The sequence below is a fragment of the Podarcis raffonei genome, chromosome 8 (genome assembly GCF_027172205.1).
Source record: "Podarcis raffonei isolate rPodRaf1 chromosome 8, rPodRaf1.pri, whole genome shotgun sequence".
Lineage (NCBI taxonomy): Eukaryota > Metazoa > Chordata > Lepidosauria > Squamata > Lacertidae > Podarcis > Podarcis raffonei.
In genome coordinates, this window is record NC_070609.1 from 78,631,202 (window position 1) to 78,883,679 (window position 252,478).

Genomic DNA, 252,478 nt, shown 5'->3' on the forward strand with positions numbered 1-252,478 from the left:
ATCCCACTCTCTCTCTCTCTCTTTCTCTCTGTGTCAATTTTCCACATGCCCTGAAGTCTCACTCTGAACAAGGGGAGAAGACCCAGCCGTGGTTATGACCCAACTTTCTGGCTTTTTAAGGGTCTTCTCAAACAGGTGTTTCTTTCCCTGGAGCAGGAAATGAATAACTTCCCATGCCATGAGAGCAGAGCACTAGACTCTTCCGATTCCTTGGAACACTCTGACTTACACACTGATGTAATGGCATGGGAAACCTGTTGCGCAAGGAATATGATCATTCCACCGACTGGCATATGCTGGACCTCAGATGGGGTCCTAGCTTCCATGGTTTTTTCTAGAGAGACAGTGTGGTGTAGTGGCTAGAGTTCCATACTATGGTACCTCAGGTCAAGTACTTAATTCATTCTGGAGGTCTGTTCTTAACCTGAAACTGTTCTTAACCTGAAGCACCACTTTAGCTAATGGGGCCTCCTGCTGCTGCCGCACCGCCAGAGCACAATTTCTGTTCTCATCCTGAAGCAAAGTTCTTAACCTGAAGCACTATTTCTGGGTTAGCAGAGTCTGTAACCTGAAGCGTATGTAACCTGAAGCATATGTAACCTGAGGTACCACTGTACTAAGATCTGTGAGACCAGGGTTCAAATATCCTCTTGGCCACGACGTTCACTGGCTGACCTTGATGGTCAGTCACTGCCTCTCAGCCTAAACTGTAGGGATGTGTATGGAAACGAGGAGATGATATATTAGTTAGATATTATCCTTCCTTACTCACGTTTGTGAGTACAGCAGAGCACATCCCTTTGCAGCAAAAATGGGAAGCTATTGGTTCAGCTGATTACAGCCTTTTGGATGAAGCAATCCAGGAAAAAGGCTTTCCCCCTTTTTACCCCTTTAAAACAATAACAGCACAAGAACAGTCTTCTTAGACTAAAGCAGAGTTTACACACATTCAATAGCAAACTGGGAGCAGGCTTAAAGGTAAATGTAAAGGTACCCCTGCCCGTACGGGCCAGTCTTGACAGACTCTGGGGTTGTGCGCCCATCTCACTCAAGAGGCCGGGGGCCAGCGCTGTCCGGAGACACTTCCGGATCACGTGGCCAGCGTGACAAGCTGCATCTGGAGAGCCAGCGCAGCACACGGAACGCCGTTTACCTTCCCGCTGGTAAGCGGTCCCTATTTATCTACTTGCACCCGGGGGTGCTTTCGAACTGCTAGGTTGGCAGGCGCTGGGACCGAGCAGCGGGAGTGCACCTCGCCGCGGGGATTCGAACCGCCGACCTTTCGATCGGCAAGCCCTAGGCGCTGAGGCTTTTACCCACAGCGGGGAGCAGGCTTAGGTTGCAGTTACAGGTACATCTGTATATCTAAGGATGATGGAGTCTGAGTCTTTTGACCCCAGACTCAACAACTTGCTACATCTCTGTAGAGATGCAGTGGTAGAAGAGGCACGATGAAGACAAGCAAGCAAGAGAGCGAGAGAGAGAGATGACCAGCCCTTTTTGTAAGTTACCTCTCTACCTGGCCACACCTGGGGTGAGTGACTCCCAGAGCTTTGACAGGAAGTCCTCCCTGTTTGATCCACATTCCACTGAGTGTCCATTCTAGCAAACAGAAAATGTTGGGCTTGACTGCTCTTTCTGGATATCCCATATTAACTACCTCACAGGGTTGTCCCGGGGGTTAAATGAGAGGGAGAACTATGTACACCGCCTTGAGCTCCTTGGAGGGAAGATGGTGGGAAATAAATTTAACAAATGAATAGGATCGTTCTTCGTTGCTGTCCAGAAGAGGAGCCAGAATGATTTGGACCCTTATGACTTATCTTGCTTGCTATCCTTGTTTCACACAGTTTATGGCTGAATTAATAATAATAATAATAATAATAATAATAATAATAATAATAATAATAAATTTTATTTATACCCTGCCCTCTCCGACCAGAGCCGGGCTCAGGGCAGCTAACACCAATAAAATCACAGTAAAAACATAATAGGGGGAAAAGAAAAAAGGAAAAAAATACGGGTTAAAATGCAATTTAAAATGCAGCCTCATTTTAAAAGTACAGTGGTACCTCAGGTTAAGTACTTACTTCATTCCGGAGGTCCGTTCTTAACCTGAAACTGTTCTTAACCTGAAGCACCACTTTAGCTAATGGGGCCTCCCACTGCTGCCACGCCGCCGGAGCACAATTTCTGTTCTCATCCTGAAGCAAAGTTCTTAACCTGAAGCACTATTTCTGGGTTAGCAGAGTCTGTAACCTGAAGTGTACGGAACTCCCTTGGAAGGATCTGGGATCTGATAACATAAAAAGGGTCTATTGGATCAGGCCAATGGCCCATCTAGTCCAACATCCTGTTTGCACAGTGGCCAACCAGATGCCCAATGGGAAGCCTAAAAGCAGGACCTGAGCACAACATCAGCTCTCCTCTTGTGGTTCCCATCAACTGTGGAGGCAGAACATAGCCATCCTGGCTACAGGCTGTTGATAGCCTTCTCTTCCAAGAATTTGTCTAATCCTCTTATAAAGCCATCCAAGTTGTCAGTTATCACTGCCTCCTGCAGGAGTGAGTTCCATAGTTTAATTAAGGGCTGTGTGAAGAAGGTCTTCCTTTTATCTGTCCTAAATCCTCCCCCATTCAGTTTAATTGAACATCCATGAGGTTGAGCGTTAGGAGAGAGGGAGAAAAACTTGATCCACTTTCGCCATGCAATGTATTATTTTATAAACTACCTCTTTCTTTCTTTTTCCTTTTTTTTTTACTACAGAATGTATTTTATTAAACAGCACAAGTTGGGGGGGAAAGATGCATCAGTGTTGGGATAAAGGTAAAGGGACCCCTGACCATTAAGTCCAGTCGTGGATAACTCTGGGGTTGCGGCACTCATCTCGCTCTATAGGCCGAGGGAGCCAGCATTTGTCTGCAGACAGCTTCCGGGTCATGTGGCCAGCATGACTAAGCCACTTCTGGCAAACCAGAGCAGCACACAGAAATGCTGTTTACCTTCCTGCCAGAGCGGTACCTATTGATCTACTTGCACCTGACGTGCTTTCGAACTGCTAGGTTGGCAGGAGCTGGGACCGAGCAACGGGAGCTCACCCCGTCACGGGGATTCAAACCACCGACCTTCCGATCAGCAAGTCCTAGGCTCTGTGGTTTAACCCACAGTGCCACCCACGTCCCATGTTTATTTTCTGTTAATAAAAGTCCATTCAAGAAAAGTTGATTTTCTTCTTTTAAAAAAAAAGGATCTTCTAACAGCTTTTCTGCTTCCAAGGGCAGCACAGAAAGAGAATAATTTATTACAGGAATGCAGAGGTGGTGCTGGGGGCATTCGTGGGCGAGGGGGCTGAACGCCCAGCTCCAGTTGTGTGGAAGAAAAGGCAGGGTGGCTGCCGGGCCCCCAGTTGCCACAGAAAACTGCAGACCGAGAGGAGGGAAAATGAAAGAGGTATGCAGGACTGTAAGTCCCGGGAGTGCCTTTGAGGCAGGAGGTGGTGAGAGGGTGAGTTGACTCCCAGAATGAGCTGCCAAGACTTTTAACCGATTATTTTATAAACTTCTATCATGTCTTCTTACTCACCTAAAAGTCCTTACTCTAAAAGTGCTGAATGCTGCAGCCTTTCATCGCAGGTGTGAGGCAACATCCCCTTGATAATTTTGGTCGCCCTTTTCTTAACCTTTTCCAGCTCTGCAATATCCTTTTTGATTACCATAACCATGCCGGGATATATATCTCAGAAAATACTTAGGTAAAATTGAAAACCTGCTTCGGTCTCTCTCTAAATTTGCTTGCGGATTTGGCCTTTAGGTGGCAGCACCTGCCTTAATGTTTCCATATGAATAAAACTCGTCAAAATTAACACTAGACACTTCTCCCTGATCTTACAGATTGATCCCTCACCTGCAACCTGGGACCCGGAAATTGTTTTTTGCTCATTTCTTCTCTAGGAAGGTCAGTCGCAAAGGAGGAGGAGGGTGGAGATCCTGCTCATTTAAATAACTAGAAACTGAGTGAGGAACATTCAAGTAAATAAACAAACCTGCATATCACTTTTTACCTGGCCAAAGTTCACTCACCCCAAAGGAACTTAAGCCCAGAAGCAGAATTTTTTAAAAAGTAAAAGGAATAGCACACCATCAGATGAGAACATAGGAAGCTATTTTATACTGAGTCAAAGCAATGGCCCAGATAGCTGAACATTGTCTACAATGGCAGGAAACATCTCTCCAGGGTTTCAGGGAAGAAGAGAAGAAGAGATTGGATTTGATATCACGCTTTATTACTACCTGAAGGAGTCTCAAAGCGGCTAACATTCTCCTTTTCCTTCCTCCCCCACAACAAACACTATGTGAGGTGAGTGGGGCTGAGAGACTTCAGAGAAGCGTGACTAGCCCAAGGTCACCCAGCAGCTGCATGTGGAGGAGCGGAGATGCGAACCCGGTTCCCCAGATTACGAGTCTACCACTCTTAACCACTACACCACACTGGCTCACAGGGAGGGGACCAGAGTTGGATTTAGGGCAGTACAGGCAGTTCCCCTGCACAGGGCGTCGAGCCAAGGAGGCACAAATTGAAAAGATCCATAATTGAGAAGATCCATTTGGGGGCACCAAATTTGCACCTTGCTCAGGGCGCCATATTACCAAAGGTTACCAAAGTCTGCCCCTGAAGGGTCTTTGCCAGCCCTTCCTGGAAATGCCATTTGGGGTCGAACCCTTGACTTTTCACATTCAATGTATGTGCTCTACCTCTGAGCTGTTCCCCTGGCCTTCAAATTCTTGCCTGACCACCAGCTCAACTTGGATCATGTTTTCTTCTTCCCTCCTCATCCCTTTTTCCTTTTGTGCTGGGTACTTTTTAAGACCATAAGCAACTCTACTCACAGATTGTAAAACTGCTCTGGGAGCCTTCCCAGCAGACTCAGTGCTCTGAATGAGTAAATAAATTTATAGATCTCTGGTTCTGTGGCGGCTTGCCCGCTGGGCTCTAGAGCCAGCTTAACTGACCTTCAATTAAGAAAGAAAAGGGGGACAGGAATTTGGGGACATCTCAACTGAAACCTCATAATTTCAAAAGATTCCTTCCCTCTCCCCCTCCAATCTTCTGCCCACTCCCAACCTGCCACACCCCCTTTTCAAAAGGTGGGGTGATCTGGGAAAGGTGTGGCAGCAAAGAGGAGGATATTGTAGTAAATCTCCCACTGTATAATTATCTAGGAAAGAGGAGGCCAAAGGAATCTCCAAACAGCAGGAGGTTTCAAAGGGGAAACTAAAGAGGGGTGGGAGCAAGAGACAACTTCTCTGTGTGTTTTAATCTCTCTTTCTAAAATAGTACACAGCAGGAAAGAAAGAGAAGAAGGGTGATCCTCTAAGCAGCTCTCTTAGAAAAAGGATCTCCTGTTCAGGAAATAACACAAGACTGAGAAAAAAGCCTGAGAGTTGTTGGGTGGCGAGTGTGTTGTTGTTTTTTCTTCCAATTATTTTCTGGATAAGACTCAGAAGTCAGAAAACTCCAAAAGAGCTTTGGTGTGACGCAGAGACAGGGAACTTGTGACAAGGGGTAAGTCAGGTTCACTGTGTTGTATCCAATGTTGATCCTATTGCAGAATTCGAACGGATCCCCGAGGATCATTTAGTCCAACCCTCCTGCAACACAGGAATAAGTAGACCCAATGAAATTAATGTACGTACATTCATGTTGGCAAGTTGGCAAGGAGAAAGGCACCTGACATATCATAGATTGTGCCAGGAGATGTCCAGTTCATTTTGCGGAGATATCTGTCACTCTTGCTGGCGATAAATGCCTCCATTCAAAAAAGAAAGGGGGGGAGTGACACGCTGCCTCCTTGTCACACCGTAGGGCAAGATATCACAGCCAAATATAAAGAAGGGCCTATTCATAATTTCTGTGTGAGAGAGTGTATGAACTTAAGCAAGTTCACAAAAGGAGAGCCTGCCTTCTCTTGCAACCATCTGCAACCCCAGAGAAGTGGGGTTGGATTGGATGAGCCTCGGGGTCTCTTCCAACTCCGCAATTCTGTGATTCTAACTCCCTGCCTTTTGCTCATCTCGGGATCTCAGCCCAGTTCACGGTGATTTCCATTCCTCCTGCCCTAAGCAAAGGTGAAGCATTTTCTCTTGCTGTCCTCCCAAAGCGAATAATTCCATGTTCAGAAAAGTGTCTGCTCCTGTGCACTTCTGATGCCCTCCTACTGTGACGCTGTGGGAGAGTATCTGTTTTGCATACAGAAGCACCCAGACTCAACCTTCTGCATCTCCAGGTAGGACTGGGGAACACCCTGAGTTCCTGGAGAGTTGCTGCCAGCCAGTGTAGTCGATATTGAACTAGACTGGCCAACGAGCTGATTCAGTGCAAGGCAGCTTCCTGTTTCCACCAACCCTTCCAGAACACGAGAACTGGGATGGAATCATAGAATTTCAGAGTTGGAGGAGACCTCAAGGAGCATCTAGACCAAACTCCTTGCAACACAGGAATATCCATCTGTCCCAAACCTGCAACCTTGCTGTTATCAGCACCATGTTCTAACCAACTGAGCTATCCATTCATACTTTACTTTATGTGTTAAGGCAGATACATGGCATGCAAAAGTGTTCAAGATCCAGCATCTCCAGGTAGGGTTGAGAGAGACTCCCTTTCAAACTAATGCCAGTGTACTGGAAGAAGCAAAGATCACCAGTGTTGAAGCAAAGATTCTTCAACATCAGCTTCGTTGGACTGGTCATGTTGTGCGGACGCCTGATGATCGTCTTCCAAAGCAAATGCTCTGTTCCCAACTTTAAAATGGAAAGCGTAATGCTGGTGGTCAACAAAAGAGGTTTAAAGACTGTCTCAAGGCAAATTTTTAAAAATGTAGTATAAACACAAACAATTGGGAAACACTTGCCTGCGAGCGCTCCAGTTGGAGAACAGCCTTTACCAAAGGTGTCATGGACTTTGAAGATGCTCAAACTCAGAACGCAAGGGAGAAACATGCTAAGAGGAAAGTACACTTGGCATATCCACATCGTGATCAACTCCCGCCTGGAAACCAATGTCCCCACTGTGGAAGGACGTGTGGATCCAGAATTGGCCTCCACAGTCACTTACGGACTCATTGTTAAAACCTTATGGAAGACAATCTTACTCAGCTACGAGTGATCACCAGAGAATAAGAGATTGGACCAATGTTTTTACTTAGTATAATTCATCTTCCTATATTTGCCATCAGCCAGGCAGGGTTTTGAACCAGCCCCATAGGATATTATAACACCAGAGACTTTGGGATTTGACTTTGTGTTGGCACCTCCAATCACTCATGTTCCCTATGAGGATATTTCTCTCTCTCTCTCTTTAGCCTTTAGAGAATTTAATTCCTTGGCCAACTTCATTTTTATTTTTTTTAAGAGCAATTTCCACTTTGCCATTTAGGACCGCTGCATTTAGTGATAAGTCCGCTGGAACCGTTAACTCCCCAGAGCCTGCCAGCCCAGCTCAAACAGATTGCTGCACCTTCCCGAGAATAGGAGAGGTGCTCTCCAGGAGGGTGGGGTGGAATAAGGGGGGAAATTGGCCCAAGGATTATGATAAGGGTGGTGGTGACCGTCTTGGCATTCTCTGCACGTCTTTTAACTTCCCTTCCTCATACTGAGGGTGCAACAAAGTCAGGCAGGAATCTGCCTTCTTCCAAGCCAGATCACTGGTCCATCAAGCTCAGTATTGTTGGCACTGACGAGCAATGTGGCAACTAGACTGGTGACTGGGAGTGGCCGCCAGGACCTTATAACCCTGGTCCTGAAAGACCTACGTTGGCTTCCAGTATGTTTCTGGGCACAATTCAGTGTTGGTGCTGACCTTGAAAGCCCTAAACGGCCTCGGTTCAGTATACCTGAAGGAGCGTCTCCACCCCCCATCGTTCAGCCTGGACACTGAGGTCCAGTGCCGAGGGCCTTCTGGAGGTTTCCTCACTACGAGAAGTGAAGTTACAGGGAACCAGGCAGAGGGCCTTCTCGGTAGTGGCGCCCACCCTGTGGAACACCCTCCCATCAGATGTCAAGGAAATAAACAACTATCTGACTTTTAGAAGACATCTGAAGGCAGCCCTGTTTAGGGAAGTTTTTTATGTTTGATGTTTTATCATGTTTTTTATATTCTGTTGGGAGCCACCCAGAGTAGCTAGGGAAGCCCAGCCAGGTGGGCAGGGTATAAATAAATTATTATTATTATTATTATTATTATTATTATTATTATTATTATTAGCAACGGCGGCGGCAGCAGCGGCAGCAGTGGCAGCAGAGTTTCAGATGGAAGAGATAGAAGAGATGGAAGAGACTGAGACCCCATCATCACCCCAGCCATTGTTGATGCTGGCTGGGGTGGAAGGAAGATGGAGGCAGACAACTTCTGGTAAGCTAAGCTGCTCCCCATCCCTTATTTAAAGAGTAAACATCAACTGATAATGTTGAATGGATTGCTGTGCAGCCAAATTGTGACAAATCGCCAGGTAGGTCTTTCACAGCAATACCGAATTCCTATGGCAAGGTTTACATTTATTCCTGACTCCAGTATGGTACAGCGACTGCCCTGCAAATCAATACCTTTGGCCAAATCCAACAGGTTATTCTTGTGTCCTTATGTTCTTGGAACAGATCAGCCTGGATAGGTTGGAGCGTGGTGCTGATGACACCAAGGTTGCAGGTTCAGTCCCTGTATGGGACAGCTGCACATTCCTGTACTGCAGGGGGTCTGACTAGATGATCCTTAGGGTCCATTCCAACTCTATAATTCTATGACTCTATGAAAGGGCAAGGGAAGAGAGAACACATAAGAACATAAGAAGAGCCTGGCTGGTTCAGGCCAATGACCCAGCAATGACCCAACTTGTCAAAAGTGGCCAGCAGGACCTGAGCACAAGAGCCCTCCCCCTTCTGCAGTTCCCAGCAACTGCTATTCACAAACATTGCTGCCTCCAGTTAACAAAACAACAACAAACAGACCTATGGTCACGTAAAGCATACTCAATAAACACATGAGACTTAACCGGCTGTGTTCTTAGATAAATAAGGTGTACTATTCATAGTATCAAATTGTAAATTTCAACAGAAGTAACTCATAAAGTTCAACAAATGAACAAACCAGAAGACCCAGTGGATCAGATCATTCTATAGTCGGTTCATGCATAAGGTCCATCTGTGTGATGGTGTCTATTCCACCTGTCTGTTCATAAAGTCCAAACCATCCACATGAAAGGTTGTTACAGTTCCGCAAAATCCTTTCACAGAGTCTAAGACAAGGATTTCCGGAATATTGGCCTTGTTTCGCTGTCCTGGGCTTCATCAGTAGTTAAAGCTCTAGGTAATGCAAATAAATACAATATTATGATCTCACACATTTTACAGCAAAAATAAATATAAAACCATAAAAAACTGTACATACCATATGTGATATTACAGGACAGCTGTGATAAGCAGCAACTGTTACAAAGTAGGGTTATATGGACAAGCACCAACTAACAGCCATCAGTAGCTCTCTCCGTAAATTTATCTAATCCTCTTTGGAAGCCATCCAAATTGGGATCCATCGCTGCCTCCTGTGGGAGTGAGTTCCGCAGTCTAACTTGGTTCTGATGGAAGTCCTTTGCTTTATCTATTCCTGAATCTTCCAACATCCAGTGTCACTGGGCGTCCACAAGCATTACGAGAAAAGAAGAGGCACATTTCTTTCTCAATGCTCTGCACAAGTTTATGAATTTCTATCCTGTCGCTTCTTACTCACCTTCTCTCTAAACTGGAAAGCCCCAAATGCTGCAAACTTGCTTCATAGGTTAGTCTCTCCATCCCCCACTTTTCCGTTTGGGCTTCCCTATCCTGAGACTTCCCCAACTCTTTCCATTTTGTGGCGTGGCAACCGGAATCAGACACGGTATTCCAAATGGGGTTGCACCTAGATTTGTAGGTTGGCCAGTGGTGGGTTTTCATCCTTAGGAGGGAAGGGAAACCAACCCCCTTCATTTCTTGACCCTGGAACTGTAAGGTAAAAGGTAAAGGTAAAGGGACCCCTGACCATTTGGTCCAGTCGTGACCGACTCTGGGGTTGCGGCGCTCATCTCACTTTATTGGCCGAGGGAGCCGGTGTACAGCTTCCGGGTCATGTGGCCAGCATGACTAAGCCGCTTCTGGCAAACCAGAGCAGAGCACGGAAATGCCGTTTACCTTCCCGCCAGAGCGGTACCTATTTATCTACTTGCACTTTGACGTGCTTTCGAACTGCTAGGTTGGCAGGAGCAGGGACCGAGCAACGGGAGCTCACCCTGTCGTGGGGATTCGAACAGCCAACCTTCTGATCGGCATGTCCTAGGCTCTGTGGTTTAACCCACAGCGCTACCCGCGTCCCTGGAACTGTAAGTTAAGTAAGGCCAAATATGACCCAGGGGAATAATGTCAATGGCAGAAGAGTGGTTCATGGAGGGGTTGCGGCAGGACTCATCCCTCCTGCCTTGGCACAAAAGCCCAACTCTCCATAAAACGATCTGGCTTCCATCTCCTGAGGAGTTAGATAAAAGAAGAGGTGGAGACGCCTGTGTCTTTGGAACAGGGACGGGTGGAGACTAGGAAGGCAGGTGGGGGGAGATCAAAAATCCTTTCTTCAGTATCCCAGCTCATAAACTGGGGTGGTGTTTTTCCTTCTTTCTTTTCCACCCACCTTCTGACCTCCTCTGTTTGAGGCAATTAGAAGCTGCCCGGGGAGTGCCAAAGAAAAGAGGAGAGGATCAATTGAGCTGACCCGCCAGTCGCTGGCAGCAGTTGCAAAGGGGGCCCAGTGAACTGTGCAAAATGAAATGAAATTAGGAGGACGTTTAGAGGGGGGAGCCCTGCAGGGCCAGACAAAGGCAGGCCCATCCAGTCCAACTCCCTGTTCCCAACAGAGGGCAGCCCAGCATGCCTTGGAAGCCTGTAAACAGGGCCTGGCAGCAGCAGCTCATTGGCCCCCTAGTGGTCAGCTGTACAGCTGCTTTTGAACATGGAGGCTCCATTGCCCAAACCATGGTTTCCACATTGCACAAACCATGGTTTCCACATTGCACAAACCATGGTTTCCACATTGCACAAACCACGGTTTTCACATTGCCCAAACCATTGTTGACATCCATTTGGCACCATATCCCATATGGACTTGTCTTGACCACTCCAATAGGCAGTGGTTCTCTAGGTACAGAGACTGGGGAGAAGGCTCATTTCACACACACACCCCGGGTCTGAGGTCCTGCATGCAAAGCAAGCACCAGCTTATGGGCCCAAGGTCAGTATTAGGGGCGGAGCGGGTAACAAGGCCTAAGCTCCATTGGGAAGGGGGGCAAATCCCTGCCTCACACATTTTCTTTTAAAAGTACCTTTTGGAAGCCCCTGTAACATCAGTAATGCTGCCTCCATGCCAGCAAGCATAATATGAATTGAAAACTGCTCTCTCTCTCTCTCTCTCTCTTTCTGATCATGTTCCTCTGGAATCGCTTTCTAATAAGCAGAGGCTTAGGCTCCCCTTAATGCAGTTATAATATGATTTGGTCTGGTTGGCGGCCATGAGAGTTAAATTGTGTTGTGATGGGAGAAGTATCCACAGGGCCAGAGTCTTCCATGTGGCACCTTGGCTATGATGACTGGCTCACGCCCAAGATGAGTCACAGTTGGTTTTTTGTGTGTGTTGTTTTTTTGTTCTCTACCCAACAAACAACAACACAAGTTAGACTGTGATCCATTGGCATGCACCACAACTCAGCAGAGGGGTAGCATGTCCCCAGTCACCTGCTCCTGTGTGTAGGAAGGTGCCATAGCCTTTGAATGCAGAAGGTCCCAAATTCAATCTTCAATGGCATCACTGCATAGGGCTAGGAGAGACCTCCTGCCTGAAACCTTGGAGAGCCATTGCTGGTCAGTGTAGACCAGGGTTTCCCAAACTTGGGTCTCCAACTGTTTTTGGACTACAACTCCCATCATCCCTAGCTAACAGGACCAGTGGTCGGGGATGATGGGAATTGTAGTCCAAAAATGGCTGGAGATGCCTAAGGCTCAGAAAAAACTTAACATGGAGGCCAAATGGCCAAAATACTGGGAAATTTTAGAACAAGAAGGGGACAGACTGAAATTGCAGAGTTTTGAGAAATTGAAAGATAAAGTGCGAGATTGGCTTCATTATTACCAGATAATGGAGGTTTACAATTTGGATAAGAAGGTTGGTTTCCAGGTGGAAAAATCTAAATTGGAAACAGAATTGTTAGAATCCAAAACTAAGACTTTGTCAAAAATGTATAACTTGCTGCTGAAATGGAATACCCAGGATGAGACGGTGAAATCTGTAATGATTAAATGGGCACAAGACGTTGGACACAATATTATGTTTGCTGACTGGGAACAGTTGTGGACCACCGGGATTAAATTCACGGCATGTAATGCCTTAAGAGAGAATATTATGAAAATGATATACAGGTGGTACATGACCCCAGTCAAGCTTGCAAAAATCTACCATTTGCCCGACAATAAATGTTGGAAATGTAAGGAAAATGAAGGTACATTCTTTCACCTTTGGTGGACGTGTCCCAGGATTAAGGCTTTCTGTGAAATGATATATAATGAATTGAAAAAGGTATTTAAATATACCTTCTTGAAGAAACCAGAGGCCTTTCTCTTGGGCATGGCCGGCCAAGTGGTGCCAAAGAAGGATAGAACTTTTTTCATGTATGCTACAACAGCAGCAAGAATACTCATCGCAAAGTATTGGAAGACGCAAGAATTACCCACTCTGGAAGAATGGCAGATGAAACTGATTGACTGTATGGGATTGGCAGAAATGACGAGCAGAATCCGTGACCAGGGAGAAGAGTCGGCAGAAGAAGATTGGAAAAAAATTAAGGACTACTTACAGAAATATTGTAAAATTAAGGAATGCTGAATGATGTTGGATTGAAATTGAGTGGTTTCTAGCTGTAATGATATAAAGGAACACGGATGAAAAAAAGGTTTTGGATAGAAAATAAGGTGATATTATAAGCTGTAATGCTTTAAGTTAAGGATTTGCTGAACAAATAATCTGAAATGGAATACAAGAAGGGGAGGTATGAGGAGGTCAGAGAAATTTGTTATTGAAAAGTATGTTTTATGAACTATATGTTTGTTTTTAATCTCTTTGTTTGTTTTTTGTTTGTATAAAAAATTGGAAACTTTAATAAATATCTTTTTTTTAAAAATGGCTGGAGATGCAAGACTTAAGGTTATCAATGCATGGACCATGCATGGATCTTACCAATGCATGGGTCTTGTTCCACCCAGCTCAAATATTATCCAGTGTTGACTGGCAAGAGTTTCAGGCCTACCTGGAGATACCTTTCCTGATCCCAAAGATCTGGAGATGGGATGGGCTAAGCATCTGATTCCATCTCATCCCACTGGAACACCAGTGTTTTCATGTTCTTATCCCATTCCGATCACACAGACACACACATTATTTGTTTATTTGGAATTGTTTGGAAGATGTGAAGATGATGATTTAAAATATACAATAAAAGCAAGACATTTCCTTGGAGTAGGGTGTCTTTTTAAGACCCAGGTGAGCAAAACATTGTTATGAATGAGGGAAAGGCAGGGGGGGGGGCTACAAGAGAGAAGTATGGGGGGGGAGAATTTCCTTTGCCATCATACTTTTATCTCTTTCAGCCACCCCAATAGAGAATTAAACGAATTTCATTTCCGTGATGAAGGAATTAATGGCCAACAAAAAAGTATATATTGAAGAATTGAGTTCAGGTAGGAGACCAGAATCCGAAAGAGGACAGGAAGCCTTGATATTCAAATGGGGAGAGAGAGAAGTTATTATGTAACCATAAAAGGGTCCTATTTTACAAGTTAAGACTATGAAATGCATAAATGTAGACCGAGAGATCCCTCTGGGGAAGTGGGATTGTGTTTTTAATTCACCTAGACAAATAGGCAAGCAGGCTCCCATTCAATTCTTGCACACCTTTTCAACACGGGAGGCCCAGGTGTACTGAGCTGGGGGGTGGGAAAGAGGTTATACACACACACACACACACACACACACACACACAATCTCAGTTCCCTGAACAGAGGAGCTTTAGGAACAGTGCAATGGACTTCTTCAGAACGTGGTGGGCTTCCTTGCATTGGATCCCACCTGTCAGAAATATTTTAGCTATGATTCCATTGCAGGGTATTGAGCTAATTGACCCTTTGGGTCATTCGTTTGTTTTCGTTTCAACTATTTTGTGCTTTAATCCTGTGTTTTTATCTTGTGAACTGCCCTGAGATCTTCAGATTAAGGGCAGTATATAAATTTAATAAATAAAATAATAAATGAATGTGCTTTCCCTCTTAAAGGTAAAGGTAAAGGGACCCCTGACCATTAGGTACAGTCATGACCGATTCTGGGGTTGCGGCATTCATCTCGCTTTAATGGCTGAGGGAGCCGGCGTACAGCTTCTGGGTCATGTGGCCAGCATGACTAAGCCGCTTCTGGCAAACCAGAGCAGCGCACGGAAATGCTGTTTACCTTCCCACCAGAGGGTTACCTATTTATCTACTTGCACTTGACATGCTTTCAAACTGCTAGGTTGGCAGGAGCAGGGACCGAGCAACGGGAGCTCACCCCGTCACGGGGATTCAAACCACCAACCTTCTGATCGGCAAGCCCTAGGCTCTGTGGTATAACCCACAGCGCCACCCGTGCACCGGTTTCCGTCTTAGATCCTGATAAAAAAATCAGTATGTGGAGACAAGGCTGCAAAGGTGAAATCTGCCTGACTTGAGGAGGAGGCCATTCCTCGTGTCTAATCTGCTTTTGATGGGGAGCTGCTACCCAGATCCTTGGAGGTGGGGGCAGATGTCCCCATCTGTCTTGGCTGTGCCCAAAGCCCCTTAGAAGTTCAAAGCCCATAAGAGATTCAAGGGGCATCTTCTTACAGCGGTCTGTTTTGTTTTGAACGCCTTTAATGAAAACAATGCTTTTGCTCATTCCAGAGATGTTATGCTCCGATAAGGTAATTGCACAAGGGGACAAGCTTACATCCTATTACGGCTGCGCTCGGGATTTGGTGCCACAATTGAGAGTCCCATGGGCTCACTGGAGCTACACCCGTCACCTCCTGCAGCAGACAGGCGAACTGGGAATGAGTTGGTGCATTGCTTTTGGGGGTGTATTCTGCAACACACTGCTGAGGCAATAGTAAGGTAAAGGTAAAGGGACCCCTGACCATTAGGTCCAGTTGTGACCGACTCTGGGATTGCGGCGCTCATCTTGCTTTATTGGCCGAGGGAGCCGGCGTACAGCTTCCGGGTCATGTGGCCAGCATGACTAAGCTGCTTCTGGCGAACCAGAGCAGCGCACGGAAACACCATTTACCTTCCCGCTGGAGCAGTACCTATTTATTTACTTGCACTTTGATGTGCTTTCGAACTGTTGGTTGGCAGGAGCAGGGACCAAGCAATGGGAGCTCACCCTGTCGCGGGGATTCGAACCGCCAACCTTCTGATCGGCAAGTCCTAGGCTCTGGTTTAACCCACAGCACCACCTGCATCCTGAGCAATAGTAGAGGTGGGCTTATACCAGACTGTCCATGCAATGCTTCTGAATGCCAGTTTGCTAGAAATATCAGGAGGAGAGTGTTGTTCCTGTGCTCAATTTCTGCTTGCCAGAGATCTGGTTGCCACTGTAAGAACAGGATGCTGGACATGATGGGAATCAGAAGTGGGGTGAATTATGCTGTTATGCATAATGGGTATCTGGGTGGCCACTGCAAATAGGTAGGACAGAATGTACCACTTCAGACTATAGGTCCAGGTTCCAGGTTTTCCCACAGATGTGGGGGCCTGGGGGCAACTCCTTGTAAAAAGCCTTTTTCCCAGATGTGCTAGATCTCTACATTCAGGGTGTTCTTCCACCTCCTCCATCTTTTAGCCATGGAGCATTAAAAATGGCGTTGTCATTTGTATCGGTAGATCTGATCAGACATGTGTGATGCTTGATTGCCAGTAAGTGATACATCCCCAGTCTTCGGTCTGATTCCCATGACAAATCACAACTTTTTGAGTAATTTTAATAGTCATTTTAGAAGTCAGAGGAGCACTGCTCTGAGGGGGTGGTTTGGGGGGCAGGTTTCCCTAGAGCAGGAGAAATAATGTCATTTGCTGAAGCACCAGGTTAACTGATGGATGCTCTGGTGAGTGAAAGAGGTGATAATGAATCTTACAAAGTCTGTGACTTATTGGCCCAGAGCAATTGTGGGGCTGTGGGTTAAACCACAGAGCCTAGGGCTTGCCGATCAGAAGGTTGGCGGTTCGAATCCCCGCGACGGGGTGAGCTCCTGTTGCTCAGTCCCTGCTCCTGCCAACCTAGCAGTTCGAAAGCACGTCAAAGTGCAAGTAGATGAATAGGTACCACTCCGGCGGGAAGGTAAACGGCGTTATGTGTGCTGCTCTGGTTTGCCAGAAGCGGCTTAGTCATGCCGGCCACATGACCTGGAAGCTGTACGACGGCTCCCTTGGCCAATAAAGCAAGATGAGCGCCGCAACCCCAGAGTCATCTGCAACTGGACCTAATGGTCAGGGGTCCCTTTACCTTTACCTTACAACTTACATCAGTGCCAACAAACATAACCAATGGCCATAAATGAGGGGAGTTGTAGTTCAGCAGCATCTGGAGGGATAAAGGTTCCCAGCACCTGGCTTAGAGAACAGTCAGAGAACAGGGTAAAATAACCAACATGACGAACAGGTCCATTAATGTCAATGGGTCTACTCTGAGTACAACTCGGATGCTACCCAAGCATTTCCCTCTTTCATTGGAAATACCTAGGTACCCAAAGGCCATTTGTCCATAAAAGACAAACTACCATCTAAATTCAGTGACCTGGCTAAGCAATATGTGTCTCTCCCAGTATATTGCAAGAACTACTAAATAGGGTGGTACCCAACTAAGTCATACTAGGGGTAGACCCACTGAAAATCAATGGATCTAAGCAAACCATGTCCATTGATTTCAGTGAGTCTACTCTGAGTAGGTCTACTTTTGGCTTCACATTCTGTGTTAAAATTAAACATGCTTGTCTTTCTAGAACTCCAGAGATCAGGATCCCAGGTCCCTGGAAATGAAACATCAATTCCTACATTTAGGCTGCACAAATATAAGGCGGTGAAGGAATCTAGTCAACAAGCTGGACATGAGTGGACACTGTGATGCATCAGCAAAGAAAGCTAACACTATTCTAGGCTGCATCAACAGAAATCTAGTGCCCGGATCAAGGGAAGTCCCTCACCTGGAGTTCTGCGTTCAGTTCTGGGCACCACAGTTGAAGAAGGATATTGACAAGCTAGAACATGTGCTGAGGAGTCCGACCAAGATGATCAAGGGTCTAGAAACCAAGCCTGATGAGGAACAGTTGAGAGAATTGGAGTCTCGGCAAGAGAAGAGAAAACAGAGAGGGGAGATGATAGCCATCTTCAACTATCTAAAGGGCTGTCACATGGAGGATGAAGCAAGCTTGTTTTCTCCTGCTCTGGAGGGTAGGACCAGAAGCAATGGCTTCAAGTTACAAGGAGATTCCAACTAAACAGTAAGAGCTGTTCAACAGTGGAAAAGATTCCCTTGGAAGGCCATGGATTCTCCTTCCTTTGAGGTTTTTAAGTAGAGGTTGGGTTGTCATCTGACATGTATGCTATAGTTGAGATGTCTGCATTTCAGGGGGTTGGACTAGATGACCCTCAAAGTCCTTTTCAACTCTGCAATTCTACGATTCTAGATTGTCTATTCTGTGGGAACATGATAATTCAAACCACATATGAGGCAGCTTGATTTGGGGAGAAAAATAGAGAAAGTGGAGGAGAGAGGTTATGGAGACTGACCACCCAAATGCCTTAATATGCCTGGTGCTCCCTTCCACTTAAATAAAAATCTCCTAGCAGTAAAGTTTATTTTAAGAGGACCGATCAACTATCTTTATCACCCAGAAACATGCCATAAGGATTAAGAAAGCAGGAAGACAGTGATGGAAAGAAGAGAATCTGACTGAGGAAGCAAGAGAAAATAGAAAGTGGAGGAGTGAAATGTAACACTCACTCCTGTGCAGGTTTACTAGGGAGTAATTCCCACTCAAATAAATGTGCAATGGACCTTACTATTTATAAAACCACCCTCCAAAGCATATTTAACCAGAATTAAAGTTCCATTGAACGCAACAGGGATTACTCTCGAGTAAGTGTGGACAGGATCCCAGCCCGATCCGATGTAGGCTGACCCAGAAGTAAGTTCCACTCCCTTACCCGCAGTAAGTGCGAATAGGATTGCAACCAGTGGCAGTCCAATCCTGTGCAAATTTCACCTAGATGTAAATCTCCCTTGAATTCAGTAGGGCTAACCCCATGTGTATAGGGCTGAACTCAATTTCTTGCCATTATTTTAATGTCTGATATATTTATATTAGAGGGCTGCCTTTCACTGAAGCTTGCTTTACTAAAATCTATTCCTTGGTACACCCCAGAGAAAGATTTGCTGGGATCAGGGATAGGGCATATAGAATATGTATTTTTGAGGATTTTTTAACCACCTGAGTTCAAGCAGAATGGCATTGACCTGGTAACAATCCTACGCAGCGCATTTTCCTGGAAGTAAGCACTATTCAACTCAATGGGGTTTTCTTTCGAGTAGGCGGGGAGGGGATGACGACAGAAAATTCCCCCAAAGGGAATTTACTCAGAGTAGATCCATTATCCTTAATGATCACAACTAAGAAAGCCAATGTGGTGTAGCGGTTAGAGTGTTGTCCTAGCACCTGGGAGACTGGTTCAAATCCGCCCCCACTTGTCCATGAGGCTCCTTTTGGGTCAGTCACTACCTAACCTACCTCACAGGGTTGTTGTGTCGATTAAATGAGGAGGTGGAGAACCACGTGAGTCTCCTTGAACTCCTTTAAAGAAAAACGCGATATATAAATGCAATGAATACTGATGATAGTAATAATTTACCGTCATTCTTGTGGCTTTATATAGGACAAACATTTCACAGAACCCTATTGATGTTGCTTTCCTAGTGCCCAATGCAGGGTTTCCCAAACTTGGGTCTTGGACTACAATTCCCGTCATCCAATGGTCCTGCTATGGGAGTGTCCTTTGTTAGACTTCTTAAGCTGGACACACACACACCTTTCGCTGTAACGTCCCAGGGCCAGTTAACAGCAGTTTAAAATGACAATATTAATTTGACTTTAAAACAATTAACTTCATTTATATCTCACCTTCTTCCAAGGAGCTGGGAGCAGCCTAGATGGTTCTCTCTCTCCATATTCCGTTTTCCTTCCCATTTCCTCCTCAAAGGAAGATCAAGTGTTCCTGCGGCCCCGATCCCCTGCGTCACCGATCCCCCATTCATTCATTATTTCATTTCATTTCTTTACATCCTATTTTTTTCTCCAAAGAGTTCAAAGTACGTGCTCCTCCTCCTCTTCCTTTAATCTCCACAACAACCCTGTGAGGTACGTTAGAATGAGAGGCAGGGACTGGCCCAAAGTCATGGTTTAAGTGGAAGGGATTTGAACCCTGATCTTTCCCAAACCCTAGTCCGACAGTCTAACCACTATGCCACACTGGCTCTCACTGCGGAGAGAAAGGCTTCTGGGTTAAAAACGCGCTCAGGGCTGCAAAGTTCCCGCCTGCGTCTCTGTTTCCTTTAAGCCGCCTCTCAGGAGCGTCAGGCGGTTCACCAAACAAGAGGTTGTTTGTTTGTTTGTAGCGCAAAAACCTATAATAACTAAAGCCAGAAAAAAGGGGGGGAAATGTTTATTTTTCTTAAAAGAAAAAACCTCTTTACCCCTCTTTGGTTCTCGCCCCGTCTTCCAGATCTCCCATAGCCCTCTCCTCTGGCCAGCTTCAGCTGTGAAATCGCCGTTTCACACACGCCCCAGGCTTCTTAATTGTTGGGGAGGGGAAAATATGTATAAAATGAAATTTGTTTGCCACCAGGAGACCCTGGGCACACGCGTGGCTACTCTTTTTCTCTCTCCTCTCTCCCCCTCCCCAATTTGCCACAGAGTTTCCTTAAGCGCGGTGTTTTCTAAATTTCTTATTCTCCCCCCCCCAAAAAAAAATTAATGTTCTCCGATTTCCTAATATAGAATGGGAAGAGGAGTCGATAAAGGAGTCGTTAACCTGTCATCGCGGGAGAAGGCGGCCCCACCTCTCCAAAGGGGTGGCAGCCGCGATCATCAACCCTTCCCACTAGGCATTGCTGTCGAGGCGAGGGGTCTGGTCCTTTCTCTCTATTGGAGAAGGCAGAGGACTGGGTTCACCTGCGCCTTCATCAGCCTAAAGCTCTGTCCTCTCTCTTCCTTATTTAATAGCCAGACGCTCAAAGTAAACATCTGGAGAGGAGAGGAGTATTAGTACTACCATGGTTCAAATTTCCCACTTGCCCACGAAGCTCATTCGAGGTGACTCTGGCGCTAGTCTCTGCCTCTAAAGGATGTCACATAGAGGAGGGAGAAAGGTTGTTTTCTGCTGCTCCAGAGAAGCGGACACGGAGCAATGGATCCAAACTGCAGGAAAGAAGATTCCACCTAAACATTAGGAAGAACTTCCTGACAGTAAGAGCTGTTCGACAGTGGAATTTGCTGCCAAGGAGTGTGGTGGAGTCTCCTTCTTTGGAGGTCTTTAAGCAGAGGCTTGACAACCATATGTCAGGAGTGCTCTGATGGTGTTTCCTGCTTGGCAGGGGGTTCGACTCGATGGCCCTTGTGGTCTCTATGATTCTATGATTCTATGAGACTACCTCACAGGGTTGTTGTGAGCTAAAAGAGGACGGAAGGCATGAAAGAGGGAGAAAGAGAAGCATGTGTGCCTTCTTGGAGAAAAAGGAGGGATATAATTGCAGCAATAAGTAAACAAAAATGATAATCATGGTTTTGCTAGCCTGGTTAGTAACGCTGCGATGGAATCGTTTTGCAAAATTCTCCACGACTTTTTGCATGTGGCTCAGAAAGCAACTGTTCCAGTACAGTTTCAGTGAAAAGCTGCTGCGATATACTCCCCATGAAATGTGCGTGGTCTGGGATCCAAATGGGACCTTCAGCCAGGGATAATTAGTCAGTCAGAAGTTATCCCGTGCCTGAACAGGATGCTGAACTAGATCTGAACCACACAGGTCTGGTCCAGCTCTTCAGAAGGCCTTGAAAACAACCAGGACTCTTGTGGCACCTCAAAGACTTAATGTTATATTGGCATAAGCTTTTGTGGAATGCCAGAGCGTCTCTGGGAATAAGTGTTATATCCTGAATTACAGGAATATACTGCATGTGGTTGACCAGCGAGATCAGAAGGAAACGAAAGGCAGGAATCTGCAGAGGGTGATAGCTTCGGTCACAAGTAAAAAAACAAAACAGGTGTTGATAGCACAGTCCTCCTGTCATTAGTAAGTCAATCCACACTTTGATGAGTCACAAAACAGTCTCGTTCAGTCCCGATAGAGTCGCTGCTCTCCAGGAATTCCGGGTTTTCCCGCGCAAGCTCCTTGTTCCGGGATGGCCTCTATAAAGTTGCGCAGTCTTTGCACTTGAGTTCACCTCTAAGTCAAATCTAACCCCCTTTCTTTCAACGGGAGAGTGAACCCTGTGTTCCTATCCTACCAGTTGAAATAATTTTTTTCTTTTTTTACTGATTGATATTTTTTTCCTGGATCGAGCCCCACCGTTGAGTCCGCACGAGATAAGAATATTTTGCATTTATTTATTTATTCTCTCTCGAGATCGATATTCCGCGTTTACTCGCAAAACACCTGTCTGCCCGTTGCCATCCTTATCGCTAGATCGTAGCCATCTTCAAAAAGCTCAAGGGCTGTCACGTGGAAGATGGAGCAAGCTTGTTTTCCTCCTGCTCCGGAGGGTGGGACTCGAACCCATGGCTTCAAGTTACAAGAGAGGAAATTCCGACTAAACATCAGGAATAACTTTCTGACAGTACAAGCCGTTCGACAGCGGAGTGGACTCCCTAGGGAGGTGGTGGATTCTCCTTCCTTGGAGGTTTTTAAGCAGATGTTGAAGGGCCATCTGTCATGTAAGATCTAGTTGAGAATTCTGCATGGCCTTGGGTTGGACTAGATGACTCTATGAATCTATCTTATTATTATCGCTCTTATCTCCAGCGATGTTTTCTTTGAAATCCTTCGGGGGGTTGGGGGTGTTTGTGAAATTTAATGTCTCGCTGAGCTTTCGAGAGAGAGGATGAGAAAGGTTATCGAAACTGCATTCCCCTTTAGGTCTGTGGAATATCGCGATTTATGATTAAATTGGGAATCATTTGCCTTGATATAGCGCTGAGCTGAGCGTCCCTCTTACCCCAACGAATAAATACCACTGTGATGTTGCATTGGTGAAGCGCAGAGAGAACCATCAGTTTCTTCATCCCACGGATGTGCAAGAGAATTGGGACGGGGGGTATATAAACAGGGGTCTTTTTTCCCCTTCACAGTACACCACACGAGGCCCCAGCCCACTCCTATTCCCGCGGAATTGTCTACTGGGAGGAAACAGCGGGCTGTGCATGCATACCTTTGCTGTCGAGAGGAGTGGCGGGGTGTATTTAAAATAATAATAATAATGTAGCTACTCTTTTAAGTGTCAAAGGAGAGGGAAGCGGATCAGTTATGGATGGTATACATTTATATATCTCTATATATTGCGCGCGCGCGCACACACACTTTCAAAAAGAAATATACCTGTTTATGCAACTTCTCATTCCCCGCCCCCCCCCCCATCACTTGGCGGTGGTGGAAAAGGAACCTCTCGCTTCTTCCCAGGAAGATTCTGAAAATATTTTCAGTTCGGGGAAGAGCTCCGGTTCCCATCAATCGGCACAGTCAGTTAAAGAGAGGGAAAGTCTGTCTAACGAGTAAGTCGCCCAAGGCGCTGGTCAGATATAAAATCAGGATAAAGGTTTAACACAAGAAGTTGTGTTTGATTGCTCATTTGCTTGAAAATGTGTGTGTGTTTGGATATATAATTTCAGACCAGCTGGTTCAACGAGCTAAAGGAAAAGGAAAGGTGCTTGGCTTCCATTTAGTGTAGTTTGCAAAAGTTTTTTTCCGATTGGGGGGGGGGGTTAAGAAAGAGCGGAGAGAGAGAGAGAGAGAGAGAGAGAGAGAGAGAGAGAGAGAGAGAGAGAAGGGGGGAACAAAGGACACTTCGGAGCTTTGGCGTCGGTGCCCGCTGGGAAGGAGGGATGGAGTCATCCTCCTTAAAGCTTCAGAGGAAGGGGGGAGACCAGCTGCCTTCACCCCTCCTTCTCCGCCCCTGCCACTGTCCTGGGTTTCAGAGAATTATGATCGCTGTTTAGGAGAGGAGGGACGTCGTAGCCTGGGCTAAATTGACCCAAACAAACCAAATCGACTAGAAAAAGATGATTCACATGTTCCTACTCCTATTGGTATTAATGTCAAAGATCTAGCTATTGTGCTTCGGCTGGGAAAGGGGTATGGGTTAATAATGATAATTATTAAGAAAAAGCTGGAACACGCAACCTTAACTAGTTCTGGGTAAGAGACGGAGAAAGGTTGTTCTTTTTTCATTTCAGAAAATGCTTCTCGGTTGTGGGAAGGGGGAATAAGCCCCGCTGACCTCGGTGGTGCTTCCGATTGAGACGTGTATAGGATGGGGGGCTGCAGTCCTAGGTGCCGTGAAACCCACTAGGACTTACTCCGAGAGAACGTGCGTACGAAAGGGCTGCTATCCTTAGGCGCCGCTTCGCGGGAAAACGTTCCCATCGAGCTCAACAGAGCTTGCTTCCGAGTAAACGTGCATGGAATCTGGCTGCTCCCGGGCTGTTGTTCGCCGGGTAGGTTGCGCAGGAGACGAACCACACACACACACACGCACCAGATTCACTGAAACATGCCCCTCCCCGGAGTATATATGAATTATAGGATCGGATTGCGCCTCTTGAACGATCTTGAGCTCTTTCAGGTAACACGAGTGGGGCCTTATTGCCAGATCCACGTGGCTAGGATCCGGGCTGCCTGGCTGCGATCTTCGCGTTCCAAGACCCCATGAAACCAGCAGCCGACAAAAATCGATTCGCCAAGTGGGGAGGGGGGAGAGAGAAAGACGTGTAGACCTTACACCTGAGTGTCTAACTCTCAAGAAATTATATGGAGTGGGGAAAGAGACTTAAAAGGGGCTGAGCGACCCACTGGCTCGCTTCTAACCATGCTGTTACTCTTAAGTAAATCCTAGTACAGTATTGATATGTTTGTTCTTTTCCACAAAAGTCTATTGCCTTCCAAGTTAACAGAGAAGCCATGCTGCGAAGTCTACTCGGAAGCAAGCCCTCTCCTGCTCAGAGGTCCGAGGGGAGCGATCCTCCAGCTGCTTAAAGCTACCGGTAAATGAGGGTCCCTTCCTCGACTCACAGCTGCCCTTAAGTCATTTTCGGGGGGGGGGAATACCTGCTAGGTGTGAAGGCAGGAAGACCTCCTTGACTGACTGGAAGAGTTGTGGGTCCCGATGTATGAATCGTATCTGCTCCTGCTGTTCTGAAACCTATTGAGGAGACGTTGTCTCTCAAATATATATTATACATGTATGATGCAGTCAAGGTGGACGGGTCTCTCTCCCCAGGTTTAAGGCTTGGATTGAGGTAAGGGGGTTCCCGGTTATCACTTCCTTCTGCTTAGGACAGAATTGATGTCCCTCCTAGACTCCCTTTAGCGGGGAAATGACTGCTTATTTTTGTGTGGAAACCTCTATTCTAATAAGTTGGGGGGCAGAGAAGCGGTCCCTGGAGGAGTTAGGGCGACGGAGTTGAGGGGAGAGTGCTAAGGTCCCCCCTCTCTCTCCCCTTTTCCTCGCCCCCCCAAAAAACCTCATTTGTCCTGGGAAATGGCTACTTTTGACGAAATAGTGGTTTGTTTGTTTTCTTGGAGGGGGGGAGCGAAGGGACGTCATTCTTCCGCCTCCCCAGGTAAACTTTGGGAAAGTTTTTTTTTTTTTTAAAAAAGAAATGATCGGAATACTAGCACTTAAGAATATATATAGATATATAGGGGAAGATTCCGTTTTCTCTCCTACGGAGACAACCACCACCCACTTTTTAAAAAACAAATCCTCTAGATATACCGTAGGTCTGGGAGATGCGGGGGGGACACACCAGCCCGTTTGCGATTGGCTCAAGCCTCGGAGTTAAATCTCCCTTCTCTGCGCTCATGAATAAAAAAAGGAGGTTTTTTAGAAGGGAGAAAGGGGGGAGGAAATCCCCACTCCGCAGCCTATCAGAGTTGCTTCGGTCTCCCTTTCTTGCATTTCCCCCGATGCGCCAAAGTTCAGCCCGTCTTCACAACTTCCAACCCTTCCTATCCTAGCAGTCATCAGACACCCCCCCTTCTTCTTCTCCTCCCCCCCAAAAAAGAAGCAACACACGCACGCAAAATAAGAGTGAGGGAAGGAAGGGGGAAGGAAGGAAGAAGGAGGCAAAGGAGGGGGGGGGAGAAAACCTTCCACAATCCTCCTCTAAAGAAATTCAACCTCTGCTCGCTTTCACTCCACAGTCTTCATCGCGCATTCCTAAAGGACGCAAGCTCAGTTCCAGCTGGTCAATTTCAACCCCCCCTTTTTTCATTTTTTTTAAACTCTGGGGGGGCTTTGGGGGAGGCGAGTGACTGAGGTTTTCCAAGAGGGGACAGACCAGAGGAGGGGTCCTCTCTCCTTCTGTCTCTCTCCACGTTCTCTCTCCCCGCACCCCATTTTTTTGGTAAAAAAAAATTATATAGACACTTTTTTTCTTGCAAAGATTTGGACTCCCCTTTTTTCTCCGGCTTTCTCGACTTGAAACCTTCCATCCCAGCGGCCCCCCCTTTCCTCCTTCCCTCCCACCCACCCGTTCATCCCAGCAGCCTCGTCTGGAGTATGGCTGCGCTCCCTGGGACAGTACCAAGGATGATGCGCCCAGCACCCGGACAGAATTATCCCCGCACCGGATTTCCTTTAGAAGGTAAGCAGGCGGCTCATTTTTCCCTTCTCAGGTTAGATACTTGTTTTTTTTAAAAAAAGAAGAATTTAATTACAAAATAAAAATGTTAGCGTTTGATTTTCCTTCTTAGCGGGGCCTTCCGATTCGTTTCATTTTTAAACTTTTCGCCATTATTCTCTTAAACTTTCAGCCCGTGTTCTTAATTTTTTAAAAGGAGGCATTTGTTCAAAAGGAAGTTTCGTTTTTAAAGCGCGCTTGGAAACCGCCCTAAAGCCAGTCCCCTTTTACTGGGGAGGAAGCCCTCTTGCCGGGCTTACTCCTGAGTAAAGACGGCGCTTACAACCGCCTGCTTGCGAGGGTAGGCGCGTTTGGGACAAAGCGGGTCTTTTTCACTCTGCGAGCCAGCCTGCGCGTGATGGAAGGAGTCAGGCGTTTCTCGCTGCCGTTTGGCATTCCTAAGTTTCCCTCCAAATCCTAAAGAGACACCAATTTTCCAAACTGTGGTCGTTATATATATATAATATATTGTGGGGTTGTTTCGTTTGCCATTGACTCGTCGCAGACCGTTTTGGAAGGGGCTTTTGAATGAACTTTGCGCAGCTGGCTCCCTTCCTTTACCCCCGCTTGCCGTTTGCATGAAAATGTCTGTTCGTCCTCCACCGCCCCTTACCCCAAAACCAAAGTCCGGCGATGATATTTTTCGGTTTAAAAACGAGAAGCGAGTGAAAGCGACCCGGCGCGTCTGCGATGGAACGTTGGGCGCGCCAAAGGTTCGGAAAGAACTTGTCACTTTCTCTTGTCAATTACTCCCACGTTCTCTCGCCTCTACAACCTCCCACCCCCCTCTCTCTCTTTATATTTGAATGAGAGCGAGAAGTAATTAGAAAGCGGCTTTCCGACATCTCTCCCCTAAAAAAAAAACCCACACAATTTTCTCCAGTCTCTCCCCCGCCCCCCCACAGGTCCCCTGATTGGCGACCAAACCAGAATTAAACAAACTCCGGGTCCCCTTCCCTGCATTTATTAAAGCAAAGCTCGCTCAGCCGAGAGCGTGCTCAAGTGGGCGAGCAGGCAGTGGGGGGGGGGCGAGCAGGCAGGGGACCCACGCCGGCTGCGCAAAAACCCACACGCCGCGGGGATTTGGAGTGAAGGGCCTCCTTTTCTGCGAGCAAATGAAGTGAAGCGGCGCTGGAAAGGGAAAAAGAGATCAGGGGGATTACCAAAATATTTGCACAACGTGATGGGGAATAATGACGAGGCGGAGCGGCCGGCCGGTCCAGGCGCCTCTCGGAGGCAGGCTGAGCCCACTCGAGGCTGAGCTGTGGCTAATGACAGCGCGCGCCGAGTGACTCCGAATTAGCGGCGCGTGATTCTTGATTAAACCGCCAGGCGAGGACAGGAATCCACTTTCCTCTCCGCCAAGAAGTGTGGAAGTCGCGGGTTAGAGGGGGGGAGAGAGAGAAAGAGAAAGAGAGACCATCATATAACACCCCCCATCCCTGTCTCTTTTTTTCTCTCCCCCACCCCAATTTCCAAATGTGATGGGGAGCCACCATCCTCGAAGCGAGGAAGAAATATTAAAAAGAGAGAGGGAGGGAGGAGGGGGGGAGAGAAACCCGAATACTTTTCTCTCTCACACCACCCCTCAAAATAAAATTCATGTCTACTTTTCCACTACCAGAAAATTGGGGGAATATGTGACTTTAAATACCCGCTTAAAGCAATATTTATATTTGAAAGTTTTCTCCGGGTCTCATTCAAGTGCTGGAGTCCTAAGAAAGAGCGCTTGGGAAGATGGGCGCTTTTCATAACGCAGATTTGGCTTTATGGAATACTTTTAAAAAATATATCAGGAAGCGTGCACACGTATAAAATAGACTTTTATTTTATGTGAGAACTATCTGTATATGTGTATAAAAGCATCATAAAAAGCATCATATAAAAATATAAAAGCGAGCTTACTTTGGATCCCATTTATGATTTGGTTAATCACTAAATACTGATAATCCCTGATTTATATATACTGAAATGAACTCTTTCTATATATGCATATAAATTGATTTATGTAAAGATGAACAGGTATTCCTTATATGTGTGTGTGTCTCCATACAGTATATGTTTGAACAGAAATACGTAACACAAAAACACTTTCCCCAAAAAACCTTGGCTGTTTTCAAGCCTAACAGATCACAGAAAGGGGGGCATGAGGTTTCTATAACGGCGCCGTTCTCCAAGCTGGGTAAGGATGAGGGAGAAAGGACATTTTGTAGTTTATCAAAAGTAGTGGTTTGGGGAGAGGGGGTTAGAAGACGTTGGTGGTTGTTATTTGCAGGGGGCGCGTGTAGGCCAAACGAGAGAAGACGAAGAAAAAGGACAACCTTACACAGATAGAGATCAAGGCAGCTGAGAGGGAAACGCAAACAGATGTCTGCGCGCTCAGCTGGAGAGGCGCCCAGGGAACCATTTATAAAATATATATTGGGGTTAAGGGGAGGAGGAGGGGAGGGGAATTTTGAGAAGTTTTGGCGCAGACCGATCTGTGGGAAAGCGACAAAGCGCCTGGTATTTGCCTCCAACTTACTCAGAGAAGACCCACTGAAAGGGATGGGCCGAAGGTAACGCTGTCCATTCCTTTCACTGGTCCCGACGTCCTGTATTTAAAATGAACCCCGGGAGAGGAAAACCCCGGAACCGGGCGCCGCTCTCCTCCTGGGTTCAGTGAAACTCCCGGGGGAGAGAGGTTCGGATCTCCGTCAGAGACATTAAAGGGAGAAACTGGCTGCAAAGGAGTCTTGGGGGGCATGTCTACGCGAGAGTAAGCCCCACAAAAGCCCAATGGGGCTTCCTTTCTGAGGGGTCATCCGGGCATGCTTGCTCCCGAGGGAGCTCACGCCTGGCTGAATAAAGCGGGCCTTACTCCCGAGGAGCTGGCGCCTAGGATGCTGTTGCGCGAGTGTTTGGCGCGCAGCGCGATCCTAAGGAAGAGTGGTTCCTCTTTGTTCCCTGCGGCTTATTCTTGGAGCAAGCGCGTGTAAGGCAGTAGCTGGCAGTTAAATATGTTTTCAGGGGGGGAGTGTGAGAAAAACCCGCCCCAGCACACGGCCTTGCCAGTTACACTGAAAGTTCTCAAACCTGTCTTTGTAAGCTGTCTCTGACGCATACACAGAGTGCCGATCATTTGGGCCTCGACTCGGTTTAGACCTCGTAATTGAAGCAGGAAAGTATATTCTGATCGGGACCGCGATCCCAAAGCCCTGATTTTGGTGTGGTTCTTAGGAGGGGTTGGGAAAAAGAAAGAGGCGTGTTTCACGTGCCCGCGTGTCGTTTGAACATAAAACAGCCCTTTGGCTTCTAAAAGCGAGAAATTTTAGAAAGGAGGGATGTTACCACGGGGCAGAGATATTTAAGGAAGGCTCACCTTCATAACGTTTCATTGTAACCAGAATTTATTCCTGCTTATCTGGACCTGGGTTCAAGGGGAGCTTTATTCTTCCAGAATCCGCATCGATAAAGACCATAGAACTTTTTGTGGGGGGTGAAATTTCCTAAGATTGAGGGGGGACACCCCCAAAAATAGTCGCTTTCCTCCAAGTCTTTAGTTATGTGGATTGTGGATAAGGCCTCTGAGTGGGTCCTCCGTTGGAGTACTCCAAATCCAGACCAAACGCGCCGGTGATGGACGCTTCGGTGTAATCCGAATTGCTGTAAAATCCTCCGTTCATTCCCTTCCCCTTAGATATCAGTTCGATAAATAAAAAATCGTAGAGACTTACTTCCGGACAAACATGGTTAGGATCGGGAACCAGAATGTTGTGAATTTTATCTTTCAGCTCCCCACTTTTTAAAATAAAATAAAATAAACTTATCAGCCACGATTTGAGTCCGGAACTAAACTTGAACTGGGTTCAGTCAGAAACGGCCTCGCCCTCTTTAGTTTTCTCCAGCTCCGCTGTGAATCGGACCGGGACCTTACTTCCGAGTAACTGTATTGACAATAAAGGAGGGTGTGCGCGCGTGTTGTGTGAGCCTGTACTAAATAAAAACCCGATTCACTTTCTTCCCCATCTCAAGACAGTGATAAATTTGCCGATCCAGATAACAAGTTTGTCTCTAAATTCAAATAGGCGAGATCTAGATTATAGAGGTGCTTCCTTATACACCCAGCAAGTTATCTATAACTACCGGGAATATGTGGATAAAACGAAGTGAGTACAAAAGTAGGTGTTGCCCGCTCCGCATCACAAAAGGGAGACTGCGGTGGATCTGGTCCCGAGATCCACTTATGCTGTGAGCCAATAAACGGGTTCGGTCGGGACTTACTCCGCGATACGGGTCTGGTCCGAAATCCGGTTAAATTCAGGCGGGGTAGGTAAAGGAGGGCAGCCTTACCTCGGTTAAAGTGTGATAAGGGCTTTAACCCGAGGGAACCCGCAGGTAAAAGTCACCTTTGCCTTCTCTCTCCCTCTCCCTCTCTTCTCCTTTACCTCGCAGTCTCTACCCCGCTGGGCCAAGGCCGGGTCAACCAGCTGGGCGGCGTCTTCATCAACGGGAGACCCCTCCCCAATCACATCCGCCACAAGATCGTGGAAATGGCCCACCACGGGATCCGGCCCTGCGTCATCTCCCGCCAGCTCCGCGTCTCCCACGGCTGCGTCTCCAAAATCCTCTGCAGGTACCAGGAGACCGGCTCCATCCGCCCAGGAGCCATCGGTGGAAGCAAACCCAGGGTGAGTGAATGGGAGTCCCCGGGGTGGCTACCTCGGGCACGCGTGCACGCGCGGGGTGGGTGGGGGGGTTGCCTTCACCTCTTCTCCCCTGCCTCTTTTTGGGGGGCCCTTCTCTAGACACGCACCCCGAAAGCGAAGGGAAAACATCTTGTACGTGTGCAGAAGTTTCCGGGTTTCCAGGTAGGGCTGCTGCGAGACAACCCTACCTGATTTCCATGGCTGCTACCTGCCAGTGCAAACAATACGGAGCTAGATGGCAGCTTAATTAGTTCCCTGAAGCTGCCACCCCAGCCTCGCTTACCTGGGGACTAAAAAAAAAACCCCACGGAATCTGGGCAGACACGGTTCAGTTTGCCCATTATGTCTCACGACTGGGCTTACTTCCGAATAACAAAAAAGAAAAAGTTGCGCGGTATCGTAGCTCTTAGCTATGGTCCGTTGAGGAAGGATTTTCGGACGGGCTTTCTCTCGGGAGACGTGTCCCGGATCGGGGCCCTCCGGCTGCTCTTTTTTTTTTTTTTTGCATTCATGGTTATTTATCATGAGATGAGCCTCTGGGCTATGGTCCCGTCATCTCCGACAGGCAGCTCAAAATAGGAAGCGTTTACTGAGAGAAAAGCGAAATCTGTCAGTTCCTCATTTGATCTCACTTTACAACCATAAATCATAGCAGAGTGGATAAAGGATGATATCTGCAGCTAATTTATAATCGTTCACACTCGGAGTCATTTTTAAAAAAATCTTTTAAAATCTTTAAAAAAATCTTTTAAAAAATATGTATCTTTAGAAGTAAGAGGCTGGGGCGGGGAAATCTGTCCGACTCCAGGCACGCTTACTCAGGAGTAAGCTCCATTGAAACCCATGGAACTTTACTTCTGAGTAAGGATCCCAGGGTGGAACTGGACCGGTCCCCTTACTCTCAAGTAAGCCCCCGCGCGAAGCCCCGATCCCTAGGGGAAATTCCTCGGAAACGAGTCCTGCGGCGTACAACGGGATTTACTCCTAGGTAAATGCGTAGAGAGGTACAGTAAAATATTGACTTGACAAATTTGGGCTTTTTGGGGGGTTTGGGAAACCATCAAAAGTTGTAAAATAAGGACCCTCTGGTTAAAGGCGGTGGGCTTTTTTTTTAAAGAAGCATTTAAGGAGAGGGGGCTGAGTAGTTTGGATTTGGGAGGTTTTCCTGAGGTGGGGGGGAATTTGGGAAACCACCAAAGGCTGGATGCAAGCACCCTTAGAATAAATTCTACACTAAAACGGATCTTATTTATGTATTTTTTAATTTTAAGAGGGGGTTGTAGCCACTGCTAGTCCTACTCAAAGTAGACCCACTGAAGTTAACAGATCTGGCTGGCTAAGTTTCAGGAATTTCCATGGGTCTACTCTGAGTAGTGTTTAATTGGGAGTCGTTTAAAAAGAACATTTGAATGGCGAGGCGCGTGGGCTGAGGCGAGGGCACACCTTTACCCGCTCCCCAAAATTAAAATTTAAAAGTGAATCCTTTTTCTTTCTCTTCCCCCTGCCCCACCCGCTGCAAACCTCTTTCCCCCACCCCACCTCGGATCTTTTCCCGACGGCGCATTGATCCCAAAAGCAGGTCGCTACTCCCGACGTGGAGAAGAAAATCGAAGAGTATAAACGAGAAAACCCCGGGATGTTTAGCTGGGAGATCCGGGACCGACTGCTGAAGGATGGGCATTGCGACCGAAGCACGGTCCCTTCAGGTGAGAAGGCAACTTGGAAAAAGCGCAAACGGGGAGAGGGAAGGGGGGGGGATGAAATGCTGTAATTGGGTGGGGAGGAGGGAGGAACTAATCTAGGGATGCGTTTATCTACAAACAGGCCAGCTTGAGACCAAAATCTTCCCCTCCAGGCTAAGAGGCGGGCAAATAACTCAATGCACGCGCTCAAAAGCACAGACCGGGTTCCGTGCGTTTTGTGACTCCCCAAGAAAGCGTTCTGCATCACTCTAAAGCTTGCATAGCCTTTGTTCTGTCGTCCTGTTTCAGACTGAGAGGCCCAGGAAGAAATAAATAGGCAAATCCCTGGATGCAGAAATCCAAGATGAAGCTGGAGTTTGATCCCTTCTCCAGGTTTACTCTGGATTTTTTTTTACTTTTTACACAAATTCCTCCCCAACCCCCAACCCGTCCTCTTGCAGTTTCAGGTGGGACAGGCCAAAAACAACTTCAGCTGTGTGTGATGAGAGAGCCGGGCCTGAGTCTCAAGCTGAATTTGCAGCTTTGACTTCTGGCTCTGTCTGCCCCATCAGCAGAAGCTGGTCTTTGCAGAAATGTTGCAGGCGGCTTAAGTGGCTTCTGGATCATTGGGGGTGGGGATGTCCCTGATCCCCAGTATTTGCAAATCTGGACTTATAACGACACCCTGTAGACTAGCGAGTGAATTGTGTAGAAGGGTTGCTAAATCTAAAAGTGTGCATTGCGAATGTAGAAGACCTGCAGATGTTGTCAGAGTCTTCAGCTGGATCTAACCAGGCATCCTCTTCTCACAGCGGCCAGCCTGCTGCCCCATTGGCAAGCCCACAAGCAGAGTACCAGAGCTCTCTCCCTCCCTGTGGGTTCTAGCAACTGGTATTCAGAATCATTGCTGCTTTCAAAGGTAGAGACTGAGAGTATAATCATCATGGCTAGTGGCCATTGGTAGCCTCTTTGTCCTCTTTGAATTTGCCCTAACCTCTTTTAAGACCAGTTAGGTTGGTGGCTATCACTGCCTCCTGTGGGAGTGAGTTCCAGAGTTTAACTTTGCACTATGTGAATAATGACTTTCGCCTGTCTGTTCTGAATCTTCAAACATTCAGGAGTTCTAGTGTTAGGAGAGAGAGAGGAAGACCTTTTCTCTACCTGCTTTCTCCATAGCATGCATAATTTCAGGTATTAAACACTGAATGTGGAGACTCAGAAATCTAAACCCTCAATTCTCTCTTAATATTGCGTGGCAGCAAATACAGTAAGGGTTATACATTTAATAGATAAAATTGACCCCCGGAGCTATAGTTTATTGAAAGATAAACTTTAACTTCTCGGTATGTGTGTGTGTGCGAGAGAGAGCTCTGTACCAAAAGGTGACAGCTCACATATTTTCCCAATAATGGATAGCACTTTATCAAGTTAAGTTGGAAGGTGAGTTCGCAAGCTTTCAGATGTCACAGCATTCTTCAGCAGACTGAAAGCTTACCTGAAACTCAAAACTTTGCACACCTGTCTCTCTGCCTCCCAGATTTTGGGTCACAGGGGTGCTGTTGTGTGGCTTTTGTTTTTGGGTCGCAATTATGCATGCTTGATTTGTGTTGTTCTTTTTTGAGAAATAGCCTGCACGAATCAAACAAGTGACATTTCACTTATTTTCAATCTCCCTGGCTTCTCCTGATGGTTTGGAGCAATTTGAGGAGAAAAACAGAGCAAGCCAGACAATCCCATTTTACGTATTACTCAATACAATTGATGCAACCTTCTGAGTATCACAGAGCTATGCATCAGTCTGGCAGAGAGCCTGGTATAACCCGAAAGCTGTCATACTACATTCTTAAAACACTAAAGAAAATATTCATTTATTGTTGCTGTAGATTCAGAACCAACCATACAACTGCTTAGAGTTTTGTTGAGATGGGCCAGAACAGAAAACCTACAGCTCTTCTTGTCCTTGCCTCCATCAACTCATATACCTAGTAACATTTTCCAGATCTTTGTCTGATAGGAAGGGAGGGTGCCATCCAGATGATTCAAACTACAGTTCCCAGCAGCTCAAGCCAGCATGACGAGTGATCAGGGGTGATGGGAGTTGTAGTTCAAAATATCTGGAGGGTACAAGAAGTCCTGATCTGCACAGCAAAATAGAAAAAGGTATTGGAGTAGACAGTGCCACTTCAAACCACAAGTGGGGGGGATCTTACTTTGGAATGCACCCACCCAATGATAACAATAATAGTAGTGAGAAACTGTTTAGCTTTTATTTCCTCTGTGCTCCTTTGCCGCCTGGGAGGAGAGTCCATTTTGCACGCAAGAGGATTCCAAAACTGATACAAGCACACCCATACCCAGTTTGTAATGGTACAGTCCCTTTGTGCCACCTCATTCTGTGCTTTCCAGGTTAATACCCAATGCCAAGCCTTACCCAGAGTTGACCCACTGAAATTCATGCACGTTATTTATTTCATAAAATTTATATACCACTTGATCGTGAAAAAGGAAAAACCCTTTAAAAAAATATGGACATAGCTAATTTAGGTCCATGAATTTCAATGGATCTACTCTGAGTATTAGGACTTAGCTGGATATAACCTCCATTTGTTTTATCTGGATGCTGAACACTTTAACATCTGAGGGCAGGTTGTTTTAATGTTCCTGTGTTACTGCTCCTATAGTTTAGAGTGGATCTACTGTTGCCATATTTGAAACTTACTTTAAGAACTGGCATTCAAAGCAGGATATACAGTAATTAACAAATGCATGATATAATTAGTAAGATCCACCCTGAGATACCTGAGTAAAATTGTATACCAGAATTTCATATAAGGCTCCCCTTCTGGGCACATTTACTTAGAAGCAGGCGATGTTAAAAGGCAGGGAGATTTAACTTGGCAAGTAATTTTAATGTATCTATCTATCATCTATCTATCTATCTATTTATGTATGTTTGTATTATTCACCCTTCACCCTAAGGTACCAGGGCAGGTTATAGCATTAAAGTACAATATTAAAAACAATTTGGAGGGTCCAATTCAGAAAACATCAAATATAACACCAAAGTCATTAAAAACAATATTGTCCTAAATATGAGTAGACAGTGTTTAGGCCCTGTCAATTTCACTTTTACTCTGCCTTCCGGGTGTCCAGGTACTCATGGTGTGGATGGGTAATTCAGATTAAAATCCTCCTCCTCTTCTTCCTCCTCCTCCTCCCAAACCAGGAAGTTCTGGTGTTTTAATTTGGGGAGAGACATCATTCTATTGGCATGATATAAAGGCCTGTGGGTTTTCTGGTTCTACTAAATTCTTCAATAGGTATAATGTGAAAAGGTTCTATGTCTATACATTTGCAATGAGGGCATAAGGAGACAGAGAGAGAGAGAGAGAGAGAGAGAGAGAGAAAGGAATGAAGGAAGGAAGGAAGGAAGGAAGGAAGGAAGGAAGGAAGGAATCCAGTAGAGGCTGCTCCATGAGGGTAAATGGGGCCTCATCCAGTCTGCCTTCTTACTTGCATCCAGTTCAGGGGGAGTGACCCTCCTCCTCCTTAGCCTCAACATTGACCTTGCAGAATTCAGCAACCAGGAGGATGGGAGCACAACCGGAATTAGTTGACTGCCTCTTCTTGGCTGTGTCGCCACCTACTGTTGACCTCCCTTCTGCCCCACCAATCTCATTTCCAGCAGACACTGGAATTATTAGAAGTCAGCTGTGTACAACGAGACGAGATGCATTACACTGTCACACTTTGACTTTATTTTAATATTTTATCATTTTTGCTGAATTCATATCCCAACCTTTTCTCCAAGAAGTGCCAGGTCTCTCCCAGCTCCTCATTTAATTCCCAAAACACCCCTGTGAGGTAGCTTAGACTGAGAGGCAGCAACTAGCCTATGGTCACCCAACGAGCTTCATGGCCAAGTCAGGATTTGAATCGGGTCCTCGTCAAACACTCCCAGCACTCGCCGGCTTTCATAAGTCAGGCCATGAAGAGTTAGGTAATACACAACTGAGGACAGCTCGGGTCTCCAAATGACCATACTGTTAGGACACAGGGGCCAAGGTAGGTTTCTAGGGCCATTGGAAGGCCTGAACTGTGGGCGCCATGAGCAGGTAATTGAGAAGGAAGCTTCAACACTAAAGGGGCCACCACCACAAAGGCCATATTCCCCAAACCTGTTAGCTGAATTGATCTGTCTGATGTTGTGCAAGTATGCAGGGCCCCCATAGAAGTTCTTACAAATGTACAGAGTCATATAGGGGAAAGCGGTGCTGTCCCCAAACTGTTTAGGGTAGGCAGAACCACCGTTCCCTTGTGAGTGACCTTCTGGTGGCTGTCGGGGCTAGCAGCAGAGCAACAAATAGGAATTTTAGCTTTGTACGGCGGGTTGGTTTCTACACAAACCCACATATTTACACCCACACCCACACCCTATCCTTCATCTAGGCAGGCAAGAGGAATGATCGGAGTTCAAGGACGCATTTCTAGCCAGGCAAAAACACTCAACAAGGGTGATGAGCAGGGTGTGTGTGACCTGGCGAGAGTCCCAAGGGCCAGACAGAGAGGGCTGGATTCGATCTCGGCACCCAAGGTTCCCCATACATTTATATTCTGCCTTCCTCCCCCAAGGAGCTCAAGGCGGTATGTGTGGTTCTCCCCGCATCTCATTTAATCCCCACAACAACCATGTGAGGTAGGTTGGGCTGAGAGAGGTGGTGACTGGCCCCAGGTCGCACTCAGTGTGCATGCACACTTCAGATCTGAAGAATATCTTAAGAGTATTTGAAGTCAAAGTGTGCATGCACACGAAAGCTCATACCAATAACAAACTTAGTTAGTCTCTATGGTGCTACTGGAAGGATTTTTTTTATTTTGTTCCGACTACTGCAGACCAACATGGCTACCTACTTGTACCTATGTCCTAGTCTGACACTCTAATCCAGGCACCCCCAAGCTTCAGCCCACCAGATGTTTTGGACTACAATTCCCATCATCCCTGACCACTGGTCCTGTTAACTAGGGATCATGGGAGTTGTAGGCCAAAACTTCTGGAGGGCCACAGGTTGGGGATTTTTTTAAAAAAAAAAATGGGACCAGCAGCCCATCGCAGTCTTTTGGCCTCCACTTATGCCAAGGTATAGGGACGTGGCTGGCGCTGTGGGTTAAACCACAGAGCCTAGGACTTGCCAATCAGAAGGTCGGCAGTTCAAATGCCCAAGACAGGGTAAGCTCCCGTTGCTCGGTCCCTGCTCCTGCCAACCTAGCAGTTCGAAACCACGTCAAAGTGCAAGTAGATAAATAGGTACCACTCTGGCGGGAAGGTAAACGGTGTTTCCGTGCGCTGCTCTGGTTCGCCAGAAGCGGCTTAGTCATGCTGGCCACATGACCCGGAAGCTGTACTCCAGCTCCCTCAGCCAATAAAGCGAGATGAGCGCCACAACCCGAGTCGGCCACGACGGGACCTAATGGTCAGGGGTCCCTTTACCCTTTTTTATGCCAGTGTACCAACTGAAGCCTCAACACACACATCCGCTCCAAAGGTGTTTTGAGGACAGTAGTTTCAGTGTGTTGGTTTGTTAAGGGTGGGAGTTGTGTGTGTTTATCCTAAATATAACTGGGGTTGGGGGTTGGGCTGAGTATTTAGAGAGTCGTTGGCCTGTTTGTTGATTTAAGGACTCCTGCAGGAGTTAAGTACATCTAAGATGACACCTGCTCAAACACAGGGAAGCATCATAGCTCGGTGGTAGAGCATCTGAGTTGCGTGCCAAAAGTCCTGGGTTCAGTCTTTGACATCTCCAGGCAGAGCTAGGAAAAGACTCCCTCCCGGAAACCCTGGAGAGCAGCTGCCAGTCAGAGTAGACAATACTGAACTTGCTGGACCAGCGAGCTCTCCCTCTATTTAAAGTAGTTTCCTAAGTGAGATACCTCACTGGGTTTTTATTCCTTTCATTTCATATTTATTACTACAACTCGTGTTCCATAAAATTCACACTGTAATGCAGTGAAATGCAATACATAAGAAAAAGAAAAGAAGCAATCAAAATTTAAATATTATTACTATTTATTAAACTTGTATACCACCCTATTCCCGCAGGTCTCAGGGTGGTTCACAGGATTAAAACTAAAGATTTAAACAATGATTTGGTGTGGGCATGTCCACCTGAACAAGGATTGCTGGCCGCTGATAGTCCATGGACCACTTTTATTTTGTTTTAAGCCCTGGTTTAGAAGAAGTTAGGGACGCGGGTGGCACTGTGGGTTAAACCACAGAGCCTAGGACTTGCCGATCAGAAGGTCGGCGGTTCGAATCCCCGTGACGGGGTGAGCTCCCGTTGTTCAGTCCCTGCTCCTGCCAACCTAGCAGTTCAAAAGCATGTCAAAGTGCAAGTAGATAAATAGGTACCGCTCCGGCGGGAAGGTAAACGGCGTTTCCGTGCGCTGCTCTGGTTTGCCAGAAGTGGCCTAGTCATGCTGGCCACATGACCTGGAAGCTGTACGCCGGCTCCCTCGGCCAATAAAGCGAGATGAGCGCCGCAACCCCAGAGTCGGTCACGACTGGACCTAATGGTCAGGGGTCCCTTTACCTTTACTTAGAAGAAGTTCCTGTTGGGTGTGGATGCAACAGAGACTTTTGGGCTGTTGGCCAATCCATACCTTGGCTTAATGCGGATTGCGAACCCTAGTGCTTCCTCTAATTCCCCCTCATCTATTCCACTTTCCCCTCCAACTACTGCTACCCCAAGCATTTTCTTCCCCAAATGTGGATGTTCCCTGTGCTTTGAAAATCCAAACAGGAGATCTGCAATCTCCAGATGGGCAGGCCTTATGAGCTGGGGCTGGTGATAGGGTGTCATGGAGATGGAGCAGCATTAGATGTTGACCTTCCACCATGGATGGAGAGAATCCTCACCATTACTGATGGAAGTACCTTTTTTGCCTCCCAGTTTCAACTTTCCAGTTTCAAAGCAGCTTATATTTTCTTCTTCTGTCTTTGACTGTCTGAGGTTTAGTGAGTTCGATTAGCCGGGTGCTCCGAATCAAGTTCGGGAAGAAAGAGGAAGAGGAGGACTGCGATAAGAAGGAGGACGACAGCGAGAAGAAGGCCAAGCACAGCATTGACGGCATTTTGGGCGACAAAGGTAGAGAGAAAGGGAGGGAGGGGGACAATTACAAACACATACACCCCCTTTTAAAAAATAATAATTTTTGGCCTCTCTCCTGGTTTCCTCCATCCTATTGTATGTTGACATTGTGAAGTGAGTGGGAACTGCAAAAAAAAAAATGTTTCAGCATTTAAGTGCTTCTGTTCCTGGAGTGTGCCAGCCAGCCAGCCACACCTTTCTGGGGCTACTCCATTCCAAGTTAGTTTGTTTATATTCACTGCAAATTCCTCTGAGCACACCAGTGGTTTCCTCCTTGTGCTTGTGCAGATGGCCTTGTTTTGGTGGCACTCAGAGGATGAGCCTGTTGTTCGTATATGAAACTTCCCTCCCTGTGCTGTTGAGACTCCACCTCCCAGTATTCAGAAAACGATTCCGGTTTTAACCTTGTCACCCTGATCTGCTAGCTTTCTTTGTGCGGGGAAGGGATGTTCATACTGATAACTACCACATCTGTAGTCTTGCAGCGACGGTTGCTTTCTATTGGTTTGTTTCAAAAGTTTATTGCGAGTTGTTTGTGTGTTTGCTTTATTTTACTGCGAGCTGCTTTGGAGGCCTGTTGTCGGGCAAAAGGCAGGACAAGGATTTTATAATAAATGGAAAGAATTAAAACAGGCCTCTGCTCCCAGGAACTTACAGTCAGTGAGATGCAAGACTTAGGTGAAGATAAACCCAGAGTTTCTTTCACCAGAACTAGGGGTGGAGAACTAGCTGTTTTTGGGCTCAAACTCCCATCAGCCCCAGCTAGTATGACCCAGGGGCAGGGATAAGGGGAGTGCGGCCTATCAACATCTGGAGGACTCTGAGTTAAAAGAAGGCAAAGTTGTGATGGAGGTAGACAGGGGCAGTGAAGGCAGGTGACAGAGGTAGCTAGGGACAGTAAAGGCAAGTGATGGTCCGGTTCAGGGATGCTGAACCTGTGAGCCTCCGGGTGATTGGACTCCCAACTTCCATCAGCCCCAGATAGCATGGCCAAGGACCAAGGGTGATGGGAGATGGAGTCCAGCAACGTCCAGAGGACTTCAGGTTACCCAGCTCTCTGAGGCTAAAGGATTCTGGTCATAACATCCACATGTTTCAATCACTCTCATGCCCCAGTCGTGGATTGCGACAAAGAATTCTGGGAAACTATAGTTTTTCAAGGGAGCTGGGAATTGTTAGGAGAGATCTCGCAGTGCTATGGTTCCCAGCCCCCTCGGCAAACTACAATTCCCGGGATTATTTGAGGGCAGCTATGACTGGATAGGAATGCTTTAAAAAATATAGGGCATATGTGACCGCAGCTAAACAGTCATGTGAAAGGCTTTGTGGAAAGGGGGTGTTTTAAGGATTGAGTTTAATTTTTATTTTTTTTCTACTTCTTCTTTTTTTAAAAAAAGGAAATTCTCAGAGGGGTGAAATGAAAACTAAAAAGCCTTTAAAAAACATTTAACTATTCAAGTGGGTCCTTTTTTTATATTGTAGAAAGTCCAAGCCGCTTCCTCCCCTGGTTTTGAATATATTCTCAAAGATTTCAATACCTTAGCAGAACACGTTGGACTTTATAAAATCTTTGTAGCTCAAAGGTTCTTAATAGGTGTAAAGTATAACTGTCTCAGGAGAATCTGAGAGGACATGATTTTTTAAATAATAATAATAATAAATAAAGTCTTCAAGAATAATTTATTATCTTTTTTCTGACCTGGTTTTTCAGTACTTTGTGCATTAATAACAATAATAATAATCAGGAACCTGCATAAATTATGCAAATTGACACATTCTGTAATTTTGCATAATTTTACTTTCCTTGTTATGGTTGGGACAGTGACACAAATTGCCATTTCATCCACTGAAAACCTTATTCTGCCGTCTACAGTTTTAAGACCCCAATATTATAGCAGGCATTGCCTTTTTATTTCCAAACCCATAAGGCCTAGAATCTTAAGATTAGTTTTTTTTAAAGAACTTCTGCCTCCACTAGTGCAATTTGTATTTTTCTGTGCATGCACCCGCAATCCTCCATCTAGCTCATCTTTGACTCATTTCTACAGAGCCCCCCTGTACGTTAAGGAATAGCTTTGAATTCAAAACAGTCTTGATCGGGATTGAATAATGTTATTCGGAGCTCTTTTTAGAGGTGGAAAAAACAGGATGCAAGTCCGTGGTCCTCTTTTCGCTGGTGTATTGTTAAAATCCTTCATGTGGTCTACCACCTTGACTTTCAGTGACCAGATAATCAAATTGCAGTGTTTCAAAGAAAGAGTAGGGAGCCGTGTTTAATTCTTCAGCATGTAAAACCCCGCTGTGCTTTCTTTTAAAATAAAGTTTCTCTCCGGTAGGATGTGATGCTGTTTAAGAGATGCTTTTAGACTGACGGAAGGCGGGAGAAAAAATGTGCATATTTTCAGCACCTGAAATCTTAAGGATAACTTTTTCTTTCTTTCTTTCTTTCTTTCTTTTTAAAAAAGAGGAAATGTTATTTGAAATATTATTTATATCACCCGTTAAGTTAGTGAAAGGGGAAGGCGGTATAGAGAATAGGCCCAGAGTGTCTCTTTCTTTCATTTTTCACACTTACTATTAAAAAATATAATCGCCGCAGACGCAGATTGCCCCCCAGAGGGAGTCTCCCTTTCCCTTTTCAAAGCTTGATTGATCTTTTGAAGACAAATCTTGAACTGTTGGGTGGTGTTAATAAAATTAGAGAGCCGCTTGGAAAACACAATAGGGGAGAAAAAGGGGAGGGGGTCTGGTTGTGGGGTCTTGGAAGTGTTAATGTGCTACCTGTCTGCCTTGAATGGTTTGATTTTCACACATACACCCGTTTTTGTGGTTTTTTGTTTTTGCGCGGGTGTTTTGGAACGGGTGGCGAAAGCTCCATCCGGAACACGAGCATGGACCTCTTGCCTTGAAAACCGGAGTCACTCCGGATCAGTTACTTATAAGGACTTGAAAGCCGGCTGTGGGGGGGGGGTGAGAGGGGGGTCCTAAATGAATTCGTTAAACAGATCACTTTCTCTTCGGCTTGCTACTGTTTTCTAAATGGTCCCCTGAAACCGCCTTTGACAGTTTACTGATGGGGGGTATCAGATTCAATTATCCGTTGGGTTTCTGGATATCTTGGGGGGGGAGGCGTGGGAGGTGTCATGGAAATTGGGGGAGATTCTTTCATATAGACATAAGTATATATTTGTACAGAGAGAGAGGGAAAGAGAGAGAGGTTTTAATGTGCGTGTAGATACCTGAATATGTGTGTGCATCTTGAATTTCTTAAAAACCTAACGCCACCCAAGTTAGTATTTTTCCACAGGGGTGGGAAGACTGTTTTTGTTCGTGATAACGCCCAATGTTTTTGTGTTTGTTTGGGGGTTTTTAATATATATATATATATATATATAGATATATATATATATATGTATGAGATATATATTTTATATATAAATATATAATGATATATATATAATGATACCTTGTTTGTTTGTTTTAAAATAATGATACCTTCCTGTTGTTTTATCTCCACTCCCCCACCCACCCAAAAAAAATTAATTGAAGGGGAAGGCGATGACGTTTGTCATTTGGGGGTTTCGTAAGGGTATATTGGGGTGGGCGGCGGGAGTGGGGATGTGTAAATTGGGGGGGGGGGTGTTTCTGGAGCAAAGCTGCTATTCTGTAATTAATAACCCGGTAGCAGAGAGCGCTCAGAGAGCGGTTGGAACAGTTCCGTTTTCTACATTAATATCAGGGGTTGTGGGGTTGTCCATTTCATCGGGGGGGGGGGGTGATCCTTTTCCTTCACATGGATGAGCAATGGAGGGAGGGTCTTATGACTGAACACTTTTTGAGAGGGGTGTGCGATAGAGGGCATTTCGGGGGTGAAGGAAGGAGCAGTTGGCTAACTCCACCCTAAAATAAAATATTAACAAGAATTTGCCCGAAAGAGGGGATGAAGAGAAAAGGGAGAAGGTCGTTTCTCAGATCTCAGGCACATTTACCTGGAAATAAGTCGCACTGCTGCGGCGGTTGGTTGGGGGGGGTTACATTCGAGTAAACATGCCCAGGCCTCGGCTGCAAAGTCTTTACTCCCGAGTAAGAGCGTACAAGTAATGGTTGCTTGTATTTAATTTTTATTGGACTGGAATAACGATACCGCCTTGAATGGGCTTCTGAGGTGCATTTCATCTCTCAGAAAATAGAATTATTAATTTTTTAAAAAAAATTGCTATTCATTTTTCAAGATCTTAAAAAAATAGGAAGGGTGACCAGCGTTTTCCGACCGAATATATCACGCTGAGATTACGGCGGGTTGATAATCTCCACTTCTTATCATTTTTATTTTTTATTTTTGAAAGAAAAAAAAGCGCCAATTAAAAATATATGTATATTCGGTGCTGGACCTCGAAATGTTTGAACAGAAGGTGGAGAAATCGGCTTGTTTGGCTTTCGGGTCTCGCCTTTGGCTGGGAGGGGGGTTAACCTTGGAGATGAACTTCGCTTTGCAAAGACTTTTCCAAGTCGATTAAAAAGTTTTAAATACGGCAAAGGAACTCTGTGGCCCCCCAAAAGCAAACAATTTTTTAAAGAGAAGGTTGGAGGGTGCGCGGGAGGGGGGGCAAACAGACGAAGCTGTGTGTCTCTCTTTTTTCCTCCTCCTCGCCCCCCTCCCGTTAAAATAGAGAGAAAGGAGGGGGGGTTCGGCCTTGGCTTATTCTTATTCAAAAAAATTCCCAAGGCAGGGCCGCGGAGTTTGGGAACAAAACGGGGGCAGAAGAATGGGAGATAGATTTATTCAAAGCGCCCCGCTGGTCGATAGTTTTGTAATATTATCCGCGCCGTCTGTTGCAAGAAGAGGGGAGGGGAGCCGGTTGGAGGTTAGCAAAACGCTGTCTCCCCCCCTTTTTTTTCCTTTTTTGGGCGGGAGGGGGTCTTTGGTTCAAATTGCTCAATATCCACTTGTAAATCAGGTCTTTTGTCGCTGAATAGCGATCGGTGCTTGTTTTGCCTCCCCTCCCCACCCCACGTCGTGATCGAAAATAAAATAAAAATAAAAAGTGGACATACTTTTTTTTTGCTTGTTTATTTAGGCTTTAGAGAATACCATCGGCTCAGATTCTTAGGCAGGTAGTCCCGTCCCTCTTTCTCCCCCCCCCCCACGAAAAGTTTGCAAATTGCATTCCGTGGGAGTTTGGTCGTAAAGTAGATTTAATGGAGTTTTATTTATTTCTCGAATTCCACTTTTCCTTTCCGGCTGCTTAAATATTTTTGTGCACGTGTAATGGTGGTTCTTTCCTCATTTAAGATGTCTTTTTCAGGATGATTCACGTCCGTTTTTTGTTTTTTTTTTTTCCTCCCCAAAGAAATTTGGGGTTTCTGCAAAGAAAGAAAAACCAAAGTTTTCAGGGAGGAAAAACGGAAGGTACGCCAAGATAAAAGGCTCTTGTGTGCGGAGCTAAATAAATGGACTGTTCCAAAAGTGAACCCCTCAAAAAAAAGGGGGGAGAGGAAAACGAAAGAGGGAGAGGGAGGGAGAGAGAGAAAATGAGAAAGCAACTAACTGGTTGATTTTTTTAGAGGTTCCGATGGAGGAATCACTCATTCCTAAGAATTGTTTAGCTTGAAAGTGAATTTCTATTGCCTACAAGATCGCGAGTTTTCAAGAGGCTTTGTTTGATTCCCCCGCCCTTGAAAGAAAATGCGTTTATTTTTTTGAAGAGGGGGAGGGCGGGTATAAGCAGGGCCTCCTCTCGAGTAAGCGCGCGCGCCCCGCGCATTGGCATGTGAAAGCGCTTCTTCCTAGCTGTGGGTGAGGAGTGAGGGTTCTGCCCCCCCCCATTCAAGGCTCCGATCCGTGTCCTTTCGAAATGAGCATATATAGAAATTATTGTCTTTTCGTCTTTTAAAAACCCTCTGGACGAATTTACTTCCAGTTTCAAGAAAGCTGGTGAAGAGACACCCTATAGGAGGAGGCTGAGGGGTTTGTTGTTGTGTGTTTTTGGCGTGGGGGGGGGGTGGAATAAGAGAAATTGCCTTCAGAAAAGTGAAGATCCATTTGCGAAAAGGCTACTCAGGTTCGATCCCCGCAAAAGTGCTTTGATTTCCCACCTCCCCCCCCCATACCCAGATTTCCCAGCCGTGTCTTAGATCACTCATTGGCATTTTTTTTTTTAAGAAAACCAGAGAATGCGAGAAATCCTCCCCACAATCCATAAATCTCTTTTCAAGCCTGCCAAACTTTTAATTGCCCTAATTAAAGTACCTAATGACCATACTTAACTTGTAAAACATTTGTTCCATACATACACCTCCAACCTTTGGAGGGGGGGGAAATCTCTGGGTCTGCATTGTTGTTGTTTTAAAAATACTCTCGCACCCCCCCCCCAAGCAACCTTCTCTGGAGTAAATTCTCTTTGAAGGAAGCGAGAGTGGGGATTTAATGACTCCCGAGTAAGCGCGGAGGGGACCCGCGGCCCGTAGCTCGTCTCCGGCTTTTGGATCGGGGCCCCTCGGTTAGGTGGGACGGATTCTTGGGGGGAAACGTGCCTCCAGGACCTAGGCGTTTGGAGAACTCCCTATAGCCCTTTCCTAACTCTCAGCTGCCTCCCAGCAGCAGTGGGGTTACTCTCCAGTAGATATACAGGAGTGCAGAATCCTTGTCCAAAATCGCCACTTTTGGAAGAAGGAACTAAAGGAAGAAAAGTCTGCGTATTCCTGATTTTACCCACCGCCTCGAAAACTGCTTTAGGATACGATTGTCTACATGTTTAGGGTTAAAACAGAGCCCTGGGTCGGGTTGTGCCTCTAACAGAGTACGATACTAAGCACTATAACCGAAGACTTATTACCTAGTTTATTATTATTATTATTATTATTATTATTATTATTATTATTATTATTACTACTATTATTTTATTATTCAGTATAGGTGATAATTATTTATATCATCCCAGTTTTGTTGCAAAACCCCTGGACTCCGCCATGTAGAAAAGCGATGTGTAAAAAACATCTTTTTTAAAATAAAAATCCTTTTTCTAAATACTCAAAAAACAAACCCCTGTTCCCGACTCTCTGTATGCTTTTAATTCAGACGACAGACCGAGTAAATTTAGTAGGGTTTACTTAGAGCAGTGCTGGAATGATTTGGGGGGGCAACCCCAATTTTTACCTGCCCCACTTTTATTGTTTTAGGAGATTGGGCTAAATTAGGGTCTGGGGATTCACCGAAGACCCGCATCCCAGAACACTATAGAGAAAAGCCGCTCAAAATTGCAGCCGAATCCTATCCCGTGAATATCTGGAAGCGATCTTGCGCTCATAGGGATCATACTGTGGGCACACACGCCCCTTTTAATACTGTTTAGGATCGGAACCAAACAACTAGCGCTGATTTCCTAGAAGACGCGCTTGCTCCGTTCGCCCTCAGCACTTTTATTTTGGCCAGAGTGATTTTGGAAGGCAAACCCAGGCAATCCAATGGGCTTACTCTCTAGGAAAGTGTGCGAAAGCCCGGGTAAGGGGGGGAGAGGTTTGTGGGATTCACTACTCGGGAGTGACTCCTTCTGAATCGTATGAGGGGGGGCTGCTCCCAGGTAAGTGAGGGATCGGAACCTCGGGCCTTTCTCTGTGCATTTTGCCTGGTTCACGACCCAATCCCCACCCCCAAAGATTTTTATTCTTATTAACTCCCAAGTAGACGTGCAAAACATTTCAGCTTGGGAGAGCCAGGTCCCCCCTTCGCACGCCTTTCTCGGACGTAAAACTTCATGGGAGGTGGGGTGAGAGAGGAGACAGATGTTGCACCCCCCCCCAAAAAAAAAGTCCTGTGCTGGAGAGGTTGTACAGCCAGGTATACTCGTGAGTAAGTCTCCCTTGGTCATCTCCTTTTCCCCAGGGAGACTTATTGTTTCCCAGGAATAATAGAAGATGGAAAAGGAGGAGGCGTCTTTTGGGGGGGCAGTCCCTCCCCCCAAAAACCCCTCTATAGTGGCCTGTGCTGGATTTTCTTAGTAGGGATCCGAGCTCTCCCGGCTGCATCGTGAAAGAAAAGGCTCCCCTCGCTCGTCTGTTTTTTTTCTCTTTTCCTCCCTCTCTATCATCCGCTTGGCATTTAATAACGTTAAGACTTATTAGCGGTCGTAATGAAAACTGTGGCGCCTGAATAGTGCGCTGTGTTGGAGAGGGGTGTAATAGCTCCGAGGCATGTTAAGAAAATGTATTTATCCCCAATCAGGGACTCACTCTTCGGGTTCCCAGCACAAACGTTAAGTTGAAGGGGTTTAAGACAGATTAAATTGAGTCTTTATTTCGCTCGCACTTTCATCTTTAAACGGCTCACTCCGCTTGGCCCACGGCGGATATTCATGAGGGCTAGCCGCGCTCTGTGTGTGTGTGTGCGTGTGTGTGTATGTGTATAGGAGGGAGGGAGGGTGTCTTCCAATACCACCTCTCCCGCTCGCCTCTTTCTCTTCCTCCCCTTCTCAAAAAAATAAAATCCAGGGCTGTTTCTCATTTGGTTTGTTTAGGGTGGCGGGGGAGGGATGGGCGAGCGAATTTATTCTTCTGGTCATCAGAGTCTCTGAGGGTAGGGAGACAGTCCAGGCCGAGGAAGCTGGAGGCCACAAGCAGTGGGCTAGGCTGCGGGACTATAGACCACCTCCAAATAACTTACCACCCCTATCGTGGTATATGAGTAAGCGTTCGTGGAGCGGGGAAGGGCCATTTGGCTACCGCAGGGCAGAGCGCTCGCCAGCCTCTCTGGTGTAGTCTGTTCAGTGGCTCAGAAACTCTTTCTGCCACCATACCTGCACACGCTTACTAGGGTGTGCGCGCGTCCCAGTAATAGATTTACGCATGGGATTGGAAGGTGTCCCGAAGCCATTTGCCAGGGGCGGTGGTTTTGCTGCAACGTGGGCACCCACCGGGAAGTTGAAATTATTATTATTATTTTATTGCAATAATTTGAATGATATTGCAAAGGGCCTCATCTCACAGCGCCGGCCCCTATGCATGAAAGTTAGGATTGGTACCGTTTCTGGGAGATTTGAGGTGCACGGGAAAGGGAGAGTCTCCTTTGGACGCCTTAGATACAGTAATACTCCTGTTGTCTCCTGCAGAAATGGGAGTAAGCCTCCTAGCTTTAATAGATCTGGAGGTGTAAAACCAGTGGGTGGAGTGGGAGTGGTGGAGCTCGTCCTAGCATCCTATACCACCTGTCTCTGCTCAAGAGCATGTTAGTTCTGTGAGAGGTTTAACTCCCCAGGAAAAAGGGGTCCGGGACTGCAGGCTGAGAAAATGGGTGTCAAATAGGATGAGGATGGGTCCAGCCTCGGTCAAGGATAAAGGAGAGGTCCCCAGGATATTGACAAGGCAAAGTTATAGTGCAATCCGGGCATGGCCCAGGTGTGAGATTTGCCACCCCCACGCAATGGTTTTACTTCTGAGTAAACCCCGGAAAAAAGAGATTATTGCGTTGTGATTTGGTATCTAGGTGCATCCAAAATAATGAAGAAGGTTTCAGGGGCTAAGAAATTGGCTGCCGCGCGCGTAATTGCACGCGCGTTTCGGGGTACTGTTAATCTAGGAGCAAGACCCACGGAAAGTTATGGAGGTGGGGTATCGCTGGTTGTTTGTTTAAAAACAAACAAGCCTGCAAATCATATTAATTTGGCATTTCCAATTAAGTTGAGGGAAAAGCAGGGAGAAATGGACTAGATACTTTGACTAGGATATGTGAGTCGTGGTTGTTGTTGTTTTTCACTTGACCCTTGGCCTGTGTTCTGTGCTACTCGTGAGTAAAGCTCGACAGGGGATGGGGGAGGGGGTTATAAATAAAACACAATGGACCATATTGTGTGTGTTTGGACATCGCCAGTGTAAAGGAACGTGGGGATTTTAAAGAACTTTGCACGTGTTTGCGTACACATATGCGCAGAAGTGTCCCGATATTGACTCCCCAAAGCAGCTTCGGAAGCTGGTTAAACGTGGTCTGTCGGAGCTGTGGGACTTACTCGTGAGACGGAGCCAGAAAGGTGCCTGTGGGGTTGTTCTATTCATTTGGTTGTGGATTTGAAGAGAGGGTGGCGCTGTAAGATGGACTCAAGAACGTGGCCTCATACCAGATAATAACTCTGATCCATATAGCTGAGGATTGACTGCACTGGGTGGTGGAGGCTCGCTAGGGTTTCATGCAGGACCTTCCCAGAGCTACCTGGAGATGCTGGAATCCTTCTGCATGCTGGACAGATGTTCTGCCAGTGAGCCACCACCCTTTACCAAAAGGATTTCTGATCCTTCAGGAGATGGTTGTGTGTTGCGCTCTGGATGACAGATATATCTGGAACTGGGCTGAGGTTGACTCACTGGAGCTGGCCTCCCGGTCCCAGGGTTTAAGGGCGAGAAGTAGCCGCGAATGTCTCTCCATAGATTCCTCTGAAATCCAGTTATGGGAATCACAAGGGACGCAGTTGCTGTTGTGCTCAGGTCCTGCTTTGGGCTTCATAGAATTGTGGAATTGGAAGGGACCCAAAAGATCCTCTAGTCCAACCCCCTGCAATGCAGGAATATGCAGCAGTCCCATACGGGATCGAACTTGCAACCTTGGTGTTCTTAGCACCACACTCTAACCAACTGAGCTATCCAGGCAGACCGCGTCTGCTTGGCCACTGTGGGAACAGCATGCTGGACTAGATTGGCAATGGGCCTGATCCAACAGCCAGTCTCTTACATTTCAATGCTCCTGCGAATGGATTTGTTTTAGGCTGAGCAGATAAGCCTCATCAAAACGGCATGCCTTTCTCTCCAAGTCAATCTATTCCAGATCACGACCTTTTTTGTGCATTTAAAGCACACTCAGTTAGAACACACGACTTCTCCCCAAGAGTCCTGGGAAATGTAGTTTCACCCTCACAGCACTACAGTTCCCAGCATCCTTAGCAAACGCCAGTTCCCAGGATTCTTTGGGGTAAGTCGTGTGCTTTAAATGTGCCTTCAGCGTGCTTTAAATGTCTGGCGTTGTGGATCTGCTGTAGGTGTGATCTGAAACACAGGCATGCAAAAATAATATATATATATATATATACTTAATCCATATTTTTGAAACGGAAACACTGATTTTGGAGAAAGTATACTTTAGAATTCCCCTACTGATGCTTCCCGCCCCCCAATTTTATATTTGAATGGTCTCTGCGAGGCGGAAAACGTCCAAGCAGTTTATCTCCCGGTTTCTCATTGCAAAACACGCGTAATTGCAGAAACACGCATCTCGATCTCCACTTCTGTATGTGTAAACACACACACGTGTATTGTACAAATAAAAACAACAACAAACAGAACCATTTGCCAGCCTTTCTTAACACCCCACCCAGCACCCCACATTTACGGGAAACCTGACTTTATTGAAGGGGGGAGAGAGGAAGGAAGTGGTTTGGCTTGATTTAATTTAACTAAGGGAGCAGGAGGACGTGGACTCACTCATCCTCCTTTCCCCCTTTCTGTCCGTGCTGGTTTTAGTTTCACACCTGGAGAGATTAGGCGTCTCTGCACAATGTTGGAGCCTTACACCTGGCTGATTTTATTTATTTTTTAATTTCCTTTTGGGGTCGGAGGGATTGGGTGTGGGGGTTGCCAAACCCCAGCTCCGTCCTCCTCCTCCCCTCCCCCTTGAAAACAACAACGACGACCCCAAACACCCCTTTTTTCCAAAATAACACCCTCTCCCACCCGTGGGTCTCCGCTGTCTCTATGTTTGAGAAGGGGGAAATCCACCAAATGGGGGTGGGATTACCTAAAGGGTTAGCAATCTAATCAAACAGCGAGCAGGCAGGATTTGGCGTTTGGTTGTGAGTGGGATCAAGAGGCATAATGGGGGGCAGGAGGGGAGATGGAGGCGGGAGGCGGAGGGGGAAGGATGGGGTTCATTTGGAGACAGGAGTGAGAAAGTTGTAAGGGGAAGAAGGGAACAGGATGGAAAGATGAGAGAGGAGGAAATGGACAATATGGAGAGGGGGAGAGAAGGGGGGAGGCCTTATCTCAGTGGCACCTGCTTGGCATTCCGAAGGGCCCAGGTGGCGGGACAGAGACCTCGGCCTGAAACTCTGGAAAGCCATTGCTGCCAGTCAGTGTAGGGAGCACTGAGACAGTATAAAGCAGCACCCTATGTTCCTGAGGAGGGAGGGAGGGAGGGGAAGGAAGGAAGGAAAGAAGGAAAGAAAGAAAGAAAGAGGGAAGGAAAGAAGGAAGGAAGGAAAGAAAGAAGGAAAGAAGGATGGAAGGAAGGAAGGAAGGAAAGAAAGAAAGAGCGAGCGGGAGGGAGAGAGGAAGGAAAGAGGGGAGAAAAAGAAGAGTAGGAAAGAAGGAAGGGAATGAAGAAGGAAAGAAAAAGAAAGAGGGAGAGAAGAAAGAGAAAGAATAAGAACGAGGGAGAGGAAGAAAGACAGGAAGGAAGGAAGGAGAGAAAGAGAGAAGGAGAGAGAGAGAGAGAGGAAGAAAGAAAGAAAGAAAGAAAGAAAGAAAGAAAGAAAGAAAGAAAGAAAGAAAGAAAAGAGAGGGAAGGAAGGATGTGGAAAAGAGAGGAGAGAAAAACAGAATTTGATAAGCGGGGAAAGTGGGGAAGAGAAAAAGGAAGGCTGGAAAAAGATGTGGCCGAGGGGGGAAAGGAAGATGAGGAAAACAAGTGAACCGTAAAGAGGAGGAGAGGCAAAGAGGTGAAAGTGAAAAGAGAAAAAGGAGAAATCAGGAGAGAGTTGGGCGAGGCGGAGGGCAGGGGGGAGGCAGGCGGGCGGGGTCCAGCCTGCTCCCACGCGGGGCTTCCACGGCTCGTCGGCGCGCGAGGCTTGAGACAAATAAGGTACAACCACAATGAGCGGCGATAACAATTACAAAGGCAAACAGGGGCTTTCGGGGACGGAGGCGGCGGAGGGGGGAGGGCTCCGCTCAACCCCGGTGTAGACATCAACAAAGTCTGCGAATGTTTGCAAGATAAAACTCCTTTCCAAATCCGCTGTGACGGCGAGGCGAGAGCGAGCGAGCGAGAGATAAGGGCTTCTGGGGCGGGGGGGGGGCGCACGATGAGGGCGGGGAGATGCACCAGCATAATCTAATACAAGAGACGGGGCTGGCGCTCTCTGTCTTTTTCTTTTAAAAAAAGTTAAAACAAGGGAAAAAGGAGGGGAGCTTAGATTATGCAAGGAAAAGCTGGGGTGGAGAGTTGAGGAGACGAGGCAGGGAAGAGGGGGCTTTCCTGGGTTGGAGAGGGTCAGGCTCCCCAGATTCCGTCTAAGGACACCCCTCCAAAAAAATCAGTTAAAATAAGTTAAAATGACAGGCAACAGCTGAGGAAGAATCCTGTGTAGCCCACAAGCTTGCTACTTTCCCTTCCCAACTCTTTGCAGTGCCCTTAAAATACTTTGAAAAATGTATTGGGTCACTGGGGCAAACCCAGGAAGGTTTTGTAGCGTCATAGAGGTGGAAGGGATTCTCAAGGATCATCTAAGCCCAGGGGTCAGCAAACTTTTTCAGCAGAGGGACGGCCCACTGTCCCTCAGACCTTGTGAGGGGCCGGACTATTTTGGGGGGGGGGAATGAACGAATTCCTATGCCCCGCAAATAACCCAGAGATGCATTTTAAATAAAAGCACACATTCTACTCATGGAAAAACATGTTGATTCCCGGATCATCTGCAGGCCGGATGTTGAAGGTGATTGGGCCGGATCTGGCCCCCGGGCCTTAGTTTGCCTACCCATGATCTAAGCCTAGCTCCCTTGCAATCACAGCTAAAGGTTCCCTGACAGGTGGCCATCCAACCTCTGGCTGAAAACCTCCAAGGATGGAGAGCCCTTCACAGAGGGCTGAGCCCAGGGCAGAATTAGACAATGCATATTTTTTGGATTTTGTGAAGGTCAGCAGCAGATTGTTTGATTTAATATGATGGCATTTTTGAGGGCAGTAGGGAGGGAGAAGGGCTTGTGGGGTTTTCTTGGGGGGCAGCAAAACAGCTTGTCTAGGACTTGCTGATCAGAAGGTTGGCGGTTCGAATCCCCGTGATGGGGTGATCTCCCGTTGCTCAGTCCCTGCTCCTGCCAACCTAGCAGTTCGAAAGCACCTCAAAGTGCAAGTAGATAAATAGGTACTGCTCCGGCAGGAAGGTAAACGGTGTTTCTGTGCGCTGCTCTGGTTTGCCAGAAGCGGCTTAGTCATGCTGGCCACATGACCCGGAAGCTGTATGCCGGCTCCCTTGGCCAATAAAGCGAGATGAGCGCTGCAACCCCAGAGTCGGCCATGACTGGACCTAATGGTCAGGGGTCCCTTTACCTTTACCTGAGAATACACACAGCAAATGTAAAAGGAGGGGAGAGGGTGCTAACCTGCATCCCTCCTGTAGCTTGGATTTGTGTCCATACCAATTTTGATGGTAACTCTGTTACTTAGAGTCGTGGCATCAAAGGAGGACTCTAATGTGTGAGTCAATGAGCTGTGATTCCTGAATTTCATGGGGTTGGACTAGAAGACCCTTGGATTCCCTACCAGCTCTGCAGCTCTATGATTCGGTTACCTCTAGTCAGGACTGAACATAGATTCTGCTTCTTGGTAGAATTGAAGAAGTCCTCCATGGTTGTCAACATATGAAGTTCTATGTATGCAGGGGTTGTCTTCGGTTATGTCCTACTCAGAGTAGACCTACTGAAATTCATGAACCAAAGTTGGCTGTGTCTATCATTTTCAGTGGGCTCTTCCCTGTGTAGAATGAGCATTGAATGTTCACCCCATGTGTGAAATGGGGACCTTGTTGTCCACAGAATGTTACTTTTGCTCCTGCAAAAGGGGGGGCTGTGTTGCTAGATATATCTGCCTACAGCAAAATGAATTAAAGAATTGTGGAGTTGTAAAGGACCCCCAATGTCATCTAGTCCAACCCTGGCATAGCAGGGATTATCTTTGTTCAGAACGGCTATGTGCCCATTTGGAGGAACAGGCACTACAGCTCATTTCTCCATGCTGGGGAAAAATGCTAAGTTATTTCACTCCTTAGATATATTGAGCTGAACCGAATGAAATCCTAGTTAGAGCAGATCCATTGAAACACATGGACCTAAGTTTCTGCTCATTAATTTCAATGGGTTGGCTACTGTTGTTGGCTATAACCCATTGTTTCAAGGAGGTTTTTCCTATCTAAAAAGCAACCTTTTTAGAATTGTAACCTTATGGAATGTGAAGGCTGCTCAGAAGGCGTTTGTGATTTTGTGTACAGAATTCTTGGTGGCTTTCGTAGATAGGGATGGTTGGTTGTAGATCGCTGCATATGTGGCAAAAATCGTGGGCAGTGCACTAAACGATCCTGAATAGCCCATAGATAAATAACTACGAGCAAGCATTGTTGACCTATTTGTATATAGATCAGTGGTGGGGAAACAGGGGCACTCCAGATGTTATTGGACTCCAACTCCCATCACCCCCGCAGCCAGCATGGTCAAGGATGATGGGGTCTGTAGTCTAGAAACATCTGGAGGACCACTGGTTGCCCACCCCTGATCTAGAGTGAGATTCTGGTTTTCTAGAAATGCATAGCTTGACAGCATGTCAGATTATCTAGGGGAAAGCGGCAGAGAGAAATCTGCCCACAATAATATTATTTTTTAATGTCTGTAGCAAACAGCTATCCAGAAATTAAGGAGCAAGGGGGGGGGAGTAGAATGTCAATCATAAACAAATGTTTGATGGGATTTGGTAATATTTGCCAAACATATACAGGTTTTGTATAGGAAATATCAGAGCTAAATGTCTTAAAAGGCTCAATATGCTATTTATAGGTCTAGACTCTAGAGCAAAAGAGACGATTTCTCTAGAAAGCGAAATCATGGTGTGTGTTTGGGTGGGTCAAGGTGGTGAATTCATTATCGGAAGCCACAGAAGCTGGGCTCAAATATAGACTTGTGGTTTGGACTGAAAGTTCTCTCCTCTCTTAAAAAATAGCCTTTCCCTTTATGCAGTGTAGGGAAGATTCTTGCTGATTTCCAGAAAGCAACTCTCTCTCTGTCTCTCTCTGTGTGTGTGTGTAGAGAGAGAGAGAGAGAGAGAGAGAGAGAGTGTTGGCCGAAGTGAAAAGCGCCTGTTCTCTAAAATGTTGATCCAATGCTGGAAATACGGGTGGCTGTAATCAACTGTTTGCAATATCTAGAAAGTTGGGGTGGGCTTTGGATTGGTCCTAGAGGGGGAGGAGGGGAGATAAGCTTTCTAGAACTAAGAGCAATGTATATAAATCATTGGTGTCCGGTGTGGGGTAATGTGTAAAAGTGATTGTGCGTTAGGTAGGGTGAATGTTGACAATGGGGTTGTATAACAGGTAACTCGTAATGGGACCTACGCGAAAGGGTTGTTTCTGCCTTTGCCCCTTTCTCATTGTCCTTCCTCCCCCACCTGACATTTTGGACCATTCAGATTGGCTTATCGTATGAAGAATCCATGCAGGTTCAACCATAGCAAGGTGACATTGCGGGGCACACCGGCCTCACCCAGGTTTGGCAGGCAGGCAAAGCAGCAAACCTCAATGATAATGTCCTACCTCCACCGCTGGAGGCTGTGACTGAGAATCGCAAGTTTCTGGTGACATTGTTCCCAGGAGGAAGGTTTCAGGTTTTTGCTTAAATGAGAACTTAAATCATTTTTTTAATTCATTGCAGATCTTATTCCAGAATTCTTTAATGGCTGTGCATTCCCACCACATGTGCATATATGACCCCATACCATCTTTACACCTCCAGCAAGTTGGTGATCTATTTTTATACATCTTTGCGAGTTTTGCTGGAGAGTGGTGCCATCTGTATTGCATTTTCATAATATTTTCTCTCAGATTATAGCACGCCGTAAATTTAATATCCTCCCTCCACGATTTCTCCCACTGATCCATATAGATATTATAGCCTAGGTCTTGCGCCCATTTCACCATTGTTCCTTTCACCAATTCTTCTTTCACCTCCTACTCTAAGAGGAGGTTATAAATTCTTGAGATGTATTTTCCTTTAGATTGGATTAATTCTTTTTCAAATCTAGATGTCTCCTTTGCAAGGCCTTCCTTTTTACCTAAATTCAATCTTTCATTTATCTGAAAATATTGTAGCCAGCTCCTGCTTGCGGGCTTCCCATTGGGATATCTGGTTGGCCAATGAGAAGAAGATGTTAGACTAGATGGGCTCTTAGCCTGATCCAGCAGGAAAACTTGTTCTTATGATCTAAGATCATAGAATCATAACATTGCAGAGTTGGAAGTGACCCTGAGGATCATCTCGCCCAGCCCCCTGTCATGCAGGAATATGCTGTATACAGGGATCGGACTTGCAACCTTGGCGTCATCAGCACCATGTTCTAACCAACTGTGTAGTGATAGTTACCAATTTGGATGGCACAAATTCATTGAGGGCAGGGCCATCAGTGTCTGTGCTCTACCCTCTGAATACCAGTGGCTAGGAATCTCAAGTACTGTTGTGCTCGTGCCCTGTTCCACTGGGGCATCTGATTGGCCAATGCGAGATCAGAATGCTGGACTATATGGTTCCTTGGCCTGATCCCGCAAGCTCTTGCATTCATTCATCATCTAGTCCAAGTTGTATGTGCTCAAAGCACAGGGGCATCTGTGGAAAGAAAGAGATGCTGGACTTGTTAACAGAAACTAATTGAATGTTCGATTCCCTGTGTACATATGTATCATTAAAAAAACAAGAACAACCCATTGTCAGCAGTGCAGTCATCTCACATATTTAGGTTCCAGCACATTGCAATTTCTTTACAATACTTTCCTCGAATCTCTTTTTCTGAAGCCTTTCAACCGAGCCTCACTTCCTCTCCAGTGGCTGAATATTTCAGTCTCTCTTTCTGGGTATCTTGTGCGATTGCACAGGAGAAAAAGGAGATATGTGGGTGGGTGTTTTTTCCCTCCTTCCCCCAGTGGTTGTGGTTAAAGGAATTATATTTACCCACTTTTTTTCTTTTCTTGTCTTTTTTTTTTTGCAATAAGCTTGGTGAGAGAGAGAGAGTCATTGAAAAAGATGAGATGAGAGGGACGAGGACTTCAAACGAATCCATCATCTCTGGAGTTGGTGGAGATTTAGAGACAGTGTTGTGTGTGGAACGGGGAGGGGGGGAGGAAAAGAGTTATTTAGATATTAAAAAACCATATTTTCCTAGAGGCATCAGGAGTTTCCGCCATCCACACTTTCCCCTTGCAGCTATTTGGCTGGGTGAAATACTCGAGACCCAAATGTTGAGGAGAGATAACGCTGGCGAGCCACGCCGTGGTCTTCGAACCGCATCAGAGCATTAAACCCGGATTAACCTCCCCTTTCCCCCTCCCTCCCCATTCTCCTTCAACTCCCTCTTCCCACCCCCTCAAGCTCCCACCCCCCCCCAACGCACACATTTCCCCCCCCCCCAGTGGAATTTACATGGAAGGATTTTAAAGCATACACAATTCTTAGCCTTTAAGCTTAAAGGTACTTAAGTTGAGCATTAGGGTAAAACTGGGGTGTGTGGGGGGAGAGAGAACAGGAGAGAAATACCCCCTCCAAAATGTTGTTGTTGTTTCATAATGTCAAGAGCCCCCCACCATTACACAATGAAGTCCAGATTCTAAAGTTGCCAAACTGTCATTGCAAAGTCATCCATATTCCACCCATGTTGCTGTTACATATGGAAAGGTCCTGGGAAGATGGATAGTTTAATGTGGCACTTTCTAAGATCACAGAGTGCTTTGTGGACATTTTCTCAGAGAAGACAGGCCCATGGGTCAGTGATAGAACATCTGCTTTGCATGCAGAAGGTCCCAGGTTCAACCAATTAGGTATAAGTCAAAGGTAAAGGGACCCCTGACCATTAGGTCCAGTCGTGACCGACTCTGGGGTTGTGGCGCTCATCTCGCTTTACTGGCCGAGGGAGCCGGCATACAGCTTCCGGGTCATGTGGTCAGCATGACTAAGCCTCTTCTGGCGAACCAGAGCAGCGCACGGAAACGCCATTTACCTTCCCACCGGAGTGGTACCTATTTATCTATTTGCACTTTGACGTGCTTTCGAACTGCTAGGTTGGCAGGAGCAGGGACCGAGCAATGGGAGTTCACCCCGTCACGGGGATTTGAACCGCTGACCTTCTGATTGGCAAGTCCTAGGCTCTGTGGTTTAACCCACGGCACCACCCGCGTCTCATAAGTCAACTTACTTTGCTCCTATTCAAATCAGCCCTTTGTCAGAACAATGAGAACTAGAATCTTGCTTTATTTTTAGTGGGAGGCAGTAGCTGTGTGGCTAGTACATGGAAGCACCTGCTTTGTGCAAGGAAGCTCCCTTGGTTCAATCCGCAGCAGCATCTCAAGGAAGGCTTGGGAGACCCTCCCTTGTTGAAACCCCGAAGAGTCTCTGCCTGCCAGTGTAGGCCAAATTGAGCAAGATGGAGCACAGGTCCAACTCTGTATAAACCAGCTCCTGTTGTTCTTATGAAGCCGCACCATACCCAGCATCCTGTTCTCACAGTGGCCAACCAGATGCCTGCAAGAAACCTGCTATCAGGATCTGAGCACAAGAGTAAGCCCTCCTCCACTGTGGTTTCCATCAACCCGTATTCAGAAGCATCACTGCTTCCAACCATGGTGGCAGAGCGTAGCCAATAATGGCTAGCTGACATTGGTAACCTTCTGGTCCATGACTTTGTCCAATCCTCTTTGAAAGCCATCCAAGTTGGTGGTCTCCTGTGGCTGCAAGTTCGATAGTTAACTATGCAGTCATACCCTCCAACATTTCTCTGATGAAAATAGGGACGTCCTATTTAATAATAATATTAATACCCCACCCATCTGACTGGCTTGCCCCAGCCATTCTAGGTAGCTTCCAACTTATATAAAAACATAATAAAACATTTAACATTTTTTAAGAAATCCCCTATACAGGGCTGCCTTCAGAAGTCTTCTAAAGCTTGTTTAGTTTCTTATCTCCTTTGCTCGGGGGTCACGTAACTCCATACCCTCCAACATGTCTCCGATGAAAATAGGGACTTCCTAAGGAAATGTGGGACATTCTGGGATAAAAACCAGAAACCTGGACAGATTCTGTAAATCCAGGACTGTCCCTGGAAAAAAATCATCTGTCAGATTCCTCTGTCCTGAATTTTCCAACATTCAGCTTCATTGAATGCCCACAAGTTCCAGTGTTCAGTTTAGTCCAGACTGGAGCCAAAGTCTTCCTGCTGAGCTACGATTCCTCTCCAAGATGGACCACTGAATCAGAACAGATCAATTTAATAATGCAGGGAGAGGGGGAAGCATGTGCTGAAGTGTATGTTTGTGTGTGATATCACAAAGCGTGAGCAGAGGGGGGGGAAGGAAGGTAAGGGACAGTGAAGGCTTCTAAGGGGAAATTGAGAAGCTTAGAGTCCTTTGATCCTTGGGTGTTTTCCCTTATCTGAAACATTTCTGGCGACACTGCTACAAAGGAAGTTCGTCATATTACCAGCGGCCCAGGCCTGCTCACAGGAATCAGCATCTATTAATTAGCAGCTGGTCTCGATGTCTTGTGGGAATTCCAGGCTGGTGGATTTTTTCTATATAAAAAAAATCGAGTTTTGCAAAGCTGGTCTGAACTTCTATGCAAAGAATATCTGAAAAGGGCCTGGGTATTTAATTATTTTAGTAGTGGTGCTGGGGAAAAATTATTTACACATCACTTGGGAAGACAGGCAAACTAATGCAAGTGTCCTGGAAGAAGCAAAGATCAGCAGTGTTGAAGCAATGATTCTTCAACATCAGCTTCGTTGGACTGGTCATGTTGTGCGGATGCCTGATGATGGTCTTCCAAAGCTCTATTCCCAACTTAAAAATGGAAAGTGTAATGCTGGTGGTCAACAAAAGAGGTTTAAAGACTGTCTCAAGACAAATCTAAAAAAATGTAGTATAAACACTGACAACTGGGAAACACTGGTCTGCGAGTGCTCCAGTTGGAGAACAGCCTTTGCAAAAGGTGTCATGGGCTTTGAAGACACTCGAACTCAGGACGAAAGGGAGAAACATGCTAAGAGGAAGGAACGCTTGGCAAATCCACACCGTGATCAACTCCCGCCCAGAAACCAATGTCCCCACTGTGGAAGGACGTGTGGATCCAGAATTGGCCTCCACAGTCACTTACGGACTCATTGTTAAAACCGTGTTATAGAAGACAATCTTACTCAGCTACGAATGATCGCCGAAGCAGAAGCAGAAGCAGAAGAAGAAGAAGAAGAAGAAGAAGAAGAAGAAGAAGAAGAACTTGCTCTCATTGCTTTCCTGCATGGGAGATGTACAGAAGCTGACCATGTTGCCGTTGCAGGAAAAGGAAGGATTTATGAAAAAAGCTTTCTTGAAAAGATGATAAAGGTTTAGAGTTGCCACAGGTTCCCCATTCCTGAATTAGACCATCACTTGCCTTCACTGCCCCTTGCTACCTCCTTCACAGATCTTGTTGTACTCCCATCAGCCTTAGCCAGGATGGTCAAGGTTGAAGCGAGTTGGAGTCCAGCAACATCTGGAAGGCTGCAGATTACTCATCCCTGAATTAAAAGGAAGTAGAGTTCTGATGGAGGCAGGTAGTGGCAGCAAAGGCAAGTGGTGGGATGGAGAGCCTTTGGCCCTCCAGATGTTGTTCCCTCTCATCGTACCTAACAATGGCCCGCCTGACTGGGGCTGGTGGGAGCATCAGGAAGGTCACAGCTTACTCATGTATGCCAAATTTCACCCAACCTTTTCTTTAGGTCCTTGTTCTCATTCTGTCCTGCTGCTCAGTCTTACGCCTCTTTGAAGATAAATGCAGTTAGACACATACACCCAGCTGTGTTGCAAAAACTAAAATACGATAAAGGGAACAAACTAAAAAATGTAATTTCCCAGCAACCCATGACATTATTATTATCTTCAGGACACTGTGTGTCACAAAACACTAGACTTTAATTGAATTAGGTAGAGATAACTACCTCCATTATCCAGGGGGCTGTAGGTTCCCCATTCCTGAACTAGACCATCGCTTACTTTTGCTGCCCCAAGCAGTTTACAAAAAGATAAAACAAGAAAATTGAAGGGGCAATGACCACAATACCTTAAGACATACAAAAAGTTAAAATAGACTAAAATTCACACCAGCTCTCTAAGAATCTGCCTGGACAGGCTTGACTGAAGACGAATGTTCTTAGCAGGTGCCAAAAAGAATACAATGAAGGCTTTATATCAACAGGCAGGGAGTTCCCAAGTGTAAGTGCTGCCACACTCAACTGTCAAGTTCTTGCAACTGTGGAGCAGGAACTGTGCGGCACCAGTTAGTGGTGGCACTTATGCCAACTGAAGTGGTCAAGTGAGCACATGTGAGGTAAGGTGATCTCACCAGTCAAATGGTCCCAAGCTGTTAAGGGCTTTATAAGACACCACCTTGCCGACAAAGGTCTGTATAGTTAAAGCTATGGTTTTCCCAGTAGTGCTGTATGGAAGTGAGAGCTGGACCATCAAGAAGGCTGATCACCGAAGAATTGATGCTTTTGAATTATGGTGCTGGAGGAGACTCTGGAGAGTCCCATGGACTGCAAGAAGATCAAACCTATCCATTCTGAAGGAAATGAGCCCTGAGTGCTCACTGGAAGGATAGATCCTGAAGCTGAGGCTCCAATACTTTGGCCACCTCATGAGAAGAGAAGACTCCCTGGAAAAGACCCTGGTGTTGGGAAAGATTGTTGGCGTCCTGGTGACAGCAGAGCTGTTCCAACTGCAAATTGTGGGAACTGTAGTTTATCCCCTCTCAGAATGGCAGTTCCCAGAACTCTTAGCAAACTAAAGTTCCCAGGATTCCCATGGGCATGGGATATTCCTATTTGGAGTGACATGCCTCTGATAAAGGGAAGGTGGTGGTGGCGGTGGTGATGATGATGATGATGATATAGATATATTATTTATACCCCACCCATCTGGCTGGGTTTCCCCAGCCACTCTGGGTGGCTTCCAACAAAAAATTAAAAATACATTAAAACATCAGTCATTAACAACTTCCCTAAACAGGGCTGCCTTCAGATGTCTTCTAAACATCAGATAGTTGTTTATCTCCTTGACATCTGATGGGAGGGCATTCCACAGGGCGGGCACCATTACCGAGAAGGCCCTCTGCCTGGTTCCCAGTAACCTCACTTCTCACAGGGAGGGAACTGCCAGAAGGCCCTCGGCGCTGGACCTCAGCATTTAGGCTGAATGATGGGGGAGGAGATGTTCCTTCAGGTATACTGGGCTGAGGCCGTTTAGGGCTTTCAAGGTCAGCACCAACACTTTGAATTGTGCTTGTAAACGTGTTTTTGTGGTTTAGTCGTTTAGTCGTGTCCGACTCTTCGTGACCCCATGGACCAGAGCACGCCAGGCACTCCTGTCTTCCACTGCCTCCCGCAGTTTGGTCAGACTCATGTTTGTAGCTTCGAAGACACTATCCAACCATCTTGTCCTCTGTCGTCCCCTTCTCCTTGTGCCCTCCATCGTACTAGGAGCCAATGTAGGTCTTTCAAGACTGGTGTTATGTGGTCTCAGCTGCCCCTTCCAAAGGATTTGCGGCTTGCCCCTTAACAGTGCCCTGGCTGGGCCTTTGGTCTAAGAACATAAGAAGAGCTTGCTGGATCACGCCAATAGCCCAGTGGCCATCCAGATGCATCTTGTGGGAAGCCATCGAGGAGGATCTGAGCAAACAAACCCACCAACCCACTCTCTTCTCCTGTGGTTTCCAGCAGCTGGTATTCAGAAGCAATGCTGACTGACTATGGAGGCAGAAGTTAGCAATCATGGCTGGTAGCAGTCAATAGCCTCCTCCTCCTCCACGAATTTGTGTATTACGTACTCTTCCAAAGCCATCCATGTTGGTGGTCATCAATGCCTCCTGTGGGAGTGAGTTCCACAGTTTAACTCTGCGCTGTGTGAAAGCAGTGAGGGATTTGAAGACTAGGATGAAAGAACATACCATTGCTTTTATTATTTGTTAAATTTCCACACCACCCTTCATCCGAGAATCGCAGGGTGGTTTACGATATAAAAACACAAAAAATACACACCATAGTAACAAACGAAAACAATAATCCCTACCCCACTTTAAAAAGCCATAGATTGTTTAATCAGCTTGGGAGAAGAGGGATGTTTTCGCCTAGTGCCTAATGAAGGCGTCAGGTGAGCCTCCCTGGGGAGAGCATTCCACAAGCGGGGAGCCACCGCAAAAAAGGCCCCGTTCTCATGTCGCCACCCTCTGGACCTCTCCCAGTGGATGCATAAGAAGAAGGGTCTGGGGAATCTGGGTTACATCAGGCCAAATGGAGCTCATCAAGTCCAGAACCCTGTTCTCACCGTGCCCAACCGGATGCCTGTAGGAAACCTGCAAGCAGGATTCACACTCAAGAGCACCTCTCTCCTCTTGTGTTTTCCAGCAACTGGTATTCAGGAGCATCGCTGCCTGTGACCATGGAGGCAGAGCATATAGTCAACATGGGTAGCCTTCTCTTCCTCGAATTTTGCTACCCCGTTTTGCAAAGGAAGGCAGGCGGGGGAAACCGTGACGAAAGGCTCTTGGCCCAGCTTTCCCCCTAACCTTTCCCAATTAGGTGTCCAGAGGAGGTTACGGGAAAGCAGCAGGTTATAGCAGGGAGGAAAGCAAACCATTTTCAGATGTAGCTGCTGCTTTTAAGTTCCTTGGTCCTCTTGCCCTTAGGCTGGGCATCCTTCTTAAAGAAGAGAGAGAGGAGGGCAAGGAGGGGGCGGGAGTGTTTCTCAATTCGCCACCCTGTGCTTCCCCCGCTTCCCTTTCTCCTGTTTCTAAAATTGGAAAGGAGCACTCGGCTTGACCCTTTGAAACAGAGGATGGGAGACAGGGGGCCTGTTTCAAGAGCTTCTTCTCTGGGCTGGTCAAGCCTCTCAGCCCTTACTGCTGCCTTTGTCTGGAGGCCTTAAAGTTCGCAGATCAAAGTGACCTGGAATGGCCCCCTTTTTAAGGGAGGGAAGGGAAGGGCTGGAGGAGGAATATATGGCTAGGAAATCAAGCCGTGAAACTCTTGGTCGTTTGATGGAGGGCGTTCGAAATGGCGGGGGCTGATTTTGTTTTATTTTCGAGAAAGAAGAGACAAATTCATGGAGGAGGCCGTTGGAGGAGGCTGTATTGAGGGCTGTTAGTCACGATGGCTGCCACGAGTGGAAGCAATTCTGAAAGATACCGTATTTTTTGCTCTATAAGACTCACTTTTTCCCTCCTGAAAAGTAAGGGGAAATGTGTGTGCATCCTATGGAGCGAATGCAGGCTGCGCAGCTATCCCAGAAGCCAGAACAGCAAGAGGGATTGCTGCTTTCACTGCGCAGCAATCCCTCTTGCTGTTCTGGCTTCTGAGATTCAGAATATTTTTTTTCTTGTTTTCCTCCTCCAAAAACTAGGTGCGTCTTGTGGTCTGGTGCGTCTTATCGAGCGAAAAATACGGTAGTTCCTGGTGCTTGAATCCAACTTGAAGGCTTCCCATTAAGGCTCCAGGTGGCCACTGAACTGATGCAGCTATTTCTTCTTATGTTGTTTGTTTGTTTGTTACATTTATATCCCACCTTTTCCTCCAAGATGCTCAAGGTGGGATGCATAGTTCTCCTCCCCCATTTTAATCCTCCCAAGAATCCTGCAAGGTGGGTTAGGTGAGAGCGTGACTTCCTGTGGACTTCAAGGCTGAGTGGGAATTCGAACCTTGGTCTCTCCCATGTCTTAGTCTGATACTCTCACCACGACACCACACTGGCCCTTAAAAGGTAGAACAGTGTAGTGAGGAGATGAGGTTTGCCTTTTGTTCAGTGGGGAAGGGAGATGATCCCTGCATAGAATCATAGAGTTGGAAGAGACCACAAGGGCCATCAAGTCCAACCCCCTGCCATGGGATGGACTGTGGTGGATTCCATACCAATCTTCTACAAAAGTTCCATCTCCCATGTTAAAGAGCTTCTGGACTCTATCAAAGGCTGTGGCGTGTTCATTCCTGGGTGTGTGTTGACAAGGGAGGGAAGTGTGGCTGCAGAGTGTGCCTCCAAGGCCCCCCCATGTTCATCTACCCACCACCCATAGTCCACTCTCAGCCAGTCCCCACCTCTCTGCTTTTGTTACTTACAACCAGTCCAGAAGGCCACCCTGGCTCTGTCAGCTTCCTTCTCCTTAATCTCAGTGTTGCCCCTTGTAGAATTCATCAGGGAGGAGGATGGAGAGAATCTGCAGTTAATTCACTCCACCTTGCGTTGGCTCTAGCGCCACCTACTGTGAGGCTCCCTGCCTTCCGCCCTACCAGCCCCGATGACCAGCAGCCAACCACTGATGGCGAATGAGTAAAGTAAGATGTTGGGAGTCTGGAGCTTTCGAAACTCTCCTCCAGTGCCCAGAGTTGCTCTCCAAGGGGAAGGCAGCACTATTTGTTGGGTGGAACCACCCTATCCATCGGATCTTGCCCTTTCAGGGAGGATTGTTAACAGCAATGTAAAAAACAGCAGCAGGGCCTGTTCCACCATTTCTTATGAAATGGCCACATCTTCTTGCAGAATCTTTTTTTTTTTTTTTATGTTCCCCATCAAAATTTTGATGGGTTCTTCACAGCCTTTGGTTTGCAAAGGTTTCCTTCCCAGTGGCAAATCTCGCATCCTCATTTTGGAGTGTGTGTTTTAAAGTTGCGGACATTTCGTACGGGTGCCTTACTGCCTTCGATTTTTATTTCCCCTTTTCTCCCCAGAGTTTCCTTCATCCTTCCCCCCCTCCCCTTCCTTTTAATCTCATCCCAAACACCAGGCTTCACTTCTGCCTGCACTTGAATAAATGCACAGCAGGACTGCTTCAATTTCCATCTCTCAAACTCTCAACACAGGAAGCCAGGAACGCCTTTTCTTTAAAGTGTCTGTTACTTTGGTTTTGGGATTTTTTTTGTAAAAAAAGATGTAAACACACCCGACTATCTCTTCCCAGGAGGGTGAAGGAATTGTTTTATTCTTATTCTTATTTTTATTTTTTAAAAACCTTCTAGACAAACCTTTCCCTGCTCAAATAATTTTAAACCTCTAAAAACAAATAACAGAAATTTGGGAGCTGTAGCAAGGGTTTTGCAACTGATCATTGGTTTAAACTGACTATAAGCATGCAGCTGAGCTAATAGTATTTATTTTTTTTAGCAGAATATGAGCAGATTTTTAGGAGAGAAAGCAGTCCTAAACTCACTTGCTAGGAAGTGAGACCCATTGAACTTAGTGGCATTTACTTCTGAAGTTTAGGATCAGCACTGAGAGTCAACTGAACACTTGCTAAACTGAGAACTCTATACAAGACCATAAATCTATCTTGTGAAATTATGATTAGGGTATTGTTTTTCCAGGGGGTTGGGGGAATCCACTCCCTATAATGACTCTGCCTCTTTGTATTTAAAATTAATTTTGCATTTCAGGTGAGCTCGGTCTGAGTACAGTGGGATGGGGTTATATTTAATTAAGTCCTGCTCAGAACAGACCCAAGGAAAGTAAATTAGGCATCATGTCCCATGAGTTACAATGCTCTTACTCTAAGGAAGCCAAATGTCTCCATCAGCTCTTACTTCCCAGTATAGGATGAGTCAGTGACATGCTTCAAAATTTGGGGCCATAGATGCTTCTGAATTCCTGTTGCTGGAAGCCTCAGATCCTGATTGTGGGTTTGGGGCAGGTAGACCGGGTTGGCCACTATGAGAAGGATGTTGAAGTACAACGGTACCTCAGGTTAAGTACTTAATTCATTCCAGAGGTCCGTTCTTAACCTGAAACTGTTCTTAACCTGAAGCACCACTTTAGCTAATGGGGCCTCCTGCTGCTGCCGCGTCGCCGGAGCACCATTTCTGTTCTCATCCTGAAGCAAAGTTCTTAACCCGAGGTACTATTTCTGGGTTAGCGGAGTCTGTAACCTGAAGTGTCTGTAACCCGAGGTACCACTGTAGACGGGCAGAGTGGCTGGAGAAACCCAGCCAGGTGGGCGGGGTATAAATAATAAAAAATAAAATAATGGTTATTATTATTATTATTATTATTGGCCTGATCCAGCAGGCTCTTTTTATGTTCTTATGTAAGTCTCACCACAAAAGAAGCAGTCCAATTGTATATGACTGTTTTGTTGACTATGTTCCAGGATGATCCCCCCAAAATGGATTTAGAACCTAAGGAACTGGTTACATTCTGCTTATGCTTCCGCAACAACAGCAGAAAGTACATACTTGGGATAACTTGGAAACCTGCAACTTCCCCCCAAAACTGCAGACGATAGCTCTTAACTACAAACCCTTATAAACAAATATATCGCATATGTATAGATTTTTAAGAAAACGCCATTCGGGGGACATTTTTGGACCATTTCCCTCCATTAGAGTATTCCCCCCCACTTCACCTATTCTCTGCCCCCTAACCTCTTCCTTCCCCCTGGCCTTGCAAGAGTTTTGAAGCCACGGCTGCTCCATTCTCCAGGCGCGCCTGGAAAGGCCCCCACTTTAGAAATACAAACAACTTTTAAGAAAGAAAACCAAAGTAACCACACCAGAATGGCTCTGTTCAATGGGGGAATAGTTGTCGGGCTTTGCCATGGTGTGTTCAGTGGCCGTTCCTTAATCCACCTTTCATTTTCACCGACAAATGTCAAGAATCTGTATCTGTCTCCACTCCCTTGGGAGCGCTGATTAGTCAACAAAAGGGGCACCATTATCCGCTGAAGAGAACAGGGGGGGAGGGGTGGCAGGGAAAGAGGGGGGGTCTCTGCTCTTGTGGGGGGTGAGGGCATCTTTAAACTATTGACTTAGTGGATGAAGTCAAAAGCAAACACTCTGGGCTCTTTAAGTTGGGGGGGGGAGTGGGAGGATGGGGAGGTTATGGAAAGAATGAGAATGGAAGAAAGCCAGGCTTGGCTAAGAAGAGCCCACTCTTCCTACTGGCGATACTCATAGTCTTCCATTTCTCCCTTCTGTTTAAGAGGAGCTTGCTGGATCAGGCCAATGTCCCATCTCATAGGATCATAGAGTTGGAAGAGACCCTGGGGATCAACCCCCTGCAATGCAAGAATATGCAGCTGTCCCTTGCGGGGGTTCGAACCTGCAACCTTGGCGTTGTCATCACCACGTTCAAACCAACTGAGCTACCCGATGCTTCTACGTCCAACATCACTGTTCTCACAGTGGCCAACCAGATGCCAATTACGAGAAGCCTGAACGCAGATCCTGAGCACAACTGCGACCCTCTCCCCTCCTGCGGCTTCCAGAAACTGGAATTCAGAAGCATCCACTGCCTCTGGCTTGAAAGCATCCCATAATGAGCATCTGGGTGGCCACTGTGAGAACAGGATGCTGGAATAGATGGACCACTGGCCTGATCCAGCAAAGCTCATGCTGCAAGGTGCAATAGTGACCGCCAACTTGGATTCGACAGAGCTATTGGTGGCTATGCTCTTACCTCCACTGTTGGAGGTAGTAGATCAGGCATAGGCAAACTCCAGCCCTCCAGAAGTTTGGGACTACAATTCCCATCATCCCTAGCTAACAAGACCAGTGGTCAGGGATGATGGGAATTGTAGTCCCAAACATCTGGAGGGCTGGAATTGCCTATGCCTTTAATAGTTCCTTCTGAAGACTAAGTGCTGGGAATCGCAAGTGGGGGAAGTTGTGCTCAGCTCCTGCTTTTGGTATGCATGATGGGCATCTGGTGGGCTGCTGTGAGGACAAGATGCCAGCTGATGATGATGATGATGGTGATGATTGGAATGCCATTTGTGGACTGATTTCTTGACACACAGCGAGGAGGTAGGGAAGAAGGATGCTGTTCCCCTTCATTTGTATTTGACATGAGAATAGTCACCTTCCAGGAAGGATGATGGAACTTTCTTGTCAAGGGGTGGGGAACCTCAACACCCGGGGGATGAATATGACACTCCAGACCTCTATATAAGGACTCTCTCCAGATGACATCTCTCACTGGCCCCATTTCTCATCCTCCTGGAGTGTTTACATTTGGCTAGAAAGTGTCCCTGAACTATGACGACGTCTCTTCCTTCTCCTGGTAGAGTCCTGGCCAGCATGCCAGTGGTCAGTGATGTTGATTAGAGTTGGAGTCCTGTGACATCTGGAGGAACATAGATGCCCCAGCCTTGAAATGGGCCATCACTTGCCTTTACTGCCCCTTAATAAATCTGCAGCCTTTTCATGCAGGGATGGGGGGTGGGTCCTGTGGTGTTGCTGGACATCACCTCCCATCATTCTTGACCACTGGTCATACTTCCTGTTGAGCCTGATGGGAGCCAGATAACAGTAGTGTCTTGAACATTTTCCATTCCTGAATGAAACCGTCACTTACCTTTACTGCCCCTGGCTACTTCAATCCCATTTTTCCTTCTCTGAATGCAGGGATGGGCCATCTGTGACCAACCAGATATTGTTGGACTCTGACCCCACCTCTCCAAAATTACCACCCTTGACTATTGGCCATCCAGGCTGTGGCTGATGGGAGTCCAACACCATATGGGGGGTGGGCAGAGGTTGTCAGCCCCTCGCCTCAATAGGATGACATAAGAGGATAGGATGGTTGAGTTGAAACCCCAGGCCAGTCACATCCTCTGTAGAAGAAAGGTGCCATTGTCAAGGCTCAGCTGCAAATTTGATCTGAGTTTGTTTCCTGATGTTTTATGGGCATAAATTGAATTAAAGTCACGTTTTGAAAAGAGGGCATCTAAGAGAAGGGGCTCCTCCGTTTCTGATCAAAAGGATGCTTTATAAGTTGTCCAGTCTGGAGATTACTAGGATCCTTGGAGATATTTCTGCCTCTCCTCAAAATCTAGTGTCACAGGAATCGAAGGAGGGAAGAGCTCCCAAACATTTTAAAATGTTTTTCCTTTCTCAGTTGCCATAGATAGAGGTGAACAGTTCTAAAACTTATGATTTCCCCCCTGAAATAAATTTAATTCATAGAAGCACAAGGCACATCAAAAATGTTTCTCTTCTTCCAGGTATCAGTAGCCATGCCCAATCCAGAAGACTCTATTCCATTATTCTTTTTTCCCATTCCTCCTTATTTTGGTCTTCTCCACCCCCTTGAAATATATATTGCAGGTAAAATGTTGTCAAGTTAAGGATTGGCATTTGAATGTCACCGGTTGCTGACATCAGCATAATTTTGGAAAATTCCATCTGCCACCTTGATTCAAAATCATGGCCGAATCTAACCAAACCTAGATGAAAACCCACACATTCCAACTGCCTTCTGGGACTCATTGAAATGAATAGACTTCAGTTAGCCGTCTCTTCATTCCAACAGGTTTACTCTATGCAAGACTAATAATCTTTAGTGTTTTGTGTTTTTTGGTTTGCTATTTCTGAACCATAAAAGGTGTCCATTTGTGTGTGTGTGTTTAAGGGATATTGTTTCCCTTAAGGGATATTGTTTGGGGGAAAGGTGCCACATTTCTGTTGAAACAGTACCTGCAGGGCAAAAATACATATAGGTGATGATTATTAAAAATGGGTTGTATCCAGCTGCTCAGAGTAGACCCACTGAAATTAATGGACCTAAGCTAATCACACCCATTAATTTCAGCAAGATTACTCTGAGTTGGACTAGCATTGGCTACAGCCCATTATTATTAGTAGTATTCATTCATTCATTTACTATTGTTTATTCTTCCCAAAGACCTCAAAGCTCAACTACATCCTCGAGTCAGCCATTTCATTACTGAATGCCAATAGCTAGCTTCCGACGTGTCTCTTGCAAATGCTTGAGTTAATATCAGTATTTCATTTGGACACAACTCTTAAATATATAGTTGTGTTGGTGGGGAGTCATTTTAAAAACCTTTGGCAAATCAAAGCAAAGAGCAATGATTTTGAGCCACAAAAAGTGACGGTGATTTTGTAGCAAGCATCCAAGGGTCCCTTACTGCCGTGGACCTTATTTTATCATTAATTTTTTTATTTGTTGTTAATTATACCTGTCTCATCTCCCCGCCCCCCCATTCTTTCACACCTCTCTACCTCCGGTCTTTCCTATCCAGCCACCTGGGCCAGCCGGAATGACCCCCAGGTTCCTTCTGAAAAAATTCCGTTGCTGTAATTATTTTTCATGGTTTCCCTTGGCACGGAGGAAATGGAGAAGGAACTTGAGGGGCTGGCTGGAGGGAGGTGGGGGGGGGGGAGATGGCGGGGTTGCGTGGGTAGAGGTTACCTGTTCAATGGAAGCTGGAAGAACGAGGGAGAGAGAGGTCAGGAGGGAAATGGCATTTTTCCAGAGCCATAATTAGATGTAAACAAGAGGCGAGAGGGGGAGCGCCATGGTCCAGGCGCTCGATTGTGAAGGGATTAACTCCTAAATAAACTAATAAAGGGCCCTGGGGTTGCAGGCAGGACACAAAAGGCTGCAAGAATATCAAAGCCTGCAGAGGCCCAAGCCCAGCAAAGGCAGCGGAAAGGTAGAGGAATTCGACTCAGCTGGGATCGTTTGGAATCTGGAGGCTGAGCTGTATGTGGAACGCCAACCTGCTTTGGGCCACCGAGCTCAGTGTTGCCTGCACGGGCCAGCAGCTGCCCTCCTACTCCCCACCAGGAAGGGCCATAGCTTGGACCAGGTGCTTTGCACTAAGGAGGTCCTAGGAGCTGTCTCTGGCACCTCCAGGTAGAGCTTGCTGACATCTTGGAGAGCCCATGCCAGTCAGTGTCGACGTAGAGGGACCAACATCAGGTATCTTCCCATGATCCTATCAGCCCTTCACAGTCATGAGGGCTGGAATATTTTTCTTTTTTAAAACATATTTCTATTAAGTTTCACATAACCAATTGAAATTCAAACATATCACTCACCTCATCTAGGATTCTCTGAATCCCTTGACTTCCCTCTTCCCTTCCATGGTTACCATTGTCAATCTTTTTTTCATCTTTATTATTGTATTTTAATACAGTGGTACCTCGGGTTAAGTACTTAATTCGTTCTGGAGGTCCATTCTTAACCTGAAACTGTTCTTAACCTGAAGCACCACTTTAGCTGATGGGGCCTCCTGCTGCTGCTGCGCCGCCGGAGCACCATTTCTGTTCTCATCCTGAAGCAAAGTTCTTAACCCGAGGTACTGTTTCTGGGTTAGCGGAGTCTGTAACCTGAAGTGTATGTAACCTGAAGCGTATGTAACCCGAGGTACCACTGTATATTGTTGATTTTAGTTTGTGACCTGCCCTGGGAAGCCTATAATTCCAAACGCACCAAGGCTGGCTTGCAAGGCAGAACAGCAGGAGCCCTATGTCAAGCCAGGCAAAATGTGAGTCAGGACTGATCCTAAGCCTACAGAAGGTACTAGGCATGATTATTGCCCTTCATCCTGAAGCAAAGTTCTTAACCCAAGGTACTATTTCTGGGTTAGCGGAGTCTGTAACCTGAAGCGTCTGTAACCCGAGGTACCAATGTATTCTCTAATTTGTTTTAAGAATAGTAATCCATTTTTCCCATAGTTTTTCGTGCATTACAAGCATTACTCAAATCCTGCCAAAGTTTTTAGTTGTTTACAGTGTTCTCTTAAGTATATTATAAATTTCCCCCATTCCTTAACATTCTTCTCTTCCTGGTTTCTGATTTTCCCAGTCAGTTTCGCCATTTCAGCATGGTCCATCATCTTCATCAGCCATTTCTCTCTTGTTGGAACTTTGTCTTCTTTTCATCTCTGGGCCAATAGTATTTGCACTGCTGTTGTCGCGTACATGAATAGTTGTTTCTGCTCCCTCAGAATCTCTGTACCTAAAATGCCTAACGAAAAAGCCTCTGGTTTTTTCACAAAGGTGATTTTAAACATTTTTTTCAACTCATTGTAAATTATTTCCCAGAATGCTTTAGTTATCTTGCACATCCACCACATGTGGCAGAATGTACCTTCTTTCTCCTTAATTTTCCAGCAAACATTGGAAGCAGTTCTATACATTTACAGGTGTTAAATACCATCGGTACATCATTTTCATGCAATTTTCTTTCAACTCACAACACACTGTAAATTTTAAGTCTTCACAAGGGCTGGAATCTTAATTCCATTTTAGCAGAAAGGCCATAGCTCAGTGATAGCACACCTGCACTGCTTTCATATGTATCCAGTTTCAATCCTTAGTACAGTGGTATCTTTGGTTACGTACTTAATTCGTTCTGGAGGTCCGTTCTTAACCTAAAACTGTTCTTAACCTGAAGCACCACTTTAGCTAATGGGGCCTCCTGCTGCTGCTGCACCACCGCCATGCGATTTCTGTTCTCATCCTGAAGCAAAGTTCTTAACCCGAGGTCATATTTCTGGGTTAGCGGAGTCTGTAACCTGAAGCGTATGTAACCCAAGGTACCACTGTACCTCGGTGGTAAGGCTGTGAATGCTCCCCACCTGAATCTTTGGAAGGATGCTGACACAGTGAGTGTGGACAACACTGAGCTTTGTGGACCAATAATCCAACTTGGTTTAAGGCCGCTTCATGAGTCTTAGGTGGTGAAACTAGGGAATGAACTTGGGACCTTCTGCATGCAAGGAAGGTGTTCCACCATCGAGCTACCTTGTGAGGTGCGTTGTCTTATTGTCTCAACAGCTCATCCCTTAGGAGATTCCTTCTAGTGATCAACCAAAATCTGCTTCCTTTCCATTTACACTTGTACCTTCTGGGCTGGGTCCATCTTCTGCCTGACATCCTTCCAGGTACAGTGGTACCTCGGGTTACAGACGCTTCAGGTTACAGACACTTCAGGTTACAGATTCCACTAACCCAGAAATATTACCTCGGGTTAAGAACTTTGCTTAAGGACGAGAACAGAAATCGCCCGGCGGCAGCAGGAGGCCCCAATAGCTAAAGTGGTACCTCAGGTTCAGAACAGTTTCAGGTTAAGAACAGACCTCCAGAATGAATTAAGTTCTTAACCCGATGTACCACTGTACTGGCCTTTGCAGGAGACATTTGTCCCTGTCACTTTGATTTCTTTGCCATTTTGTAACCAGCCACCAAGACATGGAAAAAGCAGGAGAGGTTGTTCCTGAGTAGAGCCCTACCATTGAGTCATAGAATTGTAGAGTTGGAAGGGACCCAAAGGGTTGTCTAGTCCAAACCCCTGCAATGTAGGAATTGCCAGTATTAGTTCCCCCCACCCCTCTGCTCACCAAAAACCCAAAGCTGCAGCTCTGCACCCACCCACCCAGTCATATGCATACATTTCCTGTCAGGGGCGCCAACTATAGCGGGCTCTGGGTGCCTGAGCACCCACAAAAACTGCAGGCCCCCCAATGCAACTTCCTAGGTCTCACAAGATTTCGGACAGGACCTCTGAGGCCTCAGAGATGATGTTTGAGGCCTTGCAAGATCTCAAAACCTGACTTCCAGCGGCACCGGAAGTTGGGTTCCAAGGCCAGCGCATGTGTGTGACGTCATGACATCATGCAAACTGGGCACCCAAACAAGTTGGCTCCCCTGTTTCCTGTCACTCACAGACTCCCTGGGGCCATTTCCGCCCATCTCCTCCCCTGGCCAATCACAGCTGTCAACAGCGTAGCCAATCAGCACCATGGCCTTCCCCATGATGTCCAGGAGGGTGGAGCAATTGGAACTCTGAGAGAAGGAGGAGCCTCCAAAACAAATTGGCCATGCCTTGCCTTGGCTGCCCAATCAGATCTGGTGATTAATCAGCCGCTGCTAGAGAAGAGCTCTCATGGGCAAGCTATGTGCATGCGTGGCTCAGACCTGCTTTTAAAGGAGTACCACACCACTTTAAACACATTCTGGGAACGGTAGTTGGTTCAGGGTGGCAATAAAGTGGTACCTCAGGTTAAGTACTTAATTCGTTTCGGAGGTTTGTTCTTAACCTGAAACTGTTCTTAACCTGAAGCACCACTTTAGCTAATGGGGCCTCTTGCTGGCGCCGTGCCGCCGGAGCATGATTTCTGTTCTCATCCTGAAGCAAAGTTCTTAACCCGAGGTACTATTTCTGGGTTAGCAGAGTCTGTGACCTGAAGCATATGTAACCTGAAGCGTATGTAACCTGAGGTACCACTGTAGTTGTTAGGAGAACCTCTGTTCCCCCTCACAGAGGTGCAATTCCCAGAAGGGTTTAGCAAGCAAGCGATCCTTCTTCCAGGGAACTCTAGGAATGGTAGCAGAACAGGAGTTGCATGACAGCTCTCTGCACCTTCTTTAGTGGGAAACCATGACTGTACAAAGAGGTATGATACGGCTTTAAATCCATGGTGTAGATGAGGCCTGCTTCATATCTCTAGGTTTTTGCTTGTGGTCACAAGCAGCATATACATCTGTGGTACCTTACATCTCTTCCAACTCTGCAATTCTATGATTCTATAGTTCTGTGCTAACCGGCCCCCATCAATCACTGGTCTCTTGAACATCACTGTCCTTTAAAACATTAAAAGAAATATTTAAGAATGGGGAAAAGACCCTTCAAAAGTCACAAACTTCCCTAATCTGTTGCCCACTACCCTCTTTTTTGTACTCTCTCTCTCTACATATATATTTTCAAAAACAGGTATTTATAATTTCCATTTTTCACACAGTCCAGAGTCTCTTTTCTTCTCCTTCCCAGCACCAGTCCTCACTTTTGGCCTTAATCCCCCAAGATCAGAGAGTTTAACCTTTAAGGAGTGGGGGCGGAGGGGGGGAGAATCTGCACTTCCCTCCATGTTGCTTGTAGGAAACCACTATGGGGGGGTGAAATACCTCAAAATCCAGGGGTTTATTTCCAGTGGGCTCCCTATGGAGTTTGAGGCTTCGGGGCTGAGATTTATTTGGCAGGCTGCACATCAAGCAGAATTCAATAGTAATAACCTATATTAAAAATGTGCTGTTCTACCCGTGTCCCTAATGTTTTGTTATCGTTACGGTAGACCTAGGGTGCCCTTATTTCACTCCCTCTTCTGGATTACAAAAAAGTCCCCCCCCCAAAAAAAGATTACTCCTGCTTGCCCCCCAGCTGCTATTTTTGTAGCTGGAACAATAAGGGAACCTTAGGAAGTGAAGCAAAATTGGAAATGGGGGGACGCGCCCCCCCCAAAGCCGTTAACCAATGCCAACACCAAACACACTTTCTAATCAGTACAGCTCAAAGTTCATAAAGTCCACCAAAGGGACTTTAAAAGACCTTGATGTTGCCTCTGTTGGCTCTCGTTGACTTTTACTGAAGAGAAAGGAAAGGGGGTTCAGAGAGGTAAGTGGGGGAACCACCTCCTCAAAGTTTTTTAGTGGAGTTTTCCTTTGGAACATAAGAAGACCCTGCTGGATCTTGTCCAGCGTCCTGTTCTCAGGCCAACCTGATGTCCCAATGTGAAGCCCACAAGTGGGACATGAATGCAACAGCAAATCTCAGGAAAATTAACTACGAACCCCAAAATTTGGGATCATATCCATACCTGTGCCAAAGTCTTGCAGTTTTGTTGCAGCATCAACCCTGCATTTTGCAGCGCCCTAGGAAATGAGCAATTGATAGGGTTTGTTTGTAACATTAGCTACGAACCCCCAAATTTGAGATCCCTTCCACAGCGGTGCCAAACTATTGCAGTTGTTTTGCAGCGAAAACCTCGCGTTTTGTGGTGCCCCACAAACTGAGCGATTGATTCACCGAACATGGCGTTCGTACCGCAACTCTCTCCTCTTGCAGTTTGCAGCAACTGGTATTCGTTGGCAGAAAAAATTGTGGAGGCAGAGCTAAACACCTTGCAGCCGGTAGCCATTCATAGCCGCCTCCACATCGGATTTCTCCAATCCATCAGTTTCTTGGTTTGCTGAGCTCACCCAAGCTTCTAGGACAGGGGTCAGCAAACTTACTGTGCTTCAGGACGGTGTCTCCAGCACCGATCACGCAGCGGGCCGGAGGGCGGGGGAGCGTGTGCCCATATGCGTGCACACATACTATTTCCGGCCCACTTCCAGGTCGGAGGAGCACCGGAAATAGCTTGTGCGCATGTGCACGGGCCTCCTCCAAACCAAATGTGCACCGGAAATAACGCTTGCACATGTGCACAAGCTATTTCCAGTGCTCCTCCAACCCAGAAGTGGGCAGCTGCACAGCGCAGCGCCAGTGGCAGCGGGCAGCAGGGGTCTCTGCAGGCCAGATAAACAAGTCCCTTGGGCCTTATCCGGCCCACGGACCTTAGTTTGGGGACCCCTGCATTAATCATTGCTGACTATTGGCTCCATTGACACTGGAAGGTCACAGAATCCTTATCCCTGATCTTGACCACAGTGAAGGGGCGTGTCACTGTCAATAGGCAGGGAGTTCCAAAGTGCAGGTGTTGGCTGCAATCCTGTACACACCTGCTTGGGAGTGAGCCCCTCAGGAAGCTTACTTCGGATTGAGCATTCCTGCATGAGATTGTGCTCTCGGGGTATCGTCTGGGTGACTGGCTGAGACATAGGCTATGTACACACCATACATTCCCCCACCCCACCCCATCCATCCCCGCTGCCTCAAGAATCCGGGGAACTGCAGTTTTTAAGGGTAGTGGGAACTGCACCTCTGTGAGGAGGAAACTACAGTTCCCAGGTTGTTGTTTTTTAAATAAATAATTCTTTATTAGTTTTTACACATATTTTCCAGCATAACATCCTTTTAAGCATCATTTCGAATTTTTTTGGCTATCACCTGAGACTTCCTTCAACCTCGACTCAAAAAGACTTCTAAAGTCTTTCTAATTATGCATTTTGTTACTGTAATTATTGCTATAAACTCAAATTTCCAATACATCTATTCTTAATTCTCTTCACAGTAATTTATAAATTAATCCTTACAAAACTTCTTTTAACCCTACAAGCAATGTCAATGGATTACAATTGCTTTCCAGATATGTCAAAAACTTCTTCCATTCCTTTAGGAAAGTCTGGTCCTGCTGCTTCCGAATTTTGCATTAGTCTCGCCATCTCGGCATAGTTCATTAGTTTCTCTTGCCACTCTTCTTTTGTTGGTATTTCTTCTTGTTTCCATCTTTGGGCTAATAGTATCCTTGCTGCAGTTATCGCATATAAAAACAGGGTTTTTTTTTATCATTCTTACAAATTTCTGTATCCACACTACCCAATAGAAGGGCTGTTGGTTTTTTAACAAATGTACCGGTATATTTCAACATTTTTAAAATCTCATTATAAATCATTTCCCAGAAGTCCTACACTTCCCAGGTTTCTTGGCTGGGGGGGGCGGAGCTGTGTGCTTTAGATGTATGCTGGATGTGCTTCAAATACATGGTGTGTCTCTACCAAAGTGTGTTGTATTTTAGGGATTTGTCCATGTTAAAATCCTGGGATCCAGATGGCAAAGGGCTAAAGAAAATAAACTAACGATGCACACGCTGCAGTGTTGTTCCTTACCCCTTACTCATGTGCCTTCCCCTTAAACATGACCACCTTACATGATTTAACTTAAACAAATAAATGCCGAAAGGTCACAGAATTGTAGAGCTGGAAGGGGACCCAACTGCTCCATCAACATCCATTGTTAAATGAGAGTTTTCACTGCATAGGGGCCAATTGCCGCCCTCCCCAATGCCTTAGCTGGGTAATGATTCTCCCCTCCAATCGCTTTAATTATCTGACCCCAAGTGCCATTTTAATACGAATTTTCAGAGTTCATATTAGGGGGTGAGTGTGTCATTGGTGGGAGGAGACTTTCTCGAACGGCTCAGTTGCTGAACAAATTGGCTCCCGAACACTGCAAACCCGGAAGTAAGTGTTCCAGTTTGTGGGTGTTTTTCGGAATCCGAACGTCCATTGCTGCTTCCGGTTGAGTGCAGGAAGCTCCTGCAGCCAATCAGAAGCTGCCGTGCCTTGGTTTTTGAATGGTTTCAGGAGTCAAACGGACTCCTGGAATGGATTAAGTTAGAGAACCAAGGTATCACTGTATTGTGGAAGAGCACATGTGTGGAGTAGCCAATAATAATAATAATATAATTTATTATTTGTACCCCGCCCATCTGGCTGGGTTTCCCCAGCCACTCTGGGCGGCTTCCAACAAAGATGAAAAATACATTAAAATGTCACACATTAAAAACTTCCCTGAACAGGGCTGCCTTCAGATGTCTTCTAAAAGTCAGATAGTTGTTTATTTCCTTGACATCTGATGGGAGGGCGTTCCACAGGGTGGGTGCCACTACCGAAAAGGCCCTCTGCCTGGTTCCCTGTAACCTCACTTCTCGCAGGGAGGGAACCGCCAGAAGGCCCTCGGCGCTGGACCTCAGCGTCCGGGCAGAAAGATGGGTGTGGAAACGCTCCTTCAGATATACAGGGCCGAGACCGTTTAGGGCAGCATGGTGTAGTGGTTAGCATGTCAGGCTAGGACCTGGGAGACACCCAGGTCCAAGTCCCCACTCAGCACATGAGGTGACCTTATGGGCCACAGCCTCACCTACCTCACAGGGTTATTGTGGGTATTAAACCAGGAGTGGTAGAACCACGCATGTTCTCTTGAGCTGCTTTAATGAAGAGGTGGGAAATGAATGTAATAAATGAATAAAAAGGGAGAAAGGTAGCTGTGTGTGTGTGTGTGTGTGTGTGTGTGTGTGTGTGTGGATGCACATAATATCCATGCTTGGATCCATTACCTCCTTCAAAGCAAAGAGGGGGAGATCTCTTTTTGCTCTGTCTGCAGCTGAAATATGGGGGATCTGAGGTTTTGAGGCTAGCAATGATCATATCCCATTCCCCCCCTCGCCCTGGCATGGCCAAGATGAGCCTGGATTCGAGCAGCCAAAACCCCAAGACAGAACGCTCAATTAAGTCTGTGTTTCGGCAAAGCTGTCAGTGTATTTTGGATGGGTCGCCCTAATGGATTTGACTCGGAAATCTCAACCAGCTCAGTTTTTTCCTCTTTTAAAACAAACTCATTAAACTTGTCAACACTCATTAGGGCCTTCAAGCACTGAACCAGAGTCACTGGGGGAATCGCTTGGCCAGCTCAGGAAGTGGGAAAGCCAATGTTGAAGATCTGGGGGTTTTTTTTTTTTTTTAAAGTGCAAAATTAATAATTGCTGTGGATTTGGTGGGGCGGTGAATTAAAAGGGGGGGTTATAGATGAGAAAGAGAGAGAAAAAAATGTGGGTTTGATAGGGCAGTGGATAAAAGGAGAAGTTTTTAAAAGTAGATCATAGAATTGTAGAGTTGGAAGGGACCATGATAGATACGAGGAAGGTTGATTAAATAGAGTACACCAGGTTGCAAATTCATTTCAACTATGGATGGGAGAGATATTCAGCTCAGCTCACATTTTAAGGTGAACCTAACTAATTTTCCTGAAACAACTCCCCCAAACTGAAACACAGCTGTCCTTTGAAATTTGTACTTTCCCGGATTCAGGGAACTTCCCTGCGCTCCAGCTTGGCGATGTGTGCAAAGATTGCATTTTTAAAAGTGCATTAGATTTGGGGAATTTGCTTTACAAAAAAAGGAAAAAGAAAAAAGCATATTAGGGCAAAATTTCAATCCAAAATGTGTATGTTAGAAAGTTTGCAGCAAAATACTGATGAATTTTCAGGGGGGCTTTGCTTAATTAAAAACAAACAAACTGATGAACGGTGGACAGTACCTAGGCTTGGAAAATTGAGAAAATGAAAACAAGCAAATTGTACAGATTTGCCCAACTCTAAATCCAGGGTGCCTAAATAACTTCTGACACCACTGCAGCCTCGTATTGTTCCTTAAAGTCAGGGTTCCCTACTGACCTGGGACAAAACTCTCTAGGTTAAGGCCTATTCATTTCCTTGAATCTATTCTGAATAAAGCTTAGGAGCAGAAGAGGCTGGTTTATAGTGAGATCACTGGTCCATCTAACTCAATGCTGTATGCACTGACTGGCTGAGGCTCTCCAGGGGTTTTGGACACAGAGTTTCTCCCAGCTTGACCTGGAGATTCAGCTGGGGACAGATCCTGGGATGTTCAGAGCATCCTTTAACCTTAGCTGGAGGCAACACTTTGTGTTTATATATATACTCTGGACCCCTCTCTTAAGTCAACAGAACAGCAATGCTTGGGTATGGGTTTTTACAGTAGAGAGATGTTTCTATTTATGATCAGTTTGCCACATCCACCATCTCAGCACTGACCCTGTCATGGAGCAACGTGGGGATCACCTGCTTCAGATGAGTGTGGGCAGGCAGAAACCATCACCTGGCTTTCTGAGAAAAACTTCTGGCCTTAACAGAGGCAAAGGTGCCATCTCTGGGGTCAGCGATGTGACGGAGAACATTTCGACCAGTTTTCCTGTTGTTGATATGGCCACAGGGGTTGGGGGCAGACTTTCTGAGACCCCTCCTAATCTCAAAAAGCTTGGACTGTTTCCCCGCACGAATCCTTTCCCGCTTCCAAGTTGGAGCGCAGAGGCCATTGTTGGCTCAAACACACGCTCGGTTTTGAAAGCGACTCTCCTTTTAAACTTCCACACATGCTGGCACTCAGAGTGCAAAGGGACTTCGTCGTCGCCCTTGCAGCAGCACTTTTGCAGGAAGCTTGCAGAACCTCCCCTCCTTTGAAATGGACAGAGTCTGAGCCCAGGACATGCTTCACCCACTGAGTTGAATTGTGTGCATTCCAGGGATGCTATTATTTTTTATTGCTTTTATTATTTATTAAATTTCTATAGTGCCCTTCATCTGAAGATCATAGGGCGGTTCACAATATAAAAACACAAAAATACACAACATAGTAACAAACAACGGCAATACAGTTTAAAAGGCTGTAATAGATTGTTTAATTAGTCAAAGGCCTGAGAAAAGAGGAATGTTTTTGCCTGGCGCCTAAATATATGTAACAAAGGCTATTGGATCTGTGCTGTTTTGTTGCCCGTACTGTTAGTTTTCACAAGTGACGTGAAAGGCTTTGAACCTAAGAGTAGTTCTTTGGGGAGTTTAGCCAAAATCCGTAGGATTTACTTCGTCGCAGTCATTATTTTTAGCACCGAGGGAGGATCGGTCTGGAATTTTCCACTTGCGTTACCAGGGGAGAGAATGCCAGTGGGCCAGACCTACGAAGACATTGCTGTTGTTTTGCTTTGTTCACATAATTTGTTCAAATTACGGAGAAGAAAATACCTTGCAAGGTTGAAACGTCGCATACGAAAAGAACCACAGAATGCAAAGTAGAGAAATATAATATTCTTATAAGAGTCATGTTGGTGACTCCCCTCCCCCTTGGCTATATATGAATGATAAATATTTAGTTATCTTTCCTCCCCCCTGAATGCACTGAAGAAAAATAGAGGAGTAGGCTGAGCTTGAGGAAAGACAGTTGAGAAAAAGTTGATAGCTTGAGTAATTTTGCCTGCCTTTGTAAAACAAAAACACCTTCCTGAATCTGTTTTGAGCTACAATTCCCACCCCTGCTTTTGAATCATATTGGATTTATTTATTTTTAGTTAAAACCGCCTTTTGGATTTGGGAAAAAAAGAGAGGTCGATTCCACTGGTTCCATCCTTTGACGGTGAAAAGTTTGCGCTTCAGTTAGGAGTAGACCTCTTCCTTTCGTCTTTTCGTTGTTGTTTTTTAGGGGGTTTCGGTGGCTTTTCAAGTCTTGAATCTCTTCTTATAGAAATCCTTCCTCTGTCCTCCTCCTCTTCTCCCCCCCCCACTTCAAAAAAAGGGGGGAACTAAAAAAACCCCACCAAAAAAACAACCCTCAGCCCTTCTGTTCGTCCCTGACAATGAGAGCATCAGCTATTCAACTGGATTGATTAACTCTCCGAAAAAGTTTATTAAGAGGGGCGAAGACAAAGGCTGTAAAGGCTGGGCTGCAATGGGCCTGTCGGTTTTATAGACTAGGCTCCCATTGTCTCGCTTAAAGGGGGATGCCTGACTAGTTTTCAATGGGGGGTTTCTTTGGAGTGACGACTGCGGGCTTCAGACAACAGTGTGTTAAAAGCGGGGAGTGTCATTTTCCTTCTTTCTCTCCCTCGCTCCTCTCCAGACCCCAAAGGCTCTGTTCTCTCTTTCGTCCGTCCCCCCCCCCCGCCCTTTTTGCATTAATGTACATCTGCAAGGGAAGAGAGAATAAACGGCGTTTTCCTTCACCGTGTTTTCCACCCCCCGGCTCCACCCTCTTCAACGTGCTCTCCTGCCCCCCCCCCAAGGCAAAGTAGCTTCTACCATATGGTCCCCATCAGGCCCTGAAATTCAACCAACGGAACAGATTCCACCCTTCAGTGTGTGTTATGTGTAGTTTGTAGTTTGTTGGTTCCTGAGGCCTGTACCACCATTCCCAGATACTTGTAGTTTGTGACTTGTTCTAATTTATGGCCTTGGAGTTCCCAGCTTCTAAGCTTTGGTTTTTCCCCAAAAGCAAGTATCTTGGTCTTTTGATAGTTGATTTTGAGACATTCAGATTCACAGTATGTTGCGAGCTTTCTTAGTGCTCTTTTGAGTCCAGTGGGGGTTCTGGATAGAATTACCGCATCATCGGCATATAGCAGGACCGAAATATACCGATTTGCAAGCTTCGGCGGGTGGAGTTCTGAATCATTGAGTGCAGATACTAAATTATTTAGATAGAAATTAAATAGTAGAGGGGCCAATAGGCACCCTTGCCTGACTCCTTTGAAGGTTTTAATAGGGTCCGTTAGGTGTCCTAGGCGGCTGCACCTGACTCTAAGAGCCGTGTTTGCATGCAGTGCCTGAATTAAGAGCAGGAGCCTTCTATCTATATTAGTACCCTGTAGTCTGTCCCAGAGTCTGGTTCTGGAGACTGTATCGAAGGCTGCTTTTAGGTTGACAAAGGCAGCGTATAGTGAGGCCTGCCCTCCTGATTCAGTGTGTGTTTGTAAAAAGAAACCAAAGATCGGTGGAGACGAGGGTTGCTGATTGGCGATTTGGTGTCTTTATGGATATTTGAAGAAGCTTTGGGCTGCTTTCACGCAGCGGTTTGTTCCGTTTTCACAACTTTCCCCAGACTTTTCTGCACGATGTTTGAGCTCCCGCATGGTGCAAAAGTCGCTTCTGGAACTAGAGTGGAATACAGCAGAAGTTGAGTACCACACTCATTTCTGCCTCCGCCCTGAAACAAACCACACACAGAAATGAGCACCAAACTTGGGCGATGATGTTCTGTTGTGTGGCTTTTATTTTGTGTGGAAGCTCAAATGTGGAAATTAATAGTCGGGGGAAAGTCGGGGAAACAGACTGAACAGCTCTGCCAAGGCAACCTGAGTTTAGTGCTCATTTCTGTGTTATGCTTGCAGAAACTTTGTGCTATGCTTCCAGGCAAAAATCCACTTGCCAATTATATGGAAATGTGTGCTAAACTTGAGCTATGTTCCACTATGGTTCTGGAACTGGCTGTTGCATTGTATGAAAGCTCAACAGTTAAGGGGACGTCACGAAAATGGAGTCAACTATCATGTCAGTGCAGCCTTAGACTCTAAAGTGTTGCTTTTCTCTGTGTGCAGTCGCTAGTCCTGGGTGTGCTTACTCAGAAGTAGGAAACAGGGAAGGAATTTGGTCAGGTAAGGATCTGGATGTGGATCTCCACACACTTCCCGGAACAATAGACATACTGAAAAGCAGCTGTTCCTATTGAATTTTTCACTTTTTTGAATTTTGTGCTACAGTTCTCCTGGCCGAAAAGGAGGAGGACAATTTCTGTTAGGGGGGAGCATGCATGAAAGTGCATATATTGGTGAAAATAAGATGCAAGGAATATTAGGGGAAATGGCTTGCAGGAAATGTGCAAAGAGACATGGAAATGCAAGCGAATTTTTTGTGAGTACATCTTTTTTATTTATTTTTAAAGTAAACAGGTGTAGCAAACGGTTGAAATTGGGAAAAGTGATAACTGGAGATGAACCAAAACCTTCAGGTTTTTGAATAGGGCAGGGAAGGAACCTATTCTGAAATCCTGGAGAGTTGTTGCAGCGTTGACACTACTAAACTAGATGGATGAAGGCAGCTCCCCGTGTTCCTATGTTCCATCTCTTCTCAGAAGAAATGTCCATTGATTCCGCTTCCAAGGAAGTGTGCTCAGGATTCTTGCTGTGACCTGGGCCAAGTTACTTGATGGTTAAACATGGGCTGCAGATGGAATGAGTTTTTTCAAGTTCAGTCAACATTCTTAACTGCACAGGCTTTTGTAGTCAAGATAACTGGTTGTTAGGTATCACCTGGCAATCACAATAATGCTACGTATTTTTGTGTTTTCCTATTGTAAACCACCCTGTGACCCTCGGATGAAGTAGAAATTAACAAATAATAAAAATATATAGTAATGCAACAGCCCTCTCCCTGGTTGTGATTCTCAGTACCCGGTATACTGCCTCTGACAGGGGAGGTAGAACATAGCCATTGTGCCTAATAGTCACGGGAAGCCTCATCCACCAACCATTTGTCTAATGCCCTTCTGAAGACCTCTTTGTTGGTGATGGCGATGCTATGCCTCCAATGTCAGAGGTGGTGTGCCTCTGAAGACCACTTGCTGGACATTGCAGGTGTGCCCACGTCCAGCTTGCAGGCTTCCCAAGCTGGCCACATTGAGAGCAGGACACTGGCTTTAGAGAGGCCATTGACCTGAGCCAGCAAGCTCTTCTTATCTGTTCTCTTTTTGTAGGTAGGTGAGAGGGAGGGTATGTTTTGGTGAGCCAAGCAAAGTGGGCACTGGCTTGTGGTGCTGATGCCCTGCCCCTCCTGGCCTCCTCCTTCCAGGGTGACTTCTGTCTTGATTCTTGACCCTGCCTCTTGACTCGCCCTCCGGTTTTCTCCTGGCTTGCCGCACAACCACTGAGATCGCCTGCAGGAGCGTCCCTGGTTGCTCCCCGAGTTGGCGCCTTTGACAGCAACAAGAAACTGAGATTTTGTGTCATTGGCCCAGTCTTGTGGGACTCTCTCTGCCAACAGAGATTCAGCAGTGTCTTCCGGGCTAACTTTTAAATGCCTGCTGGAAACTTTTCTATTCTTGCCAGGCTTATGCAGACCACACTTTCACAATGGTTAACTGACGTCTTATTTAAACCTTTTTTTATGGTTTAATTGTGTGGTGTTTAGGTTTTTACTGCTGTAAAAATGCCTAGACCAGGCATCCCCCAACTTACGGCCCTCCAGATGTTTTGGCCCACAACTCCTATGATCCCTAGCTCACAGGACCAGTAGTCAGGGATGGTGAGAATTGTAGTCCAAAACATCTGGAGGGCCGAAGGTTGGGGTGCCTGGCCTAGAAGCACACACACGACTCAGCAGCATAAAAATATATTTTTAAAATTTATTTATAAATAAATAGATAAAGCCATTGGATTTGGGATTGAGGCAACCGGGACGTGGATCTTGGGGTGTTTTTTGTGCGCGTTGAACCCTTTAAGCCTAACCCTCCTTGTATTTAAGTCACACTTCTTTGAAGTCTCTCAGCCCCACTCACCTCACAGAGTGTTTGTTGTGGGGAAGAAGGGAAAGGAGAATGTTAGCCGCTTTGAGACTCCCTAGGGTAGTGATAAAGCGGGATATAAAATCCAAACTCCTCTTCTTCTTCTTCTTCTTCTTCTTCTTCTTCTTCTTCTTCTTCTTCCTCCTTGGCCTTTTGACCCCCCAGATAAACTTGGAAATATTTATGCAACTTGCAGCTCTTTTGAGGAGACTTTGTGAGGCACCTATGCAATGGACTCTTACAAGTGTACTTGGGGGGGGGGTGTTTGCAAGAGGACATTTTTGGGAGGGGACTTGTTTCCACAATGAGGAGTAGCTTTCTCATGAGTTGGAAGGCCATACCTCGGACCGAGAGACTTTCTCCTCTCCCAACGTCCAGAACAATCGGGCGGGCAGGGGGAGGGGGGAGGAGGAAGAGGAAGAGGAAGACAATTCACACATCCCATCCTCCTCCGTAACCTTCTTTGTGGAACAGTAGCTATTTCATGGCTGACTAAAGTTGAACGTTCCTCAAGGGAGATCTTTGACATATGACCCTCGTAACCTGTACTTAGCACTTTAAAAAGCGACAAGTACCCCCAGAGAGATGACCTTAGCATGGGCTAAATTGCAGGGGCAAAAGGAGGCTATATATATTTTAAAGCGGTGCTGGCGAAGGGAGGGGGGAGGGAAGGAAGGAGATTGAATGTAAAACCAGAAGCATTCCCAGCTTGGGGCACAACAGCTCAAATTAACTCGCCCAGTGGTATCCCCGAATAGCATTTAACATGCCTCCTGTGTGCGTCGGGAAGGGTCAAAGGGAGCACAGGCTTATGGCGGCGCCAAACTGCCTGGAGCAGGGAATAATCTTGCAGGGAGGGGCGGCACCCTGCCAAAAGCAGAGTCTGGGTACCTGGCTGTGTTTCTGTGGGGGGGGGGAGGTTGAACCTGTCCACCATCAGAACCACAGCCACAGATGAGTCTGGTTTCCTCCAATCTTCCTCTCAGACCTATCAACTGCCAACAACCAACGCAAGACACACCACTGTGCTTTTCTTTATACAGTGGTACCTCGGGTTACAGACGCTTCAGGTTACAGACTCCGCTAACCCAGAAATAGTACCTCAGGTTAAGAACTTTGCTTCAGGATGAGAACAGAAATCGGGCTCCGGGGGCACGGCGGCAGCAGGAGGCCCCATTAGCTAAAGTGGTGCTTCAGGTTAAGAACAGTTTCAGGTTAAGAACAGACCTCCAGAACGAATTAAGTTCTTAACCTGAGGTAACACTGTATTGTTTAGTGTGTTTTGGTTCAACCTTTGGGGCAGCTCAGTGGTAGATCATCGGCCTTGCATGCAGAAGGTCCCAAGTTCAACCCCAAACTCTCCAGGAAGGACTGGGAGAAAACCCCACACCCGCCAACATTTCCCTGATGAAAATAGGGACATCTTCTTTGATAACAACAGGATGCGGGTGGCACTGTGGTCTAAACCACAGAGCCTAGGGCTTGCTGATCAGAAGGCTGGTGGTTCGAATCCCTGCAATGGGGTGAGCTCCTGTTGCTCAGTTCCTGCCACCCTAGCAGTTCAAAAGCACATCAAGTGCGAGCAGATAAACAGGTACCACTCCGGCGGGAAGGTTCGCCAGAAGCGGCTTAGTCATGCTAGCCACATTACCCGGAAGCTATACACAGGCTCCCTCGGCCAGTAAAGCGAGATGAGCGCCGCAACCCCAGAGTTGTACAAGACTGGACCTAATGGTCAGGGGTCCCTTTACCTTTATTTGATAACAACAACTTTACTATTATTTCCCACCCATCTGACTGGGTTGCCCCAACCACTCTGGGTGGCTTCCAACATGTATAAAAACATAATAAACCATTATACATTTTTTAAAAAAACTTCCCTCTACAGATGTCCCCGTCCCCCCGTTTTTTCAGTAGCTCCAGTTGAGAGTGATAAATGATTTGTCTTTCTTTGTGGAACTCTTGTCAATCTGGGTGATCTCTTATGATCATATACATCTACAGTATATATTTCTTGCACAGGGCTGCTTTCAGATGGCTTGGGAGTTGGATAACTATATCCTCCAACGTTTCTCCAATGAAAATAGGGACGTCCTAAGGAAAAGCAGGAGATTCCAGGATCAAATCAGAGAATGGGGTGCCTTCTGTAAATCCAGGACTGTCCCTGGGAAATAGGGACACTTGGAGGGTCTGAAACCCTACTTGAAAACTCTAGAGAGCTTCTGACAGTCAGTGTAAACAATATTGAGCTAGATGAACCAGTGGTTAGTAGAGGGCAGCTTCCTATGTTCCCCAAGGCCCTTGAGGCTGTTTGCAAGCCCCCAATGGAGAATGATGGTGAAGAAACACTACAAAGGTTTTCAAGTCATTTTGTTCATGCATTTATTTGTGTGTGTGTGTGTGTGTGTGCTTGCTTGCTTGCTTGTTGTTGTTGTTTAGTCGTTTAGTCATGTCCGACTCTTCGTGACCCCATGGACCAGAGCACACCAGGCACTCCTGTCTTCCACTGCCTCCCGCAGTTTCGTCAAACTCATGCTGGTAGCTTCGAGAACACTGTCCAACCATCTCGTCCTCTGTCGTCCCCTTCTCCTTGTGCCCTCCATCTTTCCCAACATCAGGGTCTTTTCCAGGGAGTCTTCTCTTCTCATGAGGTGGCCAAAGTATTGGAGCCTCAGCTTCAGGATCTGTCCTTCCAGTGAGCACTCAGGGCTCATTTCCTTCAGAATGGATAGGTCTGATCTTCTTGCAGTCCATGGGACTCTCAAGAGTCTCCTCCAGCACCATAATTCAATTCTTTGGCGATCAGCCTTCTTTACAGTCCAGCTCTCACTTCCATACGTCACTACTGGGAAAACCATAGCTTTAACTATACGGACCTTTGTTGGCAAGGTGATGTCTCTGCTTTTTAAGATGCTGTCTAGGTTTATCATCGCTTTTCTCCCAAGAAGCAGGCATCTTTTAATTTCGTGACTGCTGCCACCTTACTTGTTTACAAGGCAGAAATGGAGCCACCAGAAGCAGGGGCGACTGAAGTGTTGTGCTGTTACTTCAAAGAGAGAGAAAACTGTTTTTGACCTAAATGCATGAAGGTTAGGAGCCAAAAGGGTAATCTCTGGGATGGATGCAAGTTACTGTCCATAAACACTGCTATAAAATTACTATATTCTCACCTCCTCCATTGAACCTCTCTGTTTTGCTGATAGTGCAGTTAATAGGAGTGTGTATCAGGCACACACTCCGGGACCGCGGGTGGCGCTGTGGGTTAAACCACAGAGCCTAGGACCTGCCGATCGGAAGGTCAGCGGTTCGAATCCCCGCGACGGGGTGAGCTCCCGTTGTTCGGTCCCTGCTCCTGCAAACCTAGCAGTTCGAAAGCATGAAGTGCAAATAGATAAATAGGTACCACTCCGGCGGGAAGGTAAACGGCGTTTCCCGTGTGCTGCTCTGGTCCGCCAGAAGCGGCTTAGTCACACTGGCCACGTGACCCGGAAGCTGTCTGCGGACAAGCGCCAGCTCCCGGCAATATAGAGCGAGATGAGCGCGCAACCCCAGAGTTGGTCACGACTGGACCTGATGGTCAGGGGTACCTTTACCTTTAACTTTATCAGCCACAAGATTCCGGTTATATCCGTAACTTTGGGAAACCTCTCTTAAAGCCACTCTCTGTCTTTCCCATTCAACTTGTATTTGGCACCAAACTAGACCTGTTTAAAATGAAATACGTGCCCCTGCTATATATTTTGAAAAATGGCTTGTTTGTTCACTGTGCAATTGGAAACCTCTTAGGAGAGGGTAACTAGATTTTGCACGATGGCTCCTGAGATCAGTAAACAGGTTTTCATCTGTGTTTGAATGCAATTGGGTGCCATTTTGAATCAAGATAGCAGACTGAGACCTAAACTGCACTGATTTTCGCTATTTGTCCCTCAGATGAGCCTCCACACCAGAGGGCCGGAAAGTAGCCAATGTAACACCAATTTTTAAAAAGGGATTCGGGGGGACCCTGGAAATTACAGGCTTGTTAGCTTAATGTCTCCTGGGAAAACTGGTGGAAAGTATTGTTAAAGATAAAATATCCAAGCATATAGAAGAACAAGCCTTGCTCAAGCAAAGTTAGCATGGCTTCTGTGAGGGAAGGTCCTGTCTCACAAACCTATTAGAGTCATTTGAGAGTGTCAACAAGCATATACCGCATTTTTTGCTCGATAAGACGCACCAGACCACAAGACGCACCTAGTTTTTGGAGGAGGAAAACAAGAAAAAAAATATTCTGAATCTCAGAAGCCAGAACAGCAAGAGGGATCGCTGCGCAGCGAAAGCAGCGATCCCTCTTGATGTTCTGGCTTCTGGGATAGCTGCGCAGCCTGCATTCACTCCATAAGACGCACACACATTTCCCCTTACTTTTTAGGAGGCGAAAAGTGACTCTTATAGAGCAAAAAATACGGTAGATAGAGGAGGTCCAACTGACATAGTGTACCTGGACTTTCAAAAAGCTTTTGAAATGTACTTCACTGAAGACTCCTGAGAAAGTTGAGTAGACATGAAACAAGAGGAGGGGTCAGGAACTTGTTAAATAGCAGGAAGCAGAGAGCAGGAATAAATGTACCATTCTCCAAATGAAGATATGCATGTAGAAAGTGGATTTCCCCAAAGATTGGTGCAGGGACCTGTTCTTTTTAACTTCCTCATAAAACATCTAGAGTTAGGGGTGAGCAGGGAGGTGGCCAACTTTGCTGATGACGCTAAATTATCTAGGTTCGTTAAAACAAAACAAGATTGTGAAGAGCTCCAAAAGGACGCCTTTGAAGGGAGTGAACATGTGATAAAATTGCAAATGTAATTCAGTGCAGAGAAGTGTAAAGTGATGCATGTTGGGGCAACAAATCTGAATTTCACATATATACTCATGGGGTCTGAACTGGCAGCGTCTGACCAGGAACGAGACCTTGGGGTCGTAGTAGTTGGCTCAATGAAAATGTCAGGCTAGTGTGCGGCAACTGTGAAAAAGGCAGATTCCATGCTAGGGATCATTAGGAAAGGAACTGAAAATATAACTGCTAATATCATATTGCCATTATACAAATAGATGGTGTGACCATGTTTGGAATACTGTATACCAGTTTTGGCATAGAAACTGCTTTGGTCGTCCTGTATGATGACAGGGAAAAGGTGTTCCTGTTCATTCTTCTTGACCTCTTGGTGACTTTCAATACCATTGACTATTCTGGAGCAGTTGTCTGAGTTAGGGGTGGATAGCACCACTTAGCAGTGGTCCTACTTGGAGGGTGAGACTTGGAGAGTGCTCTTCAGCCCCGTGGAGCCTTCAACGTGGGGTTCCTTGGGGTTCAATGTTGTTTAACACCTACATCAGCGGTTCTCAACCCGTGGGTCCACAGATGTTGTTGGACTACAACTCCCATCATCCCTGAGCTCTGGCCTTGCTAGCTAGGGGCGATGGGATCTGGGGACCCACAGGTTGAGAAAGGCTGATCTACATGAAACCGCTGAGTGGGGTTATCCAGAGTTTGGGATCAGCAAGATGCTGGTGACACACAGCATACATTGTCAGCAAGATGCTAGTATTGCACTCCCTCTGAAGAAATGGGTATGTAGCTTGCGGGTTCTTCTAAGGCTCAGGTGGCTTCGGTGGACCTGCATTGCAGGGGGTTAGATGACTCTTGGGGTCCCTTCCAACTCTACAATTCTATGATTCTATGATTCTGCAATGGCACCCCATTTGTGCTGGCCTGGCACTTTCATTACACACCTTTAGGATCCAAGTGAAAATGTTTCTCTACCTAAGCATTTGGCTGATTAACGCTCTAGGGCAAGCATAGGCAAACTCCGGCCCTCCAGATGTTTGGGACTACAATTCCCATCATCCCTGACCACTGCTCTTGTTAGCTAGGGATGATGGGAATTGTAGTCCCAAACACCTGGAGGGCCACAGTTTGCCTATGCCTGCTCTAGGGCCTTTTAAATGTGTTTGTGGGAGAGGGTTCTTGGTTTGTTTTGGTCCTTGTTTCATTCTGTATCTTGTGTTCTCATCTTGCCTGCTCATGTTGGGAACTGCCCTGTGATCCCCGGATGAAGGGCAGTATGCAATTCTGATGAATCTATACATAATAAAAACACACCGCTCTGTCCACCTCACCTCAGATAGGATATTGTAGAGTTGGAACAGGTTCTGGGGGGAGAGGCAAGCAAAGTGATCAAGGGCGTGAAGCAATCATGAGGAGAAGTTGCAGCGTTTGGAATGTTTTAGTTTGGGGAAAAGGGTAAGGAAGAGGGTGACATGATTTGTTGTTGTTGTTTAGTCGTTTAGTCATGTCCGACTCTTCATGACCCCATGGACCAGAGCACGCCAGGCACTCCTGTCTTCCACTGCCTCCCACAGTTTGGTCAAACTCATGTTTGTATCTTCGAAAACACTGTCCAACCATCTCGTCCCCTGTCGTCCCCTTCTCCCTGTGCCCTCCATCTTTCCCAACATCAGGGTCTTTTCCAGGGAGTCTTCTCTTCTCATGAGGTGGCCAAAGTATTGGAGCCTCAGCTTCACAATCTGTCCTTCCAATGAGTACTCAGGGCTGATTTCCTTCAGAATGGATAGGTTTGATCTTCTTGCAGTCTATGGGACTCTCAAGAGTCTCCTCCAGCACCATAATTCAAAAACATCAATTCTTTGGCGATCAGCCTTCTTTATGGTCCACTTCTCACTTCCATACATCACTACTGGGAAAACCATACCTTTAACTATACAGACCTTTGTTGGCAGTGAATAAAATGATGCATGGCATGGGGAAAGCAGATAGAGGTGGGGTTTTCTTTCCCCCTTCTCTCATAACAATAGAATTCAGGGACGTCCAGAGAAGCTGAATGTTGGAAGAATCAGGACAGAGAAAATAAAGCCCTTTGCACAGCACCTAGTTAAACTATGGGACTTGCTGTCACAAAAGGCAGCAATAGCCTCTGCAATCTTCTGCTAACAAATACCACTTGCTGGAAATGGCAGGAAGGAGAGAGTTCCTATGACACTCAGGTCTTCCTTGTGAGCTTCACATTGGGGCATCTGGTTGGCTGCTGGAAAAATAGGATGCTGGACTAGGTGGGCTGTTGGCCTAGCACACTTTTCTTGTGTTCTTAGATAACGCTAACACTCAACAGCATAGCTCCCTTGGTGTTAGAGCATGGTGCTGATAACACCAAGGTCACAAGTTCAATCCCCAGATGGGACAGCTGCATATTCCTGCATTGTCGGGTGGTTGGATTAGATCAGCATTTCCCAAACGTGGGTCTCCAGCTGTCTTTGGACTACAGTTCCCATCATCCCTGACCACTGGTCCTGCAAGCTAGGGATGATGGGAGTTGTGGTCAGCTGGAGACCCAAGTTTGGGAACCTTAGACTAGATCAGCCTTTCTCAACCTGTGGGTCCCCAGATCTCGTTGAACGGCAACTCCCATCACCCCTAGCTAGCAAGGCCAGAGCTCAGGGACGATGGGAGTTGTAGTCCAACAACATCTGGGGACCCACAGGTTGAGAACCGCTGGACTAGATGATCCTCTGGGTCCCTTACAACTCTACAATTCTAGAATGATAAGAATGACCCTAGTGATCCTATCATTTGAAAAAGTTTTGGTCCTTAAAGGGTTTTTTTTATTAAATACAACAACAACCTCATACAATATATATATATATATATAGATACATTCTGGCCTGGAATACATTTTTTCCCTTTTTTCAGACCAGAGGCACCCCGCAGCTGGGTCCTCCTGACTTCAAGGCAGAGATCAACCCAATATTACCTCAATTAATTAACTGCAAAGACAAAGGGCTTTTGAGGCCTCCTCTCTCTTAGCCGGGAAGGGGGTCTTTGTACCCTAAACTCACTGAATGGCGGGGCGGCGGGGGTGGGGAGGTCAGCAAAAGATCCTCAGGGGAAAAGTTAAGTGGCATTTTCGATACTTGGTTTCTGGAGCTATTTATATCTTTGTGTTTCTAGTTCCAACTTTGAAACTCAGCTGGGGACATTATGACGAAACAGGAGGGGGGGCAGCTTCTCTCTCAGTCTTCGCAGCTGAAATCAAAGCAAATCCCCATCTCAAAGTGGGGGCAGACTTTGCTTCATAACTTTTTTTTTCTCATGTCGTGCAGTGTTTTTTGAAGCTTTTCAGGTTAAATATAACCCATCTTGGCTTTGATGAGGAGGGGAGGGTTTTTTTTTGTGTGTTTTTTTTTCAGACTGCTGCAAAGAGCTACAGGCTAAATCAGTCAACCAAATGAAAAGTTTGGGAGACTTTTGCTGAACAATAGAGGCTTTTGAATTGTGTTGCTCTTTGGATGCAACAGAGTTTCTTTGGTTTCTTCCTTTTCCACTTGCTTTGGTGACTCTTAGGTACATCCCTGCATTGTGAAATACAGAAACGTAGACAGCTGGTCATATAACCAAGTCAGGCTGTTGGTCTGTCTAGCTCAGTACTGCCTACACTGACTGGCAGCAGCTCTCCAGTGTTTCAGGAGGGGAGTTTTTCGTGCCCTACCTGGAGATGCTGCTGGGGATGGAACCTGGGACCTTCTGCATGCAGAACAGATGCTCCACCCCTTGTAGAGATGCCTTGTAATAATAATTTATTACTTATACCCCGCCCATCTGGCTGGGTTTCCCCAGCCACTCTGAGCAGCTTCCAAGAATATTAAAATACAATAAACATTAAAAGCTTCCCTAAACAGGGCTGCCTTCAGATGTCTTCTAAAAGTCTGGTAGTTGTTTATCTCTTTGACATCTGATGGGAGGGCGTTCCACAGGGAGGGCGCCACCACCGAGAAGGCCCTCTGCCTGGTTCCCTGTAACTTCTCGCAGTGAGGGAACCACCCAGAAGGCCCTCGGTGCTGGACCTCAGTGTCCAGGCAGAATGATGGGGGTGGAGATGCTCCTTCAGGTATACTGGGCTGAGGCTGTTTAGGGCTTTCAAGGTCAGCACCAACACTTTGAATTGTGCTTGAAAACGTACTGGGAGCCAGTGTAGATCTTTCAAGACCAGTGTTATATGGTCTCGGCCACTGCTCCCAGTCACCAGTCTAGCTGCCACATTGTAGAGATGCAGTCGTGAATGGCGTCCCTTACCTTGAACATCTGCTTGACCTTCTGCCAGGGTAGGTTGATGTTCAGTTTATGTATCAGCTGGAGCACCTTGCTGATGCTCAGGCTGCCACCGCCATTCTTGTCCTCTTCGTCAAAGGTTTGTTTCAACCACATTTAGCAGGAGTCAAGAAAAAGAGGAGAGATAACTCTGCCAGGGCAAGCAAAGAGAAGATTCTGAATGGAATGAAGGCTGCTTCCCTGGGACTACAGCAATCAAGGGATTCAAAAACCACAGAGCACTTAATCAGGAAGAAACAAAATCGTGGAAGGCCATCTGATCAAGCTTTCTGCCACAAGATGGGATCACCCATTCAGTGGGCAGAAATGGCTAACTTAGGTCTGTTCATGTCAATGGCTCTACTGAACCATGTGGGAAGAAGACTACAGTTTCTGCAGGCATGGGACTACAAAACCCCTGGTGCAATGCAATTGCGAGGAAAAATCAAAAGGAAATATTAGGCGTGATCTCCAGAGCTGGGGGAACACTCCAGAGGCCCAGAGGCAGCATGGGATATTGATGGATGTCTTCATGCCAGATTAGCTTCAAATAGTTGCAGCCAATGTTAATCCTATCCCAGATACTACTCGCTTACATTTATTAATTTTGATGAGTCTATTCTGAGCAAAACCTTGGGTACAGGCATAGGGAATATAGACCACAGAATCATAATGAGTTGTGGAATCACATGACTGCTTAGTCTATAGCAGGAATGTGGCTTGTTCGTAATTCCTGAGTGCAGCACTCTGCGGAGTTGCCAAATTTGTGCCGTGCAAGATTTATTCTGAGTTAATTTATTGACTGCACCTGCGTGGTCCATGAAGCTAGCATAGCTAAGCAGCCAAAGTCAGGTGGCACATGCCATCTTTGGGAACACTCAGGTGTCCCTTCCTTTAACCCTTTACTTTCTCTCCATCTATCTAGCGGGGTTGCTAGGAAAGTACACCTGACAGCAAACCCCGAGCAGAGCAGGTTACATCGAAATGTGATGGACCCTCGCTGTTGTCAGTTTTTAAACAGAGACTGGATGTCCATCTGCCAGGGAATCTTCAGATGTGACCCCTGCATAGCAGATGACTCCTGTGATCCCTTCAAACTCTACAATTCTAAGTTGACATTTTTGCTTGTTTAAAATTACAGTGGTACCTCGGGTTAAGTACTTAATTCGTTTCAGAGGTCTGTTCTTAACCTGAAACTGTTCTTAACCTGAAGCACCACTTTAGCTAATGGGGCCTCCTGCTGCTGCTGTGCCGCCAGAGCACGATTTCTGTTCTCATCCTGAAGCAAGGCTATAATTCCAAACGAACCAAGGCTGGCTTGCAAGGCAGAATGGGGAGAGCCCTATGTCAAACCGGGCAAAATGTGAGTCAGGACTGATCCTAAGCCTACAGAAGGTGCTAGGCATGTTTATTGCCCTGAGGGCTTTGCTGAGACCAAAAAACTTTAGTTTGGAGCTTACTTAATAGGGAGTAGAATGGAAGCTGGGGGAGGTGGGAGAGAGAGCTGAGCTTTCTTCCTTTTTTAAAGGATCGCCTCTTTATTGCTTAAGCCACCTGGCTCTCTCTTTTTCCCATCAGGCTCCACTTAAGCTAATGTACCTTTTAAATGTGGTGGTGGTGGGGATAATCTAGGGGGTGCGGGCCCCCCTCCGAACCCTTTAGATATGGAAATGTCAGCCAGTTGTTTATAATTTTCTACCCTCCCTGTAACGTGAACCTGATGGAGCAAACAAAGGTTCTGAGGATCTGCTTGTTCCCTACCTTCAGAAATTTTGGAGCAGGTCCAGAACTCTTGTAAGCAAGCGGTTTTGTTCTTTAAGCAAGGGGAGCTGAAAGGAATAGAAGGGGTTTTTTAAAATAAAATAAAAAATTAAGCAGGCCATTCTTTTCCCTCTCTTAAGTCTACCAGTTTGGAAATAGTATCTCTATGGCTGGATCAGGCCATCCTTCATCCTGTTCTCACGTTGGCCAACTAGATGCCCATTATTGTAAACCCTCAAGCAGATCCCGAACATAAGAGCAATTTCCCCTCCTGCTTTCCCCCCGCAGCAACTGATATTCAGAAGCATTGCTGCCTCAACTGCGGAGGTAGAACACAGTCATCAAGGCTAGTAGCTTTCGGTAGCCCTCTCATCCCTGTATAAGTATAATTTGCTTTATTATCTATCTGGGTCAGTGGCGTAGCATGGGGGGTGCAGGGGGGCCGGCCGTACCGGGCGCAACATCTGGGGGTTAGGGCAAATCCACGGGTTAGGGGGCGCAAATTACTTGCCTTGCCCCAGGTGCTGACAACCCACGCTACGCCACTGATCTGGGTTGGTGGACATCAATGTCTTCTGTAGGAGCAAGCTCCACAGTTTAACTATATACACTGCTTCTATTTTCGGACACCCGCCAGTAGTTTGTATATATATATTTATTTTCTGGAGATCAGCCAACCCACTCGGCAAATGTACAGATAATTGCAATTTGCACACTGTGGTTCTAAAGGTGTTGAATGGGCCAAACTAGTAAAACGGGAGTGGAAAACTGTGATGATAAAATAATAGAGCTGCAAAGTTGGAAAGGACACAAAGGGTCATCTTGGCAGTCACAGCTGAAGAATCCCCAGCAAATGACCACCTAACCTCTGTTTTAAAAATCTCCAATGAAGGAGAGTCCATCTCCTTCCATAGGAGTCCATTCCACAGTCAAGCAGCTTTCCCCATCAGAAAGTTCTTCCTAAGGTTTAGCCAGAATCTCCTTTTTTGTAATTTGAATCCAGGTCCTTCCTTCCGGAGCAGCAGAAAACTAACTTGCTTCTAACCCTACCACCCCATTTAAAGATGGGCAGTAGAGATAAGGAATCAACCCATTTCAATTTCTCTTTCCTTCCAATCTTCCATATCAGCTTACAATCCAAAACAAAGCACGAGTCTGCTGTCTCCACCACAACTCTGACTGTCACTTTCCTTTACTGCCCCAAGCTACCTTAGTCACAAACCATGTCTTCCTATAATGCAGGACTGCAGAACCTGTGGCCTGACAGATGTTGCTGGAGCTGGACTCCATCTCCCTTCATCCCTGACCATTAGCTGGGATTGCTGGGAGTTCGAGTCCAACGACACCCAGAGCGCAACGCACTGGCTACCCCTGGCATAAGCAGTATTGAACAAGATGGTCTATTGTTTTAGCTCAGCAGAAGGCTGTTTGTTGCTATCTGGGCCTCTGATCTGATATTGGACGACTCTCCTGGGTCGTCCTCCCAGAGGAAGTTCCTTCTTAATCCACCACCCTCCCGCAAACCCCCAGTCCTCTCAGGCCCTCTCCTTTCCTCGCCCTCCTCTTCTGTTTGGCAAAGTTTGAGCGCGGCACGAAATCTCACCGCACGAATGTGTCAGCACGACTTAATATGTAGCACTAATTAAGAAATAAAGTCTCCTGGCCGGTTCCACGGCAATCATTTAGCCGAGTTTACTAACCACGCTCGGCTGCTTCAAAAATCGTCATTAGCCCACGCTACTTACGGGCATAAAATTTCTCGTTTTCTGCTTTTCATCGGCCTCGCCCTGGAATCTTGGTTTTGCTTTATTTATAAATTTGCACTCAAACAATGGCCATAAACCCATTCCCAGAGTGTTACAAATCAGAAATTTGTCCGCGTTCCCCCCTCCCCACCTTCCAGTGTGAGGCTCCCTTTCTGCTTTGGGAACGGCAGCGTCCATCGCCAGCTGGGGGGGTGGGAGAAAGGGGGGGAGCTTGGGGGTGGGGTTGCGCTGGAGATTGATTGGGGTGGAGGTTGGCGAGCGTTGAGAGAGAGAGAGAGAGAGAGAGAGAGAGAGAAGACACTGCAGGCATGAAAAGACAGTCTGTGGTGATGGGGGGCTGCTTTTGTACAGAGGGACTCAACTGGACATTGGGGGCAAGGACGGGCGGGGAAGGAAGAGGCATATGGGCCAAGCCATTCTCTGCAACTCCAGGAATAAGCGAAACTGCGGAGTTGCGGATCTGTCTGCTATTATTTTGCATCACTCTCAATTCTGCCTGAAACTGCAGTTAGGCTGCAATACAGTGGTACCTCAGGTTAAGTACGTAATTCCTTCCGGAGGTCCGTTCTTAACCTGAAACTGTTCTTAACCTGAAGCACCACTTCAGCTAACGGGGCCTCCTGCTGCTGCCGCGCCACCACCGCACAATTTCTGTTCTCATCCTGAAGTTCTTAACCCGAGGTACTATTTCTGGGTGAGCGGAGTCTGTAACCTGAAGCGTCTGTAACCCGAGGTATCACTGTGCTGCCCTATACCCACAGGTCTCAGGGCAGTTATATATGGGTTGCGTCCAGTGCTAGACCTACTCAGTGTAGACCCCATTAAGTTGAATGCAATGACTAACTTTGGTTCATTTATTTCAGTGGGTCTGCAGTGTGTTAAACCTCTTTAGTTTTTCTCGATACAGTGGTACCTCAGGTTAAGTACTTAGTTCGTTCCAGAGGTCCGTTCTTAACCTGAAACTGTTCTTAACCTGAAGCACCACTTCAGCTAATGGGGCCTCCTGCTGCCGCTGCGCCACCAGAACACCATTTCTGTTCTCATCCTGAAGCAAAGTTCTTAACCCGAGGTAATATTTCTGGGTTAGCGGAGTCTGTAACCTGAAGTGTATGTAACCCAAGGTACCACTGTAGATGCTTCCTTTGCCCACTAAGCAAGGTTTGTTCTCAGCCCCTGAATAGTTAGAAAGGGGCCACGATAACCAATCGGACCACCACTTATGTTCCTCTACTTGGGGGTAAGAAGATAAGGAGAGGCTTGCTGGATCAGGCCAATGGCCCATCTAGTCCAGCATCCTGTTCTCACAGTGGCCAACCAGATGCCCATCGTGGGAAACCCCCAAGCAGGATTCGAGCACAAGACCAAACTCTCCCCTCCTGTTGTTCCCAGCAGCAGGTGTGTAAAAGCATTCTTGCCTCCAACCATAGAGGCAACGCATAGCCATGTTGACTAGTGTAGCCATCAATAGACCTCTCCTCCGTCCAAGTTGATGGCCATCACTGGCCCCGGTGGGAGCACGTTCCATAGTTAAGCGCTGCATAAAGAAGGGATTTATGTGAGAAATTTCGATTCAGTTTATATTTAATGCAGAACCTCCTGAATTTGCCTTCCCCGAAACTTCATCCAGACCGAAACATAGCCGTCATTTGAGATTTGCAGGTCTCTTAATTTTTTTTTAATGTGGTTCACTGGCCTAGTAATGTGTGCAGAAATAAATAAATAAATGCAAATTGTAGTGAAAATGACACTCAAAGATGCATTAGGCTAGGGGAAATGGCTTTGCAAAAAAGCATGTATATTAGGAGAAATCCACACTTAAAGTGCTGATGAATTTTCATGAGCTTAAAAAAATGCAATGTGATGTGGAAATGTGGGGTACTGGGTTTAAGCTTGGAAGAATGAAAAACAGAGAAACTGAAATTGACACAGTCAGCCATTCCTAATTGGGAGTAAGCAATGTTTAAAAAGGAAAGAAAAAACTCAAAAATGACTGTGCAGGTTTCTAGCCCCTAAGTATGTGGGAATATAGGCTTAGCAGGAGTGGAAGACATCACTGCCAGTTTGTGTTGCCAATACTAAGCTACGTGAACCAGTGGTCTGACTCTGTAGAAGGAAGTTTCTTCTGTTATGTCTGAGCACCAGAAAGTCTACAGTGGGATAGAATTGGCTGCATTGCCCAGATCTTTGGGATTACAGAGCCCAACAGCCCCAGTCAACTCCTCATCCTCTAAATAAATGGCTGGTTTAAATGGTAAATTAGGAAGGTGTCTAATACTGAGGACAGTTGCTCCACCTAGTTCTGTATTGTCTGCACTGAAAAGCAGCAGCTGTCTAGGGTTTCAGGTAGCAGACATTCTCAGACTTACCTGGAGATGCATGCAGGGCAGATAATCTACCCCAGAGCTAAGGATCTCCCCCTAAAATTCAAGTAAGATTCTAGTCCCCATGGTTCTGAATTGAAAGGCTGATTGAGATAGGATTGAATCAGACCATTGGACCGCCTAGCTCTGTATTGTCTACACTGACTGGCAGCAGCTCTCCAGGGTTTCAGGCAGAGGTCTTCCCCAGCCCTACCTGGAGATGGTAGGGTCTGGACCTGGGACCTTCTACAGGCCAAGCAAGTGCTCTGCCACTGAATTGTGGCCCCTCACTAAACATTCTAGTCCTCAAAACTGAGACAGGACATTGGTCCATCTTGCTCAGTGTTGTCTACACTGACTGTGGCAGATCTTCAGGATTCCCAGCCCAGACTGAAGATGCCATTAGGGACTGAACCTGGGACCTTCTGCTTGTGAGACAGATGTTGTACCACTAAGCTACAGCCATTCCCCTTGCGCACCCTTTGTCCTCTCTGAAACAGTTCTCCGTAGGCACATCTCACTTCTGCATTTTGACCCCTTTGCTTCTTCCGAGCTCCACTTTCCTCCTCTCCCTCCTCCCCTACGACTATAGTCTCTCTTCCAGTATAAACACATCAGTTGCCAGCCAGCTTCTGTTTGCTGTCCTGGCAGAGGCACAGCAAACTTACAAGGAGACGTCAGCCAGCAAAGGTTAAAGACGGTAGCGGGATTGTAGTAGCAGGAGACGGGGCGGGTGTGCGGGGTGCCGGGGAATGAATCCAATAAAAATAATAGTATAATATGAACTGCTGTGGTTGTTGAGCTCATTTCAGGGAGAGCCCAAAGGCTTAGAGAGAATACCAAGGGAGTGTTCTCCTCTTCCCTAGGTGGTTGTGTTCAGGGTTTGTCCTACACAGAGTAGTCCCATTAAAGCAGGACTGGAGGGGAAGGCTATTGATGGCTACTTGCCGTGATGCTCTGCATTCATGATCAGAAACATTGATGTTTCTGAATACTAGTTTCTGGAAAATGCAGGAGGGGAGAAGGCTCTTGTGCTCAACTCCTTGGTCTTCTTCCCATTGGGCATTTGCTTGGCCACTGTGAGGACAGGATGCTGGACTAGATAGGCCACTGGCCTGATAATAATAATATAATAATAATTTATTATTTATACCCCGCCAATCTGGCTGGGTTTCCCCAGCCACTCTGGGCGGCTTCCAACACAATATTAAAATGCAGTAACGCATCAAACATTAAAAGCTTCCCTAAACAGGGCTGCCTTAAGATGTCGTCTAAAATTCTGGTAGTTGTTGTTCTCTTTGACATCTGGTGGGAGGGCGTTCCACAGGGTGGGTGCCACTACCGAGAAGGCCCTCTGCCTGCCTGGTTCCCTGATCCAGCAAGTTCTTCTGATATTCTTATCCTCCTCTCTTCCAACGAATGGAGTGGAATGTTGGAAGCTTCAGGTCAGATAAAAGGAACCACTTCTTCACACAGCACATCATTAAACTATGGGGTTTACTCCCATGGGAAGCAGTGATGGCCACCAAACTGGATGGCTTTAAAAGAGGAGTGAACAAACTCATGGAGAACAAGGCTATCAACAGCACCAATGTGCTCTGGCTCCACAGTCAGAGGCCATAATGCTTCTGAATACCAGTTGCTGGAAACTGCAGGAAGGGGGAGCACTTTGGGTCAGGGGCGGATCTACTACGAAAATAATGAAGTTTAAGCTTCAGGACCTCTAATCCCAGAGGGGCCCCAGAAGCGACTTTGGTCTACATTGCTTAAAAATTATGGGTCTAGTAGACCCAATTTGAGTCGCATGACTCAATTTGATTCTTTTGTTGTTGTATATATTTCAACAATCCTACTGTTTGAGGGCCAGTAACAGAGATGTTGCAAAAGTAGAGTGTTGCAGTAAGTTGGCTGTTCTGAATCCCCTTCTGCTTGTTCACAGAGGTCAAGACCCTCAAGGAATAACAGTGAGTTCATGAAAGTACTTAAGTGGATACCACAAACGCAAACATGATGGTGATCCATCATGGAAGAAGGTGACAGTGTTTACCCAGAGCTCATTGCTGGTTGTGAAGGCGCCCTCCCCATACCAGTTCAAACTTAGGGGCCCCAAAAATGTAGGTTCAAAACTGCTTTGGGTCCTGCTTGCAGGCTTCCCATTGGGGCATCTCCAAGGGCCTTCTGGTGGTTCCCTCACTGTGAGAAGTGAAGTTGCAGAGAACTAGGCAGAGGGCCTTCTCGGCAGTGGCACTGGTTGGAAGGAACCCCCCGTTTCCTAAGTGATCTCCCAGTCTAAGCTGCTTCTGCTGAAGCAACATGAAGCTCATGACTTCCTCCATTGGGGGGGGGGTAACAAATTCCCCTAATTTAGAGTCTTCTCATTCTGGGAGTTTTGAAATCTTAGCACAGCCAATGCCACGAGGAAATTCTCCTGTTTGCATAATGGAAGAGTCTGATCTAAGTGCACAATGGAAGAGTCTGATTTAACTACGCAACAGGCTGAAGACTGTGGAGCTGCTATGAGACTGTGGGAATGCACAGTGGAACATGTACTTTATTAAGCTTTTAGGATATGCCTTCTAACTCCTAAAGACTTCACAAAAGATGCCAAACTCTTAGAGTCTGAACAACTTACTGTAGAGGAGCATGGAATGAGAGGTTGGCAGCAGAGGGGAGGCACCAGTTTCATCTGAATTCCTGGATCCATCCACCATCTCACATCTGCTCTCACAAACTCATCCAGATGGACCAAGTAGATGACATACTCTCCAATATTCCCCTCATGAAAAGAAGGATGTCCATAGTAATAATAATAATGTTATTATTAAACCCCACCCATCTGATTGGGTTGCCCCAGCCACTCTAAGCAGCTTCCAACATATATAAAACCTAATAAAACATTAAACAATTTAAAACTCCCCTATAGAGGGCTGCCTTCAGATGGCTTCTAAAACCTGTGTCACTACTTATCTCCTTGGCTGCGGGGTCGCATAAATCCACACCCTCCAACATTTCTCCGATGAAAATAGGGTCGTCCTAAGGAAAATCAGGTGGCGCTATGAGTTAAACCACAGAGCCTAGGACTTGCCGATCAGAAGGTCGACGGTTCGAATCCCCGCAACAGGGTGAGCTCCCGTTGCTCAGTCCCTGCTCCTGCCAACCTAGCAGTTCGAAAGCACGTCAAAGTGCAAGTAGATAAATAGGTACCACTCCGGTGGGAAGGTAAACGGTGTTTCCATGCACTGCTCTGGTTCGCCAGAAGCAGCTTAGTCATGCTGGCCACATGAATGCTGTATTGTATTTAACACTCGATTGGAAGCTTCCCAGAGTGGCTGGGGAAACTCCACCAGATGGGTGGGGTATAAATAAATTATTATTATTATTATTATTATTATTATTACCCGGAAGCTGTACGCCGGCTACCTCGGCCAATAAAACGAGATGAGTGCCGCAACCCCAGAGCCAGTCATGACTGGAGCTAATGGTCAGGGGTCCCTTTACCTTTAAGGAAAAGCAGGACATTCTGGGATCAAATCACAAACCAGAATGGCTTCTGTAAATTCAGGATTCTTTTTCTGGAAAATAGGGACACTTGGAGGGTCTGGGTGATTTATCCCCATCCCTTTGCCTTGAACAAATTGACAGAAGAACTTAAGACAAGGCCCACCTACAACATCCTTTTCTTACAGTAGCCAACTATATGGGAAGCTTGCAAACAGAACTGAGCACAAGAACCTTCTCCCCAGCAACTGGTATTCAAAAGCATTCCTGCCTCTGACCACAGAGGCAAAGCAGAGCCAATTCTACACCCCCAAACCTCTATTCTTGAGCTATTAATTCTGCCATTGAACTTCCTTCTGCTCCAACTCAAATACAGTAATCTTAACACACTGCACCCCAAATCTTTGCACCCAAAAAGGTTTACAAAGCACCGCTGCTTCTCTGATCCTGGATCTTCCCTTAAAGTTGGTAGGAGGAGTTAGCTTTGCATCTTCACTTCCCTCCCCCCCCCTTTTTGAGATGATAACAGTCTCCTTGACCCTTTGTTGCTGAGGACCCCTTCTCCTTCTCCTTCTTCTCTTTCTTCTTCCCTGCCACCCTTTCTCTCCTTCCCCCTCCCACCCCCCATCCAGAATCTCTTTTCCAGGCGGCGGGTTTTAATATTCAAGCCGTTACCTTCTCTGCGAAGCTGCGCCAGGGAGGTTGACGTGCCCCAGTTTATTGATATCACTTTGGCCTGTCAGCCGCACATTCAGCAGCTAATGGCCCCCTAAGGTGCCCGTCCAGGCAGCTCTAAAGAGATCTGCACCAAGGAGAGAGAGAAAGAGAGGGGGGGAATGCCCCCTGTTTTTTGTTATTTTTTGTCCAAGGTGAGACAATGCAGAAGAGGGAGATCTCCGTTCCCAACAGATGACAGGGCTGATAAAGAGCCCGGCGATGCAATAATATCTCTCTTTTCATTCCTTTCCCCAATTCTTCTTTCTGTCACTTCCATTATCTTCTCCTGCTCTCCCTTCACTTTCTTCTCCAGTGTGGAAAGAGGAGACAAGTCTGAGAGGGGTTCAATCCCAGGCATAACTTGATTTTTGATTTTTTTTTAAGGCAGCCTGATTTCTTATAACCCTTCTTGACGACATCCCAATGCTTCGCTGTTGGTTGATGGAAGGCGATGGGAGGGCACCCTGCTTCTCACACGCCCTCTTTCTGATTGGTTCCTTGTGGTCCTATGAATCTTGGATGTTGGCGAACCACGAGGCCAGAGAATGGGGAGTGAGTTGCTGCTGGAAGATACAGGCAGATGAAGACCTTCTCGGCGCAGTGCGTAGTTAAGTTCACTGCTACAGGAGAGACAGATGACCATCAACCTAGATGGCTTTAAAAAAAGGATCAGACAAATTCATGAAGGAGGAAACAAGATTCCTCCATTTTCCAGGGGACAGCCCTTGAGATATTTGCAGATGGCTATCTTATTTCCTTTCAGTCTCCTCTTTCCCAGGCTAAACATCCCCAACTCCCTCAACCGTTCTTCATCAGGCTTGGTTTCCACACTCTTCATCATCTTGGTTGCCCTCCTCTGCACACCTTCTAGCTTGTTAATATCCTCTCCAGCCTAGAACCAGATAGAGGACTCCAGATTTGATCTGACCAAGGCAGAATAGAGCGGTACTATGACTTCCCTTGATCAGGACCCAATAATTCTGTTGATGCAGCCTAGAATAGCATTCACTTGTTTGGTACTACATCACACTGTTGACTCATGTCCACCTTGTTGTCCTACCTGTGGGCTTCTGGTTGGACAATGTGAGAACAGGATGCTGGATTAGACGGGCTATTGGCCTGATCCAGCAGACTCTTCTTATGTGTAAGAGAATGGGGCCAAGCCACAGGAAGGACGAGGGAAGATTATAATTTGAGAGGGAGAGAATGAGAGTAATGGGCTGATCTGAATATTTTTTCATTCACGGTTGACTCACTGGGAAGGCCCCATGGACCAGGGAGTCAAGTTTATTCCCAGCAACTGGCAATCAGAGACATTTACTGCCTCTGATAGTGGGAGTAGAACATAACCATTGGCAGCCCTAGGTAAAGGTAAAGGGACCCCTGACCATTAGGTTCGGACAACTTCCGGGTCATGTGGCCAGCATGACTAAGCCACTTCTGGCAAACCAGAGCAGTGCACGGAAACACCGTTTACCTTCCTGTCGGAGCATTACCTATTTATCTACTTGCACTTTGACGTGCTTTTGAACTGCTAGGTTGGCAGGAGCAGGGACTGAGCAATGGGAGCTCACCCTGTTGTGGGGATTCGAACCACTGACCTTCTGATCGGCAAGCCCTAGGCTCTGTGGTTTAACCCACAGCGCCACCCGCGTCCTATTGGCAGCCCTACCCCCCATTAATTTGTTTAATCCAAGCTGGTGGCCATCACTACATCATAAGGAAATGGACCCTTATCTAGTCCAGGGATGATGGTAGCTGGAAAAGTAGTAAAGAAGGCTAGAGGTTTCCCCTACCCCAGCATTCACAGGGGGCAGAGTTTTGGTGGAGTTAAGGAGGAGAAGCGAAGGCAAGTGATGGTCTAGTTCAGAGATGGAGACCCTATAGCTCTCCACCTCCAACTCCCATCAGCCCCAGCAGGATAGCCGATAGTCAGGGGTGATGATAGCTGGAATCTAGCAATATAAGGAAAGCTACCCGTTTCCCCCCAGCCCTGCATTAAAAGAAAAGAGTTGTGATGGAGTGAGCCAGGGAAAGTAAAGGTCAGTGACAATCTAGTTAGCGGATGGGGAAAACAATAGCCCTTTGGGGGTTGGACAAGATGATCCAAGAGTTCAAGGACAGGTTCCATCCCTGCCAATATGCTCAAGGTATGAACCAAGGTATGAACTTCAGCTCCCATGCACCCCAACCACCATGGCCAATAGATGATGATGATGAGAGTCCAGCAACATTCGGACGGCCGCAGGCTCCCCTCCCCAGCTTTAGGTTCCACTTGTTGGCTTCCTGCAAGCATCTGGAAGAACAGAATGCCAAGCTGGATGGACAGTGCTTGCAGAATTGAGTTTCTTTATGTTCACAGCCATGATTGATGGGAACCTCTGCCTTTGAGGCAGCTTTCCTTTGAATCCTACTTGCTAGGAGAAAAGAACAGTAGGTGGTCTTCAATCTTCATGCTTATGAGCTTCCCAGAATCCCAGACTAATCCTTATTCATCTTCTTCCTAAACTCAGAAGGTTGAAAAGGTAGATACCACAGGTTTTAAGTCAGGTAGAAGCTATCTCTTCTTCCTGCACCGATTTCTTGCCCTAAGAGTTTGGCACTTCACAACATTACCAGTTTTGACGAATGAGGTCTATTTTAGAGAAGAAAGTAAGGAGAGTCCCACTGGATCAGAGAAGGCATGGGGGTGGGCCTTTCTCATCCCGAGGGCCTCATCCCCTTCTGCGCAATGTTCTGAGGGCCATGGGCAAAAATGGGCGGTGCAACAAATGTGAGTTTTTACCTTTGTACAGCAGGCTAGTTTCTACACCCCCTCACAAACCCCCATTCAGATATGCAAGAGTTCAAGGACAGGTTCCATCCCTGCCAATATGCTCAAGGTATGAACCATGGTCATTGAGGGTTGTGACCTTGAGAGTGTCCCAAGCCCAGAGAGACGGGTCTGAAGCAGTACATTTCACCCCCGGGACTGAGGCTCCCTACCCATGGATCAGACGAAAGCTTGGCAACCCTGACGGCTATGTTCTGCCTCCATTGTTGGAGGTAAAGGTAAAGGTGATCTGACCAAGGCAGAATAGAGCGGTACTATGACTTCCCTTGATCAGGACCCAATAATTCTGTTGATGCAGCCTAGAATAGCATTCACTTGTTTGGTACTGCATCACACTGTTGACTCATGTCCACCTTGTTGTCCTGCCTGTGGGCTTCTGGTTGGACAATGTGAGAACAGGATGCTGGATTAGACAGGCTATTGGCCTGATCCAGCAGACTCTTCTTATGTGTAAGAGAATGGGGCCAAGCCACAGGAAGGACGAGGGAAGATTATAATTTGAGAGGGAGAGAATGAGAGTAATGGGCTGATCTGAATATTTTTTCATTCACGGTTGACTCACTGGGAAGGCCCCATGGACCAGGGAGTCAAGTTTATTCCCAGCAACTGGCAATCAGAGACATTTACTGCCTCTGATAGTGGGAGTAGAACATAACCATTGGCAGCCCTAGGTAAAGGTAAAGGGACCCCTGACCATTAGGTTCAGACAACTTCCGGGTCATGTGGCCAGCATGACTAAGCCGCTTCTGGCGAACCAGAGCAGCGCACGGAAACGCCGTTTACCTTCCCACCGGAGCGGTACCTATTTATCTACTTGCACTTGACGTGCTTTTGAACTGCTAGGTTGGCAGGAGCAGGGACCGAACAACAGGAGCTCACCCTGTCGTGGGGATTCGAACCGTCGACCTTCTGATCAGCAAGCCCTAGGCTCTGTGGTTTAGACCACAGCGCCACCCACATCCCTATTGTTGGAGGTAGTATGTCTCTGAATGAATACCAGTTGCTGGAAACTACAGGAGAGGAGAGTTGCTGTGGAATCACTTCCCACTGGGCCATCTGGTTGGCTACTGTGAGGGCAGGATGCCAGACGAGATGGGCAAATGGCCTGATGCAACAGCAGGACCAGTCAGATAGCTCAGTTCCTCACAGCGTGGTGCTGATGATCATGCCAAGGTTGCAGATTCAATCCCTGTATAGGAGAGCTGCATATTTCTGCATTGCAGGGGGTTGGACAAGATGATCTTCAGGGTCCCCTTCCAACACTATGATTCTAGTGTTCCCATGTCCATCTATTCCAAGATCGAAGCAGATGCTTCCAGGATTGAACATGGCAGCCCTCCCCCATGTTTCTGAGATTCAGTGGCAGACTGTGTGTGTACCTGGAGGGTTAATTCCTATAACAGCAAAGGGGAAACTGAAGGCAACCCCACTGTATCACATCCATGGTCCACCTAGGATGGACATAGCTGGACTAAGACTTTCATCCTCTTTGACTGTTATCCATACAGGCTGATGGAGCTGATGGGAGTTGTTGTCCAGGACCATTCTGGATGTGGGCCACCAGCATTTTCTTAGGTCCTTACCAGCCAGCCCAAGAAACTGGCTTTCACCAGCCTACTACCACCAAAATCAGGCAGGTTCCACACTCATCCCCATGATCTGAGAGAGCCTGATCCTTGATATCTAATCCCTTTCAAAGCCACCTACCCTATAGCCCATTCCACATGTTGTTTAGTCGTTTAGTCTTGTCCAACTCTTCATGACCCCATGGACCAGAGCACGCCAGGCACTCCTGTCTTCCACTGCCTCCCGCACTTTGGTCAAACTCATGCTGGTAGCTTCGAGAACACTGTCCAACCATCTCGTCCTCTGCCATCCCCTTCTCCTTGTGCCCTCCATCTTTCCCAACATCAGGGTCTTTTCCAGGGAGTCTTCTCTTCTCATGAGGTGGCCAAAGTATTGGAGCCTCAGCTTCAGGATCTGTCCTTCCAGTGAGCACTCAGGGGTGATTTCCTTCAGAATGGATAGGTTTGATCTTCTTGCAGTCCATGGGACTCTCAAGAGTCTCCTCCAGCACCATAACTCAAAAGCATCAATTCTTCGGCGATCAGCCTTCTTTATGGTCCAGCTCTCACTTCCATACAACACTACTGGGAAAACCTTAGCTTCAGCTATACTGGCCTTTGTTGGCAAGGTGTTTTTTAGGATGCTGTCTAGGTTTGTCCCCATTCCACATACAAACCCACATCTCCTCGCCCCGCTCTCTTCACGGAGAACTGTCCCTCTGTTTAGTCAAATTTCCAAGTTCTCCCAACTCCATCGCGGGCATTGCCTTCCAATGCCACTCTGATACAGCTGACCAGTTCAGTGCCTGGGAGGAGGAGGAGAAGCAGCCTCATATCTCTAGAAAAAGGCCCCTGGTGCTTTAATGCGTTGCTGAGCACACCGGTCCCCAGCTGAGCTGTAAATGACTTTTTTTTCCTTTCCATTTTCCGAGGCCAGCCGCCCTGTCTGTTTGGAATTCCCGGACCACCTCACCGACGTGAGCCCTCTCATTCCGCCCGGGCTGCATTACTAGATTAAAACGCATATCAACGATTACGCGATTGGTTTTTCTGTCTGCGGCTTCACGCCACCAAACCTTAAACTATGTTAAACTGTAATCAAAATTGGATGAAGGAGGGCGGTTTGTTTGTTTGTTTTTTGGAGGGTGAGTGTTGCTGCAAGGAGCGACAGATGGAGAAAAGGGAAGCCAAGATGAGTAGCAGGCGTAGGCGACTGGTTCTCTTTGGATTTGTAGGGCCAGGGAGGACAATGCAATGGTGTGTCCACCCTAGCAATAGCTCTCGGCCCTAGTCTTGAGAGTTAAAAACATGATTTTGGCTGATGAGTGTGAGTACAGGAGAGAAGGGGTGCATTTTTATTCTGCAGAAATCTTCTTTCACCCACATGGCTCTCCCACTCCCCCCTGCCCTGTTGCAAAGCTTTCATACAACTGCAGAGTTGGAAGGGACCCCAGGGGTCATCTAGTCCAACCCCCTGCAATGCAGGAATCTCAACTAAAGTATCCATGACAGATGGCCACCCAACCTCTGCTTAGAAACAGCCAATGAAAGAGCGTCCGCCACCTCCGTTAATGTCAGGAAGTTCTTCCTAATGTTCACTTGGAATCTCCTTTCTTGTTGTTTGAAGCCGTTGGTTCGAGTCCTGCCCTCCGGAACAGCAGAAAACAAACTTGCTCCATCTTCCATGTGACAGCTTTTTATTAACATTACTAACAACCCAAAAGGCTGGTAGCAGGGCATTACATCATACCATGTACAAAGCAAACATTTCCCCCCGCCCCCCATTATTTAGAAAATATGCCTCATCATTATATATCAATGCATCCCTGTTTTCCGGGCTGGCGTGAAAGGTGAATGTTAAGCATCTAAGTCTGAAGCGCAGGAAATAAAATCCCACCAGATGACACAAAAGGATTGTCCAGCACCCTAGGAACTCACAGATTGTGTGCAGTTTTTCTGCAAAAGCCGAAGTCTGTAAATTCTTACAGTTGCTCTCTTCTTTTTCATTTGGGGTTCAGTGATCTGTCCAGACAGTCTTGGAGACAAACAGTATCTGGGGATGAGAAGCACATCTAGGTTGTGTTTTGTGTTTTGGTTTTTTTACTGCATTTCAAAAATAATAATTATTTTCGATCATCCTAGTTGCCCTGCCACCTTCCTTCCTCCGGTTTAAGGTCTCATTTGCGTTTTGATGGGTTTGGCAGTTTCTGTGTCCTGTCATCTGAGTCCGAGCAGAATGGCAGTCAAAGGGGGTGAGAACCACCTGGCAGTTGTGCCACCTCCCTGGAAGAAGGGGGGAGGTACGCCAGGGGTGCCCACTATTAATTTTTTTAACCAGCAAAGCAAGATGGCTTTATTTACTCTCTCCGAGAATAAGTTCTGATCTGGTCCAGCTGGTGAGCAAGGATAGAAAGCAATCGTTGCAACATGGGGAGCTGCCTTATACTGAGCCAGACCCATTGGGCCATAGAGCTCAGTATTGCCTACACTGACTGGCAGCAATGGCTTTCCAGGGTTTCAGGCAGCGGGATCTCCCAGCCCTCCCTGGAAATGCCAAGGAATTAATTTGGGACCTTCTGCAGGCAAAGTGGTTGCTCCACCACTGAGCTATGGACCTTCCCCTAAAAATAATGCAAGGATCTAGTCTTCATAGAGACATGGAACTCTTGATCCATTTAGCTCAGTAGTGTCTAGGCTGACTCCAGGGTTTCAGATCTGACAACCACAGTCCTCCCTAGATATATCAGGGATTGAGCTTGGGACCATTTGTGTGTGTAGCAGGTGCTCTGCCACTGAGCTATGGCTTTCCCCCTAAAAATAAAGTAAGATTCTGGTCTTCATGGCTCTGAATAAAGGGCAGATTTAAAAAGAGACATGGCAACTTGCCTCATAGCAATCCAGTGGCCCATCTGGTCTAGCATCTTCTTACAACACTGGCCAACCTGTGGCTTATGGGAAACCAGCAAGCAGGATGTCGGCGAGCCCTGATTTAAGCCATCAAATTTTGTGCCGCTATTGCTGTTCTGTCCCCACTTGATGCCAGAATAGCATACCTCTGAGAAGAAGCTTGCCACCACGATTTCTGAAATTCTCAGCCCAATGCTATATGTGTGTCTACTCTAAAGAAAGCCAGACTGAGCTCCGCAGGGCTTGCTTCTGAGCAGACGTGGATAGGAGCAAGTTATCCATCATGCTGTGTTGTTTCAAGCTGTGTGTTGTTGTTGTTGTTTAGTCATTTAGTCGTGTCCGACTCTTTGTGACCCCATGGACCAGAGCACGCCATGCACTCCTGTCTTCCACTGCCTCCCGCAGTTTGGTCAAACTCATGCTGGTAGCTTCGAGAACACTATCCAACCATCTCGTCCTCTGTCATCCCCTTCTCCTTGTGCCCTCCATCTTTCCCAACATCAGGGTCTTTTCCAGGGAGTCTTCTCTTCTCATGAGGTGGCCAAAGTATCGGAGCCTCAGCTTCACGATCTGTCCTTCCAGTGAGCACTCAGGGCTGATTTCCTTCAGAATGGAGAGGTTTAATCTTCTTGCAGTCCATGGGACTCTCAAGAGCCTCCTCCAGCACCATAATTCAAAAGCATAGCTCTGTACACGCCATCAAATTAAAGCACACATCCCTTGCAAAAATTAAAATTTTAAAAAATAATAATCCCGGGAACTGAAGTTTACCCCTCACCAAACTACAAATCCCTGCACCCTTAGCAAACCACAGTTTTCGGGATTCTTCGGAGGGGAGGATACGTGCAGAATTTGCCCATGGCATGCATTCAACCAAGCTGGGGTAGGGAATTCAGCCTGGTGCAAAATAAACAAACTGGCAAGGCTTTCATCTTCAGAGTTGGCGAGCATCCCTTCCTGGTTAGGTCTGCCGTTCCACAGCACGAAAGATTTGGTAGGCTATCGAAGAGACCTTTAGGGGTGCAGGGATTAAGGCAGTCCAGATGGGACCATGAGGGGGAAAGCAGAAGAAAGGGAGAGTGTGGGGGGGGGGGAGAGCCACATTATCGTAAGATGTGCCTAACCCACACTCTCTGCTTGCCGCTAACCCCTCCCCCCCCACCTCCGAATCAACTGGCAATCCGATCTCCAGGTTAATAAATGCGCCTCCATGTCTGGGCTGGACGGCGAATCCTTCCAGACGGCACCAGGGTGCTTGGAGACAAGACAGCAGGTCCTTGGTGCGCCTCAAGAGTTCCATCAGAGCCTGGAGGGTCTTGGTGTGACCAATTTCTACCTAATCCTGTTGATTAATTTAACTTTAAGGGCCTCCCAGGAGTGCTGGAGGGGGGAGGTGTTGGAAGTCCAGCAGAGGGAGGGGAGAATGGGAGAAAATCTCTCCTCTTTTTGTGTGTTCAGCTACGAAATGGTAGTTTTTTAAAAATGTGTGTGTAATTAGTGCGCAGGGAGCAGAGGAAAGGAGGCCCTGCAGGAAGCTGGGTTGGATCAGGCCAATGGCCTGTCTAGTCATATCATAGAATTATAGCTGGAAGGGACCCTCGAGGATCATCTAGTCCAACCCGCCCCCACCACCACCCCCCGCAATGCAAAAGTCCTGCTCTTGGTGGGCTTGGACCACCAACCTTCTGGTTAACAGCAAGACACTCTGAGCCGTTCCAGAATCCTGTTCTCACAGTGGCCAACCAGATGTCTATTATGGAAAATCCAAAAGCCAGACCCTGAGCACAAGAGCTCTCTCCCTTCCTGTGTTTCCCTAACAGGTATTCCGAGGCATAACTGCCTCTGAGAATGAAGTGGGGGGGACAGGATATAGCCTCCATGGCTAGGAGACATTGGCAGCCTTCTCCCCCTTGAGATATGTCCAATCCTCTTTTAAAGCCATCTAGCTTGGTGACCAGGGACGCGGGTGGCCCTGTGGGTTAAACCACAGAGCCTAGGGCTTGTCGATCAGAACGTCAGCGGTTTGAATCCCCGCGGCGGGGTGAGCTCCCGTTGCTCGGTCCCTGCTCCTGCCAACCTAGCAGTTTGAAAGCACCTCAAAGTGCAAGTAGATAAATAGGTACCACTCTGGCGGGAAGGTAAACAGTGTTTCCGTGTGCTGCTCTGGTTTGCCAGAAGCGGCTTAGTCATGCTGGCCACATGACCCAGAAGCTGTATTCCAGCTCCCTCGGCCAATAAAGCGAGATGAGCTCCGCAACCCCAGAGTCGGTCACGACTGGACCTAATGGTCAGGGGCCCCTTTACCTTTACCTTTAGCTTGGTGACCATCACTGCTTCCTGCAGAACTGAGTTCCATAGTTTAAATATGTGCTGTATGAAGAGGTTCATCCTTTAGTCTGCCTTGAATCTTCTGTCATTCAGCTCCACTGGATGTCCACAAGTTCTAGTGGTATGTGAGAGGGAGAAGAAACACACACAATCCACATTCCCCACCTAATACGGTACACCTCGGTCATGTGACCACTGGTCCTTCACACCCTTATTTCAACATTGGTTGATGGGACTTGGTCGTCCACCACACCCACGGAGAGCAGAATCAGGGTTGTTTCCAGTGCTATTTTAGATCAGAGTAGACCAATTGGACACGGTGAACGTAGATCCATTAATTTCAGTGGCTCTACTCAGAGTACGGCTTGGTTGGATGCAACCCTAACTTTGGCCGTTCAGGGGGAACTGGGAGGGTTAATTCAGGACAGATTAAAGAAAGTCATTCTTTGAACTATGGAACTCACTGCAACAGGAGGCAGTGATGGTCAACAGCTTGGATTGCTTTCAAAGAGGATAGGACAAATTCATGGAGAAGGAGAAGACTATCAATTCTTACTAGCCATTATAGCTAGTAGTGGTCAGAGGCAAGAATGCTTTTGTATACAAGGTGCTGGAAACTGCTGTTGGGGAAACTGATCTTGTGCTTGAATCCTGCTTGTGGACTTCCCATTGGGGCATTTGGTTGGCCACTGTGAGAACAGGATGCTGGACTAGATGGGCCATTGGCTGGATCCAGCTGAAGGCTCTTATTCTGTTTGTACGTTGCCACACACCAGGACATGCCACCCGAGGCACCTTCTACACCCTGTCTTACAGAAGGGTTGGCCATGTTTCCACTATCACTTCTTAATTTTTGGTCCAGCTTGGCCTGTGTTTTCATCCGCCTCCATCTCTCGTTTTCGTCCTCTATCAGGCAACCGGCTGGATGAAGGATCTGATGTCGAGTCGGAGCCCGACCTGCCTCTCAAGCGCAAGCAACGCCGCAGCCGGACCACTTTCACAGCGGAGCAACTGGAGGAGCTGGAGAAAGCCTTTGAAAGGACCCATTACCCAGACATCTACACCCGAGAGGAGCTCGCTCAGAGGACCAAGCTCACTGAGGCAAGAGTCCAGGTAAGGGATATTGTCCTTATTCGTTCACTAAATATATATCCCTCCCTTCCTCTCCAACAAGCCAAGGGTGGCAAGCAGATGCAGATACGCACTTCTAAAAACAGATGCAGATACGCACTTCTAAAAGACAAAGTCAAAACATTCTAAAATCGATTCTAAAAGCATTGACACTTAGAAATATCCTTCCATCAAATGATCTCAGGGCAGCGAGAAATGGTCTTCTTCATCCACCAAACCCCTGGAGAAACAAGAATGTCTTTGCATTCTTCCTGGAATTTAATAAATGAGAGGGACGGGTGCCCTTCACTAGGGAGGGCATTCCACAACCAAGGGAGCCACCACTGAAAAGGCCCTTCTTGGTAATGGCACCCTCCCTGTGGAATTCCCCTCCCACCAGATGTCAGGGAGATAAAGAATTACAGAACTTTTAGAAAACATCTGAAAGCAGCTCTGCTCAGGGAAGTTTTTAATGTCTGACCTTTTATTATTTTTTATATTTTGCTGGAAGTCGCCCAGAGTGGCTGGGGAAACCCAACCAGATGGGCAGGGTATAAACAATAAAATTATTATTATTATTATTATTATTATTATTATTATTATTATTATTATTATCATCATCATCATCACCACCACCACCATCATTAACATCACCACCATCATCATCAAGAACACCTCAATGCAGCTTACAAAATGAGCCTCAAAGTGGTTTGTTGTTTTCAGTTAGGGTTGTAGCCAATGAAGCTTCACTCAGAGGAAACCCCCTGGAAATAAATGATCCTCGGTTAGTCATAATAATAATAATAATAATAATAATAATAATAATAATAATATTTATTATTTATACTCCGCCCATCTGGCTGGGCAGCTTCCAACAAAATATTAAAATACCATAATACATTGGCAATTCAATTCAATGGATCTACCCTGGGTAGGGCAAACATGGGGAAAGTCCCATGTGCTCGTTTTTGTACAAAGTGGCTTTTATTTGCAGCAAATAAGAGTATCGGGAAGTTGTGAATCGCTATCCCGGCTGGGTTGGGGGGCAGTACGAGAAGCGAAGTGTTAAATATGTGCTTTGGAACATGAGCAATTATAAAATCATAGAATTGTAGAGTCGAAAGGGACCCCCATCTAGCCCAACCAAAGCAATGCAAGTATCACAGCTATACCAACATGTGGGGAACTCCTTCCACCTTGGCCTGCCATAAGACCATTAAGTCCAGAAACGAAAAACTACCGTATTTTTTGCTCTATAAGACTCACTTTTTCCCTCCTAAAAAGTAAGGGGAAATGTGTGTGCATCCTATGGAGCGAATGCAGGCTGCGCAGCTATCCCAGAAGCCAGAACAGCAAGAGGGATTGCTGCTTTCACTGCGCAGTAATCCCTCTTGTTGTTCTGGCTTCTGAGATTCAGAATATTATTTTTCTTGTTTTCCTCCTCCAAAAACTAGGTGCGTCTTATGGTCTGGTGCGTCTTATAGAGCGAAAATAAATCAATCACTGCAGAAGAGGATGGCCTTTAGGTCATGTGGGTCTCCATTGCACTGTGTGGGAAGGGGAGAGATGTCAAAGTGAATATTTGGGATTCACGGCAAGTTGCTTGATCAGATGGAGCTGACCAAAGTCCCCCAAGTCGAGGGAGGGAAATTTCCTGGCCTTTCTGGGACTGCACCTGTCGGATGCAGGCTGGCATTATTTCTCCACCTCTCACTGCTCAGACTTTGGCTAATTTACGGAGAACCTTTCCGAGAGCCAAAACAAACGGTGGGGTTTGAAGCGGCACCGTGATCCCATTGCAATTTGATAACCCCGCAGGGGATTCCCTGATGTATTGCGGATAAATCCCCTGCTCCACACTGTGTGCAAACACACATCAGCAGAAAGGCTAAGAAGTGTGAACAGATCAGGGAGTATAATAAAGTCTTCTGGGAGGAGGTGGGGGGCAGAGTCTACAACAAAGACACCAGTTGCTAGACTTTTCCTTGGAAAAATTTGAATTCTGCCTCCCTCCTTGAGGGCACAGTTAAAAGTCCAGGGGACCTTAGAGCTGAGAGGGTGTCCTGATTTTAATTCATTTTAGACCAGGGGTCAGCGGGGGGCCGGTCCACTGTCCCTCAGACCTTGTGGGGGGCCGGACTATATTTTGGAGTGAGAAAATGAACGAATTCCTATGCCCCACAAATAACCCAGAGATGCATTTTAAATTAAAGCACGCATTCTACTCATGTAAAAACACCAGGCAGGCCCCACAAATAACCCAGAGATGCATTTTAAATAAAAGAGCGCATTCTACTCGTGTGAAAACACGCTGATTCCCAGACCGTCCGCAGGCCGGATTTAGAAGGCAATTGGGCCAGATCCGGCCCCCGGGCCTTAGTTTGCCTATCCATGTTTTAGACTTTTCCCCTATTTCTCATTTTTCTCCTTATTCAGTTCAGTTCACCCCATTTTTTGCATTAGTTTGCATTTTTAAAAAAGCAAGAGGCACAAAAATTTCTATGCATGTTTTTGGCTTGCAAGACACATTTCCCCCCTCTGAACAGCACCCCCCGCCTACCCCATTCCTTAATGAGTTGCTGTTCTGAACATGCTTCCTGATCGGAACAAGGCAATCCGAGAGCAATAACTCGCACAAAGAGACAATTCTGTGTGAGCAACCTCATCACATGGTAGGCAAAGATGTGGAAGAAGATGTCCTCATCAGCCACCTGGTGCAGGTGACTGGAAGGAGGCAGATCTGAGCAGCAACTTGTACAGAGACACATTGGGCAGGCTCTCTGGAGAGTCCCTCTGCTGCAATCACTTGCATTGCAGAGACGCTGCAAAATTACCCACCCCCGGGTGGAGGCTGATTGGAATGAGAGCACTCCAGCAGAAACTTATGCAGAGAGATGATGGGCATACTCCTCTGATGCCTGGTAAATCTGAAGCATTTGTGTACTGGGAACTGATTAGAGCATCCATTCAGGCCTTCCGCAGAAAGAGAACAAGATTGCTCGCCTCCTACACGAGCTGATTGGACAAAAGGCCAGGCCCAATCAGTAAATCATGCAGAGATGCATCAGGCAGACTCCTTTGTTTTTGGTTTCTTAATAAAGATTTTTTAAAAACTATTTCCACACACAGCTTGGCTATTGCTGGCTAAGTGCTACTGATTGAAGGCAAGTGCAACTGATGTTTCAGTTGTGAACATGCAGAGCCTTCAGCTGGATCAGGCAATGGCCCATCTAGTCCAGCATCCTGGTCTCACAGATGCCTGTGGGAAAGCCAGGAGCATGATTCAAACACAAGAGCACGCTCCCTTCCTGCTGTTTCCAGCAACTGATATTCAGAAGCATTGCTGCCTCCAGAGCATAGCCATCCTGCTAGTAGCCAATGATAGCCTTCTGGTTCATGAATTTGCCTAATCCTCCTTTCAAGCCTTCTAAATTGGTGGCCATCACTGGCTCCAGTGGGAGTGAGTTCCACAGGTTAACCCTGCACGACATGAAGAAGGACTGTCTTTTATCTGTCCTGAATCTTCCAAAGCTTAGCTTCATCGGATGCGAGAGAGAGGAATTCTCTCTGTCCAATTTCTCCATGCCGTCTGTGATATAAATGTCCATCATGTGGCCTCCTCCCCACCTCCTCTGTAAACTAAAAAGTCCCAAATGCTGCAACGCTGCTTCCTCTCAGGGATGTCTCTCTATCCCCTTGATCATTTGAACGCCCTTTTCTGAAACATTCCCAGCTCTACAATGTATTTTTTTGAGATAAGGGGGTCATCTGTTTCCTCCTACCCAAAGAGTTTTGGCTGTCAGGGTGACGGGGCTAGACAGAATAATAGAATTGTAGGATTGTGGATTTGGAAAGGATCCCCAAGGATTATCTAGTCCAGGCTTGTCCAACTCCCAAGAGACTGTGATCTACTCACAGTATAAAAATACTGGCTGTGATCTACCCATTGTTCTTGACAGCCAAAGTTGTTGAGCTTTCTGATCTACCACAGACATCCAGTGATCTACCAGTAGATCATGATCTACCTGTTGGACATGCCTGATCTAGTCCAACCTCCTGGCTAAAGAATCTCTGGCAGATGGCCTTCCAAGCTGTGCTTAAAAACTTCCATTGAAGGGGAGTCCACCAATTTCTGAGGAAAATCTGCTCAGCTGCCAAACAACTCTTACTGACAGAAAGTTCTACTTAATGCTTAATTGGAACCTTCTTTCTTGTGATTGGAATCCATTGGTTTGGGTCTTTTAAAAAAACCAACATAAGCCGGATCTGATTAAAAGTTCTGGATTCTTTTTTAAAGAAACAAAGTGTCTGCTGGAACTGAATAGGCTTTGCTAGCCTCTACAGCCAGTGCCAGGGACACGGGTGGCGCTGTGGGTTAAACCACAGAGCCTAGGACTTGCCGATCAGAAGGTCGGCGGTTTGAATCCCCACGACAGGGTGAGCTCCCGTTGCTCGGTCCCTGCTCCTGCCAACCTAGCAGTTCGAAAGCGTGTCAAAGTGCAAGTAGATAAATAGGTGCCGCTCCAGCGGGAAGGTAAACGGCGTTTCCGTGCGCTGCTCTGGTTCGCCAGAAGCGGCTTAGTCATGCTGGCCACATGACCCGGAAGCTGTATGCCGGCTCCCTCAGCCAGTAAAGCCAGATGAGCGCCGCAACTCCAGAGTCAGTCACGACTGGACCTAATGGTCAGGGGCACCTTTACCTTTACCTTTACAGCCAGTGCTGGCCTGCTGAATTTTTTTTTTGGGGGGGGATCTTTGCTACCATTCTGTATTTTTATGGCTTCAGATTGTACGCCTTGCTTCCCATTTTTATTTCGAACTCATTTTGTGAATGCACATTTAACTGGTCAAGTCTATCACCCTGGCAAGCCTGTAGGGCAGGCATCCCCAAACTCGGCCCTCCAGATGTTTTGGGACTACAATTCCCATCATCCCTGACCACTGGTTGGCTAGGGATGATGGGAGTTGTAGTCCCAAAACAGCTGGAGGGATGAGTTTGAGGATGCCTGCTGTAGAGTTTAGAAAGGGGGGCATCCCACCCCACCCCCAGGCCCAATTTCTCACTCACCTGTGAACCTTTGGGAAGTCAATTGCTCTCAGACACAGCCTACCTCACAGGGATGTCCTGAGAAAAGAGGAAGGGGGGTGTCCCACGGTTGAACAACTCTTAACACCAGGAAGCTCTTCCTAAAGTTTAGTTGGAATCTCCTCTCTTGAAAGAAAGCGAGAAGGAAAAGATGGCATCCAAAGCAAATCAAATACCTTTATTGGCGTCACAGTATAAAACATTTCATTTTTATTTTTTTAATAAAATATTTATTAAAGTTTTACAAAATGAAAAAAGAAAAAGAAATACAAATATACAAATACAAAATACAAATAATATATATACAAATACAAAAATACAAATACAAATAAAAAGGGGGGAAAAACAGTTCCATCTTTCCATTACATTCTTTCATTTACTTAATTTTCTGGACCTCCTCTAACCTCCCTTTTTGTATTCCAGTTTAATTTATCAGTTCAGCAAATCCTTCCCCTCTTTACTTGTCCTAATCTTTAATCTTAAAAGAATGTAACATTAGATTTTTACTTATTAATAGTCCATTTTTTCATACTCCTTATAGTATTATAACTAAAAACCACGTAACTTTCAATCCAACATCATTCTAACATTCATTAATTTTGCAATATTTCTGTAAATAATCTTTAAATTTCTTCCAATCTTCTTCCACCGACTCTTCTCCCTGGTCTCGGATTCTGCCGGTCATTTCTGCCAGTTCCATATAGTCTATCACCTTCAGCTGCCATTCTTCCAGGGTGGGTAGGTCTTGTGTCTGCAGTATAAAACATTTCAAGTCACTGGGATAATTAAAAGGACAAGGGTGAAGCTGTCAGAGATAATAAGGTCACACTGTACTCATGTGCACTTAGATATTCTGCTTTGCCCTGTCTGTTTCCCGAAAGGATGGTTTGTTAGGAACCTTTTCTGGTAAAATTGTGGCTAAAAAGGAAGCTACTAAGCAGTGGCGTAGCGTGGGGGTGCCAGGGGTGCCGGCCGCACCGGGCGCAACATCTGGGGGGGCGCGAGAGGGAAGGGACAAGTTCCTTCCTCCGCCGGGCTCCCCGCCGCCGCCAGCCTTGCGCCCTAGCGCGCGCGCGCCCCCCGCTGCGGCTGCGGCTGCGCTCCACTCACGGCTCGCAGGAGGAGCAGCCGCTGCAGCAGCGGCGCCGCCGCCACTGACGCCTGGCCGGGCATGGGCAGCCTCCGCACCCCGACGCCGACGCCATCCCCTCGGGCCAGCCACAGGCGGCGGCTGCTTCTGCCGACTGGGAGGGAGGAGAGCTCCGAGGGGCCTCGCCGCGCCCTGTGCTCCCCAAAACCCTCCGAGAGGAAGCCGGCGGGCGGGCGAGGGTCTTCCCAGCAGAAGGGGGCGCCGCTGGCTCCGGCTCTCAGCGCAAGTCTCAGCCGTGGGGGGGGGGGCGGGCGAGGACGGAGCGCGGCTGGAAGCCCCCGGACGCGGCCGGGAGGAGGAGAGGCGCTCGCCAAGCCTGGATCTGGAGCGCCTCGGGGCGCGGACTCCACCTACAGCCCAAGGAGAGGAGGGGGCGGGGAGGCGCCCGAGGGGAGGGGGCTTCGGCTGCCTCGGCCCGTGGGGGCTCCGCAAATAATTAATAAATTCCTGCTGAGCCTTTGGGGGGTCCTTGGCTCCTTCGCTCGCCCCCAGCCCCAGTGGCGTAGCGTGCGGAGGTGCAGGGGGGGCCGGCCGCACGGGGCGCAACATCTGGGGGGGGCGCTCGCACTCCAGTGCTAAAATCCACGGGTTAGGGGGCGCAAATTACTTGCCTTGCCCCGGGTGCTGACAACCCACGCTACGCCACTGCTACTAAGGCAGTGATACCTTTGTCCCGAACTGCCAGGAGAAACCTCATTTGACTTCTTCTCGGAGTTATAGGCCAGAGGTCCAACATTTTGCTCAGCATCAGTTGGCCAGGTCTGCTGTGTAAAGAGCAGTCTAAGAGAATGTGGTCCAATGAATCAGGTATTCCTTGGTTGCAGGCACACAATCGGGCTTGATGTGGAGTAAAGTCGTACCTCGGTTTACGAACTTAATCCATTCCGGAAGTCCGTTCTTAAAGCGAAACCGTTCTTAAACCAGGGCGCACTTTCTCTAATGAGGCCTCCTACCGCTGGTGCCCTTCCGCCATTCAGATTCCATTCTTAGACTGAGGTAAAGTTCACAAACTGGGACACTACTTCTGGTTTTGTGGAGTTCGTAAACCGAATTGTCCGTAAACAGGACTGTTCTTAAACCGAGGTACCACTGTACAGTGGTACCTCAGGTTACAGACACTTCAGGTTACAGACTCCGCTAACCCAGAAATAGTACCTCGGGTTAAGAACTTTGCTTCAGGATGAGAACAGAAATTGCGCAGTGGCAGCACGGCGGCAGCAGGAGGCCCCATTAGCTAAAGTGGTACCTCAGGTTATGAACAGTTTCAGGTTAAGAACGGACCTGCAGAATGAATTAAGTTCTTAACCCGAGATACCACTGTATGTGAGAATCTGCAGAAGGGAAAGCATTTAATCTCGCGAGCATACAGCCTCTTCGATGGGAGGGGAGTTATAGATCCTTTAGATATTTGGCACAGGTTCCATAGGGTGTTGTGATACCTAAGGCCTCTGGAGAACAGGATCTCAGAGTATGAGCAACAAGTGCTGCCTTTCGTGGTTGTAGAGCCAGTGCTTGATTACTTGGAATACAGTGGTACCTCAGTTTAAGAACAGCCCTGTTTACGAACTATTCGTTATAAGAACTCTGCAAAACCAGAAGTAGTGTTAGCAAACTTTACCTCGGTCTACGAACGGAATAATAATAATAATAATAATAATAATAATAATAATAATAATTTATTATTTGTACCCCGCCCATCTGGCTGGGTTTCCCCAGCCACTCTGGGCAGCTTCCCACAAAGACCAAAAATACACTAACATGTCATACATTAGATGAACCCATGGGGTCCCTTCCAACTCTCTGGTAGTTGTTGTTCTCTTTGACATCTAATGGGAGGGCATTCCACAGGGCAGGCGCCACTACCAAGAAGGCCCTCTGCCTGGTTCCCTGTGACTTGGCTTCTCGCAATGAGGGAAGCGCCAGAAGGCCCTCGGCGCTGGACCTCAGTGTCCGGGCAGAACGATGGGGGTGGAGATGCTCCTTCAGATATACTGGACCGAGGCCGTTTAGGGCTTTAAAGGTCAACACCAACACTTTGAATTGTGCTCGGAAACGTACTGGGAGCCAATGTAGGTCTTTCAAGACCGGTGTTATATGGAATCCGAACAGTGGAAGGGCACAGGCAGCGGGAGGCCTCATTAGGGAAAGCGCACCTTAGTTTAAGAACGGCCTTCCAGAATGGTTTAAGTTTGTAAACCGAGGTACCACTGTGTGTAACTTTCGTCACATGCTTCAAGGCTCTCGAGAGCAATGCCCAAAATACGGATTTTATCTTGAATTTCTCCATACCAAGATGGCATCCCCTTTCTTTATCTGACAGCGGAGTTTGCAAACCCCCACCCCACCCCGGCTACCACCATCCAAGCCAATCCTCCAAGGCCCTTCGACCACTTCTGTTTTGCCAGAAGGCTCTCAGCAGCTGTTCCTCCACTTGCATTCTTGATAGCTTTCTCATTCCGTCAGGCTGGCACGACTGGTTTCTTCCCACCACTTCTAAGCCAGCCGCCTCTCTCCCTCCCTCCCCACCACCCCCACTTGTAAAATTTTCTGCGTATCTGAGCAGATCTTTTTACTGGCTCTCGAGAGCTACAAATTTTGAGCCCGTCAAGTTCTTGATGAAGACGGGAGGGAAAAAGCCAGGGGGGGGGCGGGGAAGCACCACAAAAGCAATGTAGAACTTTGGGGAAGAAGAAAAAAATAAGTCTGCCAACCTTTTTTTAAAAAAAAAAATTATCAAATTTCCAAAAGTTCCACGTAAAATTCATATACATATCATTGAGTTCTCATCCCATTTTCCTTCATGTTTTTCTTATCTTTCTCTTTGCTGCATCCTGCCTTCCCTTTTTTTAACATCGTCGTAACGCAATAATCTTTAACTGTTCTGTTGCTCATAGTTCAAAACCTGCTCATGTCGTAGTATTTCCTCAAATCATCCGAAAAAGGTTTCCATTCTTCAAAAATGGAGATTCTCTTATTTTAGCTGTTAGCTTTGCTGATTCAACATAACCCATTGCTTTACTTATCCATTCTTTTCTTAGCGGGAACTTCTTCATCTTTCCATTTCTGAAAAGGTCTGGCAACATTCTTTATTCATTTATTGTCTGTTTGTTACATTTATATCCCTCGCTGCGAGAAGCCAAGTTACAGGGAACCAGGCAGAGGGCCTTCTCGGTAGTGGCGCCCTCCCTGTGGAACGCCCTCCCACCAGATGTCAAAGAGAACAACAACTACCAGACTTTTAGAAGACATCTGAAGGCAGCCCTGTTTAGGGAAGCTTTTAATGTTTGATGTATTACAGTATTTTTATATTTTTTTGGAAGCCGCCCAGAGTGGCTGGGGAAGCCCGGCCAGATGGGCGGGGTATAAATAAATTATTATTATTATTATTATTATTATTATTATTATTATTATTATTATATCCCACTTTTCCTCGATGGAGCTCAAGATGGCATACATGATTTTTCTCCTTTCCTTTCCCATTTTATCCTTCCAACGACCCTGTGAGGTGGGTTTTACTGAGAGGCAGCGGCTGGCTCAAGGTCACCCAGTGAGAGTTTCATGGCTGAGCAGAGATTTGCAGATCATAGAATCAGAGAGTTGGAAGGGACCCCATGGGTTCATCTAGTCCAACCCCCTGCAGTGCAGGAAATCTCAATTTAAGCATCCATGACAGATGGCCACTCAACCTCTGCTTAAAAACCTCCAAGGAAGGAGAGTCCGCAACCTCCTGTGGGAGACCTTGAATTTAATTCTTTTTCTCCTCTCCCCAAAATTGATGAGTTTTTCAATTGCATCCCACTGAGAGACAGGCAGAGGTTCCCATCAGGAGTGCCGTGAAGGGTGCAAAAGTCTTTATTCTTATGTAGTCCAAAAAAAATCCGTAAGGACACCAAAAGAGCTCTGCTGGGTTAGGCCAAAGAGGCCCCATTGAGCCCAGTATTCTGTTCTCACAACAGCCAACCAAATGCCCCAATGGGAAGCATGTAGGCAAGAGCCCTCTCCCTTCCTGTAGTTTCCAGCAACTAGGATTCAGAAGTGTCGGTGACTCATGACACCAGAAGTAGAGTATAGCCATTTCTGGCTAGAAGCTACGCATGGGCTCACTGTCCTCCATGAATTTGTCAAATCCTCTTTTAAAGCCATCCAAGCTGGTCACTGCGCCTGCCTCTTGTGGGCGTTTGTCAAGTACAGTCATACCTCGGATCCTGAACGCCTTGCGAGTCAAACGTTTTGGCTCCCGAGCGCCGCAAACCCGGAAGTGAAAATTCTGGTTTGCAAACGTTCTTTGGAACCCGAACGCCCAATGCATCTTCCATGGCTTCTAATTAGCTGCAGGAGCTTCCTGCAGCCAATCAGAAGCCGTGCCTTGGTTTCTGAACGTTTTGGAAGTCGAACGGACTTCGGAATGGATTGCGATTGACTTCCGAGGTACCACTGTACCACCTTTTGTCTGTCTTGAATCTTCCAAGGTTCAGCTCCGAGTGAGGAGAGGTTTCAAGAGCAGAAGGACCCAGGGTTTGGTTTCTTAAGGCAAGATTGCAAGAGATGTAGTAACAGCGTTTGTTGGGAACATTTTGTCCATTTCCAAACATGCAAGCCAACAGAGGATAACCAGAGCCAAACAAGGAAGCCATGCCTGCTACCCCAAATCAAATCAGGTAGACGCACCTTGCACCCCCAAATTCTTCCAGCATTCCAGTTCCTGGTGCTTGCTTTCTCTCCTTGTCCCCTGAACTCCTGAACTCCTGAACTCACACCAGCACTTTCCAGCTGGGTGCAAGGTGTCCAGGCTTCGTAAGAAGTGGCCTTACACCAAATCAGGCCACTTGCCCTTCTAGCTCAATACTGTCTGCACTGACTGGCAGCAGCTCTCCACAGTTTCAAACAGAGAGTCTTTCCCATCTGTCAGAATTTGAACTCGTGGCCTTCTGTATGCACATCAGACATCCTACCACAAAATAACCCTCAGGGTTAACATTATAGAATCTTAAAACCAGAGAGAAGTCATGGGGATCCTGATGGTACAGCTGAATAGTAAGAGAATAAATTATAGACTCATAGAAATGTGGAGTCAGAAGGGACCCAGGGGTCATCTCTTCCAACCCCCAGCGATACAGGAATAACAGCTAAAGAATCGCTGGCAGATGGCCATCCAACTTCTGTTTAAACACTTCCAATGAAGGAGAGTCCATTCTGAATAAAGGGCTGATTTCAGCAGGAACAAAGATAGCAGTGAGTCAGCCACTTGGGTCATCCAGCTCATTCTAGTCTATACTGACAGGGCTTCCAGGTAGGGTGGAATCTCTCCCAGCCCAACCTGGAAAAGCCAGGGATTGAACATGGGATCTTCTGTCACTGAGCCACAGCCTCCTCCAATGACTTGGATGGACAGGAGACAGGAGCTGAAGGGTGTTGGGGAGTGGATAATTGCAGCCATACCCTGTTCTAACCTTTCAAGATGATGCAACCTAAGAATATACAATAATAATAATTTGAGATGCATTGCAACCATCAATGCAGATCTCCAGGTGTTGCCTTTCAGCTTGACCAGGGTTTTTCAAACTTGGGTCTCCAGCTGCTTTTGGACTACAACTCCCATCACCCCTAGCTTGCAGGACCAGTGGTCAGGGAAGATGGCAATTGTGGTCCAAAAACAGCTGGAGACCCAAGTTTGGGAAACCCTTAGGGTCCCTTCCAACTCTACCATTTTTTGATTCTATTATTCATCTGTACACATACCTGGGCGATGCTTCAAGATCTTATATTGGAGTGACTTAAGTTGTGTTTTCTGTGAAGTTCCATCATACTGACAGAACTTGCACCACTCCCTTGAAACTCATGTTTTTGGTATTCCTAAATGCTCAGTTTTGGAGCATCCAGAACAGCTCCTCCTCACTGTCCTTCTCCAGAGTGACCCAAGGAATCAGTCCTCCATGGCCTACTCAACAGCCTTCTCATTGATTGGCTCCTGCCAAAATTGACTTCCTTCTCAGTGGCTCAAAAGCTCCCCTTTCATGCCGATTGACCAGCTCTGGGACACTGGAGACAGGACCACTTCTGCAAAATCAGCAACGAGTCTTCAACCCTCCACAACTTGTGGTGTTGGAAAGTCCAACCTGTTGGCTGGTGAGCTCAAGGCTTCAGGCCTTGCCTGTTTCTGCAAATGTAGAGAAACCAAGATGACAGATCATTTATGGGAAGACGAGTCTCTTCTCTCTGTTTCCACTTAACCAGCTTGCTTACCCTCCCATCGATCTTCCCTCAACATCAAGTCCTCATTAAGCTAAGGAGGCTCCCAACGGGACTTCTCTTCTCTCCCCATCCCCTTGCAAGAAGATCTCCACCTGACCTCCCTTTTCCCCTCCTTGCCTGACAAATTGTGGGAGCTGACCCAGAGCCGGTCTAATTTATTCCAGCCCCATCCCAGCAGGGAAGGGTCTGTGCAGCTGCTGGGTTGGGAGAGAGCGGAAACAACTGTCGACCACACCTCACGTCTCCCTTGCATCGGGCAGAGTACGCCCTGAGCACATGTAACATTTTGCTTTGCAGCATCGCACTGCTAAACTGCTATGAGAGAAGCCCTCCAGTTAAGTCACAGGGTGCTGTGAAAGGGGGTCAGGAAGCAAGAAGTGTCTGACAATGGCTCCAAGTTAATGTACAAAAATCTGAAGTGCATTATGATTTCTAGCAAGGAGAGAATTTGTTGTTGTTGTTTTTAAATATTTTATTAGTTTTTTTTAACATATCAACAGTCATTTAACATAACTTCTTATCTTATACAATATTTTTGACCTCCATCAGCACCTCTGATGAGTTTCCGTTCTTTATCACTTATTCTGCATTTCTCAATTTCTCTGTTACTCTTAATGATCATTAACAAACAATTCTCCGCATAATCTTTCTTGTAATATTTCAAATAGTTCTCCTTACAAAACTTCTTACAATCCTACTAGCGTAATCTGTTCATTACTATTTCTTTTCAAATAGTTCATATATTTACTCCAGTCTTCTAAGAATCTCTGGTCCTGCAGGTTTCGAATCCTTCCTGTTAATTTATCCAGTTCTGCATAGTCCATCAATTTCATCCGCCATTCGCAAGGAGAGAATTTGAGGGCAGGGGAGATCCACAGCAATGTTTACATTTGACTCCCAGCTTTCTACACTCTATGACAGCCTGGATAGCTCAGTTGGTTAGAGCGTGGCACTGATAACACCAAGGTTGCAGGTTCAATCCCCTGCATGGGACAAGTGCATATTCCTGCATTGCAGGGGGTTGGACTAGATGATCCTCAGGGTCTCTTCCGACTCTACAATTCTGTGCGGAACTGTAGGGCTTTTCATTGCCATTGCCCTCTCAGATGACTTCACTTGCCCTCAGTGATGGTTGTCTTTTTGCCAAAGCTCATTGGCTGACATAGCCATCTGTGACACCACCCTGCTTGCTTGAAGGTAAAGGGACCCCTGACCATTAGGCCCTGTTGTGACCGACTCTGGGGTTGCAGCGCTCATCTCGCTTTATTGGCCGAGGGAGCCGGCGTACAGCTTCCGGGTCATGTGGCCAGCATGACTAAGCCGCTTCTGGCGAACCAGAGCAGTGCACGGAAATGCCGTTTACCTTCCTGCCGGAGCGGTACCTATTTATCTACTTGCACTTTGACGTGCTTTTGAACTGCTAGGTTGACAGGAGCAGGGACCGAGCAACGGGAGCTCACCCCGTCGCGGGGATTCGAACCGCCGACCTTCTGATCGGCATGTCCTAGGCTCTGTGGTTTAACCCACAGTGCCACCCACATCCCTAAACCTAACCTGCTTGCTTAGTGACTCCTAATAGGCTGGTATCACTCTTGATTTAATCCTTAAATTTTTATGGGTCTCTTGGCCCAAATGGGAAGGGAAAACATCGCTGTCATGGTTAGAAGATAGTGATATCCGTTCTCTTCCACCACGAATCAGCCTGATCCTTTTTGAAATGGCTTTGGGGAGAGGAAACCTCTGAAAAGGAGCAATGTCGCCCACACCCAGTTGATGTGTTTTGCATTGAGGTGACAGGGCTGTGTTTTTATAGGCAAGTTTCTTCAGCTAATGATTTACACCTCCTCACCCGAGGAGTTTGCCATCTGTTTCTGGCAGATGGCAATAACAGAAGTCAGAGCAGAGTGGAAGTGGGAAAGGAGGGCATCTTTTGAAGGGAGTCTGTCCTCCATGGTTGGGACAAGAGTTTGTTTAAAACAGTGTCTTCATTCCACGTATCATATATATGGGGGGAGGACCCACCTGTGTTGGGGAACAGAGCCTGAAGTCAGACTTCAAGGGACCTTCAGCAGAGGGATGCCACTGGGCACCTCACCCCAAACACAAAGCCCTGGTCACTGGATCTAAGAGATCTAGGTGGCCCTTCAGAAGGTTGAAAGTGGCCCTCAGGTTGCAAAGGCTTCCCTACCCCTGCTCTTCATCACTGTGCCACCTGTTGGCTCTCCGGGCGGACAACCAATGAGTGAGGCAGGAAGTGGCATCTCCATGGCCTCTTCCTCCTCACGACCACAAGGTTTATCTGAGTCAGAAGCTGGGGGACGGGGGGACGGGGGGTTTCAATGGTGAGCAGAACAAGCAGGTCTGGTGGGGGGGGACTCTTATCAGTGGGACCCTGTAGGTGTGTAAAGCCCTGGCAGATGCCTCGCTATGTCCATATCTACACCAGTCATGCCCCTCCCCACTGCCAAAAAATAAAAAAAGAATTCTAGGAGTTGTAGTTGTTAAAGGTTCTGAGAGTTGTTGTATCGCAGGGAGTTGAGCTAGATGAGTTGGGCCTTCTCTTCAGATGTATGAGATCCCTCTTCCCCTCCCAGAGCAGTTTAATAGCCAACACTTCTTCCCAGGGAACTCTGGGAATTGTAGCTCTGTGTAAGGAGAGCATGGGGTCTCCTCTCAGCACCTTTAACGAACCACAGCTCCCACAATTTTTTGGGAGAAGTCTATTTAAAAGGGTGTCCTAATGAATGCATTAAATCTATGGTGTGAGTATGACCCATGTCATCATTGGTGAAAGTGGTCTTTCGGGTAACACTGCCCCCCAAGCCAGGAACGATCCTATGGGGCAAGGGGGCCAGAATCCCTCTGGGCTGTCTCCTCACTCCTCTCCCCCGTCTTCACAGTGCGAGTTTGATATCTGAAGGAATTGACGGTCACTCTGGGATTAACTCTCTCTCTCTCTTTTGGGTAACCCGATTCCCCTGGCAAGAGAATCTTTTTAGTGGCTGATAAAACCTTCACTGTGGTGGAGTGGAAACAGGTTCCCTTTGAAGTGGGTCTTGCATTTCCCTCTTGACGCTCAATCCTGTATATTTTAACCGCCAATAAACTGATTTATAAGCACATCTCTTTTTTCCTTCAAAAAAAAGTCTCTCCAGCCACCTTTCAAAGAATTGGCGAGAGGGAGGGGAATATTGCCAGCACAAATGTCAGGGATGTATTTTGAATCTTCTTGCGGGAAGGAAGACAGGTCCCTTGAAAGGATATTAGCCATGGCAAGCCCCTGAAACCTCCATGATTAGTGGCAGTCGAACAAATAAAGGAGCTGGATGTGTCCCAAAGGACTCTTGCATCATAGCATATCTGCCTCAGTTTCCTGGAGTTATCCAGCTCGCTTCTGCTGGAGAAAAAATTCTTGGTTTCGTGGTTCCTTGTCCTTAATCAACAAGGTGAAAATCCTAACAGTATTAAATCCAGTTATCCTAATGGCACAAAATGATATGAAAATCGCCTGAAAAGTTTCCAATGAGTGTAATGAATCTAAGGAAGGGCTGTAGCTCAGTGGTAGAACATCTGCTTTGAATACGGAAGGTCCCAGGTTCAGTTCCTAGTACCTTCAGGTAGAGCTGGGAGAGAACCCCTGTCTGAAATGCTGAAATGCTGCATTAAAAGGGATTAGAGTTATGCTGAAGTTTGCTAGGGACAGTAAAGGTAAATGATGGTCTAGTTCAGGGATTTGGGCTCCAGATGTTGTCAGACCTCGGCTCCCATCAGTCCCAGCTGTCAGCATGGCCAACTGTCAGGGTGATGGGAGAGTTAGACTACAACAACATCCAGATGGCCACAGGTCCCCCATCCCTGCATTAGAAGAAGGCATGGTTTTGACGGAGATCAGTAGGGGCAGTAAAGCCAAATGACTATCTAGTTCAAGGATGGAGAACCTGCAGCCCTTCAGTTGTTGCTGGACTCCCAACACCCATCAGACTTCATGGCAAGTGGCCAAGGGTGATGGGATTTGTGGTTCAACAACAGCTTGAGGACCACTGGTTCTCCATACCTGAACTAGACCATGGCTTGCCTTTATTGCCCCAAGCTACCTCCATCACAGGACGCGGGTGGCGCTGTGGCTTAAACCACAGAGCCTAGGACTTGCTGATCAGAAGGTCGGCGGTTGGAATCCCTGCAACGGGGTGAGTTCACGCTGCTCGGTCCCTGCTCCTGGCAACCTAGCAGTTCGAAAGCATGTCAAAGTGCAAGTAGATAAATAGGTACCGCTCCGGTGGGAAGCTAAACGGCGTTTCCGTGCGCTGCTCTGGTTCGCCAGAAGTGGCTTAGTCATGCTGGCCAAATTACCTGGAAGCTGTACGCCGGCTCCCTCGGCCAATAGAGCGAGATGAGCGCCACAACCCCAGAGTCGGTCATGACTGGACCTAATGGTCAGGGGTCCCTTTACCTTTACCTTACCTCCATCACAACTCTGACCATCACTTGCCTTTACTGCCCCTAGATACCTTCATAACAGCTGGAAGGCACCATGTTCCCCATTCTCACCATAGGTTTAGGGTCCATGGAGGTAAGCGAGCTCTCTCTTTTGCTTGTCCCTAACCTGCTGGGAATGCATTTACCTTGTCAACCACAACACAAACTTAATACACTTGCTTTGATGGAGATGTGGAGTCAGCTGAAAGGGTTTGAGTTCCATGTGTACACATAACCACCTGCATACACACAAATAGGTCAAATTCCCTGACCGCATTGCCAGGCAGACGCCCATTAAATGTGGCCCAATCCACATCTCTGCATCTGTGTGTGAGAGTTGCTGGTGAAAATTATCCCTATGGGACTTCTTTAGCGATCCCTCGTAGCCGAGTAAGATTGTCTTCCATAAACACGCTTTTAACAATGAGTCCGTAAGTGACTGTGGAGGCCAATTCTGGATCCACATGTCCTTCCACAGTGGGGACATTGGTTTCCGGGTGGGAATTGATCATGGTGTGGATTTGCCAAGCGTGCCTTCCTCCTAGCACGTTTCTCCCTTGCGTCCTGAGTTTGAGTGCCTTTAAAGCCCATGACACCTTTGGTCAAGGCTGTTCTCCAACCGGAGCGCTCGCAGGCCAGTTGTCAGTGTTTAAACTACATTTTCCCAGTTGTCAGTGTTTAAACTACATTTTTTAAGATTTGCCTTGAGACAGTCTTTAAACCTCTTTTGTTGACCACCAGCATTACACTTTCCATTTTTAAGTTCGGAATAGAGTAGTTGCTTTGGAAAATGATCATCAGGCATCCGCACAACATGACCAGCAAGAGCGTAATGTAGCCCTCAATCTCCAGAGAGCTGCAATTTAAATTAAAGTCCTCATCCATTCACCCAGTGACTGCAGATGCAATGAGACTCAAGACGCCTGAGTTTCCCATTACAGTTTCTTCCATATGGGTGCAAAAGTAGATGTTCTGCCAGTTTGCTGTGGCCCCTCCATTTGCTCATGAAAGCTCCAAAGTTCAGTCCGCTGCTGGGCATTTCTCAAGGGGACAGGCCATAGCTCAGCGGTAGAGCACTTGCTTTGCATGCAGAAGGTCCTGGGTTCAGATCCCAGCACGCAACCCTAGGCAAGGCTGGGAAAAGGATCCCTACCTGAAACCCTGGAAAGCCATTGTTACAGCCAGTGTTGACAAATGTGAGCTTGATGGACTCATGGTCTGACTCAGGATAAGGTAGCTGTTCCTATCTAAACCAATATTTTTATTCCAAACTATGGGGACTAGAAGGGACGCGGGTGGTGCTGTGGGTTAAACCACAGAGCCTAGGACTTGCCGATCAGAAGGTTGGCGGTTCGAATCCCTGCGACGGCATGAGCTCCCGTTGCTCGGTCCCTGCTCCTGCCAGCCTAACAGTTTGAAAGCATGTCAAGTGCAAGTAGATAAATAGGTACCACTCTGGCAGGAAGGTAAACGGCGTTTCTGTGCGCTGCTCTGGTTCGTCAGAAGTGGCTTAGTCATGCTGGCCACAGGACCCGGAAGCTGTACGCTGGCTCCCTCGGCCAATAAAGCAAGATGAGCGCCGCAACCCCAGAATCAGTCACGACTGGACCTAATGGTCAGGGGTCCCTTTACCTTTTTTATGGGAACTAGAATCTTGCTTCGTTTTTAAAGAAGGGGCCATAACTCGGTGGTAGAGCATCTGCTTTGTATGCAGAATTCCCTAGTCTTTTGCAGCATCTCTAGGTAGGGCTGGGAAGGATTCCCTGTCTGAAACCTTGGGGAGTAGCTGCCGGTCAGTGTAGGCAGTGCTGAGCCCGATGGACCAAGAGTCTGACGCTGTATAAAGCAGTTTCCTGTTCTATGGATGGGGAAGAGACATATCCCAGTGGAAGAGCATCTTCTTTGCCTCCAGGAGGTCCTAGGTTGTAACAGACCCAACATCTCATTTAGAAAGGGGTGGATCAATGTGAGTACCAAAGGGAGAGCTAACTTTCCCCGCTTGGTCTTCTCAACATGCTCGGAGTCGAAACCAAACCTTTACTAGAAACACACAGATCAGGCTCCCCAACTCAACTTCTCCCTTCGGCTCTTACGGGTTTTGTGTTGTTATTCAATTCCACCTCCCCCCCTCTGCCAAGCCCTCTCCTGTTGCTGTGAAATTCAATCAGGTCTCCCAGACCTCTACGCCCTGGAGAACTCGGCAGCTGCATTCTCAACTGTCTCGAAAGCTTAGCCCCGTCCCCTTCTCAAACCAGGATCAGCCCTGAGAGTTTTTGGATTCAATTGAAAATGAGGGTTTTTTAAATAAATAAATAAAATTAGAAAAACAGATACAGATCGCAGCTGGAATACATATGGTACAGTTTGATTGGCTCAGATAATTGCGCACCAGGATTTGTGAGGAGGGGAAATGGATGGGGAGAGAATGTGGAGGTTTTCTTTAGCCACGATTCCTGCATTTCAGAGGGTTGGACTAGATGTTCTTTGTAAGGTTCCTTCCAATTCTATGATTCTAAGTTGGCTAGCTTTTACAGCGGTGTCGTGCACAAAGGAAGCACGGATTGCCAGAAAATAATTTGGAAGGGCAGAAATGGCCCTGGTAGGCCAGAGTCGGCTCTGCTAATCCAATAGGATTTCTGGAGCCTGATGATAAGACAGTGGTTGGCCACTGGCAGACGGGGGCCAAAGGAGGGCCTTCCTGTTTGCTGGCCTGTTCTGTCCTGACACCTAGTGGCCATTTTTTGTTTTGCATGGAGCCTGTGCAAGAATAGGCTTTTAGAAAAGATGGTTCCGAAGGGTTGGAAGATGGTTTGCGACCAGGGCCGGATTTAGGTTTGATGGTGCCCTAAGCTACTGAAGGTAATGGGGACCTTTATATGCCCAGCTGTCCTTTGTCAACAACAAATTGCCCGTGTTTTTTGTGTTGAATATATGCTATATGATAATTTATGGACCTATCTAAAGCCTTTTGCACATAACAAAATATGTATTTTATCAAAATAGTTGTTGAACTGAAATACAATTAAGAAGTATATTAATTGTGAAATACAATTAAGAAGTATATTAATGTGAAATACAATTAAGAAGTATATTAATGTGAAATAATTATTAAGCTCTAACTTAAAATGATTTTTTTATTCATAATGCAAACACATTGGAATTTGGCAATAACAAAAGTTCCTTTAGAAACACAATTTACAAAGACTCATAATGGGGGGGGCAAGAGAGCGGGGCCCTAAGCTATAGCTTGTTTAGCTTATACGTAAATCCGGCACTGGTTGCGGCAGGTGGTGATGGTGCCAGGGCGTCAGATCATTCGTGGCACTTGCTCCCTTGACAATGACAATGTGGAGGGTCCATAGCTCAGGGAACAGAGACCCTTCTTTGCATGCGGAAGGTCTCAGGTTCAACCCCTTGGCATGTGTCTTCCCCCATAACTTCCTGCCTTCCTCTCTCCCTTCTCCCAGGTGTGGTTCAGCAACCGACGGGCACGGTGGCGCAAGCAGGCCGGGGCCAATCAGCTGGCAGCATTCAATCACCTGTTGCCGGGGGGCTTCCCTCCGACTGGCATGCCCACTTTGCCTCCGTACCAGCTGCCAGATTCAACTTACCCAACCACCACCCTTTCCCAAGGTGGGTGCTCCAGGCTTGGGTGGGGAAGTGGGTTGTTTCGATGGGTGGGTTGTGCCAGAACCTGTGCTCAACCGAGCGACTCCTCCGGAATCGCCTCCGTTCTCTCCTCCGATGATAATTAATGACCTGAGCCTCTGATAAGGATCCAAGCATGTTCCCATTACGCAGAGTATCCAGCACAGGGAAGGGCGATAAATATGAGCTACATGCTAGGGTTTTATTACTAAGCTACGCAGACAGAAAAGAAATACATCCTCTCTCTGTGAGAGCAGAGAGCAACTGAACCACAAAGGAACAGGAAACCAGTAAACATCACATCCGCCTCCTGTCTTCTGTGAGACTTCCAACAGCCTGGAATGTCTGGAATGCAAAACAGAGTCTTGTGACTCCAAAGCACTGCACAGTGGCAACACACAGAAACCAACAGGTTGATGGATGGCATTTATATCAAACCTCAAGGTGGCAGGCATGGTCCTACCCATCACTCCTTGTTTAATCCGCACAACAATCCTGTGAGGGGGTTTAGGCTGAGAGGCAGAGTCTGGCCCAGAATCACCCAGTGAGATTCACGACAGAACGTTGGGATTTGAACCCTGGTTCTCCCAGTTCCTAGTCTGACTGGCACAGAGTGGGCAGAGCCAGGGATTGGCTAAGCCAGAGCAAATGATAGTTGAGTTCTTCATGGGCCAACACTGAGACTCAGGGCTTACCCACAATTCCTCTGTTCCCACTGCTTTCCCCTGGGGAAAACCACTCGGAACAACCTGCAATTTGTGTTGTCTCCTGCTCTGTAGACTGGCGGCTGCAGGTTCGATCCCCGCCATCTCCTGATAAAAGTCTCTTCCAGCCTTTACCCTTGCAACCTTCCAAATCCGCAGTTTCTGTTCACACCTCAGGGCAAGGGGGAAGGAGTTCTTCTTGCATTGCCAGTGGCTCCTGGTGGCTCTGTTTCTTAACGGCCCTAGCGAATTCCTCTGCAGCTTGTATTTCTTGCTTCACAGCCCAAACAATCAAAATCCTACCATTTATTAATTTCTAGGCTTTAGAGGGGGTCCCAACCAAATCTATAACATGCCCCCCCTTCACTTTAGCAACAGGGACAGCTTTCCACAGCTGGGCATGAGAAAATAACAGGAGGTTACTAACAGTGTTCAGAGCAGTACATCAAAGCAGATAGTTTGCTTTGGTTTAGTGCTAAATTGGTTTTCCCTGAGAAAGGAGTGGGGCAAGGGAGAAACCGCATAGACTCATCCCTAGAAAGCATGGGTCAAGCAGAAAAGTGGATAGCTCAGTTGATTAGAGCGTGCTGCTGATAATGCCAAGGTTGCAGGTTCGATTCCCATAAGGGACAGGTGCATATTCCTGCACTGGAGGGGGTCAGACTGGATGATCCTCAGGGTCCCTTCCAACTCAATGAATCCATGATTCAAGTGGAAGCGGAGGAGGGGGAAGGTGACAGGCAGGGCCACCCACTGGACTAGTTGCCCCATTCACCCCAGTGGACCAGACCTCCATTACAATAGGTGGTGGGAACATGATTTGGGCCTCAGGTCAAGATGGCGCCTCCATCCTGCCAGCCTTTCCCCAAAGGAACACAGTGATAGTCAGGTGATGACAGCCACCGCTTCTAACCCGATGCTTCGTTTCCCCACAGATGGGGGCAGCACTGTGCACAGACCCCAGCCTCTCCCACCATCCACCATGCACCAGGGAGGGTTGGCTGCCGCCGCCGCAGACTCCAGCTCCGCCTACGGGACCCGACACGGCTTCTCTACCTACTCTGACAGCTTCATGAACCCCGCAGCTCCTGCCAATCACATGAACCCTGTCAGCAACGGCCTCTCTCCCCAGGTAGGCTGCTTGCCTGAGTTTTCCATTGTCTCCGGCCTAAACTGTAGGCAGTGCGTGAGGAAACTGGGAGAACGCATGGCTGTTCCCACGTGTCCTTAGTTGAGCGCCGCAGCGTTTTGTTCATTTGCTTATTGTATAAAGCAGCCTGTATAGGCAGCCTGCAGCCCTCCAGAAGGCGTTGGACGACAGCTCCCATCAACCCTACGCTGGATGATGGAATTTGGAGTCCAACAATACTTTGAAAGCTGCAGGTTCCCCATTTCTTATTTCCCCCCACTCTTCCTCAGAAGACTCCCAGAGTTGCTTACCAATATCAGAAATGATTCCCTTTCCTCAGGCTTACAATCTAATAGCCGCGACACAAAAGGAAAGGGGATTGGAAGGGTGGAGGAAATAAGCAAACCCAGTTACTAGTTCTTAGGCAGTTCTACACATCTGCAGCTGAGGCTAAACTAGTTTTAGATCTGCGGCATTGCCAGGTCACCCAGTCAAAGATGGAAACAGAGCCCTTCAAGGAAGTAAGTGCCACCACATATTTGAGGACATCCCACGGTGTCTGCTTAGCCCCGATTCTGTTGCAATCCAGACACTGAGTAAAGGCCCTCTTACGCCTTCAGGACTTTGGCTTGCTGGCACAGCTGGTTTTAGGATTTGCTGTTGATCTCCAGATGTAACGGTCAGCCTTGTTTTTTGTGATTTGCCATGAAGGTTTTTTCCTTAAGCTGCTTTGAGATGTGACTTTACAGACAAATTAACCAGTGAATTCTGGTGTTGTATTTGAGAATGTCTGTTTGAAAACCATGAATGAATAGTTCCGGGTACTCTCTGCTGACCACAATAGTGGGAGACGAATCGTAGATACCAATATGCTTTGTCCATGCATCTTTCTATTGCAATATGTTATTAGACAAATCTGCATATTATATTTATGGATGCAGCGAGGGACTTTTTGTCTCCCAGACATTGTTGGACTGCAATTCACATCAGCTCCACCCAGCATGGCCAATCGTCAGGGATGATGGGAGTTGTAGTCCGGCGATATCTGGAGGGACACAGGAGGACCCCCATTCTTGTATTAGAAGAAGTCACGAGTTGTGATGGAGATAACCAGGGGCAGTAAAGTTGGAAAGGACCACCAAACGTCATGTAGTCCAGTTCACTGTGAGTGCAAGAATCACAGCTGAAGAATCCAAGAAAAGCACTGTGAAGGGAAGTCTGAGCCATCCCAATTAGTTGACAGAAAGAACACACCTTATATTTTCTTTGGGCCCAAACAAGTTCAAGGTGCATCAGTAATGCTGGATCCTTGCCCGGCCTGAAACCCTGGAGGGCCATTGCTGCTGGTCAGTGTAGACAATTCTGAGCAAGATGGACCAAATAAGCAGCTTCCTTGTTGTTGTTGTTTAGTTGTTTAGTCATGTCAGACTCCTCGTGACCCCCTGGACAAGAGCACACCAGGCACTCCTGTCTCCCACTGCCTCCCGCAGTTTAGTCAAAGTCATGCTGGTAGCTTCGAGAACACTGTCCAACCACCTCGTCCTCTGTCGTCCCCTTCTCCTTGTGCCCTCCATCTTTCCCAACATCAGGGTCTTTTCCAGGGAGTCTTCTCTTCTCATGAGGTGGCCAAAGTATTGGAGCCTCAGCTTCAGGATCTGTCCTTCCAGTGAGCACTCACGGTTGATTTCCTTCAGAATGGATAGGTTTGATCTTCTTGCAGTCCATGGGACTCTCAAGAGTCTCCTCCAGCACCATAATTCAAAAGCATCAATTCTTTGGCAATCAGCCTTCTTGATGGTCCAGCTCTCACTTCCATACATCACTACAGCTTCCTAACACGTGTTAAATGTATCCCCCAAGTGGCAGCATTACAAATAGTACAGAATAGGTCTTTGGCAAAGTTAACCCACGGTCCTTAAGGGTGTTACATCACTAAAGGAGAGCGTGAGTGGCAGAGGGTGATTGTGTCAGGGCTTTTCTTGACTTGGTTGGCTTCTGTCTCATTTCCTCTCCTCCCCTCCCTTTTTCTTCAGTGTCTGTTTAAGTGTAATAAGCATTTAAATGAAGTATTGCCTGACCAGGGATGGAAAGAAGAGGGGGAGGAGGAGGGAGAGATTTGGGAAGGAGGGGAGAGGAGTAGAAGGGGGTGTTAAATAGCAAAGAATTAGGGTGGGGGGGAGGGAGAAGATCAGATGCAAATCACTAGTAGAAAGGAAATTATGTGCAATTACCCAGCAAAACTGGGCAGCTTCTGCCCACCCCTGCCAACAAGATCTCATTAATAAGCAGAAAATAAGATTGAAATGGTGTGTAAAAGAGGTGGAAAAATGAATTTGAATGCTGCATTTGTCCACAATTACCCCCTCGTTCACACATATTTTATTGCAATTTTTTTTATTATTATTCTTAATCTTTCCATCCCTCAAAGCAGATTGGGAACATCCTGGCATTATGGTTGCAGAGGGAGAGGCATTACGGATTTCCCTTTTTCTTTCCCTTCTGCCCCCCTGAAAGAGACTCTGCCCGCTCTCAAATTTGCAAAGGCCGGGCTGGCGGGGATCAGAATTCATTGCTTCGGCTTATCGCCGTGTAGGAACAACTTCTTTTCCGGGGGGAAATGCCCGACCTTCAATTGCGTGGCGAGGCGTCCTGCAATGCGTCTCTTTCTCTTTTTCCCTCTGTAGGCGGGAACGCAGGAAGCCGCCTTAGGCAGAGACAGGGCGTTCGTCCACCTAGCTTAGTGGTGCCTGCACTGACTGGCAGTGGCTCTGAAGGATTCCAGAGCGGATCTCCCCACCCCACCCCTACTTGGAGATGCCACTGGGGGCTAAACATAATAAGAAAAGCCTGCTGGATTAGGCCAATGACCCACCTCCAGTCCAGCATCACCTTCTCATGGGAGAATTTGGAGGCAGAGAGTAATAATAATAATAATAATAATAATAATAATAATAATAATAATAATAATAATTTATTTGTACCCCACCCATCTGGCTGGGTTTCCCCAGCCACTCGGAGCGGCTTCCCACAAAAATTAAAAATACATCAAAATGTCACACATTAAAAACTTCCCTGAACAGGGCTGCCTTCAGATGTCTTCTAAATGTAAGGTAGTTGTTTATCTCTTTGACATCTGATGGGAGGGCGTTCCACAGGGAGGGCACCACTACCGAGAAGGCCCTCTGCCTGGTTCCCTGTAACTTCGCTTCTCGCAGTGAGGGAACCGCCAGAAGGCCCTTGGAGCTGGACCTCAGTGTCCGGGCAGAATGATGGGGGTGGAGACGCTCCTTCAGGTCTAATGGGCCGAGGTCGTTTAGGGTTTTAAAGAACAACACCAACACTTTGAATTGTGCTCGGAAACGTCCTGGGAGCAAATGTGGGTCTTTCAAGACCGGTGTTATGTGGTCTCGGTGGCCGCCCCGAGTCACCAGTCTAGCTGCTGCATTCTGGATTAGTTGTAGTTTCCGGGTCACCTTCAAAGGTAGCCCCACATAGAGCGCATTGCAGTAGTCCAAGAGGGAGATAACTAGAGCATGCACCACTCTGGCGAGACAGTCCGCGGGCAGGTAGGGTCTCAGCCTGTGTACCAGATGGAGCTGGTAGACAGCTGCCCTGAATACAGAATTGATCTGCACCTCCATGGACAGTTAGGTTGGTAACATCAACATGCAATGGGGGGATAACATCATGGAGCATTTCTCATCCCCCAAATGATAGAATTGGCACAGTCATTTTTACACTTCCATTGAGGAGGCACATTCCTTTCGGGAGTTTTCTGGGAACATAAGAGCCTGCTGGATCAGACCCTTGGCCCATCCAGCCCAGCATCCTGCTCTCAAAGTGGCCAGCCAGATGCCCCAATGGGCAGAATCTGAGCACAAGAACTTTCTCTCCTACTGCAGTTGTCAGCAGCTGGTATTCAGAAGCATCACTGCCTCCTCTTGTGAAGGGAGAACATGGTTGCCATGGCTAGGAGCCATTGATAGCCCTCCACGAAGTCGTCTGATCCTCTTTTAAAGCCACTCCTGTGGCAGGGAGTTCCATAGTTTAACCATGTGCCGCACGAAGGGCTTTCTTTAATCTGTCCTGAATCTTCCAACATTCAGCTGGATGCCCACAATTTCCAGTTCTTACGAGAGACAGAGAAAAGCTTTTCTCCATCCTTTTCCTCCATGCCATTTATCATTTCGTAAACTTCTGTCACCTTGCCTTTTAATAATAATAATAATAATAATAATAATAATAATAATAATAATAATAATTTATACCCCGCCCTCCCCAGCCAAGACAGGGCTCAGGGCAGCTAACACCTAATATAAAAACAATTGATTGAAATACAGCTTAAAAAACAAGATTAAAATACAACATGAAAACATTAAAATGCAGCCTCATTTCAGTGGAAACTCAAATCAAAAACTTTTGGGGGGATGAAAACGTCAAGTCTTCACCAAGGCTAACTATCCAGACTGGTCTTACATGGGCCGGAAAAAAGCCAGGGAAGTCCCCAAATAGGAGTTCCAACACAGAAGGAACTAAAAAGTCCCAAATGCTACAGCTTGTCTTCCTAGGGAAGTCTCTCCTGGAACCTGAGCCTGCAAAGCAGCCACCCCCTCTTGCCTCCTGGCTCCCCCTGCCTTCTTTAACTTTCTGCCGAGATCATAAGAAGACCTCACTCCAAAGGTCCACTGAGCCCAGCATCCTGTTACCAAATGCTCCATTTAGGAAGCCTGCAATGGATTCTCCCTCAAAACAGGTGGCAGTGGGGGGCCACCAACATGGATGGCTTCAGCAGAGAATTAGACAGAACCACCAAGCCCAAATGCTGTCCGTGGCTACCAGATCTTAAGGTCCACAAATGACAACATTTTGGAGGTCCCAAGTCATAAGGAGATTAGGTTGGTCTCAACTCAGGCCAGGGCCTTTTCAGTACTGGCCCCGACTTGGTGGAATGCTCTGTCGCAAGAGACTAGGGCCCTGCGGGACTTGACATCTTTCCGCAGGGCCTGCAAGACGAAGCTGTTCCACCTGGCCTTTGGTTTGGACTCAGTCTGACCCTTATGTTTCCCTCCCCTTATGGTTTTGACTTTTAAAATGAGGCTGCATTTTAAATTGCATTTTAACCTGTATTTTAAATTGTGTTTTTTTCTTTTTCTTTTTTCTTATTATGTTTTTACTGAAATTTTATTGGTGTTAGCCGCCCTGAGCCCGGCTCTGGCTGGGGAGGGTGGGGTATAAATAAAATTTATTATTATTATTATTATTATTATTATTATTATTATTATTATTATTGCCGCAATGGCTATGTTCTGCCTCCACTGTCAGAGGCAGTATTTGCAAACCCTTGGTTGGGAGAGTGCTGCTGCCATCAGGTTCTGCGTGGGGCATCTTGCTGGCTACAGCTACACCCATGTACAGTGGTACCTCGGGTTAAGTACTTAATTTGTTCCGGAGGTCCATTCTTAACCTGAAACTGTTCTTAACCTGAAGCACCACTTTAGCTAATGGGGCCTCCCACTGCTGCTGTGCCGCTGGAGCACAATTTCTGTTCTCATCCTGAAGCAAAGTTCTTAACCCGAGGTACTATTTCTGGGTTAGCAGAGTCTATAACCTGAAGCGTCTGTAACCCGAGGTACCACTGTATTTGGGCTACGTTTGCAGGTTAAAGAAGAGGCTGCTGGATCACGGCCACAGGGCCATTTGGTTCAGCATCCTGTTCTCAAAAATGCCTTTGAGAAACAAGCGATCAGGCTTGGTCCGTTGCTGGGGCCAGTGGTGCTTCTGAAAACCAGTTTCTGGAAACGGCAGGAGCATAGCTGTCAACCTTCCCTTTTTTTGAGGGAAATTCCCTTATTCCAGTGCCGTTTCCCACTGCTTCCCGCTGCTATCCCAGATTGTTAAATATCCCGTAGACTGTCCCCGGGACAGGGGAGGCTGCTGATCCCTTATTTTCAAGGCTGCTGATCCCTTATTTTCAAATCTGAAAGTTGACAGCTTTGGGCAGGAGCAGAGATGGCTCTTGGGACTGGGACTTGCTTCCCGTTGGGACATCTGGCTGGCCACTGTGGCACCAGGATGCTGAGCTACATGGGCCATTGGCCTGATCCAGCAAACCTCTTCTTTTATATGTGAATTTATTTTGTTTTTGCATCAAATGGATTTCCCTATTTCCAGAAGGCATTTGGAAACAGAGGCTGCAGTTTTTCTCTGCCTCTCCCCTCCTTCTTGCAGAAAGCTTTGCTGAGATCCCAACAGCTCAGTATCACATACAGCCCTCGCTCCGTAAACTTTTAACCTAAAGGATCCCACAAAGCTGGCATTTCTTTCCAGTAAACTTTTCCTTTTTTCCTTCATCCGCCCCCCACCCCCATCCAGAAGAGCCATCTGCTGCTGTCAGTTAGATTCCTGGGCTGAGGGCAGTGGGAAAAACCAGAGCAAAAACACGTCTCTCTCTCCTGCTTGTTTTTCTCATGTGAAAAGAGAGAAGTTTATTTTCCAAGTTGGGGCTCTGCCCTGGGATTTGAAGGACGGGGGTGGGGTGCATTGGAAGAGAAAAGAGGGGTTCCTGCAGGTGCCTTTGTAACAGAGATCCTTTCCTTTTGAAGCTGAAAGCCTTTCGAACTTTATAAATAGGGCCTGCTAAGCATGTGGACATCGATTTTCCAACTTTCCCCCCATTTCTTTTTTGGTATATATTTATTTACAAATAAAATGCCACAAAATATATTAGTAGATGGCAAATGAAATGCAATAGAAGTTGAATAAAAGAAGCTATCGGGAGCCAAATATATAGGGAAAGAATTCCATTGCAAATTCACATGTAATGAATTAATATAGCAAAAGTTCCATGTACAACAAATGGGTTTACATTCTCCTGTACCTTATTAAAGGTAAAGGGGCCCCTGACCATTAGGTCCAGTTGTGGCCGACTGTGGGGTTGCGGCGCTCATCTCACTTTACTGGCCGAGGGAGCTGGAGTACAGCTTCCGGGTCGTGTGGCCAGCATGACTAAGCTGCTTCTGGCGAACTAGAGCAGTGCACGGAAACGCTGTTTACCTTCCTGCCAGAGCGGTACCTATTTATCTACTTGCACTTTGACGTGCTTTCGAACTGTTAGGTTGGCAGAAGCTGGGACCGAGCAACGGGAGCTCACCCTATCACGGGGATTCGAACCGCCGACCTTCTGATCGGCAAGTCCTAGGCTCTGTGGTTTAACCCACAGTGGCACCCATGTCTGTTGTACCTTATTACTCCAGTGCAATACGAAAAGGCTGCATTTTTCAGTGAAATTGTTGTCTGCCCTCTCTGGTTATCACCATATACGTAAGCTTAAACATACAAACTATGTCCTATCTTTATTTTTCAACTTTGATTTTCCCCCCTTTCATTTTGCAAAAGGCCCCACTAATTTGGCTGTTTCGATTGGAACAATTTTGTCATGCCTTGGCTATTATTATTATTTTTTATTGCATTTATATCCCACCTTACTTCTTCCGAGGCTCTCAAAGTAGCATACATAGTTCTCCTACCCATTTTATCCCTACAACAACCTAGCGAGGTAGGCTAGGCTGAGAGTGAGTCACCCCCCCATGGCGGAGTGGGGATTTGAACCCTCGTTTCCCAGGTCCTCATCCAGCACTCTAACCACTGCACCTCAATGGCTCTAGGGATGGGGGGATGGAGAGAGAAAGAGGAATTGTAATTTAGTTTGCATTTGAAGATGAATTTATCAGATTGGCTCATCCTGAAAAGTGCATGAGCCGAAATGCAGCCATTTTTTCATAGAATCATAGAATTGGGATCCCAAGGGTCATCTAGTCCAACCCCCTGCGATGCAGGAAATCTCAACTAAAGCATCCATGACAGATGGCCATCCAACCTCCGCTTAAAAACCTCCAAGGAAGGAGAGCCCACCACCTCTGTTCCACTGTCGAACGGTTCTTAGCATCAGAAAGTTCTTCCTAGTATTTAGTCCGAATCTCCCTTCTTGTAACCTGAAGACACTGGATCGGGTCCTGCCCTCCAGAGCAGCAGAAAACAAGCTTGGTCCATCCATCCAATGTGACATTCAGCCTGCGTATAACTGCATATGTTGGTGAAAATGGCATGCAAAACATGGCAGATAAACTCGCTTTGCAAAAAATGTGTACATGTCAGGGGCAAGTGACAGGAGCAGGCTAGTACTAGCTCACACAGCGTCAGGGAAGTTAACTCTTAATTCAAAGAAACAAGCAGCTTGAGAGCGCAGACCTAGTGAGCACAGCAACTCTTCCCCGCAGATCATACCCCCATGAGGCAGTTGTGCGGACTGAAGGTCTCTGTTTTCCCACAGTTGCCTAAGCCTCCTCCTCCCTCTGATCCTTCCCAAGCAATCAGAGACTCCATCAACATGCTTGTCCCTGCTCCGCCCTCTTCATACCGCCCTCTTCTGGTTCTGGGAGACCAGCAGGAAGGGGAGCTGATTGCAACAAGAGGTGGAGACCCCCTGACTTCTTCAGCAGCCTGCCTGATCTCTGCCTCTTGCCCCACCCCCCTCCAGCCTCTGATTCTGCCTCTGGTTCTGGACTGCTCTCTGCCACAGCCTCTTCCTGCTCACTAAAGCCTGTTGCCTCTTCAGCTTCTGACACCTCCTCCTTCCAGTCTTCTCCCTCTTTTCATTTATCACCATCCCACCACCAATCCCCTGGCTCTGAGCCTGCTTCCCTTGGGGGTTCCCTAGCTGGTGCCTCCCAGCCAGTGCATGACGGAACACCATAATAAGTTCACACTAGAATGCTGATGAAGTTTCATGAGGAAGAGAGAGAGAGAGAGAGCGCACATAAGTAGAGAGGAATCAAGCCGAGGCTGGGTACATCTTCTTTTCTTCAATAGGGTTCCCGCTTCATGCTTGCAGTTTGAAACAGCAACACTTCTTTTACGAGGTTGTTTGTGGCTTTAATCGAGGAGCTAAAAGGGTTGCCTTTCAGCCGGCTGAAGATCTTTGGTTAAAGCTCAGCACGTGTCACAAATTGAAGCCATGCACAGTGAGAAGTCAAGAACCTCTGAGATCAATGGGTCTTGATCCCGGGATTGCAGTCCTGCTGGTCATAATGAATTGCTCGTTATGCTTTTGATATCCGGCATGTGCCTGTCTGCCTGTATAAAACAGTGCATTAATGCGGCTGGTGTTCCTCCAGCACCCCTGATCATTTTTACTGCCCTTGTCTACCTCTTTTTAGACATTCAGTGAAGACAATAGCTGGATGGGCTGACTCTGTATGGCAGTTTCCTCTTTATATGAGCCTTTTATTCAAAACCTGAATAAGGAATAGGATCCTACCTAGAGGGGGGCGGGTTTGGGGGGGGAGGACCATAGCTTAGTGCTAGAGTACCTGGTCTGCATGCAATTGAGAGGGTGCCCTGCTCCCTGAAACCCCAGAGAGCGGCTTCCAGTCAGTGTCGACAATACTAAGCCAGATGGAGCAGTTCCTGATTAATTTAGCCCCACGTCAGCCTCCAGAGTCCACATTTGGGACTGCGTCTTGCGGCATTTTCTGAAGGGCTTTTGTCGCCGTCTTTTTGTGTGTGCCTGGGGGCTTCAGAGCAACTGAGCGATGCCGCCTTGGCCGAGAGAGAATTGAAACGCCTTTTTTTCCCCTTTCCTTTTTTTTTTATTGTCCTGCTTTATGTGGATTAATCAGGGAGCCTGGGAGACGGGTTCAGGCAGGCCAGATAGAGGGAGAGAAAATGAGAGATTAGCACATTAACGCTGGAGCGAAGAGTGCGACCTCTGGAATTCGGAGGCGGGCGAGCCATTTGGACGGGCTGGAGTGACCCAAAGAGAACTGGGGGGGGGGGGAGCCAGGAGGAGGCTTTTGGGCAGAGGAGGCCCAACCGAGGGGGGGGAGGCAGGGGAAGAAGGTGCCAAGGATGGAAGCCATTCAAATAAGGAGGAGACACGACTGTGTCAAGTATTTGGGAAGATGGATGCAGAATGTGTATATAGGAAGCCACCTTATCCCAGGGAGGGTGGCTGGGTGCCCCGTTTTTGCAGAGGACAGTCCTCTCTTTGAAGGGCTGGCAATCCTCTCTTTTAGGAACAGAGAACCTGATCCAGAGTGAGGGCCACATTCCCCATGGTGGCAGCCGTCAGGGGCCGCATGTGGGTGGTGGGTGGGACTAGAAACGAAGGTGGGTGGAGCAATGGATTTTGCCCTTGTGTCTTGGGAGCTGGCTGGTACCTACACACGCTCAGTGCTCCATTCAGAAGGTGACCCCGAGGATACCTTCCAGACAGGAAAAAAGCGCTCGAGGAGTGTATGAAGTAGAGCTGGTGAGAGGTGCGAAGGAAGCTTCCTTTATGCTGAGTCAAACACCTCGGATGTTCTGCATGCAAAGCAGGTGTTCTGCCAGGGGCCGATCTAGCTCAACACAGATGGGCAAGATCTGGTAGGGGGACATTAGATTATGCAGCTCATCCATTGGTTACTTCAAGACAGGATTGCTGCAATGCTCTCTATGGGGGGCTTCCCTTATACTTGATCCAGAAGCTGCAGTTAGTCCAGAATGCTGCTGCATGATTGCTGAAAGGAGTGAGGCTCAGAGATCTGCCGATTGGCTACTGGGCCAACTTCAAGGTGTCCCTATTAGTATATATACAACTACAGCTTCTGGATCAGGCTTGAGGGAAGCCCCACGTAGAGTGCATTTTAGCAATCCAGTCTTGAAATAATCTAACTCATGAACCATTCTAGGATGTCCCTGTTTGCACGGGAGAAATGTTGGAGGCCAAGGAATAGGGCGTCCCTGTTTTCATCAGAGAAATGTTGGAGGGTGTAGCCAGGATTTCCTGTTCTAGACTCAGTTGGCAAAAGGCATTTCTTGCCAGTGTGGCTCCCCGAGCCTCTGTGGACAGATCTGGACCCAGAAGCACTCCTAAACTGCGAACCTGCTCCTTCAGAGGGAGCGCAACTCCTTCCAGGGTAAGCAACTGACCAATTTCTCAGGCACAGGACCTACTCAGTGCCTCTGTCTTGCCAGGATTCAAGCTCAGCTTCTTTTTTCCTCATCCATATCACCGCTGAGTCCAGGCAGTGGCCCAGAGACGGCTCAGCCTCTCCTGATTCAGATGCTGGGGGAGACGCGATACCAGTTTCCCTTTGAGATCACATTACTCCATATGTGCCCATTCGGCCTCTTTGATCGGCGGAACTGGCACCGCTACATGTGCCACACCATACCCATTCCATGTGTGTAAGAACTTAGTGTGGCAGCACCTGTCCTTTGGAACTCCCTGCCTATTGATTTCAAGCTAGTTAGTGCCTTCCATGCCTTCTTTTTGGCACCTGTTAAAAACAGTCTCCTTTAGACAAGCCTACCCAGATGTTTAGAAAGTTGATGTGAGTTTTTGTTTGTTTCGGTCTATTGTTGTTTAAACTTTATATATAGTGGGATGCGGGTGATGCTGTGGTCTAAACCACAGAGCCTAGGGCTTGCCGATCAGAAGGTCACCGGTTTGAATCCCTGTGACAGGGTGAGCTCCCGTTTCTCAGTCCCTGCTCCTGCCAACCTAGCAGTTTGAAAGCACATCAAAATGCAAGTAGATAAATAGGTACCGCTCTGGCGGGAAGGTAAACGGCATTTCCATGTGCTTCTCTGGTTTGCCAGAAGCAGCTTAGTCATGCTGGCCACATGACCCGGAAGCTGTCTGCGGACAAACGCCGGCTCCCTCAGCCAGTAAAGCGAGATGAGCGCTACAACCGCTACAACCCCAGAGTCGTTTGCGACTGGGCTTAACAGTCAGGGGTCCCTTTACACACACACACACACACACACACACACACACATATATATATATATATATATATATATATATAGCCATAATTTTTTTGTGTGATATGTTTTGGGCGTTGTTGTTTTTTGAAAAAGTTCTTCCTACAACCAAGCAGTGCATACATGTTAAGAAATAAAATAAATAAATGGGGACCCAGGAAGCTGCCCTTTACCAAGTCAGACTGTTGCTCCATTGAACTCAGTATTTTCTACACTGACCGGCAGTAGCTCTCCAGAGCTTCCAGCAGGGAACGTTCCCAGCAATCAAACCCAGGGCCCTTCTGCATGTTAGAACAGCCCTGCAGACGCGTGATTCTTTGGCTCAGGCGGGCAGGCAGAAGATCAGCCATCCTAGCGGGGTCCGCGGTCAGCAAATGAGTAAATTGATCAAAGGTGTCCATGGCTAGAGCTTTGATGATAAGCCCTGGTCTTTAAGCTTATCGCACCCGAGAAATGAGGGGTATCTCATTGCAGTCAATAAGGACCTGAAAAGGGATCATGGGACTCTCTGGGAGCTGCGGGAGAGATAGGGGTGCTTGGAGAAAAAGAGGGAGGGCTTGCGATCTAATCTCAGTTAAGCAGCCAAAGTGGGGGGGGGGGGAGAAAATCCTTGCTGCACTCTTGGGAACTGGACAAAGGGGAAATGTGCAGGGTTTTCAACCCACCTACCCCCCACTCTGACTCCGAGTGAATTGTTTTCCTACATAGGCAAGCTCGAGACTGATTAGCAGCTGCTTGGACTGCAGAATGCCCTGGGGTCCAGCCCCGGGGAGGAGGATGAAGGATAGAGAGCTGCCTCTAACAACTGGACCAGTGTGGTGCAATGGGACAGAGTGTCGGGCTAGGACCTGGGAGAGCCCAGGGTTCAAATCTGCAGCTCCCTGGGTGACCCTGAGCCAGTTGCTGCCTCTCAGTCAAACCTACCTCACAGGGTTGTTGTGGAGATTACATGAGGAGGGGGAGAACCATGTACACCACCATCAAATCTGGGTGGGGTGGGGTAGGGAGGTGGGGTATATATGCAGTAAATGAATGGATGGATGGATGGATGGATGAACTAGTCTACTGTACAAAGGCAAAATGTATATCTGTTGCTCCACCCACATTTTCATCTGGCACCGCCCCTACTGGCATATGCCTACCCCCCCACTTTTGATGGGAATGTGGCCCTGACAGTCAGTGTAGGAGATACTGAGCTAGATGGACTGATGGCTTCACGCAGCAAAAGGCTGCTTCCTGTGATTCCAGGTTCGATTTCTGTCTTCTCCTGGTTGGGCTGGAGAAGCTGCTGCCAGTCAGTGTCGACAATATTAGGTAGATGGGCCAAAGTTCATCAGAAAGCAGTTTCCTATGTTCCTGTGCAAGATGAGGCACCATGTGTCAGCGATGCTGTAGTGCCACAATTCCTGTTCTGAGCATAGGGTCTGATGATGATGGTGGTGACTACTACGATTTTATTTATTTATTTGCATGCTACCTTTTCCATGGATCAGGACTCAAGTCAGCTTACACAAATTAAAACTCAGACAAAATACGAAAACATTTAAAAGATAATTGTTAAAAATAAACTCTAATAGAATTAAAACAATAAAAAACCCGAATCTGTTAGAATATAGATAATAAAAATACCACGGCTGTATTAAGGCCCTTTCCTTAAAAAACAGTCAGTTCCCAAAGGCCTTTGCCCACCTGCCTGCCTGTGAAAGGACAGCAAGGAGGGAGCCAGCCAAGCCTCTCTAGGAAAGGAATTCCCAAGTTGCCTGGGGGCAGCCACTCAGAAGGCCCTGTCCTGCGTCCCCACCAAGTGTGCCTGTGAGGATCGCAAGACTGAGGTAAAGGCCTCCCCTGATGGTTTTGGAGCCCAGGCAGGTTGTTGTTGTTGTTATTATTATTATTATTATTATTATTATTATTATTATTATTATTGGATAATACAGTCCTTCAAATAGTATGGGCCTAAGGCATGTACTAGATGGCCTCCCAACTCTATGATTCAGTATCATATATACATACGTAAAATAACTGCAAGAAATTAAATGGAGCTGGAACGACAACATCAAGCTGAACCACAATGCAGGATAAAATACCCTCTAGCAGCTGATGCAATGCTATTTAAAATGGCAGGTGTCGGTCCCTATTAGAGAAGCCACTGTCAGCAATGGGAACAATCCCCTCATTGCCAGTCATTGCAGTACAGGGGAGGTGGTGGGAGGGTTCATGGAAATGGCAACTATGGAACTCCCTTCCACAGGAGGCTGTGGTGGTCACCAATTTGGATGGCTTTAGAAGTTGATCAGACAAATTAATGTAGAAGAGGGCGACTGATGGCCATGACGGCTGTGCTCCAGCTCCATCTTCAGAGGCAGCAAAACTTCTGAAGACCAGTTGCTGGAAACTCCAGGATGGGAGAGTTCTGCCCTTGAGCTCCTGTTCTCTTTGCTGATTTCCCACAGGTATCTAGATGGCCACTGTGAAAGCAGGATGCTGCAGTAAAAGGGCCATTTGCTCAATCCAGCAGGCTCTTATTATACTCAGCTGTGGAGAGGGAAGAGAGCAGCAGTCCAGGGAGGGTGAATCCCCCCCCCTCCGTATGTGTCCTCGCAATCAAATAAACAAATATATGTCTCCCAGCTTGATTGGCAGCCAGGCATTAGCCCCGCGTGTTGCTAGTTAGCCCCTAAGCCAGGGGTCATTGCTGCTACATCTTGCAACTGCAGATTCTGTAAACTCGTTTTGTGTGGTGCAAAGGAGTCTTTTTGCTTTGGCCCATGCTCCTGTCGGTCAGGCGCACTGCATGATGAGCCATGCTCTAGGACTGGAAGAGAGGTACTCTACCCACATACTTCATGCCACATAAGATTGTGGGAAGAGAAGTTCAGAATCCTCTGACGGAGACCTCTGATGAGGAGGCTGACATGATCAGATGGCCAAATGACAGCCAAGAGTTTTGTAGCACTTTAAAGATGGAGGATAGGGACGCGGGTGGCACTGTGGGTTAAACCACAGAACCTAGGACTTGCCAGTCAGAAGGTCGCCGGTTCAAATCCCCACGACGGGGTGAGCTCCCGTTGCTTGGTCCCTGCTCCTGCCAACCTAGCAGTTCGAAACCACGTCAAAGTGCAAGTAGATAAATAGGTAATGCTCCAGCGGGAAGGTAAACGGCGTTTCCGTGCACTGCTCTGGTTCGCCAGAAGCGGCTTAGCCATGACCCGGAAGCTGTACGCCGGCTCCCTCGACCAATAAAGCGAGATGAGCGCCGCAACCCCAGAGTCGGCCACGACTGGACCTAATGGTCAGGGGTCCCTTTAAAAGGTTAAGGGACCCCTAACCGTTAGGTCCAGTCGTGGCCAACTCTGGGGTTGCGGTGCTCATCTCGCTTTATTGGCCGAGGGAGCCGGCGTACAGCTTCCGGGTCATGTGGCCAGCATGACTAAGCCGCTTCTGGCAAACCAGAGCAGCGCACGGAAACACCATTTACCTTCCCACTGGAGCGGTACCTATTTATCTACTTGCACTTTGACGTGCTTTTGAACTGCTAGGTTGGCAGGAGCAGGGACCGAGCAACGAGAGCTCACCCCGTCACGGGGATTCGAACCGCCGACCTTCTGATCGGCAAGTCCTAGGCTCTGTAGTTTAACCCACAGCGCCACCCGCGTCCCTCCAGGGGTCCCTTTACCTTTACCTAAAGATGGAGGATAGGGCTGTCAGTGGCTACTAGCCACAATGGCTTGGCCTCCACGCGTGAAGGTGGTAAATGATTCTGAACAGCAGTTGCTGGAAACCACAGGAGGGACAGAGTGTTGTTGTGCTGATGTCCTGCTTGACGGTTTCCCATAATGGGCACCTGGTGGCCCACTGTGAAAACAGGATGCTAGACTAGATGGGATGCTGGACTAGATTGGTGTGATCAAGCAGATTCTTATGGTGTTCTTCCAACTCCACAGTCAGAGGCAACATGCCTCTGTATCCCACTTGCTGGACTCACAAATGGCGAGGCTACATCTTGTGGTTTTCCCATGGGGGGGGGCGCATCCCGCTGGCCACTGTGGGCAAAGGATGCTGGACTAGATGGGCCATTGGCCTGATCCAGGAGCCTCTTTTTCAGTTCTTAGGGCCACGCTGAGAACAGGGTGCCAGACTAGGTGTGCAATTGGCCGGATCCAGCCAGCTCTTCGCACGTTCTTATGTTTCCCCCTCATCTTCCAGAACCTGATGCAGCCAGATCCTCCTCTCTCTCTCTCTGCATTTTTCTTCTCTATCTCCTGCTCTTCCTCCCTCTCTCCATTTGATGTCGAAGAGAAAGCTGTCTGCCACTCCAGCGCGTCTCTACCGAGAAGGGATCAGAAGTTTCAGCGAGCGTTTCGGCGCCTCTCCTTTGATCCATGTCCTGAGGCCCGCTTGACGGCAGGGAGAAGGGAGATGAGGGGGGGCGGAGAGAAAAACACGAGACAAAACGAGTCACTCAAAGTGATTCCTGACAACTGTCTCCTTGCGATAAGGAAGCGCTGTGTGTCTTGGGTTCCCCCCCCCCCCGCTCGCCACCCTTTATTTTTTTAATACCTCTCCTCCGTTTCCATAACCGCTTTAAACCCAGAAGAGAAACCAAGTGTTATTTTATTTTATTTTATTTGCAAAGGATGGCGGCAAGCCTGCCTGGAGTCTCTCATCTCACCTGCTTCCCATTCCTCTCTCTCTCTCTTTCTCTCTTTAATATCTCTCCCCCCACCGCCAACCTCCCTGCCTCATTCTCTTTCTCCCGCCTAATGCGCTGTGTCGGATGCTGTCGGTTAGCCCAGCGCCGGTTTAATTATGTGCTAAAAAGAAAAGCCTTGCTGAATTTGCAGGTGGCCCGGACGGGCGTCGGGTTTATTATCTCCGACCCTAACCACAGGGAAACACCTGCGTTGAAAAGGAAGTTTAGCAAGGGGGGCAGGAGAGAATAGAAAGGAAGAGGTGGGGTTTTCTACATTATTTTACAATAACAAATCCTTTCTCTCTCTCTCTCTCTCTCTCTCTCACACACACACAACTCGCTCATTATTATTACTTCCCCGTTATGTTTCCAGTGGGCAATAACTGGTCCTTTCTACTATTTTGTCTGGTACTGGACAGGGGTGGGGAGACACCTGGCCTGCAGCCCTAATGTGGCCCTCCGTGCCTCTCTAGGTGGCCCTTGGGAACCTATCCAACCTACACCCCTCATAAGCCCCATCCTAGTTGGGGAGAAACACAGATTATAAATACATTAAGTAAAAATAATAATAATTACACAGTGGTACCTCTGGTTACATACTTAATTTGTTCCGGAGGTCCGTTCTTAACCTGAAACCGTTCTTAACCTGAAGCACCACTTTAGCTAATGGGGCCTCCCACTGCCGCTGCGCCGCTAGAGCACGATTTCTGTTCTCATCCTGAAGCAAAGTTCTTAACCCAAGATACTATTTCTGGGTTAGCGGAGTCTGTAACCTGAAGCATCTGTAACCTGAAGCGTATGTAACTCGAGGTACCACTGTATTCTTCTATCACTGTCCCTTCTCAAGTGCATTTTCCTGTATGGTTGAAATTCTTCTTGCCTGAATGGAGGGCTGCAGAGGTCATTTGTGTGTCTGTAGAGATCTCTGACTTCCGTGTGGCTGGGATGTCAGCTACTGTACACAGTTGCATCTGTTGCCCCACCCCCTTTTGCATCTGGCCACACCCAGATTTGCCTCTGGCTCCGCCCACCACTGGCATACAGGCCTAGTGGTTACCTTAGGCTGCAAAAGGCTCCCCACCCCTGTTACAGTGGAACCTGAATTCTCAAAGCACCGTTGATTCCTTATCCCAGAGGGGAGGGCAAGCAAGAATATGTTCATTTTTGGCTGCTCCCATTGGGCAGTATTGCTGGCCTGGGTGAATCCTCATCACCATCTTGAGATTTGTGCTCTGCTGCTCAGAGTTTTGGGAATTAAATCCCATGGATTATCTTAAAGCTGGACACTAAAATACATTCGTTTGTGCCATTGCTTCCCACTTCAGCAATTATTCGCAGTGCCTGTAAAATGGGACACACACAAAAAAATGCCCTTCCCATTCAGAGTGATGGCACGAAGCACTGCCCTCACTCCAAATGGACTTTGTGATATCATTATCTGACCTGGAGAATATATTTGAACCCTGAAATGCCCTCCTACCTTTCCAGCAAAACTGCCCACAAAATTCAGATCAGGCCGCGTGCTGTGTATCTAGCACTCATAATCTTTGTTTACTTAAATATAAATAGCCCACCTCATATCAGATACAGAGCAGCTGAGCCTGGATAAAAACATAGGGATGATGGGAGTTGTAGTCCAACAATATATGGAGGGCCACAGGTTCTCTCTGCCTCCATTAAAAGAAGGCAGAGTTGTGATAGAGGTACCATGGGGCAGTAAAGGCCAGTAATGGTGTAGTTAAGGGATGGAGAATCTGTAGTGCTCTGGAAGTCATTGGACTCCGATTCCCATCACTCCCACCCAGCAGGGCCAATTGCTTGGGATACTGGGAGTTGTAGTCCAACAACATCTGGCAAGCCACAGGTTCTCCATCCTTGGCATAGCCTCTTACTGCTACTGCCTTGTCTTTAAAACTGTGTGCTGAGTACTTGCCTTTCCAGATGTTGCAGAACTACAACTCCCATCATCCCCAGCCAGTATGGCCAATGGCCAGGGACGATTGGGGTTGTAGTTCAGCAAAGGTTCCCTGCACCTGGCTTAGAGTTTCACATGAAGTGACCCATGAACCAAATCAACCAGCCTTCTTCAGGACTTTTGGAGTGCTGCCTCCACCCACCCATCCTTACCAGATTTTCTCCAGATCAGAGTCAAACTACTCACACAATGCAGGGAGCCCATCTGACCATCTCCCCCTTTCTAGAAAGGCAGACTTATTTATAGTAACTGCAGTAGTAACCATGGTTTACTTATCTTCCCACCATGTTGTCTTGATTCATGGGAGTGCCCACCATCAAAAATAGCTGATGACCCAGACAAGGAGGAGGTCACTAGTCCCAGATAGGCAGGAAGGTGAAGCAAGGCAGGATCAGCACCTTGGAGAGGAAGCTCATGGTTGGTTTCAGCACCATGGCTAGCACCCATGCAGCTGAGCTACAATGTACAAGTTGTCTCAGCAGTGTCCTGGAGCAGATTTTTAATCGCTAAGGTTAGGCAGCCATAAACTTAGGGACCCCCACCCACTGAATCCTGCATGATGTCTGCTCAGAGCTCTCTTCATCCTTTGAGGTGCCTGTGGACAGCTCATCAGAGTCTGGTTTAGGGCAGAAGATGTGATATCAATGACCACAGCTCCACATGGGACAGACAAAGGCGTGCATTCATTTCCTCCTCTGGGTTGTTACTGGAGGAGGACTCAAGTTAGCCACCCCTCTCTTAAAGGAAGAGCTGTAGCTTAAGGGTAGACCTGCTTTGCCCAGGTTCCAGGTTCAGTCACTGGCAGCATCCCCAGGTGATGATGAAAACATCCCCTGCTTTAAACCTGCTGAGCCAGTGCATAGAGGGCACTGAACAAAATGGACCAAGAGTCTGAGTCAGTGCAAAACAGCTTCCCATGATTTGCTTGACCCTTTCAGAAGAACAATTCTGTTTGACGTGCCAGCAGATGGTGACCTCTGGCATCCCATGTGCAGATGAACATGTGGGGTGGGGGGGCCTTGCTAGTTGCCACAATCCATCTCCCTCTCCCCTGCAAGGTATGCCTGTTTGCAAATCAGAGACCATTGCAAAGCAGATATGAAAAGCCCCCTTCCCCATCCACTCATTTTCTTAAAATATTTCAACCTCGTCTCGAAACAATTAGACTGTTGTGATATCAGCCGCTGTGGAGTGGAATGCCATTAGCATGTGGGGGGGAGAGGGGGAGAAGGGACACACTGGAAAAAAAAGGTGGCGTAGGGACAGTGTGGGGGGAGAGAGAGAATACATCCCCTACTCAACACCCCCCCCTTCCCGAACCACGCTGCACTTCGCTGATAAACGGGAAATATCGGGGAACCGGATTTCCACATTATCTGAGCGCGGCAGAAAATCAAAATTTCAGTCTAAATCCAAGGAGACGAGGCTCTAAGCCTCCTCCCAATGATACGGCCCCAGCCAGAGAGAGGAGGGGGGCTGAGAAGGTGCAAATTGTATTTTCATCTTTTCGAAAGGGGGGCAAAAATAAAGTATGATGCTATGCAGTGGGGAGAGGGATGAGAAAAGAGAAGGAGGGAGGGAGAAGAGATTTATCTGAGCGAGGAGGGAAGGAGTTTGGGGTTGGGTTGTTTTTCCCAGATCAAGCTTTTTGGATCGAGAAGCTGTCCCAGTCAAGAATATATTGCAGAAATCGGGGGGGGGGGACTTTTCCCCAGGATTTTGTCCAGGAGGTTCTTAATAGCTGTTAAGACAGGGTTGGGGAACCTTTTAATTAGTGTTTTCCTGCACAGCTGAGCGCAACCACCTAGGTCCATGCTAAAGAGCCGGCTTCCTCAACCTCGGCCCTCCAGATGTTTTGAGACTACAATTCCCATCATCCCTGATCACTGGTCCTGCTAGCTAGAGATCATGGGAGTTGTAGGCCAAAAACATCTGGGGGGCGGCGAGTTTGAGGAAGCCTGCTAAAGAGCCACAGGAGAGCTACTGGTTTGAAACACAAAGGAAGCCTGGTTAGGACATAAGAATGTAAAAGGACCCCTGCTGGATTGGGTCCATGGCCCATTGAGTACAGCATCCTCTTCTCACAATGGCCAACCAGATGCCCGTGGCAAACCCACAAGCAGGACCCAAGGACAAGAGCAGCTCTCCCCTCCTGTGGCTTCCAGCAACTGGTCCATAAATAACAACACTTTGGAGGTCCCAAGCCTCAAGGAGGTTAGATTGGTCTCAACTAGGGCCAGGGCCTTTTGAGCCCTGGCCCCGACTTGGTGGAACTCTCTGTCACAAGAGACCAGGGCCCTGCGGGATTTGACATCTGTCCGCAGGGCCTGCAAGAAGGAGCTGTTCCGCATGGCCTTCGGCTTGGACTCACTCTGACCCCTTATATGGGATTTGGTATATAAATTTTCCCTTGGCTTTTTTGCTGGCCGATGTAGGACCAGCATGGATAGCTGGATTGGGTGAATATCTGATGTTTCCTCCCTTTATGGTCTTGATTTATGGGCTGCTACTAAAATGAGGCTGCATTTTAAGCTGCATTTTAAGCCGCATTTTAATTAACTGGTGCTTTCCCCCCCTATTACGTTTTATTTTAATTTATATTTGGTGTTAGCCACCCTGAGCCCGGCCCTGGCCAGGGAGGGCAGGGTATAAATAATAATAATATATTATTATTATTATTATTATTATTATTATTATTATTATTATTATTAGCATCACCACATCCAGCTGTGGAGGCAGAACACAGACATCATGACTAGTAGTCATTGATAGCCTTCTCTGTGAATTTGTCCATTTTTAGCCATCCAAGTTGGTGGCCATCACTGCTAATAATAATAATAAAAAAAAAATTCTGCCCATCTGACTGGGTTGCCCCAGCCACACTTGGCAGCTTCCAACAAATAAAAGCACAGCAAAACATCAAACATTTAAAAACTTCCCTATACAGGGCTGCCTTCAGATGTCTTCTAAAAGTCAGATAGTTGTTTATTTCCTTGACATCTGAAGGGAGGGCATTCCACAGGGAAGGCGCCCCTACCAAGAAGGCCCTCTGCCTGGTTCTCTGTAGCTTCACTTGTCACAGAGATGGAACCACCAGAAGGCCCTCAGAGCTGGACCTCAGTGTCCAGGCTGAACTATGGGGGTGGAGATTCTTGTCCGGTATACAGGGCTGAAACTGTTTAGGGCTTTAAAGGTCAGCACCAACACTCGGAGCTGTGCTTGGAAATGTACCAGGAGCCAATGTAGGGGTTTTTTTAGGACCAGTGTTCTGCCGTCCTAGTGGGATGTTTAAGTATTTTTGTGATTTCTTGGTAAACCACTGTCCAACTGTTGAATACCTGTGGGCAGACCATAGCCATCATGGCTGGTAGTTGTTGACAGCCCTCTCCTCTGCGAATTTGTCCAATCCTCTTTTAAAGTGGTCTAAGGTGGAGTTCATCACTGCCGCCTGCGGCAAGTCGTTCCATAGTTTAAGGTTAGGATTAGAGTCAGTTCATTAACTTTAAAGCAGGCATAGGCAAACTCAGCCCTCCAGATGTTTTGGGACCACAACTCCCATGATCCCTAGCTAACAGGACCAGTGGTCGGGGATGATGGGAATTGTAGTCCCAAAACATCTGGAGGGCTGAGTTTGCCGATGCCTGCTTTAAAGAGTCTACTCTGAGTAGGAGTAGCATTTTGCTGCTGTGCATCTCTCTTTCTCCCCCATCTCTATCATCGATGTGTCTAGATTTTTTTCAATGAATCCGGGGACACTTTTCAACGTCAATGGATTTTGTATGGGGATTGATTTGTAAATCTGGGGACTGTCCCCAGGAAACGGGGACGTCTGGCAACCTTAATCGATCATCTATCTACCTATCTTTCTATCTATCAATCATCTATCTATCTTTCATCTATCTATAGCTATCTATCATCTATCTATCTGTCTGTCTGTCTATCCATCCATCCATCCATCCCTATCTCTCCATCTCTCTATTGCTATCTATCATCTATCTATCTATCTTTCTATCATCTATCATCTATCTATCATCTATCTATCAATCAATCAATCAATCAATCAATCATCTGTCTGTCTGTCTGTCTGTCTGTCTGTCTGTCTATCTATCTATCTATCTATCTATCCATCCATCCATCCATCCATCACTATCTCTCCATCTCTCTATTGCTATCTATTATATCTATCTATCTATCTATCTATCATCTATCTATCATCTATCTATCATCTATCTATCTATCTATCTATCATCTATCTATCTGTCTATTTCTATAATAACCCCTTTTCCTCTTGCCCTTTGCTTCACCCTCTTTGCTGTGCTTTTCACCCCTGACCCCAGGTCTGGCCATGCCGAGACCCCTCGTCAAAGCGCCACTGAGAGACACCGCCTTGTCTGGGAAACGGGGTGGGGAGGGCAAGAGGTGGAAGTTCATTCACCGGCAAGTGTTTCCATTTAGTTCCAGATGCCAGCCTGACAGGTGCGCCTCTTGATTAATTCCCAGCTCCCTGTACCGTCCCTCCCGGTGGAGAGCAAGTGAAAGCTTTAGCGCTGGGGGGAAATGCACCGTCATGCACTCAGTCCAGTAGGGTCACGGGAGAAAGTGCCCGTTGTTGCAAAGGGGAGCTGGATTTATTCCAGGCTGAGCCGTGGAGTGCCCATTAAGCTGGGCAAATCAAGCTCTGGCAGCCTAATGCCGGTGGTGTGCCCACCCAAAAAAGCTTGCGTACCAAATGGATTTGAAAAGGTGCAGCAACTGTACAAAAAGGTCTGCCCCACTGATGATTGAGCAAGCTTGTTCTCTGGTCCTCCAGAGAGAACCCAAACCAGCAGATTCAAATTTCAAGAAAGGGGATGCTGACTAAACATTAGGAGGAACTTTCTGACAGTGGATACCATCCGGTGGTGGAATAAGCGACATTGAAAAGTGGTGAACTCCTTTATTGGAGGGTTTTAAGCAGAGGTTAGAGGGCCATCTGTCAGGGATTCTTTAGCTGTGATTCCTGCATTGCAGGGGGTTGGACTAGATGGCCCTTGTGGTCCCTTTCACCTCTACAATTCTAGTGGGTTCTATGAACTGTGATGTAACTCTGGCATTGAGCACTTACAGCCTGGGCTTCTATTGCTTTGCTGAATTTCATAACTGCCATGATATACCTCTCTGCACTTTGTTCATGTTTTAGAACCTGACTTTTTACACACTGGTTGTTTTACCCATTTCATCGTATGTGAAAGACCTTTTTAGAAGGAGCTACCAAAAATCAGCTTGGGTGGGTATCCAGTACTAGTGCTACTCAAAGTAAGGTAAAAGTAAAGGAGCCCCTGACCATTAGGTCCAGTCGCAGACGACTCTGGGGTTGCAGCGCTCATCTCACTTTATTGGCCGAGGGAGCCGGCGTACAGCTTCCGGGTCATGTGGCCAGCATGACTAAGCCGCTTCTGGCGAACCAGAGCAGAGCACGGAAACGCCGTTTACCTTCCTGCCAGAGCGGTACCTATTTATCTACTTGCACTTTGACGTGCTTTTGAACTGCTAGGTTGACAGGAGCAGGGACCGAGCAACAGGAGCTCACCCTGTTGCAGGGATTCGAACCGCTGACCTTCTGATTGGCAAGTCCTAGGCTCAGTGGTTTAGACCACAGCGCCACCCGTGTCCCACTGCTACTCAGAGTAGGCCCACTGGAATTAATGCCCTTGGGGAGGAGGATGGGGACAAACTGGAAACTGGACTCCCAGGCAACGCTAGCACTCTGTACTGTTCTCCCGCATGCCAATCAGCCTGTCCAAAGCATCAAGCCCAGTAATACCTGCTCTAGCTGCCAGCAGCACAGAATTTCTTTCAGATCCTTGTAGTCAGGGATGCGGGGAGGACCTGTGGCTCTGCAGATGCTGGTGTATTACCTGTGGCTCCCATCACTACCAGACATCATGACCAGGGGTGCCGCCTGCCAGCTTCCTGCTTCTTAGTCTCAGTGTTGCCCAACACAGAACTCAGCAGGGAGGTGGACAGGGAGGAAAAACAGAGTGAGTTGGCTCTGCTTGTCATTGGTTCTGGCTCCACCTATCATTGGGCTCCCTACCTTCTGCCAGCAGGTCAGTGGTGATGGGTGTTGAAGCCCAGCAAGTTCTAGAGAGCCACAATTTTCTCATCCTTCATTAAAAGGAGACAGAGGTCGATGTCTTCTTGGGGGCAGCAAAGGAAATAATAATAATAATAATAATAATAATAATAATAATAATAATAATAATAATTTATACCCCGCCATCCCCAGCCAAGACTGGGCTCAGGGTGGCTAACAACCAATAATAAAAACAAGTTGATTAAAATACAACTTAAAAAACAAGATTAAAATACATTAAAGCATTAAGATGCAGCCTCTTCACAGGAGGAGAAAGGAGAAAAGAAAGAGGGGGAGGGAATCAAATTGATTCTAAGCCAAAGGCCAGGCGGAACAACTCTGTCTTACAGGCCCTGCAGAAAGAAATCAGATCCCGCAGGGCCCTGGTCTCATGAGACAGAGCGTTCCACCAGGCCGGAGCCAGTGTTGAAAAGGCCCTGGCTCTGGTTGAAGCCAATCTAACTTCCTTAGGGGCCGGGACCACTAGGGTGTTGCTATTTATGGACCTTAAGGTCCTCTGTGGGGCATACCAGGAGAGACGGTCCCGTAGGTACAAGGGTCCAAAGTGATGGCTTTGTTCAGGGATGGTTCTCCAGAAGCTGTTTGGTTCCACTCCTCAGCAGCCAGCATGGCCAGTGTTCAGGAAGTCAAGGAAATTGGCACCCAACAACATCTGGAGGGCCACAGGTTGCTTATCCCTGCATTAAAAGAAGGCAGAGTGCTGGTGGAAGTAGCTTGGGGCACCAAAGACTAGTTCAGAGACTGGGGCTCCAACTCCCACCAACCCCAGCAGCCAGCATAGCCAACGGTCAGGAGGGATGAGAGTTGGGAGTCCAATAGCATCTAGAGCAGCAGTTCTCAACCTGTGGGTCCCCAGATGTTGTTGGACTACAACTCCCATCATCCCTGAGTTCTGGCCTTGCTAGCTAGGGGTGATGGGAGTTGTAGTTCAACAACATCTGGGGACCCACAGGTTGAGAAAGGCTGATCTAGAGGGTCACTGCTTTAGTACATCAGGCAGCTTTTAAAGTTAAACAATGAAAATTATGAATGATGACACATCCCATTCAGTTAGAGGTGGGGGCTCCTCCAGATAGAAATGGATCTTGCCAGCAAAGTGAGTGGTGCTGGGGGGGTGGGGGGTTAGTGGAGGAGCTGGAAGCTGTTTATCCTCTAGTTTGCCATGGAACTTTCTGCATCTAGTGGGTGAAAATATCAGCCGCATCCACTGTTAATTCAAATACTGTTATTTATTTATTTTGCTGATACCATCATCTGTTGCTCTGCAGCTTCAACATTCAGTGTCATCTAAGAAAGGGGAATTTGCACACGCACACACACAAAGCATTAGCACTGTTATCTGCCAGAATCTCTCCCGAGGAAACAGAGTTTGTCGGGAGTTGGATTTTGTTATTTTTTTCCCCCTCCTTGGCGTTGTTTGTGTATCGTCTTCGCTTCTCTTTCTATCTCTCTCTCTCCAAGCGCCTGTTTTAAATGTAAAGCAGCCATAGGCAAATTTTTGCTAATTTTTTTTATTTTGTGTGTATACGCCTTTTATCGTTCCGGTGATGAGCCCAGAGCCTTATCCACCGATAAGTGGATTAGTTGTTGAGCTAAACAAAAAAGGTGTCTGACAACTGGGAAGCTCCAAAGAACATATTTTTTGTTTTCTGAAGAATGGAACTGTGTTTTGTATTTGTGTTTCCTCCCTCTCTTCTCTGGCACTTCACGGAGAGGAACAGTTTGTTGCAAATATCAGGAGCGAAAAGAGCATGTACCTTGCAGCATTTTCCAACTTCATGCACAGCTAGTCATTCAGTTACGGAGTCATTGAATTGTAGAGTTGGAAGAGGGGCCAAAGAGCCATCTCGTCTGAACCCCTGCAGTGCAGGAACCACAGGCCTGCTCAGAGTAGACCCATCCAAATCAACAGCCATGACTGAGATCTGTTGTTTTCAGTGGGTCTACTCTGAGTAGATAGGGACGCGGGTGGCGCTGTGACTTAAACCACAGAGCCTAGGGCTTGCCGATCAGAAGGTCGGTGGTTCGAATCCCCACGATGGGGTGAGCTCCCATTGCTCGGTCCCTGCTCCTGCCAACCTAGCAGTTCAAAAGCACATCAAAGTGCAAGTAGATCAATAGGTCTACTATTCTCTGGCGGGAAGGTAAATGGCATTTCCGTGCGCTGCTCTGGTTTTCCAGAAGCGGCTTAGCCATGCTGGCCACATGACCCGGAAGCTGTACGCCGGCTCCCTCGGCCAATAAAGCAAGATGAGCGCCACAACCCCAGAGTCGGTCACGACTGGACCTAATGGTCCCTTTACCTTTACATTACTCTGAGTAGAACTTCACTGGAGAAAACCCAAGAGCTCGATGGGGGCTGATGCCCCTTGGGACTGGTGGAGCAGAAGGCAGGGAGCCCAGAAATAGGTGGAGACAGAGCCAATGACAAATGGAGCCAACTCATTCTATTTTTCTCCCTGTCCTTCTCTCTTCTGAGATCCACAATGGGCAACACTAAGGAGGAGGATGCTGATCCAACTGGACCAGCCCCCTCTGGAGTAGAGAGTCTGGGGAATAGTTGGGCCAATGATCCATTTCCATCTTCTAATGCAGCTGTTCTCAACCTGTGGGTCCCCAGATGTTGTTGGACTACAACTCCTATCATCCCTGAGCTCTGGCCTTGCTACGTAGGGATGATGGGAGTTGTAGTCCAACATCATCTGGGGACTCACAGGTTGAAAACTGCTGTTCTAAGGCAACTTCATCTCCTGCAGAACAAACTGCATGGCCCCAGGGCAGAGAATATGCTTTGTACACAGAAGGTCCCAGATTCTATCGCTGGCATCTCCATAAAACATAAAAATTATATTCATACAACGGGCAAGTTTCTGCATAAACCCTCACACCCATCTTGATCTTCCAAGCAGGAAGCACCATCAGAGTTCAAGGACACAGCCCAGCCAAGACATGTTTGCACTTGAGGAGGCTAAAAAACAGGCCTAGGGAAAATTCCCTAGGCTGGATAGAGAGGCTTGGAGAGCTACATACGACACACACCTCACCCTGAGATTTCCCATCTCTGCCCTACCTGACCTACACATATCTAGGATGGGGTCAGCAGGCAAGGAGGTGAGAACCATTTGCTGTTGCCTGCAGGAACCAGCAGGGGGCTCTAGACTAAAATAGTCATGAAGGGTTTGCGATGATGCAAGGTTTAAAGGTGCAGATGGCGCTGCTGTAAGACGGCTTTTAATGAAGTGTTATTCCCTCAGTCTTCAGCCAAAAGGAACGGAAATTGCAGGCAGGGGAGGCACACACAGAAAAAAAAAACATGTAAAAGGTCCCCAGCTGGCAGTTAGAAGCATCTGCACTTAGCCTGAAGGCTCCAGCTGAGAGCTATTTCACCATTTATCTACATGTAATTATTGCTATGAGGTGCAGACATTAACACTGTCAAGAACAATTTACCCTGACATTTTTCACTTGCTCTATACCCTGATGGGTTTCCCGCCTCCCTCGCTCTCTCTTCCCTTCCCCCTCCTCACATGTATATGGAGAGAGAGAGAGAGAGAGAGAGAGAGAGAGAGAGAGAGAGAGAGAGCTAAGTACAGTATATGATTTCCTGGCAAGGTCTAGGACCGTCCTCATCCAAGCGTCCCCTTCGCAACTCATTAAACTTCGAAATTTAATTCTGTCTGGGAGGGAGAGAGAAAGAGTGAGTCTGGGAGAGGACAGTACGTGCGCCTCAAACCCCCACCCCCTTTCCCAGTGCCCCGAACGCGCTTCGCCTGGACACGCTACCGTAACCCTTCCCGCAGCACCATTGTCCACCTACCCCCGCGCAATGACAGTATAGCAGATCAAGCATTTCCACTCAACACAAACTGAATTTACCGGTTGCTGCGTTTTCAATTGGAATGCAATCTCGAGCATTAACCTTTGCTTTTGAGGCTGCCTCGAAAACACGGCCTGCCATTTAGAAGCTGAAGCTGGGAGCTCCCATCTCGATGGCGGCTGGTTATTGAGGAAGCCTAACCGTCCTCCAGCTCACTTGCCCGCTCAACTAACTGCCTTCCCTGTCCCTCTCGCCTCCTCTGGCGGCCTAACTCTTTTCCATAATTTGCCCAACTGGTGACACTTTAAATTAAGGCTCCCAGCCCGCTCCTGAATCTTGATTTAACGAGACAGTTATTGTATGTTCCCTAATAAATATCAATTGCCTGTTTGGGGTGTGTTGGCGGGCAATGTGACAGCGAAACAAACCGTGACAGCCTCATCCCTTCATCGCCAATATGTTGTGTGCAACCGATAGTTATTGTGGTGATAACTCTGCGACAAGCAGGATTCACTATAGACCAGGGGCTCTGCTCAAGAATTATGGGAGCTGTAGTCCACCCACATCTGAGGACCCAAACTTGAAGGACATTGATTTAGACCAGTCTTTCTCAACCTTAAGTCCCCATATTTTGTTGGACTACCACTCCCATCATACCTGACTGCAGGCCCTTCTCACTAGGGACGGTGGGAGTTGTAGTCTGATGTCATCTGGGGACCCGAGGTTGAGAGAGGATGATCTAGAAGAGCAGCTTGAGTGAGCAGACCAATATGGTGGGGAGGGTTTTGGGGGGTGTTTTCATAGAGCTAAGTCAAGATGGCTAGTCCTATTTCAACAAGTGGGTGGGGAGAGCACTGTGGAGGAAAATTTAAGGGGTAGGGCCCAGTGTATCCACTAAACCCTGACAGCTGAAAGACACCAAGTCCCTGAACTGCCCCTGTGAAAGACGCCAAGTCAGGGTTGGGAAACCTTTATCAGTCCAAGGGCCACATAATGATCCTTCTGGGGGCCACATATCAGTGACAGATGAGGACAGAAGCAAAAGTGAATGGAGCTACTTTCAGCCATATCCACTGATGCTAGTCCTAATCAGAGTAGAACCTTTGGTGTTAATGGACATGACTACCGAAAGTCCATTCATTTTAATGGGTCTACACTGAGTTGAAAGCCAAGAGCCCTCCTGCAACTAGTATTCAAGGGTATACTGCTTCTAAAGCTGGAGGTTCCTTTGATCTGGCACAATGATCTGCCCTCAATAGATATTTCCTCTTCCTTAAATATCACCACTACCTTTTAAAACTATCATAGGCAGTGACCATCCACATCTTGTCTCCGGAGCCAGACTTTGAAAGTTGTGTCCAGTGCTAGTCTTGCTCAGAGTAGACCCACTGAGGTTAAGTTCAGTCCATTCATGTCAATGGGTTGTGCCCAATGCTAGTCCTACACAGAGCAAACCCACCAAAATTAATTAACGTGACTGTCTTAGATTCATTAATTTCAGTGGATCTACTCTGAGTATACTAGCACTGACTACATCCCTATGGATTTACTCTGATTACAACTACCCCTGATTAGGATACTCCCCAATGTCATGGTGTGGTGTTCAATGCATTTGTTTTCTTGCATTCAACGTCATTGTTGTTGTTGAAAAAGTGAAGGGCCATGGTGAACAAAGGCAAGTGATAGTTCAAGATTCAATAAAGGCAAGTGATAGTTCAAGGATAGGGAACCAGAGGCCCTCCAAATGCTGTTGGATTCCAGCCAGCCCCATCAAGCTTACCTGTGGTCAAGGATGATTGCATCAGAAGGGCCATAGGTCTTCTGTCCCTACATTAAAAGAAGGCAGATTGGTGATGGAGGTAGTCGGGGCAGTGAAGGCAAGCAATGGCCTATAGGGACGCGGGTGGTGCTGTGGGTTAAACCACAGAGCCTAGGACTTGCCGATCAGAAGGTCGGCAGTTCGAATCCCCGCAACAGGGTGAGCTCCCGTTGCTCGGTCCCTGTTCCTGCCAACCTAGCAGTTTGAAAGCACGTCAAAGTGCAAGTAGATAAATAGGTACCGCTCCAGTGGGAAGGTAAACGGCGTTTCCGTGCGCAGCTCTGGTTCGCCAGAAGCGGCTTAGTCATGCTGGCCACATGACCCGGAAACTGTACACTGGCTCCTTCGGCCAATAAAGCGAGATGAGCGCCACAACCCCAGAGTCGGTCACGACTGGACCAAATGGTCAGGGGTCCCTTTACCTTTACCTTTATGGCCAACTACCAGGGGCAATGATGGGAGCCAGAGTCTAGCAGAGTCTGGAGGGCATCGGTGCCGGAAAACTCCTTGCTAGCTGCTCCCCCAGACCATCTCCGGTGTGCACTGATCCTTTCCCACCCCTGCCACAAGTACAGACCGATCAGCGCTGTCACCACAAGCAGGACTTAACACATTGTGAGATCTGGCAGCTTGTTTGCGCGGATGTTAATCAGCTCCGCCTGTCCCTTCCTTGTCACTGCCCAGTCGCTGCCACAGCCAATCTATATCCTAATCTCCATCAATTAACGAGGAACACTTTATCCCCTCTCCTTCCCTCCCCCCTCCTGCACCTCCGCTGTCAGGAGCACCCACCCCAAAGCCACAGCGATCGAGGGGGGAACGAGACCTCCCCACATCTCAAACCCCCACCACCACCCTCTGTTCACTTTCCGCTAACCTGGCGCACCCAATTAGGCGTTTGACACCCGAACCCGTTGATAAATTGTTTCTGTCATCTGTTTTCTGTCTTTCATTAAATGGGAAGACGGAGGACAGAAGGAGGGGGGGAGGAGGAGGACACAGGCGAGGAGGACGGGGGTGGGGTGGGGGAGGGAAGGGTGGGAGATGTGATCTCCCGTGCTTAGCGAGGCTAGATACATTAATTACAAAACGGCCATTTGTGGCATGAAAAAGCATTAATTAAATTTATGCAATCATTATCTTTAAACAGTCGTATCTGCAGAATAATCAGCCCCTGCCTTCGTCTCCCTTTTCCTCCACTAAGTAGTTCTAATCCCTGCTTTCCTAGACTTTATCTCAGGATCAGACGTCTCTTCTGCACTTGCAAACTTCGGAGAGCAGACGGAGCCCAAAACTCTTGCTTTTGAAACGCCAGGCGGGGCATCCTTGCAGCAGCTCCAGGATGCCAGAGATGGGAGTGAGGGTCTAGGGCTGTCATAATAATAATAATAATAATAATTTATTATTTATACCCCACCCATCTGGCTGGGTTTCCCCAGCCACTCTGGGCGGCTTCCAACAGAACACTAAAATACAATAACCTATTAGACATTAAAAGCTTCCCTAAACAGGGCTGCCTTCAGATGTCTTCTAAAAGTCTGGTAGTTATTTTTCTCTTTGTCATCTGGTGGGAGGGTGTTCCACAGGGTGGGTGCCACTACTGAGAAGGCCCTCTGCCTGGTTCCCTGTAAATTGACTTCTTGTAGTGAGGGAACCGCCAGAAGGCCCTCGGAGCTGGACCTCAGTGTCCGGGCTGAATGATGGGGGTGGAAACGCTCCTTCAGGTATACTGGACCAAGGCCCTTTAGGGCTTTAAAGGTCAGCACCAATACTTTAAATTGTGCTCGGAAACATACTGGGAGCCAGTGTAGGTCTTTCAAGACCGGTGATATATGGTCTCGGCAGCAGAGCATCTCTCTTGCATGCCAATTGTCTCAGGCTCAGTCCTCAACAGCAGCTCCAAGTAGGGCTGGGAGGGACTCTCTGCCTGAAACCCAGAAGAGCCATGGCCAGTATGTTTAGAAAATACTGATCTAGATGGACTTGAGATGAGGCATCTTCCTATGATCCTTTAGAGCAGTGGTTCTCAACCTGTGGGTCCTCAGATGTTGTTGGACTACAACTCCCATCATACCAGAGCCTTGCTAGGGTGATGGGAGTTGTAGTTCAACAACATCTGGGGACCCATAGGTTGAGAAAGGCTGCTTTAGGGGGAGCCTGTAGCTCAGGGGTAGAGCATCCAGGAGGTCCCAGGTTCAGTGATAGGAGAGAGCCCTGTCCAGAATCCTGAGGAGCCACGGCCAGCATAGACAACACTGAGCTAGATGGACCAATATTCTCACTCAGCAGAGAATGGCTTCCTGTAGCTCAGTGTTAGAGCCTGGAAAAGAAAAGCTTGAGAGGCACTGCCAATCAGTGCAGACTGCACTGAGCTAGGGTGGATCAATGCATCTGACCAGGTAGCGTCCTGTGGTTCTTTGGCTGTTTTAGCTGTTGTTATTAATCCCTGTCACTCCTACAGGAGGCAGGGATGGCCAACGACATGGATGGCTTTGAAAGAGGATTGGACAAATTCATGGAGGAGAGAGCTATCCATGGGTACCCAGCCACGATGGCTGTGCTCTGGCTCCATGGTCACAGGCAGCACTGCTTCTGAATACCAGTTGCTAGAAAGGGAAGGAGGAGAGAGGGTTCTTGTGCTTGAATCTTGCCTGCAGGTTTCCCATCGGGAGATCTGGTTGGCCACTGAGAGAACACGATGATGAGCTAGATGAGCTGTTGGTTTGATCCAGCGGACTCTTACTTTTTTATCCTGGGACTGGCTCATATGAAGCAGCCATGACAGTAGGTGAGGGACACATCTGTTGATAGTATGTATTTATTTATTTATTTATTTATTTATTTATTTATTTATTTATACCTCGCCCATCTTGCTGGGTTTCCCCAGCCACTCTGGGCGGCTTCCAACAAAACACTAAAATACAATAACCTATTAAACATTAAAAGCTTCCCTAAACAGGGCTGCCTTTAGATGTCTTCTAAAAGTTTGGTAGTTATTTTTCTCTTTGACATCTGGTGGGAGGGTGTTCCACAGGGCGGGTGCCACTACCGAGAAGGCCCTCTGCCTGGTTCCCTGTAACTTGGCTTCTCGCAGTGAGGGAACCGCCAGAAGGCTCTCGGCGCTGGATCTCAGTGTCCGGGCAGAACGATTTTCAGATGTTGCTGGACTCCCCATTATCATTGATTTTTGCCCATGCTGGAGCTGATGGGAGTTGAAGTCCAATAGCATCTGGAGGGCCACCGGTTCCCCACACCTGCAGATAGATGTGGGGGGAAATGCAGGTAAGGCCATGATCCATGGCTTGTTCTTGTGGCTATCTCCATGGAACAATCTGCCTGCATTCAATGACTTGGATTCATAGATTGGGAAATGCTGGGCGTGGGGCAGTGTCTCCCCAAATACTGTATTCCTTTCCTCTGAATGATTCCTTTTTAGGCCATACATTTAACACCCTATGATGCCACTTTAAATAATATTGGCTTCCGCAAATAATTCTGGGAACTGTAGTTTGTTAAAGGGGCTGAGAGTTAGCAGGAGACCCCGACCCCCATTCCCCTCTCGGAGCTACCCTTCCCATGAAGAGGGATTGATTACTAGACCTCTGGGAATTGTAGTCTGGTAGGGGAATGCAGGTCTCCTGGCAATTCTCAGCACCGTTAGCAAACTACGACTCCCAGAATTCTTTGCATGAAGCCATGACTGTTTAAAGTATTATCATAGTGCTTTAAAAGCACGTTGTGAATCTGGCCTTACTATGAAGTTATACTGTAACAGGAGCTGTCCATGGTACTGATTGTTAACACGCTGGGTAGAATCTTCCTTTTGCAATTTACAATGCAATCCTAACTCCTCAGAAGTAGGTCCTGCTGAATTCAATGGGGCTTGCTTCCTGGTAACAGGGTGAGGATCATTGCCTTAACTGGGGGGTGTTAGGAAAAAATGCAACAGTATATGCTCTCAGTAATATCCAATAGCATTGTGTTCTGCATACCAATATTTTTGGTGGCTACTCCAAGAATAACCAATTGAGATTTCACATCAAAATTTACAGACTCCTGGGCTTTGAGAGCCCATTCGTTTCAGTGCTAGCAGAGAATGCGCAAATTCCTTTAAGCAGATTTCCCTAATATCCGGGGTTCAATTGGAAAGGGGGACGTGAGGAGTGGAGGCGGTTAAACCGGTTTAGGTTTCCAGTGCTGACGTGCCCTCAATGTGGAGGAGAGCCATCCCCTGTGTGATCTGTTGGCCTAAGAGCCCCTCCTCTGAACTATGAGGCCCCGATCCACATGCGAGGGAGCAGTGTCATGTACAACCCAGCTCAGACCATTTCCTTTTATACTGCAAAGACCATTTCTAATTGAAGACCTGACTGGGGCGGGGATGCAATTGCATACCTTTTCTCTATCTTGCTGTGTACACCAATTTAGGGAGATTTGTATTATTGGTTATTGCACATGCATGATAGAAAAGTTGGAGTTCTCCTGTTTGCTTTGGACTCAGGGTCTGACTCTGCAAAGGCAGCTTTCTAGCCTCCTGTATCTGAAAGGAAGGGCCTGTAGTTCAGCTGCACAACATACGTGCAAAAGTTCCAAAGGCTTGGTCCTTGGGATTCACTAGATGAGCCATTGGTTCCCTTGGAATTCTACAGTCCTATGATTCTGTGATTTCCTGGTGGAGCTGGGACTCAGGTAAAGGTAAAGGGACCCCTGACCATTAGGTCCAATAATGGCCAACTCTGGGGTTGCGGCACTCATCTCGCTTTATTGGCCGAGGGAGCCAGCGTACAGCTTCCAGGTCATGTGGCCAGCATGACTAAGCCGCTTTTGGCAAACCAGAGCAGTGCATGGAAATGCCGTTTACCTTCCTGCTGGAGCAGTACCTATTTATCTACTTGCACTTTGACGTGCTTTCAAGCTGCTAGGTTGGCAGGAGCAGGGACCGAGCAACGGGAGCTCACCCTGTTGCGGGGATTCGAACTGCCGACCTTCTGATCGGCAAGTCCTAGGCTCTGTGGTTTAACCCACAGCACCACCCGCGTCCCTGGGAGCTGGGACTATTCCCTGTCAAAACCCCAGATAACTATTGCCAGTCAATACTGAGCTGGGTGAACTTACAATTTAAGACAACTTTCTGTGTTCCTGTTTAAAGCTTCCCTTTAATCAAAACCACAAGGGCTGGGATCTTAGTTTATTTTATGGGCCCAGCAGTTGAGCATCTGCTTTGCATGCAGAAAGTCTTCATTTAAACTCTCAGCGTCTCCCTTAATGCCTGAAACCCTGAAGAACCACTGCCAGCCAGTGTAGACAAAGCTGAGATGGATCAGTCGTCTGACATGGTTTGAGACAAGCCCCTCCGATGTCTCCATTTAAAGCAGCCTTTCCTTGAGAACCATATGACTAGAGCAACAAACCGAGAGAGGAAGCTGGTGGAAAGGAATTGCTTCTCAATTGTTTAAGGCTTTCTCCATTCACTAGCCATCCCGGAGTAAATTCAGTGTTTGGCCTGGAATCTTGCTAGCTGGCACCATGTTTGGTGAACTTTATCGAGGCTATTTCATCTCCCCACAGACACACACACCCCACCTCTTTCTCTTTCGATTTTTTCCCCGGCCCTATGCCTGATGGAGAAACCCTGAGGCATTGGCTTGACTTAACTGGTGTATCTTACACTGTAGTTAAGCTGGACTTTAACTGATTGCAGCGGTCCGCTTGATCAGAGGTGGGGAGAAGTGGGGGGAGAGAAAGAAAGAGACAGAGAAGGAGAGTTCCACCGCAGATTGGAAGACTATCAGCCAGCCAGCCAGCCAGCCTAGCCTGAGGCTGGGATATGCCACTCGGTAGAACCCTTTGTAGTATACATCTCTTTTCACAATTTATAGATACTTCCCTTTTGCCATCCCAGGAAAAAAGGAAGGAAGAAGCAGAGAAGGGGGATGTGGGGAGAGCCTCAAAGGATCTCCGCGAAATCTTGTTTGGAAGCAGTGAACCACCACCCTGACTCCATTACTGGTGCCTGCGGGGGGTGGGCGATAGGAGCAGAGGGACCGATCTGCTCAACTGAGGAACAGGGAGGAGGGGGAGGAAGAAGGTGGGGTGTGTTTCAGATCGGCTTTGTCGATTTGTGCCGGTGTGGGGCTGCAGAGGAGGAGGAGAAACCACAATGATGTGCTTTGTTTGTTTTTTTCAGAAAACCTTGGGTTTTTGTTTTGTTTTTTTAATTTGGGGGATAGTTTAATAGGCCCCTTTTGACCCTTAGCAGTAAAATGTGTAGGGTGCTCTGTTTTGGTTTTTCAGGTCCTTCCTGCTTTGGAGCAGGACTAGCCATGGTTTTAGAGCAGAGGGACGCGGGTGGCACTGTGGGTTAAACCACAGAGCCTAGGACTTGCCGATCGGAAGGTCGGCAGTTCGAATCCCGCAACGGGGTGAGTTCCCATTGCTCAGTCCCTGCTCCTGCCAACCTAGCAGTTCGAAAGCATGTGAAAGTGCAAGTAGATAAATAGGTACCCCTCCAGTGGGAAGGTAAACGGCGTTTCGGTGTGCTGCTCTGATTCGCCAGAAGCGGCTTAGTCATGCTGGCCACATGACCCGGAAGCTGTACGCCAGCTCCCTCGGCCAATAAAGCGAGATGAGCGCTGCAACCCCAGAGTCGGCCACAACTGGACCTAATGGTCAGGGGTCCCTTTACCTTTACCTTAGCCAGAGGTATTCGTGGAGGAGAGGGCTGCTCATGACTCCTAACCACGATGGCTACAATCTGCAAATACCAGTTGCTGGAAACTACAGGAGAGGAGAGTTATTTATGTGTTTGGGTCATGCTTGGGGGTTTCACACAGGAATCTGGTTGGGCACTGAGAGAAAAGAATGCTGCACTGGATGGGCCTTTGGCCAGATCCAGAAGGTCTCATAAGTTATAGTGTTGGCCACCAAATTCATGGAGGGCAGGGCTATGATCTACCAGTTGCTGGAAATCACCAGGGAGGAGAGTTGCTGTTATTGGTTTCCCATAATGGGTATCTGGCTGGCTTCTGTGAGAACAGATTGCTGGACTAGATGGGCACCTGCTTGATCCAGCATGTTCTTAATAAAGTGGTACCTCGCAAGACGAAATTAATTCGTTCTGCGAGTTTTTTCGTCTTGCAAATTTTTCGTCTTGCGAAGCACGGATTCCCTGGGTATTAACGGTTTTAAGAAAAAGGAAACAAACTCGCAAGACATTTTCGTCTTGTGAAGCAAGCCCATAGGGAAATTCGTCTTGCGAAGCAACTCAAAAAACGAAAAACTCTTTCGTCTTGCGAGCTTTTCGTCTTACGAGGCATTCGTCTTGCGAGGTACCACTGTAAATGAAATGTCTAAATAACTGAAATATCTCATTATTATTATTATTTTAATCACCAGTAGGTATTTCCCTATTGCTTGGGACATGCATTTCTCGTTGGCCGAGCAAATTGCTTAGGAACTTCTACTGAGTCAGACGATTAGAAGATTCAGTAAATTCATGAATGGCTACTAGCCACAGGGCCTAAGTTCTACCCTCAATGCCAGAGACATTGTTTGCCTCTGCATAGCATTTGCAGGGAAGCACAAGTGGGGCAAGTGTTGCTGTTACGCTTGCTGTTGTACTCCTTGCAGCCTTCTCATGGGGAAATCTGGCTGGCTACAGTGAGAACCCTCTTTAGCCTAATTGAGTTACAGGCCTCCTTTTAGCAGCCTCCACGCCCCACAGTGTTTTCACACAGCGTACAAAGCTGTGATTTTAAACTCTGGAACTCGCTGCTGCAGGAGGCGGTGAGGCCCACCAACTTGGATGTCTTTAAAAGAGGATTGGACCAATTGGCTACTAGCCATGATAGCATGCGGCCTAGGACCCACATACCTACGGGACTGCCTCTCCTGGTATGCCCTGCGGAGGACCTTAAGGTCCACAAATGACAACACTTTGGAGGTCCCAAGTCGCAAGGTGGTTAGATTGGTCTCAACTAGGGCCAGGGCCTTTTCAGTACTGGCCCCGACTTGGTGGAACGCTCTGTCACAAGAGACCAGGGCCCTGCGGGACTTGACATCTTTCCGCAGGACCTGCAAGACAGCTGTTCCACCTGGCCTTTGGTTTGGACTCTTATGTTTTCCCTCCCCTTACTGTTTTGATCCATGGGCTACTTTTAAAATGAGGCTGCATTTTAAATTGCATTTTAACCTGTATTTTAAATTGGGGTCCCCCCCCCATTATGTTTTTATTGTAATTTTACTGGTGTTAGCTGCCCTGAGCCTGGCTCTGGCCGGGGAGGACGGGGTGTAAATAAAATTTATTATTATTATTTATTATGATGGCCATGTTCTGGCCTCCCTGGCTGAAGGCAGCAATGCTTCTGAATGCGAGATGTTGGAAGCTCAGGAAGAGATAGTGCTCTCATGCTTGGATCCTGCAGGGGTGGTTCCCATTGAGGCATATGGCTGGTCGAAGAGGATGATGAACTAGATGGGCCATTGAACTCTTTCTATAAAACGAATAGACTCTTCCTCTCTGCATTTGCAGCGCCAACTTTCCAATAGTTTTAAAAAACGGCCTTTTGTAGTCTTTAATGTCCCTTTTAAAATAGCTGCTCTTACCAATTCCCATTGTAGGGAAATCAGTCTGTGATTATGTATAGGGTATTAACACGTCGGGGGGGAGAGAAGGAAGGAGTTTGCTTTGCGGCTGAGAGAGGGATAAAATGAGGTTTAAGGATCTCAGTGTGGAGATGGGAAATATTAAGTTAGGTTTGAAAGAAGCGTTCCTTGAATACTCTCTGGGGATTAGGGAATGGAGTGGTGAGCGAGGCAAGAGAATCCGCCTTAATGATGCCAAGATCCATCCCTCATAAAGGGATTCCACGTAGAGGATGGAGCTTTCGGTATCAATGACCTAACAGACTTCTCTCTCTCTCTCTCTCTCTCTCTCTCTCTCTCTCTCTCTCTCTCTCTCTCTCAACCCACCACCCGAAACATCTCCCTTTCCAATCTAATTCCAACCAAGCTTTTCAAATATTGTGATAAGGGAGAACAAACGGGAAAAGGAGGTTGGAGGGTCTCTCGTGGCCATTTAAAGAAGGAAGGGGATTTTCTTCTTGTCTTGCAAAGTCGAGGGGGGATTGCGTTCTTCCCACCCCAGACTCTTCAGCGCTTGCCTTAGAAGGACAAAATGACTACCAGTATGATGGCGATATGATTTCTAAGCAGAGACGGAATGGCAGTCTGTCAGGGAATGTTGAACAGGGAGTTGAGCTAGATGAACCTTGGTGCCTCTTTCCAATTCTACAATTCTATGATATTATTATTATTATTATTATTATTATTATTATTATATGATACCTTCAGGATCAGAGGGCAGCATGCCTCTGAAAACCAGTTGCTGGGGTGCATGAGTGGGGAGAATGATGTTGCCCTCATGGGCTTCCCATTGGGTCATCTGGCTGGGCTCTGTGTGGGGAGGATGCTGGACTAGATGGGGTCCCCTTTGGCCTGATCCAGCTGCTTAAATTCAAGCTCTTTTTCCCGTATGCTCAATGGACCAATGACTTGTGGGCCAGTTGTGAAACCTGCGGTCCCCTAGATGTTGCTGGACTGCAACTCCCATCAATATTGACCATTGGCCAGCTTGACTGCGGCCAATGGGAGATAGTCCAACAAAACTGGAGTTTCACAGGTCCATCCAGCTCAGTATTGACCACAATGGCAGAAAGCAGCTCTTCAGGATCTCCCAGCCCTACCTGAAGATGCCTTTGGAGATGAACCTGGGACCTTCTTCATTCAAAGCAGATGCTCTACCCCTGAGCTACAGCCCATCTCTCAAGAGAAGGCTAACATGTGTGTTGCAAAACTGATACATGGTCCTTCTCCAAAGATGAAGGTGGGGCGTGCCTCACCTGTGTTGCTTGCAGATAGGCAACTATGAATTAGACAATTGTGGGCTAGATCAGTGAATAAATGATAAGGAGAGGGCTCATAGCTCCAGGTTTCATAAGGAGAATCATAGAATTGATAGAAGGATCTCTCTTAGAGCAAGAAGTGGGAACCTGGGGTTGCCGTGATGTTAGACTCCATCTCCCATCAGCAACAGACAGCTGATGGAAGAGGGGATTTGTTGTGCAACAGCATCCAGAAGGTCTGATATCCCCAACCCCTGGAAGAAGACAGAGTTGTGGTGGAGATAGATTGGGGCAGTAAGGACACGTGATAGTCTAGTTCAGGGATGGGAAAGGTGTGCCCCAGAAGAAGAAGAAGAAGAAGAAGAAGAAGAAGAAGAAGAAGAAGAGGAGGAGGAGGAGGAGGAGGAGGAGGAGGAGGAGGAGGAGTTTGGATTTGATATCCCACTTTATCACTACCCAAAGGAGTCTCAAAGCGGCCAACAATCTCCTTTCCCTTCCTCCCCCACAACAAATACTCTGTGAGGTGAGTGGGGCTGAGAGACTTCAAAGAAGTGTGACTAGCCCAAGGTCACCCAGCAGCTGCATGTGGAGGAGTGGAGACGCGAACCCGGTTCCCCAGATTACGAGTCTACCTCTCTTAACCACTACACCACACTGGCTCTCTTCTAGGTGATGCTGGCCCCTATCAGCCCTGGCCAACATATGGCCAGGGGTCAGGGATGATGGGAATTGTAGTCTAGCGATATCTGGAGGACCCCACAGATCCCACATCTCTCCATTAAAGGAAGGCAGAATTGTGATGGTGCTAGCTGGGGGCACTAAAGGCAAGTGATGGTCTAGTTCAGGAATGGGGAGCCTGCAGCCCTGCAGTTGTTCCTGGACCACAACTCCCAACAGCCAACATACAGTCAATGATGTTGATGAGAGTTGGAATCCAGCAACATCTGAGGGGGGGACACTGGAGGGACCAATGGTCTGACTTAGCATGGCAGCTTCCTATGTTCTTGCTGTGCCTTAAGGGAGAGCCATAGCTCAGAGTTTAGCCCTACTTTCCTTGCAGGATGTTCCCAAGTTCAGACCCTAGTGGCATCTTGAGGTAGGTCTGGGAGAGACTCCCTGCCTGAAGCCCTGGAGAGCTGCTGCCGGTCAGTGTAGCCAGTACTAAGCTAGATGGAGCAATGTCTGACTAAGGCAGCTTCCTAGGGTCCTATTTCAATAAGCCCTTTATCCAGAGGACTAGAATGTGGTGCTGATAACACCAAGGTTGCAGGTTCGATCCCCATAAGGGACAGCTGCATATTCCGGCATTGTAGGGGGGTGGAAGAGATGATCCTCAGGGTCCTTTTCCAACTCTGTGATTCTCAGAACATCTGTAGGGAAAGGACCACAGGTCAGTCACTGAGCATCTTCCTAGCTTGCAGAAGGTCTCAGGTTTAATTCCCAGCATCTCCAGGTAGGACCAGAAGAGACTCCTTGTCAGAAATGCTGGAGAGCTGCTACCCATTGAGATAGAGGGAGCCACATGGGTCTGATTCTGTCTACAGCATCTTTGTACACTCCTGTCTAGCAGCAATAGTTGGGTCTTGTGCCTTTCGCTCTTTCGCTCTCCGATACCCACCTGCCCTGGAGACCCAGTGGGCTTTCCCCACCCGATGCCCACCCCCAACGCCCACGTCCCCCTCCAAACCTAAAATAAAGCTATTGATGGCTGAGATTGGTTTGCCTAATTGTGGTTTGCACTCTGAAGCCATCTCCGTTTATCGTAAAGGGTGCACATTTTGCGGCTTGAGCCTCGGCGGCCAGAGGCCCTGAGGGCTAGCTCAGAAATGGAGAGAATTAATTACATTTTAAAAAAAAAAAACTCCCCTTCTTTTAAAGTGTGTGAGAGAGTGATGAAATCCCAGAGGGGAGGAATGTGTAAGGGCTCTGTAGAAACAGAGTTTGGGGGGTGGGGGTGGACTGTTAGTTCCCGGCACCACCAAAATAAGAGGACAGAGAAATACAGAGAGAGAGAGTGGCCCTTTGCTTCTGGCGCCTGAAAAATGGTAACTTGGGAAATTTCCAGTTTATTAATTTTATTTCATGGCGTTTATTTCCCAGCTCTGCCTCCAAGGAGCTCCAGGTGGCATGCGTGGTTCTCTCCCTCCTCATCTTATCCCCACAACAACCCTATGAGGTTGTCAGGCCGAGAAGGAGACACCAGCCCAAAGTCACCCAGTCGAGTGACTACGGCTGAGTGGGGATTTGTACCCTGGTCTCAAAGGTCCACTCTAACCACACTAATAATAATAATAATAACAACAACAACAACAACAACAACAACAACAACAACTTATTATTTGTACCCCGCCCATCTGGCTGGGTTTCCCCAGCCACTCTGGGCGGCTTCCAACAAAGACCAAAAATACACTAAAATGTCACGCATTAAAAACTTCCCTGAATAGGGTTGCCTTCAGGTGTCTTCTGAATGTCAGGTAGTTGTTTTTCTCTTTGACATCTGATGGGAGCACGTTCCACAGGGCGGGCACCAATATCGAGAAGGCCCTCTGTCTGGTTCCCTGTAACCTCACTTCTCACAATGAGGGAACCGCCAGAAGGCCCTCGGCGCTGGACCTCAGTGTCCAGGCAGAACAATGGAGGTGGAGACGCTCCTTCAGGTATACTGGGCCGAGGCCATTTAGGGCTTTAAAGGTCAACACCAACACTTTGAATTGTGCTCGGAAACGTACTGGGAGCCAGTGTAGGTCTTTCAAGACAGGTGTTATGCGGTCTCGGCGGCCGCCCCCAGTCACCAGTCCAGCTGCCGCATTCTGGATTAGTTGTAGTTTCCGGGTCACCTTCAAAGGGAGCCCCACATAGAGCGCATTTCAATAGTCCAAGCGGGAGATAACTAGGATAGCTGGGAAATGGGCTCGGATCTCACGGCAGTCAAGATTGTCACGAGCTGACCTTGGAACACAGTGTCCCTTTCTTTTGTGCCCCCGGTTTCTTTGTCCCATGTAGGACTTCACACAGGTGTGTGGGGAACCTTGGGCCCTCAGACGCTGCTGAACTACAACTCCCAGCAGCCCCAGCAAGCATGGCCCAATGGCCTGGGATAGTGAGAGTTGTAGTCCAGAAACATGTGGAGAATCAGAGGTTCTCCATACCTTAATCAGTATCTGTAGCAAAGGCCTCTTCCATGAACCTGTGTGAGGGTGTAGGGACTCCAGCAGCCAGCATGGGACAATGGGAGTTGGAGTCTCAGGAGATTGGAAGATTCAGGATACATAAAAGTAGATAGACAGACAGACCCTCTTAAGAATATTAAGGAGTTGGGGAGGGGAAAGACTAGACCATGTGAAAAATGAACATACAGTGGTACCTCAGGTTAAGTACTTAATTCGTTCCGGAGGTCCGTACTTAACCTGAAACTGTTCTTAACCTGAAGCACCACTTTAGCTAATGGGACCTCCTGCTGCCGCTGCGCCGCCGGAGCACGATTTCTGTTCTCATCCTGAAGCAAAGTTCTTAACCTGAAGCACTATTTCTGGGTTAGCGGAGTCTGTAACCTGAAGCATATGTAACCTGAGGTACCACTGTAATATTTTAGCTGCAGTTCATTCATTTTCAGCTTTATGTTCTTGTTATTCACAACATAACCTAGGTTTAAGGTGCCATTCAGCTCCTAGCTTTCATATCTCAGTTTCTAACACTGCCCAGGTCCTGCTTGCAGGGTTTCCATTAGGGGATCTGGCCAGCTACTCTGGGAGCGAGGAGCTTGATCCAAGATGTTTTGCTTATGTTTTATGTTCTTACCATACATGAGTAGCAGGTGGTACCTCCATGCTCAGAAGCAGTCTACCTTGGAATGCTGGGTGCTCTGAGCATCGGGGAATGGGGTGAGCCTTGCCTTCACCCTCTGCAGTTAAGCTTCCCAAAGGAATTTGTGTGGTTCTCCCCATCCGGTTTGCTGCCACGTCCAGAGCCTCTTTGATCGGAAACTTCACTTCGAGCCGGCGTCTGATTGAACGCCTAGAGGGGATTTTGGAGGGAGCAATTGATAAGAAGCAGGAGAGCTGGGTGGCGGGGACAGGAAGGATGCCAATCACCCTGATTGACATGACAGATTTCCTTCCTGATAGTAATATATTTTATTTATATATATAGAAAAAACCCTTTCAGATACGGAGAGGCTATTGATTTCTTGTTAGTGGTGGTAAACGCTCTAAGACATAATAAATTAGGAGAAAGCAAGGTCAATTGCAGGAAAAGCATGATAGAGGGAAATAGTAATAATAATCCTTTCCTCTAGAGTTTGGATCTGCAAGTTTTGGGGTTGTTTTTTTAATAAAATGGGACAGACGTGGAAGAGCTTCACTAGTTGGAATATCTGTGGTGTAAGGGTCACTAGCTCAGAGTGTCCACACTCAGGGAGCTGCCAGTGTGTTAGAGTATTGGACTAAGACCTGGGAGAGACCAGAGTTCAAATCCTGGCTCAGAAATAAGAATTGATTATCGGTTGATTATTGCATTTATCCATTGCTTACTACAGGAAATGTTTCAAAGGAATTTGCAATTATATATATAAAAAAACACGTAATACAAAAGTTTAAATACACCAGGAAGATAAAAATAACATTATGGTGCTCATTGTTCAACAACACGAAAAGGACAAATCCTTTATATTTATTTATAGCCTGCCTTTTTCCCCGGACTGGGACTCGAGGCGTCTTATACAAGTTAAAACAAGACAGATAAAATACGAAAAAGCTAATATATATATATATATATATATATATATATATATATATATATATATATATAAAATCATTAAAAATCAATTGAACTGTAATAGAATTGAAACAAGATGAAAGCACAAACCTATTCAAATACCGATGAAAAAAACATGAAGCCATAAAGCTCACTGGGCGACCCCAGGCCATAGTCACTCATTCTCAGTCCATGGAGCATGAGACTTGTGCCCCACATTGGGGAAAACACTTCCTGCATTGCAGGGGATTGAACCAAATGACCCTTGTGGTCCCTTCAGACTCTACAATTCTAACCTACTTTTCATGGTTGTTGTGAGGATAAACAGGGGCAGAATTAGAACCAGGTGCTCCACTTTGAGCACCTTGAGGAGAAAGGGCAGGGGATAAACAGGGTAAATAGAAACAAATAGATATGCTGAATCAAGCCATTGGCCCATCTAGATCAGTCAAGTCTCATCGTCTCTGACCATTGACCATGCTTGTCTGGGGCTGATGAGAACTGTAGCCCAACAACATCGGAAGGCAGAAGTCAGCTTCCCCGTCTCTGGCCCACACTGACCAGCAGGATGTCACTGGGGTTTCAGAAAGGGACCCTCTCCCAGCCCCACCTGCCTGACATCCTAGAAAGCCACAGCTAGTCAGGGTACTCCAGGGTTTCCCAGACTTGGGTCTCCAGCTGTTGTTGGACTACAACTCCCATCATCCCTTGCTAGCAGGACCAGTGGTCAGGGATGATGGGAACTGTAGTCCCAAAATGAGTTTGGGAAACCCTGGCGTACACTCTAGTGAGCTAGTTGGGCTCATAGCTAACTCTCTATAAGGGAGTTCCCTGTTTAAATGAGTCTTTCAGAACCATGAGGACTAGGATCCTACTTAATTTGGGGGGAACAAACCATAGCTTGGTGCTGGAGTGCTGAGGTCCCAGGTTCAATCCCCAACATTTCCATGAAGGGTTTGGAGTGTCTCTTGTCTGAAGAAACACCAAGTTGGATGGCAGCTTCCTATATCGTAATGGAAGGGCCCCAACTCAATGGCTGAGCATCCTCTTGGAATGCAGAAGGTCCCAGGCTCAGCCGCCAGCATCTCAAGCTTATATCTGGCAGAAGTTGGGGCAAGGGGAGCCATCGGACCATCGGAGGAATCGCCTCTCCCAAAACAGCAGCGTGTCATTCGGAAAGAATAAAGTCCTCCCAACAGGAGGTTAGCGAGGGATAAAAAGCTTTCTTCCACCTCTTGCCGGGCTCCAAACATTTTCAATTTGGTGCATTAATTGAGGTCAATAAGATTATGCTACATTTTCAGACTTTCTCCCCCTTCCCGCCCTCACTTTTTCTTTATAAAAAAAGGAAAAGCTTTGGAGCGGCGCGGAGGTGACTGCCGGCACTTCGGCGCTTTGCCAAAAAGCAAGGAGGGGAGCAGCTGAAGCTTCCTGTGGTCAGAGCATTGCCAAGGAAGCAGAGGGACTGGTCCGAGATTCAGAAAAGAGGTTTGTGTCAGAGTAGGAGGAGGAAGTAGCTTTGGTGGGAATTGCAAGTGTGGCCGGCTTCCCATTGGGGCCTCTGGGTGGCCACTGTGAGAGAGCAGGATGCTGGGCTAAATCTTTGGGCTGATCCAACAGCCAGGCTTCTGTTATGCTCTTAAGTCTATTGGTAGTAGCAATTAGTCACAAGAAATAGACGGATCCTCCAGGAACAACCTGCCTCCAAATTCCAATTGCTGGAAACAACACAAGAGGAGTGTTGCTCTTGTGCTTGCTGGTTTCCCACTGGGGAATCTGTGAGAACAGGAAGCTGGACTAGATGGCACACTGGCATGATCCAAAAGATCTTCTTAGGTTCCTATGAGAGTGCTGTTGGTTTCCCATTGATGGTTTCTGGTTGGCCACTGTCAGAACATGTTGCTGGACTAGCTAGGCCTTTGGCCTGAATTAGCAGGGCTAAGTCTTCCATTCTTAAGAGTAGATTAGGCCGAACGATAACTAAAATTGGAAGATGATACTGTACTACCAGCTCCATCTGGTATGCAGGCTGAGACCCTACCTCAGGGGTCAGCAAACTTACCGCGCCTCGGGCTGGTGTCTCCAGCGCCAATTGCGCAGCAGGCTGGAGGGCAGGGGAGTGTGTGCCCATACGCGTGCGCACACGCTATTTCCGGCTCACTTCCAGGTTGGAGGAGCACCAGAAATAGCTTGTGTGTATGTGCACAGGCCTCCTCCGACCTGAATGTGCACCGGAAATAACACTTGCGCATGCGCAAATAACGCTTGCACATGTGCAAATAATGCTTGTGCATGCGCACAAGCTATTTCCGGTGCTCCTCCGACCCGGAAGTGGGCAGCCACGCAGCGCAGTGCTGGTAAGAGTGGGCAGCGGCAGCAGGCGACAGGCGGCAGGGGTCGCTGCAAGCCGGATAAATGAGTCCCTCGGGCCTTATCCGGCTAGCCAGCCTTAGTTTGGGGACCCCTGCCCTATGCCTCTACACACTGTCTCACCAGAGTGGTACATGCTCTGGTTATCTCCCGCTTGGACTGCTGCAATGCGCTCTATGTGAGGCTAGCTTTGAAGGTGACCTGGAAACTACAACAAATCCAGAATGAGGCACCTAGACTGGTAACGGGGAGCCGCGGCAACCATATACCGGTAACACCATTCCTAAAGCATCTACACTGGCTTCCAGTATGTTTGCAAGCACAATTCAAAGTGTCAGTGCTGACCTTTAAAGCCCTAAATGGCCTCGGCCCAGTATACCTGAAGGAGCGTCTCCACCTCCATCGTTTAGCCCAGACACTGAGGTCTAGCTCCGAGGGCCTTCTGGTGGTTCCCTCCCTGCAAGAAGTGAAGTTAACAGGGAACTAGCAGAGGGACTTCTCAACAGTGACACCCACCCTGTGGAACACCCTCCCATCAGATGTCAAGGAGATAAAGAACTACCCAACTTTTAGAAGACATCGGAAGGCAGCCCTGTATTGGGAAGTTTTTAATGTTTGGTGTTTTATGTTTAGACAGGCCGTTGGCCTGATCCAATCACAGCAATACAAACACAACACGTAAGCTAATAGTTAGTAGAGAATATACTGTATGATAGAATAATGATCATAGAATATCATTATTCTATTATATATTCTCTACTAACTATTAGCCTACGTGTTGTGTTTGTATTGTTGCGATTGGTTCTTATTGCAACACAGGGGTTTGTTTTTGGTTCATTGGCTTGATCCTGCAAAACTCTTCTGCGGTTCTTGAGTTTAAAAACTAATGAGATGAGCACCGTTGTTCTCAAATCCTGCTTACCTTCTTTCCCTAGGCATGTGGTTGGCTATTGGTACAGAAGAGGACACTGAACCAGGTGGACCTTTGGCCTGATCCAAATTCTGGCGTTCTTGCATTCTGTTCCTCCCAAGCACTCAGTTCTCTTTAAACATCTGGCTTGCTTTTGCTTTCTCTCTCCATGCATCGTATCCCTGGTGCCATTGTTCCCCATTGACTTGGGTCTCATCTTGCAACCCCCCACAGGTCATGAGCATCTTGAGCAACCCCAGCGGGGTCCCCCCGCAGCCCCAGGCTGACTTCTCCATCTCGCCCCTCCATGGCAGTTTGGACACCGCCAACTCCATCTCGGCCAGCTGCAGTCAGAGGAGTGACTCCATCAAGTCTGTTGACAGCCTCCCCACCTCGCAGTCCTACTGCCCCCCGACCTACACCACCACCGGCTATAGTGTGGACCCGGTGGCCAGCTACCAGTATGGACAGTACGGGCAAAGTAAGTATCTGCTACCGGAGGGTTAAGACCCTGCCTGTTGGTGGGGTGGGGTGAGATTGTTGCAGAAACTCATGCAGGAGGGCAACAGGTAACCTCCTCTGCATCTCTGGAGGTGGGTGGGAAGTTGTGGTTCCTGCATTGCAGGGGGTTGGACTAGATGACCCTTGGAGTCCCTTCCAACTCTACAATTCTATGATTCTAAGCAGGGACCCACACAGAGGACCACATCAGGATCAATTTTACAGAGAACTGTGTAGACATTTGCTAAATTAATGGATGCCAGTCAAAGTTGGCATTCTTCGCTCCATGGACCAACATAAATGCAATGCATAAATAAGTACATTATTATTATTATTAATAATAATAATAATAATAATTCAATTGATATACAGTGGTACCTCGGGTTAAGAACTTAATTCGTTCTGGAGGTCTGTTCTTAACCTGAAACTGTTCTTAACCTGAGGTACCACTTTAGCTAATGGGGCCTCCCGCTGCTGCCACGCGATTTCTGTTCTCATCCTGAAGCAAAGTTCTTAACTCGAGGTACTATTTCTGGGTTAGCGGAGTCTGTAACCTGAAGTTTCTGTAACCCGCAGGTCTCAGGGCAGTTATATATGGGTTGCATCCAGTGCTAGACCTACTCAGTGTAGACCCCATTAAGTTGAATGCAATGACGAACTTTGGTTCATTTATTTCAGTGGGTCTACAGTGTGTTAAACCTCTTTAGCTTTTCTCAATGTTGCCCAGGCCATTTTGGGACTCCCAAAAGGGGGTCTGGGAGCAAGTGACGAGGTCCCTGGGGCAAGGGCTTTTGGTCATCTCCGTGGAGGTGGGAGGGTCAGCTCACATTTGGCCCTCCGGGGTCACACACAATGCCCCCCCTCCTTCCCGAGAGGCTCTCAGCCAGACAGTTCACCTGCTACCCTTCGAAGCCAGGGATAAGTTTGTGACCCATTGAAACTCTTAAAGTGGGGGGGATGCTCTCCTCCCTCTCCTCCCCTTTTCGCCCAGGGCTCATTGCAGAGTGACCTCCCTCCCCAAGCGGCCGTGACAACCCCCCCCCTTTGCCCTTGCTCCATGTAATGTGTTTCGACTTCTACAGCCAAATGAGAACCTTCTGTAAACTGCAGAGAGAGGGGCATGAATGGCTGTCGACTTCCCCACCCCCCCTTGCTCCCTGCTCTTTCCCTCTTGCGGGAAGGTGGGGTGGGGGGAACGGCGCTTGATCTGCGACCCCGTGACCTTCCTCTCGCTTCTGGATGCAAAGGCCAGCCACACGTGCTATTGATAAAAATCTTAAACAAATTCCGATACCATGTATTTCCAATAAAGATGCCCCCGGGCCAGGTGTTAGTCACACCCCATGTGTGTGCGAGGGCGGGGGGGGGAAGAGGAGCAATGTGAAAAATAAGGAAATGCAAGGGCAGAGAGGGTGCAGTGGGAGGGGAGATGAAGGGGGAGGGGGAGGAGTGCATTTCCTCTTAATTCCCCTTTTCCCCTCACCCCCCAAAAACCTTACTGATAAATGATCAAGGCATCCCTTTTGTCTTTCCCAGAATTAAGGGGCAATTACAATGCAGCTTGCTGATTTTCCATACCCTCCAACATTTCTCTGATGAAAATAGGGACCATTATTATTATTATTATTATTATTATTATTATTATTATTATACTCTTTATACCCCACCCATCTGACTGGGTTGCCCCAGCCAGTCTGGGCAGCTTCCAGTATATATAAAAACATAATAAAACATTAACATTTTTAAAAACCACTATACAGTGGTACCTCGGGTTAAGAACTTAATTTGTTCCGGAGGTCCGTTCTTAACCTGAAACTGTTCTTTACCTGAAGGACCACTTTAGCTAATGGGGCCTCCCGCTGCCGCTGTGCTGCCGCTGCGCAATTTCTGTTCTCATCCTGAAGCAAAGTTCTTAACCCAAGGTACTATTTCTGCATTAGCAGAGTCTGTAACCTGAAGCGTCTGTAACCCGAGGTACCACTGTACAGGACTGCCTTCAGATGTCTTCTAAAGGTTGTATAGTTAAGTATCTCCTTGGCTTGGCGGTCGCATAACTCCATACCCTCCAACATTTCTCTGATGAAAATAGGGACGTCCTAAGGAAAAGAGGGACATTCTTGGATCAAATCAGGAACCGGGACGGCTTCTGTAAATTCAGGACTGTCCCTGGCAAACAGGGACATTTGGAGGGTCTGATTTTCTAGAGTGTATTGGACAGGGGCGTAGACAGTATGGTGCAGTTCTGAATTACCAAATAGGCAGAGTAGGGCCCTGCGACAACAGATCAAAATAATATTGATTTGATCTTGTAAGAAAATTGCAGTGAAGCTTTCATAGTTCAATGTTATCACACTAGAGCGTGTGCACGAGGTTTTGTGCATGCGCACCCCCTCCCCAAAATTTTGACAGCCATGGGGCCCCCACAGGGTTTAATCCGGCACTGATGTGATGGCCTCCAGCCTTGGCAAGGCCCCTGAGCAGGAATGATGGTGCGAGTTGGAGCCCAGTAACATCTGCAGAAGCACAAGTTCCCTGCATTAACAGGCGTGATTCGGGTACCTAGGGGCAGTGATGGCAAGCAATGGCCTAGTTCAGAGATGGGGAAACTGCAACCCTCTAGTTGCTTTAAGACTCTGACTCCCAACAGTCCCAGCCAGCATTGCCACTGGTCAGGGATTATGGGAGTTGCAGTCGAACAACATTTGGGAGGCCACAAGTTCCTAATCCCTTCATTAAAAGTCAGAGTTATGATGGAGGTAGCTGGGGATAGTAACGGCAAATGATGGTCTGGTTCAGGGATGGAGAAGCTATGGACTTCTGGGTGAGCTGGGCTCCAGCTACCATCAGCTCCAACCAGCATGACCAACACTGAGGGTTGGTGGTAGAAGTTGGCCCAGTGACATCTTAGAGGGTCACAGGTTGGTTGGTTGGTTGGTTGGTTGGTTGGTTGGTTGGTTGGTTGAAAGGAAGCAGGCAGAGATCTGTGTATCATCCAGAGACATAGCGGGTATCATCTTCTAAGAGTGGATTCTTCATACAGCATGGGAAATCTAAGGCTCCACTCACAGGCAGGTCAGTGACGCAGGAAGGTGGGGAGACCAGACTCATGCGGAGATGCAACGGGCACCTCCTCAGTATGCTATTCTGGGCTCCCAGGAGCTTCCAATTTCTACATTTCGCATGGCGATCCCCCTCCCTCAGGGGGGGGGGAACATCTCACGACATCTGCTGCCTTGCCTTGGCGCAGAGCTTGGACATTACCAACACAGGCAAAGGTATTCCCCTACTGACTATTAAGTTTTTGCTGTTCTGCAACCTCTTGCCTTGGCAGGAGCCTCAAGAGAGGGGGAATTCTCAGAAGGGAGAGGGCAAGGGGTGTGGAAATGCTTACCTCCCCCTCCCCCCCCAGCAGCCCAAACACCTTTCCCCTTTAATAAAGCCACTGCTGTTCTGATTGCTAAGTGACACCTAGATCAGGCCAACCAAATGCCTGACCACGCTTTGGAATGCATTAATCCCCAAGGAGAATGAATTTCCCCAGTCGATCCTGTTTGGCCTCCGTTTTCTACTGGAGTCCCCAAATCTAAGCTTCCCCTCACCCCCCCTCAAAAAAAAACCCACAGAAGGAGAACCACCTGTTGAATATATATATATATACACACACACACACAGAGAGAGAGAGAGAGAGAGAGAGAGAGAGAGAGAAATTATGCTCACTCGGGCATAATTTAGAGGCCCGACAGAGCCCCAAGACCCAATTTTCTTTGTAAAGGTAAAGGTAAAGGGACCCCTGACCATTAGGTCCGGTCATGACCGACTCTGAGGTTGCGGCGCTCATCTCGCTTTATTGGCCGAGGGAGCCGGCATACAGCTTCCGGGTCATGTGGCCAGCATGACTAAGCTGCTTCTGGCGAACCAGAGCAGCACACGGAAATGCCTTTTACCTTCCCGCCAGAGCGGTACCTATTTATCTACTTGCACTTTGACATGCTTTCGAACTGCTAGGTTGGCAGGAGCAAGGACCGAGCAACGGGAGCTCACCCTGTCGCGGGGATACGAACCGCCGACCTTCTGATCGGCAAGTCCTAGGCTCTGTGGTTTAACCCACAGCACCACCCGTGTCCCTCAGTCCCAGGTGCAGAACCCCACAAATTAGTAGAGTCACAGAATTGTAAAGTTGGGAGGGAGCCCAACCCGCTGTAATGCAGGAATCACAGCTCAAGAATCCCTGAAGGAGAGACCGCTGATTCAGGCCAATGCCAATCTAGTCTGCTATCCTGTCCTCACGGTGACCAGCCTGATCCCTGTGGGAATCCAACACGCAGGGCACAGGCACAAGGAGAACTCTCCCATCCTGTGGCTTTCACAGAACTGGTATTCAGAAGCATCTATGGATCAGGCCAAAGGGAGTTCCATCTACCCCCCACATCCTGTTTCCCCAGCGGCCAACCAGATGCCCCGAGGGAAATTCCGCAAGCAGGACCCCCCAGCACAGAAGCACTGTCTTTCCCCCCACGGCAGTTTCCAACAACTGGTACTAGGAAGCTCTGCCGCCAATGTTACGGGTCCGTCCAGGCCTCTCGTGGGGAAGCCAAGCTGAGATCTCGTGGAGACAAGCAGTGAGAAACTCGCCTGCTCCATCCCAGATGGTGTCGGCGGAGGTGTGCGAGGGGCAGAGTGGGGGGAGATGGGGGGGCGGAGAAAGAGGTGAATGGAGGAGAGCCAGAACAGAGCAGTCCCAGCCATTCCCAGAGGCCGAGGCTGCGCTAATGAAACCGCTGATGGAACGCAGAAGCGTGAAAGGATTCCTAATGGATGTGACAAGTCTAATAAGAATTTTCGCCTGGAAGGGACCCCCCTTTGGGGCAAGATGCTGACAGGATGCTGATGGCTGAAATTTGTTTACCCGTTGGCACCAATGGTGCCTTCCTTGCCAGCCTTGTATTAATCTAATTTGTGACATTAGAATGAGGGGGGTGGGCACAGAGTTTGACTGAAGCACTGCTAATCGGGAGTGTCAGTTACTTACTCATATATATATATATATATATATATATATATATATATATATATGAACTTTCACTTGCCAGTCTTCAGAGAATGGTGGATTTTGGGTCTTCCAGCCTAGCCAAAAGCACGTCACACAATTCCGTTTACAGCCAAGAAATGTATTGAATGTTTATTTTTATCCTTCTCCCGCAAAGTAACTCGGGGTCTCAGGACGGGCTGGTGACGTGGCACCCAAATTTTCAAGTGCAGGATGAGGGCACAGGATTCCGCATGCTGGACGGATTCTGGCTTTCTTTCTTTTTTTCAAAAAAAAATTCAACCAAGTTTCTAGGTCTCTATATTAATAGAGTCCATGTGTTTTGACTTTTGAAAGCAAGATGACTTAACAATGGAAAAAACGACACTTTGGGGCAGCCAAGGGGGGGCTTATAAGTGTGTGGATGGATGCCAAGTGAAAAATCAGAAGCCATGGCTTTTTAAACGGGTTCGTAGGAGGTGGGGTTATTGGTTTGAGTTTGTTTGTTTTTCATTATGTATTTGTATTCTCATTTTGTATTTTTCTGTCATGAACCACCATCAGATCTCCGGATGAAGGGCAGTGTACAAATTTAAATAATAATAATAATAATAGTAATAATAGGATTTCAGAAGTTGTGGGGTATGGTGTTGAGGACTAGCTGCTTACTTTAAAAAAAAGGCAAGAATTTCTATCCCACTTTTCCAATACATAGGCAGTACTCGGGGTGGCTTCTAATAGCTAAGAACACAATATTATAATAAAATACAGTGGTACCTCGGGTTAAGTACTTAATTTGTTCCGGAGGTCCGTTCTTAACCTGAAACTGTTCTTAACCTGAAGCACCACTTTAGCTAATGGGGCCTCCTGCTGCTGCCGCACGATTTCTCATCCTGAAACAAAGTTCTTAACCCGAGGTACTATTTCTGGGTTAGCGGAGTCTGTAACCTGAAGCATCTGTAACCTGAAGTGTATGTAACCCGAGGTACCACTGTAATGCAAAATGCATCAGAGAGAGGCATGGCAGATGAATACCATGTTTTAAAAACTGCAGCTGCCAAGCCCCATGGTGTGTGATGAGACAAACATGGGCTGACTGGCCTCTCCCATCTTTATCTAGGGTGTGTCTTTGTAGAACTGTAAACGCTTCTTCTATAGCATTATTCGCACTTTACCTCTTCCTCTGTTGTTTACTCCTCCTCCTCTTCCTTTACCCAGCCGCAGTTGACTATCTGACCAAGAACGTGAGCCTGTCCACACAGCGTAGAATGAAGCTTGGGGAACATTCAGCTGTGCTGGGTCTCCTACCCGTTGAAACAGGCCAGGCTTACTGATGGATGCAGCCACACGACCTTGCCTACGTTGATAGTCGACCACCAATGAGACACAAATGAAAAATGGAAGGAAAAAAATCCCACTTATGCCACCAGCCTTCCAAGGACCCAGCTCTGTCAACGCCCTTCTACTTCTGGGACCTTAAGCAGCGAACCTTCCAAATCTTGCCTGCTCCTGAAGGACAAAGAGAACTGAGGAAGGAAGGAAGAACTTTCCACTAATCCAAATTCTTACTGTGCAGACCTGTTAAGAAAGCGCTCGCCTATGGTGACTTTGACCGCTTCAAAGGCCAGAGACAATGAGTGTGATCCAATGTTTATTTCCCCCCTGATGTTCAAGCCCTCCTAGCCAACGCCGTAAACAACCAACAGTTATGGACCTTCCATTGATGTGGCCTCTGGGCTTAAGTCACTGTGGAACCTGTTTTCTTCGTAAATATATAGATAGATAGGTAGATTCTTTTCGTCTGTCTGCCCCCCAGCCCCATTTAGTTATTGTACATGATCGGCATTGCCTGTGAAGGAGGAATCCTGGTGATTGTTAAGTGTTGATCTTGGGACCAAATGGGAAAATATTTGGACTAAAAATGGAGAAGGTATAGCAAAAGGGGGTGAGGTTACAGTGCATCTCAATTCAGTGTGTTGGGGAGAGGGAGATTTGATGTATATTGTAACTTTTTTTTCCAGTTTGGGGACCACTAATTCTGCAAGAAGTTGAGACAGAATCTGAGGAAGCTGGAGGTTAGATGCAGGATGAATACCACGCAACTTTGTTCGCCTATGGCGTTTTAAAATTGCCACGTTCTGGCAATCAAGGGAGCCAAGTATATTAACAAAGACAAGGGACCACTTGTTGTCTAGGCTGTCAAAAATCCCACACACCCTGAACACTGGCTTCAAAGTTGCATTGGGTCCTGTCAGTGGCACCCAGCTTGCAAATGGAAGTCTTCTGTGGGAGGTGCTTCTATTAAAACTAGGTATTTAAAAGATTCAGGAACTGGCCCATACAACACTAATTTGCAGAATATTTCCATATGCAAATTTCCACTGTTGCTGATGCAGTTCAGAAGCCTAGCAAGGTCTGTATCAACCCACATTCCTTACCCCTAGTACAGATGCAAATTTAGGCTGGATTTCAGAGTGGGGGACAGGAATAAATGTCTGTCAGGGCTCACTCTGAGCTGTGGGGTACCAGCAGGGTTTTCTGGGCTCACAAATGGATTGGGACCTTTGACCTCCCCCACAACCTGTTGGCAAGGTCTGCTGCCTATGTGCTCATTGAAACTAAAAGAAGTGCCTCTGGACATGTGAAGATGGCAGAATTTTGCGGGCAATGTACTCTGTAGTGCCCCCAGTCGCCTTGTTACAAAGTGGGGGGGCAGGGAGCAGGTCATCTGGGTCATCTCCTAACAACACCCCTGGAGGAACTTATTCCAGCGGTGACCTCGTATATTCCAGTTTGATAGAAAAAGAGGAGATGAGAAAGTTCAAGGACAGGAGACAAGGACAGTCGAAACAATCGGCTGGCAATGGTAGCCAACAATCCGTATTAGGATGGTTGGTTTTCAGTGGAAGAGCAGATTCAAGACCCAATTGCATTTCCAGATAGGGTTGGAAGAAACCCCCTACATGAAACCTTGGAGAGCCACTGCCAGTCAGTGTCAACAATACTGGGCTAGATGGACCAATGGTCTAAGGCAGCTTCCTATTTTGCCTACCAAAATCGGGAGCGTTCCATTGCATCGGTGCTAGCCTTTCCTTTCGTGAAGTATCTGCGGCTCAATGGCAGAGCAGCTTGCTTTGCACGCCAAGGTCACTGGTTCACTCTGTAGCATTTTGAGTTCAAAGCAAATCAGATAGCAAGGCTAGACTCTCCTGATGTTCAGAATACCTCATGGGTGTTGAAAGGTCTGTCGCACTTCATTGTGTGTGTCCACGAAGTCCCCAGTCCCCTAAAACTCCCTTAAATCCAACAGCATTCACCAGTGGGCTTGTGATGGGTTTTTAATCAGTTTCGAAAATTGTTGCGTTCCAAAATTAGGAGAACCATGAGTGCAATGTCAGACAGGCAAACCTTCAAGCCAGGAAGTGGAAGAATAATGAAAATGTAAGGTGGGGAATCGGGAAGAGCTGGTAGTTTTAAGTTCAGAAAAGTCATTACATCTCTCAAATTCCTTTCAGCCTCGTTTAAAGCCACAGGTGACCAGTTTCCTTCTCTACTGCTTTCACCTTGACAAACCATCTACTCTGGATGGTTTTAAGAGTTTCCAAGATACGGAATTTACCTCTAGCTCCAGCCACAGTCCTGGCCCATCTACCAAAATTTCTCATCTCAAGAGTTCACAACTCTTAGGCAAATTTGCTCATATCACAGAAACGGTGCCGTATTTACGTATAAGCTAAACAAGCTATAGCTTAGGGCCCCACTCTCTTGGGTGGCCCCCAAAAAATTTAAAGGAAAAAAGCTACTTTGATAAAATACGTATTTTGTTATGTGCAAATGGCTTTAGATACCTATTAGGTCCATAAATATAGCATATATTCAACACAAAAAAGAGCGACAATTTGTTGTTGACAAACGGACAGCTGGACATATAAAGGACCCCATTATCTTCAGTAGCTTAGGGCCTCATCAAACCCAAATCTGGCCCTGCACAGAAACCATGTTTTGATCTCAGATTGTTCTTGCATATATATATTTTGGGGGGCGGGAGGGGTAGCTCAAGGGCAGCATTGAGTTCTCCCAATTCCATATACATATGCAAAATGCATAGCAACTCTACTTCAACCAAAAGTCACCAATGCCACATAAACAACTATGCCACATAAACAGAGAACAACAACTATCAGACTTTTAGAAGACATCTGAAGGCAGCCCTATTTAGGGAAGCTTTTAATGTTTGATGTATTAGAGGATTTTAATATTTTTTTGGAAGCCGCCCAGAGTGGCTGGGGAAGCCCAGCCAGATGGGCGGGGTACAAATAATAAATTATTATTATTATTATTATTATAAACAGGAAGTAGCGCCCTTGGAAAACCCTGCTTCCTGTTTTCCACTCACTCCCAATTTCCGCATCGGTTTTTGCAATTGTACATATAAAATAAAGCAGCACACACACACCAGACTGTGACTTATCCCCAGCCATTATTCCTGCAGATCCTTGGATCTCCGAGTCCATCTGGGAGGCTGGATGCTATGGAATGATGCTAGTGAATAGTAATGTTATTTGCCACTTCCCTTTGCCACAAAAGTGCACAGCCATCTAAGCCGTTGTTGTAAATATAGAGCTCAGTAGAGTATGTTGAAGAGGAGACGATCCTCAGCTCTTGGAGGTGGTACCTACGTACCTTAAGTGGAAACTCGGTCACGTGGTCTTTGTTTATAGAAAGTTGGCATTTCTCTTTCTTCTCTCTCTATATATTACTAAACACACAGTGAGTGCTGTGGTAGTTTTTAAAAATACACATATATAAATATAAATAAATATATATATATACATATATATATAAAGGCTTGGGAGGCAGAACAGTATAGGACCTTTTGCGTATTGTATGTTTTCAAAATACATTCCAATAACTTTTGGGGTTTGGGGTGAGTTTTGCTTTAGGGGTGGGGGGAAAGGGAAAGTTGCTTCTATCTTCTTTTTCGTGAAAGGAAATTAAAATTCATTGGTGGAAGAAGAAAAAATACGTTGGGGGTTGGTTTTAATTGATTTATTAGATGAGCAGCAAAAATTCTGGGGAGAGGAAACTAGCAAAGGGGAGGTGGAAGGCAACACCCAAAAAGAAACGCAAAAATTCAAGGTGAACTGAAGGGGAGGAACCAAACGGTCGCTTTTACTATACTGACGGGCTGAGTTGCACTCAATTATTTTTATTTTTATTTTACATCCCCCACCTTTAAGCAACCTTCCTCCCCAGCCATCCTGCAAACAGATTTTGTAACCTCTTTGCTTTTGAATGTTAAGTGATGTGCATCACGGAAAGAGGAACATTCTTTGGGACACACAAGCCCCAAACTTCCTGCCCTTCGATGTGAAGAACTAGTCCCTTTGGATTCCGGCTATGGCATTGGCCAACTGGAACGTGCGCATTTAGTGTACTACCATGGAGACTTAAATCTGAAATGCAGACATCTCCTGATTCAGTTATTTTTGTCCCATAGGGACTGTACCAAAACCCAGTTTTCCTATTTAAGCATCCCATTTCACGAACATCAGGGAAACAGCTTTTGCTTTCGGTGACTTTTTCGACACTTAACTGCAAACCGGCGAGTTCCGGTGCTCTTTCTCCCTGTTGATTTGTTGTTGATGTTATATAATACGTTGACATGCCTCGGATGTTTGTAAGCAAAGGAGTTTGTAAGCGAGGTTGCACCATGGACCACGGCAAACCAGGTTGGGCATCAGTGTGGGCAAGTGAGGGCAAAGGACAGTGAGGGCAAAGGAGGAGGAGGAGGCAGACAGACAGGAGAGCTTTCAAAGCAAATCCTTGACAGCTGGAAATATGTGAAGCCCTGCAGTGAGGACGCGAAATGATGAACTTCCTCTGCCCCTCAGTGCTCTCCCCAAAGCTGCTCTTGAGAACCAGTCCAACTGCACTGACACATTCCATGTTTTGCTGATCATTCCGGTGGGGGATTTTCCAAGCTTGGGTGGCCTTGCCCAGATTCCATATGTGCCTCCCCCATGCACAATCAATGCTCCTGAATGCATAGACTTTCCTGTTCATTGCCATGGCGAGTTCCAATGTGCATTTGATGCAGAACACCCTGGGATTTGCTGAAATGTATGGGGAAAGTTCTCTCATTGGAGAGAATTTGGCACTTCCCTGCCCAGTCTGCAAAGCAAAGGGCTGGATGAAAGCAATGAGCTATCACTGATTATTGGGGTGGACGGGACAAAAAAACTGGAATAAATCACCTCCTCCCCGCACGTTCTTTACCAAGTATCATTCTAACATCATCTTTGCATATTCTTTATTTTCTGCTCACCTTCCCCCACCCCCAAACCCAGCCAAATGCTCCTGCACCCCTGGGGGAAAATATATATAGATATCTGACCACTCAGATATTTTGTGTATTTAATGTTTCTAACTTGTCACCCGCCCCGCCCCCTAACCAACTCCACATACCCCGCAAAACCTGGACAAATATTATCTGTAGAACATACCTTATTCCTAGTAATTGCAGATATGTTGCTTCTGTGTTCGAGTCATAGCTAATTTTTGCTCCATATGTACATGTGCGTGTGTGAGTCGGTGTGGGCGAGATGGTGAGCGAGAGAGAGAGAGAGAGAGAGCGTGTGTATATATATATATATAAATATAATCACCTCATAATTTATTCAGCTATATGGAGTAGTAGAGTAGAGAAACAGAACTGGTACTTGCTTTAACTACCTGCTGCCTGTAGGTGTCTCTCTTCTGTAACTCAGGCGTAACGGTTATACATTAAAAAAAAGAAAGAAAATGAATTCACTGCTGCTTGGGGTGTCTTCTTTTCCCCCTCCCTTTGATTCCACTCACCGGGAAATCTTTCATATCATGGGTAGGGAAGTTCAAATCTGCAAGGCAAGTGTGGCCCTCCAGACCTTTTCAATCTGGCCCTTGGACCTCTCCCCAGCCCATGCCTCCTTACCCAACCCTACTTTGCCCAACTGGAATGTGTCCCTGAACTGTGGGTTGCATCCAACTATGTCCCACTTAAGAACGTGAGAAGAGCCAGTGGCCCATTGAATCCAGCATGCTGTTCTCACAGTGGCCAACCAGATGGGAAGCCCACAAGCAAGATCACAGCAGAAGAGTGCTCTCGCCTCCTGTGACCTCCAGCAACTGGTGTTCAGAAGCACTGCTGCCTTTGACCAGGAAGGCGGAGCATAGCCATCACGACTAGTAACCATAGATAGCCCTCTTCATGAATTTGTCCAACCTTCTTTTGAAGCCCTCCAAGTTGGTGGCCATCTCTGCCTCCCATGGGAGCTCCTTGGTTTGACAGCCTGAAGAAGTCCTCCCAGCCAGTGTGGTGTAATGGTTAAGAGCGGTAGATTCGTAATCTGGTGAACCGGGTTCGCGTCTCCGCTCCTCCACATGCAGCTGCTGGGAGACCTTGGGCCAGTCACACTTCTTTGAAGTCTCTCAGCCACACTCACCTCCCAGAGTGTTTGTTGTGAGGGAGGAAGGGAAAGGAGAATGTTAGCTGCTTTGAGACTCCCTCGGGTAGTGATAAAGTGGGATATCAAATCCAAACTCTTCTTCTTCTTTTGTTTGTCCTGAATTCTCAAACATTCGGCTTCATTGGGTGTCTGTGAATCCTAGTGTTGAGAAAGGAAGAAAACTCTTCTCTGTCCACTTTCCCCATGCCGTGTATAATTTTATGAACTTCTATCACGTCATCTCTTGCTCGGTTTGTCTCTAAACTTGGGTTTCCCAAACTTGGGTCTCCAGCTGTTTTTGGACTACAGTTCCCATCATCCCTGACCACTGGTCCTGCTAGCTAGGGATGGTGGAAGTTGTAGTCCAAAAACAGCTGGAGACCCAAGTTTGGGAAAGCCTGCTCTAAACTAAGAAGTCCCAAATGCTGCAGTCTGAAGCTTCATAAGATAGTAGCTCCATCCTCTGCATAGAGGAGTATACTCTCTATTCTGGGAATATGTTGAGGCCTGTCAGGAGAAGCTATGGATTCACATGTGGATCAGCCCCAAACCAGGACTTCTCAGCAACAGAGTTCTCTCTGAGGAGGAGAAGGATTCATATCTAGGTGTGTCCATGTGGTTCCATGAGCCACCACCCAAGGATACCTATGCCACCAGACTCTGATTACTGATCCACAGACTCCGCAAGTCTTATCACTCCTGTGAAGTGATACCCACAGCCACAAACCCAATATCTGTGAAGGGTCAGGGGAAGGCACACTCCCATTATTAATTGGCCAGGAGACACCACTCAGTGAGTAGGCCCCCCACTCAGGGACTACCCAACTCTGCTATAAAACTCAGTCCATTTGCTCCAGGCTGAAACAACTTGGATGTCTGGCCATAGCAGCTAGAGTACTGTCCAAGGTCCTGAAACCCCTCTAAGGTTTGCCAACTAGGAAACCGCTCACCACATCTTGTTTGGACCACCACCCTGCCTCAGTGGTGGCCATCCCTGTAGCTCATGACAACAGGATCCATAGCCCCTTATAGGCCCCTGCCATAGGGAAATATGATGGATCATTGCTGATAAATGTAGGAAGTGGGCAGAACAGACTTCTGCGTAGTCTGGTGCCAAAGTAACCCAGACTGGAAACCAACTGATTCTCATCCCTACTCACAGATCTATTCCCCTTTCAAGCCAGGGTGATGGAGAATTACTAGGTCATCAATCATGGCTTCTAGAAGAGCAAAATGACATTCTGCACTAGCATGACCCAAGATCCTCTTCCCGAAAAACTGGGTTCCTCAAGCTGTATAAATCATGCATTCTAGGGATATGGGAGGCCTACCTAAATCTCGCTTCCCGAAGCAATCTGGGAACTGAAACACAGTCCTCCTTTGAAATTTACACTTTTATGAGTTTTGCAGCCAAGTCGTGGGTACAAAATATATATACTGGGGGTAAAGTCCCTCTTAAAATGCACACACAAACACACACACACACACAAATGCACTATATTAGGGGAACTTGCTTTGAAAAGAAATCTGAGTCAGGCAAATCTGCATTCAAAAATGTGTTCATAAGGAGAAATTCAGACTGGAACGGCATTTTAAAAAATGGCAAACTGATGTGGAGAACTGAACAGATTGGAAAAATAGGAAACCAAATGTGATGGATCCGCTCATCCCTAATGCATTCTAATGAACTGGCAACAATTCATGGTGCATAATTTCACCCCAGCCATCCATCCGCTGTTTCTGGTAATCGTGCAAAGGAGACAGGGGCAGTTGTGGCATATTGCCACTCCACCTGAAATTGAGAGTTTGCTACACACTTTCAAGAACCAACGTCCACCATTCTTAAAGAACAGAAGTGTGGTCTTCCTTTTTTAAAAAATACACACTTCAGGAAACTGAATGCTGGGCCGAGTACTATTTTCTATGCATCCATATATTAGTGAAAAATAACAGGCAAAAAAATCATTATATTAAGGGCAATTGCTTTGCAAAAAATGTGCATACCGAGACAAAATTGTGTAGCATGAAAGTGTATATCAAGAGAAATTCACACTGAATTGCAGACATTTTTTTAAAAAAATGATGTGGAAGTATGGGGGAACTTAACTTAGGATGACAAAGAATGACAAATGCAGAGCATGGTAATTGATAGATTTGCCCCTCTGTAGATCAAAGCAGCAAAGGGGTGAGTAACTGGACTCCCATGGGCCAAATCTGCCTCCATCCCAGTTAACAGCTATGGAGCAGGACCAGAGGTCCATTGCTGACCTGATCCAAGGAAGTTCCTGTGTTCTTTTTCCTCTTTGTGGATAGGGAAGGATGGGATGATGTATTCTGAGATGCTCTTAGACCAGGGATGGAGAACCTCATCAGCAGCAGCAGCAGCATCATATTTATTTATATCCCTAGACATTTTCCCTAGACTGGGACTCAAGTCAGCTTACACAAATTAAAACAACATGGACTGAATAATATAGAGCTGTAGAGTTGGACCCCAGCGCCTGCAATGCAGGAATCTCAAGCTCATCCATGACAGATGGCCATCCAGCCTCTGCTTAGAAACCTCCAAGGAAGGAGAGTCCACCACTTCTTTTGGGAGCCTGCTCTGCTGTCAAAACAGCTCTTTCAGAAAGTTCATCCTGATGTTTAGTTGGAATCTCCTTTATTGTAACTTGAAGCCATTGGTTCGGATCCTGCCCTCCAGAGCAGGAGAAAACAAGCTTGCTCCATCCTCCTCCTTGAGATATTTGAGAGGAGATATGATACTCATCTCCTCTTTCCCAGGTTAAACATACCCAACTCCCTCAACCATTCCTCATAAGGCTTGGTTTCCAGATCCTTGGTCATGTTGGTTGCCTTCCTCTGCACATGTTCCAACTTGACGATATCCTTCCTTAAATTGTTGTGCCTGGAACTGGACACAGAACTTCAGGTATGCATAAAATGCAGAACGCTGAAAATATATAACACGTCACTGTTAAAAGGTAATTAAACTATAATAGAATTAAAACAATATTAAAAACAAACCTATTAAAACAAAGGTATCCCCCTCCAGATGTTGCTGGACTCAGCTTCCCAGACCATTGGCTGTGGTGTGCTGCCTAATACAGTTCTTTCCAAGGATACCAGGACAAAGGGAATAAAGAGGTGGAAGGGGATCCAAAACAGTTTTATTAACAAATAAACCGCAGGCATGCAAAGCATAAAATAAAACATGCCCGACAGGGGCTACCCAATCTCCCCTTCAGCTGCCCACAGCCTCAGGCAGAGCAGCAGGAGAAAGACCCCGACCGTCAGTCTCCCAGCATCAGGTCCCTTGATCTGGGCAGAAGCTCACCGGGCCCCTCCCACCTATGGCTTTTATAGCCTGCCTTGATGTAATCAAGTGTACTTGGCATTACTCATGATTAGCCCAGGACCCTTAGATGGAATTACCGTATTTTTCACTCTATACGGCGCACCCGACCATAGGACGCACCTTGTTTTAGAGGGGGAGAACAAGAAAAAAAAATTCTCCCCCTCTCTGCTCAGCGCCCCATCAGCGAAGAGGCAGGAGAAACGGAGCCCCTTCCATTTCTCCTCCCGCTTTGCTGAAGAGGCACTGCGCAGCTTTCCCCTCTCTGCTGAAGCCAGAAGGGTCTTGCTCTCCCGGCTCCAGCGAAAGGAACCCGAAGCCTTTGGAGCGCAGCGCGAGTTCCCACTGTGCTCCAAAGGCTTCAGGCGGATATACCTGAAGCCTGGAGAGCGAGAGGGGTCGGTGCGCACCAACCCCTCTCGCTCTCCAGTCATCAGCAAAAGCAATGCGAAGCCTCTGGAGCGCACAGGGAGCGCTCCCTCTGTCCTTCGGAGGCTTCGCGTTGCTATTGCTGAAGCCAAGGAGCCTGCATTCACTCCATAGGACGCACACACATTTCCCCTTAATTTTTGGAGGGGAAAAAGTGCGTCCTATAGAGCGGAAAATACAGTAATACAGAGCGGCTGAGAGTCTCCCACTACCTGCAGCCGGGGATCCAGCCAGCACTTGCAACACAGAAGAACCCAAGAAACTCCCGACAGGTGTGCAAAACACAAGAATCCAGCAGACCTCAAACTGGGGGTGTTAAAGGGGAAGGGACATGCCACCTAACTCCTCGAAATACAATTGTCTTCCGCATTTCCACTACATGTGGCTGGTGAGAAGCAGAGCCCAGCAGCATCAGATGGCCACAAGTTCCTTGGCACACAAATTACCCTGTGATTCCTGCATTGCAGGGGGTTGGTCTAGATGACCCTCGGGGTCCCCTTCCAAATCTACAATTCTATGAATCTAAGATTCTCTCTTGGGGGAGGCCCGTAGCTCAGTGGTGGAGCATCTGCTTTGCATGCAGATGGCCCCAGCTTTGACCGCCAGGAACCTGGCTAGCAAAAGACTGAAACCCTGGAGAGCTTCTGCCAGCCTGTGCAGACACTACTGAGCTAGATGGGCCAATGGCCCGACTCAGTGGAAGGCAGCTCCCTCAGTTCCTGTGTCTAGTTAACACAGGATAGGACAGCTTCATTTTTAACTATTTTCAGAGGAAGCTTCTGGGCTGCCAATTCCAGCTTGGAATACTTTAGCATTAAAGCATTCCGTGATCAATTTTCCATCCGTATCGGCATAAAGCAGTCTATTACCGTAGGCTGTGGGCCTGCATAAAATAAGGACATTTTGGGCGTAATAAGAAGGAATATAAGGCAGGGCATTGCAGAGGTGTGTGGGGTGGGAAGAGAAAATTAGCTGAGGATATGATTAGAAAAATCCTGTGCTTGGAAGAAAGAGGGGGGACAGGACACCGTACCTCATTTAGGCTAGGTGAGACAGCAAAACCTGGTCAGTTCTTGGTTAATTATAATATTTTTACCGCCGGAAAGAGACACCATTTGAGTTGTTTTGCTATGCCATCAAATAATAGCAGGCTGCCTGTTCCTTTTTTTAAAAAAATGAACAGAGCAAGAACGTTAAAAGAGCGGCCTGTAGGATTGAGCACAACTATCCAGGTCCATGGGACACAGATGGCACTGTAGGTTAAACCACAGAGCCTAGGACTTGCCGATCAGAAGGTCGGTGGTTCGAATCCCCGCGACGGGGTGAGCTCCCGTTGCTCGGTCCCTGCTCCTGCCAACCTAGCACTTCGAAAGCACGTCAAAGTGCAAGTAGATAAATAGGTACCGCACCGACGGGAAGGTAAACGGTGTTTCCGTGCGCTGCTCTGGTTCGCCAGAAGTGGCTTAGTCATGCTGGCCACATGACCCGGAAGCTGTACGCCGGCTCCCTCGGCCAATAAAGCGAGATGAGCGCCGCAACCCCGGAGTCGGCCATGACTGGACCTAATGGTCAGGGGTCCCTTTACCTTTACCTTTACCTTTACCCAGGTCCACACTAAATAATCACAGGAGAGACACTGGTTTGAAAGGGAAGGCAAGCCTGCCCAAGACATAAGAAGACCTCTGCTGGAGCAGGCCTGTCGCCCATCTAATCCAGTATCCTGTTCTCACAGTGGGCAACCCAGATGCCCCAATGGAAACCCAAAATCAAGTTCCAACCACAAAAGCACTCTCCTTTCCTGTGGTTTCCAGCAGCTGCTATTCAGAAGTGGCACTGTGGTCTAAACCACTGAGACTCTTGGGCTTGCCGATCAGAAGGTTGGCAGTTTGAATCCCCACAACGGGGTGATCTCCCGTTGCTCGGTCCCTGCTCCTGCCAACCTAGCAGTTCGAAAGCACACCAGTGCAAGGAGATAAATGGGTACCACTGAGGCGGGAAGGTAAACGGCGTTTCCGTGCGCTCTGGTTTCCGTCGCGGTGTCCTGTTGCGCTAGAAGCAGTTTAGTCCTGCTGGCCACATGACCCGGAAAGCTGTCTGTGGACAAACGCTGGCTCCCTTGGCTTGAATGCGAAATGAGCGCTGCACCCAATAGTCACCTTTGACTGGACTTAACCATCCAGGGGTCCTTTACCTTTTACCTTATTCAGAATTATTTCTGGATGTAGAGCATAGCCATTGTGGCTAGTAGCTCATGCTCTCCAACATTGCTCCAATGAAAATAGGAACGGACTATTCCATCATCATCACTTTATTATTTGTGTCCCACCCATCTGTATGTATGTGTGTGTATGTGTGTATACACACACACAAACTTTTATTGGTTTTTTTAACATATCATTTCCAACAATCATATAACATAATTTCTTATCTTATACAATATTTTAGACTTCCATCAACACCTCTGGCGATTTTTTGTTCTTTATCACTTATTCTGCATTTCTCAATTTCTCTATTACTCTTAATTATCATTAACTAACAATTCTTCTCATAGTCTTTCTTGCAATATTTCAAATAGTCCTTCCTTACAAAACTTCTTGCAATCCTACTAGCGTGATCTGTTCATTACCATTGCTTTTCAAATAATTCATATATTTACTCCAGTCTTCTAAGAATCTCTGGTCCCGCAGGTTTCGAATCCTTCCTGTTTATTTATCTAATTCTGCATAGTCCATCAATTTTGTCTGCCATTCTTCTTTCGTCGGTGCCCCACCAATCGGATTGGGTTGCCGCAGCCACTCTGGGTGGCTTCCAACATGGATAAAAACATAATAAAACTTCAAATAATTTTTTAAAAAAACTTCCCCGTACAGGGCTGCCTTCAGATGTCTTCTAAAGGTTGTCTTGTTACTAATCTCCTAGGCTCAGGGCTTGTATAGCTTCATGCTCTCTACAATGAAAAAAGGGATCAAATCAGAAACCGGGCTGCCTTCTGTAAATCCGGGACTGTCCCTGGGAAATAGGGGCATTTGCAGGCTCTGGTAGCCTTCGTCTGCTCCATTAATTTGTCCAATTCACTTTTGAAATCATCCAAGCCATCATTACTTCCTGTGGCAGAGAGTTCCACAGTTTAACCGCGCTGATTGAAGGAAGAGTTTGTTTTATCTGTCCTGATTCATCAGGGCAGCTCAGGGTCCAAACCGGGCTCAGGGCAGCTAACACCAATAAAATCACAGTAAAAACATAATGGGGAGGAACCAATTTAAAATACAGGTTAAAATGCAATTTAAAATGCAGCCTCATTTTAAAAGTAGCCAATAAATGAAGGCCATAAGGGGAGGGAAACATAAGGGTCTGACTGAGTCCAAACCAAAGGCCAGGTGGAACAGTTCCGTCTTGCAGGCCCTGGAGAAAGATGTCAAGTCCCGCAGGGCCCTATTCTCTTGTGACAGAGCGTTCCACCAAGTCGGGGCCAGTACTGAAAAGGCCCTGGCCCTAGTTGGGACCAATCTAACCACCTTGCGACCTGGGACCTCCAAAATGTTGTCATTTGTGGACCTTAAGGTCCTCCGTGGAGCATACCAGAAGAGGCAGTCCCGTAGGTACGTGGGTCCTAGGGCTTTAAAGGTCAAAACCAGCACCTTAAACCTGACCTGTACTCCACCGGGAGCCAGTGCAGTTGGTAAAGCACTGGATGAATGTGATCTCACAGCAAGGACCCCGTATGGAGCCTCGCCACAGCATTCTGCACCCGCTGGAGTTTCTGGGTCAGCTTCAAGGGCAGCCCCACGTGGAGCGAGTCGCCTCATGCCTGCTTTTTCTCTAAACTCTAAAGTCCCAAACACGAAAGAAGATTCTGCCACAACCAAGGAGGAGTGGCAGACTAAATTAATGGACTGTGCCAAAATGGCAAAACTTACTGGAACAGTAAGTAACCAAGAAGAAACAAATGTTATCAAAGAATGGGGGGAAATTATAGAGTGTTTGAAAAGTTTTTGTACACAATTAAGCTCATTAGCAGGACTAACGTAAAACAAGCAGTTAAGCACAATGTTAAGGGGAAATTAGGGAGTAAGAAAAAAAATGGAATACAGTGGTACCTCAGGTTAAGTACTTAATTCGTTCTGGAGGTCCATTCTTAACCTGAACCTGTTCTTAACCTGAAGCACCACTTTAGCTAATGGGGCTTCCCGCAGCCGCCGCACCGCCAGAGCACGATTTCTGTTCTCATCCTGAAGCAAAGTTCTTAACCCGAGGTACTATTTCTGGGTTAGTGGAGTCTGTAACCTGAAGCGTATGTAACCTGAGGTACCACTGTATTGTAGGAGATGCAGTATTAAAAAACAAAATTGCAAGAAACCACAAGAGGGGAGGAGCGAAGTCAAAATACATAGTTTTACTGTGAAGTTATTAGGTTTGTATGTTTGTAAAAAAAATCAGGGGGGAAATGGGGGGGGGGAATTTATATTTTAAAAAAAATTCCAAACACTGCAAGTTTTCTTCATACAAGGTGGTGCTCTTATCGCTTTGGTCACTTTGGGTTGCCCTATTCTGAACTGTTTCTAACTGCAGTATGCTTTTTGAGGTGAGGCTACAGGAACTGTAAACAGTGAATGTCATATAGGACATCAGGGTTGTGGGACATGAAAAGGCAAGGTGTGCAGGTCAATCATCTGATCATCAGCTCATCTAAATCCATGTGCCTTTGGCCATGTGGTTTCATTATAAAAACTGCAATTACACATGGTGCTAAATAAATTATCCCAGGTATTGGGAAACCTCAAACGGTTTGGGTTGCTTACCATCAAACCATGGAATTATAGAGTTGGAAGGGGCAGCGAGGGTCATCCAGTCCAACCCGCTGCTATGCAGGAATCTTTCGCCCAACGCAGCACTCGAACCCACAACCCTGAGATTCCTTCTCTCATATTTGTTCCGTTTAAAAGGATGGGTTTTTGTATATCATCTTTTGTAGGTTGTTCTCCCTGTAAATTACTCTTTCTAGCAGTGTAATAATAATAATAATCATCATCATCATCATCATCATCATCATTTATTATTTATACCCCGCCCATCTGGCTAGGTTTCCCCAGCCACTCTGGGCGGCTTCAAACAGAATATTAAAGTACAACAATCTATTAAACATGAAATGCTTCCCTAAACAGGGCTGCCTTCAGATGCCTTCTAAAAGTTTGGTAGTTGTTTTTCTCTTTGACATCTAATGGGAGGGCGTTCCACAGAGCGGGTGCCACTACTGAGAAGGCCCTCTGCCTGGTTCCCTGTAACTTGGCTTCTTGCAGCGAGCAAACTGCCAGAAGGCCCTTGAAGCTGGACCTCAGTGTCCAGGCAGAACGATGGGGGTGAAGATGCTCCTTCAGGGATACTGGGCCGAGGCCGTTTAGGGCTTTCAAAGTCAGCACCAACACTTTGAATAGTTCTCGGAAACATACTGGGAGCCAGTGTGCAAAGCAATGGATCTGCGAATAATATCATAGCACGGGATGATGGCAGCAGAGAGATGTCTCTCCCATACCAAAGCTTGCCGACTTTTTAAAAGCAAAGGCTGTTCAGTCGATTGATCTGAAGGTAAGGACAAGAAGCTGCCCTCGCTTTCAAAGATCTTCTTCGGCTTATGTGCAAGTGAAGCTGGCTTTGCATGCAGAAGGTTTCAGTTTCGATGCTGAGCATCTGTAGGTAGGACTACCTGAACTCCTGGAAAGCCACTGCTAGCCAGAGTAGAAAATTCTGAGCCCAACAATCTGACAAAAGCAGCTTCCTGCTGAAACCAGTCCTGCTTTCGTTTTAGAGGAAAGGGCCATCGTGCCGTAGCAGAGGATCGGCTTTGGCTGCAGAAGACCCCCATCTCTCCAGGTAGAGCTGGAATTGTCCCCTGCCTGATACCCTGGAGATTCGCTGCCAGTCAGTGCGTCACAGAATTGTAGACTATTGGAAGGGTCATCTAGTCCAACCCCCTGCAATGCAGTGTGTAGACGATACGAATCTAGACGGACCAACTCCCCCATCCCTATGTTAAAAGGGCACAGGAGCAAAAGAGGGTTCTCCTCCCCGCAAGTCAGTTGGCAACCCTTCTGCAAAAGGGAGCTGAGATTTCGCCCGTCCATTTGGGTCTCCTTCCCTCTGCTCGTCGGTTCTACTCCTATAGCACAACGAATCTAATTGGCTTTATTTTCCCTGTAACAAGATTTTACAAGCGAGGGGGTGATGGAAGAGAAGGACTTATTGTACGGCCCTCCCCCTAATTCAGTTTCCGATTGTCTTGAAAATGTATCCCAACTAATTACTTGCATTAGGAGATACGGGTTTATTTCAACCAGGAAATAACTGAGAGGAGGAGGAGGTGGTGTTTTGTGGGGGGGGGTGACTGGGGAGAGGAGAAGAAGGGGGGGAGAGAGAGAAAGAGAGAGAGAAAGAAAGGGGGAAGGAGGAGGCTCAGAACGACAGCCACAAGAAAACTCTTCTCCTTTCCCCAAGACGCCCACAAAGCTTTTATGAATATAACTGGATTTGCAACAAGCATTCCAGCCTCGTGGAAAGAGGCACTCAGACAAGGAGACAATTTTACTAGATAATAGACTATCACGCAGGATACAATTTAAATTAAAAAATGCAATTTTCACCTTGAAATGAACAAATGATTACAATTTCTATACAAATTAAGGCATTCACTCTTTCTTTCAGTAGTGGCATCAGTCCATGAAATATGACATAATTGGCATGAAATACATTTTCAAATATTTTGGTTTTCTCTTTGTGCACACGGCAGTGTGTGTGTGTGCGTCTGCTGTGCATGAGGGGGTTTTTTTCTTCCTTTTTTTAGGGAGAAAAAACAGAAATAAAGAAAAAAGAAAACATGGTCCTGATGTGTGTGGATGTGTATGAGTGTGTGCCTGCGTGTGTGTGTGAGAGAGAGACGGAGAGAAATAGAGAGACCCCACTTTCTGGGGTGGGGTGGAGGGCGATACATTAAAAAGAAAACTACCCGAAGATTGAGCTTTTTTTATTATTATTCCTCTTGCCATCCCCTCACTCCCCTCCCTCCAACTTGCAAGATAAAATTGAAAAAAAAAATGTATCAGACCGATAAAAAGAGTCTTGCAATGGAGGCTCATAATGCCTCCAGATTTATCTAATCTAAATTGCCACGCTTATCTGCAAAAATCACATCTGTTGGTTATCTACCAGCTCCGCAGATCTGCCTCTTCATCCCCTCCCTCCCCTTCGCCTTCAAATGATTATTTTTCCCCCTTATTCCTCAGTCTTTTATTTTTAATTATTTTTCCATTATGTCCTCTTTTTTTCATATAAAGCTGGAGTTTACAAGGGCTAATCGGGGAGATTATTAGGCGAGAATCAGAAAGGCAAAGAAACTACCCCCCCCCCAACCCGGTTTAAAGAAAGAATGAAAAAGGGGGAGGAAATGCATTATCTGATGAGGGGGGCATGAGGAAAACAGCAGAGAGAGAGAGATTGGGCAGCCATCTTGAGCGGCCATCTTGATGGCAAAAGAACAGCAATGGGGTGGTTTGCTTGTGTAGGGGGGGAAGTCTCTTCAAGCTTCTTGAAACAGCTGCCAGGATCCTGGACTGGAACACGCAATGCCTAGAGGATTGCCAACTTTATCCCGGGCTCCTACTGCTGTTCCTTTAGTGGCAACTTGATCTGTTTATGTTTATTGGCCATGGTGTTCACCTCAGTGATGTGAGACACTCCAGCCTGGCTAGTTTTGAGAAGCTGAGCTGCCATGAAAAGCATAGGATTGCGTTGGTGGGAGGGGTTCCCAGCCAGTTGCAGCCCCAGGCACGATTCCCTCGCACCCACAGCCAGAATCCCGAGCCCAAGCAATGTAGAAGAACACCAGCGGCCACTCAGTTATTGATGTTTCCTGGCCTACAGCATTGCAACGTTCCCCATTTAACCCAATGTCCTCTGTGTGGCTCACAGAGCTAAAAACCATGAAGAGCTCAGATGTAAAACCTGAAAATGGTTAAAGTGGCGCAAGACTAAAATTTGTTGTTTAGTCGTTTAGTCGTGTCCGACTCTTCATAACCCATGGACCAGAGCATGCCAGGCACTCCTGTCTTCCACTGCCTCCCGCAGTTTGGTCAAACTCATGCTGGTAGCTTCAAGAACACTGTCCAACCATCTCGTCCTCTGTCGTCCCCTTCTCCTTGTGCCCTCCATCTTTCCCAACATCAGGGTCTTTTCCAGGGAGTCTTCTCTTCTCATGAGGTGGCCAAAGTATTGGAGCCTCAGCTTCAGGATCTGTCCTTCCAGTGAGCACTCAGGGCTCATTTCCTTCAGAATGGAGAGGTCTGATCTTCTTGCAGTCCATGGGACTCTCAAGAGTCTCCTCCAGCACCATAATTCAAAAGCATCAATTCTTTGGCAATCAGCCTTCTTTATGGTCCAGCTCTCACTTCCATACATCACAAAAGACTAAAATGGGGAACTGGAAATGGCAGTAGGAAAAAGAACTAGATGAGACTAGTGTCAGACTAGGATCTGGGAGGCTAGGGTTCAAATCCTCACTAGGTCATGAAGCTCACTGAAGTCATACCCTCCAACACTCCTCAGATGAAAATAGGGACATTTCTCGCACACGCACACACAGACCCAACAAGTTCCCCACACTGTCCAAGAAACATACTATAGCATCCAACCAAGCACTAAACTGAAAAGAGCTAGCGTTGATCCTGTTTTGCTAGTGAGTCTCGTACGATGAGACCTACATTGGCTCCTAGTACGTTTCCGAGCACAATTCAAAGTGTTGGTGCTGACCTTTAAAGCCCCAAAAGGCCTTGGCCCAGTATATCTGAAGGAGCGTCTCCACCCCCATCATTCTACCCGGACACTGAGGTCCAGCGCCGAGGGCCTTCTGGCAGTTCCCTCGCTGCGAGAAGCCAAGTTACAGGGAACCAGGCAGAGGGCCTTCTCGGTAGTGGCACCCGCCCTGTGGAACACCCTCCCATCAGATGTCAAAGACAACAACAACTACCAGACTTTTAGAAGATATCTGAAGGCAGCCCTGTTTAGGGAAGCTTTTAATGTTTGGTGCATTACTGTATTTTCATATTTTGCTGGAAGCCGCCCAGATTGGCTGGGGAAGCCCAGCCATATTGGTGGGGGTATAAATAAATTATTATTATTATTATTATTATTATTATTATTATTATTCAGGGGCTTCCTCCAATTTTGCACGCATTTATACAAACAACTGCCAGCAAAAGTCTCCTGCAGACCCCATCTCTACCTCTTTTGTTTTGGTTTGTTTCAGGATTTCATTGAATAAGTAAAAAGAGAAAGTTGGCATTTGTCTCTTCCACAAGTCTCTCGAGAAACTTGGGATAAGTAACGTCTAACTGGTTGGGAAATAATTCTGAATGTAATACAGAGACTTTGATTCTTGGTACTCCTTGAACCCCTTACGGTTTCAATCATAAGTTTATTTTTCTATATATATCTTGCAATTCATGTGCCCCACACCTCTCATTCTCTCGTTTCTTATTATGGTCTTTGCCACTGACCTGTTCATATCTCGTCGCAAATATCTGGATAAACAAGTTTATCATTTCTTCTTGTGACGGCAACATCCCATGCCAACTTTGGTTGAGTACAGCTGAGTTTTTACCTGTTTCTCTCATGAAGTTCTATTTTGTTATTTGGGTTATAGGGATAAAATTCAGTAAGAATACATTATGGGGGGGGCGGGGACCTGAGGCCTTTAACTGTTATTCCACCTCCTCTTTGAAGCCCCCGGGCCCTTAAATGTTAGGCAGGCTCTGTCTCTGTTGTCTTCCCAGTACCTGTGGAAAACCTTCGTTTTCCAATGAGGCTTTTAAGTGGATATCTTTTTCCCCATCTGCACCTATACTGGCACTTTTGAACCTGTACAGGGAAGCGGAACAGGATCTGAAAAATCAAGAACTTGCTTCTCGTCTCTTAACAGAAACCCAGGGCTGTATTGCCAAATTCTGGAAGACACAAGACTTTCTAGAGTTTGGCAAATTGTCCTCCTTGAAAAGATCTCTCATAAACCAAAGGTATCTAAAGGGCCAAGCTTGAACAACCTTTTCTTTTTTCGTATATGGCAAGATTTTATTTCTTATACAAATATTGAGACACATGCAGTACCATCACTATATGCAAAGGTCTGGCTCATTTAAGACTATATTCTCAATAATGATGGAACTCAAGGGTGCGTAATACTTTTATTTTTTATAAATCTTTACTATTTGTAAGGTGAATCTTTGTCCAGGTTAACACTTTATTCTCCCTTTTAGAGCTGCCTTACATCTTTGTACCTTTGTCCTTCCAGGTTGTGATGCTTTACGGTTTAAAATCTTGATTCGCAGAATCGTAGAATCTTGGAATTGGAAGGGATCCCAGGGGTCATCTAGTCCAACCCCCTGCAATGCAGGAATTTTAACCAGATTGCACAGGACAGATGGCCATCCAATTTCTACTTTAAAATCTCCAAGCAAGGAGGGTCCACAACCTCCTGAAGGAGACCATTCCAATGTCAAACAGCTCTTACTGTTATTTAGTTGCAATCTCCTTTCTTGTAACTTGAAGTCATGTGTTCGAGTCCTACCCATCAGAGCAGGAGAAAACAAGCTTGTTCCCTCTTCCATGTGACACCCCTTGAGATATTTGAAGAAGGCTGGCGCTGTGGGTTAAACCACAGAGCCTAGGACTTGCCAATCAGAAGGTCGGCGGTTCGAATCCCCGCGACCGGGTGAGCTCCCGTTGCTCGGTCCCTACTCCTGCCAACCTAGCAGTTTGAAAGCACGTCAAAGTGCAAGTAGATAAATAGGTACCACTCTGGCAGGAAGGTAAACGGTGTTTCTGTGTGCTGCTCTGGTTCGCCAGAAGCGGCTTAGTCATGCTGGCCACGTGACCAGCTGTACGCCGGCTCCCTCGGCCAATAAAGCAAGATGAGCGCTGCAACCCCAGAGTCAGCCACGACTGGACCTAACGGTCAGGGGTCCCTTTACCTATCATATCTCCTCTAAGTCTCCTCTTTGGGGCTCTCTCTCTCTCTCTCTTTTCTCGATATGTTTTTTTAAAAAAAGAAAAAGGTCCTCATTAACACAACATCCTTCACGCTAATGGACTAACATCTTCGGATGCAATCCTTTCCTCTTTTGACTGGCTTGTTTGTGCCTGATTATTTATGGCCTAGGGTCTACAGCTTACTCCTACAGACGTTCTCTGACCATGGCACTCGATCCGCAGTTTCTGTTTCCATGCATGCGGCTTTCCTCTCGACACGGAAGTCGTCCGAGCGCAGAATGTGTCTCGTGACCTCACCGGTGAGCCCAATTCCATGCTTACCCCAGCTCAGGGCCTGGGGGCCAAACATCACAAATGCAATTCGGGCATAACCCTCGCCCATTCTCGCTGACCCATCGATTTCGGCCGTAACTAATTCGACGGGGAGGGGTAAAAAGGTACTGCACACCAAACTGGGGGGAGGAAGGTAAATAAACATATGGAATAAATTACCAGCACAAGCAGGAGGAGGTAAATGAGTTCAAGGGACACCTATGGTTTCATTCCTGGCTCTCCACCCCCACCACACACACCCAAAAAGAAAAACCAGGGGAATAATATTAAAGGAACCTGGGGGCAGGGAGAGAGAAAATGAGCAGGAATTTAGGATTAAGATCAGCCTGACGGTCTCTTCCTGTTCTTATCGGAGAGCAGGGAATTACAAGATTCGTTCTAGGGCACAGGCCTACAAAAGGGGAAAGTCGGCATGGAAAGGAAAGCATCTCTTTGGAATGGTGAGCCAGCCTTGTGAGAGGGGCTCAAGCCCTTTTGACCCATAGGGCTTGGGTCAGAAAGCAGCCTGGGCACAATTCTTGAATGTGGGGACAGGGCGGGAGGAAGATAGCCCGAGTAGAAGGGAGCATACCGTCCAACATCTATCCAATGAAAATCGTTGTTGTTGTTTAGTTGTTTAGTCGTGTCCGACTCTTCGTGACCCCATGGGCCAGAGCACGCCAGGCACTCCTGTTTTCCACTGCCTCCCGCAGTTTGGTCAAACTCATGCTGGTAGCTTCGAGAACACTGTCCAACCATCGTCCCCTTCTCCTTGTGCCCTCCATCTTTCCCAACATCAGGGTCTTTTCCAGGGAGTCTTCTCTTCTCATAAGGTGGCCAAAGTATTGGAGCCTCAGCTTCACGATCTGTCCTTCCAGTGAGCACTCAGGGCTAATTTCCTTCAGAATGGAGAGGTTTGATCTTCTTGCAGTCCATGGGACTCCAGCACCATAATTCAAAAGCATCAATTCTTCGGTGACCAGCCTTCTTTATGGTCCAGCTCTCACTTCCATACATTACTACTGGGAAGGTAAATGGCGTTTCCGTGCACTGCTCTAGTTCGCTAGAAGCAGCTTAATCATGCTGGCCACATGACCCAAAAGCCGTCTGCAGACAAACGCCAGCTCCCTCGGCCAGTAAAGCGAAATGAGCGCCTCAACCCCAGAGTCGTCCGCAACTGGACTTAACAGTCTGGGGTCCCTTTACCTTTATTCCGTTGTTGTTGTTGTTGTTGTTATTATTATTATTATTATATTATTATTATTATTATTATTATTATTATTATTATTATTATTATTATTACGACGATGACGAAGACAACTCCCTGGCTTTTTCTGGCCCACGTAGGACCAGTCTGGATAGTTGGCCTTGGTGAAGATTTGACGTTTTCATCCCCAAAAAGTTTTTGATTTCAGTTTCTACTGAAATGAGGCTGTATTTTAATGTTGTACTTTAATCTAGTTTTTAAGTTGTATTTTAATCAATTGCTTTTATATCTTGTGTTAGCCACCCTGAGCTGTCTTGGCTGGGGAGAACGAGGTATAAATTATTATTATTATTATTGTTGTTGTTGTTGTTGTTGTTGTTGTTGTTGTTGTTATTATTACTACTACTACTACTACTACTACTACTATTAATACCCTGCCTATCTGACTGGGTTGCCCCAGCCACTCTGGGCAGCTTCCAACATACAGTGGTAACTCGGGTTAAGTACTTAATTCATTCTGGAGGTCCGTTCTTAACCTGAAACTGTTCTTAACCTGAAGCACCACTTTAGCTAATGGGGCCTCCTGCTGCTGCCGCACCGCCTGAGCACGATTTCTGTTCTCATCCTGAAGCAAAGTTCTTAACCCGAGGTACTATTTCTGGGTTAGTGGAGTCTGTAACCTGAAGCGTCTGTAACCTGAAGCATATGTAACCTGAGGTACCACTGTATAAGAAAAACATAATAAAACATTGAACATTTTTTTAAAAAAACTTCCCTATACAGGGCTGCCTCCAGATGTCTTCTAAAGGTTGTATAATTACAGTGGTACCTCGCAAGACGAAATTAATTCGTTCTGCGAGTTTTTTTGTCTTGCGAATTTTTCGTCTTGCGAAGCACGGAACTGCACCTCTTCAAGCAATGCACCCGGTTTTAAGAAAAAGGAAACAAACTCGCAAGACGTTTTCATCTTGCGAAGCAAGCCCATAGGGAAATTCGTCTTGCGAAACAACTCAAAAAACGTAAAACTCTTTCGTCTTGCGAGTTTTTCGTCTTACGAGGCATTCATCTTGCGAGGTACCACTGTATTTATCTCTTTGGCTCAAGGACTGCCTAACTCCATACCCTCCCAACATTTCTCTGGTGAAAATAGGAACGTCCTAAGGAAAAACGGGACATTCCGGGATCAAATCAGAAATTCTGCAAATCCAGGACTGTCCCTGGAAAACAGGGACACTTTGGAAGGCCTGAGGGAGGCAAGAGGTGACGACACTCGAAAGGTTCCAGGTTAAATTCAGGACAAACAAAAGAAGTGCTTATTTACGCAGCACACGGTTAGACTGTGGAACTCACTCCCACAGGAGGCAGTGATGGCCACCAACTTGGGTGGATGTAGAAAGGGGCTATTAATGACATCGAACCACGATGGCTATTTTCTGCCTCCGTGTTGGAGGCAGCAATGCTTCTGAATCGCAGTTGCTGGAAACCACCAGAGGGGAGAATATTCTTAGCATGATAGAACTGTAGAGTTGAAAGGGACCCAAGAGTCACCGAGTTCAATACCCTGCAATGCAGGGCCTCGTTTGTGTGGTATGTAATCCACTGGGAGCAATCAAATACAACATTCCTTGTTTTCCTAGAGTGGACATGCAAGGGGATGTTGGTCCAGCCAGTCAAAACTTCCTGTTCCTCCTGGGCTGAAGCATCCTTCCCTTGCCTATGACTAGAGGTGGGCGTGACCTTACCTGTCCAGGTAACAAAAGGGCGAGTCACGCAGCACTCTCCCTTTTTCACTTCCTTCTTCGTTGGACCAGATTTTTAGCTACGAATGTTCTGCTAGCTCTCTCAGCTAGCAGAAGCACTGGGACTATTCCCCATATGGGGTAGATCCACATGTAAATATTTGTAGCTAAGTCTGCCTTCAGGAATCCAACTGTGAACTGATGTGAGTAAACTTCTTTTATTGACTTTAAATAAGGAGTGCCTGGCATGCTCTGGTCCATGGGGTCACGAAGAGTCAGACACGACTAAATGACTAAAGAACAACAACAACAATGGCTTCAACCCTAAGCACTCTTACCAGGGAGGCAGCCTAGTTGAACTCAATAGGACCTGCTTTGGGGTAGAAACATTTCCACACACTACCCTTTCAACAAGTCTTCTAAGATCTTTATCCCGATCGGCAGCTGTTTTGGATTTGAATTGATTTTTAATGTATGTGCAGTTGCTACTTTACATTTTGTGTGTGTGAAGCTATTGTTTTCACTGTTGTTATATATGAAACTGTTGTGTGATGTGTGTGTGTTATTACATTTTAAATCGCTTCGGGATGCGTCACTGAAAGCAATTCATAAATGAAATAAATTATCATTGTTCATTATCATTATTTATTCCTATTCTTATTTATTAAACTTATGACTATTTTTATGAAAGTAGCCCATGCATTAAAACAAACATAAAGAAAAACAGAGGACAATCTAAATCTAATAATAATAATAATAATACTATTATTTAGATCAGATTAAGGATGAATAAATCTCTCAGTCTGGATCTTCTCTATTTCTCATTTTCCCAACTTTTAAGTTTAGTTCGCCATGTCAATTTCCACAATTATTTGCAAATTTTTCATTTTCGAAAGGTCCACAAGAAAACCTGCATACATTTTTTTTTGCATGAATTTCCGCTAAATATTTGCCTACCTGCAAGCAGTTTTCCCTAATATAATGGCATTTCTATATCTGCTAATCTCTACACTTCAGTGCCGAATTCTTTTCTTTGGATAAATCGCATTGCCGAATTTCGAGGGGTGCAAATTTCAAATGACGAGGGCATTTCAAAGGATGGCTGCTGGGATAGCTCAGTCGGCAGAGCATGAGACTCTAAATATCAGGGTTGTGGGTTTGAGCCTCATGTTGGGACTAGATGACCCTCGTGGTCCTTTCCAGTTCTATGATTTTGGATCACTAGCATGTGTGACTTAAACCCAAATGCAAACCAAACCAATTTCTTCCCCCATCCCTAAGAGCAGCACTTCCATGCACCCAAGCTGGTCTTGCACACATGAAAATGCGGTTGCGTGGCGAGTTCCCTCCTCCCCCCATAGAAATATAGACATAGGACACAAGAATTCAGGTTATTGGGTCAAATTAGGCCACAACTTTATTGATTACAGGAATTGAGCTGTATTGGCTTAGGCATTGGACCTACAACTAACCGGCCTGGCCCTTGAGGGTTAACCACCAGTGGGAGGAGTCCTGCTGAGGCACGTCAACTAGGACCTCCCCCGGGGCCACCGCGTGGGGGCATGCCGTGGGCCCACACCTCCATAGGCTTAGGACGAGGCCACGCCCCCCGGAATCCTTTACCGGACTACCATTTATTTGGGAGAAGGTGATGGCGCTCCTTCTCCCCCTTCATCTGCATAACAATAGACTGTACCCCGACCAATGCCTACCGCCCATACCGTGAAGTTGTGACGGTTTGCTACGAGGTAGGCGAAAATCAAATGGCTGGAGCCAATCTGCCAGATGAAAAAATTCCTACCAGGCCCCTTGACGGCGACCAACCGCAGTTCATAGCAACGTCAGAAAACCTAGCCTAACGGGTAGGAGGGAAGGGAAAACCCGGTCAGCTGCGGCACGGGAAAGAGGGCGGTCCTCGGCTGCTCCAGACCTAAGTAGGCGAGGCCACGCCACCACCCCCGCGCCATCCGATTGGCTGGCACGGGGTATGACGCAGCCGAGGATTCCCAGCTATCGCGTGGGGCTGAAGCCAGCTCCCCGCAAGTGTGGGGAGGGGTGTGAAGCCCGCAACCCCACCTCCTCCCTAGCTCGGAAGTGGATAAATTGAAAGGGGAGCTTTTTATAGCAGAATCGCACATTATGACCAATTTACCTTTGATGTTTCCACAATCAGAAGCGGGGAATCATTTTAATATTGTGGGTGAAGAAGAGACAAACAGGGATGTGGCCATTGTTGTTGTTTTTTAATATATTTTACACAGTTTTTCCAACGCAACATAACAAATCCTTGGCTGCCATAGCCTACGGCTTCCATCAACCCGTTCTAATGGTTTTCTGAATTCCTTTCTAATTATGCATTTTATTACTATGCTTATTGTTTTAAATCCAGTCTTACATCAGCTGATCTTAATACTTCTCTCAATAATTTGAATGGTCCTCCTTACAAAACTTATTGCAATCCTACAAGCGATGTTAAGTAGTTACAGTCGTCTTTCAAATACAACATAAATTTCTTCCAGTCCCTTAGGAAAGTCTGGTTCTGCTGGTTTCAAATTTTCCCTGTAAGTCTTGCCAGCTCAACGTAGTCCATCAATTTTATTTGCCACTCTTTTGTTGCCATTTCTTCTTGCTTCCATCTTTGAAATAATAGTATTCTTGCTGCAGTGGTCGCATATAAAAACAGATTTTTATCATTTTTATGAATTTCTGTACCTACCATACCCAGTAAAAGAGCTTCTGGGGGTTTTTTTGGAAATGTATATTTCAACATTTTTTTGATTTCGTTATAAATCATTTCTCAGTAGTCTTTCACTTTTTTACATTCCCACCACATGTGGTAAAACGTGCCCTCTTTTTCTTTACTTTTCCAACATTTATTATTCGTTTTATACATTTTGGCTAGTTTCACCAGTGTTATATACCATCTATGCATCATTTTCATTATATTTTCTTTTAATGCACTGCAGGCAGTAAGGGATGTCGCCATTGTTACTCCTACTCGGAATAGACCCACTGACTAATGTAGGTCCATCAGCTTCTGTGGGTTTTAGTTAGATGCAACCCATTGAAATTGATGGACAGGGCTAAAGTAGGCCCATCAATTTCAAAGGGCCTACTCTGAGTAGAGGTTAGTCAGAAGCAACCATGTGAAATTCATAGGCATGGCCAAGTTAGGTCCATCAAGGTAAAGGCAGAAATTAGATGGAACTCATTAAAATTAATGGACAGGACGAACTTAGGTACATGAGTTTCAATGGGTCTGTTCTCAAGTAGGAAGAGATTGGATGCAAGCATTGGTCTTTTCTGGTGCAACCATGAAGACAGACAGACAGACAGACAGACAGACAGACAGACAGACAGATGATAAGCCTTTGGTTGCAACAGATTCCTTCAAAGTTGACCCCAGCTGGGCTAACCAGGGTTGTCAGCAGAGAGGACGCCAAATTAGACTCCTGCCGCCACAAGCCCAGATGCAACTCAAAGCAGCTTCTTTATGTATTCATGAATCGCTCGGAAGAGAAATAAAAGCATTCATTACGACGCAAAACTGTTACTAATGATATCTACCTGGCGCCCAGCACCTCTGGAAATTTAATGCGACACACTCGGGGTAGAAAATGTATTCGCTTATTCAAGGGGCCGGCGGTGAATGGGAAATTTCCCTTTCCTTAGCCCAACCTCATTCTGCATTCGCTAAAAGCAACATTTACAATTCTTCTGCCATTATGTCCTACCAGGGCCTCTGCGCTCGCTGTCACGACCTTGATATTAGCTGAAAATTGGAAATTCGATGGCGTGGCGGAGAAAGGGAGGGGCGTGGACGGGAGGGCTTTCTGCTTTGCTTTCCTCCCCCCCATCTCTGGGTTGCCTATGCTAAAGAAAAGAAAAGCAAGGTAATATGTACCACCAGGCCAGAGTCAATAGGATGCTCTCGAAGTTGTGGGGGGGACTGTCATTTGTCTTGTAAGAAAGGAAGAAAGATGGGTGGAAGGATGGGCAGATGGGACAAGAATTTTTAGGAGAGTTGGAAGTGGTTTGAAAGATTTCCTCAACACCTCTCTACGTCTTTTCCTTAGTATCTCTGGCTAGCGATGGGCGAATATTTCAATTTTGACTTTCTCCTCCTTAAGTTTCACTCTCTGCGTTTCTGCACCAGATTGCAATATTTAGCAGGTCCTGTTTGCAGGTTTCCCATAATCAGCATCTGGGTGGTCAGTGTGAGAATCAGGATGCCGGACTAGAGGGGCCTAAATTTTTTTATCTGGCATCTAAGGTTTTGTTTTTATTTTTTAGGATAAGCTGATCCATGGCTGCTAGTCATGGTGGCTTGCAGGAAGAGAGGTACAGCGTCTCTGAATAACACCAGTTGCTGGGAATCCCAATTGGGGACAATGCTTTTTTGTTCAGGACCTACCGTATTTTTCGCCCCATAGGATGCACCACCCCATAGGACGCACCTAGTTTTTTTGGGGGGGGAATAAAGAAAAAAAAATTTTCCCCCCCGAGCTTCCCCCGACCCCAGCCCCGAGAACAGCCTGCTATCCGCAAGCCTAGGGAGTCCGGTGGGAAGTCGCACCGGTCTCCCCAGGCTTGCGGAGAGCTGCGCGAAGCCCGAGCGCGCTCTTCAGCGTGCCCCGGGCTTCAGAATGCAGGCAGCTCTGCGCAGCCCTCGGGAGACCGGCGCGAAGTCCCTAGGGTTGCACAGAGCTGCCGAAGCCCGGGACTGACAGAGGGACTAGATTAGACCTGTTTATCAAGTTTCCCTCTTTAAAAGGTGAACTTCATCCCATTAGATATATATAAAGGTAAAGGTAAAGGACCCCTGGATAGTTAAGTCCAGTCAAAGGCAGCTATGGGGTTGCAGCGCTCATCTCGCTTTCAGGCCGAGGGAGCCGGCGTTTGTCAACAGACAGCTTTCCAGGTCACCATGACGGAAACCAGAGGGATGGAAACGCTGTTTACCTTCTCGCCACCATGGAACCTATTTATCTACTTGCACTGGTGTGCTTTTGAACTGCTAGGGTGACAGGAGCTAGGACAGAGTAACAGGAGCTCACTCTGTCGCGGGGATTCGAACCGCCTGCCTTCTGATCAGCAAGCCCAAGAGGCTCAGTGGTTTAGACCACAGCGCCACCCGCATCCCTAGCTATATATACCTAATGTTGATGCATGTTTTAATCTGTTTTTGGTTTGTTGCTGATTTTTATCTTTTGATTATATCCAAGAGTTGTGGTTTTTTTGCTGTTTTTAACTGATAGTCTCTTTGTAAACTGTTCTAAGGCTGGTTGTTTTGTTTTGTTTTGTTTTGTTTTGTTTTGTTTTGTTTACAATCAAGCTGGGATCTCGTGTGATCCCAACTCAGCCCAACGAAGACTTTCCCTGCTCAGAATAGAAACCCGTGAGGGTAAGATTGGTGACCTTTTATCGCCACACCACCTCCCTCACCCACAAACAAGGCCTCTGTGTGCCCAACTCTTTTCTCTCATCCCAATCACCACCTGCTCCCTAGGAAACATAATACTTTTTTATAAAAAAAAAGTTTTCCATGCAACCTATTGAAACTTTTGCTCGGTTCAGGAGGAAGGCCGCTTGCTACTGTTTATCATTCTGTGGGGTATAAATTCAATTAGCTGGAAGGTGTGAAGACAAGCAGGGATCCATTTCTCCATGATTTATCTTTCCAAAAGTAATGTTGACGTCACAGAGCTAAGGTTTCCACAGCCCAGAACAAAATTAGCACCTCCTTAACTGAGGAGGAAACAGCAGGGAGCTGCAGTCTGAATACACACCATACATTTAAAGCACAGGGCTCCCAACCCCTTTCCAAAGAAGCCTGGGAGCTGTAGCTTGTTAAGGGTGTTGGGAATTGTAGCTCTGAAATGGAGGCAGTGAGAGATTTTACTTTCTTGGGCTCCATGATCACTGCAGATGGTGGCAGCAGCCACAAAATTAAAAGACGCCTGCTTCTTGGGAGAAAAGCAATGAAAACCTAGACAGCATCTTAAAAAACAGAGACATCACCTTGCTGACCAAGGTCCGTATAGTTAAAGCTATGGTTTTCCCAGTAGTGATGTATGGAAGTGAGAGCTGGACCATAAAGAAGGCTGATCGCCGAAGAATTGATGCTTTTGAATTATGGTGCTGGAGGAGACTCTTGAGAGTCCCATGGACTGCAAGAAGATCAAGCCTATCCATTCTTAAGGAAATCAGCCATGAGTGCTCCCTGGAAAGACAGATCATGAAGCTGAGGCTCCAATACTTTGGCCACCTCATGAGAAGAGAAGACTCCCTGGAAAAGACCCTGATGTTGGGAAAGATGGAGGGCACAAGGAGAAGGGGACGACAGAGGACGAGATGGTTGGACAGTGTTCTCGAAGCTACCAGCATGAGTTTGACCAAACTGCAGGAGGCAGTGGAAGACGGGAGTGCCTGGCGTGCTCTGGTCCAGGGGGTCACGAAGAGTCGGACACGACTAAACAACTAAACAACAACAAAGGAGGAAACTACAGTTCCCAGGATTCTTTGGGTCATGGATAGAGCTTTCCCACAGGCATCTTTATTGGTCTTGTGAGAACAGGGTGCAGGGACTAGACGGGCCATTGGCCTCATCCAGCAGGTTCTTATTATGTTCTTATAGAAACTACAGTTCCCATGATCCTTTTGAAGGAAGGTTGTGCTTTGAAAACTGGAAAGTTACATGACTCCCTTCATGGAAAGACTGGCTTCATAAAGTTTGGCATTCAGATATAATGTCAAAACATCTTATCTAAGAGTGAGATTTGTAAGTGAATCTTGAATCTGTTTACAGTGGTACCTCAGGTTAAGAACATAATTCGTTCTGGAAGTCCGTTCTTAACCTGAAACTGTTCTTAACCTGAGGTACCACTTTAGCTAATGGGGCCTCCTGCTGCTGCCGCGCCACCAGAGCACAATTTCTCTTCTCATCCTGAAGCAAAGTTCTTAACCCAAGGTACTATTTCTGGGTTAGTGTAACCTGAAGTGCCTGTAACCTGAGGTACCACTGTATTTAATTGTCCCATTTCTACCCCATCTTTCTTCTAGTGAGCTCAAATACATGGTCCTCTACTTCCCCATTTTATCCTCATTACAAGCCTGTGAGGTAGGCGAGGCTGAGAGGCAGTGACTGGCACCCAAAGCCTCCCAGTGATTTTCATGGCTGAGTGGAGATTTGAACCCTGCTCTCCAAGGTCCTAGTCTGGCTCTCTAACCACTATACCTTTTGTGGGAGAACTGGCTGCCCCTTATACAGTATCACCAAGAAAATAATTACCTCCTACGAAAGCAAACCCAAGTAGGTTTGGAAGGATTTTCCCAAAGAAATATTATAATCTTACGTCAAGTCATATTTTCTTGCAGAATAATATTAACCGAACTGAAAATAACGATAATGTTGAGGGGGTTTTGTTAAATATTGTCTGTGGTTTTTATTTTTATTTCAAAAATAAAAAGGTATCAGCATGAAGTTGTTACAGTGGGGGCCACACTTTTAATATTTGGAGCGGGGGGAGTTTCTTGTACAGTGGTACCTCAGGTTACATGCGCTTCAGGTTACAGACTCCAGTAACCCAGAAATAGTACCTCGGGTTAAGAACTTTGCTTCAGGGTGAGAACAGAAATCACACGGTGGCGGTGCAGCAGCAGTGGGAGGCCCCATTAGCTAAAGTGGTGCTTCAGGTTAAGAACAGTTTCAGGTTAAGAACGGGCCTCCAGAACGAATTAAGTACTTAACCCAAGGTACCACTGTACTGCATACTCTTGAGTACCCCCAGAAAAAAACCACTGATATAGCTAACAATTGTCAAATGATTGAATGATTATATATATATATATATATATATATATATATATATGTATGTATGTATGTATGTATGTATATATGGATTTATTTATAGCCCCCTCCTTTTCCTAGGCCAGAACCCAAGATGGCTTCAAACAAATTAAAACAACACAGATGAAATACAACAAAACCTAAAAATCATAGGAAATCATCGTTTGCAAAAGTAGCAGGATTTTTTAACAAATGTAAATAACCCCGATCTGTTAAAAGGTGGAATGTAAAAACAGAACACCACTGTTAAAAGCCTTTTCATTAAAACACACACACACACACACACACACAAACCCAGTCAATTCCTAAAGGCCAAACAGTCCGGCGCATTGCACAAACTTTCTCCAAAGATGGTCCCCCTTGGCACATTTCCAGCCGCAGCTCGGAGCGGACTGGAAGGAGGCATTTCGTTAATCCCACCCGCAGTGGGGACGTGCCAAGCGGCCCCACTCTGCCCCCCCCCAGCCCGGCCTGTTCTGCCAGCTGGACTGTGTGGGAGAAGGGTCTGTGCCTGTCCTTTCGCTGCCACGCAGACAGATGTTTTGTTCCCAGAAGAGGGATCTTAGATCAGAGCAAGCTTTTACTCACCAGGGAAAATGTGCAATGGGCGGGGGCGTTCGGAGAGGACAGAGGGAAAGCGGGAGGGGGATTTCCCGGGGCCAGGATGGCATCGTCAAGGATCCCACACACGTGGGATCTGTTCCTTTCCATCATGCCCCGGTTGAAGGAGATTCAGATGAAAGTGAGGGAACTGTATCAAATAAGGGTGAAAATCGGGACCTCTTGTGTTCTGGACATTCTGCCTTTCTTCCAAACACCCTTCCAACTTCAAAGTGAATTTATGTAGGATCTAACACACACCAACAACAGTAAGCATCTTGACTAACTTATCTGCCCAGGCTCCAGAATCTTTGGGAAGGCCTTTTTCTTGGCCCTGCAGTGGGGACGGAGGACAGGGCCTTCTTGGTGGTGGCTGCTCCCAGGTGACTTTGGAACTCCCTTCCTAGAGAGGCTAGACTGGCTCCCTCCTTGTTTTCCTTCTACTGGCAGGCGAAAACTGTCTCATTCCAATAGGGAACTGAATGTTTTTTTTAAGGAAAGAGTGCTGTGCTGCTTTTATTATCTGTAGTTTAATCAATTTGGGGGGGTTAGTCCTAATTCTATTTGAGTTTGGTTATTTTTAACAGTTATCCTTCATATGTTTATAGCTGTTTGGATTTTCTCTGTGTTGTTTAAATTTGTGTAGCCCTCCTTGAGCTCCTGTTTGGGGGAAAGGCGGCATAGAAATAAAAATAATAATGAAAATAATAAATAATGATAAAATGCCAGAGAAGAATCCCCTTCAATACATGCCAGAGAAGTGCTTGACAGGATTGCCTGGTGTAAGTCCCTGGTCCCACAGAGCTTACAGTTTAGATCCTGGGGAAACAGATCATAGCACCCTTGGAAGGAGAAGGAAACCCACTTCTGTGTGTGACCCACATGTAGGTGGGACCACTGAGCTTCTTGGGCTTGCTAATCAGAAGGTCGGCGGTTCAAATCATGGGGTGAGCTCCCGTTGCTCTGTCCCAGCTCCTGCCAACCTAGCAGTTCGAAAGCACACCAGTGCAAGTAGATAAATAGGTACCACTGTGGCAGAAAGGTAAACAGCATTTTCATGCACTCTGGTTTCCGTCACGGTGTCCCGTTGTGCCAGAAGCGGTTTAGTCCTGCTGGCCGCATGACCCAGAAAGCTGTTTGTGGGCAAACGCCGGCTCCCTCGGCCTGAAACTGAGATGAGCGCCACAACTGGACTTAACAGTCCAGGGTTCCTTTACCTTTATCTTTACCTTATTGCAGGGTAGAAAGAGTCAACTGTAAGGGAGGCAAAGAAAACATTTCAGACCAACTCTGTGCACAGGGCCTTTGAAAGGCCCCACTGCTAGGAAAAAGGGGAGGGCCATTTACAACAGTTGGAAAAGGTGTGTGTGTGTGTGTGTGTGTGTGAGAGAGAGAGAGAGAGAGAGAGAGAGAGAGAGAGAGAGAGAGAATGCATAATAATGTGTGAGTGAGTGTGTATGTGAGACCCTGGTTTCGGATTGGATCCCGGAATGTCCCTATTTTGATCAACCTTTAGAAGACACCTGAAGGCAGCCCTGTATATGGAAGTTTTTTTAAAAAAATATGTTTAATGTTTTATTATGCTTTTCATTCGTTGGAAGCCACCCAAAGTAGCTGGGGCAACCCAGTCAGATGGGCAGGGTATAAAAAATTAGATGATGATGATGATGATTATGATGATGATGATGATGGAATAGAACGCCCCTATTTTCATCAGAGGAATGTTGGAACGTATGAAAGAAGTGTGTGTTTGTGTAAGAGAGTGCATCAGAGATTGCATGCGTGAGGGAAATAAATGTGTGTTTGTATGAGAGAGTGTGTGTGGAAGAAAGGACCTGTGTCTGCGTGAGAAAGAATTGTGTAAAGTTGTGTGTGAGAGAAAGACAGAGAGGTGCAAGAGTGTGTGTGTGTGTGTGTGTGTGAGAGAGAGAGAGAGAGAGAGAGAGAGAGAGAGAGAGAGAGAGAGAGAGAATGTGTGCTTGTGGGAGAAACAGAGAGAAGATTGCTAGCCACTCAGATTTCAGGATCTCAGGGAAAAAATGTGAGCTGCCGAGTATTTTCCCAGGCCGGGCAAAGGCTTCCCAGCTGCCTGCTGCCCCCACCGGGGTGAAGGCGTAGAAGCCTGAAGTCTTGCCAAAGCTCCCCCTCTTCCCATGTTTTGCACTGAAAGTGAGGAGGTGGAGGTTACAGAGTTTGGGGAGGGGGGGAGTTGAGAGGTTAGCAAAGGATTCGCCCAGCCTGGGTGAGAAAGTCGGAGACCTCTCTCCTAACTCCCCCCCCCCCCAGCGCCCTGCACAGCTGCTGAACCATGCTGGCAACTGGAGGCAGGAAAGGAGAAGGGAGGGAATCATAGCCCCCCAAAAACACACAGAAAGAGCCAGAGCACTGGGAATTTAGAGCAGCAGCAGCAGCAGAGAGACAGAGAGAGAGAAGGGGCTCCTGGGTGAGCTTTCTGCACAGGTGTCGCAAAGGAATTATCACCAGCCCCCGGGCATGAATCAAAGGAGGCAGGAATTCCCCACAGGCCGGGAAAGAATGTTCTAGAAGGAAGGGAAGGTGTCTGCCCTAGGGCAAAAGTCACAACAAGTCAAGTGGCTGGGCTCAGCTTCGCACACACGCAAACACACGCAGGCCTTTGCAGACGTTGTGCCTTGTGCATCGGGCAAAACATACCGTAGATATATATGTGTGATTGCTTTTCCATACACCTATAGAAACAACAGTGAGAGCAGAACTGGAGTACGGTCTATCATCGCACAAAGTGAAGGCAGTATTTCACATCAGGGCTAACACATCAAGAAAACCATCTGTCTCCGTAAGACGTTTATTTGCTTATTCCCATTTACGAATCGCTTCCTTTCAGGAATCTCAGAGAGATTTTCAAGGAGACACACACAAAAAATGGCATATATATAAAAACAAGTTAAAACAGGTGCATCATTTTTAAAAAATCAATTTAAAAACAAAACGTGCTTTTTTTATTTCATAAAATGTATATAGCAGTTGATTCTACAAAAGAAAACCTCAAAGCAGTTTATAAAAAGATACGACGATAAAACCAAGGGTGGGAATGCAATACTTTAAAACATACAGAAAGTTAAAATTCTAAAACAGATTAAAGGAGAAAGAAAGGATTGTCTTTAGCTCTTATGTTCATAATTTTCCCTTCGTATCTGAGCGATTTATTTTTTATTCTCCTCACCCTGCATGCCTGCTAATGGTTTGGGGGAATGGACTCAGATGAGAGATGGGAAACGTTTTTGTAGACTGAGGGTCGCCTTTGCCTTCTGAGCGACGTTTGAGGGGCCACGTGACTATGATGGGCAATGGCCAGAGGCAAATTGTGACAGGGATTCCTCCTCTGTCCTTCATCTACTGCAAGCAAGAGACATTATCAGAGTTTATGGACGCCTCCCAGCCAGGCAAATAAACATTTGAGGAGGATGCAAAGCAGGGTCAGCAAGAGGAACAGCCTGGGGAAAGTCCCAAGGGCCAAAATAAGATGTGTGGGGGCCACATCCCACCCCTAGACCCAGAGTTCCATTAAGGTTCCCACCTGGATTTTGCCCCTGGACAACCTACGGCAGAAGGAGCAACTTATCTGACTTACCGTATTTTTTGCTCTATAAGACTCACTTTTTCCCTCCTAAAAAGTAAGGGGAAATGTGTGTGCATCTTATGGAGCGAATGCAGGCTGTGCAGCTATCCCAGAAGCCAGAACAGCAAGAGGGATTGCTGCTTTCACTGCGCAGCGATCCCTCTTGATGTTCTGGCTTCTGAGATTCAGAGTATCTTTTTTCTTGTTGTCCTCCTCCAAAAACTAGGTGCGTCTTGTGGTCTGGTGCATCTTATAGAGAGAAAAATACGGTATTTTCAATGCCCATGACCTTCAAATAGACAGGTAGGAGGTTGTAGATGGCCCAGGGGAAACCCTACAGAGGTCGTGAGAAGGGAGCGCTTCCTTATTCGTATACTGATTTCATCAGCCAGCTCCTATCTTCCGATAGCCCCGGCGACGTTCCCAACTCATTTCCGTGCTGTGCATTCAATTTATTCCCCCTGCGGATTTATTATTCATCTGTAATCCACCGTTGGCTTGCAAATGCCACCGATCGAGGGGCCGGCAGAAGCAAGCGAAATGATGGAGAATGTAGATATATATATATATATATATAATCTAAAGTCAATGTTATCCAGCACACAAGTAGATTGGAAAGGGAGGAACGATGACCAGCGATTCTTCTTATAGTGTCCTTCTATTAGACCAGTCCATGCAAGAGGGGCTATTGATGGCTTCTAGCCACAGTCAGAGGCAGCAATGCTTATGACTGACAGCTGCTGGGAGCCACAGAAGGGGAGAGGGCTCTTGAGCTCAAATCTTGCTTGTGGGGTTGTCAGCTACTGTGAGAACAGAATGGTGGATTAGGCATGCCCCCCTTGGCCTGATCCAGCAGCGTCCTTATAATATTCTTATGTTCGCTTTGTTGCTAAGTCCAAAGGCAAACAGGATTGCCATTATTGAAAAAGCCAGCCAGCTTGAGAGTCGGATGTGTTTTGGAAATGCAATCAATAGTAGTAGTAGTAGTAGTACAGTGGTACCTTGTAATTTTTGGTTATTGTATTTTAGTGTTTTGTTGGAAGCCGCCCAGAGTGGCTGGGGGAACCCAGCCAGATGGGTGGGGTATAAATAAATTATTATTATTATTATTAATATTATTATTATTATTATTATTATTATTATTATTACCTCTGGTTGTGAACGGGATGCATTCTGGAGGCCCTTTCGCAACATGAAAAGCCCGCAACCTGAAGCGCCGTATCTGCGCAGGTGTGCGGCACGATTTGGTCTTGTGCGCATGCACGAGCAGCGAAACCCGGAAGTAACCCTTTCGGATCACCGCGGGACGCAACCTGAAAAAACGTAACATGAAGGAAACGTAACATGAGGTATGACTGTAGTAGTAGTAGAAGTAGTAGTTATTGATTGCATGTCCAAAACAATGTCCAACTCTCAAGCTGGCTGGCTTTTGGAATAATGGCTATTATTATTATTATTATTAACAACAACACCCCACATACATGCATCTCCCCTCCTGATTTAATCCTCACAGCAGCTTTGTGAGGTTGGATAGGCTGAGAGGCAGGGAATGGCGCAAGGCCCGCCCCCCCCCGGTGAGCTTCATAGCTGAGCAGGGATTCGAACTCGGGTCTCCCAGGCCCTAATCTGACACTCTGGGCAGATCCAAGCAAGAGTTATATAGTTTCAAAAACCTATGAAACTGTTTGACTGGGGGGACGACGCACACGCACATCCACACGCACCCACAGATGTCAATAAACACACCAATAATAATAATAATAATAATAATAATAATAATAATAATAATAATAAATTTATTTATCTCCTGTCCTCCACAGCCGAAGCCGGGCTCAGAGTGGCTAACAGCAGTAAAAGTAACACAGTTTACATAAAATCGCAATCAATTAATTGATTCTAAAATCAATTCAGAATCAAATTAATGGCAACCATTGGGCTAGAATTCTGTGAGGATTACCGAAGGAGGGGGTCAGACTATGCCTTGGCTAAAGGTCTGGTGGAACAGCTCTGTCTTGCAGGCCCTGTGGAAAGATGTCAAGTCCCACAGGGCCCTAGTCTCTTGTGTCAGAGCGTTCAACCTTGGCACAGGTTGCAGACTTGTAGTCCTGCAAATGTTGTTGGTCTCTAGTGGCCAGGGCTTATGGGGAATATGGGAGTTGCAGACTGACATCTGGAGGGCCAAATCACAGGGTTTGTCATCCCTACGATAGGGGCATGAACTCTTGTGAGCTGTGTGGCAAGGTGCCCATCAGCCCACGAGTGGATCTGGGCACCACAGTTCAAGAAGGACACTGACAAACTGGAACGTGTCCAGAGGAGGGCAACCAAAATGGTCAAAGGCCTGGAAACGATGCCTTATGAGGAACGGCTAAGGGAGCTGGGAATGTTTAGCCTGGAGAAGAGGAGGTTAAGGGGTGATATGATAGCCATGTTCAAATATAGAAAAGGATGTCACATAGAGGAGGGAGAAAGGTTGTTTTCTGCTGCTCCAGAGAAGCGGACACGGAGCAATGGATCCAAACTACAAGAAAGAAGATTCCACCTAAACATTAGGAAGAACTTCCTGACAGTAAGAGCTGTTCGACAGTGGAATTTGCTGCCAAGGAATGTGGTGGAGTCTCCTTCTTTGGAGGTCTTTAAGCAGAGGCTTGACAACCATATATCAGGAGTGCTCTGATGGTGTTTCCTGCTTGGAAGGGGGTTGGACTCGATGGCCCTTGTGGTCTCTTCCAACTCTATGATTCTATGAGCTGTGTAGCCAAATGAGATCCAGCAAATCGCAGGATTGTGTGTGTCATCACCCCTTGGCCGAATAATCGCTGGGAATCAGAAGACCTCCGCTCATCCCCTGGGGGCCTCTAGCTCCTAGGAAACAACACCTTTAAAAAACCCCAGTGGATGTCTGAGTGGAGGAAAGAAAAACAGCCTTTTGACCGCAAGAACGTGGTGAGGGGATGTTACAATGGGAAAGGAGGGCCTGAGCCAAGAAGGGATGAGAGGGATTTCTGACCCAGTTGCTCACCTCCTGAGCTGAAAGAGTTGGCCGAAAGCAAACCCCGCATCCTTGAAGTGCAAATGAAGCCTAGTTTCGCCCCTGCCCACTGCATACCGGCAAAATAAGTCACGCCGAGGTCTAAGTTGGGAGACACGTACGCTGGTGGCAGTGAGGGCACACAGGGAGGGGAAAGAAGGCAAGGGGTGTGTGGAAACAGGGTGAAGGGTATGTTTGTAGAAACAGTCATGAAATAATAATAATAATAATAATAATAATAATAATAATAATAATAATTATTTATTTATACCCCGCCCATCTGGCTGGGTTTCCCCAGCCACTCTGGGCGGCTTCCAACAGAACACCAAAATACCTGTTAAAAATTAAAAACTTCTCTAAACAGGGCTGCCTTCAGATGTCTTCTAAAAGTCTGGTAGTTGTTTTTCTCTTTGACATCTGGTGGGTAGGCATTCCACAGGGCGGGTGCCACTACCGAGAAGGCCCTCTGCCTGGTTCCCTGTAACTTGGCTTCTCGCAGCGAGGGAACCGCCAGAAGACCCTTGAAGCTGGACCTCAGCATCCGGGCAGAACGATGGGGGTGGAGACGCTCCTTCAGGTATACTGGACCGAGGTCGTTTAGGGCTTTAAAGGTCAGCACCAATACTTTGAATTGTGCTCAGAAACATACTGGGCCTGTTGGACCTGGTTACTGCTTGAGGGTTTCCCCTTGGGGCATAGATCACAGAACCAGGGGCATCTACTTCCGGGTTAGTGGAGCTCATTACCCAAAGCATTCGTAAGGAGGATGGTACGTAACCTGAGGTTCCACTGTATATTATTTTTGCCGATATACGCATCTCTATGCATGCTTTACAATACAATAATATTTATTGTCATTGTCCCATACAGAACAACAAAATTGAAAAAATCTACATCAGACATTCAAAAACCAACAAGCCTGCTATCCCAACTATCCCAGCCTGGTTAGCCCCTAAAAACTCTGATACCCCATAACTGAATACAATATACTCACACAGAGACTACCTTACACTGTGTTTAAAACCAAAATTGCATTTGGGTAGAAACTGTTTCTCATCTCAGGCTAGTCCTAGTCTTTATAACCCTGTACCTTCTTCCAGAAGGCAGAAGCTGAAAGAGATCATTTCCGGGGTGCGCACTATCCTGCGCTATCTCTGCAGCTTTCATATGGCACCTGGAAGCATAGATTTGATCCGAGGTGGGAAGAGTGCACCCAATTATTCTCTCCGCAGTCTTTACAACCTTGGACAGCATTGTTTTTTCCCTGACCGTGCAGCTCCCAAACCACACACAGAGACCATAAGTTAATACACTCTCCACAGTGCAATGGTACTGGTTTTTAATGTGTTTTTTATACACATTACTTGAAGAGAGACCTCCATTGCAAAATTCAGAGGAGTGCGAATTTCAAAGGACAGCAGTGCAACGGTTCGTCAACTGGATCTAATTTCTCCTGTATCACATAAGAAGAGCCTGGCTGCTGAATCCGGCCAGGGGACCATCTAGTCCAGCATCTTGTTCTCACAGTGGCTGACCCAACGATGCCTCTTTTGGGAAACCTGCAAGCAGGACCTGAGTGCGAAAGCAGCCTTCTCCCCTCCTGCAGTTTCCAGAAACTGGCCTTAGGAAGCACTGCTGCCTCCAAACTTTTTAAAAAGCCATTCAAGATGGCGGCTATGACTTCTTCCTGTGGCAGTGAGTTCCGTAGTTTACAAGGGTTGCCATATTTCAGAAAGTAATAACCTTTTGGAAATTCCCAATCCCACCTTTGAAACCCCGGTAATGTCCGGGGGAAACCCGGACATTGGCAGCCCTAATTGACTCTGTGTTGTGTGAAGGGCATGCCTTTCTTTATGCTAGCTTCATCTTATCTGTACTTACCCCTGCATCCAAACTGGGTAGGTTCTGGGGCTAACAATAGCATACAACAATGCTGTATTGTTTTTAACACTTGATTGGAAGCCGCCCAGAGTGGCTGGGGAAACTCAGCCAGATGGGCAGGGTATAAATAATATGTTGTTGTTGTTGTTGTTGTTGTTGTTGTTGTTGTTGTTGTTGTTATCTTCCATTTCCATTACTAATGCCCCATCTCCAGTGCTATTTTTCTATATATATATATAGAAAAATAGCACTGGAGATGGGGCATTAGTAATATATATATATATATATATGAGGTGCCAGAATTCATCGTGAACACTTCTCTGAGAATGGATGCCACCAGAGAGGGCCAGATCTGAGTTCTGGAGAGTGTCCAGCTAATAAAAGCCATAATAATAATAATAATAATAATAATAATAATAATAATAATAATATATATATATATATATATATATATATATATATATATATATATATATATATATATAAAAAACACCCACCTTTGGTTTTAAAAACTATAAAAGAGAGAGAGATAGGTATTAATAGATAGGAGAGAGAGAGCATAATAGGTAGGTAGGTATCGATGGATGATGCTTGCCACAGCTTGTTCCTGGAATTCATAGCTGGCCTGTGAAGTCAGGGGGTGATCGGAAGTCAAACAGCTGTCTCCAGACGGTTCATTACCGCCATGGGATTATGGCCCACAAGCGGGGGGGGGGGGATGTTGAATACATTCTTTGGCAACGTACGTCAGTTTGGCACCATCGCCTTCCCTCTTAGGAAATGCTCCACCACTTTTGGTCCATTATTATTTTCCCTCTCCCTAAGACAGAGCTATTCCAGCCTGAACGATCCTTGCCCCGTTCCTCACGAACTGGAAATCGAGTCTTTGAAACTTGGAAGCGAGCTAGGGTTCGACTTCGTCCGTGGCTTTCTGTCAGATGCAATAAGACACCCCCCCAAAAAAAATATGTCGGGGGTGGGAGTGGGCAATAATGTCATTCAATGGAGATTCTCAAGAAAATTGCCATCGGGACAAAGGGGTCGATGCCTCCCCGAGAAAACAGCTGGCAAGAAGAAATTGTTTATTAATTGAGCACAGGCTATTAACACCAAATTTTAATTAATTAATTAATTAATTATACCCTGCCCATCTGGCTGAGTTTCCCCAGCCACTCTGGGCAGCTTCCAATCGAGTGTGAAAACAATACAGCATTAAATATTAAAAACTTCCCTAAACAGGGCTGCCTTCAGATGTCATTTAAAGATAAGATAGCTGCTAATTTCCTCCACATCTGATGGGAGGTCATTCCACAGGGCGGGCGCCACTACCGAGAAGGCCCTCTGTCTGGTCCCCTGTAACCTCACTTCTTGCAGTGAGGGAACCGCCAGAAGGCCCTCAGCGCTGGATCTCAGTGTCCAGGCTGAACGATGGGGGTGGAGACGCTCCTTCAGGTATACAGGATTGAGGCCATTTAGGGCACACGTTTTGTTGCTGAAGGAGGTAGGCTGGATCTTCTGTGAGGCAGTGTGGTGTAGTGGTTAGAGTGTCAGTCTAGGATCAGGGAGACCAGGGTGCGAATCCCCACTTGGGCATGGAGTTCACTGGGTGACCAGGGCGAGGGGCAGTCACTGTCGTCACCCAGTCTAACCTACCTCACAGGGTGGTTGTGGAGATTGAATTGGGGGAACCATGAGCTTCTTGCAGGAGAGGTGAGATATGCATGCAAATGTAATAATAATTCTGAATATACAGTGCTCTGTCCAGTATATCTGAAAGAGCGTCTCCACCCCCATCATCCTACCCAGACACTGAGGTCTAGCGCCGAGGGCCTTCTGGCGGTTCCCTCGCTGCGAGAAGCCAAGTTACAGGGAACCATGCAGAGGGCGTTCTCGGTAGTGGCACCCACCCTGTGGAACGCCCTCCCACCAGATGTCAAAGAGAAGAACAACTACCAGACTTTTAGAAGACATCTGAAGGCAGCCCTGTTTAGGGAAGCTTTTAATGTTTGATGCATTAGTGTATTTTAATATTTTGTCGGAAGCCGCCCATTCGTAAGCAACTGGCCACAGCGCTGTGATAAAGGTTCAGAAGGTCCCAGACTCAGTCCCCAAGCTGGAGGGACCTATTGTCCAGCTTGGTCTCAAAATATTCCCTGTGCTTCTGTTGAAATCAGCCCTTCATTCAGAATCATGAGGACTAGGCTCTTAAACTGCAGGGGGGAAAGACCAGAGCTCCACAAAAGAGCACATGGCTTAGATGGACCTAATGGTCTGAACTCAGGATAAAGCAGCTTTCTCTGTTCCTAAATCTTAATGCAAGGCAAAACACTCTCATAATCTTAGCAAAACCTCCCTGGTGTGTGTGTGTGTGTGTGTGTGTGTGTGTGTGTGTGTGTGTGTGTAATTTCTCAACTGTTGCTCCCACCACCCACCCTTCCTCATCTCACTGGTTGTTCTTCTCATTTTGTGCCAGATCATTCATGCTTTTGAAAAAAAATCTCACACCGCTGTGTTTATCATGTTTTCCCCGTTTGCGTTTACACAGCCTCCTTTAATGGGCAATAATGAATGAACAAAACCAATTAAGATTTTATCGTGGCTGAAGTGGACCTGTTAAATTCTCTCCTTCCTCTCTGTCTCCTCACCGCGGTCCCTGAGAGCTCAGAAAACTCTCGCGGGTGGCACTGGTGAAACGCCACCAAGATATTAAGACGGCTTTCAAAAGAAAAAGTAAAAAAACACCCCCATCTTCACCACCACCACAATACCATAAAATGAACAGGATGTTTAGGCTGCGAGTTAGAGGAATGGTACTCTGGATATGCTCAGAGGTCAGGAATGCAGGGAGGGTTAGGGGGGGGAAATCCATTGGCAGGCTGCTCCCTTCTAATTGCAGACTCAGGCCAGTAGGTGGCGCTGCAGCAACCGTGTCGCTAATTTGCATGGCGCTTGTCTCCTAGGCAGGTGATTGGTCCTTGGTCACCAGCTAACCAGCTCAGATTGCTGATTGGCTGGGAAGCATTTATGACTCGCAGAAATAACTTAAGACCATTTGGCGATATCCAACTGAGCCAAGCTCAGGGTAGACTCCTTAAAATTGCTGAAAATGGCCTATTTAACAGTGCGGGACCTCAGGCCAAGGGATCTAAGGCACTTTGATGGGGGTGTTTAAAACAAGCAGTGTATAAAGTTATACATACATACTTCCCAAAAGACAGTTCTCCAAAATCAACAGTGGAGCAATGGATTTCTTTGAAGATGAAAAAGCAGACATTTCTGATATTTTTGCATCACTGAATTGTATTAATTGTTTGATAGATTGGTTTTGAAATGGATGCAGTAATGTTCTCAATGTGTTCTAATTCCTAACACTGTCATTATCATGAGCTCAGCGTTGTCACTGCGAAAGCCGAATGCAGATATTAAATGAAATCAAAATAAGCTCACCAAACGAGCCACCCGTCAAAATTCACACTTCACCAAATTTCACAATGAAGTTCTCCAGCCAGGTTATGCCTGTGGTGGGGGGGAAACGCATATACTGGGGTGAAGTGTGCATACATTTGCATATAGTAGGAAAAATACAATGGTGCAAAAATGGCATTAAATGCATGCAGAATGCATTATGTTGGAGCAGCTGCTTTGCAAAAAGGTGTGTTTTATAGAAAACCATATACCAAAAAAAGAGAATCATGGAACTGCAGAGTTGGAAGGCACCCAAGGGCCATCTAGTCCAGCCCCCTGAAAAGCAGGGATCACAGCTGACGAATCCCTGACAGATGGCCACCCAACCTCTGCTTAAAAACCTCCAAAGAAGGAGAGTCCACCATCTTCAAAGGGAGTCAATTCCACTGTCAAACTGCTCTTACTGCCAGATATTTCTTTCTGATGTTCAGTCAGAATCTGCTTTCCTGTACAGTGGTACCTCGGGTTACAGACGCTTCAGGTTACAGACGCTTCGGGTTACAGATGCTTCAGGTTACAGACTCCGCTAACCCAGAAATAGTACCTTGGGTTAAGAACTTTGCTTCTGGATGAGAACAGACATTGTGCTCCGGCAGCGCAGCAGCAGCAGGAGGCCCCATTAGCTAAAGTGGTACTTCAGGTTAAGAACAGTTTCAGGTTAAGAACGGACTTCCAGAACGAATTAAGTTCTTAACCTGAGGTACCACTGTAATTTGAATGTTGATTAGGAGAAATTCACACTAAAATGCTGACAAATTTTTGTGGCGTTTTTTTCTCTCTTTTTAAACACAATTTGTTGTGGGAAGGCGAAATTTAAGATTGAAGAAAACAAGGAACTTGGTGAAACCAAATCGCCACGTATGCACATCTCCATAGGGATCTCTGGCTATTGCCCCCATTCTCTCAGCCCTCTGGAGTTGAGAAAAATGAAATCAACACACACACACACACACACACATTGCCAAAACTTGTGGATCAGAAATGATTCAGGTTGGGGGGGAACCATCTTAGAGTTTTGTTGGCCTGGATTTTGAAACAGGAATAGGGAGCTGATCTCGCATCAATCAAGTGGTTAGGTGGCCCTGAGGGAAAACTGAAAGCAAGTGGATTGTGGGGTTGATGTCGCCCAGTTGGTCCCAGAAGGCAGGCACCCAAATGTCATCTTTGTGATCTTAAACCACAACGCTGTGAAAAAATAACTAAGGGCGGGGGCGGGGGGAGAGAAAGAAGATTCGGCCATGCTGCAGATGCGTGAAAGCAGCTGGTTCAAAACTCTGATTATATTAATATCGGATATCAAAAAGAAGGGGGACAGAATGCGAATGTTTTGCAAAATAACTTTCCAGAAGCTTTCCACACACATACAGAGAGATGTCTTATCTCTCCGGGTAATGGAAGTAACAGAGATGAAACTTCAGATACATTTTAAATACTCATATATGAACAGGGTGAGGAGGGGAGGGGAATTGAAGCAGTCTTGGGTAAAGGCTGCTCTCTTTCCCCCCCCCCCTCCTCGATGTAAAACCGTGAGCTGCAAAACTGGGCAAGATTCTGCAGGCTATGGGCCAGGGAGGGGCATGACCACAGGCCAAAGTGAGTGTGGGGTAAGATATGTGACTCATGCTTTTTGTGCAGGGTGAACCTCCTGGCCACATAAGAGCCGAAGTTTTGTATTCCCCACACACTCATTTCTCTATCTGCCGCCCGGGTAAGCAAGGTGTGTTTTCGCAGTTCAAGGACAGATTGCAGCCTAGAGGAGCAGGAGCAGTGAGTGGGGAGTGGGTGTAGACTGGGAAGAAGGGGCACAGCCCAAGGGCCAGATCAACATGTCTTGAGGGCCACATCTGGCCCGCAGACCTGATGCATATAAAGGTGTTAAATATTAAGCTGCTGGGGTGGAGGGGGGGGAGAGAGAGAGAGAGAGAGAGAGAGAGAGAGAGAGAGAGAGAGAGAATGATATTTTTCCAGGAAAAGAGATGCTGGAACTCACCATATTCTCTTGTAATGACAATGGCATTAGAGGTGCAGGAACTGAGTTTTGATTATTTCCGGCTGGAAAAGAAGCCATAGATGATAGATAGATAGATAGATAGATAGATAGATAGATAGATGATAGATAGATAGATAGATAGATAGATAGATAGATAGATAGATAGATAGACAGACAGACAGGCAGGCAGGCAGGCAGGCAGGCAGGCAGGCAGGCAGGCATCAAGACGAATCATGCCCAAATTGGCCAGGACTGCATCCTCAGAATCCAGTATTCTGGGATTTTTCACACAATGGCCCTTTAGTCCTGTTTCTTGGGATGGGGAAGGGGACATTGAGTAAACTACAGTGGTACCTCGGGTTAAGTACTTAATTCGTTCCGGAGGTCCGTTCTTAACCTGAAACTGTTCTTAACCTGAAGCACCACTTTAGCTAATGGGGCCTCCTGCTGCCGCCGCGCCGCCGGAGCACGATTTCTGTTCTCATCCTGAAGCAAAGTTCTTAACCTGAGGTACTATTTCTGGGTTAGCGGAGTCTGTAACCTGAAGCATATGTAACCCAAGGTACCACTGTATACCTAAACACGAATTGTGTGGTTAGAGCAGCGGTTTTTGTAGCGGTTACACTGCAGGGGTCAGCAAAATTTTTCAGCAGGGGGCCGGTCCACTGTCCCTCAGACCTTGTGGGGGGGTCAGACTATATTTTGGAAGAAAAAATAATAATGAGCAAATTCCTATGCCCCACAAATAACCCAGAGATGCATTTTAAATAAAAGCACACATTCTACTCATGTAAAAACACCAGGCAGGCCCCACAAATAACCCAGAGATGCAGTTTAAATATAAAAGGGTACATTCTACTCATGTAAAAACATGCTGATTCCTGGACCATCCGTGGTCTGGATTTAGAAGGCGATTGGGTCGGATCCAACCCCCGGGCCTTAGTTTGCCTACCCATGGGTTAGAGTACCAGACTATAGTATAGGACCTAGGAGGTAAAAGGTAAAGGTAAAGGTACCCCTGCAGTACGGGCCAGTCTTGACAGACTCTGGGGTTGTGCGCCCATCTCACTTAAGAGGCCGGGGGCCAGCGCTGTCCGAAGACACTTCCGGGTCACGTGGCCAGCGTGACAAAGCTGCATCTGGCGAGCCAGCGCAGCACACGGAAACGCCGTTTACCTTCCCGCCAGTAAGCGGTCCCTATTTATCTACTTGCACCCGGGGGTGCTTTCGAACTGCTAGGTTGGCAGGCGCTGGGACCGAGCAGCGGGAGCACACCCCGCCATGGGGATTCGAACCGTCGACCTTTTGATCGGCAAGCCCTAGGCGCTGAGGCTTTTACCCACAGCGCCACCCGCGTCCCGTTTGGACCTAGGAGGTAGCCGTGTTCAAATCTCCCACTCAGCCCCAAAGCTCACCGGGCAACTTTGGGCCAGTCCCCAACTCTCAGCCAAATCTACCTCACAGGGTTCTTGTGAAGATAACATGGAGGGGAAAGAGCATTAATGTACACCAGCTTTAGCGCCTCTGAATAATACGTGGTGATATAATAATAATAATAATAATAATAATAATAATAATAATAATAATAAATGACCCTCAAAAGGCTCTCCGTTCTGTATTCTGGGCATGGGTGCCAACTTGAATTAAATATCAGAGGGGCCCAGGTAAGACCTGCCCCACAAAATCTATCACATGCACACCATTTAAATGGCAATGCCCATGAACTTTGGGGGGGGGAGCTCACCCTTTCAAATATTCTCCTGGGGGGCAGTCCCCTCAGCCCCTAGAAGTTGGCTCCTATGATTCTAGGTCATTGTTTGGAGAGATGTGACCCTGAGGTGAGGTCCCCCTCTTTCCATGAAAGGGGGTCATCCCTTGGTCACCCCAAGAATGCAGCGTCCTTGCTCGGAGGCAAAGGCCTGGGGGGCCTGGGGGCACAGCTTCCTCCTTTATGTAGCACTGGCACTGGCAGCGTTCAAGGAAGATGTATCATTCGAACCACACAAGGAGCCTCTAAATCCAGTTCCCTACCAACTTGGGGGGGGGGATGGACCATGCAGCTGGCGTGGCAGAAAGCACCCAGGGAGGGAACCACAGAGGCTTACCCAACATGGCATTTCCTTCTTAAATCCCAAGCAACCCCGAGCCAACTTTCCTGCGGTTGGTTTGGCTGTCAAAACGCCTCCTCTCCTCCCTCTTCCCTCCTTTTTAAAAAGAAAAAAAAAGAAAAATTATATATATATATATATATATTCTGCCCTGTGAACCAACCTTGCTGGCTTCAGACACTCGCAAATAATTTATCTCTTGGGGGCTTTCCCCAGAGACCAATAAGAGAAGCGATCTCAGCCATGGAATCCAGGGGCGAATGGCGCCAGTTCCCTTCACCTGTTGCGGTTCTCAAATTTTCCTGGCTCCAAATCACCAGCTTTCAGACAAGTCCTCCCTGGAGTACCCTGAGAAATGTGTGGGTAGGTACATTCCCTCTTCTTCCCCCCCCCCCACATCACCACAAAACACACACTCCTCACAGCCACCAACTGAGATTTCCACACACACACACACCCCAAAAAAACCCAACCTCCATGCTAGCAGATGAGAGAAGCTTCAGATCGTCCTTCTGGTGGTAGACACAGGGCTGGCATCATCGCCAGTCTCCTTTGCCCACCCGGCGGGCCGTTTCAGAGCCACAAATCCCAAAAGGCCGCAAATGGGCCACCCATGGACCTGTTTCATGTAGGCAAACGGATTTCAATGTGCACTGTTTCTACTACGGACAGGCATGCCCAGCCCACAAACTTCATTCCGCACGCAGGCGGACTTGTTTGTTTTCGGAAATATGGGGGACCTATTCCTAGACTGGGTGATTGGTGGCAGAGTGGGGGTGGAGACGGTTTCAGTCCCATCAGCAATCGTGCTGCATCTTCTGGGTTAACAGCAAGGGAAGCCCCACACAGAACACGCTGCAGCAATCTGGTGCATGAATTGGGGGACGGGGGATGGGTATTGTTTTGCCCGTTTTGTTTTACTTCTTGTCTTTGCTTTACTTATTTACTTGTTTTCATCCTGCATTGTATTCTGCGAATCGGCCTGAGATCCTATGACGAAGGGCAGTATATAAATCAAATTAATAATAAATGAAACAAAACGAAACAGTAAAATAAAAATAAAAAACTACTGTGACCAGGCTTTCCTGGTCCAAGAATGGTCATAGCAGTCAAACCAATTGCACTTTTAAAAAAATGAAAATAAGAATTGAGACTCTTTCCCCCTGCCCTTCCCAAAACAGTTAAAAATAAGAATTGAGACTCTTTCCCCCTGCCCTTCCCAAAACAGTTAAAAATAAATAAAAATAAGAATTGAGACTCTTTCCCCCTGCCCTTTCCAAAACAGCAGGAGAATTAAGTCTTTTTCTGGAGAATACTGGGTGGAATTGCCCAATTAGTCAGCCTGCAAATGGAGGGGAGTTTTTTTTACACTGTGTGTGTTTTTTTACACTGAAGTCAGCACAGGAACTCATTTGCTGTGTCTAACCACGCAATTCTATCTCTCTCGCCTGCAAAACAAAAATAATGGCAGTGTCCTACACTTCAGGGCTGCTGTAATGGTTGCCAGAAGGATGCCTGTCATGAATAATCTAATAATACCCAAGTGTCACTAGTGTGTTGCACAGCTCCAGCTCCTCTCAGGTGGGCGCCGTTGCCATTCTAAGAGAACAAGGGGAAAATTCTCTGGCACCTCTTGCTCTAGGAAAATAGCACTGAGTGTTGCTCTATAGCCAGAGTCAGAGAGAGGGGAGAATTTTTTTTATCTGACCTCCTCTCCTCTGCTTTGAGCACTGTGGCACTCCTCATCATATGGCTGTTGGGGGTTTTCTTTGCAGAGGACCCCCAAAACATCCTTTGTCCCTGTAGTCACCGCAATAGAGCCTCTGTAAAGCAAGTGTAGATTTAGAAACCAACCTGGAGGAGGAGGAGGAGGAGTGGAAAGAGCACCATCTACTGTCAGATGGCCGTAATTACACATTGCATCCAAAACAATCTTCCATTCCAGAGGTATTTCACACACACACCCCTACCTGGAGCAAAGGGAAAAGATTGCGGCTGGGGGGGGGGCGTGTTCAAAGCAAGCACATTCCAGGGTCTGCTTGAGGGGGCGGGGCATGCCCGACATTTCACAGAATATTAAAGTTCTCAGTGGAGGCAACCAATTTATAAAAAAAAAACCCAGAAGTTAAAAACACAGTAAGACAAATCTAAAAGCCAATTGAACTGTGTACTGTATGAATAATTGCACTGGACTATTTATTAGATGATTGAGTGGGGCTCCTGCCATGTGAGGATGGTGCAATTTCTCAATGCGGGGGGCGGGGATCAGGTTATTTGAGAGAGCACTTTAAACCTTATATTACCAGTAGGTCTCTGGGTTCTGCAGGAGAATAAGAACCTAAGAACAGCTTGCAGGATCAGGTCATTGGCCCCAGCCATCCAGCCCCAAACCCGGTTCTCATAGTGGCCACCCAGGCAGCTATGGCGATGCGGCGCTCATCTCGCTTTCAGGCTGAGGGAGCCGGCGTTTGTCCACAGACAGCTTTCCGAGTCACGTGGCCAGCAGGACTAAACAGCTTCTGGTGCATCGGAACACTGTGACGGAAACCAGCACACACGGAAATGCTGTTTACCTTCCCGCTGCAATGGTACCTATTTATCTACTTGCACTGGTGTGCTTTCGAACTGCTAGGTTGGCAGGAGCTGGGAGAGAACAACGGGAGCTCAACCCGTCACAGGGATTCGAACCGCCGACCTTCTGATCGGCAAGCTCAACAGGTTCAGTGGTTTAGATAGCCTTTACCTCCATGAATTTCTCAAATCCTTTCCGAAGCCATCCAAGTTGGTGGCCCACCTCAGCCTCTCTGCCGAAGTGAGTTCCATTGCTTAACTATGTGCTCTGTGAAGACGTCCTTTCTTTTTTCTGTTCTTTTTTTAAAAAAAATATTAAACATTTCCTTGAATTACAAAAGAACTTGCAATTTCTCTCTCTTTTAGATCATAGAGTCTCTTAGTGACGTTCAATGTAAGACAATGTTGTATCTAACATAGGGGTCGAGAAAGAGAGAAAGAGCTGGGGAGAGGGTGACTGTTAAAGTTGCAAATTATTTTTCCTTTTCTCAGAATTGATTTATGTGTGAGGGTTTTTGTGTCAGCGTCACTTGGGCAGGTCCTCTTTTTATTCATTTGTTGGATAGCCACAGGTTCTTATATCATTGATCTCTCATTGATGCCCCCAAAATATCTGAAGACCCTGCTCCCCAGGAACTTGAATCAGGGCCTTCTGTGTGGTTGCCCCAGAAACAGCATCCCAGTTGAGATATGACAGGCACACGCTATCTGCACTTTTTTGGGGGGGGGATATTGTTCTTCAAAACTATTTTTTAAAAAGTTTAACTGTGTTTGCGGCAAGTCTGCAGATTACCTTGAGATGTATATGTATATGGTGATTCATAATTTACTCATTTTGTTGTTGTTGTTTAGTCGTTTAGTCGTGTCTGACTCTTCGTGACCCCATGGACCAGAACACGCCAGGCACTCCTGTCTTCCACTGCCTCCCGCAGTTTGGTCAAACTCATGCTGGTAGCTTCGAGAACACTATCCAACCATCTCGTCCTCTGTCGTCCCCTTCTCCTTGTGCCCTCCATCTTTCCCAACATCAGGGTCTTTTCCAGGGAGTCATCTCTTCTCATGAGGTGGCCAAAGTACTGGAGCCTCAGCGTCAGGATCTGTCCTTCCAGTGAGCACTCAGGGCTGATTTCCTTCAGAATGGAGAAGTTCGATTTTCTTGCAGTCCATGGGACTCTCAAGAGTCTCCTCCAGCACCATAATTCATAAGCATCAATTCTTCGGCAATCAGCCTTCTTTATGGTCCAGCTCTCACTTCCATACATCACTACTGGTTTTACTCATTTTAATTAACTATATTTATATTCCGCTTGATTCTAAACAGAACTTCTGAGCAGTATACCAAAAAAAGCAGCGAAATTGTCAGTAAAGAGGTTTAAGCACCCTAGGTTGTAGCCAATGATAGCCATACTCAAAGCAGACCCTTTGAAATGACTAAATAAGGTCCATTCATCTCAATGGACATGCCCTGAGTAAGTTGGATAAAAAATTTAATACGTCAACAGTTCAGATAAAAAGCAGGTTAAAGCATCTGTCAGCGTCTACGTGTCTGGATAGTTTTGCCTATTATTAGCAACATTGATATTAAGGGGGAGGAAAATGGCAGGGGGAGACAATGTTGTGCAATGGTTAGAGCGTCAGACCAAGACCTGGGAGTCCAGGGTTCAAATTCCCCACTTGGCCACAAAACTCAGTTGATGACCTTGGTCCAGTCACTGCCTCCCTAACCTACCTCACAGGGTTGTTGTGGTGATTAAATGAGGAGGGGGGGGAGAATTGTGTATGCTACCTCGAGCTTCGTGGAGAAAAGGGTATCAAGGCAAAAAAATAAAACTTAAGGATTATATGCAATGCTACTCAAGAGTAGGGGACGCAGTTGGTGCTGTGGGTTAAACCACAGAGCCTAGGACTTGCTGATCAGAAGGTCGGCGGTTCGAATCCCCGCCACGGGGTGAGCTCCCATTGCTCGGTCCCTGCTCCTGCCAACCTACCAGTTCGAAAGCACATCACAGTGCAAGTAGATAAATAGGTACCGCTCCGGCGGGAAGGTAAACGGCGTTTTGTGCGCTGCTCTGGTTCGCCAGAAGCGGCTTAGTCATGCTGGCCACATGACCCGGAAGCTGTATGCCGGCTCCTTCGGCCAGTAAAGCGAGATGAGCGCCGCAACCCCAGAATCGGTCACGACTGGACCTAATGGTCAGGGGTCCCTTTACCTTTACTCAAGAGTAGACCCACCAAGTTAATTATCCCGACTGAGGGCCGTTGCTTTCAATGAGGTTCCCCTGAGTAGGATTTGAGGAGGGGAGACAGGTAAGTGGAATGGGCAAATTTGTCCCTTTCAGCTTCGGACCACCTGTAAAAAGCCTGCGTGGTGTCAAACGCATGACAGGAGCGCCGGCTGTGAACCCTGAGCGCTTCAAGGTGCTTTGATGCACACTGGCACCATGGACACCCACCCGCTGATCCATCTACTTTCTCCAGCAGACATCCCATGTGGTTTGAGTTACCACCTTGAGCAACACAGACAGAAGAGCGGAAGGTTGGTGGGAGTGGGGGGGCGCGAGGAGAAGTAGAAACCCCAACTTTGGGTTCTGTCCAAGAAGTGTCACACATCATCATCCGGCCTGTAATAATAGCTACTTATCTAACAAGGGGGGACGTCAGACAGTTTGATTTGCCAATTAGCCCCACACTGAGCTGCTAACCAAAAGCAGATGGACTGATACGTTATCTCAGTGCTTCCCCGACAAAAAGGGAGAGGGAGAGAGAGGCAAGACGCTTTTGCCTGGGCTGAAACAGGAGGCACACTCAATTCTTAACACCCAGACTGCTAGAGCTGGGCAAAGGGTCCTCCCTCGTCTGTCTCTGTGTGAGTCGCTGTTCTCGGCAACTCATCCAGAGGTGTGACAGGCACCCTCCTCCACCTACAGCTGGGGTGTTCTGGTGGGACCCAGAAGCAATGGGATGCTGCTTCCAGGTAAGGCTGCTGTCTGGAGCAAGGGTCAAACCCCTCAAAGATGATTAAAGCAGGTGAGTTTCTGCAACCAGCCCAAACATCCTGTTCACCATGGCCGAGGTGGAAGCAGATCGGGGGAATACATCCCGCCATACATCCAGAGTTCCCCAGACATTACCGGGATTTCAAAGGCAGAATTGATGTCTGGGGGGAGGATTTCCGAAAGGCGGTGCTTTGTCCTGGATCTTAGGCAAGTCAATTTAAAAAATCACGTTTTCAGCAGCAGTGGGAGGCCCCATTAGCTAAAGTGGTGCTTCAGGTTAAGAACAGATTCAGGTTAAGAATGGACCTCCGGAACGAATTAAGTACTTAACCCGAGGTACCACTGTACTATAAAGATCAACTATAGTACTATAAAAGCTTGCCGCAGAAAGGACCCCAGAATAGGGTTACCAGACGTCCCCGGTTCCCAGGGACAGTCCCTGGATTTGCAGATCTGTCCCCGGACAAATTCCATCCCCGGAATGTCCCCAGATTTGCAAATCTGTCCTCGGGAAACGTGGCAGTGGCAGCCTCAGCAGCCCGGAGCCAGCCTGTTAGCACAGTTGCCTCTGGCTGGCTTCAGGAGCTGCTTGCTGCCCGTTGCCGCGGCGCCCTCCATTTTTCCTGCGCCACGGCAGCGAGCAGCTCCTGAAGCCAGCCAGGGCCAACTGCGCTAACAGGCTGGCCCCTACTGGGCAACGGCCAGCCAGACGGCCGGCCGTGACTTCCGAGCCTCCCCTGATCTGTCAAAACAAAGGGGGAAGGAGATTGGGGAAGGCTCAGGAGTCAAGGGCAGGGAGCACGCCATTGCCCAGTTTTTTAAAAACTCTGCGCATTTATGTTTCACAGGGTGCAAAAGAAGGGCTTTGCACCTTTATACAATACGCATGTGTGCTTGGGCCCAGGGTCTTTTGCCTCACCATGCCCACTACAGTGGTACCTCGGGTTACATACGCTTCAGGTTACAGACTCGGCTAACCCAGAAATAGTACCTCGGGTTAAGAACTTTGCTTCAGGATGAGAACAGAAATCGTGCTCCAGCGGCAGCGCAGCGGCAGCAGGAGGCCCCATTAGCTAAAGTGTTGCTTCAGGTTTAGAACAGTTTCAGGTTAAGAACAGACCTCCAGGACAAATTAAGTTCTTAACAGTGTACAGTGGTACCTCTGGTTGTGAATGGGATCCGTTCTGGAGCACCGTTCGCAACATGAGCAGAACGCAACCCGCGTCTGTGCATCTGCGTGGGTCGCGATTCGCTGCTTCTGCGCATGCACGTGACATCATTTTGAGCATCTGCGCATGCACGAGTGGCAAAACCCGGAAGTAACCCTTTCTGGTACTTCCGGGTCACCGCAGGACGCAACCTAAAAAAATTTAACCTGAAGCAAACGTAGCAAGAGGTGTGACTGTACTGACTCCCTGTTGCTAAAGGTAAAGATAAAGGGACCTCTGACCGTTAGGTCCAGTTGTGGCCGACTCTGGGGTGGCGGCGCTCATCTCGCTTTATTGGCCAAGGGAGCCGGCGTACAGCTTCCGAGTCATGTGGCCAGCATGACTAAGCCACTTCTGGCAAACCAGAGCAGCTCATGGAAGCACCGTTTACCTTCCCGCCGGAGCGGTACCTATTTATCTACTTGCACTGTGATGTGCTTTCGAACTGCTAGGTTGGCAGGAGCAGGGACCAAGCAACGGGAGCTCACCCCATCACGGGGATTCGAACCGCCAGCCTTCTGATCAGCAAGTCCTAGGCTCTGTGGTTTAACCCACAGCGCCACCCGCGTCCCCTCCCTGTTGCTACTCAGCTTTTAAAAAAAAGTGTCCCCAGATTCATTGAAAAAAATCTGGTAACCATACCCCAGAAGGATCCCAATTTTTTTGTGGGAGTCGTTTTACTGAGTGGAGTCCTGGTCTTCTTGCCTGAAAGACCAGCTCTGGTGGTCCTACTGTCCTGAACAAGACAAATTGAAACAGGTGGACAAGAGAGTTGAAAGCTTGCCAGTGTGCTAGCAGGGAACACTCAAAATCCCTTTTCTCTCTTCTCTTCTCTCCCGCTAACTTCCCCCTCCAACTTTCACACACTCAGAGTTGCGTTTATCATCTTCAAAAAAAAGGGGGGGGAGAGGTGTTTCAATAGCATTAAAGAGCTGATTTGAAGGTACTGAAGCCATGAAAATTCAGAGTTCGGGATGAGAGAGAGAGGGAGGGGGGAAATCCTCTTGATTCTCTGCCCCAACTTACAGAAAGAGCATCTGAGAGCGTTCGCTATGGGCCTCTCTGTCTCTGAGCTGGTTGGCTTAGACTGGTCTGAAGATAGAGGAGACCCGGAGAGGAAGGAGTTGGCAGAAAAAAGAGGGGGGAAATCAGAGCTTTTCAAGAGAATCAAACAGTAAGTAGGCCGGCTTTATAAAAGACTCAGATTCCACATAGGGATTGGACTTTATTCGCCGTGAACTTTGGTAATAAAGCAGTATATGGTAGTATTTTCACGATCCTAAAGCCTGGCAGGACGTGGTGCTGTGGTTACAGAGAGAAGAAACTGGATACTGGATCAGGCCAATGGCCCATCTGGTGCAGCATCCTGCACTCACAGGGGCCAAACATACCCTCCAACATTTCTCTGATGAAAATAGGGACATCCTATTCCATATTAAGAATAATTTTTTTTTTATCTACATCCCACCCATCTGACTGTTTTGTCCCAGCCGCCATGGGAGTCTTCCAACGTATATAAAAACATAATGAAACATTTAAAGCAGCAGTTCTCAACCTGTGGGTCCTCAGATATTGTTGGACTACAACTCCCATCATCCCTGAGCTCTGGCCTTGCTAGCTAGGGGTGATGGGAGTTGTAGTTCAACAACATCTGGAGACCCACAGGTTGAGAACGGCTGATTTAAAGGATTCCATCTACAGCAGGCATCCCCAAACTCAGCCATCCAGAGTTTTGGGACTACAACTCCCATCATCACTAGCTAACAGGACCAGTGGTCAGGGATGATGGGAACTGTAGTCCCAAAACATCTGGAGGGCCAAGTTTGGGGACTAGACAACCCTTGGGGTCCCTACAATTCCATGGTTCTATTATTCTATAACCCCGAGTTGATGGCCGCATCTTACAGCAGTGAGTTCCACGGGTTTAACCCTACTCTGTGTGAAGAAGTCCTTTCCATTTGCTCATCCGGAATCAGCTTCATCAAAGAACCCCAGTGACAAGGAAGGAAGAGTGAAGGAAAGCCAATTCCGCCCTGCAGGTTGCGGGCGTCACAGCCCCAGCCCCCACACGATTGGGGGAATCCCCAGCCGCGTCACCCCCTAGCCAGCCAATCGGCCAGCTCTGGGGGCGTGGCCTGCCCTATTTAACGCAGTCGCGGCCAGGGATCTCCCTCTTTTCCCGCCTATCAGCTGTTCCTGTTTCCCACCCTCCCGCCCTTTAAGGTTTTCGTTCCTTGACCTTGCCATGGACATTGGTTGGTCGCCGTTGAGGGGGCTGGTAGGAATTTTTCCACTTGGCACCAGCCACTTGGTTTTTGCCTACCTCGTAGCAAATCATCACAACTTTCTGGGTATTGGCGGTTAGGCATTGGTATAGTTCTATAGATGGAAGAGGAGAGGTAACGCCATCACCTGCCCCGCATATTGAAGGATAGTCCGATAAAGGATTCCGGGGGGCGTGGTCCTGTCCGAAGCCTATGGAGGTGAGGGCCTAAGGCATGCCCCGAGCGCTCACCCCGAGGGAGT

At 47.0% G+C, this 252,478-nt stretch overlaps 1 protein-coding gene across 5 annotated transcripts; it reads left to right on the forward strand.

The window, feature by feature from the left end:
- The first annotated feature begins 25,302 nt into the window (after nucleotides 1–25,302).
- On the forward strand, nucleotides 25,303–195,341 carry PAX7 (paired box 7). 5 transcript variants are annotated; one of them, XM_053401016.1, is made up of 9 exons: nucleotides 25,306–26,028; nucleotides 30,499–30,734; nucleotides 32,332–32,458; nucleotides 39,448–39,576; nucleotides 116,745–116,944; nucleotides 137,373–137,538; nucleotides 139,193–139,389; nucleotides 187,803–188,049; nucleotides 194,314–195,341. In XM_053401016.1, exons 1-9 carry the CDS (start codon nucleotides 25,944–25,946, stop codon nucleotides 194,427–194,429), a joined length of 1,503 nt encoding a protein of 500 aa, XP_053256991.1. In that variant the 5' UTR covers nucleotides 25,306–25,943; the 3' UTR covers nucleotides 194,430–195,341. The 5 variants fall into 5 exon arrangements, with proteins under 5 accessions (XP_053256992.1, XP_053256991.1, XP_053256989.1 ...); XM_053401014.1 differs by having other exon boundaries at nucleotides 25,308–26,028; nucleotides 39,442–39,576; XM_053401015.1 differs by having other exon boundaries at nucleotides 25,310–26,028; nucleotides 32,329–32,458.
- Nucleotides 195,342–252,478: the final 57,137 nt, after the last annotated feature.

Bases quoted from the DNA above. Each gene is read 5' to 3' on its own strand.
- PAX7 (XM_053401013.1), top strand. From the start codon at position 25,944: ATGGCTGCGCTCCCTGGGACAGTACCAAGGATGATGCGCCCAGCACCC. The intron at 39,577-116,744 runs GTAGAGAGAAAG...GTCCTCTATCAG, and splicing joins CGGCATTTTGGGCGACAAAG to GCAACCGGCTGGATGAAGGA. The intron at 188,050-194,313 runs GTAAGTATCTGC...TCCTTTACCCAG, and splicing joins GTATGGACAGTACGGGCAAA to CCGCAGTTGACTATCTGACC.